The 243,793-nt window shown below is 44.2% G+C and overlaps 1 protein-coding gene and 2 non-coding genes across 4 annotated transcripts; all 3 read left to right on the forward strand.

Moving 5' to 3' along the window:
* Window positions 1–93,464: 93,464 nt before the first annotated feature.
* TRNAP-AGG (transfer RNA proline (anticodon AGG)) lies at window positions 93,465–93,535 on the forward strand. Its single transcript has one exon. It is a non-coding gene; the product is annotated as a tRNA-Pro (tRNA).
* Window positions 93,536–123,113: 29,578 nt separating this feature from the next.
* Window positions 123,114–242,839, forward strand: ADRB2 (adrenoceptor beta 2). 2 transcript variants are annotated; one of them, XM_060240591.1, is made up of 2 exons: window positions 123,114–124,269; window positions 242,549–242,839. In XM_060240591.1, exons 1-2 carry the CDS (start codon window positions 123,120–123,122, stop codon window positions 242,581–242,583), a joined length of 1,185 nt encoding a protein of 394 aa, XP_060096574.1. In that variant the 5' UTR covers window positions 123,114–123,119; the 3' UTR covers window positions 242,584–242,839. The 2 variants fall into 2 exon arrangements, with proteins under 2 accessions (XP_060096574.1, XP_060096575.1); XM_060240592.1 differs by lacking the exon at window positions 242,549–242,839 and adding an exon at window positions 163,666–163,948.
* Window positions 170,019–170,090, forward strand: TRNAP-GGG (transfer RNA proline (anticodon GGG)). Its single transcript has one exon. It is a non-coding gene; the product is annotated as a tRNA-Pro (tRNA).
* Window positions 242,840–243,793: the final 954 nt, after the last annotated feature.

Below are 243,793 nucleotides of genomic sequence, written 5' to 3' on the forward strand. Positions count from 1 at the left end.
TCTGGTGACTTTGGGGGTGGAGCCAGGAGACATTAGGGGTGGAGCCAAGATCAAGGCTGTGACAAGCACAATTGAACTCTAAAGGGAGTTCTGGCCATCACATTTAAAGGGACACCTTTTCAATGCCTTCCTTCCATAGGAAATAATGAAGGATAGGGGCACCTTCTTTTGGGGCTGATAGAATTGGACCCCCTGGTCCAATCGTTTTGAAATTTGATGGATATTTTGGGGAGAGGCACTAGATGCTGTACTGAAAATTTGGTGCCTCTACCTCAAAAAACAGCTTCCCCAGAGCCCCAGATACCCGCAGATCAATTCTCCATGATTTTCTATGGGAATAAATCTCCATAGAGTTCCCAGCAGACATTTCCCTCCCCTCCCCCCGCTTTCTGACGACCCTGAAGCAGGGGGAGGGCCTCCAAACCGGGGGATCCCCTCCCCCCACCTGGGGATTGGCAACCCTACTCTTCAAGCAGGCAATCATTTTAACTAGGGATGTGCATGAAAAAAAAAAAGTTAAAAATCGGTTTTGGGTTGATTAAACAACAACAACAACAAATCGTTATTCCCTTGGAAAGCCCAATCTATCTGAAGAGGGGAGCCAGGGGGCTGGCAAGTGGCTATTCCTCCAAGGGAAGCCAAGGTATTAATCTGCCCCTGTAGTGGGCAAGCACTGGGCAGTAGGAGACCCAAGGGCAAGGCCTCTGGCTTTGGAAGAGAAACTGGGAGTCCTGTCCTTCCCAGTTGGCAATTCCTTGAAAAGGGGCAGGTGGTGTTGGCAGGCTAACCAGAGGGTAAGAGAAAAGCCCCTCTAAGGAGTTGGGACCCCTAGGAGGGCAGGGCAGAAGCAAGGCTTGCAGACTAGTCAGTGCACAGAATATTAAAGATTCCATTAAATGCTGTTGAAGGAAAAAAAGAAGCTGTTGCTGTCAATCATTTTTAATCATAAAGGAAAATCTATTCAAGTATGTTCATGGAAGACCTTTTTAAAAAAACCCACAGTGTCACTTTGATGAGGTATGCTTACCACAGCGCGTGCACACAAAAACAACAAACAGAAGTGGGCAGCAGTAGAATAATAATTTAACGTCTTGCCAAAGCATTTAATATAACTCACTGAGAGTGGATAAAAAGACACCTTGCGGAATGTTTTCTATGAGGAACGATGAGGAATTCAGAAAAAGAGCAAAAGTGTGATTGACAAGCGGGAGGTCCTGAATGAAGGGCAAACAGCTAAGTGGCTTGGTTTGGGAAATCTCATTGTCTCTAACGACAGTGGTAATGGCATGGTATACCAATTACGGTATGTGGGACTAAAGTACACATGAAATTGGATATATAAGGCGATTCACTTTTGCAGCTATAGTGATGTTGTTATTAAATGCCAGTGTGATGTAGTAATTAGAATTAGTTTGTTTTTTGTACTACCCTTTCCAGGGCCAACTTCTCAATTAGGCTCAAGTAGGTTCAGTGCCTAGGTACAGTGCTTAGGGCCCATTATACTTTTAGGGGCCCATAAAAATGTTTTAATTTCTTTTAAAATCAGAAGGAAAAACTGAACCTCTAGGGTCAAAGAATTTTTTTCCCCTCACATCAGAAAAAATTTGAAAAGTTTAGGGCCTATATATATATAAAAACATGTTGACATATTTAAAGATATATTCAAAATAATTTTTGATATTGATATTATTATGGTGGGAGGGGCCCACAAAAGTAATAATGCGGCCCTGACCCTTTCTCTAAAGAACTCAGAGCAGCGCACACTGATCTTCCCTCCTCCATTTATTCTCACAACACCAACTCTGTGAAATAGGTTAGTTTGAAAGAGTGCTCAAGATCCCTCCGTGACCTCTATAGCAGAGTGGAGATTTGAACCTGGGCCTCTCTAGTCCTAGTATGACATGATGCTGTTAGAATTGAAGAAGAAGAAGATATTGGATTTATATCCAGCCCTCCACTCCGAAGAGTCTCAGAGCGGCTCACAATCTCCTTTACCTTCCTCCCCCACACCAGACACCCTGTGAGGGGGGTGGGGCTGAGAGGGCTCTCACAGCAGCTGCCCTTTCAAGGACAACCTCTGCCAGAGCTATGGCTGACCCAAGGCCACGCTAGTAGGTGCAAGTGGAGGAGTGGGGAATCAAACTCGGTTCTCCCAGATAACAGATAAGAGTCCGCACACTTAACCACTACACCAAACTGGCTCTTTTGTGTAGGCTGCACTTGCCTACAGAAAAAAGTCCTGTCTCTTTCATAGTGGCTTAATGTGATGTTATTTGCCAGGTGATGTTATTTGCTTCCACTCTATGAGGAAATTCAACTATTCATTTCCACATATTGAACCTCTGCTAAAGGGGCTGGACATTCGTTTCTAGGCTTGTTGGCAGGGCAGGCCCTAGACAAGGCTAACTTCTGCCCCCCCCCTCTCACATTGATAACCAATTTTTTTTAAAAAAACAGATGAATTGTGGGACAAATGAAAAGCACAAAACTTGAACTTGCTCCCTGGCCTAGATAGCCCAGCTGCAAGCCTGATCTTCTCAGATCCCGGAAGCTGAGCAGGTCCAACTCTGGCAAGTATTTGGATGGGAGACCTCCTTGAAATAACAAAGTTGAGAGGGAAGGCTCTATTCAGCATCTCAGTTGGGCATTTTTCTCTAAGTCTGAGCTGACCATTTGCTTTTGGAGGACAGGAGAATAAGAGAAGGTGTCCAGGTGTTAGCCGAAATGCCCTCCAAACGAGGTTGGGGAATTAGTTAGGTGGGCACCTGGCTCACTAGGAATCTTTTACCAATGTATACAAGAATACACGTCCAGAAAAGTGATGCTTAAATAATGGAACTCTAATTTAGTAAAACCAATTACAATTTCTTGAGAAAAATATAGTCTTCCATACAAGATAACAACACATATACAATCACACATTCACACAGTCCTAGGAAATATAGATAGCTGGATAGGGAAACATATAAGGGTAGACACACAGGGTGATATTACCTTCGTAGTCTTCGAGGAAAGCTCCAATGGCGACATAAGAGGACAGGGGAAATGGACCCAAAACTGTGGCCAGAATTGGGGATGGATCTAGACAGCGGAACTGGGATACTGTTAGATGCACACATGAGTGGAGTTGGGTCAGAGGTTAAATAGGCTCCCTTAGACCCTACAGGGGCTGGGAGGGAGGAGGGAGGAGAAAGGGGAGGCTCTGCGATGACCATGAAGGCTGGACATTAGCAGAGCCAATGGCGAGTTCCTTGGTGACACCTAATTGGGTGTCTGCTTTTGACCAATGAACTTCGCCTTGGTCCTGTGTACCTGGAAATTTCCAGGTTGCAACAGGGCCTGAGGCGGCTCCAACGGTGTAATCTGGGAGAAGAATGGGAATGGCTAGATACTTAAGATTAAATGGGCTTATCTGGGAAGGTGACAATAGGGAATCAAATACTGGCCTAGGTATCACCCGGGTTAGACAAAAGACTTGGTTGAGACAGGAGATGTTCTTCCTCTTCCTTATCTTCTTCCTGGCACCCGTCTTTGTTCTGGGTTTCGTTAGACAAAAGGCTTGAGTGGTCTGGCAGGGTATGCTTGGATAAGCTTGATCGCCTTATGCAAAAGCTGAAGCAGATGCTGGAGATGGAATCAGGAAAGCAAGATGGATTCTGGTGGTGTTAGCCCTTGGTTCATGGAAACAGGCTGGAAACTGTTTGCTTGTACATTTCATGGTGGCATGGCTTCCTTTACTGCAGCGGCCAAGACTGGGCACACAAGGAGCAGAATGCTGCTGCAAAGCTGAGGCTTATAGTATCCACATAAGCCTTAGAAACTGTAAGCAAAGTCCACTTCTTAGAGCAGATGTGCGAGAGTCAAATCTCCAGGCACCCTGGCAACCATACTGGTGATCACGATGTCCATATGTATGAAAAGTAGGGGGCTTTCCTTACACAGGCTTATTCTCCAAGACTGTAGAAATGTTTCTGCCTGCTGCAGAAATGAGCTACTATCAGAAAACAAGTTCTAGGCACTTAAGAGACATCATAAATGGAGCTATTTAGAGCTACTTAGAGGCATAAACACTGTGCCCCAGTCTCTCTCAAACACATCCTATGCTGTGTAAAGAACAACCAGTGCAGGGGCTGAGAAATTTACCCCTTGGGAATTGATCTCTCCAAATTTCCAAAGAGGAACCCTTCCAAAGCCCAGTTTCAAAAAGCCTTTAAGGAAAGAGAAACCCACAGAGACCTCCCTGAAGTATTAATGGGCAGCATCTCTCTTATCTTCCAAAATTTCTTCTTATTGCTAACAAGTAAAATAAATTTTACTTATTGGTAATAGTCCCTTAGAGGAAAAGAGCACGCTTTCTCCATCCTTTGTTAAGATGCAGGGGAACTGATCTCTGCAGTCTGGAGACGAGCTGTAATTCTATGGAATCCCCAGGTTCCACCTGGAGGCTGGCATCCCTACTTCAAATGCAAAAAGAACCAGTGAGCCCAACAACAATAACACCAAACCACAGACTCCATGCTACACCAAATGTATGACGTTGAAAAAACAAAACAAACCCTAAACCCACACCTACAGTTAACTGTTATTAACATATAACAAGAAAACTGTTCTTGATTAGGAAAACTGACCAGTCATATTCATGGGCTTATTGTTATTTGCAAACATGCTATAAAATCCAGAATAGAAAATCTAATAGAAAAATGGCGATTATAATTTCAAGGCTCAATAACAAATGATTTTTTCATGTCCGTGGAACTATATGTGAAGATGAAGTAGCCCAGCTGAACACCATTCTTCCTTGCCCTTTGTCAGTGCTCGGTATTATACCTAGAGAGCCAGTTTGGTATAGTGGTTAAGTGTGTGGACTCTTATCTGGGAGAACCGGGTTAGATTCCCCATCCTCCACTTGCACCTGCTGGAATGGCCTTGGGTCAGCCATAGCTCTGGCAGAGGTTGTCCTTGAAAGGGCAGCTGCTGTGAGAGTCCTCTCAGCCCCACCTACCTCACAGGGTGTCTGTTGTGGGGGAGGAAGATAAAGGAGATTGTGAGCCGCTCTGAGACTCTTCGGAATGGAGGGCAGGATATAATTCCAATATCGTCATCTACCTCACAGGGTGTCTGTTGTGGGGAGGAAGGTAAAGGAGATTGTGAGCCGCTCTGAGACTCTTCGGAGTGGAGGGCGGGATATAAATCCAATATCTTCATCTACCTCACAGGGTGTCTGTTGTGGGGGGTGGGAAGGGAAAGGAGATTGTGAGCCGCTCTGAGACTCTTCGGAATGGAGGGCAGGATATAATTCCAATATCGTCATCTACCTCACAGGGTGTCTGTTGTGGGGAGGAAGGTAAAGGAGATTGTGAGCCGCTCTGAGACTCTTCAGAGTGGAGGGCGGGATATAAATCCAATATCTTCATCTACCTCACAGGGTGTCTGTTGTGGGGGGTGGGAAGGGAAAGGAGATTGTGAGCCGCTCAGAGACTCTTTGGAGTGGAGGGCGGGATATAAATCCAATATCTTCATCTACCTCACAGGGTGTCTGTTGTGGGGGAGGAAGGGAAAGGAGATTGTGAGCCACTCTGAGACTCTTCGGAGTGGAGGGCGGGATATAAATCCAATATCTTCATCTACCTCACAGGGTGTCTGTTGTGGGGGGTGGGAAGGTAAAGGAGATTGTGAGCCGCTCTGAGACTCTTCGGAGGGGAGGGCGGGATATAAATCCAATATCTTCATCTACCTCACAGGGTGTCTGTTGTGGGGGAGGAAGGGAAAGGAGATTGTGAGCCGCTCTGAGACTCTTCGGAGTGGAGGGCGGGATATAAATCCAATATCTTCATCCACCTCACAGGGTGTCTGTTGTGGGGGAGGAAGGTAAAGGAGATTGTGAGCCGCTCTGAGACTCTTCAGAGTGGAGGGCGGGATATAAATCCAATATCTTCATCCACCTCACAGGGTGTCTGTTGTGGGGGAGGAAGGGAAAGGAGACTGTGAGCCGCTCTGAGACTCTTCGGAGTGGAGGGCAGGATATAAATCCAATATCTTCATCCACCTCACAGGGTGTCTGTTGTGGGGGAGGAAGGTAAAGGAGTTTGTGAGCCGCTCTGAGACTCTTGAGTGGAGGGCAGAATATAAATCCAATGTCTTCTTCTTCTTCTTCTATAGTGATAATATACAAATAATAAAATGCAACATTTGCAGTATCCTACCATCCATGTGTAAAAGGCAGAGAGAATTTTCCCATGTTCCCCGGTTTCCTTGGCTGCACCTACTTCCAACCTGGAAACATCACTCCCAGAATGAAAGAATTTTGCACAGGAACAGCTGTGAGAACTGACAAGCTGACGTGAGGAGGAACAAGGGAAACGCCCTGCCCAGGAGAAAGTTGGGTGAGAGACAGAAAGCAAAGAAGGAGAGAAGGAAGAGGGAAGCGGGAGAAGGCGGGAACACCGTGCCCAGGAGAAAGCGCAGGGAGGTGACAGAAAGCAGGAAGGAGAGAAGGAAAGTGGGACAAGGGGAAGTAGGGTTGCCAAGTCCAATTTAAGAAATATCTGGGGACTTTGGGGGTGGAGCCAGGAGTCTTTGGGGGTGGAACCAGGAGACATTGGGGGCGGAGCCGAGAGCAAGGGTGTGACAAGCATAATTGAACTCCAAGGGAGTTCTGGCCATCACATTTAAAAGGACTGCACAAATTTTTAAATGCCTTCCTTCCATAGAAAATAATGAAGGATAGGGGCACCTTCTTTTGGGGCTCATAGAATTGGACCCCCTGGTCCAATCTTTTTGAAACGTTAGCGGTATTTTGGGGAGAGGCACTAGATGCTATACTGAAAATTTGGTGCCTCTATCTAAAAAAACCAGCCCCCCCAGAGCCCCCGATACCCGCGGATCAATTCCCCATCATTCCCTATGGGGATCGTTCATGGAGGTGCATGATCGCTGTGGGGGCGGGGCTTCCCCCGCTGGCCAGCTGGCTGGGGGAGGGGGGAAGCCTGTAAAACCGGGGGATCCCCCTCTGGGACCTGGGGATTGGGAAGCCTAAGGGGAAGGCTGGGAGGGAAACCACGTGGCTGGAAGAAAGTGCAGGGGGGTAGGCCGCAGAAAGCAGGAAGGAGAGATGTAAGAAACAACGTGTCCAGGGGAAAGCAGGGGGGGGGGCGGCAGGAAGGAGAGAAGGAAGAGGCAGGGAAGTGAGAGAGCCCAGGCGAGCAGGAGAAAGGCGGCGGGGAAGAGAGAGAGCCGGGGATGAGCAGGAGAAAGGCAGCAGGGAAGAAAGAGAGAGAGAGAGAGCCAGGGAGAAGCAGGAGAAAGGCGGCGGGGAAGAGAGAGAGAGAGACGGGGTGAGCAGGAGAAAGGTCGTGGCGGGGGAGAGAGAGATTGGGCAATCTGGAGAAAGGCGGCGGGGAAGAGAGAACTGGGGATGAGCAGGAAAAAGGCGGCAGGGAAGAGAGAACTGAAACGAGCAGGAGAAAGGCGGCGGAGAAGCAAGAGAGACGGGCTGATCTGGAGAAAGGCTGTGGGGAAGAGAGAGAGAGGGGGGCGATCTGGAGAAAAGAGGTGGGGAAGACAGTTGTTGGTAACCCATATACTGCACTTGCTGTCTGAGAAGTATAAGAAAAGATGGAATTGACATGCACGAATATCACATCCAATCAGAAAACAGGCGTGATTTGCCTCGGTTTCCTCTCCTATTAGCCTACTACTTACTTTGTACCCATTTCCCTAATCCTGTACCTTTGTTTCCTGGTAGGAAGTCCTGAATGAAGGGTAAACAGCTAAATGGGCTTGGTTTGAGAAATCTCATTGTCTTTAATGACAGTGGTAATGATATGGTATACCAATTATGTGGAACTAAAGTATATGTGAAATTGGATAGATAAGGTGATTCACTTTAGCAACTATAATAATGTTGCTATTAAATGCCAGCATGGTGCAGTAATTAGAATGCCAGTCTAGAATCTGGGAGACTCCATGTTCATGATGTATTTCTCATCCCTTTCACCATATTGTGTTATTTAAAAATGTATATTAAAAACCCAGCTAATTTTTGGAATATATATGTGATGGATAAAATCATTGTGTATTACAATCTGAACTAGGGATGGGCACAAACTAAAAAATGAATCAAGGTTCAACTATGCACTGGGCCAGTGGCCTGTGGCTCATTTCAAACTGGTTTGCTTGGTCGTGTCATTCCCAAACCCAAAAATGAACCACCTTTTTTTTCGGTGGAGAGTTCAGGTGATTTGTTTTTGCAGTTCGTTCTCCAGATAGCCTGGTGTCAATTCAGTCAGTTCCTAGGCAACAGTGGGGGGTGGCCTTGTGGAAAGTCCTAGAAACACCCAAACCAATGGTCTATAGCTTGATTGGGGCATTTTTTAAAACACTGGCTGGGAAGGTGTTCCTTGCTTGTGGTTCCAGGGACTGAACCTGAAGCTAGAACTGAGCTTTTCTTGGGGCACCTGCTTTGGGGGGCCTTACCGTATTTCTCGGTCCATAAGGCGCTCCAGACCATAGGACACACCTTCCTCCTGGGGGGCGATCCACTGCCTCCGCCTCCGATCCCGGCGCTTCTCCCGCGCCTGCCTGCCTGGCTCCAGCTTCTTCCAGCAAGCGCTGGGATCGCTCCACGCTGCTCCCACCGCAAACCCAGTGCTTCGCGAGCGCCGGCTGCGGAGGGGGCAGTGTGCTTCCTCTGTGCCTGCCTGCCTGGCTCCAACTCTGATGCTTACAGCAAGCGCCAGGATCGCTCCCTCCGCCCTCCGATCCTGGCGCTTGCTTTAAGCATCAGAGCTGGAGCCAGGCAGACAGGCACGGAGAAAGCACGCGCCCCCTCCACAGCCGGCGCTCGCGAAGCGCTGGGTCTATGCCAGAAGTGATGCCACACCATTGACATTGTTCCCCACATCTCCATCCCTCCCTCTCCCTTTCCCACTAGTTGCCAGACTATGCCATGGCCTTGAAAAACTGCCTTGTCCCTTTGATAGAGACAATGGGACAGTTTAGAAGTTGATGTTGTTGAGCTCCAAGACATGGAAAACTTTAACTGCCTGTTTCCACACACTGAGCCTGTATTAAAGTGTTGGGACACTTTTCACCCCACCAGTTGGAAACCAGAGTTATAGCAGGAGCCAGGAGACATCCTGTTTTGGTTCTAATAAAGTTTTCAGCCCTTTTTGTTGTGGGTTCTTGTGGAATTATTAGTATGGGCTCTTGATGTCTCATTATTTTCATGAATTTCATTGTGCTATCCCAAATGGTTAATAACAAGCAATGGATAAAGAGGAGATACGACAAACATCTCAACTAGTTCTGTATTTAAGGAGGGACTTGGATGAGGTTAACAACCTCAGTGGGAAGTAGAGGCCACTCTGCTTATTTCTTTGTTTTGGCGACAATGCATTCTTCCTGGCTAGTATTCTGTATCTGGATTTTTTTTTTCTTGATACATTCTAAATCCAGGAAAACACCCATATTTCCCATACTAGAAAAGGAACAAACGGGTCTCCCCGAGGATGCTTTCTGAAATTGTTCATATGTTGTGGGAGAAAGAGGAGGAACATTTTGACAACTTGCTTGGGAAAATGAGGATATGGTCACATGCATCACTGTGGTCCAAATAGTTCTAACAATTGCCAAAATAGTTTTAACAATTGCCATGAAACTAGAGGGGATGGCATTGTAATTTTGCAACAACAAAGATTGTATTTTTGAGAGGAAAATGTAGCTTGCCTTCAACAGATGCGTTACATTGAAGACAGTCATGTAGATCTGCTCAATTGTTTCTTGACCTAAAATAGGCCCCCATCATCAGAAGAAAAAGAACCAAACAAACAATTCTTATTAAGTGGCAATACAGCAAAAACCATTAGTACCTGCAAGTAGTCTCCTCCAAACCATGGGCAGAGGAATGGATGAATTCACAGACTTGCAGTTCGGGCAATACAACAGAATATCCATTAATGCCCATGTCTGAAAAGAAAACAAAATGACATTTTCAGTGGAAGTAGCAAGACCACAGATAGACTCATAGTATCAACATTTGGACCAGTGATCAACTGTCAGTTATTTCTTGTTATTCTAAATCCTGTTCCACAAAGCTGCTTATAGAGTGCTTAGGTTATTGGGGGTGGTAGTTTTCTTAGCAAAACAGGCTGTTGAGATATTTCAGACTCAAGAGGCAGATAAGGAAGCTTGAACATGAACAGTGATATAATTGGCAGCTAAAGAAGGCCAAATTGAAAAGGAAAGTTTGTATTGTTTTTGACTGCCCTCCAAAGTATTGGCTTTGGCTGAATCATAGCGGCTGTTCTAGTTGAGCAAAGAAAACCCTAGAGAGGACAAAGTTCTGGAAGGCTACTAATCCTGTCCTGACTTTACAGATAGAGATTTGTGCTTCTGGTTTTCAATGGATGCTTTGTACGTTGTGTACATGTGAGCAGTGTGTTCCTCCTCCTTCCCTAGTGTTCCTCATTGAGGACTAAGGCAGAGACTTTCTATGAATATGTGACAGATAAGGACTTCTGCAATCTGCTCATTGGATCCAAGTTCCTTTTAGTTTTTTAAAAATCTAGTTACATAGCTGGCTGCGCTAAATGGGCCCTGTTTTGGGGGGAAAAGTGAGCAATAATTGTGTCAAGTATTTTTTTATTTAATTTATATCCTCCCCTCTCCACAAGCAGACTCAGGGCAGGTTCCATAATAACATACTGGAGGGGAGGACAGACATAAATAAATACCTGGCTGAAGAGCTCCATCTTACAGGCACTGTGGAAGTCTAATAGGTCCCACAGGGCCCTGACCTCTAATGAAAGCTCATTCCAACAGGTAGGGGTCAGGACTGAAAAAGCCCTGGCAAGACAGATGTCCCTGGGGCCATTCACCACCAGGAGGTGTTGATTTGTAGATCAAATAGCCCTATGGGGCTCATATGGGGAGAGGCAGTCTCAAAGATATGCTGCCCCCAGCCATATAGGATTTAAAGATAAGCACCAACACCTTGAAATTGATCCAGTATTCAATAGGCAGTCAGTGCAGTTCGTGCAGCACAGGGTGGATACATGCCTGAACAGACGACAAAGTCAACACTTGTGCTGCAGCATTCTGCACTAGCTGCAGTTTCCAGAGCAAAGTCAAGGGCAGTCCCACATAGACAATGTTACAATAATCCAGCCTGGAAGTGACCAATGTATGGGTCATTGTAGCCAGATTGTAGGGGGAAAGATATGGGACCGGCTGCCTAATTTGCCTTAAATGTAAGAAGGCAGACCTGGCAGTGGTAGTGACCTGGGCCTCCACAGCCAGTGAGGCATCCAGGAACATCCCCAGGCTCTCAATGTTGCCACCAATGGAGCTCCATTGAAGGTTGGGAGCCTGATTCCCAATCCTGATCCCCTGCCACCCAGGTGCAGGACCTCTGTCTTCAGTGGATTCAGTTTCGGTCAGCTCTGTTGCAACCATCCAGCCATGGCTTGCAATGCTCTGCCCAGATTTTCTGGGGCAGAGTCCAGGCAGCTGTCCATCAGTTGATAGCACTGGGTGTCATCCGCACATTGGTGACACCTCAACCCCAGATAATCTGGGTGAGGGGGCACATATAGGTGCTAAATAGCATAGAGGTGCGGGCCCTACGGGATCTTAACGAGTTCCATAGGGCCTGCAAAACTGCCCTCTTCCAGCTGGCTTTTTAAGACAGAACTCCTGATAAGATCAGTAACACCGAGCCATCTTATACGCCATTCGATTGTATTTTAATGTCATACGGTTTTATTGGTTTTATTGTTAAATTATTAATTATATTATTTATTGTTTATCTGTATCATGGTTTTACCATGTCTTGTTAGCCGCCCTGAGCCTGCCTAGGCGGGGAGGGTGGGGTATAAATAAAAGATTATTATTATTATTATTATTATAGGGGAGAGAATTGTTGGCACACTACGTCAGCAGCTGCAGCCACGTCAGGGGCCCTACAGCTGCTAATCAATTAAACCTTTATCTGGTTCTGGAGGGTTGCTAAGTTTACCCTTAGGCTAACCCTCAAAAATAGACACAAAATTATACTGAACTGAGTTTTTTTTAGTTTGGTCCTATGGCCAAATTTGGTAGCAAATCTTGCCAGTACTTAAGGACCAGGAATGACTCCAATTAAAAGGTAAAAATAAGGTGTATTTACCAAAAAAGAGAGAGAGAGAAAAGACTAAAAGAACAGGAATCAGATGTACATACAACAAATAACACTCAAAAACAAACCTGACTAGGCTAACACTCTTGGCTCTGTTACTTGCTTGCTCAAGGTTGCTCCAAAAGGGAGTGTACTGTAGATGCACAGTTCTGTAGGAGTGGATGGAAGACTCAAAGGCGACTTACACAAACCTTCAGGCTAAAGAAACTTAACTCAGTGTCCTTCCAGGAGTTGCTCCTGCCAAAGCATCAAATTGGTTGCCAGGCTCCTGGAATACAGAGTCATCTTCAGATATATCTGCATATGTAATCACCTCTGGAGCAGGATCTCCTGCATGCCTTCTGCATATCTTGTGCAAACTCCTAGCTTTCTCTTATCCTTGGCTATCTGTCAACTAATTAACTCAATAGCCAATAAGTAGCCTCTATGCAATTTAGCTCCAGGATCTAGATCATTTTGATCTAGATCATTTTGATTCAGAGCCGTCACTGTGAACGGCTAGATAGTGAGCAGTCAGTGCTGTTTGACAACTCCAGGTGTTATCACTTTCCCAGATGTGGGCCCTTGACCTAGGAGTCCTACTTACACAGGGTGGATACAAACCCAAACAAGACTTATAGACCAGGGTTTGCCAAATCACAAAATGAATTCTGACAAGACTTACGTCTTGAAACCTTAATTTTTGACACTCTGGAAAAACTCTCCCTCAAGTGCCACCCTCTTGGAGAAAGAAGGCCAATCCCCATATCCCCCACATTGGCAAGGTGGTGGTCAACACATTATGGTTGACCATATCAAACGCTGCTGACAGATCTAGAAGTACCAGCAACACTGATCTGCCTCAGTCCAGATGTCTCTGGAGATCATCCAGCAGGGCAACCAACACCATCTTCATCCCATGGGCAGGACAAAAGCTAGACTGGTAGGTGTTGTGTCCTAGGTTCAAATGGAAAACTGTTACTTTTGGCGGGAACTGTTACTTTTGGAGGGAAGCTGAACAAGCCAAGCTTGTACTCCACACCAGGGTTCCAGAGAAGGCCTAAGCGTGCCCAATCAGGGGAAGGATTGAAACATAAGTAGCCAATCAACATCTAGGCTCATACTGTACCCTGATAGGCCCTTAGGGCCCTGTAAATAGCCAATCCATGTACATAGTTAAGGTCCAATCAGAAGGGGGCAAGAATTGTATAAAGGAGCAGGAGGTTTGAATAGAGCTCAGTCTGTGTTGGTGTTCCTGAAGTAAAGCTTGCTGAAATCACTCTCCGACTCTGGTCTCTTACTGCGCCGACCCCAGTACTTTACAGTAGGGATCTGGGATATTAGCATCCTTCAAGAAGACCTGGAGCTGTGTTGCTACCACCCTCTCTACTACCTTACCCAGTAATGGTAAGTTAGACACTGGGCGGTAGTTCTTCTATGATCTCATACTTGGAGAGTTTCTGTAATAATGTGTGTATTTCCAAGACATTATGTTTATTTCTAAGACATTGGTTGTAAATTTCCTTGCTGAGAGTAATTTGCCTTCACACTGTTTTTGATTTAGTAGAATAAAAACTAGATAGAACAGACTGGAAGCAGATAATATATAGAATCCAGAATGGCCAAAGAACAACTGAATCAAGTTTTAAAATCTGAGCCAAACAGGCGAAGCATATGGCCAGGAAGATTTCTGATGAAGCCTTGTAGGCATTGTTTGAACCACAGAGAAGCAGGGAGGATGAGTGTGTTGGCAGTTTGTGCTTTAGAATGGGAATATCCTCTGTGCTGAGAAAGGTGAACAGATAGCATTGTTTTTGGTATCCTGGACTATGTCCTGATGAGATCTGTGAACTCAAAAATGTTGCTACAACAGAAGCAGGGAGAGTAGGATTCAGTCACAGTTCCTTTTTTGTCATTCCACCATCTGAACAAAGTTCAGAATCCACTTGAACTTCTGGTGACATAATCATACGTCTGTGTACAGAAAGAACAGAGCTTAATTCATTTCTTATCACCCTTTAAGTATAGATTTGTTTTGCCTCCACTATGGCTCGATATTCTGATTCCTCTTGGCTGCCATGCTGCATTATCTTTTAATAAGCAGCTATATTCTCTCATGTGAGTGGGTGAGAAAAGCCTGAAGTGAAGTTTGCTGTTCATCTATCTCCACTTTTATGTAGTGCCAATTCTGCAAAGCTGATATGAAACCAGGGCCTTCTGACACCATCTCAAAGCCTTACATGATGATCTCATCTTCTGAGAGTTTCTGTAATAATAAGTGTTTATTTCCAAGACATTATGTGCCCACAGGCACTCCTTGGTTGTAAATTTCTTTGCTGAGAGTAATCTGCCTTCACACTGTTTTTGATTTAGTCATATATTTCAAAAGGAAAAAAAAATGGCATAATAGAATCTCCATCCAATGAGAGACAATATTTTCTTTTCTAACTCAGCCAAAAGGCATGAGATGAAATTGTATATTTGAGCCAATCATATGCTTCAGACTTGAATATTCAAATCTGGGCTGGAAATTAAAAGAATTCTTTTACCTGTTAAAAGGGTTAAGTTGAGGAATAATCTATCTTGAACCCTTATGGGAACAGTCGGGGAAATATCTGACATGCATTTATCTATTTTGAATATTTTTATCCAGTTCTCCCAGTTTAGTCTTGTGATGGTTTACAAAAGAAGCAATGGCAATAAAAGGCAACTGAAAACACTGGTGGGAACAAACACATTTTTAAAATAAAAGCAAGTATATTCTACAGAACTGTGAAATTATAAAAAACAGCAACAACAACCCGGAGACTAAAACCAAAGAGGGAAAACAACTGAAACTATCTACATGTAGGGTTGCCAGCCTCTAGGTGGTAGCTGGAGATTTCCCAGAGTTCCAACTGATTTCCAGGTTACAGAGATCAGTTATTCCGGGGAAAATGGCTGCCTTGGAAGGTGGTGTCTATGGTGTTATACCCCACTGAGGCTCCTCCCTTCCCCAAATCTCATTTTCCCCAGACTTTACCCTGGAAATCTCCAGGTATTTCCCAACCAAGAGTTGGAACCCTACCTGCATATGTATTCTCCAATATGAGAGATTGTGGGGGACAACTTTCTGGGAGTCTGGTAAACTAGGCAAAGGTCTGCTGGTTTGTGGCTATAAATTCAGTGGCCTTTTATTGAGGGGTGAGGAAGGGAGATCTTGGGCCAGTCAGTTCCCCTAGAGAAAACAGTTGCTTTGGAGGGTGTACTTGATTACATTATATTCCACTCCCAGTGTGGATCACAGCCTTGGATAATAACATTGAAGGTGTCCAATTAAAATTCCTACGGAAAATTCTGGGATTCCCAAAGTGTGTACCATATACAGTTTTGTGTTTAGAAACAGGGACGAATCTTGTGGAAACACAAGCATGGCTAATGTCACTTAAATACTGGCTACGGCTACATTTCCACTCTGACTCAGAGAGCCTTTTATATCAACTGCTCTCAGAATCGAATTTGTCAAATTGGCTAGTATTTATTGAGAGGAAAATAAACTCTATGGGCATTGATTTAGATTCACTTCTTATGCTATCCTTAAAAGAAGCTTTTTTGAAACTTAAGCTCAGAATTCTAGATATTGAAATGCAAGTATTATATAGCCTGGCCAACAAGTCTTGCTCCCCGTTGAATTTCGAACTTCCTCTCTCAGTAGGGAAATTAGCATCGTATTTCTCCTCTCTGCAAGCTCCACAGCAACGGTGTGCGTTCTCGCTAATGAGATGTAATGCATTACCATCTGCTATCCTATTTGGTAGATTTAACAGGATTGAGTACTCTAATAGACACTGTCTTTGTAATTCCAAGTGTATTGAAACTATTTCCTGTGTATTACTGAACTGTCCTCTTTATGATGATATTCGTTGTATATATTTGAAAGATATCTTAGCAGATATGTTGGGCTGTGCTGATTCAGGCAAAGTCCACAAACTTTTAAATGACACTTGCACTGAGGTAACTTTAATGGTGGCTAGATTTCTCCAACAGGCCATGGAAATACGACAGAGAATGGTTCTGGAATGACCACATTTTATTTGTTTTAATTATTTAATTTGGCTAAACTCGACTCATATATATATATATTACTTATTTTATGTATTTTAGCTTCCTATGTACTCTATAATCTAGGATTTTATATTATTTATATTGCTATTTTACTGCTAAATCTGTTTTATGCCAATAAAGGCTTGCTATTTGCTGAACCCACTCCCATTTCCAAACCCTGCTTCCCCAGGCTCCACCTCTAAACATTTACGGTATAAATTTTCCAGCTCAGAGATGGCAACCCTAAGCTTCGTCCCATGTGTTGGCTTGCACCAAAAACTCAACAAACATGGCATTGGGGATATAGCTGGTAACAACAGTGAAAGCCCCATCTTCTGTGGATGCACAATTTACCTCAGGCAGTGGGGGACATATTGAAGAAGGTCTCCAAACAAAATTGGTGAGCAGATTCATATGGGACAGATGGCCTTTGAAATACAGACCATTTAAGACAGGGGTGATCTGTCCCTCACAGGGCTTCTATCCAGCCTATAAGAAACTGCCAGTCATCTGCTTCCTTCTCCCTCTCTCTTACTTCCTTCATCACCATTTTTGTTTTTCTCCTGTGTGATTTGAGGGAACTGGACAAAGCAGCTTCTTGCTCATTCCCTCTTCCCCTCCCTTTTCCCCAAGGGAGGAGGAAGGAGAAAAAGACTCAGCCAGTGGAGGAGCTTGGCTCTTTAGCTCTTCTGTGTGACTGAGTGAACCTAGCGCAGTGTGAGCTCTCTCAATCAAAGCTAGGGTTGTGCCAAACTGCTCTTTCAACATTTCCTCATAGGGCTTGGTCTCCAGACCCCTCACCATCTTCATTGCCCTTCTCTGAATATGTTCCAGTTTGTCTATATCCTTCTCAAATTGTAGTGCCCAAAACTGAACACCATACGCTAGGAGATGTCTAACCAACGCAGAGTAAAGCAATACCATCACTTCACTTGATAATTCTGTTGATACAGCAGAGTAAAGCAGTACCATCACTTCACTTGATACTTCTGTTGATACAGCCCAAAATTGCATTTGCCTTTTTAGCTACTGCATCATACTGCTGACTCATGTTGATCTTAGGCCACAATTCCCTTCCCTCATCATATGTTCTATTTTTGCCATGTTGAGCACTGTTTCCCTCATATGAGAAGTTGGAGGGAAAGTAGGAATTGAGCAGTGCTGCCCTTTCTTCATCACCTGTTACAATTTCACTTTCCTGTCCTCACAATGGGCTTATCATGTCCTTGCTCTTTTTCTTACTTTGTACAGAAGAAAAGAACCCTTTTTTGTTTTTAGCATTTCTTGCTAGCTTTAGCTTTCCCAGCTCTTTCTCTACAAGCACTGGTTATTTGTTTATATCCATCCTTGTTTATAAGATCTTCCTTCCATTTCCTAAATGAATCTTTTTGATTTTCCAAGTCTTTAGAGAGCTGTTTATGGAGCCATCTTGGCGTCTTTAAGCTCCTCCCATTTTTCTTTCTCATAGGAATTGTTTGTGATTGTGCTTTCAATATTTCACCTTTAAGAAACTCCCACCCCTCTTGAACTCCCTTCTCCTTAAGTATTTCTGACTATGAGATTTTACCCAGCATCACTTTAAGTTTGTCAAAATTTGCTTTCCTGAAGTCCAACCTATATGTCTGACTACGTACAGCTTTTCCCTTCCCCAAGACTGTAAATTCCAAAATCACATAGTCACCACTACCCAGAGTGCCCACTACTTCCACCTCATAAAACAATTCTTTCCTGTTGTTGAGAATCAAGTCCAAGATAGCAGATCCCCTTATTTCCCTCTCCACTTTCTGGGAAATGTGGTTGTCACCAAAACAAGTCAGGAATTTATTTGACCTTTCATTTTTTAGCAGAACTGGACTTCCAACAGATGTCTTGGTAACTGAAATCTCCCCAGGCTCCATCCCCAAATCTTCAAGGATTTCCTAACCCTGAGTTGGCAACCATACCTGGAGTACAGTTGATACTGAAGAACTGCTCATGAGTAGAGGGTGTAATGGTATACCAGTGGGGTAGGAAGGGGAAAATGTAGGCAGGGGATTGGTGGTCATAGGCCTTGGCTGAGGACTTGGGCCCTAGTGGCTGCCTTACCTCAGGATATACTGATCCCAGCCCTAAGCATCAGTACATGCTGAGTTTTCCTTCTGTCCCTTATTGTTATGCTCCTCTGACCAAAGGTCTTGAAAAAGTCAGTACAGATATGAGATAAAATACATAACAGTAAACATTGAAATACAGCATAGCAAATTAAAACAGAATCCTATGTGAACAAGATCTTGGGGGTATGGGTGGATTGTAAGTTAAATATGAGCAGCCGGTATGACGTAGCGACAAAAAAGGCTAATGTGATATTGGGGTATATCAACAGAGGTGTAGCATTTAAATTGCAAGATGTCATAGTCCTGTTGTACACTGCATTGGTCAGGCTGCACCAGTAGTATTGTATGCAGTTCTGGAGGCCTCACTTCAAAAAGGATATAGAAGGAATGGAGCAGATGCAGAGGAGAGCGACAAGGATGATCAGGGGCCTGGAGACCAAGTTCTATGAGGAAAGGCTGAGGGACTTGGAAATGTTCAGTCTGTAGAAGAGGAGGTTGTGGGGGAACAAAATTGCTCTCTTTCTGTATTTGAAGGGTGGTCGCTTAAAGGAGGGCAGGGAGCTGTTCCTGTTGGCAGCAGAGGATAGGACTCACAATAATGGGTTTTAATTACCGTAAGTGTGGGAAGGTACAGGCTAGATATTAGGAAAAACTTTTTTACAGTAAGAGTTGTTCAACGCTGGAATCAGCTACCTAGGGAGGGGCTGAGCTCCCCCTCTGTAAAGTACTGGGGTCGGCGCAGTAAGAGACAAGAGTCGGAGAGTGATTTCAGCAAGCTTTACTTCAGGAACACACACACAGACTGAGCTCTATTCAAACCTCCCGCTCCTTTTATACAATTCTTGCCCCCTTCTGATTGGACCTTAACTATGTACATGGATTGGCTATTTACAGAGGCCTAAGGGCCTATCAGGGTACAGTATGAGCCTAGATGTTGATTGGCTACTTATGTTTCAATCCTTCCCCTGATTGGGCACGCTTAGGCCTTCTCTGGAACCCTGGTGTGGAGTACAAGCTTGGCTTGTTCAGCTTCCCTCCAAAAGTAACAGTTCCCTCCAAAAGTAACAGTTCTCCATTTGAACCTAGGACACAACACCCTCACTGGCAGTCTTTAAGCAGCAGCTGGACAAACACTTGCTAGGGATACTCTAAGCCAGAAGTGCTGAACTCATTTGTTATAAGGGTCAGATGTGACATAAATGTCACTTTGCTGGGCTGGGCTATGTGTGCCATAAAATGCAACACAAGGCACCATAGATAGAAACTTTATAAAGATTTCAGATGTCGAATGGCAATAGCAAGTGAATGATAATAGCAGGCTTGATTGGATTAGGTGTGATATGCAGAAGGGTAGTAGGCGTGGAGATACCACCGTTGGTAATGAGACAGGAAACCTACATCTCAATTCCCTTCAAGGAGTTCAAGGTGACCTTTCGCAGTTGGGGAGCCTTATAACTTTTGAGGATTTGCAAGCCTTGGGCAAAGCTGTGAAGGAGGTGAATAAGTAAGGGCGTTTTCGCACTGACCTTACTCATCAGCGACGTCCCTCTTCACCGCGCAGCTTCTGCGCGGATTTCGCACACGTTGCTCCGCAGAACCCGGAAGAGCCGCAAAGTCCCGCGGCTTTTGCGTCGCAAATGTAAACTGGCCAAAACCCAGTTTACATTTGCAACGCAAAAGCCGTGGGATTTTGCGGCTCTTCCGGTTCTGCGGAGCAACATGTGCGAAATCCGCGCAGACGCTGCGCGGTGAAGAGGGACGTCGCTGATGAGTAAGGTCAGTGCGAAAACGCTCTAAGTGTTTGAAACTTTGCCATATCAGATTTATTCTCCTGTACATGCTTACCATCCGGGGGATAGTATGTGGGTAAAAAGCTGGAGGGCAAAGATCTTACAGCCTAGGTGGAAGGGCCCATTTACTGTCCTAGGTGGAAGGGCCCATTTACTGTCCTTTTAAGTTCCCCTACAGCCCTCAAGGTACAAGGCGTAGCAGCGTGGATCCATTGGTCACATTTAAAGCGAGCTGCAGATTACTAGAAAGCTCAGCCAGTTCTAGGGAAACCATTAACTTTGAAACTTTATAAAGACACTACTCAGCCTTATGCCACTCAGTAAAGAAGCTGGCTGGTCTACGCACGGCTGAAGCTTGGAGGCAGCAGCCTTGCCCCAGCCACACCCGGAAGCTGGCTGGTCTACGCATGGCTGAAGCTTGAGGAAGTCTTCTGGAGCCATACAGAGTTAGATATTCCTTTGTATTAGTTTGCTGAACTTCTTGAATTGCTTATTTTCTGTATTGAATACATTATTACAATTTGCTGTAGGACTTAAAAAAAATCATGCATGCTTCAAAAGCTCTTATTGCTGTGCTTTCTTGCTATATTTTTGCCAGTGTGCCAATTAGCTGTACTCAGTGAGATGTACTAGATGCTGGGAAGGAAAGTATTCTAAACGTATGTTGCGTGTTCAATCTAGGGGAGTGCATGGAGTCTGCATAAAACCTAACACTCAGATAGTTTGTGTAGAACGTGGAGTGTCTTATTATTAAGCAAAAATAGAATATCCTGGATCAAGCAGGACAATAACTTTTAGAAGAAGTTTCCGCTGCCCAACGTCACAGTGGGTATGCTGGCCAGTTGATTTAAAGTCTAACCAGGTAAAAAGGCCCAACCATAAGCCTAAGCTACTTGTCCAGGAGAATAAGAAAATTTTGTATAAGACTGTGTTTAATGATGCTCAGGATGAGAAATTTGTCATTCCAGAACCTGGGAGTGATCTTTTTATAGCCTTAGCTGAGCAAATAGCCGCCTCCCTAAATATTTCAAACTGTTGGGTGTGCAGAGGTCCACTAATGAGTGAGAGATGGCCTTGGATTGGTACTGAGGTCTTGCCTTCTGACCTAGTCCGATGGAATAAACCTAGATCAGAGTCAAGGCCAGAAGAGAGAAAGATCTGGGAATTGCAGACAGTGGTGAATGGAGAATTATGCATTTCCTGGGCTGTGCTGTGGACAAATGGAAAGCATGTAGGGTACACTTTGTGCCACCAAACTTTGTTAGTTAGCTTCACTAAGGAAAAACAGAAATGGGTAGAGATGAAGGGCACTGTTATAGAGGATTTTCAGCCATGGGAAAATGTTAGCAGTATAAATAAATATTCTAATGCTGCTTCAGATTCCTCTGAGCAATGGATGGCTCCTGATGGGTTATATTGGATCTGTGATAAAAGGGCTTATACACTCCTGCCCAGGAGATGGCATGGGACTTGCATTATTGGAACAATACGTCCCAGCTTCTTTCTTCTGCCATTAAATGTTGGTTCTGCTTTGGGGACCCTAGTGTTTGATGATTATGTTAGATCAAAACGTTCCTTGGACATCGGAGGTACATAGTGGGGAGATGAATGCCCCCCACAGCGGATCATTGAATACTATGGCCCAGCTACTTGGGCACAAGATGGGTCTTGGGGATACAGAACGCCTGTGTATATGCTTAACTGTATTATTAGATTGCAAGCTGTGGTAGAAATCATTACGAATCAAACAGCCATGGGTTTAGAACTATTGGCTAGACAGCAGACCCAGATGTATGCAGCCATACATCGGAACTGTTTGGCTCTGGATTATTTGCTGACTGAAGAAGGTGGTGTCTGTGGGAAGTTTAATCTTTCAAATTGCTGTCTTGATATAGATGGTAATGGAGAGGCTATGCCGAATATAGCATCTGAAATTCGTAAAATTGCTCATGTACCAGTACAAGCATGGAAAAATTTGGATGCATCATGGTTTGGACAAATTATGGGAGATTGGAAGCGTATTTTATTCTTAATTGATATTTCCTTAGGAGGGTTAGGGCTATTGCCATGTTTAATTCCTGATAGGGTACAATATCAATAATGCTATGAAGGCACTTACTCTCTTTGAAAAAAATGTCAGCATCTTGTACATGTCTCCAGAGGAAAGGAAACAATATTTCATTAATTTGTGTAATAATGATCAGACTCTTTCATACTCAAATAAGCTTTCAGAGTTTGAAAGGGGGGAGTGAAGAGGGATCCCTGAATAATTAATGAATACCCCTATAATAATAAATGAAAATATGCTTTTGTCTTCAAAAAGGGTGTCTGATGCAATGTGGTTAGAAGTAGACAGCCTTCAGTGGGTGTGGATTCACAGATGTGTATTGGATAACAAAGAGGTCTCACTGAGAAACTTCTGGCTAAAGCTGATAACGCATAGGGACAAGAGGAATGGAAAAATACTAGAAGGAAAGCAAGGGGGTGGGGGATGTTGAATCAGATAACTTGTAGGACCTGCCTGCTAAGCTTGCTTTGTGCTTAAAAAGACGGTCTGAGAATCGGGGGGAGGGGGGGAGGTTCAGTATTTTTGGAGCCATGATGCTCAACTGGACCCTGCTAATTGTACCAGAAGTAAAATACCTCGTTTCATACCAGTAAGTGTGCGGCTCCGTTATTTTCCTGCTACACCATGATGGAACTCCAAATTTGTTCTCTCTCTCTCTTCCCCTTCCCTCCCCAAAACAGGAGCAGCCGCTCCAAAGAAGGAATCAGAAGCTCTGTCTCTCTCCCCCATCCCAGTCTCTGTCACTCTGTGTGTGGGTTTGTGCATTTGTGTGTGTGTGTGTGTGAGAGAGAGAGGCTTGTTTTTCTGTTTCTCCTGCACAAAGCAGGAAGCACGCATGGAGTGCTCTTATTTATTTATTTGTGGCACTTATATCCCACCCTCCCCAAACGGGCTCAGGGCGGCTAACAGCAGTCCCAATTCGATGACAATTCGTATTATGGCAATAAAACATTAGAATATTAAAACAATTTAAATACCACTCGAAAAATAGCTCAGATGGCTTCTGTTTGAATTAATTTGTCATGATAACTGTGGGGCAAATGATACGCACCCCCATAGTTTTTAAAAAGTACCTCCTTTTAGTTCTTAAAAGCCTGCCTGAACAAATACCTCTCTCACTCTTTGTTTGTGTGCCTGTGTATTTGAGAGAGCAAGAGCGAGGGAGGGAACAGGGTGGGAGACAGGAAGCAGGAAACAAAGAGCCACTGAGGGAGGTGGGAAAAAGAAAGGTACAGTGTGGCTACAGGAGCAGGAGAAGCAGGAGAGGGATGTTGCTTGGGGGGCAGATTTGAGTTCTGTGCAGGCCGGATCCATCCTGTGGGCTACATGTTTGACACCCCTTCTCTAGGCTGATCCTGCTTTGAGCAGGGGATTGAACTAGGTGGCCTCTGCCCCCACCTGGGGATTGGCAACCCTAATTCCCACTGTAAAAGGAGAGCATACGTACCTAGCATGCTAGCCCAGTCAAACTCAATAATCCTTTTTCTAACGAACCGTACAGCTTCAGAACAAATTACTTGCACTAACTACAGCAGAAGAGAAACCAAGCAGAAGAGAAATTCTGATGATCTACACATTCCCACCATTTTCTTAGTGAGGCAGATAGTAATTCCTTGAGATCATTTCAGGTTAGAAAAATTGCATGGTAGAAATGCTTAAGTCCAGGGCCAGCCCCAGGGTGCCCGGTGCCACAGGCAGACTTGCTACCCACCACCCCCTCCATGGCACCGCCCTCCAGGCTGCCTCCTCCCCTCCCCTCTTGCGCTCCAGCCCCTGCTGCCACCCTTGCTGACGCTCAGAGAGCGATACAGAAACTGCACACCAGCCAGAATCCCTCCCAGCCCCTTTCTGATGATTCTGAGAGGAGATACAATGCTTTTCAGCCTTACAACAATAGGACACGTTGGGGAGGGACGGTGGCTCAGTGGTAGAGCATCTGCTTGGGAAGCAGAAGGTCCCAGGTTCAATCCCTGGCATCTCCAAAAAAGGGTCCAGGCAAATAGGTGTGAGAAACCTCAGCTTGAGACCCTGGAGAGCCGCTGCCAGTCTGAGTAGACAATACTGACTTTGATGGACCAAGGGTCTGATTCAGTATAAGGCAGCTTCATATGTTCACAGCTTTTCAGCTAAAAAATAGCTCAAGTGCCTCAATATAGACTCCTCCTGCACATCATGTTTCCTCTCTTAGTGCACTTCTTTGTCCATCACTCCCATACAATCCATGGCCATGTTTTCCATCTCGAAGGAAAGGAGGACTGCGTCAAGACTGACAAAGGGCAGAGGTTTTAATAAATGTCAGAGTGCCGTGCTTACTGGTCCTTGACTTCTTACCCTGCTGCAAAGCTGCAAACTGTCCCATCTTGATAAGTAAACCTCTTCAGAAATCCTCTGATAACTGCAAAGAAAACAAAACAGTAAGTAAATGAAAGAAGGCTATTCAGCTGATTCTTGAACCCTTATTCTTGCCCTCTTAACCAGTTAACTCTCTTGGCAATTGACTCTGGCTCCTAGCAGGAAAATCCACTGCGAAGCAACATGCATGAATAGGTCCATATTCATACTGACCTTGAAAGTCACTCCAAATGCTCACCAAAAACTGTGTATTTACAAATCTCATCTTATTCATTGAAGGCACACAACCTTTTACAAAGAGTGTGGTTACAGACACAATCAAACCACTTACGTTCAAATATTTCCTCCCATCAGACAGCACTGTCTCTTTAGCACGTGCGTAATTATTTTGCTGTATTTCCAAGCTTTTCTCTTCTGCAGTGAACCTCCCTGCTACTGATATTTTTAAAATGAAGAGCGTAACCTATCCATCAGTTTGTGCTCTCATGGTGCATTCCAGAGCACACTTATGCCCCCCTAAGCCTATTGAATTCAACAGCCTTTTAAGGGCGTAACTCTGCTTTAGATTGCACTCTCTGACATTGATTTCAGTGGGAGAGAGTTAAACACATGGTTAACACTATCCAGTTGGTGTGGAGAGCCAGTTGGTGTAGTGGTTAAGTGTGCGGACTCTTATCTGGGAGAACCGGGTTTGATTCCCCACTCCTCCACTTGCACCTGCTAGCATGGCCTTGGGTCAGCCATAGCTCTGGCAGAGGTTGTCCTTGAAAGGGCAGCTGCTGTGAGAGCCCTCTCCAGCCCCACCCATCTCACAGGGTGTCTGTTGTGGGGGAGGAAGGTAAAGGAGATTGTGAGCCACTCTGAGACTCTTCGGAGTGGAGGGCGGGATAGAAATCCAATATCTTCATCTACCTCACAGGGTGTCTGTTGTGGGGGAGGAAGGGAAAGGAGATTGTGAGCCACTCTGAGACTCTTCGGAGTGGAGGGTGGGATATAAATCCAATATCTTCTTCTAAAACCAACAGGAATAGTGTTCTAAATGTTTTTGTGAAGTATACTGACAAATGTCTTTTTATACGCATTTCGTTATTTTATACTGTCCACAGAAATCCATGGCCCCTTTACTTCTTCAAAGCAAACATCCTTCAGATAATACCTTGCTCATCCTCATACTGGTGCTAGAAAGGACTTACTATGGTTAGAAATGGTTAGAAATGGTTGTGGAGGTAGTACAGTTTCCCAGTTGTGCTACCTGCATTATTGTCATCGTTGCATACCTCCACCTTTCTTTGATCACATTAACATCTGATAATATTTTAAAGATAAATGAATTCTTTAAAATCAAATGTGTTGCTTCTTTCGATTAAGATGCTTCCTTAAAAACACGGTTTGTAAAGTCTGAGGGCGCAGTTCACCCACCCAATCAATAGGGCTTCAACTTGCTTAAGCTTTTTTAAGGTAGCATTTCTGTCTTTCTAAATACAAGCAAACATTTTTAGGCATGATCCAGCCTAAAAAGATAAGCACAAGTCTCATCTATTTCTGTGGGAGATCCTCATCCATGTGCTGAGCTCTCCTCTTAAAATCGATGGGACGGAAGTGCTTTGTCAGGTTGTACTCTTTCTCTGTAGTGTTGTTCTCTTTTGTGTTATTTACTCAGGTCTCCATAGATAGTTGTCAGATTCATTCCCTAAATTATTTGATTTGGACTTCTCAAAATACCGGATATGTAGCAGCCAATTCTTGCTCAAGTTTTATGCTTCTGTGGACATTTTACTATGTAAAACCTCATTCCATTGCAAGCATGCTGGGCACCATATAAGGCTAGTTGCTCAGCTCTTCCAGAAAGCTTGCTTGAATGAGCTGCAAAGTCCAACATCAAGACTGCCAGTGTTTTGGTACACTCACCAGGAATTGCTTCAGTTAGGGACAAACGCACATGACATACACGCAGGGCTTTTTATTGTAGAAAAAGCCCAGCAGGAACTCATTTGCATATTATGCCACACCCCCTGATGCCAAGCCAGCCAGAACTCCATTGCTGTGCGTTCCTGCTCAAAAAAAGCCCTGCATACATGATGGATCTATGGTCTGTAAAAAACAAATTGCAAGTGCAGGTATCTTCAGTGCGAGTTGTATCCTGGAAGAAAGGGGAGAAGGGGTTAACCCTTTCATCCGTAAACATGTTCATTCCTGCAGCCCCTTCCAGGCTCCAGATAGATCATTTCTGGAGCTGCAGGACACACTTAGACAAATGGGCCAAGGGCTGGAGTGAGGAAGGACAAGGTAACGAAATCTCTCTTCTCTCTTCCGCAACCTCAGTTCCACCAAAGGGAGGGAGCTTCTACAGCAACCTTGGGGATGATATTTCCAGGGGTTAGAAAGGGCTGTAGAAATGGAGATACGAAGGAAAACTGCTTTTTTGCACAGATGGTTCTATACAAAGTACTGAGTTGGTGGCTGAGATAAGATTTGAACTGGTGACCTTCCAGATCACAAGGCTCATTCTCTTAGCCAATATGGTACGCCACCGTTGTAAGAATCTATGTTCTAGATTGATTCAGTTCATGAATGTACTGGGAGTTAGGCAGCATGTGTTTTTTTTACCAAGTTAGCGGTGCATGTTTGTCATTCAGCAAAACTACATGTTGTTGACTTAGGGGAATGCTGCTCTGCCTTTAAAGTGTGATGTGGGAAGCAGCCCAAGAATCCATAAAGCCTAACATCAAACAAAGTTTAATACGTTCCCTTGGAAGAAGTGCTGAATCCTCCTGCCACATTGTTCCTGTGGTAGCAAAACCTGAGAGATGTGGGCTGAACTAGAACAGTGTGTAATAGGAACAACCGGTTTAGTCTTTAGATAACTCCTTAGCTGCCAAAGCCCTAGAATCTAACTAAACAACACCGAACACTTCAACTATTTCCTCTTTATCATTGATAATGCTGGTCCAATATGTGGTGTTAGTCATCAGTTGTTCACTGACCTGTGAGAGATGGTAGTATAAATACACTCTTTGGTTTTTTGCTTGGTTCATTGCATATGTCACACATAGTTTGATTTTCACTGCATCTCATGACTGGAGGTAGAGGATATTAATTAACAGGAACAGTAGGATAACTCCAAGAACCTGTTGTTAATGATGCATGAGCAAAAGAAATCTAAGTTTCTTTCCACCACATATGATTTCTCTTGTGTTCCTGTAAAATATAACTTAATGCTAACTGTCTCAATGTGATCGCAGTATGGAAGTTATCCAGTGGAGAAATCTCAGTGTGAAATGGCCTGTATATATGTGAAGCCCATGGCAACCAACATGCTTCTTTAATTGGAGCAGAAATTTCCCAATATAGCATGATCACACTTACGGCTAGCATATGGGGATGATCCAGTTTTTGTGCACACTTTTAGACTTCCTTTCCACTGGGCAGTTAGCAATAGATTGAAACATAATTCCATTATAAAACCAACTAGGAATAAGGCCTGTTGTGAGGAAAATGCAACAGGCTCTAGAAAGAGGCTCTGGGCTAGTGCCCTCCCCCTTTATGTCTTCCCACCCACCGAAGACATGATAGTCATTCCCCCCGTGGGAATTTTGTATCTGTTCTGCATGTCTTTTGCAATGAACTAAGTTCCAGTCATTATAGGGTTAAAGATTCTTCCTTGCTTGCTGGAGAGAAAAGCTTTGAGGTGTTTGTATCTGCTCCAAGCTTTCCAGGTCTGAAGGGAGCACAAGCTTTCCAGGTCTGAAGGGAGCACAAGCTTTCCAGGTCTGATGGGAGCACAAGAGGGCAACTATCACACAGAAACATGCAAGATGTTGAGAAGTTGCTAAAAGAATGTGGACTTGATGTTGTACATTGTGACAAATCTAAGGAAAGATGTGAGGTGGGTCTTAGAGCTAAAGGTGTTGCGCCCACCTACAGTGGGAAGTGCAAAGTACATAATGAAATTTTTTTGGAAACAGTGATGTTGTGGGGCCAATGACACCCTCAATTGGCAAAAATAAGCATTTTGTGACTTTTACAGAAACAAAAACAAAATGTAGCACCATCTACATGCTTAAATCAAAGGATGAGACTCTTGATAAATTTAAAGAATATGTTGCCATGGTTAAAAACAGATTTGGACGTGCACCACGGAGCTTACTGACAGATGGTGGTGGGGTGCGGTCACACCTACCATTAAAAGCGGGTGTGTAGCGTTCAAATCTGAACTGCTGAATATTGAATCGATGCAGGGCAGTTCAGACGAACATCCAAGAATGCGATTCATTCTGTTGTGCGCGATCAGACATCCAATACTATCACACTCCTTTCTTGGAGCATGCGTAATCAGATGGTGATTTCTGGGAGGGGAGGGGGTCCATTGAACATGCGCCCAACTGTTTGGAGCTGGGAAATCAAAACTTTCTTCAGAGGCAGCGGGGAAGGGCGAAAGTTTCCAGAATTAACATTGCCGATCCAAACCACAGAACTGCCAGGAATTATTTTCCTAGAAATTGGCAGTGACAATGATATCTTGAAATCCTCCACATAGAAAAAAAAGAATTTTTTCCTGTTCTGAATAGTGGGATAACGTTCCCTCCCCCCTCCGATCCTGTGTTGATTGGAGAAGCAGAAGCGTCACCTCAGATGATCCTGGATGATCTGGCAATGCACATGCCTGCTGGGGCTTTCTTTTAAAAAAAAAGGTGAGAGGCAGTATCGCACGTGAGCTGTCCAAACAACAAAAAGCTGATCTTGTGCCACTGTTTTGAAAAAGGGCCGGACTTTATGTACTGTCAAATTAATGCGCCATTCATGTGTAGCAAGCCTGGATGACCCCGGATGACGCTCAATTGCCAGATGTGGCTGTCTGAACGAACACATTTAATCCGTCAGCCAGACGGAGCTGTGTCGTCACTAATGGTACATGTGACCGCACCCGTGGTGAGTTTTGCAATGCTAATTTAAAAGATTTTCTGAAGGCAGAAAGGATTACGCATAAAGTGACTGTCCCATATATTCCACAGCAGAATGGAAGTTCAGAGAGACTTGACTGTGTGTTGCAGGAAACGACAAGAGCAATGTTGATGCATTCTGGATTACCTAAAAGACTGGGCTGAGGCTGTAAATACAGCAGTATATATTCACAATAGAATACCTTCAAAGGTAACAGGCATCATTCCATTTCAGGAGTTCCACAGGACAAAGCGACTTATACAATAACACAAAAAACTGTGGAAAATAACGAATAAATCATGTAAATTACTACAAAAATATAATTAATTCATTTTTAAACACTACAGCATCACATATTATTGCATATTATCAAGAATTCATGAATACAAGGTATAAAGTGCAAAGAATAGATTTTCAAAAGTGCTTGCAGTTAATCATGTCCACTGCCGACTTAAGACGCTTGAAGACTATTCACCTGACTCCGCAGGACAAATAAAGTGCCAGTGTCAACTGTGTTGCAAATGCAGATAGTTCTTGTTTTTCAGAATTTTTTTTCTTTATTTTACTTTAGACTTTCATCCTTTAAAGAAGTTTGATATATAGTGGATAGTCATCAGCCTCTTACAGTAAAGCCTGTAATACTGTTTCAAATGCCTTCATCTGAGAGATGTATTCCACTTATCTGTAACAACACAATGCATCATTCTAACATGTATTTCAACACTTCATACAATTTATCTGAATCATCCAGGCATCACAACTCACCAGTACCCAGCATACCACATTCCTATGACAGTAGCTCTGGAGAAAACCTCAAAGGATTTTCCCGCACAATCTTACCTTTATCTTTACAAATTGGAAACAGCTTTTTAAAGCGACATTCCAACCTAAGGGCTGGGAACCCGAGACTTATTATTATGTACCACTTACTTTGGTCATTACTGAAAATTAAATAACAAAATAACTTTAAATTATAAGAAGCAAGATAAATCCAGGGCTGAATTTGAACCTATGGGTTCTAACGCATTCGTTTTAAAAATCAGGGCAGCTTCTTCCCTGAGTAATATCCTTTGGATTTCACTTTGAGTTTTGTTAGTCCCTTGATATTTATATAGGACAAAAAACCTCATGTCCTTATCAGTATGGTTCACAGATACATAATGTTCCATGAGAGGGGCCTCCATATTTTTGAGACGTACCTGAGACTGGTGCTCCAGGATCCGGACCCTTATTTGTCTAGTAGTATTGCCTATGTAAATTCTTGGACAGCCACACAGAATCGCATACATCACGTTCCGTGACAAACAAGAACTGACATGTCTCAACTTAATTTTCATTCCACTTGTGGGGTGCACAAACTCTTTAGTCTGTATCGCTAGAGGACAGACTTTGCACCTGCCGCATGGAAAATTTCCAACTGCAGGTTCACTATTGTTTTGATGATTTTTTCTGATGTCTGAGTGCACAATCAAAGTGATGGGTTTGAACTGCCTTTTCTAGATGTAACAGTGTATATGACATTCACAAATCAACTGGCAGTACGACTTTACAAGAAGCCTTCAGACCGGAGTTCTTTTCTCCGCTATTGCTCCTTTCACCCTTTACACTTATGGGGGAGTCTGCCTTATAGTCAGATGTTGAGAATTAAACGTAATTCAACAGAGGCAGGAGATTATAGGAGGGATAGAAGAGACTTAGCCCACGATTTTAAGAAACGGGGTTTTCCAGCCCAAGTGGTAAATGAGGCTTTTAATAAAGCTGACTCCATAGCCAGAACATGTCTCTTTCAGAACCATGAAGATAGGCAGGAAGAACAATTGTCTTGTGCTTTTGACTATACTCCCCTTTCTTCTAAAATTTGATCTATCATAAATAAACATTGGCATCTGTTGAGTGATGTGCCAGGGTGTAGCAATAGACCATACATAGGACTTCAAAAAAACTCAAAGTATAAGAGATTTGATTGTGCACTCAGACATCAGAAAAACTGCAGGTTCACTATTGTTTTGAAGTTTTTTTCTGATGTCAGCTATCCACCTCAGACAATGATTCATAATTATCTTGAATGACTCAATAAAAGGCTAGGGGAAGATCCTAGCAGGTCAGCTCATGATTGCGGCCTGAAGACAGACTGACCCTCGAATCGTTCTTTGCTACAAGAAGCAATAAGAAAACTCCTGTATGTAAGTAAAACTACCAGACCTGACATTACAGCTGCTGTTGGAATACTGAGCAGAAAAGTAAGATCGCCAAATCACCATGATTGGAATGCAGTGAAGAAAATTGCCAGATACTTAAAAGGGACTATGGACTTAAGACTGAGAATTGAACCTTCTGAGAATCCTAGACTAGTTGGATACATGGATGCCAACTATAGAGAACAATCATGCAAGTATAGATCGACCAGTGGATACCTGTTCTTCTATGGAAATAGACTAACAGAATGGACTAGCAGAAAACAGACTATAGTGGCACAATCTACAGCAGAAGTTGAGTGTGTGTCAGCTGCTAGTGCCTGCAGTGAACTTGAATGGATTTTTCATCTGCTGAAATACTTCAAGATAAAAGAACCTGTACCTATTGTTATTTTTGAAGATAATCAAGTGTGTATTGCTATACGTAAAGGGAAGAGCAGAACAGCCAGAAGTAGATCTATTGGTATTAAATGTGAGCTAGTGAAAGATCTATACCAGAAGGGGCTGGTTAAAATAGAATACTGCTGTACTGGTGGCTGATATACTTACCAAGCCATTTCCTTATGCTAGATTTGAACATTTATGTGAAATGTTGAACCTAGTTGATGTAAATGTTACAGTGAATATTGAGTTAGAACTATTGAATGTATAATGACTTGCACGTTAGACATTGAGAAGGGGTGTTGAAATTATGAATCTGTTCTGCATGCCTTTTGCAATGATCTAAGTCAGGGGTGTTGAACTAAGTTGTTATGAGGGTCGGATCAGACATAAATGAGACCTTGTTGGGCTGGATCATGTCGGGTTGGGCTGAGCCATGTTGGGCCGGGCCAGGTGTGTATCTATTTAAGATTAGGTAGCAGAGATATAAATTTTATAAAAAACACAAACACAAATATATATATTTTTAAAAAATAAAACTTGCTTAAAATGTTAACACTCATTGGTTTTAAAGATGCTTTTTTTGTATTTCTCCCATGGGATCCAGGGAACTGGGCAAAGGAAGCTCTGGATCTTTCCTTCCTTACCCAGGGGACTGTGGGGGGGGGGGGAAGCCTTAGTCAATAGAAGGAAGAGAGGGTTGGCTCAGTAGCCCTACTGTGCAATTGAGAGCCTGTCAAAGCAAGCTCTGCCTCCCCCCCCTTCTCCCCAAGGGAGGAGCCTCAGCCAATGGAGAAAACAGATGTTTTGCTCTGTAGCTCCTGTGCAATTGAGCAACCCTTGCAAAGCAAGCTGTTAAGCAGAAGAAAGTAAGATATAGGGAGAAGGAAGCAGATGACAGACAGTTGCTCGGGGGCCTGATTTGGCCCCCAAACTGCATATTTGACACCCCTGATCTAGGTTCCACTCAATATAGGGTTAAATATTCTTCCTTGCTTGCTGGAGAGAAAAGCAACAAGGTGCGTGCGTCTGCTCCAAGCTTTCCAGGTCCGATGTAATCCACATGAAAAAGGTAAAAATTTCAAAAATCTCTGTAGCTCACTCGAGGTGCCTCACTGGACTTCAGTAGCAAAGTTTTCAGATCATAACAGTCTGGATCCTAGGCTCATATAAGGTCAGTGGACTCTCAAGAATGGCAAAAGGTTTCAAGAGGGGGGGGAAAGTGTCACTTTAAAACAAGCTTGACTACTTAGCATTGCAGCTCTGCTCTCTGCTTTGCAAACACACTCTCAAACGATCCAGGGTACTTAAAATAATAATTTAAAAAGCCATTTAAATCGAAACCCAGCAAATCTGCTTACAATTTTGAAACCAAAGACCATCCTCCGCTATCAAATTTGTTAGAGGTTTCTGCTTGAAACACAATTTCTATGTCTCAAACAGTTCCATGGATCGTTGGATCAAAATGAGATTTGAGAGCCACTTAGTACAGAAACAAATTCATAACTTTATTTCTACAAGGGGATGGGGAACTGAGATAGAAAATAAGAAACACTTAGCCACGTGTCTACCATTGTAAGATGTAGTCTTACAATCTGGAGAGCAGTTGTAATTCTGAGTGATTTTCAGCCCTCAACTGGAGATTGACAACACTGGTTCTCCAGGAGGAAATGGTTGGTTTGGAGGGTGGAGTCTATGGCATTGTTCCCGTCTGAGACCACACCACTCCTCAAACCCCACCATCTCCAAGGTCCACCCCTCAAATCTCCAGGAATTTCGTAACCTGGATTTGACAACTGCTAAGTCACACTGGCTGCCAAGGGAGAGGGTGGGGTGGAGCTGCTGAACAGGAATATGCAAAGAGAGAAAATGCAAGCGTAGACCATAAAAAATTTCACAGAATTTCACAAGTTACCAGTAGACCTCAGTCTATTGAAACATAATCAGAGTACATACAGATAACGATATAATTGGTGGTCACAATTCAGAAACAAGTAATAAGAAATAGGTATTACAAATTCAAAACAAATTCTTCAACAGTAATCATAAATCCAACAAGAGAGTCTTCAGTACTCCATATAATAGTGTCCAAAAGACTTCCAAAATTCCAAAGAGAAGGTAGAGGACGTCCTAGAGACATTTCTACAGCTGATCCATCCTGGAGTTGGAAATTCTGTGAAGGGGATGCAAGTCAACAGCAGCCATACATTCTTCACATTTTATTTAGATGTTTCTTAATGCTCAATGCTTATTGTGCTTCAGAGAAAAATGTAAAAAGAAAGCTAAATTTGGTAAAAACAATTCAAGCAAGCTGCCAATGTAAGAGGAGGACAGATGTTCACGGAACAGAAGAGGCATACCAGGCACACTATGTACTTTGTGCAAAGTAGCATTTATTTATTTATTTCTGTTGATTTATACCCTGTGTCATGAGCTGGGGCTAGGTCAGGCGAAGTCCAGGGGCAGTCCAAGGTCTGTAGCTGGGGAGCAAAGAGGGTCCAATACATCAATGCCGAATCACAGTCCAGGTATCGCAGGTCAGAGGTCCAGGAACCATAGTCGGGGGGGGGGGGGGTCCAGAAGTCAAAGCCAACGTCAAGGGGTCCAGAAGCCAAAGTCAGAAGCCAAAGTGGATGCTAGAACATCAGGTAAGTGACAGTTGCTTCCACAAAGCCTTCTCCCAAAGCCCACAGCTATATAGCCCTCTGCTGTCTGTTGCCCATTTGGACTAATTGCTGACTCAGAGGGCGGCCAGGATCCTGCTGAGGCTCAAGCATCCTCACTCCTAGAGGGGCCAGGATCCTTTTAGAACTCAGGGCTCAGGGAGCGTCTTGCTCGTGAGCGTGCCGCTCTCCTCCGATCCCTGAGGTCACGCACACGAGCCACCCGAGAGGGCGAGGCAGGGGGGATTGGATCTTCTCCAGTAGGAGGCAGGGTCACTGGTGCCGGTGGCAGGGGCACAGTTTCTTCTGCAGGCTCAGCTTCTTCTGCAGGGTCCCCAGCACCCATGACACCCTGCCCCTTCCGCGAATGGCTTGGAGCGGCTTCCAACATAATACATTAAGATCATATACAATAAATACAATAAACCACAATTAAAATAATAAAATATACCATAAAACAGGTGTCAAAACTCAACAAGCTACAGGCGGCAGTAGTGGCCATGTGACATATCAACATATGTGGTTCTTACTTACAATAACAATAGCATTAGTATGGAGCTAGATCACTCTTGCCAGTGGCCTTGAGATATTAACCAAAAGCCATCTGGAAAAGCTCAGTTTTATAGGCCCTGTGGAAGTATAGTAAGTCCTTCAGGGTCCTGATCTCCTCCAACAGTTCAGTCCACAGCTCGGGAGCCAGAAAAGGACCTGGTTCTAGTCGAGGCCAGCCTGATATCTTTTGGGCTGGGGACAGACAAGCAATGTTGTGAACTTGATCATAGTGGTTTTTGGGGAACATATGGGGAAAGGCAGTCCCTCAGGTACATTGGCCCCTGGCCATATAGGACCTTGAAGGTAAGAATACCTTGAAGTGAACATGGGGTGCGGTCACATGTACCATTAGTGGCAACACAGCTCTGTCTTGCTGATGGATTAAATATGTTCGTCCAGACATCCACATCTGGCAATTGAGCATCATCCAGGGTCATTCCGACTTGCTGCGGATCAGTGCCGTGTTAATTTGACAGTGCAGAAAGTCCGGCCCTTTTTCAAAAAAGCAGCACAAGATCAGCTTTTTCCTGTTTGGACAGCTCATGCGCGATACTGCCCCTTGGAATGTTTACTGCCCCTCCCACCTTAAAAAAAAAAAAAAGCCCCAGCAGACATGCGCATTGCCAGATCATCCGGGAATCTGAGGTGACGCTTCTGCTTCTCCAATCAACACAGGATCGGAGGGGGGGGGACGTTATCCCACTAGTCAGAACAGGAAAAAAATTCTTTTTTTTCAATGTGGAGGATTTCCAGATATCATTGTCACTGCCAATTTCTAGGAAAGTAATTCCTGGCAGTTCCTTGGTTTGAATCGGCAACGTTAATTCCGGAAACTTTCCCCCTTCCCCTTTGCCTCTGAAGCAACGTTTGATTTCCCAGCTCCAAACAGTTGGGTGCATGTTCAATGGAACCCCCCTCCCAGAAATCACCATCTGATCACGCATGCTCCAAGAAAAGAGTGTGATAGTATTGGATGTCTGATCGTTCAACAACAGAATGAGTCTCATTCTTGGATGCTCATCTGAACAATCCTGCATCGAATCAATATTCAGCGGTTCAAATTTGAGCGCTACACACCCGCTTTTAATGTGACGTGTGACTGCACCCATGGTATGCTATAGGCAGCCAGTGAAGTTGTGTAATGCTGGCCTAATATGCTCCCTCCTAGAAAGCCCAAGGAGGATCCTTGCTGCATTTTGCACTAACTGAAGCTTCCAGAATTAGGTCAAGGGCAGCCTCATGTAGAGAGAATTACAGTAATCCAGTCTAGAGATGACCAAAGTATGGGTCGCTGTAGCCAGGTCACTGCAATTGAGATAGGGAACCAACTGCCTGATCAGCTGCAGATTGTAAAAGACCAATCTGGCAGTAGTCATCACCTGGGTCACCATAGATAAGGAAGTAACCGGAAGCACTCCCAGACTTCTAACCTCCTGCGATGGCACCAAAGGTGCCCCACTGAAGGCCGTGAGAGGAAGTCCCATTTCCGAACCACCACGGCCTTGGTACAGGACTTCCATCTTTGCTGGATTCAATTTCAACAGGCTCTGTCTGAGCCAACCAGCCACCACTTGCAGCACCAGGTCAAAATCTGCTGGCATGTCATTTGGTCTGCCATTCCACATCAGATAGAGTTGGGTGTCATCTGCATACTAATAACACTCAAGCTCATACCTCTGGACAACCTGGGCAAGGGGGCACATATAGATATTAAACAGCGTAGAGGAGAGTACTGCTCCCTGCAGCACCCCGCGTTCTAGTGGGTGTCTCTGGGAGAGCTCCCTTCCCAGTGCCACCCGCTGTCCCTGACCTTGGAGAAAGGAGATCAGCAACTGTAAAGTTGTCCCCATAATTTCCATGTCGGCAAGGTGGTGAATCAGCAGCCGATGAATCAGCAACCCATGTCGGCAAGGTGGTGAATCAGCAGCCAAATCAAATGCAGCTGACAGATCTAATAACAGCAGCAACGCTGAACCACCCTGATCCAGGTGTCGCCAAAGGTTGTTAGTGAGACCAACTATACAGGGGCATTACAATATCAGACATTTTATTCTTAATCCCTTTCCTAATATTTCCTATAATAGAGTGTTATGTCTTGAACATAAGCTGTGTACCGCATGGCGATCGCTACTAAAGGTGACCGGTGGGTCCCTGGATGTGGCTTGCCAGAAGCCCCGCCCATCAAGATCTGTGGTGGGAAGTTTGACCGACCAGGATTGGCCTGGCCAGACAAGGGGGCAGTTCCGGGTAATGTATATCAGCGGGACCCGGCCCGCATGTTCTCTCTCTTGTAATGTGCTACTGAATAAACTATGTTGCCTTCAAACCGTCTCAGTTCTCAGTACATTACATAGAGTTTGTCTTTTTCACTGCTGTGGCACACTGGGTTGACACTTTGATTGAGTTATCCACTATGACCCCAAGATCATTTCCCCTCTCAGTCTCATCAAGTTCAGACCATATTAACTTATACTTGAGGTTGGGATTTTTTGTCCCGATTTGCATCACCTTACACTTACCAGCATTTAACATGATTTGCCACATTGTCACCCACTCATCCAATTTGTGACAGTCCTCTTGGAGTTCCTTAGGACCATCCGTGGCTTTCACCATCCAGAATAATTTTGTATCATCTGCCAACTTGGCCACTACACTGCTCTTATCCATCTTTTGCAGCTCGTTTCAGATTTATTTATTTATTTATATTTATATTGGGATTTATACCCCGCCCTTCGCACCGAAGTGTCTCAGGGCGGCTAGACCTCTTATGGTTCAAATACCAAAAATGGTTTATTTCAGCTCTTTTTTGTATAAATCGCTCAGATGTTTTACTTCACAGGCAGACTGAAAACTGATGTATTTGGGTTCCAGGGGAGAAGGGAGTGATATATTACCCCCTCTACCACAGCAAGAAATAGGGGTTTTTTTTTCTCATGTAGTCTGCAGATGTACAGATGTAACTGAGATACCAGTTTCTAATGTGGTATCAGAATAATCTAGTTTGCCTCTACATGGAAAATTGTTTATATATATATATATATATATATATATATATATATATATATATATATATATATATATATGCTAGATGCAGACTTCCTTATCTTAAAGTTCCTGTGAAGAATCACGCTCTGGTTTATGTCTGCTGCGGTGTGTATCCTACTTATATAAACATACCTTCAAAAGAATAAGAAACGGTGCTTTTGGAATTTAGAAAATGATTTATTTTGACTGTTAATGCATCCTCTCTACATTACTTAACATTTTAATCATGAATTTGTTCATCCCTAGGAATATTTTGAAAAAATATTTGTAATATTCCTAAAAAGCAAGGCATTCACTAATGAAACTTCTGTTTTAAAAGCTCCATTATCTAAATGTCCATCTCAGGGCCAAACCAGATGTTACAACATTCATAGGTTTGACCCATGGATATGAATGGCCATTTTAGAACTGTCTGTGGCCATTTAAAAATGCTGTGAGGACCTCATCCTGACTGGGACCACAGCACAGCAAGACCAGGTGACCTTATTCTCCCCCATGACTTTTCAAGAGCCAGAACAGCTGTAAAATGGCATTTGTGTCTATGGGTCAGACCCATGGATGTTGTAACCTCCAGTGTGACCCTCAGAAACTCTTAATGAAGTAATAATTGTGTTCTTCCGCAGCAGGCTTTATGTCAGTGCTGCCTTTGAGATAATATTCTATATTCAGGGACAAAGTAATTACATCCACTAGCAAATATTATTCAAGAGGAACTTTGCAAGAGGAACCATCCGTGAAATGTGGCAGTCCGCAAATGTAAAATAGAGATACTCATTTGGTCAGTTTCAAGGCTGTCTCTGGACTAAAATATGCATGATGTTGAGGAGCTGTGATTAGGGTCCTCGAAATACGATACAGCTGCAAAATGCAACTACTGTGCTTGTGTGAGTGTGGAGGAGATACACGGTGGTGGTGGGCAGCTATAGGAACAAGAAAGTCAGTAGGGTAGCTATAGCTGCTAGCTGGGAAACATTTTGAGCTGCCTCTGCAGGGAGGTTAACATATCTCTCCAAAGTTGGTAGAAAGTGACTTGCTGGTCTGTTTTAAGCCCTGGGGTGTTTTTTTTTAAGGGGGGGGGGAGGATTGACGTACCAATATTGTACCTCCCCACAACTGGGACTTTAAAGTGGTTATGCTCACACACTTGTGCTCATGTCCTGTTTGCCAGTCATAAGTTATTTAGTTGCCTCAGTTCTTGCGATCACTTTTCAAACGGAGGAAGGACATACACAGAAAGCAGGCAAGTTTAGTCAATGTTGGTCATTTATAGGATGTATTCAACGGTGCAAATGCAGAAAGGGGGCAAAATGCAAGTGAACATATGTTTTCTACAAGATGGTTAAGTTAATAATTTCAATAATCATGACCCCAGGAGATATTGCTTCTTCTCTGGTAATTGAGATGTCTCAGCAAAAGTACCTGTTATGTTTTGGAGGGTTTTGGTGTTTTATGGTTGTGGGGTTTTTTTAAAAGCTGGGTCTGGATTTCCCTTACTCTACTTGATTTCCATGCAGTCACACAGAAGCTTCAGGGAATGTCATTTTAAAGATAAGAGGGAGCCCTTTACAGCTTGGAACTGCAGCGCGGTGGGTCTCCTGCTTCCACCCATCACTGTTTTTAGAAGCTGAAGGCAGGGAGTTATTTACATAACTTTGTAGCAGCACATGTTCAAAATATTCCATGTTCTGCCCTCAGGCCACGATTCCCAGCTGAAAAGGACTCCTAGGCCCACCTTGCCAAAAAACATAATGTGTAGTTTTTCCCTTGGTTCTTGAACCTGACAAAAGCTGCTACATGGCCTGCACCTTATGAAATGGCCTGCCTGAGGAGGTTGGGAAGGCTCTGATGCTTTTGCCATTCCATAAATGATGCAAAATTGAATGATTAAAGAGGGCTTTTCTGCTCAGACTTCACAAAGTTACTTGAATAAATTATTAGGAACTTCAGCCTATATTACTGTGTATAGTTTGTAAGCTGGATTCCATTGTGTAATTTTGCAAGATTTAATGTGTCATATTAACACTTGTGCTTTGCTTCAGTTCCGGGGTTTTTTTAGACTTCTGATTGGTTCTACAACCCAATTCCTATTTCAATGGTTATTGATTGTCCCGTCTTGTTGCCTGCACTGACTCACCCTGTGTAATCTGCCTTGAGTCCTTGTGAGAAAGGTGGACTATAAATGATTTGAGGAAATAAAACAAATAAAATATCTGCCTGTTGCAATATTGTATAGGCTTTAGACAAGATCTGGAAATTTGTGGCTTTTCTGATCTGAAAGCTGGCATTATTACCCAACAGAGCTGCTTTCATAGGGTTTCTTACTTTGAGGGAGAACTATGCAAAGCAATGCAATGGCAACAGAAACAAAGCTCACACTATAACTTATCCCTTGCCGTACTGTCTCTTTACATTCCACCTCTGACCTACACATGAATTAGGCTTGCCAATCCCCAGGTCCCAGCAGGGGTTCTTCTGCTTTCCCAGGCTCCTTCCCGCCCCCAATCAGCTGGCCGGCGGGGGGAAGCTCCGCCCCCAAAGCCACCATGTGACTTTCCACCTCCGGAGGCTTCAGTCTCCATTTGGAAAGGCTTCCTCTTGGAATGGTGTGTCTGTGTTACTTGGAAGAAATTGGCAGCAACTTTTGAGTAGAGATGCCAATCCCTCGCTTCAGAGTCACCAGAAGTGGTGGTGGGGGGGGGGGGGGGGAGAAAATATCTGCTGGACACTTCATTATTCCCTATGTGGAGATGGATTCTCATAGGGTATAATGGGGAATTGATCTGGAGGTGTCGGGGGCTCTGGGGGGGGGGCTGTTTTTTGAGGTAGAGGCACCAAAGTTTTAGTATAGCATCTAGTGCCTCTCCCCAAAATACCTCCCAAGTTTCAAAACGATTGGACCAGGGAGTCCAGTTCTATGAGCCCCAAAAGAAGGTTCCCCTATCCTTTATTATTTCCTATGGAAGGAAGACATTTAAAAAGGTGTGCTGTCCCTTTAAATGTGATGGCCAGAACTCCCTTGGAGTTCAATTATGCTTGTCACACCCTTGTTCCTGGCTCTGCCCCAATGCCTCCTGACTCCACCCCCAAAGTCTCCTGGCTCCACCCCCAAAGTCCCCAGATATTTCTTGAATTGGACTTGGCAACCCTAACATGAATCCAGTTCTTCCATAAAAGGCCCTTCTGGAAAATAATTATAAAAATTGAGGGAGTCTCTTCTGATGTATTTGGTTTTCTTTCCAAATGGATGCATTCCCTCTTAGGCCTGCACCGCCTTGCTAAAGTTCTTGGTAATTAGGTTGAGCAAGCCTTCATCCTATCTCTTACCCTAAGATGTCGTCCAGACCTTCCTTTAGGCTAGAGGTTATATCATAGGGTATTTTAATGTCACAACATAATGAGTTTCATCACTTCTTAGGAATCTTGGATCTTATATTGAAAAATGTTTTTTTTAACATCCCCCCAGCGAAGCATTGCATGCCACTCGGAAGACTTTCCAGCACAGCATTCCCTGGGGCAAAATGACCAGGGTGTGTGTATATCAGTGTATATGTGTGTGTGTGTTGGGGGGAGGTAATTATTGACTCTATATTCATATAACAAAATTTCTTCTGTTTGTACAAATGGATCATTGGATCCAAGCTTGGGTTGCTGTGTCATGTTCTTAGTACTAAGTCTGATTAATATTAAAAGGAAATGGAAAGTGGTAGATTAATTTTCTTAGAGAGCCTCTTTTTTGTATTCTGCTTTGATAATATCCTGTGCTCTCTATTGAGGATTTAATGACATTTAAGATTCTTGAGCCCCACTGACTCTTCGGTTATGATATTTCGATAGCAGATAAGAAATTTATATTATGGTTCACGTGACCACTAGAATTACAAGGAAAATATAAAAACAGAAAATTATATGTTTTGTTCTTGAAATGTCGAGACAGTGTGCGATTGCAATAAAAAAGGCCAACGCCATGCTGGGAATTATTAGGAAGGGAACTGAAAACAAATCAGCCAGTATCACCGCACCTCAAAAAAGATATTATAGCATTGGGAAAAGTGCAGAAAAGGGCAACTAGAATGATAAAAGGGTTGGAACACTTTCTGTATGAAGAAAGGCTAAAACGCTTGGGGCTCTTTAGCTTGGAGAAACGTCGACTGCGGGGTGACATGATAGAGGTTTACATGGGATAGAGAAGGTAGAGAAAGAAGTACTTTTCTCCCTTTCTCACAATTCGAGAACTCGTGGACATTCAATGAAATTGCTGAGCAGTCGGATTAGAACTGATAAAAGGAAACACTTCTTCACCCAAAGGGTGATTAACACATGGAATTCACTGCCACAGGAGGTGGCGGCGGATGCAAGCATAGACAACATCTAGAGAAGAAGAAGAAGATGATATTGGATTTATATCCCACCCTCCACTCCGAAGAGTCTCAGAGCGGCTCACAAGCTCCTTTACCTTCCTCCCCCACAACAGACACCCTGTGAAGTTGGTGGGGCTGGAGAGGGCTCTCACAGCAGCTGCCCTTTTAAGGACGATCTCTGCCAGAGCTATGGCTGACCCAAAGCCATTCCAGCAGGTGCAAGTTGAGGAGTGGGGAATCAAACCCGGTTCTCCCCGATAAGAGTCCACACACCTAACCACTACACCAAACTGGCTCTCCAGAGGGGATGGGATACGCATATGGAGCAGAGGTCCATCAGTGGCTACTAGCCACAGCGTATTGTTGGGACTCTCTGTCTGGAGTAGTGATGCTCTATATTCTTGGTGCTTGGGGGGGAGGCACAGTGGGAGGGCTTCTAGCCCCACTGGTGGACCTCCTGATGGCACTTGGTTTTTTTGGCCACTGTGTGACACAGAGTGTTGAACTGGATGGGCCATTGACCTGATCCAACATGGCTTCTCTTATGTTCTTAACTCGGGTCAGGATGTAATGTTGCAAGTGGTATGTCTATAGCTTTAAGCAAAGGAGCTCTGATTGTGAAGGAGCTCTGAGGCGAAATTAGCACATATCCAGGGATTTCAGCAGAATGAAGAGATGTGGATTTCTCCTTTTTCTAAATATGCTTGAAGCAACCTTGAATTTGGGTGTGGAGTTGGGGAGAAAACTGTGCAGTGGCAGCCAGGAACATATGTTTATTTTTATTTATTTATTTATTCAATTTATATCCCGCCCTCCCCACCGAGGCGGGCTCAGGGCGGCTCACAACATAAAATTCAACAATCAGCTTAAATAGTAAAAGACATTAAATAATTTACAAAAATTAAAACAGTAAAACAGAGAAACAGTCAATCAGTTTGGTGCTATTCTTACAACCTTCCTTCACAGTCTCTAAATCCCAATCAGTTAAATGCCAGCCAGAAGAGGACCGTCTTACAGGCCTTGCGGAACTGCCCTAGGTTCCGCAAGGCCCTCACCTCTTCCGGGAGCTGGTTCCACCATCCAGGGGCTGTAATTGAAAAGGCCCTATCCCTGGTTGACCTCAGGCAGGCCTCCTTCGGCCCGGGGATTGTTAGAAGATTTTGAGAACCAGATCTAAGCACTATCTGGGGAACATATGGGGAGAGATGGTCCCTAAGGTAGGTAGGTCCTAGGCCATATAGGGCTTTAAAGGTAAGAACCAGCACCTTGTACCGAACTCGGTATATTATTGGCAGCCAGTGCAGTCCCTGGAGCCCCGGCTGAATATACTCCCACCTAGAGAGCCCTAACAAGAGCCGGGCAGCGGCATTCTGCACTAGCTGCAACTTCTGGGTTCGGCACAGGGGCAGCCCCATGTAGAGGGCATTACAGTAGTCCAACCTCGAGGTGACGGTTGCATGTAAGTTGCAGTGTATGCATTTATAATATTTTGAAAGCTTCTAATCTAAATTAAATAGTCTGCCAAATGATCTTTGAAGTAGGATACAGAAGCTTCACAAAGAGTATTTGGCACAATTGAGAAATTCAGGAATACAACAAAAAGTAATACATATTGGTGCTTGTTATAATACACATTGGTGCTTCAAGGAGACTGCATATTCTACAGTTTATTCAATTGTTTCAATTTTTAATAAAACCAGTGAAAGTGGTTCTACTCTTAAGCAAGTGCACACATTTAGGGAGAATCCTGATGGACAGTTTGGTGCCTGTGACTCCTACTCAGCAGCAGCAGCAGTAAACTTTTCTTTTACTTCGGATCCAGTACGAACAACGACACTGTATGCTTATCTGCAGAAACATTTGCTGTGGACACGGAGTGGCCCAGAAGCTACTGAAGCAAAGCTCATTTTCTGAAACACTTTGCCTGTTCCTGTAAGAATCACATCCCTTTCTAATAAAATAAAGTTAGCTCTGTCTCTTGTGGATACATACGCAACATATATGCAGATGGGGAAGACTTTTGGAGACAGAGAGATTCCTTCAAAGACTATTTTGCCGGTACTCCCAAGGCATGCCCCCATTTGTAGATTCACCCTTTAAAGCAATCTCAATTAGTTAATAATTTTCCGTTCATCACTAGGTGTCCAAGAAAGCGACTATTTAAAAACAACTCTTGCAGTGTGGTGGCAGAGCACTGGGTGCAGACAGAAGACACTCAGACTGAAATCCTTGCTCAGTTATGAATCGGGATACCTCATCACAAAGAAGTCCGATAGATGAATTTACCATATCCGATGGAAGCGATTAACGGAAATTGATGCCAGGATTAGTTCACTAAACGAAACAAACCGCTCTGTGAAAAATGCTATTACAAAATATAATTCCTACAAGGAAAAGAGTGCATTTCAGCAACCTCATAATTTTGATATGTAGAATTATGAGGCTGCTGAAAAGCACTCGTTTCCTTGTAGGAATTATATTTTGTAATAGCATTTTTCACAGAGCGGTTTGTTTCATTGGGTTGCAACTTCATTCCTCTGTGAAGCCTATTGTGTATTTTCACCTTGTCAGGATTCACTGGCACAACAGACTTACCAAACTACTTACACTGGATGGTGGGTTTCTAATGTTATTTTTTGCGACGAGTCATACTATTGGTTGACTGTTGGGCATAATTCACAGTGCTGGTGAGCCAGGTCATTCCAGATCCAGGAGAGTGTGTGTGTGAAATGCAGACTAGGAGTACAACGGGTGTGCACATTCAGGTCTGTGCTGAGTCAGAAGTGGTGGTGGGGGTAGGGTTGCCAATCCCCAGGTGGGGGCAGGGGATCCCCCAGTTTGGAGGCCCTTCTCCCCGCTTCAGGGTTGTCAGAAAGCGGGGGGAGGGGAGGGAAATGTCTGCTGGGAACTCTATTATTCCCTATGGAGATTTATTCCCATAGAAAATAATGGAGAATTGATCTGCGGGTATCTGGAGCTCTAGGGGGGCTGTTTTTTGAGGCAGAGGTACCAAATTTTTAGTACAGCATCTAGTGCCTCTCCCCAAAATACTCATCAAGTTTCAAAACAATTGGACCAGGGGGCCCAATTCTATGAGCCCCAAAAGAAGGTGCCCCTATCCTTCATTACTTCCTATGGAAGAAAGGCATTTAAAAAGGTGTGTTGGCCTGATCCAACATGGCTTCTCTTATGTTCTTACAAACGTGCCTTTTTATTTTTGCACTGTGCTGTTGCTGCCAAATTGCGACTGTAATTGTTATATACACTAGAACAAATCAGGAATAACCATTAAAAGTCAACGGGATCACAATGATGGCAGAACAACAAGGCTTTGGTTATGTAACAGCCCACCAACTCTTTCAACCGTCAGTGCTGTAAACATATTCAGCATCCCTAAGATCTAAAAATAAGTCCCTGTCGGAATCTAAATAAATGCACCTTGCATTGTATAGTCTGGGAGCAGCAGAGCTCTGGCGATGGCTGAGAGCCAAGAAGAGTCTGAGCCAAGGGTGGAGGCCCCCTGCTGATCCAGCCTCGCTGCCGGGCCTTGAGAGGTCATCCAAGGTAGTACAAGGGCATCTGAAACTCACTCTTCCCACCCATCATCAATGTTTGGAGGAGGAAGTAGCATGACATAGGTATTAAGGATGGCTAAAGACAACACTATTGAGTCTAAAGATCCTTGTTTGCGTTCTGCGTATCAGACTAAGCATGACAACAGCAGACTGATGCCTTTCAAATACAGGACTGCATCAATCAGATATGAAGTGGAGAATGGAGGATTTAAAGCTTAAAGGGGTGAGGAGGAAGAAGGATTTTGAACCCATGGCATTCCTTCTGCAGCCGATATTGGGCTCCAGGTAGGTGAAAAGGCGTCTCTGGGGTCAGACTGTGGAGAGGGGGAGAATCCAATGGACGAGAGACTCTGCTTATGTTTCTATAGTCCTTTATATTGCATTGTACTCCACCCCCATTTTATACATGGACAAGGAAGACTGCCATGTGTGGCTTGACCATCGCTGGGCTTCATTCATTTAATATCAGTGTTATATGGTCAGATAGCAAGACCAAGTCAGTGGTCAGTGCAACCTGGGCACTGGGAATAAGGACAAGTTCAAGGCTTAAGGCCTCCTTTCTTAAGCCCCCCTCCCATCCATTACTTTGCTTAAGCAAAGTAACTATTTATTACGACAGAGTAAATACAGTTTTGTATACAAGGTATGGTACTACTCCCCATCCCCAAACTTCTTTCCCACCCCAAACCAAAGATCCAGTAGTCAGCTCCCCAGAAGTGCTTCGTTCCTGATGAAGCTGGTTCAGCTGCAGTCCCTCAGAAGCAGGCCTCCGGTGGGAAGAGAAATCCTCAGGGCCTCCCTCTTCACCATCCAAGAGAAGAAGTCAGCTCCAGTTCATAGGCAGGTGGTCTGAGGCTAACCTCCTCCAGAAGAAGGAATTTCTAAAAAGAGAAGGCCTGCACCATACAAAAACTTCCTCAGCTGAGGCTTCAGCACTCCAGTCCTTGGAGAGATAAACAACCAGGCTCCTGCTTCATCCCCTACCCAGTTTTCTTTTCTTCCAGTCACTCCTACACACACTTCTCCCAACATACAAACTAAGTAGCTGCATTACTCTCCCCAGCAGTTTATATCCCCAAAAGCTCTATACCAATTGGTACTGATGATGCAAAACCATTCATGGTAGTTGATGAGTTACACCTAGGGTTGCCAACCTCCAGATGGGGCTTGGAGATCTCCCAGAATTATGACTGATCTTCAGACTACAGAGGTCAGTTCCCTTGGAGAAAACAGATGTTTTGGAGGGTGGACTCTAAGGCATTATACTCCACTGAGGTCCCTCCCTTCCCCAAACCCCACACTCCACCTCCAAATCCCCAGAAATTCCCCAACCCAAAGTTTGCAATCCTAGGTCCTTTTAACAGATAGATTTAGAATCTTGTTGTGATGGATGACAGACAGGGAAGGAAGAGATTCTGTGACGGTTATGGCGATGGAAAGGGATGCTAGCATCTGGGTGGATGGGAAGAGAGGAGGAAGGCATTCTTTGCTGGATAGCAAGCACCCTCTTTCAACTGAGAGGGAAACATGTGTTTGATGTGTTAACACCTTTTGGAAGGTCCAGGACTGGCAGGCTTGAAACCTGAGACCTGGCACCCAGATTGGCTGAAGGTCCTGGAGCACATGGGGTCTTTAAAGAGGAGCTGTTCCTTTCTGAAGTTGACCTTTGTTGCTGGGTTTCAGAGTGTGTGAAGAGAGCTGTCTCTTCTGGGTTTTTGCTATAAAGGATGACAGAGAGTAATAATGCTAGAGGACTGCAGCTGTACCAGGGACGGGGATGTCCTGCAATTAACACAGACCAGATATATCATAGATTGTAACTACTTAGTTAGTCACTGCCTGAAATCTGCTTTCTATTGTACCCTGAGTTTGCGCCTTCTAGAAATAAAGTCATTTGATCAGAGAGAGTCTGTACAAGTTCTGCACAGTCAAGTGCCTTGATTCCTTGACATGCTACAGAGATACACCCCTGTGGAGTTGGCCTCAGGCAACCCACAGAGAAAGAGGGGTTGGATTTTACCCCAGGTGGGGGCAGTAACAGTGAAAAGGGGGCAAGGCAGTGACTCGTCTTGCCTCACCGCATGATGGAGACAACAGTTTTACTTTTGCAGCGTACACAGAAACAGACATTTGCACGGATGCACACACACATATGTGATCCTAACCTCAGAACCCCTGTTCTTCAACAGGTTATGCCATTCTTCACTTAGATTAGCTTTATCAATTTTGGCCCATTTTCATGTTTTGAAAGATAATCCATGTAACCATGGTCACTTGGAAAGACTGGAATCAGTTTAGCCATCTATATTGACATCGTAAACATTCTGCTTTTATCAAAGATTTCAGGTTTTCACGGCTGGTAAGAAGAAGAAGAAGAAATTGGATTTATATCCCGCCCTCCACTTCGAAGAGTCTCAGAGCGGCTCACAATCTCCTTTCCCTTCCTCCCCCACAACAGACACCCTGTGAGGTGGGTGGGGCTGGAGAGGGCTCTCACAGCAGTTGCCCTTTCAAGGACAACCTCTGCCAGAGCTATGGCTGACCCAGGGCCATTCCAGCAGGTGCAAGTGGAGGAGTGGGGAATCAAACCCGGTTCTCCCAGATAAGAGTCTGCACACTTAACCACTACACCAAACTGGCTCTCATCATTAGGGTTTGTAGAATCTTTTGGGCTCAAGTGCCATGTTCTACTGGAGAAAGTTTTTCTTCCAGACGTTTCGTTCTCAGCTGCGGAGAACATCCTCAGTGGCGTTGCAGCCGGAGCAGGCGCTCTGACCTTCTTGGCTGCTGTGCATTGAGTGAGGCCAGGGCTGCTGGAGAGCTGCTATTTCTAGGCTGGAGGGGGTGTGGTGAAAGGGCAATAGGTTTGTGGATGTGCCCATTGTTTGGTGGGGCTTCCTGGAAGGGTAGTGATAAGGAAACTGGCTGTTGAATGTGACCATTGTTCTGTGTTAATTGCTGGGAGGGTTGGAAGGGGTGTGAAGATAAGGAAGATGGTTGTTGACTGTGCTAATGGGCACATCCACAAACCTATTGCCCTTTCACCACACCCCCTCCAGCCTAGAAATAGCAGCTCTCCAGCAGCCCTGGCCTCACTCAATGCACAGCAGCCAAGAAGGTCAGAGCGCCTGCTCTGGCTGCAACGCCACTGAGGATGTTCTCCGCAGCTGAGAACGAAATGTCTGGAAGGAAAACTTTCTCCAGTAGAACATGGCACTTGAGCCCGAAAGATTCTACAAACCCTAATTCTGCTTTCCTTTAAAAAGTGCAGATCCATGTTCCATGTCTCTTACACTCTGGGCAAAGAAGGGAGAATAAGAAAAACGGCCCAGCAAAGAGTTGCCCTCTAGCACCACAACAGTACTAGCAACAGAAAGATGTTTGCCCAAAGAAAACTGACAATGAAGAGAATAACTAATCCTCCAGCAAGGTGTAATGAGATATCTACGCACCCAACACATCTCAAGCCATACTGAGATCTTCATAGGACTTGCCCCCCTGCCCTTTCTCTGAAGACCTTGTGTGGTGCTCATAGCACCTCATCTCTTCACAGCTGTGTGAGGCTGGGCAGCTAAGAAATTGTGACCGGCTAATTGGAAGATGATACAACAAGAAATCTCCAAAATTGTGGGTTACTTCAAGAAAACTGCAGAGATTTTTTTTGCTTGGATTGCAATTAGAAAAATTTCCAAAGGAAGACAGGACTTTAACCTGGTATTTGCTCTCAGCTGCTAGGACATTGTATGCGCAGCTTTGGAAACAAAGAATAATACCAGAGAAATGGGATTGGATTGTGAAAGTTTTATCGTGGAGTGAGATGGATAAATTAACTAAAACTTTAAGAGACTATGACTTAGACTTATTCAAAAAGGAGTGGAAGAAATTCAAAGGATATATGGAGAAAGTGGAACGTAAAAAGATATTGGACAATTTTTTAGTATTAATCAAAAGTATTACATTTTGATAGATTAGTGGTACTTTTAGAATTAACTGGAAATTTATAACTTCGGGGAAGTCAATATTGGAGGGGGGGTGAAATATCATATGGTTTAGTATAAGAAAAGTTAATTAAATATTGTAACCATGTGTTATTAATAAATTGTTAAAACACAGAAATTGTGACTGGCTAAAAGTCCCTGTAAACTTTATGGAAACTTCAACCCAGGTCAAACCAGGCTAACGCATCAGCCACTGCTAGCTCTCTAGTTAAATTATTAGCCTCTACTGCTTTCGATAGCATAGATCTTGCACCTAATAACTCATTCACATTCAAGCACGTCCTGAAAATACAGACCGCTCTATTTTTCCCTGCCTCATTCCCTCCTCAAACTTGAATCTGGTGTAATATCAGATTGTTGATGCTTTACTTTGTCCTCTCCTGCCACACCAAGGTCCCCCCCCCCCCTTCATCTGGGAACTCTTGTTTCTTTCTTGGTAGAATCCCATGGGAATATCTGATGAAATTGGTAACACAGGGATGCGGCCCAAATAATATGTGTGTAACAGATCAAAGTGCTGTGGATCCTGATGCAGCATCCAGCTGTGGTGGTTTGTAGCTGATGCCACAGGGCGAGGTGAGCCTTCTCCTCCCAAGTGTCAGGAACACATCTTATGCAATTAAGGGGAACCTCTCTGACAATCAACACAGACGTGCACAGAGCAACTTAATATACATTCAAATGAGCCAGAGGTTGACTTAGCTGAGATACGGAGAACGAGACAGAATGCTTTGGTTTCTAAAACACCTTTGGAAAGAAGAAGAAGAAGACTGCAGATTTATACCCCGCCCTTCTCTCTGAATCAGAGACTCAGAGCGGCTTACAATCTCTTATATCTTCTCCCCCCACAACAGACACCCTGTGAGGTGGGTGGAGCTAAGAGGGCTCTCACAGCAGCTGCCCTTTCAAGGACAACCTCTGCCAGAGCTATGGCTGACTCAAGGCCATTCCAGTAGGTGCAGGTGGAGGAGTGGGGAATCAAACCCGGTTCTCCCAGATAAGAGTCCACGTACGAAGAGTCCACGTAAGAAGAGTCCACGTAAGAAGGCCTCTACATGGGAAAGCAGGGGACAATCTCCATGAGGCCCTTGATTGTTATAGTCTACAATCGAATCCTTCTTGACTTTTAAGTTTGCCATTTGTCACAATGGCTTTTAGACAGAAATCATCCAAGTTCCCAATAGCAAACTCAATCCAGTTTACGGTCATTCCTTGATGAAACCTTTGGTGTGGACACCTGATGAACTCTGATGCATTAGTATCAGATGCATTTTTTTTTTTCATTTTAAGGCTGGACATTGAAATTATGCTAGCATTTTAAGGAAAGATGTGCCTGATCATTTTCAGTCAATATCTGAAATTAAACCTTGCATTTATTTCTGCTCCTCTTATCACTATCACATCCAAGTTCATTTGGGGGACCTTGTCTTCCTGCCTTTAAAGCTTCCAATCTCCCATTAGTCTCACAACACCCAGCCATTTGGCCAAAGCTTGCAAAATTTGTCTTATATCCCCTTCTGTATTAGCAGCCCTGACCTCTTTACCTTACCTTTCCACAAGCTCCTGACTAATTAGTCTGTAGAAAACTTTGGGCTTAACCTTTTGTGTTCACAACTAAAACTTTGTTCCATCGCTTCGGACCAACACAGCTACCTACATGGTCATACTTTGGTCCTGGGAGAAGTTTCTCTGTAATTGCTCCACCTGGAGACTTTGTTGGTCACTTATGTAGTAGAAGAGTCAGAAGGGAAGGGCATAAAATGATGAGAAAGAGTAGCGAATGATGACTCCAGGAGCTGAAGGGTGAGAAGAAGAGTGAAATGGAGAAGTCAGAGGCCTGATCTATGCATGGAGTAGAATGCCAAGGTGGAAGTGGACTACATCACTTCAGAATCCAACTGGGAGAAAAATTATATTCTTGAGCACATCCCTGCAAAGGGAAACCAACGCAGCAAACAGATGGGAAAGAAATTTCCCCCCTGACTGGCTAGTTGTATGTTTGCAAGGCATTTTAAGATAAAGAATTCTATTACCACCTCCATCCTGGCGCAGTAGTCTATTCTCCCACCTAATTTTGCTGCATGTGCAGATCCAGCTATGTTGTACATGCTTTACATAGAAAGTGTGGGGTATAAATATTTAACGTAAGAAATACAGAGAAGGCAGAAGGAATTGGAATATTGCAGCATCAGGATAAAGAAAAAGTGGCCTCACTCATTCTGAGAAACACAACAGAGAGTGACAGCCTTTTACTAAAAGACATTCCAGACCAAAAGATTAAGTTGGCAACAGATGCAATAATGTCTAACTGGGATTAGCTGGTAGCAAATCATTTACTTGCTTATTCATTTAAATATATTAGATTTCACTGTTATTGTATGATACTGAATAAACCAAGTTACCTTCTCAAGATCCAGGCGTGTGTTTGATGTTCTTCTTCTCAATTAACCCTGCATAAAACTATTACAATTCTTTCTGCCAAAGTGGCCACCTACTTTCCTGGAAGCAGCTATACTTTTTTCATTCTTTTATTACTGGTCCATAGGACGTTCGTGAACAGTCTATGACATCACCATTGATATACCAGTAATGACACAGGGGATGAAGCCTTCAGCTATTTTGAGATGGTTTTATGTTCAGTGGATCTGTCTTTTTATGTGTCAGTAAAATCCTGAGGCAGTTGCGTGTGGTATATAACAGAGCAATACTGTTGGGTTCTTTATTATGAGTTTCTAGATGTCTCTTTCATATTTTATTCCGTGTTAGGAGTCCAGATTCCAGATTGACTCATAGTAGGGTTGCCAAGTCCAATTTAAGAAATATGTGGGGACTTTGGGGGTGGAGCCAGGAGACATTAGGGGTGGAGTCAAGATCAAGGCTGTGACAAGCATAATTGAACTCCAAAGGGAGTTCTGGCCATCACATTTAAAGGGACGGCACACCTTTTCAATGCCTTCCTTCCATAGGAAATAATGAAGGATAGGGGCACCTTCTTTCAGGGCTGATAGAATTGGACTCCCTGGTCCAATTGTTTTGAAACTTGGGGATATTTTGGGGAGAGGCACTAGATGCTGTACTGAAAATTTGGTGCCTCTACCTCTAAAAACTGCTTCCCCAGAGCCCCAGATACCCGCAGATCAATTCTCCATTATTTTCTATGGGAATAAATCTCTATAGGGAATAATACGAGTTCCCAGCAGACATTTCCCTCCCCTTCCCCCTCCCCCGCTTTCTGATGACCCTGAAGTGGGGGGAGGGCCTCCAAACCGGGGGATCCCCTGCCCCCACCTGGGGATTGGCAACCCTAACTCATAGTCATTGTGGACTTTGATAAGGAAGCACAAATACTGTTATGAAACAGTAAAAACAGGATTTGAATCAGGATAAGATGACTACTCCGGTGGTATTTCCCCACAATATCCATTCTATTCGAATTTCCCTCAAATAGAAGTTCTTCCAACTTTTCATTTGCAAACAAATGATTAAATTGGTGTTCTAAGGAAACTCAGGACATTCAGGAGACTTCATTCCTGGAAATCAGCTTTGGGAATATAGAAATGTTCCTCATTATGTTGCTGATTACATCCATGACTTTCTATTTCTGCCTTCACTGCTGCACCTGTTGTTGTTTCATTTCCCTGCTTTGGGTGTTAAACCAAGAGGTTGTGTTTACATTGATGTCATCTTTACAGCAGCAAGCGGCTTGGGATAAAACTCTGCATCATAAAAAGGAGAATCAGCGATGCGCTAAAGTGCATGTCACACACACAGCACAATAAACATAATCACAGACTTTGATCAGCGCCGGGGCTGAAATGGCCTCGGACATGATGCTTTCGTGATGTCCCCAAGATGAAAACAATTGTTTTCAATTTCAATTTGTTTTCAAGTTTGTGAAGTCATGCTATTTATGTAGGGCTACATAAGGCTTGCAACAGAACCAATAGTAACTCTATGGAATGCTTTAAGAAGGAGAAAAACAGGGCAGAGGGGAAAGGCTGCAGCATGTGTGTCCCAGTTGTGAGGAGAAAGGATCGCTGGGGCTGATAACAGATGGACATTTAGGGGCAGATGCGAGGTGTTCCAAATCGGGCCAGCTCAAAAAGAACCTTCCTGAACCCTCCACATGATCCCCTGCAAGCCATCCCCAGGGCAACATAGGTGTGATCAGATGGCTGTGCACCATTCCCATTGCTCGGTTTGGGTTTTTTTCCTATACATTTTTAGTGGGTACTCCTTGGGGTGGCTTGACAGTTTCACACCACTAAGGCACCTCACTTGTGAGAATTTTGGGCTGAGGAGGGAGAGAGTTGGCCTCTGCTGAGAAATGCTTTACCTTGCATGACACAAGCAGGGGCTGTGCCTCGGGGATGGAGCCGCGCCATGGGAGGCGGGGGCACTTTCAACAATGCATTGCACAGCCAGGGTACTGTGTGGGCATGGGGAAACACGCAACATCACCAGCCTTTTCACAAAATCCCATTAATACCTCAAATAACCTACATCCAATACAATTCCTGTCTTGCTATAGAGAGAAAATAACTTCACATTCTCTGCAACTGGCATTGGCAGGCTGTTAACAAGTCCAGAGGAATGACAATAGCAGGGGCTGCAGCTCAGTGATACAGAGATCAACCCCTGCCATGTCCTTAAAGAACTCTGGATTAGACACTGAGAGCCTGCTGCCACTCTAAGTGCACAAAATTTACCTGCTACTGACAAGGTGTGGGGGGAGGAGGCCTTTTCAAGGCCTATTTTACTCTTTGAGGCAGAACTCCTTGGGCCCACTCCTGACTACAGCTGCCAGTTCCAGGTTGGTGGGAAATTCCTGGAGGTTTTGTTGTGAAGTCTAAGGAAGCCAGAGTCTGGGGAAAGGAGAAGCCTTGACTGAATATAATGCCATAGAGTCCACCCTCCAAAGCAGTTCTTTTCTCGAGGATGGGGGAAAAGTTCTGTTGTCTGGAGTTCGATTGTGATCCCAGGAGATCTTCAGGCTCCACCTGGAGGTTTGCTACCCTAGCCTTAGCAACACCCTCTGGGTGACTTGATGCCATCTGACTGGTATGACTTAACAAGACTTGACTGCTTGCTCCTGTTTAGCAGCAGCCCCTCCATGACAGCCAATGTGACTTTGCAGTTGCCAACTCCAGGTTGGCACATTCCTGGAGATTTGAGGGGTGGAGCCTGGAGAGGGTGGGTTTGAGGAGGGGTGGGACCTCAGACAGGTATAATGCCATAGGCTCCACCCCAATTCAGCCATTTCCTCCTGGGGAACAGCTGTTACCAATCTCCAGGTGAGGTCTGGCAATCACTCAGAATTACAACTGCTGTCCAGATGGCAGAGATCAGTTCCTCTTGAGGTGGGGGGGGGGGGAGAGTGAATGCCTTCACTTGGGTGGGAAGACAACAAGGGTGGAGGGTCCTGGTCTGTTACCTATGGGCATTCCAATGGGGAAGATAACAGTATGCACCTGTCGCCCATTTCTGGCCTGCCAAGCCAAGCTTCAAGGCTTTATCAGATGCCAACAGTTCTTCAGGGAAGTATGAGACCCACAGACTTCCCCCTTGTGCTAGAGCAGCCATCCTCCCCCAGACCACCCACCATCCCATTCCTGGTGCAGGCAGCACATGGCAGCCAGTGTAGTGTGCGTGTAAGAAAGAGGTGAGGGCCCAGAGCTTTTTTTGTAACAGGAACTCCTTTGCGTATTAGGCCACACCCCCTGATGTAGCCAATCCTCCAAGAGCTTACAGGGCTCTTCTTACAGGGCCTACTGTAAACTCTTGGAAGATTGTGGCCTAATATGCAAAGCAGTTCCTGCTACAAAAAAAAAGCCCTGGGTGAGGCCAATATATGTGGTCAGCCTTCGAAGTTGGGACTCTGCTAGATTTTGCAGCTGAACAAAACAGAAGTCTAGAAAGATAGATTCAAGGTACGTAGATTCAGAAGTCCGGAAAGATTAACACCAGCAATCTCAGCATGGGCATCCATGACTCAGAGCCTCTGTCTCAGATGTGTGAAATGTCAGCCCTAAGGCAAACTGACAGATAGAGAGGGGAGAGGGGGTGTAAGGGATGTGGAGCTAGTCTCATCCGTTCACAGACTAACAGGCAGGGACAGAACTGAAGAACACCACAGACTTTATTGAACAGCAAATCACGATGAGGCCTGATGAGCCCCCTTCTGCTCTCAGGGGCTGTGGGGAGACAAGGTGAGCAGTCCTTAGCACAGCAGTTAAAAAAAAAAATTAACTGCTGCTCAGACCACGGTAAAGATTCACATAATGCAAATAAAGTATATAAAACCCAATGATCAATGTTTATCTCATCTACAGGTTCATATCATGTGGTTTGTGGTCCAAAACCAACATGCAATGTGTAAACATATGCCTAATGCAAAAGCAAAGAATTTACAAATTATATTGTCCGAAGTATAAGTCCCAATATATAACTAGTCCCACTCCTGCTGAAATTATTTCCTCTTCAGTCTGAGAGTATATTCCATAGTTCCTTTAGGAGTGGACTGATGCTCATATGATGAATAGAATTCCAAAAGTCAAAGGATTATGCACAATATTGTGTTTTGAATGGTTCTTTATCCAAACTATATTGGCTTCTAAGTAGGGTTGCCAATCCCCAGGTGGGGGCAGGGGATCCCCCGGTGTGGAGGCCCTCCCCCCACTTCAGGATCATCAGAAAACAGGGGGGGGGATGTCTGCTGGGCACTCCATTATTCCCTGTGGAGACAGATTCCCATAGGGTATAATAGAGAATTGATCTGTGGGTATCTGGGGCTCTGCGGGGGGGGGGGCTGTTTTTTGAAGTAGAGGCACCAAAATACCTTCCAAGTTCCAAGAGGATTAGACCAGGGGGTCCAATTCTATGAGCCCCAAAAGAAGGTACCCCTATCCTTCATTATTTCCAATGGAGGGAAGGCATTTAAAAGGTGTGCAGTCCCTTTAAATGTGATGGCCAGAACTCCCTTGGAGTTCAATGATGCTTGTCACAACCTTGCTCCTGGCTCCGCCCCCAAAGTCCCCAGATATTTCCTGAATTGGAATTGGCAACCCTACTTCTAAGTGGACCAAATGTCAACAACCTTTCAAGCAGACTAACGTTCATAGCATCAACAGGTCCAATCGAAGAGGAAATAATTTCAGCAGGAGACTAGTATACATTGGGATTTAGACTTTGAACACTATAATTTGTAAATTCTTTGCTTTTGCATTAGACATATGTGTGGACTTTGCTCTCCTGCTTTGGTGCTAGTACTAAGTGCTCCCCCGTTGGTGCTAAGTACCCTCTTTGTGCCTTTCCCATCGCAAAAGTGTGTCAGACTCTGTTCATTGAAATCATGCTATCTGCTGTTTACTAACTCCAATGCTTACTAAAATATATGCCTGTACTAACCCAGGTCAACATGTAGCCATAAAGTGGAAGCCTGGAGAAGGCTAGCTTCCCAGGAATATCAAAGAGGTGTATTAATGCTTTGAAGTTCAGAATGCCCAGCAGGGCCCCCCTATCCTTCCTGAATGAGGCGAGGACATCCCCGCAAGGGGAATGTAACCACATACTGTAATAGATAAAGGACCGTGTGAAATGTATCACTTGCAGGGACAGTCTACCCCTTTGTTTTGGGAATTAGTTTAAATGTAAAAGCCTTTGATGTATAATCTTAAATACTAACGTTTTGAACTGACCTCCATCAGTTCCAATGCCTATCTAGTCGAAGTAACTTTGTAGTACTCAATAAATGCAACTTAGTTTCAAAAAAGAACCAGGTCTGATTATTTTGAAGACTTCAGCGAACCTTCCCATTGCAAAAGTGCAACACTGGGCATTCTAAGCGTGCATGGTAGAAACCTCTGAGACAGAGTCCCATGCTGCGTGCCTTACCTACTGAGCTATGGAATGACTTGTCCTGGGGTTATGTAGTGCTGGGGAGTGCTGTGATTGGGCACAGGGGAGAGGGGTTGGCTACTGCTGGGGAGGAGAGTGATTGGTTGCAACTGTAGTCAGCATCTGTTGCTCTGCTGGTGCTTTGGGGTTGGGCTGCACCTGAGGGGTGGCATTTGGCCCTTTCTGTTGCATAGGCACCTATGGCTACACTGTGGTTTGTGGTGGTGTAACTTTCTATCAGTCTGGAGGGACGTTCCTGAGCTGGGGTGGTTAAGGAGCCAACTAACCACTGCCACACACTTGGGGCCATCCCTTTCACTGCCCGCACAGCTGCTTGCTCCATGGTGTTGCCATGCCAACTCCCAGCTAGGGCACAGCCCCATTTGGGTACTCTGCTGGCACATCTTGGATTTACACCAGCATATCTCAGATATGCCAGTGTAGTGTCTAGTTGACTCCCTTGTATGCTTTTGCACCCCTCTCCCCAAATGCACTGTTAATTACCAGGTAAGCTCTTGAATAGAGCCCCGTGGCACAGAGTGGTAAAGCTGCAGTACTGCAGTCCTAAGCTCTGCTCATGACCTGAGTTCAATCCCAGAGGAAGCTGGGTTCAAATAGCCGGCTCCAGGTTGACTTAGCCTTCCATCCTTCCAAGGTCGGTAAAATGAGTACCCAGCTTGCTGGGGTGAAAGTGTAGATGACTGGGGAAGGCAATGGCAAACCACCCCGTAAAAAGTCTGCCATGAAAACGTAGTGAAAGCAGCATCACCCCAGAGTCGGAAACGACTGGTGCTTGCACAGGGGACTACCTTTACCTTTTAAAAAAACTCTTTAATGATTCATCTGAATGTTTCTGAAGAGCTCTAACAATCTCATTTCATAATATGTGAGATATTTGAAAGTAATTAGTATGAATTTAGCACCCACACATTTAAGAAAGTGGCAGACAGATTCACAGGCAGGTAGAAACTGTGCAGTATTGCCTCACATAGCATTTTGTACCTTAGTGCTGACCCATAGTATTCCTTGTTTTTCCAGGTTAGCTCCTTGGCACAGAATGGGCAGCATATTTCATCCTTATAAACAACAAGCTCTGGCATTCCATTCTTAGGGAACCTCAGCTTTTACGCGTGTGTGCAGACACACATATACACAGGACTGTAGCAAACAACTCTATCTATAATTGTCAACATCAGTTTTCTTGCAAGTTACTGTCTCTGTCAAGTTGAGCAGGCCAGGTGTGAGGAAAGTGAAATAGAACCAGAAAATCATGGTAAACTTTGAGATTTAAAAAGAGCTCCCAAATCTTGAAAACTGAAAAGACATTTCCTGTCCATATTTATGCATTTGCGCTGTTTTCTTTGCATTTTTACTCATTCATATCTCCACAATTATATTTGAATCACTAAAATGAAATGACTAATTGCACCTTTCCATCTAGGAGCTCTTTAGCCACCTCTTCTGCAGTTTAATGTAAGATGAATGGCGGCAACTAGCATTAAATTTGCCTTGGAAAAACACCTAAAATACAGAGAAGTAACCAACAATCAACGCATCTGTCAAAGCTTCCTTTAGTTTACATTACCATCATTATTCCATCAGTGTCCGTGGTGCTTTTGAAAGATCTTGTATATAGATTTTTGCATTTTAGAAAGGAAAGTGAAGATTTTTAATAGTGCTACCACATTCGTTAAGTGCTTATTAATTCTTTGTTCAAATGGAATGAATCTTTCATGAAAAATTACATCCCAAAGAAACTGCCTTGTTTGTTTTTGAGTGCTTTGTTTCACTTCAAGAATTCTGTGAGGATTATTTTCTTTTCCATTTGCTTTCAAGATATATTACCTATAGCTGAATTCACAAAAGAGACTTTACAAGAATATACACTTTTGCATGACTCAAGTCTCTGCCGTTCCCTTTACTTCTGCAAATGGGAGGCTTCATCTACTTTATCCTGGGGGAAACACGTATTAGAATTTGGCATACAGAAGAGGTCTTGCTTGTTCCAATCTCCAATGTGCCAAGATGTCTACAGACCTGGCTGGAGGGGAGAACTGCAATTATAATTTAACTGGAATGGATACAAGGTCCCTGGAAACCAGAAGCATCACCTTCACCTATGTTTGCATCAGGGCATCTGTAATGAGACAATAAATCTCATGATGGTCATGCCAGTAGCTACAAAAAAACCAGAGTTATTTATACCTGCAGCATTCTGTCAAATGTTGTCAGTGCAGGGTTGCCAGGTCCTCTATAGCCACCAGCAGGGGATGGGGGGGGGGGTAGGGTTGTCAGATCTAAGTTGAGAAACACCTGGATATTGGAGGATGGAGTCTTGGGAGGACAGAGGCCTCGATGGGGTATGATGCCATAGAGCAGGAGTGCCAAACATACAGCCCGGGGGCCAAATCAGGCCCCCAGAGGGCTCCTATCAGACCCCCAAGCAACTGGCTGTTGTCTGCTTCCTTCTCCCTTTCTCTTGCTTCCTTCTGCATCACAGCTTGCTTTGCCAGGCTTGCTCAATCACACAGGAGCTACAGAGCAAAGCCTCTATTTTCTCCATTGGCTAAGGCTCCTCCCATGGGGAGGAAGAGGGGAAGAATAGCTTGCTTTGCCAGGCTCTCTCGATTGCACAGCAGAGCTACTATGCCAAGCTTCTCTTCCTTCTGTTGGCTGAGGCTCTTCCCCTTCCTGGTCCTCTGGGGAAGGAAGGAAAGAGCCAGAGCTTCCTTTGCCCAGTTCCCTGGATCCCATGGGAGAGATACAAAGAAAGCACCATTAAGACCAACAAGTGCTGATGTCTTAAGCATGTTTTATTTTAAGTTTTCAAAAAATCTTTAATTGTGTTTGTGTCATTAGGGTTTGTAGAATCTTTCGGGATCAAGTGCCGTGTTCTACTGGAGAAAGTTTTCCTTCCAGACGTTTCGTTCTCAGCTGCGGAGAACATCCTCAGTGGCGTTGCAGCCGGAGCAGGCGCTCAGACCTTCTTGGCTGCTGTGCATTGAGATGCTGTGCATTGAGATGTGCATTGAGATGCTGTGCTGTGCATTGAGATGCACAGCAGCCAAGAAGGTCTGAGCGCCTGCTCCGGCTGCAACGCCACTGAGGATGTTCTCCGCAGCTGAGAACGAAACGTCTGGAAGGAAAACTTTCTCCAGTAGAACACGGCACTTGAGCCCGAAAGATTCTACAAACCCTAATGATGTTACCAGCCGTGAAAACCTGAAATCTTTGTGTTTGTGTCCTTTATAAAGTTTACTGTATATATCTGCTACCTGGCATTATATTTCAAGACACGCATGGCCCAGCCCGACAAGGTTTCATTTATATCAGATCTAGCCCTCATGACAAATGAATTTGACACCCCTGCCATAGAGTCTACCTTCCAGAACATTCATTTTCTCCAGGTGAACTGAACTCTGTAGTCTGGAGATGAGCTGTCATTCCAGGGGATCCCCTGGTCCTACCTGGAGGCTGGCAATCCTATTTCAGTAGCAGTTACTATCACCAGCGATCACGGTATCCAATATTTGATTTTATGTATGGAAAAGCACAAGAAAGATAATGTACCGGACGAGCTCGGACTGAATACCACAGAAGCCAAGGTCTGCTAACTTCATAATCAGAATGTCACAAACTCTGCTCAAGCTATTTCTCTTCAGTATTTCATTTCACTTTTTAGTTCCCAGAGGCTCGTTGTCAGTTTTGAAACATGAGACTTCTTGATTCTCGAGTTCACATCGAAGTGTTACCACCTTATAAAAGAATATAGAAACCATTGTAGGAAGTCAGATTGTTTTGACCACTGATGCAGGAAGTTGAGAACTGGAACAGAACTAATTAATTGAACAAGTATTTATGAGTATGTAATGCAGGTTCTGTTTATTTCAGTACCAGACATGGCAGAAAGACTGACATCAGTCTTAAATTGCGATTGAATCTTTACAATGAGAAGCGAATGAAGAAAGCTTGTGCATGAAGTCAGAACCTAAATATGGAGACCAGCTATGGGTAGGATACTAATTAAAGCAGTCCAACAAACCCTATCTTTAAAAAGAGCACCCCACAGTGCAGTCTTAAGCAGAGTTACCCCTTTCCGAGGCCACAGACTTCAACAGACTTAAGAGTAGGGTATAGTTTTGCCTAGGACTGCCCATGTTATAAAGAGCTGTGAGTGGACTGGAGTTAGTATTGGAATTGGATCAGGGCAACAAAGTAGGATCCCAATGAAATAGGAAGACTCTGTAGATAATTAATAGGATGTGAATGATTTTGCACTAGTGGCAAGAGAAGGCCCTGAACTGGATGGTCGAGGCTGGGGGGTAGGGTTATCAGATCTAGGCTGAGAAACATCTGGAGATTGAAGGATGGAGCTTGGGGAGGACAGATCTTCTCAGATCTCAAAAGCTAAGCAGCGTTAGCTCTCGTTAGTACTTGGATGGGAGATCACCAAGGAAATCCAAGGCTGCTACACAGAACCGGGTAATGGCAAACCACCTCTGTCCTTCTCTTGCCTTGAAACCCCTGTGGGGGTCACCATAAGTCAGCTGCAACTTGATTGCACTTTGTGCACACACTCACACACACACACACACGCACCAAGGGAGGCAACGTTTTAGCAAAAGTCAGTCGGAGATAAAATCATCCTATTAGCATACCAGAGCAAATTTAAAAAAACACACAAAACAGCCAGTGATATAATCTCATGTGTGTACAATAATAGCCCAAAACAGAACTTGTGAGATTTCATCATGCTGATGGGTGCCACATTGAACAGGAAGCCTCAAACAAATTAGCATTGTTTTAGGAGTTATACACAACAATTTGTTTTGATGTGCTGCAAGAAACCTAGGTGGATAAGGTTACAGTGTCCAGTGCATGGCGCCTTTCACTTCTGAGCGATCAGGGTTTAGTTGCCTTGGATTGTTAAATGAAAAGGCAATGTGATGAGGTACTTCTTTGGCACTTTGTCCATCAGCCAAACAATGTTCACCATATGTCTTCTAGATATTATTTGAGGTCATACTTGAGTTATGTTGACCAGAGTGCAAGGTTTCTGGTGATCTGAAGATCTGACCTAAGGCGACCGGTACCAGTTACTCCGTTACAATTTTTGTTCAAGCTTTTTTAAGACAAAGGGGGCAAAGAGAGATGGAGGAAGGGGCGAATGGGGGAGACAAATGGTACACAGTAAAAAAAAATGAATCTTCTCTTGCAGGTCAGGATTCAAGATAGTCACAAAATGCTTTCTAGGTCTAAATAATCTTGTATAATTTTGTGGTACAGAACAGCAAGAATGTTGATTGGAATCATGTTTATCTAGTGATAGTGGCACAATCCAGAAGATAAACAACAGGTCAATGCATAGGCTCTAGGCCAGGGGTCCTCAAACTTTTTAAATAGGGGGCCAGTTTACTGTCCCTCAGACTGTTGGAGGGCCGGACTGCCGTTACTGTACAAGGCCGCGGGCCGTCAGTTCTCCGTCTTCTGCATCTCTCTCCCTTCCCCACACCACACACCCCAGCCTGGGAACTCACCTCACTTCGGTATCACCTCACACTCTGTCTCCGCCGCCTCAGCCCAGTGCCGGAAGTGTGTGTTGCTAACGCGTGTTTAGGTCGAACATCACTTCCAGTCTGATTTTGCCATAACCCGGCGAGCCGCATCTGGCCCGCGGGCCATAGTTTGAGGACCCCTGCTCTAGGCAGTATTGTTTCATGTAGCAGTGGTAGCCGCTGTGAAATATGCCTGTGGATTTTGGTATGTTTCATTCTACCCCACTGCATTAGCATGAATATTTAAGCAGGATTGTTGCCTTTTCCCATTCTCCAAGCAATCATGAAAAAGTGGAGATTCCTGCAAAAGTGTGTGTTCAATTTGACTGTTCATAAGAACATAAGAGAAGCCTTGTTGGATCAGGCCAATGGCACAAAGTTCTATCTGTGGAATGCTTGATGCATTTGAAGAGTGTTATCTAAACAAGTTATGTGCCAACAGAAACATCTGTTATGATGTTCTCAGCAGATTAAAAGGCCAAATAACAGTTGCTGTAAGTGAATAAATGGACGAAATCACTAAAAGGTCACAAAATGTCTTCCTGCAAGATGCTTAGTTCTGAAAATATTTATTTATAGTAATTTTTAGCAACATTATGCTAAGATGTTCTTTCTTTAAAGGATGAGACACTTGAGCTGGAGGAATACACCTTAAACTGGAGAAACACTTTTAGCTCAGCAGACTGGTAGGAATTTTGCTGTTGTTGTTTTCTTCCTTCCTTCCTTCCTTCCTTCCTTCCTTCCTTCCTTCCTTCCTTCCTTCCTTCCTTCCTTCCTTCCTTCCTTCCTTCCTTCCTTCCTTCCTTCCTTCCTTCCTTCCTTCCTTCCTTCCTTCCTTCCTTCCTTCCTTCCTTCCTTCCTTCCAGACTGTATGTGCAGGTATATGTTCCATAAGATCAACAAGTTTTCTGCCACATAAAAGAGCTCCCATTTTAAAACAATATCATGATTACAAAATTGACATGTGGGCATACTGCACAGAGTACTGAAATACCAGAAGCAGCTTTCATTGTAAATGGCACAGCAAGTCCAGGTAGAGTTGCCAGCATGAGGCTGGCAACTGGCAGGAAAATAACTGTTTGGAGAATGGGAAAGGTAACAATCCTGCTCAATCTTTGGAGGTGGGGGAGGCTCTAGCTGTAGACTTTTGACTGAATGCTAGAGAGTTGCCATCAGGGTGCTAATGTTACTCCAGAAGCAAAATCAGTGTATTGGGATGCCAGAGATTGTTCCCCATTTCCCTCATTTTTCTCCTACTGCTCAGCTGAGCTACAGGGAGATGTGCTTACTGGGGGTGGGAAATCCTGCAGCCCAAGTGGGAACATGGCAACTGTCACTCACTCCGGACATTTACATATGAACATATGAATTTGCCTTATACTGAATCAGATCTTTGGTCCATCAAAGTCAGTATTGTCTACTCAGACTGGCAGCGGCTCTCCAGGGTCTCAAGCTGAGGTTTTTCACACCTATTTGCCTGGACCCTTTTTTCGAGATGCCGGGGATTGAACCTGGGACCTTCTGCTTCCCAAGCAGATGCTCTACCACTGAGCCACTGTCCCTCCCCAATTTACTATCGTAGCCTTACTCTGAGCGGAAATCATCTCCTATTTTGCATACACTAGTGCCTCCATTTTGTGGGTTTTGCTACTGTGATTTTAATAGCAGTCTCACACATGCAGAAAATGAGCAGGCAAAGTTGTTTTTAGCATAGAAATAAGTGGTTAGAAAAGCTTCAAGTGTGATGTCTAAGGCTGGTTGCAGTAACTGAACCTAAGAGTCTGAGTAGACTTTCAGACTAGAAAATGAGATACATAAAAGTTAAAAGAACAGAAAGTGCAATCCTAAACAGAGTTACGGGGCTTTCTTTCTTTTTTTTTCAAGTTTAATTTTTTTTATTAATTAATAAAAACACAATTCTACAAACATCAACTATAACAATAACAATATCTATAACACAAGCCATCCTGTTTTGTTTATGATACACAGAGTAAATATCTAGTAAAAAGCAAAATCTAAGTATTTATCCGGTAATGCACTTTGGTCAGATTGTACATAGGCAAAAAAATGAAACCATTTCTCTATAAACATATTCTTCTCGCTTCCTTTGTCAAATGCTTCTGAATTTTGTATAGAACCAGCTATTTTATCCATCACTATTAGGTCCCAAATTTTAAGAAACCATTTACGTTTAGAAGGTAGAACTGAAGCTTTCCACTGAGGAGCTTTTAATAATTTCGCTGCTAAAATAATTAACTTCAACAGATTTAGAAGGCTGCCACTCTGTTTAGGATAGCACTATAATTTAACGTCATGATGTGACATAATCCCATGGGTCAGTAACAACTCGGTGCTTGCACAGGAGACTACCTTTACCTTTTTATAATTCACACAACAATGGTTTAAGTAGAAATGTATCCTTTGGTTTGCATGATAGTGATTCCTCTGTAGTAAAATTGCACATTGCTTAATAGTGCTAGAAAAACACTCACTTGTGATTTTAGCAAGTGAAAACGAAGGAAGGTCTCTTTAGAGCAGTGATATTCAGTGGCTTGAGAGTGATATGTGGGTTTTGACATGCCACCTGTGTCTCTTCTGAGCACTTTTCCTCAGTGTAGCACCTGGCCCATGTTCCAGGGAAGGGAACAATGGCAATGGTAGGGATTGAGTAAGTGGCTGTCCAAGAACTTTAGAGAGACTGTTTAGCCTCAAAAATATTTGTGAAAATTGGCTTTGAGTAAGAAACATCAGAACTGTTCTTTATTCTTGGACCCCCATCTGCCCACCTTTCACAACGGGACGATGCAAGGTTGAATGGATTTTTATAGCAAAGTCTGGCCTCAGGAGCAACATTCTGCCGTCATCATATTTCCTTGATGTTTCCCCTCACTCCAGTCTCACACCATTGCAACATTCTCTGGTATAGGGTTGCCAAGTCCAATTCAAGAAATATCTGGGGACTTTGGGGGTGGAGCCAGGAGACATTAGGGGTGGAGCCAAGATCAAGGCTGTGACAAGCATAATTGAACTCCAAAGGGAGTTGTGGCCATCACATTTAAAGGGACAGCACACCTTTTCAATGCCTTCCTTCCATAGGAAATAATGAAGGATGGGGCACCTTCTTTTGGGGCTCATAGATTTGGACTCCCTGGTCCAATCTTTTTGAAACTTGGGGGGTATTTTGGGGAGAGGCACTAGATGCTATACTGAAAATTTGGTGCCTCTACACCAAAAAACAGCCCCCCCCAGAGCCCCAGATACCCGCAGATCAATTCTCCATGATTTTCTATGGGAATAAATCTCCATAGGGAATAACAGAGTTCCCAGCAGACATTTCCCTCCCCTCCCCCCGCTTTCTGATGATCCTGAAGCGGGGGGAGGGTCTCCAAACCGGGGGATCCCCTGCCCCCACCTGGAGATTGGCAACCCTACTCTGGTACCATTTTCCTTTCTTTTAGTCTTTGGAATAACTACACAGAACTAAAAGCATATCTGACCAGTAATAATCACATGATCTATGTTTTCTTTCATATGCACAAGATTAAATAAGGAAGCTTTCAGGAAAGAATGAGTTTCCTCTCAGACTTAAAAAAAACATACAGCATGTAATGTTCCTTTTCTTGTAACTTGATTAAGGCCTTTCTAATATTAGGAAGGGTGCTTTCCCCACAGATGGTCAACATCAATGATTTGAGCTAGGACATTCTCAGGACAAGGCCCAACCATTTGTCACCGTGGGCAAGATAAATTGTCCTGTGGATGCAGAAGGCCAAAACACTAGTCCCAAACAAATCTGGAAATGCCTCCTCTTTAGCAGAATAGAGGCTTCTTCTCTAACTGAATACAGTTCTTCATGACTGCTCTGTAATCACGTAGACATATTCATGAAGACAGCTTCACAGAAAAACTCTTAAGACGTGCCACATAGGGCATTTGTCACTTATGTGTATTGTGCTATATGCATATTGTGCTATATTGACTCTTGTTGTTTGATATATTGTATCCATAAAGGTTTTGTTAAACCTAGAAAATACAAGCAGTAAATGTGCATTATGAAATGTGTTGCTATTTCTAAGCTTCAGACTACATGCGATAATAGCAGACTAATTTGTTTAAGCCCTGAACTCCACCAATAGGCTTCCCAAATCCCCCGCCTGGGCAGGGGACCCCCGATTTGGAGCCTCCTCCCCCCGCTTGGCAAAAATCCAGAAAGCGGGGGAATGGCGGCCCTTCCCACGCAGCCTAGAACCCAGCAGCTTCTCCTCTCCCCTTCCCACCGATCCCTTCCCTTCTCGCCTCTGATCGCAACAGCTTCTCCTTGCCCCTCCCCTTCCCACCCAGCTCCATTGCAGCAGCCGGAGCTTTCCCAGGCTGCTTCCTGCCCCACCCCAAAGGACCATGTGCCTTTGCACCTTGGGAGGTGGTGAAAGGCTTCAGCTTTCTGTGTCTGTGTCTTTGTTACTGTGAAGAAGCTGGCTGGTGAGTAGAGAGCCAATCCCCTACATCAGATTTGCGAGAAGGGGGTGTGTGTGGAGGAGAGGGAAACGTCGTCATTATTCCCTATGTGAAATATTTCTCATAGGGTATAATGGGGAATTGATCTGGAGGTTTCGGGGGCTCTGGGGGAGCTATTTTTTGAGGTAGAGGCACCAAATTTTCAGTATAGTATCTAGTGCCTCTCCCCAAAATACCCTCCAAGTTTCAAAATGATTAGAACAGGGGGTCCAGTTCTATGAGCCCCAAAAGAAGGTGCCCCTATCCCTCATTATTTCCTATGGAAGAAAGACATTTAAAAAGGTGTGCTGTCCCTTTAAATGTGATGACCAGAACTCCCTTGGAGTTCAATTATGCTTGTCACACCCTTGTTCCTGGCTCCGCCCCCAATGCCTCCTGGCTCCACCCCCAAAGTCCCCAGATATTTCTTGAATTGGACTTGGCAACCCTATCCACCAATCACCTATAAAGTAGGGAATTGAGCCAATTTTAATATGAGCAGAAGCATGAGGAGAAGCTGAACCATATATCCTTGAATTTGCCTCACTATAGGACCTCCACAATGCATTTTCCCCTCCTACTGTGCATACTTCCAGTCAAGAAACTTATGTTCACAAGCGGAGGAGAGGGTTTGGCCCACAGACTGCAGAGAGGTAAGCTGAATGGAAAAGTTTACCTGCCTTCACACATGTACCCCTTTGATTTTAAACTGAGTCCTACCATGTGCCACCATGCATGATGGAGCTCTTTGGGGGCAGGGATCCCCCTGACAGCCTGCTCCATGCTGGCTAGTTGGGGGCCCCAAAACCAGGGGAATCCCCATCCCCAGCAGGAGCTTGGGAAGCCTAAAAATTACATAAATACCATGTTCTGTTAGGTTGTGCCCAAAGCAGGTATAGCTAAGATAGTTGTTCCTTTTCATGCTTGGGACCAGAGAGTACTGGGTGGCACAACCAACTGTGTACCAGATAGTACCAGAACTGCAACCTGGTACTAGCCAGTTTGGTGTAGTGGTTAAGTGTGCGGACTCTTATCTGGGAGAACCGGGTTTGATTCCCCACTCCTCCACTTGCAGCTGCTGGCGTGGCCTTGGGTCAGCCATAGTTCTGGCAGAGGTTGTCCTTGAAAGAGCAGCTGCTGTGGGAGCCCTCTCCAGCCCCACCCACCTCACAGGGTGTCTGTTGTGGGGGAGGAAGGTAAAGGAGATTGTGAGCCACTCTGAGACTCTTCGGAGTGGAGGGAGGGATATAAATCCAATATCTTCATCTACCTCACAGGGTGTCTGTTGTGGGGGAGGAAGGTAAAGGAGATTGTGAGCCGCTCTGAGACTCTTGGAATGGAGGGCAGGATATAAATCCAATATCTTCATCTACCTCACAGGGTGTCTGTTGTGGGGGAGGAAGGTAAAGGAGATTGTGAGCCGCTCTGAGACTCTTCAGAGTGGAGGGCGGGATATAAATCCAATATCTTCTTCTTCTTCTTCTAAGTCCATTGAAGTAAGACACTGTTATGTTTGCTATTTACATAATGTTTCAGATGACTACATTACCTTGCTTATTCTTACAGCAGCCCTGTAAGAATATAGACCAGCGTCACCATCTCTAGAGATGGGAAGAGATAAATGCTGAATAGTTTACAGCAAGTTTCCAGGGTAAATCCTAGTGCCTGATAGTTGCACTTGGTGTGATCCTGCCAGATATTTCTTTTCTTGCGTTCTTTATTAATAGTGCTTCTCCAGAACAGTAAGCCTTCCACCTATGGTGAAAAGGTCCTCCTGAGTAAATCCTCTTGCTTTGTAAAACCACTTTCTGAGTTTGTGGGGGCTGAGGGACCTGGATCAGCGATATTCTGGCTCTCAGCTTGCAGAATGAAACTAGAACTTAGCTCCATCACTTGTAATATTTCCCAGACGCTTTCTTTTTAACCAGAAGCAGCTTTGAGAAGGTTGCAAGAACACTTCTCCCTTTCCTCCTGTTTTCCCACTGAAAATCACCTCCTGCGGATGGCAGAGTAGCAGCTGGGGCGTGTGTGTGATTTTGAACAGGAAAGCAGCTGAAAGAAAAAAAGCTTCCACAGAACTCTTCCTCCACCTTGCAAAGATAAAATTGGGATGATTTCTCTCCTGCCAGCCTGTGCTGCTTGGTGGAAGGCAGACTACAGATAAGGCGGATGGTTTGATGCTGATATCACACCATGCCCCAACAACATGCTTACAGCAGTTATCTCTCCCCTGCACTACACGCACCTGACAAGCTACTGAAATGGCACATGCAGCAAAACAAAGTGCAGGAAAGCTGAAATGCTGTTTTATATCAACTACTTGATGTTACCCTTGGATTCAAAATGCTCAAGTGCTTTTAAAAAAACTGCCTTGCTGTTTTTCACACACCTTTGTACCTGCACATCAAGTGGAAGAGTAGCTGAAAAGTCCTTTAACTGGCATGTGTGCATGCATTCTCTGAGTTGTGAATCAGAGAGATCTTGCTTCAAAATCGCACTTATGCCACAAATTCATTAGTTGGCTTCAGGCAAGCCACCACCTCTCAGCCTCAGCTTCCCATCTGTAATACTGGGCCAAGGATTGAAGTTTTCCTGTTGTCAGAATTACTGAGAAAGTATACATGAACACAATCTCTTAGCTACACCAGCAAAGGATTTTAACATTAGAAGATGGAAAGGTTTGGCTTTGTTCCTTTTAGGTTTCTTTTGCCAGGATATAGTAGTGGCAGTTACAGCAGGTGGAGCAGTTTCCAGCATAGAGATAAAGATAAGGGGAAGTCCATACCTGTTGTTCTTCTGCTTGTTGAACATCTGTTAACGGCACACGACCTCACTCTCTGTGTGTGGAAGTCCTGAAACTGATGTGCTCTACTCCCACTCAACTCCTAAGAGGGAACCCAGGAATCCTGGCTTACTCTTCTGCCTGCATTTTTGCAGCCTCAGGAGACTGCAAGATCCCAGCCATGGTCCCACTGCAGCCTACAAGATACCAGTTCTTTCTCCAAGAAAAATCTGGGTTCACTGGAATGGAAGTTGCTTTTCTTTGTGAATACTGCTGAGCACTGCAAAGCTTTTCTAGGAGTGTCTGGCTCTCTGTATTCCTCTCTGAGAAGAAAGAAGCCTTTCTGTTCTTCCCAGGTTGTTGGCAGGGATAACTCCAATCGGGGCTAGCCTATCTTGTACTATACAACCCTAGGTGATTGCTTAGAGCACCAGAACTGGGGTGGGGGGGCACCAAAAGAGTGAAAGGGCCACAGATAGCCCCAGGGGTCTAGGGTACCAGTCAGAGAGGGAGCCAAACCATCATTCAATTTATGCATGTCTATCATGCCTACTCAGAAATGAGTCCTATTAGTTCAATGTGATTTACTCCCATATAAGCATGTTTAGGATTGCAGTCCTTAGAATGAGTCAGTTGATGTTCCATTATGTTTGCGTATATATATTGAATGGAGAGAGCCATCAAAGGTCATCTAAAGTGCCAAGAACCCTTGGATTCACCCTGATATAGTCACAGATTTCCTGTATAATGTGGAGTGCCACCTAGAGAGCAGAACACTGTAGGGTTGCCAAACCCCAGATCGGGTCTGAAGATTTCCTGGAATTACAACTTATCTCCAGGCAACAGAAATCAGTTCTGGAGAAAAGGGCTGCTTTAGATGTGGACTCTACTGGATTATTTCATGCTGAGGTCCCTCCCCCCCCCCCCCCGTAACCCCACCTTTCTCAGGCTCCACCCTGAAATCTCAAGGTATTTCCCTACTTGGAGTTGGCAGCCCCAGCAAGGCCTATGAACTGGCTGCCAGTGAACCCTCTTGGAATGCAAGGTCACTGTCCTTTTCGAGGAAACTGACCTCTAAGGCAGGGGAGTCAATCTGCTTCCATTTGTGCTGTACTTGCACATGAAACAAATACCGTGTATAAAAATGCCATTAGCACTTTCATTTCCAAATAAAACCAAATTCTAAATCATCACTCCTGAAACTTCTCACCATTTAAGGGTGAGAGGAGGATGCAACAATTCAAATAGTCTTGTTAAAATAAAAAAACAACCCAAAAGGAGGGAATGGATTTTATGCATTTCTAACAACCTTACAGGGAAAGATGAGAAGGGAAGGTCTATGGAATATATATTGTTTAGACAATCATAATATTAAAATGTCCTTTACATTTTGTTGCAATTATCTGGGGCTTTTAAAAATCTGTTTCCTTATCAAATATTTGTTAACGTACAGTCATCAAAGGAGTCAGTGCAGAAGTGCAAGAATAAAACACAATGGGCGTTTTCGCACAGGGCTTACCCCTGAGCGACGTCCCTCTTCACCGTGCAGCGTCTGCGCGGATTTCGCACCAACTGCTCCGCAGAACCCAGAAGAGCCGCAAAGTCCCGCGGCTTTTGCGTCGCAAATGTAAATGGCCAAAAACCAGTTTACATTTGCAACGCAAAAGCCGCAGGACTTTGCGCCTCTTCCGAGTTCTGCGGAGCAGTTGGTGCGAAATCTGCGCAGACACTGCGCGGTGAAGAGGGACGTCGCTCCGGGGTAAGCCCTATGCGAAAACGCCCAGTGAAAAAGCAAAATCGATTAATTAACAATTTAATACATTTCTGCAGCATGGCTGGTAATTCTGGTCTTCCCTCATTCCTAGCAATATGTTCATACAATTAGCTGCCAGGGGAGGGGGTGGCTGACTGGTAGGGCAACTGCATTGCATGTAGAAGATTCCAGGCTCAGTTACTGGCATTTTCAGTTAAATGGGTTAAGTAGCAGGCCATCTGAAAGACCTGTGAGACCCGTAAAAATAACTCAGAGTCCAATGACATACAGTATCCTAGATATTATTTCAGTTCACATTAATCTCAGAGCTATGCATCTTGGAATGAAGCAGATTCCGATAATGGGACAATCACTATTTCCTTCAAACAGTTTGCACTGTATACCATATAGACATTTATAGTAATAGCCGGGGCTTTTTTCCTGCCAGAGTCCACAAGAGTGGAGTTTGTTTGTTTGTTTGTTGCCCTCCCCAAACAGGCTCAGGGCGGCTAACAACCGTCACAATTTGATGACAGATTCACATTATAACAATAAAACGTTATTAAAATATTAAAACAGTTTAAATACAGTTCAGATGGCATTGTGTCTGTTTTGAATTAATGTATGATGATATTGTGGGGTAGAAAGTACACACCCCCATAGATGTTAAGAGTACCTCCATTTAGTTATTAAAAGCCTGCCTGAACAGATATGTCTTACAGGCTCTGCGGAATTGTGATAAATCCCACAAGGCCCTAGTCTCCTCAGGAAGGGTATTCCCGAGGGTAGGCGCAGCCACGGAGAAGGCTCTTCCCCTTGTAGTGGTCAGACGGGCGTCCTTTAGCCCGGGGATCTTTAACAGATTTAACGAGCTTGATCGTAGTGCTCTCTGGAGCTTGTGTGGGGAAAGGTGGTCCCGAAGGTAGACAGGTCCCAAGTCATATAGGGCTTTAAAGGTCATAATCAGCACTTTGAACCGGGCTCGGAACACTACAGGCAACCAGTGCAGTGTCTCCAGTGCAGGTTGGATGTGCACCCATAAAGGCAGCTCCAATACCAACCTGGCCGCAGCATTCTGCACCAGTTGCAGCTTCTGGGTCCCAGTCAAGGGCAGCCACATGTAGAGGGCATTACAGTAGTCTGTTCTCGAGGTGACCATTGCATGAATTACTGTAGCCAAGTCGCTGTGTTCCAGGTATGGAGCCAATTGTCTTATCTGCCTAAAATGAAAGAATGCAGATCTGGCAGTGGCTGCCACCTGGGCCTCCATAGTTAATGAAGGCTCCAGGAGAACCCCCAAACTCTTGACCCTCGAAGCTGGCGCTAAAGGTGCCTCATGGAAGGTCGGTAAAGGGATATTTCTTCCCTGGCCACCTTGGCTTAGGTACAGAATCTCCATCTTTGCTGGATTCAATTTCAGTCGACTTTGTCTGAGCCATTTCACCGTGGCTTGTAATGCCCGGTCCAGATTTTTGGGACGCAGTCAGCCTGGCCGCCCATCAGGAGGTAGAGCTGGGTGTCATCTGCATATTGGTGACATCCCAGCCCATAGCTCCGAACAATCTGGGTGAGGGGGCACATGTAGATGTTAAATAGTGTTGGGGAGAGAACCGCCCCCTGAGGCACCCCACGCACTAGTGGGTGTCTCCAAGACAACTTCTCCCCCACTGCCACACTCTGTCCCCAACCTTGGAGAAAAGAGGTAAATGGTTGGAGGGCAGACCCCTGAAGCCCCGTGGCGGCAAGGCGGTGCGACAACAGCTGGTGGTTGACTGTATCAAAGGCAGCCGACAGATCTAATAACAGCAATACTGCCGATCTGCTTTGATCCAGACGTCTTAGGAGATCATCCAAGAGGGTGACCAGTACCGTCTCCATTCCACGTCCCGGGCGAAAGCCGGACTGAAATGGGTCTAATGCAGAAGTGTCATTCAAAAACCCCTGTAGCTGTGCTGCCACTGCCCTCTCAATGACTTTGCCCAAAAAGGGCAAGTTTGACACCGGTTGATAGTTGGCCAATTTGACCGGGTCTAAGGATGGGTTTTTAAGAGTTCCACCTGGGCTGGCCAGGACTCTGGCTGGTCTGATCTGCTCTGTAGCAGCCACATGCTCCCTGACCAGGCAGTGTGACCTAACATGCAAATGAGCTCCTGCTGGTTTTTTTCTGCAAAAAAAAAAAAAAGCACTGGTAACAACAAGTCAACACTGAGGTGCATGGGAACAAGGCTTGGAATAACATTTGTGCTGTTCTGCTCGTCGGGACAGTATATAGCAAGAGCGGCAGTAGGCATAGCACCAAAATGAAAACGAGTGCATGAAAGATGTAGTAAGGCATATTTTAATACCACAAAGCTATCCTTAAGCCAACGATCCATCTGCCCAAATTGCTTAGCTGTGATTAGATCTGGCCTCTGTTTTTTTCTGCTGGCCTCTACTTACTTTGTCATCATAGATTCAGGTGGGTAGCTGTGTTGGTCTGAAACTGCAGAACAAAGTCTGACTCCAGTGGCACCTTTAAAACCAACAAAGCTTTATTCCGGGTGTAAGCTTCATGTGCATGCACGCTTCTTCAGATACCTGAAGATATCTGAAGAAGTGTACATGGGCACAAAAGCTTATGCCCGGAATAAAACGTTGTTGGTCTTAAAGGTGCCACTGGAGTCAAACTTTGTTTGTCGTCATAGTTATAAATTAATGCAGGAAAAAATGGAACATTCTCCTCAGGGATTATATTTAGAAGAAGAAGAAGAAGATATTGGATTTATATCCCGCCCTCCACTCCAAAGAGTCTCAGAGCGGCTCACAATCTCCTTTACCTTCCTCCCCCACAACAGACACCCTGTGAGGTGGGTGGGGCTGGAGAGGGCTCTCACAGCAGCTGCCCTTTCAAGGACAACCTCTGCCAGAGCTATGGCTGACCCAAGGCCATGCTAGCAGGTGCAAGTGGAGGATTGGGGAATCAAACCTGGTTCTCCCAGATAAGAGTCCATGCACTTAACCACTACACAAGACTGGCTCTCAGTAGACAAACATTCTGTGAGGTGGGTGGGGCTAGAGAGGGCTCTCACAGCAGCTGCCCTTTCAAGGACAACCTCTGCCAGAGCTATGGCTGACCCAAGGCCATTCCAGCAGGTGCAAGTGGAGGAGTGGGGAATCAAACCTGGTTCTCCCAGATAAGAGTCCGCACACTTAACCACTACACCAAACTGGCTCTTAGCTGTTTTGTCCAATACTACATTTTAAATCAGAAGAATCAACTCCAGTGGAACAATGTCCCCCACTCCCGCTTTTGCATTTGATTATGTTCTTTCACCAGCCTCCCCTGCTGCTCTGTCAGAGATCACTTAGTCATGAGGGGCAGTTCCACTGAATACCATACTGGGCAGGTATTCAGTAAATAAAGACATTTCTTGTGTTCACAGAGACCGCAATCCCAATGCGGCTTTGCATACCTAGGGGTGAACATGAAGCACACTGTTTTTCTAACTCTCCTATGCTATGATGGGCTTAGACCTGAGGAACTCTTTATAAGACTGCACTGTGTTACTTCACCAACTGCTTTATTACTGTCAAGGGATCCGTATAGTTGTTTCCATTGTAGTATGGACTACAGGGGAAATAACTATTGGGCCATCATGAAGCCATTCCATCTGCCCAAATTTGCTGCACGGTGGTCAGAATATAGAATCCTATTGGTCAATGCACTTCTTTAATGGCCATAGTAGTGGGGTGTTCTTCTGATATGAGCTGCATAGTTCTCTTGTTTCGCTTTGAGATGTTTAAGAGCAAAAATTTAAGAGCAAAAATTGTGCTTAGAAAGGTGTTTACTTGGGACAGAACTATATTTAGATATGCCAGTTCCAATTCCAATAACCTTTAATGTCATGACAATAGTTTACAGAAAGGAATGAGCATACAATTTGCCCACATGTCAAGATAAAACAATATAGATATATCAAATTGTCACACCAATTGATAATTAATAATAATAGGGATTAAAAAGGACAATAATCTTAATCTTGAGTATCACAGACAACAAAAAAGGGAGGAATTTAGATATGCACGAGATGCAACCGCTATATTATTAGGTCACAATTGTGTCTGTTTCCAGTCTGTCTCATTAACTTTAATTATGTATACCTCATCAAGCTACTGTTGCCTTTTTCCACCTGTCCCACAATCATCTTCCCTGGAAGACCAATTTGACCGCTTTTGACTGTAATTTTACTACCACTGAATCAATTACCCTTTTGTTAACAGCTCTCAGATCATTTGCATTTTGTATCTTTCTGTATAGAAGGATTCTATTCCATTAGAAGGCTTCAATCATTTTGTTGTGTATTGTAAGCTTCAAGAGAGCTCCCATTGTTTCAGAGGCTCCTTGCAGCTACTTTCAGATTGGTCGTCCTTGCCGAGCCAGCCAGTCAGGTAACATCAGTTGCGTGACACTCATGCAAATAGGGGTTTGAGTGTCTGTTTTCTATTGGTGGGTTGTATTCTGGATGTTTGCTTTTGGGTTGGGTTTTGTGTATACATTAAGAACATAAGAGAAGCCATGTTGGATCAGGCCAACGGCCCATCAAGTCCAACACTCTGTGTCACACAGTGGCAAAAAATTTTATATACACACATACACTGTGGCTAATAGCCACTGATGGACCTGTGCTCCATATTTTTATCTAAACCCTTCTTGAAGGTGGCTGTATTTGTGGCCGCCACCACCTCCTGTGGCAGTGAATTCCACATGTTAATCACCCTTTGGGTGAAGAAGTACGTACTTCCTTTTATCCGTTTTAACCTGTCTGCTCAGCAATTTCATCGAATGCCCACGAGTTCTTGTATTGTGAGAAAGGGAGAAAAGTACTTCTTTCTCTACTTTCTCCATCCCATGCATTATCTTGTAAACCTCTATCATGTCACCCCGCAGTCGACGTTTCTCCAAGCTAAAGAGTCCCAAGCGTTTCAACCTTTCTTCATAGGGAAAGTGCTCCAGCCCTTTAATCATTCTAGTTGCCCTTCTCTGGACTTTCTCCAATGCTATAATATCCTTTTTGAGGTGCAGCGACCAGAACTGCACACAGTACTCCAAATGAGACCGCACATTTGTGGCTTGCCGCATGTGTTGTAAGCCTGTTCTGAATAAAAAAAGAGCTATGTTGAAATCATGATTGAGTCTTGAACACACTATTTAACATATTTATTAGTTATTTAGATTGATTTTTAAATCACCCTGCTCCATGGAGTAGAACTCAGGGCTGTGTACATCAAAGAAATCTTTACATAATTATTTTTTTAAAAACTTAAAATCATAAAAATGCACAACAATAAATTAACAGTCAGATGGTGACGAAACTGCCAAAATGTATGCCACTGCCTTGCGAGGGGACTGGCAGGAGAAGCAGGAGCTCCGGCCAAATGGAGGATCATCACTGCCCACAGCCAAATGCCTGGTGGAACATCTCTGCCTTATATGCCCTGTGAAACAGCATTAAACTGCACAGAATATGGATGTTGTTCAGCAGAGAGAGTTCCATCAGGCAGGGGCCAGGACCAAAAATGCCCTGATCATGGTTAAGGGCAGCTGGATGTCTCTTAAGCTGGGGATAACCAGCGAGTTCTTACTAGCCAAGCATAATGCCCTTTGCAGGGATGTGCAAAGAGAGGCAGTCCTGAAGATAATTAAACTTAAAAAAAAATTGTACTGGTTTATGATAAAGAGTTTTAAAATTATTGTCAGGCTTAGCCTAACGGCCTGGAAGAATCCCAGTGTTATTTATTTATTATATTTATACTAGCAGTAAAGCCTGTTGTAGGAAGACATACAACGGGCCCTAGAAAAATATTCATAAGAACATAAGAGAAGCCATGTTGGATCAGGCCACTGGCCCATCCAGTCCAACACTCTGTGTCACACATAAGAACATAAGAGAAGCCATGTTGGATCAGGCCACTGGCCCATCCAGTCCAACACTCTGTGTCACACAGTGGCCAAAATTTATATATATATATATACACACACACACTGTGGCAGTGAATTCCACATGTTAATCACCCTTTGGGTGAAGAAGGGTGATTAACATGTGGAATTCACTGCCACAAGAGGTGGTGGTGGCCACAAGCATGGCCACCTTCAAGAGGGGTTTAGATAAAAATATGGAGCGGAGGGAGGGAGTTGATGCACAGTTGGCAACCTAGTACTGGGGAACGTCTGCCTGTGAGCCAAAGTCACTGCAGGATCCGGACTGACAGCCCTGTAGGCTGCACAGCCATTGAGGACTTCCACCTGTCCCTGTATGACTCAGAGGTTGAGGAGTTGCACCTGGCCCTCAATGTGTGTGTCTGTGTGTGTGTATGGGGGGGAGGTTGCCTGTGCCTATTGCTTCTTGTCCTGCATGAACCATATGTAATATGTTCGGTTTTGCTGCAACAATTAATGTGAATATTTTAAAATCTACATTTAGTAAAGATTTTGGTCTCTATGAATTTAGTGTAATTGAATTATTTTTATAGGTAAATATTACTCTGATGTCATTCTGAGAATTTTGGCATTCTGTAAGGCAGGCATTAAACAGACTAAATCGAGGTTGTCGCAATATATTCATCATAAAGGTAAAGGTAATCCCCTGTGCAAGCATGGTAAGGTAAAGGTAATCCCTTGTGCAGTCGTTTCCGACTCTGGAGTGACGTTGCTTTCATGATGTTTTCATGGCAGACTTTTACGGGTAGTTTGCCATTGCCTTCCCCAGTCATTTACAAAGCAAGCTGGGTACTCATTTTACTGACCTCAGAAGGATGGAAGGCTGAGTCAACCATGAGCCGGCTACCTGAACCCAGCTTCCGCCGGGATCGACTCAGGTCGTGAGCAGAGAGCTCTGACTGCAGTACTGCAGCTTACCACTCTGCACCACGGAGGTTTCATCATAGCGTTATAATATTCAGCTGTTAGGCTGAATGGGACAGGTACATTTTTTTTTAAAATCAGTGTATCAATTTCTGGAGTTGAAGAACTGGCATTCAGTCTAAGTATGTATTCATATGTTCATGATCTCTGTTTCATTTTATGAGAAAATTCTCAGTCTTTTCCAGGGTTATCAGATTTATATCATGGATAATTCCGTGAGCAACTCAGATGCCACTGGATTCAAACTTTGTTCATGTGTTTCCTTTCAGTCCATATAACTTCTCAGAATACATTGGAGGAATATATTGATTATCCTGGTTTTGGCCAAATAATACACTAGCACCTTACCTGTCTTATAATTTTTTTTTAAGAAATAGCTTTGTTGAGCAAAACAAATCTGCTAAATACAATTATTCAGTTTTCTGCTTACTATATATATAATATACATAATATATAGCTAATTGTATTATTTGCTCATGCATATAAGGCTTTCTTTGAATCCCAGGTGGTCAGTTGCATAACATCAGAGGTTTCATTTATAAAAAAAGAAGAAACAAGACAATTTCAGATTCCTTAATTTATCCTTGGTCATTTTGTATCTTCATTATCTTTTAAAATATCAATTACTTGATAGTTTAATGCTACACCTAAATATGGCTACACCTCTTTCCCCCCATAATTTCAGATTTTCTAGATAATTAATTTGAAATTGCATTGAAATTGAATACATAGGTATTCTGAAGCATTTTATATATATACAGGCCTCAGATTCAGTGGGAGCTCACAGGAGCACAGCTCCTGAACCTTTCTGAGAGTTCCACCTCCTCCTTCTGAGAGTTCCACCTCCTTGTCCATTGAATAGTAGGTGCAGCTGCATAACAATCCCTTGATGAGCCCCACCACCTATTTTTCTACAAAATGACCCCTATACACACACATACACAAATATATATATACAGAGAGAGAGAGAGAGAGAACTATCTTGCTTTTGATTAGATTGTTCAAGCCATTTACATTTAACAAAATAACTTTGATTTGTTCTGTTATACTCACCAAACTGTTAATACCAATAGAATACAATTGATTAACATCAACATTAAAAACATCCATCCATCATTATGTATACAATAAGGCAGGGGTGTCAAACATGTAGCCCAGGGGCTGAATCAGACCCCAGGAGGGTTCCTATCAGGCCCTCGAGCAATTGGATGTCGTCTGCTTCCTTTTCCCTCTCTCTTGCTTCCTTCTGCATCACAGCTTGCTTTGCAAGGTTTGCTCAATCACACAAGAGTTACAGAGCAAAACCTCTATTTTCTCCATAGGCTTCCATAGGCTTCCTCCCTTGGGGAGGAAGGAGGGAAGGCAGTGCTTGCTTTGCCAGGCTCTCTGAATCACACAGCAGAGCTACTGAGCAAAGTCTCTCTTCCTTCTATTGGCTGAGGCTCCTTCCCCTCAGTCTCCTAAGGAAGGAAGGAAAGTGCCAGAGCTTCTTTTGCCCCATTCCCTGAATCCCATGGGAGAAATACAAAGAAAGTACCTTTAAGACCATCGAGTGCTAACGTTTTAAGCATGTTTTTTTTAAAAAAAAATGTGTTTATGTCCTTTATAAAGTTTATATCTCTGCTATCTAATCTTAATTAGGTATACACATGGCCTGGCCAAAACATGGCCTGGCCCAATCTGACATGACCGGGCCCGACAAGGTCTCATTTATGTCAGATCCGGCTTTCATAACAAATGTGTTTGACACTCCTGCTATAAGGTTAGCCTATATTCAATTGAGACAATTTCCTGAGGGTATTACTCTATTCAGTATGATTAGTAAATAGCCATTACCTATCAAGAGATCTTGGGCAATTCCGGAGAGATTCTTACCAACATGTTCTTTTCGTTCCCTTATCAGACAGTCATCAGCCTCAATTTCCTGCCAGTTCAGTTGCTGAATGTATTCTGCCTCCCTTAAAAAAAAAAAACCTTTCTAATAATATACCACTGGCTGTTCTACTTCACCATTAATGGAATACTTCATCTATAGTATATCTGTTGATCAGTTAATTTACAGGCTAAGAATTTTAGTTCTTTGCTTTTTTGTAACACTGGAAAAGACAAGAGAGGCAGGAACTGAACTACTTTGTTTTCAATTAGTACATGGATTGAACTAGAACAGCTAGGCAGGAAATGAACTTTTTGATTTTCAGTTAGTTCACTAGCTTGATCTCAAATAACTTTCAATAGTTGGTCTTTAAAATATTGATTTTGAATTCCTATTAATGTCTCATTTGTAACCTGGCTGGTTTATAAATCTAAATCTTACTTGCTGAACATGTTCAATAAGTATATTTTCTGTAAAGTCAGAATCCAAAATAGATAAGAAAGTCTCTCCCAAAAAGCGATCAGATCATTCCCCTACATGTCTTCTTTCACCCCTCCTAGTGATTAAAATTATGCCGTCTGCTTCTGCATTCTAATATCTCATATTTATCCTCCGAAGAGTCAAGTGTTTTTTATTTTGTTTGAATTTCTTAAATTAATTATTTAAAGGCCTCTGTATATTTTCCCTTTTAACCCTTTCATCAAGAAAGAAAGAAAGAAAGAAAGAAAGAAAGAAAGAAAGAAAGAAAGAAAGAAAGGTTTTCTGCTGCTCAAGATTCATGAATCAATGAGCTTCTAAGTGTACAAAAGGAATGGAAAGGATGTTACCTGTATGTATATTTTCCACTGCTATTCTTGTATTTTGTCTCATTTACTAAATTGTTATTGCATTAAAATTCGTTCAACATTCTCTAGATACATTAACCATTTTTACAGCTGATATACTTTTCAATCTAGTTCCTTCTTTATGTTATCACAAGTTTAGCTGAAACCTTTTTGTTCAAATACCAAAAAATCTTACTGCAATAATTGTTTACCACTCTCCGGCATTATATTAAGTTCTCCATCTGATTCATTTTTTTAAACATCTATATTTTATTTAGTCACAAAACTGTTACTACACACATTCAGATACTTTGAAAAAAAATATTTTATCAGATTTTATTTTACTGATGATATTTCAGTTGTTGCTTCTAATTATTATACCCCACAGTTTTTTTGCTTAGTACATCTGTTTTATTTCCATCCATACAATAAAACAAATATATGATAAATCAGTAGACAGTTAAGGAAAACCTATTATGTAGAAATGAAGACATTATTGCTTATTACATTGTTTCATTTAAATAAAACTTCAGATGATACTTGATCAGTAATTTGTGTGTCCTCTTCCTTTTGACATGGTGTGAATTGAACAAGTATATAAAAATCTTGAACATTATTTAAGAAAGTGCTTCTTGTTGGTATCTTCTTGAATTCCACACTTTTGCAAAGTCTAGCAGCTGTAACAATATACAAAGACACTACTCTATATTTCTTAGGTATTAAAGTTACATAATTTAATAAAAAAAATAGTTCCAGTGTGATTTCAGTATTATATCTAATTCACTTTGAAAACATGACTGCTACCATTTTCCAGATTTCACTAACCTATTACACTACCACCACATGTATATAAAGTCCATATAAGGTTCATTACAATGCCATCAATGATTACTGAAGTCTGGATTGATTCTTGCAATTCTAGCAGATGGAAGATGCCAGTGGTGTTAACATTTTAATGGCATTTTCCCTTAACCTAGGCTTATAGATAATGAAAGAACCATAGGTATTTTTAAAAAGTCCAGATTCAATTATCAATTTTGTACTGTAGTGGCTGCTATTTCTTCCCCAAGTTCAAATTGTGATCCCCACATAGACATACGTAACACATTAACAAGAATGGTAAAGAGGAACTACAATTAGAGACAGGGTCAGTTTTCTTCACAGTTCTCCCTTGCTAATTCATTGAAAACAGCAAAGCGTGCCAAAAAGAAAAGGTTAAATTTCCAGCATCTCTCTTCCTCAGTCTGGATATATCGTCACTGTTTGCTTAACTACATTAAAATCTCACCCCATAATTAAGCTACCTTCTACCAAAGAAATCAAAGCATTTCCTACTTTTTAAAAGGACATCTGAAGGTTGACATTTGAGGCATATGTGATGGAACCGGCCCGATTCTGCCTTCAGACCCGGTCCCGTCAGCTCCCTATTGAGTCGCCAACTCCTGGAGGGAGCTATTTCTCCTCCTGCCCCTTGGGCTCGCTGCCACCACCTGCTCAGTCTAGGGGTTCAGATTGAGAGGAACAGGACTCCCAATCCCCCTCTCCAGCTGTGAGGCCAGGCCTCAAGGTCCTCTGCCACCCTGCACTTGGGTTTCACAGAGACCTCAGCACTTCTTTGGGGCACCCCTGGAGGATTGGCACCTTATCCAACTGCATGCCTTCCCCCTTGCCCGGGGCCCCCGTTATAAAACAGCGTGGTCTAAGGCGGTTGGAGATCTATGTGGTACAGAGATTGACTGCCAGCATTTAAACAGTAAAAATATATTTATTTAAAAGAGAAAAAGAAAGGGAAAGAAAAACAAAACAAAAACAGTTGCATTTAAAAAGTTAGCACAGCACCCGCACAGCACACAGCATAACAAAGAAAAGTTGATTATAAACACATCCTGCTGGCCCTGATCTAAACATGCCCTGCCCTTTTGGATGACTTACTTTGTCTTACTGCCTGGAGGCCTCATTTTCCTGAGCAGGCCTCCCCCACAGGCAGGAGCCTACAGGCAAGCAACCTCTCTTCCAGAGCGCCAGCTGCAAACTGAAAACTCCTCCTCCTAGCACATGCCAAGAACAAAAGAACTTCCTGCCTCTCTAGGAGACTTTCCCCCTAGTGTTGTTGGTTTGGCTCTGGAAGGGAGGGGGGGAGTGAGGGGAAGGCTAGGCCAAAGCCTGCTTCGCAGTTTCATGTTCCTTCCCAAAGAAGCACCAACATTGACTAAAATGGCGTTTCTCCACAGCATATATACAGTCTCAGTGGTATATATTTCACATAATGTAAGTTTTCAGAAATAAATATCTACCATCTGAATCAATTAAGGTCCCTTGAATCTAAACTGCTGCATATCTAATATAAATCACACCTTTATTCTTTGTACCCATAGAAGTTTATAAAAGATTCTGCATTTTTTTTACCCAATTCATAGAAACATAGAATCATGAGTTGGAAGGGACCTCCAGGGTAATCTACTCAACCTCCTGCACAATGAAGGAAATTCAGAAATACTTCACCCACACACTCACACACACACACAAGGTGATACCTGCAGGATATGGGAAGAATTACAGGCCTGTAAGCTCCATTGGCCTTGCTGCAAACACTTAAGATAAATTGTACTTTAAAAATCTTCTTTAACGGTACAATCATGTGCAGAAGTGCTTGAGTGTAAGCCCATTGAAATCGGCAGGTAGAATGGAGTAACTTTGCACTCTAGTATTAGACTTTCTGATTCAATTAATCTTAAAAAGACCAACAAAATGTAATAAATATAATGTCATAAAATTATTGGTTGATTAAATGAAAATGTGCAGAATCAAATAGAAGCCAGAGAGATAACTGATACATGCATAACCAATAACAAGCTAATACCGAGAGTCATTTTCCCCTGTTCTACTTCAGCCCTTTCTTTCATGAAACTCTATAATTTCAGCTTTGCAGATCTCAAAAAGTAGCTTCAGGATCCAGCAGAAGGAGCCACTGAAGAAGAAACAGCAAGCTGCTGCCAATGCCTAAAATAAATAGTGTATAAAGACAGTTTACAACAGTAGAAGAGTACAAGACACTATTTCTGAAGAGACAGTTCTGTTTTAAACATAATTGCAACTCCTCTCACAGTGTGGTGTGTAATTAATCTTTTAATTGTTCCAGATGAATGCTGAACCCAGCTCTGCTGCTGGATGCTCAAGCTGTGACTGTGTCCAAGAGTACTTTTCCAGTTATTTCTGTCCAATATCTTGTGAAGAATAAGGACCTGGCAATTACACCCTACATCCCTCATTTGGAACGTAGATTGATGCATTCTATGTGGGGCTGACCTTGAAACAAAAACTGCTTGCATCCTATTCAGAAACAATGCATCAGTTGACTGCTGCACAGGGATTCAATTCCAGTTTCTGGTTACAAAGAAGAAGAAGAAGAAGAAGAAGAAGAAGAAGAAGAAGAAGAAGAAGAAGAAGAAGAAGAAGAAGAAGAAGAAGAAGAAGAAGAAGAAGAAGAAGAAGAAGAAGAAGAAGAAGAAGAAGAAGAAGAAGAAGAAGAAGAAGATATTGGATTTATATCCCGCCCTCCACTCCGAAGAGTCTCAGAGCGGCTCACAATCTCCTTTACCTTCCTCCCCCACAACAGACACCCTGTGAGGTAGATGAAGATATTGGATTTATATCCCGCCCTCCACTCCGAAGAGTCTCAGAGCGGCTCACAATCTCCTTTCCCTTTTTCCCCCACAACAGACACCCTGTGAGGTAGATGAAGATATTGGATTTATATCCCGCCCTCCACTCCCAAGAGTCTCTGAGCAGCTCACAATCTCCTTTCCCTTCGTCCCCCACAACAGACACCCTGTGAGGTAGATGAAGATATTGGATTTACATCCCGCCCTCCACTCCGAAGAGTCTCAGAGCGGCTCACAATCTCCTTTCCCTTCCTCCCCCACAACAGACACCCTGTGAGGTGGGTGGGGCTGGAGAGGGCTCTCACAGCAGCTGCCCTTTCAAGGACAACCTCTGCCAGAGCTATGGCTGACCCAAGGCCATGTTAGCAGGTGCAAGTGGAGGAGTGGGGAATCAAACCCGGTTCTCCCAAATAAGAGTCCGCACACTTAATCACTACACCAAACTGGCTCTCCACATACTGTGGGTCTCGTGACTCGTTTGGGTTCTGAGATGAGGGAAAGGAACAGGGTGAGCTGGGATGGGTGGCCCAGTGGCCAGTTTCAGTTTGCCTCTGCATAATGTGCAAAATAACCATGAAATGCTGCCTGTTGCTATATTTATACAGTATATTTACAAAAACTAGCCATATTTATAAGTATATATAACATTCAAAAATATTAATCATGAAAAATAGGGGGGGGGGACCCTTGTTCAGTGTTAAACAGACATAAGATTCCTATATTTTATGTTGGGGGAAGGGGAAAGCAGTGTGAAGTTACTTTGCAAGTGGGTTCCAAGAAGTACAGTAAGTTAAAAGTGAATCTAGTTCAAAGGTTTGAGAACCACTGCTTGAATGGCCCAGGTTCGAAATGCTTCAGAAGTGTCTGCAAGAGCTTCCACCGTAATAAAAAGGTATGACGGGGCTCTTTGGTGTACTTGCCTTGACACACACTGACAGACTAAGGCAGAATTCATCTCCTTATATGAGCTTGTTTGCCACTCAAGATCTGGAGGAGAGAAGTTGCTACAGCCCTGACTTTAGTAAATAAATTACTACTGGCCCTCAGGATGGAGATAAGTGGAGTTGCGTCATGCCACTCCAAACCCTAACTTCCCATAGCACTGACAGATTCTGAAGCATGTTCTCTGTCACTTATAGGAATGGTGAATGTCGGCTACAGAAAGAGATTTTAAGAATTAAGATCCTGAGAAGAAAAACTCATCAGGGCTGTCATTTGGATAGGGATTTAGTGAACAAAGCACCTAGAGACAGACACTGATCTTTGTAATTACCTGGTTCATCGTGCAGATTATGCCACTTCATAATGTTCAACCCATATAAGAACTGAGCACAGTTTCCCCCAATGTTCAGCTCTGGTTTGAAGCCACTGACTTTTTGTCTGCATTTAATTTTGTTCCAGACATGTTTCATTACCTTGATACTAGTCATACCTTTTAAGTTAAATAAATATCTATATTGTCTAACACCAGCGATATAATTAAAGATGTGTATCTGATTATTAGAATTATTAATAAGAAGTGGAGGACTTGCAAGGACTTGAGGAAGACCCTCATTTCCACACACCCCCCATCACCATTTTCCTTCCATGAAGGCCCACATAGCCTCTCCCCTTTCCTGCTTTCTTCTTTCCTTCCCATCCCGCCTATCTTTAAGAGACCACCTATATTCATCTTTCCCTCCTTCCCTCCCTCTGGTAGCCTTTCTGCAGGAAAAGTCTGGTATGGTTACACAGTGCTAGTCACTAGCATTCCCAGACTCTTGCCGGGGGTAGATTTCCCCCCGATTTCAGGGCCTCCAACCCACCGGCACAGGATCGGCTGGCAGGGGGAGCCCTGCCCCTGAAGAAGATATTGGATTTATATCCCACCCTCCACTCCGAAGAGTCTCAGAGCGGCTCACAATCTCCTTTCCCTTCCTCCCCCACAACAGACACCCTGTGAGGTAGATGAAGATATTGGATTTATATCCCGCCCTCCACTCCGAAGAGTCTCAGAGCGGCTCACAATCTCCTTTCCCTTCCTCCCCCACAACAGACACCCTGTGAGGTAGATGAAGATATTGGATTTATATCCTGCCCTCCACTCCGAAGAGTCTCAGAGCGGCTCACAATCTCCTTTACCTTCCTCCCCCACAACAGACACCCTGTGAGGTAGATGAAGATATTGGATTTATATCCCGCCCTCCACTCCGAAGAGTCTCAGAGTGGCTCACAATCTCCTTTACCTTCCTCCCCCACAACAGACACCCTGTGAGGTGGGTGGGGCTGGAGAGGGCTCTCACAGCAGCTGCCCTTTCAAGGACAACTACTGCCAGGGCTATGGTGACCCAAGGCCATGCTAGCAGGTGCAAGTGGAGGAGTGGGGAATCAAACCCGGTTCTCCCAGATAAGAGTCCACACACTTAACCACTACACCAAACTGAAGAGCTCTGTTGGCACGTGATGTGCCCAGCATGATGACATCACCCGGAAGTGATGTAATTGTGCTGGGCATGTCATGTGGGAAAGTGAAAAAAACCTTGCCAGCAGTCAGGTAGGACCTGGCACCCTAGCAGCTACCAGAATAGGCCAAGTGGAGGGCTGCCGGATACCACCTGGAAATATGATTCCCAATTCCCAATTGGGGGCGGGGGTTCCCCTGGCTTGGAGGCTGTTCCCCCACTTCGGGGGGGGGGGGGAGGATGTCTGCTGGGCATTATGGAGACCAATTCCCATAGGGTTCAATGGAGAATTGATCCATGGGTATCTGGGGCTGGGGGAGAGCTGTTTTTTGAGGTAGAGGCACCAAATTCTCTGCATAGCATCCGGTGTCTTTCCTCAAAACACTCCCCAAGTTTCAAAAAGATTGGACCAGTGGGTCCAACACTATGAGCCCCAAATGAAGGTGCCCCTATCCTTCATTATTTCCAAATGGAAGGAAGGCATTTAAAAGGTGTGTGGTCTCTTTAAATGTGATTGCCATAACTCCCTCCAGAGTTCAGTTGTGCTTTTCACGCCCTTGCTCCTGACTCTACTCCCAAAGTCTCCTGGCTCCACCTCCAAAGTCCCAGATATTTCTTGAGTTGGACCTGGCAACCCTACCTGGAAACTGGGGTGGGAAACCTACTGGGAGGTTTCCTCTGTTTCCAGTGACACGTCAGCATCATTTCCAGTATGCACAGGAAATTGTGACATTGTGTCACTAGCAATGTAGTGATACGCTGTTATTTGGGCATAGAGTTTACCATAGAGTTTTTGTCCAAATACCAGTGTCCACAAGTTGCTGGAGACATGAGGATGACACTTCCAGTGTGCACTAGAAGTGATGTTGATGCATTGCCAAAGGCAAAGGCCTAGGCCTCAGTTTGCTGCTGGCTGAATGGTGCCAGGGGAACATATGAACATATGAAGCTGCCTTATACTGAATCAGACCTTTGGTCCATCAAAGTCAGTATTGTCTTCTCAGACTGGCAGCGGCTCTCCAGGGTCTCAAGCTGAGGTTTTTCACACCTATTTGCCTGGACCCTTTTTTGGGGATGCCAGGGATTGAACCTGGGACCTTCTGCTTCCCAAGCAGATGCTCTACCACTGAGCCACTGTCCCTCCCCCTGAGCCACTGTCCCTCCCCCTAAAGGGGAAGGGGCTCCAAAGTAGAGGATTCCTTGGGCCTGGGAACCCTATCACAGTTGTCTAAATTTCAGTTTTTTCTGACAACCTGGGGCTTTTTTCAAGTTTGTAAAAAAATCTGTCTTGTATGTCCATGGCCCTAGCCTCCAGATTTACGTATCCATGGGGCCACACCGGCAATTAGATATATTGATTTAATTTTATTAGAATTAAATGTAATCATTTATTTAATTAATTTATGCTACATGATTTGACCATGACAGAGCTATGTATGACCATGACAGAGCTCATAATATTTTCACATGGGTGACAAAACGTTAACTTCAAATGTATTTTTGAATATTATGGTTTAGACTTGTTCAAATACGTAAATTGCATTTCTGATCAAATGTTTAAGAGTGGGCGCTGCAGTGCTATCATGAAGAGCCATGCTACATCAATGCAGAGCAGCTGCTCTATTGCTTAGATCTGCCAACTTCTCAGTGCTTGGCAAGAGAGGTACAACCATGAAATTCAGGGTAGGCAGTGGCATTGAATGTGGAGTAGGTGTCACCCAGCACGGGAAGAGAAGGAAATGCTCCTGCATTGTCTAGGCAACTATGTGACACTGGGTTCTTCTTTTGCAGGGGAAGGAGTACTCATAGCAGTACACTGGAGTCTCTCAATTTCCTATTTTCCTAGCCACTGGCAAGATAGGAAGTACATTTGCCTAAGCAACCAAGGGGACACTTCCTGTCTATGCTGCAGCTTGTAGCACAGCAAGAATATGAGGTGTATGGCCCAGCTACCTAGATAATTAGGCATCCTTCTATCTCTTCTTCCTAACAGCTGATAGGGGTATATTCTCATGTTGCCTAGTGAACCGGGCAAAATGAACTTTTTGATGGTTTGTGGCACAGCATGGGAGGATAATCGCCTTACGGCCATAGAAGGTATATTTAAGGTATGTTTGGGGAGGGATTCAGGGGGCTTTTCATACCACATATTTCCCCCAATTTGCCCTGAGATATCGGCTTGCTGATACTTCAGCTCAACCCTAGTCAGATCTCAGCTTGCATGTAAAATTGTGTCACAGACTTCTCTGCACCACTCAGTGATCCAGCGTATTACTGGGAGACAAAGTGAAATGAGTAATTTCTCATATGCATTATCAGTGTGTGCCCTCTGGTACTTGCACATCCTGGTATCTCAGTAGATGCAGTCATGCTGACCACATGAACAGATTGGCCTTGCTTCATTCAGGGAAGTAAATTTTCACTTCTGTGTATGTCTCCTGGAATCTCTGCTTTTTGAGACACAGACCACAGTGTATGTGTCTTCTTTCCATGATCTTCTTCACTTGTAAGAGCAACAATAAAACAAAAGAAAGCAATACATTACATGATGAATCATTATCTCAAAGGAAGGAAAACAGGACGAAGATTACGGGCTACTTGCATTCAGATGCAATTGATGACTTACCCCCAGGGGTCGTTTGGTAGAAAAACAGGTGGGGGAGCTCATCCAGGGATTGTTATGCAACTGCAGATACTATTCAATGGACATGGAACTCTCAGAAGGAGGAGGAGGAACTCTCCGAAAGGTTCAGGAGCTGCGGTCCTGGGAGCTCCCACTGAATCTGAGGCCTGCTTACTCCAATAAGCATGGATTTGAGCAATAACCACCCCAGTGATGCTGAAGGACACCAGACATTGATTTTGAAAGTTCATCTTTAGTTAGAATCATAGAATCTAGAATCCAAACAGGAAGAAGTCACCGTTCATTAGCTTTGGCTTCACTTCCCTTGGCTTTCCATTCTACCTTCCATGACATAATTTCATGCACCAAAAGTAAAACTATAAGTCACATTACAAGTTCATCACTATACTAATGCACAAGCACTGGGCACCATCAGTGGGCATGCAATGACATTATGAACCAGGAGAGAACTTGGAAAGAAACCTAAAATGAAGCTTTCACCTAGAACAAATCAATAATGAATTGAGCCAATAACAAAGTAAGCTATACTTGCCAATGCTCAGTAACCTAAACTTTACACAAATCTAGGACCTTTTTTGCATGTTTTACTTACTCTTTGGCAGTCAATCTCCAACCATCAGAATCAGTTTGGGCATGGTTGTTCTGTACATCTGCCCTCCCAATGCATTTTTACAGTTATAGAACCAGTTTCTTTTCTTCCACGTCTGCGAGATGTTGGTGTCATCACATTAATTTCATTTAAAAGGCCCGAAAATATCAATATATTAATGTAGTGTTTAATGATAGTTTTAAGCAGATTCTGAATTCCCAGCTTTCCTTAAAAACGTAAGTCTTTATTCTCTTCACCCACTGAGATATAAGGAAAAATGCATATCTCTACAAGGGAAAAGACTAGAGAACTTTTTTTAACAAATGAAAGCTGGGAATTCAGAGAACCTGCTTCAACTATTATTACAACATACATTGATATACTGATATTTTAGGGCCTTTAAAAATAAAAACTGAAACTGCAGGAGGAGGAGAAGGAGTGGTTTGATGATGATGACAGTCCAATCATTGAAAGGGCTGGAAATGGGTAGGAGAAGAGGCTGGAAGGGCAGAAGAGACTGGAAGTGAGTAGGAGTGGGTAGGACAAAGAAAACCTACAGAAAAAGTACTCATGAGGGAAAAACTGATTCAAAATCGACTTCAAAAAAACCCATTGGGATAGAAGTGGTTTCAAAAGAATCAGAAAAAAGATTGGGAATTACCAAAAGAAGAAGAAGAAGAAGAGAGAGAGACTAAAGAAGCAGAAATGAGTACAGAAATTGTGTGATAAACCAAAGCATTATGGGGCCAGAGCTGATGGGAAAAGACCCTAGTAAGCAGCTGAAAACAAATAAAGTTCATTCTTTAGTGATTCACAGCTTCTGAAAAATTTCAAGTGGCCCCACCCAGCACTGAAGAAAGGGGGGGGGGGATTGTACTAGGTAAGATTGTTATGTTACCACAGCAACCACCCATAAATGATGCGTGACTCTTGCCAACATCTTTGGTTTGAAGGTGAGACAAAGCCACAATCGACTTGACAGCATCAAGCCAAACAACCATTGGGAGGGATCTTTATGTCAGCAGGGCCAATGGATGTCTTCTTTATTATTTTAATCCAGTAGAGTAATTGTGCCCTGTCATTGGGACTCGTGGATTCCATAGCAGCCAGCACATAACAGAAACCTGAGGACATATCAACATTCAAGTGCGCACGAGTCCATTTCAAGTACTAGATAACTAGGAAATGCAGGAAATGTCCCTTCTGGAACAAGACACTCCAGTTCCACTCTTGTTTACTAGGTTGTGACTCAGTCACACAATCTCATATTACTTTATCTGAAGAACTTTTCTTTGTATAGAGTCACAAAACTAGAAAGCCTCAGAACAATCATTCTATTTATGGATGCTGCAAACCTCAGGAGTGCGCAACGTGAAGGTTTGTTGGCATTATTGGGCTTACAAATTGAATGTGTGCAAAAAAGTTCACCAAATACCTCTGTGGTAGACATAGGAGAGGCAGCAGGGGTGGGGCAGTTCTCTCATCCTCTCTAGCTCATTAAGAGTTGCTGACTTGAACCTAAATTTTTTTTCAGCAGCTTCCTAGAGACTAAATCGTGATTAAAATTAAGGGCGGGATCACTTAGCAGAGGTAGAGCATCTGTTTTGCTTGTTCCATGATTCAGCCTCCAACATTTCTAGTTCAAAGTTTCAGGTAGAAGGTTGGGGAGGGACGGTGGCTCAGTGGTAGAGCATCTGCTTGGTAAGCAGAAGGTCCCAGGTTCAATCCCTGGCATCTCCAAAAAAGGGTCCAGGCAAATAGGTGTGAAAAACCTCAGCTTGAGACCCTGGAGAGCAGGGGAGGGACAGTGGCTCAGTGGTAGAGCATCTGCTTAGGAAGCAGAAGGTCCCAGGTTCAATCCCTGGCATCTCCAAAAAAGGGTCCAGGCAAATACCATAGGTGTGAAAAACCTCAGCTTGAGACCCTGGAGAGCCGCTGCCAGTCTGAGAAGACAATACTGACTTTGATGGACCGAGGGTCTGATTCAGTATAAGACAGCTTCATATGTTCATGTTCAAGGTATTGTGAAAAATATCTGGACAGAACCTGGAAATCTCTGAGAAGATTCTCTGTATACTCTGCTTAGCCCTGATTTTCTTGGAAGTTGATCCAAAAGCACTGGAATAGTTTTGGGCATGATTCTTCTGCATGTTTGCCCTCCTTCTGCATTTCCACAGTTGGGGGAGTCAGTTTATTTTCTTCTGCATATGCCTTAAATTAATTGCCCGCTAGAATGTGGCATTTCACAGGGAGCTATTCTCTTGCCAGTGATATTTAACATCTATATGCGCCCCCTTGCCCAGATTGCCAGAGGTTTTGAGCTGGGTTGTCATCAGTATGCAGATGACACCCAGCTCTATCTGTTGATGGACGGCCAGCTGGACTCCGCCCCAATTCATCTAACCAGGGCGCTGGAAGAGGTGGCTGGTTGGTTACAGTTGAGCCGGCTGGAGCTTAATCCAGCAGAGATTGAGGTCCTGTGTCTGAGCTGTGGTGAGTTAAGAACGGGTAACCAACTTCCCACCCTGGATGGTGCATCTCTCGTGCCAGCTCAGAAGGTGAGGAGTTTGGGAGTGATGCTGGATGCCACCCTTTCTATGGAGGCCCAAGTCACAGCAGTTGCACAGTCTGCCTTTTTCCATCTTCGGCAGGTCAAGCAACTAGCACACTATCTGGCTCCCCAGGACCTAGCCACAGTGATCCATGCAACGGTCACTTCCAGGTTGGATTACTGTAACTCGCTCTATGCAGGCCTGCCCTTGGAACTGATCCAGCAACTCCAGTGAGTGCAGAATGCAGCAGCACGATTGCTGACTGAATTGCCTGTACGAGCAGGCAGTCAGCCGTTGCTGCGTAGCCTGCACTGACTACCAATTGAGTACCGGATCCACTTCAAGGTTTTAGTATTAACTTTTAAAGCCTTATCTGGCCTGGGATCCACATACCTACGGGACCGTCTCTCCCCATATGAGCCCCGAAGGCCTCTACGATCGGCCAATCAACATCTTCTGACCATCCCTGGCCCAAAGGACATCCAGCTTGCCTTGACCAGGGCCAGGGCCTTTTCGGCCCTGGCCCCAACCTGGTGGAATCAGCTCCCCAGGAAGATACGGGTTCTTCCGGATTTATTGCTATTCCAGAGGGCCTGTAAAATGGAGCTGTTCCGCCAGGCTTTTGGCTGAGGTGTTTGGGCGTCCTCACACCAGCTAATTGGCCTCCCTGCACTGACTGCACCCTGTGTTCAACCTGTGAAGGATGTACATGTCTGTACACTGACGCTGCCTTATTTTAACTTTTTTTAATGGTCTGTTTAAATGGAATTGTTTTATGATGTGATTTTAATTATTTATTATGTTGTAATCCACCCTGAGCCTGACCTGGGAAAGGGCGGACTAAAAATCAACAATAAATAAATAAATAAAGCATGCCTCAGATTCAGAAGGAGCTCACAGGAATGCACCTCCTGAACATAAGAACATAAGAGAAGCCATGTTGGATCAGGCCAACAGCCCATCCAGTCCAACACTCTGTGTCACACAGTGGCCAATAATTTATACACACACACACACAAACATATATATATATAAACACACACTGTGGCTAATAGCCACTGATAGACCTCTGCTCCATATTTTTATCTAACCCCCTCTTGAACCTGGCTATGCCTGTAGCCGCCACCACCTCCTGTGGCAGTGAATTCCACATGTTAATCACGCTTTGAGTGAAGAAGTACCTCCTTTTATCCATTCTAACCCGACTGCTCAGCAATTTCATTGAATGCCCACGAGTTCTTGTATTGTGAGAAAGGGAGAAAAGTACGTCTTTCTCTACCTTCTCCATTCCATTCATAATCTTGTAAACCTCTATCATGTCACCCCGCAGTCGACGTCTCTCCAAGCTAAAGAGCCCCAAGCGTTTTAACCTTTCTTCATAGGGAAAGTGTTCCAAACCTGTAATCATTCAAGTTGCCCTTTTCTGCACTTTTTCCAATGCTATAATATCCTTTTTGAGGTGCGGTGACCAGAATTGCACACAGTATTCCAAATGAGACCGCACCATTGATTTATACAGGGGCATTATGATACTGGCTGATTTGTTTTCAATTCCCTTCCTAATAATACCCAGCATGGCATTGGCCTTTTTTATTGCAATCGCACACTGTCTTGACATTTTCAGTGAGTTATCTACCATGACCCCAAGATCTCTCTCTTGGTCAGTTTCTGCCAGTTCACACCCCATCAACTTGTATTTGAACCTTTCTGAGGGTTCCACCTTTTCCTCTCCATCTACCTTGTCCATTGAATAGTAGGTGCAACTGCATAACAATCCCTGGATTAGGAGAGCGAGCAGCCTGCAGCCCTCATTAACCCCTGGAGAAGCCTGCACCACCCTTTCTCCACTTCTTACGTGATTTGGGGTGGTGGGTGGCTTGCTGGCCTTTTGACTGTGTGTGTGTGTGGGGGGGGGCAGCCCAGGAGAGTCCCAGGGAAGTGAGGTCTGCTTGGGCTGGCTGGATCTCTAGCCAGCCCAATCATGCCTTATTTGCCTGGGGGTCTCCTTTCTTGCATCAGGTTGCTTTTGGCTTGGAGAGGCAGCATATGCCAATGAGTTATGCTAATGAGTTCTGCCTTCTATTTTTTCTACAAAACAACCCCTGCTTAGAAGTAGCTAGTGGGTGAGGGAATCAGTTTTGGGATAACTGTTTCTCCTGTGCCCTTTCCCCAGTACAAATGAGGAAGGGGGAGGGGAGGGAGGGAGAAGTATTAGGGAAGACAGACAAGTAGAACTCATTTTTAAAATAGTAATTATAAATGAAGGGCCAACTGTATAAGATAGTCAGGTCCCTTTACATTTATGCTGCCACTCACACCTTTGTAAAGATGGGGTGTGTATATTTAAACCCTTTCCTCTTCCACACTTTATCCTGCTCACCTCTGCTGCTTAAAGAACTTTTCTCCCAGCTTGGCTCACTTCCACTGTTCGAAGTAGGCTTGCCAGTCTCCAGGTCCAGGTGGGAGATCCCCCAGTTTTACAGGCTCCTCCCCACCATCAGCCAGCTGGCTGGTGGGTGGGTGGAAGCCCTGCCCCAACAGCCAGGATGTGCCTTTAGATTTCAGGCAGGTTCAGAAGCTTGCAACTGCTTTTGTTTTGGAAGGTGTGTATGTGTGTGCCTTTAAATCTCAGCAAGATTGAAGTGGGGGAGGCAAACAGGGAGAGAGAGAGAGAGAGAGAGAGAGAGAGAGGAAGCCGGAAAGTCCAATCCCTTTGTTCATTTTGCATTCCTTTCCAAAACTCTTTGTATAGCAAAAAGGATAGCATAGAGTTCACTAGAACCTGAGTATGGGATAGAGGAAAACTCTATCCCCTAGACCTCTCTCTCTCTGTAAGTTGGTTGAAACACAGCAGATTGTTATTCAGCAACTCCAGTGAGTAAAGCTATCTATACCATTGCCCCAGGGAGATAAAAAAAAAGTGTAGGCATGCAAACAGTTTATTTTGACTGTTTTGTGAATGTGTGAGTTTGTGTTCACTTTCATTTTAGTGGAAGTGCTGCTGCTGTGGAACCATTGGAATGCAAAAAAGAGGAGGAAATGAAGACTGTATTCAGGGGAACTGCACTGCTGTATTTTTATTTATTTTTAGGAAATGGGGAAATCTCCCAGCTCTTCTCTCAAAGTCCCCAGAAATTTCCTGAGTTGGACCTAGCAACCCTAGTTGGAGGTGCACCAGAAGAAAAATGATTCAGGCCCTGAACTGTATCAGATAAAGCACAGTAGGAGACAGAGTTCAGTTCCCTTCAACTTCCCTTAAAAGGAAGTACTTCTTCACCCAAAGGGTGATTAACATGTGGAATTCACTGCCACAGGAGGTGGTGGCGGCCACAAGTATAGCCACCTTCAAGAAGGGTTTAGATAAAAATATGGAGCACAGGTCCATCAGTGGCTATTAGCCACAGTGTATGTGTGTATATGAAATTTTTTGCCACTGTGTGACACAGAGTGTTGGACTTGATGGGCCATTGGCCTGATCCAACATGGCTTCTCTTATGTTCTTAACTCTGTGCTTTCTTTGTTTACAAACGGAGTCTCTCTTTCACGCCCCACTTTAGATTTGAATGTCTGAACTCATGTTCAAATAAATGAGGACTCCATGATTTAGTATTGGCATATACCTCCTTCCTTGGGTTACCAAAGGCTATGCTGACGGTTTCTAAAACAGGGATGCTTTCTGTTCTCTAATATTTTGCACGAAGGGTTCTTTTGGTAAGGAATACAATCCATGAGAATTTCATCTCACTCGCATGCCAGATAAAGGTACAGCACATGCACAAAAAAATGTTTCCCAGTGAAACCAATGGAAATGTAAACTAAATGAAACAACTTTATTAATGAAGTTAATGAAAGGGAATTGGGGGCTGGGGGCGGGGGAGACGTAATGAAAAACCAAATGTTGTGCAGATTCCAAGTCACCAGCATTATGCCAAGAGCTGGACATTCTGGGTATAGTTTATAACATCTCTAGTCCTATAACAATAAGGTATATGCAAAAGGAATTCTTGAGCAAGCAGAAGCCCCATAAAATTACTGGAAACAATTGTACAACATTAACAAAGAGGAGCTGCAAAGACAGAATGCAGCTACTGTTAAGTCAGATGAAGCCAAAACAAAGGGGAGTCTTGTGACACAAAGACTCACAATGTTTTATTCCAGGATAAGCTTATTGGAACTCAAGCCACTTCTTTACTGGACGGACTCTTTCCACAAAAGCTTGGTTGAGAATAAAACTCTAGTTTTTAAAGTGCCACAAGACCTCTGTAAATTATTACTGTCTCACCAGCCATTCTTCAGCTGACTCTTTTGCAGCATCCTTTTCCTCCGAGCATCACAGACACCATTCTCACTGAGGAGGCAGGAGTGCAGCTTGCTTGGGAAGCTGAATGCACTCAAACATCCTCTCCAGGACATAACTCCAGTAGATCATCTTTGGCCACATCCTACCTGTTAGGGGAGTTCAGCCTCATTCCCAGTAGATCTTAAGAAGCTACACTGCCTTTGAGTTCACCAACCTCCAGATGGTGGTTAGAGGACTTCCTGGGAGTACAACTGATCTCCAGGTGACGGAGATCAGTTCCCCTGGTGAAAAAATGGCTGCTTTGGAGAGTGGACTCTATGGCATTATAACCCATTGAAGTTCCTCCCCTTCCCAAACCCCACCTTTCCCAGACTCCATCCCCCAAATCTCTAGGAATTTCCCATGCAGGAGCTAGCAATCATAATTGCCTCTCTTCCCTGCCTCTTCCTGGTACTACTGCAAAACATTTGCCCCAGCGGGGTGACATGATAGAGGTTTACAAGATAATGCATGGGATGGAGAAAGTAGAGAAAGAAGTACTTTTCTCCCTTTCTTACAATACAAGAACTCGTGAGCATTCGATGAAATTGCTGAGCAGTCGGGTTAAAACGGATAAAAGGAAGTCCTTCTTCACCCAAAGGGTGATTAACATGTGGAATTCACTGCTACAGGAGGTGGTGGCGGCTACAAGCACAGACAGCTTCAAGAGTGGGTTAGATAAAAATATGGAGCAGAGGTCCATCAGTGGCTATTAGCCACAGTGTGTATATATATGTGCGTGTTTGTGTGTGCGTGTATATATATATATATATATACACATATATACATATATATATATATACATACATATATATATATATATACATACATACATATATATATATAAAAATAAATAAATTTGGCCACTGTGTGACACAGAGTGTTGGACTGGATGGGCCATTGGCCTGATCCAACATGGCTTCTCTTATGTGACACAGAGTGTTGGACTGGATGGGCCATTGGCCTAATCCAACATGGCTTCTCTTATGTTCTTATGTGACACAGAGTGTTGGACTGGATGGGCCATTGGCCTGATCAGTTTCAGTTTGCTTTATTACCGTCCATGACCAAATACACAGCACAATGCAGGCCAACAACAACCACATAAAAATTGTAAAAATCAAGATGGACCTAAATAGGTGAAACGTAAGATATTTAAAAAAATAAATGTAAAAATAAAATATAGGACATTAGTATGAATAATGAGATATGACAAATAATACAGTAGTGGTCAAACATCTTCTAGCTTAATAAATATAGTACATATAATAAAAAAATTTAAAAATTATACAGCTCCAGAAAAAAATATTAACTAGAATACACTGGTTAAAATTACAATCTGTTACCTCGACATTAACTTGTAAGAACCATAAAATGCAATTTGATTGCATGGGAACAAAATTTGGCAACTTTATGCTTGGTTTCTGTATTTATATCAGTTTCAGTAGCATTTGTTAATTAAGGAGCCAAGGGATCTATTAATTTATTAATTTTAGCTAAGGAGTTAGTGGGTGTTAGTTGAGGGACTTAAATTTGAATTAATTGGTAGTGGGTATCATTGATAGATCAGAACATAGGAATTAAAAGAAGTCAGAGGTATTGGTACTACCAGCTGTTGAGCTGGTGCGCACCGGGAGCTGATGACTGGCCTGGGGATTCCGGTACTCCTGGGGAGGGGAAGGTATGACGGTGGGAACAGGCAGATTTATAGGCGAAGGGGGCTGAGACATAGTGGTGCTCGGCCACCTTCCAGCCTGTGTCCCATCCCGATGGTGACAGGTAGTGTAGCCAGACGAATGTACTCGCCTCCATCACTGGTGTTATGTAACGCCAGGTCCATCAATAATAAGACCATGATCCTTCGGGATTTCCTGCTGGAGCAGGATGCGGACCTGGCTTGCGTGACCGAGACCTGGGTGCGGGATGGGGAGACTGTGACTCTCTCCCAGATGACCCCCCCCCCCGGGATACTCGGTCTTTCACCAGTCCCAGACTAGCGGGCGGGGGAGAGGAGTGGCATTGTTCATATGAGAGGCTTACTCCTTCAGGGCACTCCCGGCACTGGAGATTCCAGGCGTTGAATGTGCCGGCCTGATGTGGGACGTTGGGGAGGGGTTGGCGATCTGGCTGGTATACCGACCGCCTAACGCACCGGCCAGCGCCTTACCATCCCTGGTGGAGGCGGCGGCAGGCTGGGCGTTGGTGTACCCTAGGTCTTGGGTGACTTCAACGTCCATGCCGACGACGCGGCTTCCAGTCAGGCGTTGGACCTAGTGTCATCCATGGCGACACTGGGACTCTCCCAGGTTGTTACAACGCCCACTCATCAGGCAGGACACATGTTAGACCTGGTCTTTGTGGCGGGAGTTTTAGTGGACGATATTGCTACTATAGCAGTGCCATGGTCAGATCACTATGCCCTTAAGGCTCGTGTGGATGTATCACCCCAACCCTGTTTAGGCGGAGAGCGTATTTTAGCTCACCCACGGAGCCTGATGGACCCGGAACGGTTCCTAATGGCTCTACGGGATGTCTGGCCCACTGGCGACTCCCTGGATGACCTGGTAGAGTCCTGGAATGATGGACTCTTTAGGGCCATTGAGGAGGTCGCACCTAGGCGCCCTCTGCGCCCTCGTTCGAAGCCGTCACCCTGGTTTAACGGGGGCTCAGACGACTAGAGAGACAATGGCGGTGTACTCGAGACGAAGCGACTCGAACATCCTATAGAGAGAGTTTGAAATCCTATGAGATGGCAATCAAAGCCGCAAAGAAAACATACTTTGCGACTAAGATTGCGTCCGCAACTTCACGCCTGGCACAATTGTTTGATATAATTCAGAACCTTACGACACTGCCACGAGGCAGACCAAATTCTATTGAATTGGAGATTGGCTGTGAGGCTTTTGCGAAATTCTTTGCGGACAAGATCGTGTCACTCCACCCCGACCCCCCGGCCATATTTGAGACAGTTAGTGAAACCGAGGCTCCGGGCCTGTCTTCAGATTGTGTTCTGGATGGCTTCGGCCCCCTCAGCCTGGAGGAAGTTGACAGGATTCTCTTATCTGCACACCTAACAACCTGTAATCTGGACCCTTGCCCCTCCTGGCTTATTAAATCTTGCCAGAGGGAGCTTAGATATCCTATACGGGATATCATAAATAGATCCCTGATGGAAGGGCATTTTCCAACGCCGCTCAAAGAGGCAGTGGTCCGCCCCCTCTTAAAAAAACCAACTTTAGACCCGGCCCAATTGGCGCACTATCGGCCGGTCTCAAACTTGCCCTTTTGGGGCAAACTTATCAAGAGGGCAGTGGCGATGCAGTTACAGACTTTCCTGGAGGATGCTTCCGTCCTCAACCCACTCCAGTCCGGCTTTCGCCTGGGTCACGGGACGGAGACGGTGTTGGTCACCCTGGTGGATGACCTCCAACGGCATCTGGATCGGGGTGGCTCGGCGGTGCTGATGTTGTTGGACCTGTTGGCGGCATTCGACATGGTCGACCATCGGTTAGTGACCTGCTGCCTCACCGACGCGGGGATTCAGGGGTTGGCTTTATAGTGGCTTTCCTCTTTCCTCGAAGGTCGGGGACAAAGGGTCGCGATTGGGGGTGAGCTATCCCAGAGGCGAACGCTTGATTGCGGAGTGCCTCAGGGGGCAGTTCTCTCCCCGATGTTATTCAACATCTATATGCGTCCCCTTGCCCAGATTTCTCGAAGGTACGAGCTGGGTTGTCACCAGTATGCTGATGACACCCAGCTCTATCTACTTATGGACGGCCGACCAGTCTCCGCCACAGAAAATCTAGACCGGGCATTACAGGAAGTGGCTGGATGGCTCAAACTGAGTGGGCTGAGGCTAAATCCAGCAAAGACAGAGGTCCTTTGCTTGGGTCGTCGGGGCCCAGGGAGGGAAATCCCCCTACCAGCTTTTGAGGGTGTGCCGCTGATAGCGGCGGACAAGGTCAAAAGCCTGGGGGTACTATTGGAGCCCTCCTTAACGATGGAGGCTCAGATAGCAGCCACTGCCAAGTCCACATTTTTTCACCTTAGGCGGGCAAGGCAGTTGGCCCCCTTCCTGGAACGTGACGATCTAACAACAGTGATCCATGCCACGGTCACCTCGAGGTTGGACTACTGCAATGCTCTCTACATGGGGCTGCCTTTGTGCCGAACTCGAAAGCTGCAGCTAGTGCAGAATGCCGCGGCCCGGCTGTTGTTAGGGCTCCCAAGTGAGTTATTAATTCAATTCAACTCATTAAAGGAAATCTTCTTGGTTGATTGGGTATGCATGATTGGAAGAATGGGGTGACTTGGAATATATGGTTTGAGTAGGAGCTGGAATGGGGAGGCTGGGTGTTGAGTGAGGGAGTGGGAGAGAGGGAGGGAGAGAGAGTGAGTGAGGGGGGGTAGATCAGAGTGAGAAACTTGAATAGTATGATTAGGGTTTTATATCAATATATTTCTTTCTACTATGAGTTAATGAATTGTCAGGACCTTTTCCCTTCCTGTGTGAATTGTTGAATGGAAATGAATCTGTGAGACAGAGGGTGGGTAGGGAATGTATGTGTGTGTCAGTTTGTGCCTTATGCTACTATGAAGGTTTGGAAACTTGTTTCCCTCACCATCATATCTCCCTACATAGGCTTATAAGTGGCTGAAGGATAGTTGGTGGGGAGTGTTTGGGGAGACCAGTATTTAATAGCGTTCATAGTTCTGTTTAAAGTTTCATTGTATTTTTATCATAGTGTCTTAAGTCTTACAATAACTTTGTGATCGAGATCTGATGCTGTTACACATGGTATATTAGTTTGCCTGTAATTATCTTTAATTCACTAACCTGAGTTGGTAAAAGGCACAGGTTTTATTATATGTGGCTTTCTAGGCATTTTAGCCTTGACTCGATCAGCTTTGTTTGGCCTTTCATTATAAACTTTCTATACATTCGGCTCTGTTATTCTGTTTATAAATTTTATTTTTGCTGGGTTGATAGTGTTAAATATAAGCATTTTTGGCAGAGAGGGAGAATGGAGAACTTCAGTTTTTTTTAATTAACTCCATTTGGTAGTTGTTGCTAGTTGTGTGGTGTCTTCAGTAACGAAGACTTCCGCTTCAAATTTATCCTTTTAAGTAAATAGTTGTTGTTTTCCCAAGTTTGGGTTAACAGAGTTGGAGGGTGAGTTAGTGGCTAGTGTCTGTTAATGCTAGACCACTGGTGTTGGTTATGGTTTTTTGTTTGTGTTACGGGCAGCATAACTGTATTGAATTATGGATTTAGTTGGAAGTTTTTTAAAGCCTTTGATCTGAAATCTGTCCTCATACCTTTGAAATTTGATCTACAGGATTCGCCTCTAGCTATCCTGGTGGCACCTGGGTTCAAAGCTATGAATTGCAATAATTTTGATAACCTTGGTTATTTCCTCTTTCAATTATGGCAGAGTGCCACTTGAAATTTCTATCTCTAAACTGTAATGGGCTAAATAATTTAATTAAGAAAAAACGGGTTGCCTCTGCCATCTCTCATCAGAAACCAGATATAGTTTTTTTGCAAGAAACTCACCTTAAGGGTAACCAGCCCAAGGTCTTCCAGTCAAAATTTTTTGCTCATCAATTTCAAGCTTACGGGTCCTCCAAAGCAAGAGGTGTGGCCATCTTAATAGGTAAATCAGTCCAATTCACTTTTGAAAATTCCTCAATTGACCCTAGGGGTCGGTATATTTTTATCAATGGGGTCTTTAATGGTAGCCCTTATACTCTGGCATCGGTGTATGCTCCAAATGATGGACAAATTGCATTTATTAAAGATACGTTGTCACAACTTCAAACTTTTCATAAAGGGCCCATTATTTTGGGAGGAGATCTCAACTATGTTGTCAATCCTTCTTTAGATAGATCTCAAAAAAGCCTGCTACCTCTATCTGCCAATAAATGGTCTCAATCAAAAGATTCGAATGGCCAAAATGATTTAGCTCAAATCTTTCAATCCTATAATCTGTCAGACATTTGGAGAAGCAGGCATCCAAAAGAAAGAGACTATACCTTCTTTTCTTCTCGTCATCAAACTCATTCCAGAATAGATTTTCTTTTAGTTTCGGATTCTATTTCTAACCTTTTTTTTAAAGTAGACATTGGCCCAATGATTTGGTCTGATCATGCATGGTTGGAAGGTTATATGTCAGGAATCACTGAAAGATCTTTTTCTTTTAATTGGAGATTGGATAGTAAACTACTGTCTATGAAATCGGTTACAGATTCCATTGAAAAAGACATTAAAGAATTTTTTCAATTCAATACTGAGTGTGGAGTACCTCAGCATATAGTTTGGGACTCGTTTAAAGCTGTAATTCGTGGCAGATTTTTGGCTATTGCCTCTTCGTATAAAAAAGAAAAAGACAAAATTAGATCAGATTTGGTTGCCAACATTACCAAATTGGAAGAGAAATTTAAAAAATTTGGTAGCAAAAAAACTTATTCAAAACTTCTTATAGAAAGGAAAAAATTAGAATCTTTTGACGTCTCCAAGATTCAAAAACAAATGGCTTATATAAAACAAAAATATTGGTTTCGAACTCCTCAATCCCTTAAACTCCTATCATGGAAGGTTAAAAAGAGAATATCCTCAATGGCTATTTCTTCCATTCGTTCTAAATCCGGTACCTTGAAACATTCCACTAAGGATATTGTAGGAGTTTTTAAAAAATACTATTCATCTCTATATTCCTCCCAGCATCCAGCATCAGACCTTATTTCATCTTTTTTAGACACTCACTCAGTTATTAAGCCTGTTTCTCCTGAGGTTAAATCCCTTTTGGACAAACCTTTTACTGCACTTGAAATACAGGAGACTATCAAGTCTATGAAATCCAATAAATCTCCAGGCCGAGATGGCTTTATACCAGAATTTTATAAATTTTTTAATACTTTGTTGGCTCCCATCTTGGCGGACGCCTGTAATCAGTTTGTACAGTCTGGTTCTTTTCCAGTTACTTGGTCACAGGCAAAAATCATTCTTCTTCCAAAGAAAGACAAAGACTTGCTAGACCCTAGTTCATACAGGCCGATATCGCTCCTTAATTGCGATTACAAGATTTTTACAGCAGCCCTGGTGGCTAGGCTTAATACTTTTATAGGGAACTACATTCATCCTGACCAATCGGGCTTTATCCCACACCGTGAGTTAACGGACAATACTAGAATGGTCCTTGATGTTATTCAATACTGCCGGAAATTTAATATTGAGTCTTCCTTTATCTTGTCTATTGATTTTGAAAAAGCCTTTGATTCCGTTGAAGTTCCTTATCTTACAACCTTACTGCAGAAAATGAATTTTGGCCCGAATTTTCTGAAGATAATCCATTCTTTATATAAGTCGCCTTCTGCTATTCTTTCTATTAATAATTTGGATTCTGAAGAATTTAATCTTTTCAGAGGGACGAGGCAAGGTTGCCCCTTGTCTCCTCTGCTTTTTGCAATCGCAATTGAACCTCTTGCTAATGCTATCCGTAATACCAATATTCTTGCTGGTATCCCTATTAGAAAGAAACAAATTAAGGTGTCTTTGTTTGCAGATGACCTAGTGCTTTTTGTTACAAAACCTAAGACTTCTTTACCAGCTGTCTTTGATTTATTATCTGTATTTTCTTCTATATCGGGTCTTCGAGTAAACCCATCTAAAACCATTCTTTATCCCATCACAATTTCAGATGCTCTCCAAGATTCCATCTACTCAAATTATCACTTCAAAAAAATGGATAGATATTGGACATATTTGGGGATCAATATACCTTTAAAATTGGGAGATATTTTTAAAGTCAATCATCATTTATTGATTAAGGACATTCTTACTATGCAAAAGAATAAAAATTCTTCACTCATTCCCTGGAATGAAAAAATTCAGATTATTAAATCTTTTATTTTTCCCAAATTTCTGTTTTTATTTCGAGCCATTCCTATTCTTATTCCTGAGGACTTATTTGTGGGTTGGCGTCGTTCGTTCTTAAGATACATTTGGAACAAGGGCTTATCTAGAATAGGGTATGCAACTCTTATTCGTTCTAAATCCTCAGGTGGTCTGGCTCTTCCGGATCTGCATAAATTTTATGAAGCTGCCATTTTAGGAGGCCTTGTCAGATACCATGATGCTGATTTAAATTCAGGCTGGAAGGTCCTAGAAGATACCTATCTAAATAACAAATCGTTTCAATCTACATTATGGGAATTTCCAAAGAAGAGACCTCCTAATATCTCCTCCAACCTTTTCCTTAAAGCCATTTTTCAGATTTGGGACAAACGCCGCCTCTTTTTAGCCCCTCCTATGTCTCCACTATCTCATTTTATGGATGTTTCTTGGTTTCAACCGGGGTTTTTTTACAAGTCTTTTCCAATTTGGAAAAAATATAATCTTTATAGGTTTGTAGATATTTTGTCCAATGGAAAAGTGCTCGACAAAAAATCTTTAGAAGAGAAAACTGGTGGGACAAAAATCCCATGGTTTGAATACTTGCAAATTAACAACTTGGTGACATCACTCTCAAAGAAATACAATTTCAATCGACCTCTTACTTTCTTTGAATCCTTGCTACAATCTCCTTTTTTAAAGCGGAAGGGACTGATTTCATTTATCTATAAGGGTTTGCTAGACATTGATGCTGTTGATTTGTTATCCTATCAAGAAATTTGGCAAAGGAATAGTTCAATTAATTTTCAGGAGGATGTTTGGCAACAAATCTGGTCATCTCCTTCGTTTGTTTCAAAATCATTGAATATACAATTACAAACTCAAAAAATTTTGTTCCGGTGGTATTTAACACCTCAGAGATTAAGCCATATGGCGATAAATCAATCCTCCAAATGTTGGAAAAATTGTGGAGAGGTGGGCACATTTATACACTGCTGGTGGTCTTGCCCGAGGGTGCAGTCGTTTTGGGCAGTAATTGTGGCAAAAATCAAGGATATCACGGGCTATAGTTTACCCTTAAGATTGGAACTCATTTTGCTTGACTGTTGGAAAGGTATTTCTATTACTTCTCTCAATAAATCCCTGATATCCCTTTTACTAGCTGCTGCTAAAATGGTGTTAGCCCAATTTTGGAAATCTCCCAATATTCCTCCAGTTAAAGCCTGGTATGCTAAAATCTGGGAGGTCTATGCTATGGACAAGATAGCAGATAGTTTATGCAATATAAATAATTCAGAAGGTAACGATTCTCTGATGTACAAGTGGATTCCATTTCTTAAATTTTCTTTTAGTCCTGTAGATCAGATGCGTACATGTATTCCTGGTAGATATTATGACATTATTAATTTGATGTAATTAACATATGGACAGAGTACTTATTTTTTAATTCAGCTGCCAAGTATGTATGTATGTGTGAATGTATGTATGTGTTGTTTTGTTTGTATTTTGTGTATATATATATATTCTGTTTTCTACTGGTATGCTATGCTTATACACAAAGAATGATTGCAGATACAGTCATTGATTGCTTTATTTGTATGTTTACTAAATTCAATAAAAAAGTTTTTGGACATAAAAAAAAAAAAAAAAAAAGGGCTCCCAAGTAGGGAGCACATCCGGCCGGGGCTCTGGGACCTGCACTGGCTGCCGATAGCTTACCGAGTCCGATACAAGGTGCTGGTTATTACCTTTAAAGCCCTATATGGCCTAGGACCTGCCTACCTGAAGGACCGTCTCTTCCCGCATGTTCCCCAGAGAGTACTGAGATCGGGAACTCAAAATCTCCTAGAGATCCCCGGGCCAAAGGAAGCCAGCTTAAAATCGACAAGGGACCGGGCCTTTTCTATTATGGCCCCCTCCTGGTGGAACCAGCTGCCGGAAGAGGTGAGGGCCCTGCGGGACCTCGCCCAGTTCCGCAGGGCCTGTAAGACAACCCTCTTCCGGCTGGCCTATGACTAGCTGGTACAAGAAACTGAGCGTAGTTATACTGGATGTCTGCTGCCCCCAATGTTTTAAATGTTTTAAATGGTTCAATGTTTTAAATGGTTTAATGTTTAAATTTAATGCTCTATGTTTAACGCCTATTTATGTCAGATTCCTGTGTTGTAAGCCACCCTGAGCCACTTGTTGGGAAGGGCGGGATAGAAGTCATTAAATAAATAAATAAATAAATAAATTTGTGATGGTATACAGAGTACTCAGGCAGTTGGACTGGATGGGCCATTGGCCTGATCCAACATGGCTTCTCTTATGTTCTTATGTTCAGCCCTGGCACTTGAAACTCAGGCACAAAATAAGGGTGATGCAAGTATATAAACTAAGGATCATAGCAGCTGTGTGACACCTGCTTTCCTAATCTTTTTTTCAAAACAGTCTGAAACAGATCTCACAGCTTCCATAAGTAGGGTTGCCAAGTCCAACCCCAGAAATATCTGGGGACTTTGGGGGTGGAGCCAGGAGACACTGGGGTGAAGCTGGGGGAGGGGGGAAGCGGCGCCGGGGAGCGTGGCAAGCCGCCCCGCAGCTGCCGCCTCTTCTCCGCTCGCCGTGGCTGCTCCTCCGAGATGGGCTCAGCCTGAGCCCATCTTGGAGGAGCAGCCACGGTGAGCAGAGAAGAGGTGGCAGCGGCGCAGTGGCCTCGCCCGCTCGGCCTCTGGGGTAGAAGCAGAGGGGGGGTGGAGGCGGGCCGGGGGCGTGGCGAGCTGCAAGTCCGGGTCCTAGAAGGGCCCGGATTCACGGCTCGCCATGTTCCTGGCCTGCCTCACCCTCCCCTGCGCTGCTGCCGCCTCTTGGCTGCTCCTCCGAGATGGGCTCAGCCTGGGCCCATCTCGGAGGAGCAACTGCGGTGGGCGGGGAGGGTGCGGCAGCGGCGCGGTGGCCTCGCCCACTCCAGGATCGAGCGGCTCGCCGTTTCCCCCCTCTCCCCCCGCTTCCATTTTTTTGGGGAGCGGGGGAAAAGGGTGAAAATCTTGGAGTCCCCCGTTAGGGCGGGAGGGTTGGGAAGCCTATCCATAAGCAACTTATTCTACTTTATAAAAAGGAATCCTTTGGCACCTTAAAGGCAATTGAAAACAGTAATAATAGACAGTAGGATCAAAAGCAAATAAAAATTATGAAATATGAGAAGTACAGGCTGTGACAATTCTATGCAAAGCTCAAGCTTATAGCAAAATAAGCACAGTGACCAGTCACAATGGCCATAATAACTGACAATGCAATGTTGCTCGATTCACTAAATAATTTTAAACTCTAATCTGAGCAGAACTCGGAATTGTTGTTGAGTCCTAACTGGATAGGATCAAGCCAGGAAATTCTAATTCAGTAGTTTCATACTGGAATCCCCCTTGAAGTCCTTTACTTGAAGAACGGTGACTTTTTGGACATCAAAAGTAAGTTAGCTCTATTATGTAATGTTTTCTAGAAGGTTTTCCTCCCCCACTAATAAAAATTACCTTTGTAACACTCAATTCCTGCTCAAGTTTATGCAGCTCAGGAAATCAATTGCTTTCTCTTTTTTGGAGACTTTAGAAATGCTTCAGGATTTCTGTGTCATCTTTTAATCTTTTTTTGCTAATCATCTTGCCAAACATCTTGCATTCTAAACCATTAATTGTGCCTCTTTTATCTCCAGTTTGGTGTAGTGGTTAAGTGTGCCGAGAAAATGACTACTTTGGAAGGTGGATTCTTTGGCATTATACCCCACTGAAATTTAGGGTTACCAATCCCCAGGTGGGGGCAGGGGATCCCCCAATTTGGAGGCCACCCCCCTGCTTCAGGGTCATCAGAAAGCATGGGGAGGGGAGGGAAATGTCTGCTGGGAACTCTATTATTCCCTAGGGAGAACAATTCCCATAGGGAATAATGGGAAATTGATCCGCAGGTATTGGGGGCTTTGGGGGGGCTATTTTTTAAGGTAGAGGCATCAAATTTTTAGTATAGCATCTAGTGCCTCTCCCCAAAATACCCCCCAAGTTTCAAAAGGATTGGACCAGGGGGTCCAATTCTATGAGCCCCAAAAGAAGGTGCCCCTATCCTTCATTATTTCCTGTTGAAGGAAGGAATTGAAAAGGTGTGCCGTCCCTTTAAATGTGATGGCCAGAACTTCCTTTGGAATTCAATTATGCTTGTCACAGCCTTGATCTTGGCTCCACCACCAAAGTCTCCTGGCTCCACCCCCAAAGTCCCCAGATATTTCTTGAATTGGACTTGGCAACCCTACTGAAGTTCCTCCCCTCCCCAAACCCTCCTCTCCTCAGGCTCCACCTTTCAAATCTCCAGGTGTTTCCCACCCAGAGCTGGCAAAGCTATCCACTATTTATATTCTGCTCTCTTAATAATAAAAAAAGAATACCTGGGACTATCATGATTTGACATATGAATGCAAAGATAAGGTTACTGTGGTTTAAACAGTGTCAGACAGAATGATACTCACTTTCAATACAGCTTTGAGATCATTTCCCTGTAAATTCATGTTAAAATGGCATTTGTTTATTTTTTCAACGCATGTGACTGATCACTGGTGAATGGAGAGCTGTGGATTGTTAGTTAGTTGCACCCATCCAACTGTGAATCTGGGAATATATAAAAGTAGCTTTTGTTTGCCATTTCAAGCCCCACTTAGTTGCTAGCACAAGAAGCTATAACTTAATAATGGCCCCAAAGCCTTCCTGGTTTTTCCTGATGACTGAATAATGGTAACACACTTTAAAAGAACAATACAATGAACTCCGAGAGATCTGCAGGTGATAGTAAGCTTCCAACTTTCAGTTCCGACGATGTCAGAGCTAGGCCTTTTGCATGAAGAAATCGCAGTAAAACTAGCTTTGACCTGACCATCATCAAAGCAAGACTTCCCTTTGTCCCCCAAATGCCAATCCATAGGACCACACAAAAAAACGAGGCTGCCTGGTCTCAAGATGCACTGCATTAACCACCAAATCACCCTGGCTCCTAATGGGAGCAAAGCTCCCTTTTCAGATGGATGGCTGAGGCAATGAGGCCTAACAAGCTGCTGGCAAGGGACTCAGTGGACCATCTCAGCATGATCTCTGGAAAGCACGAAGTCTGTCCAAGACAAACATTCTCTGTTTAATGGTGTTGACTTTTTCTGACTCTCCCCTGACCAATAGGCATGGTTAGCTTTCTGTGAAGAGGATCCTGGACACTGGCAAAGTAAAATGGCTTTTCTACATTTTATTGTGAGTTTTGATAATGCCTATTAGCAAGAAGAAGCAATTAAACCTAACAGAAGCTTACATCATGCTGCTCCCCTTTGCCCTCCAATACTTCTCCAAATAACAGCAGATTTGAATTCCTGACACCCAGGGCTTTTTGGTAGAAAAAGTCCAGCAGGAACCAATTAGCATATTAGGCTAGACACCCCTAACTCCAAGCCAGCTGGAACTGCGTTCCCGTGCGTTCCTACTCAAAAAAAGCCCTGCTGAAATCCATTTCACAGTTATGGAAGTATTGCCTGGTCTTGCTCATTTCTGTGTGTGTGCTTGTAAGATTAAACAAAGCCATGCCTGAAGCTGTACCTTTGGACTTGTAAAACTTCAGGACATAGTAGTTGTATATACCCTATTTAAATAAAGTTTACATAAATATTATGTTGGCTGATGTAAATAAAATGGTGCAATGCCTTCCGAAGGACAATTTAAAGAAGGGGAGGGTGCCACTAATTACAGTGATCCTGTCTCTAGGAAGGGCAGGGGACTCTGTTGAAAAAGTGTGGCCATGTTTGAATTTCCTGTTTTAGCTGCATCTTATTACTCCATCATCAGATCAGAGCACTTCCTGCCAAGGTACAATGCATGAACCGATATATGTATAACATTCCCACTCATGCTAATTAATAAACTGTGTTGCAGTATTCTGCTGAGAGCCAGGTGTCAGGGTGCTAATGTGGACCACGGCCTACCAACAGCTGTTATCATTTGCAGTGCAGTAAATGCTCCAGGGCTATAGGGTTGCTAACTAGCCTGTGGAAAAATGCCCCATCCCTTGGATAGACATTTAATGTTTATCAGGGAATGTTCTTTACTTTTATATCATGAAAAGCTTCCTCTGCTCATTTTTACATTTTTCTCCAGGTCAGTTAGCAACCCAATTTAACGCCTTTCACATAAACGATTTTTTTTTTTATGGCATGGAATGAACTAGGATTGGATGAAATGTTTTTCCTCTAATCTTCATTAATTCTCTTCCATGAAAACACTCACTGCTGTCACCAAGTGGGAATCTACAAGTTTGGCTCCCTGTACTGATCCCAGTGGAACTGAGTCTGGTGCACACAAACCATGCGGCTTGGCCAGTAGACGTAGCAAAACAAACAGAGCACTGAGTCAAATAAGCAAAACTTGACCTTTGGAAAAACAAGCGTTACACAGGTATCCCTGAATTTTTTTTTTTTTAAATCCAACACAATGGCGCAAGGAGCAGCACATTAATAGTAGAGAAATGCAACCCTGGTCTGCTATGAAGACATCTTGTTCCTAGTAATCAAGACCTCTGCATTCAAGATCTATATTAGAGGCCTGAAGTTAAGTAACTTCTGCAAGGTGTTTCTGGTTTGGGTTGGGACAAGCTTCCCGCTGTACTCCCCATTCAATTTCCATTTCTAAGGCTTAGCTTTACAAGGACTCCTTCAGCCTCCTCCAGGGGTTCCCTTCCTTCTCTGCAGTCTCAATCACTCCTACTGCCTGTTACTCAGCATTTCTCATTTATAAAAGAAGCCTCCTCTAGCTTCTGGAAGATTCCAACCAATCCCAGGTCAAAAAGCCTCTTCTCAGCTACTAGGGTTGCCAAGTCCAATTCAAGAAATATCTGGGGACTTTGGGGGTGGAGCCAGGAGCCAAGATCAAGGCTGTGACAAGCATAATTGAACTCCAAAGGGAGTTCTGCCCATCACATTTAAAGGGATGGCACACCTTTTCAATTTCTTCCTTCCATAGGAAATAATGAAGGATAGGAGCACCTTCTTTTGGGGCTCATAGAATTGGACCACCTGGTCCAAACTTTTTGAAACTTGGGGGGTATTTTGGGGAGAGGCACTAGATGCTATACTGAAAATTTGGTGCCTCTACACCAAAAAACAGCCCCCCCCCACCAGAGCCCCAGATACCCATAGATCAATTCTCCATGATTTTCTATGGGAATAAATCTCCATAGGGAATAACAGAGTTCCCAGCAGACATTTCCCTCCTCTCCCCCCGCTTTCTGACCCTGAAGCGGGGGGAGGGCCTCCAAACTGGGGGATCCCCTGCCCCCACCTGGGGATTGGCAACCCTACCAGCAACAGAACTTTATATACCGTTCTAGGAGAGGGGAAACTGCAACTATGCCTTTTTTCCCCTCCCAGAAGAACTGAACAAATCCACTGATGGTGCAACTTTTATATAGACAGCTATTTTCAGACAAGTCTGCACTTTCATATACATAGTCATTTTAAATCACATCTCATTCAGTTGCTCTACAGAACCCATACTATAGAGTCTTATTATTTATTTACTTCATTTATACTTTGCCTTTCTCCACGATAGAGACCCAAGGCACTTCTCCCCTTCATTTTATTCTCACAACAACCCTGTGATGTAAATTACAGCACTGTTTCCCAGCCTCGGGGTTGGGACCCCAAAGCGGGTTGTGAAACCTCTGAAAGCGGGTTGTGGGCCAGCCCTCCCAAATGGTTACCCCTGTCCTTTCCATTGCTCTCTTTTGTACTTTAGAAACCAAGAGTTTCTAACAGTTATCCTCCATGTCATACTACATATCAGCCCTGGATTAACCATTAAGCAAAAGAAGCACCTGCTTAGAGCATCAAGGGAAGGGGGTAGGGTTGCCAATCCCCAGGTGGGGGGCAGGGGATCCCCGTTTGGAGGCCCTCCCCCCACTTCAGGGTCGTCAGAAAGCGCGGGGAGGGGAGGGAAATGTCTGCTGGGAACTCTATTATTCCCTATGGAGATTTATTCCCATAGAAAATCATGGAGAATTGATCCGTGGGTATCTGGGGCTCTGGGGGCCCCCTGTTTTTTGGGGTAGAGGCACCAAATTTTCAGTATAGCATCTAGTGCCTCTCCCCAAAATACCCCCCTCCCAAGTTTCAAAAAGATAGGACCAGGGGGTCCAATTCTATGAGTGCCAAAAGAAGGTGCCCCTATCCTTCATTATTTCCTATGGAAGGAAGGAATTGAAAAGGTGTGCTGTCCATTTAAATGTGATGGCCAGGACTCCCTTTGGAGTTTAATTATGCTTGTCACAGCCTTGATCTTGGCTCCACCCCCAAAATCCCCAGATATTTCTTGAATTGGACTTGGCAACCCTACCTCCATGTCATACTACATATCAGCCCTGGATTAACCATTAAGCAAAATAATAATCTGCTTAGAGCATCAAGGGAACTGCAGAGGTGTGTGGGTTTGGGTTTCGTTTTGCTTATATTGCTTACTGCTATTTAGTGCTAAATGAATAAAAACATTTAAAATTTTATATTAATATAGTTGTGGGTTCTGGCCTAGAAGAAAACTGAATTTTAATCTTTTATTTCACCTTCAGCACTTCTTGTCTTAATGTCTTGTCACTGCTTGGCTGTGCTTAGTGCATCAGTTCGCGTGCGTATACATGTTGATCAAGTAAAACTTGTCCTGATGGTTACTGGAGTTAACTTCTTATAATCTTAAAAGGGATTAGAGAGAGTAATGGAGATTTAGAGGGTAGTCAAAGGCTGGAATATAACCTCCATAGGCAAAGGCTGTGGATGTTGTTTGGGATTCTTCGTGGGGGCAGCTGCATCCCCTGTGTGATGTTCTTTGGTTTCTCTAATACATCTGGTCAGCCATTGTAGAAAATGGAATGCTGAACTAGATGGATGCCAAGGTCAACGTTTGCCTAGGATGCCATAATTTATTAAAGCCTAGAAGTGGATTGTAAAAACCGTTATAGCACAGTTTCTTTAGTGTCTGTGGTCTTTGCAGACACTGTGGGGAAATGGTTTCTTAAAAGAAGTAAAAGAAAAGGATTTTATCAGACAGCTTGCTGGAAGCCCTATGGAATGGGATGCAATCAACAATCCAAGGGACATGGGACCCTAATTCAGTCATAAAATCTGACCTGATAAGATTTTGTAATTGTCCCTAATATCTATTAGTCACTGTTTTTTTTAATTAAAAGTTTGTTTATAATTTTTCATTTCATGTGATGTTTTTATAAATCTTTCAAGTGCGAGTTATGAAATCAGCCCCAGAACAAAGCTGAACAACAAAACATTTTAGGCATGCTTTGCAATCCAAGGAAGAATCCTCTAGGTCTGTGTTGCTCACCACACCGTGAAATATAGCACCAAGTTAGGATAAGGTCTTTCTGCCACTGTTAATGGGTTTGGAATGAATTGAATTGTCCTCCTAATATAGATAGGTTCTGCGGTACTTTAACACCATAAGGCATCCATTATGGAAAAAAAGCAGATTAAAGTAATGCATCTCAAAATGAGGATATTTCTTCCTTCATGTTCATAATATTGCATTTTACCCTGCATGCTTCTTCTTTAACCAGCAGCAGCAGTAGCAGCATCCACCTTACTTTTTTTCCAGGCCTTGGATTCAGTGGGAGCTCACAGGAGCACAGCTCCTGAACCTTTCTGAGAGTTCCACCTCCTCCCTCTGAGAGTGCCACCTCCTTGTCCATTGAATAGTAGGTGCAGCTGCATAACAATCCCTGGATGAGCTCCACCACCTATTTTTCTACAAAACAACCCCTGTTTTTTTCACAGCTTAATAATAAACAGCAGTGTGGGATGCTCTATTTGCACTAGGTTGTCTACCATATGGAGTTACAACTTTCATGTTTAATTCCTGAATGTAGTATGAATGTTTCCTTATTTTCCTCTTTGATGGCGCCTTATATATGTATACTACAACTATTCTTTTTTTGCTTCCTGTGGTGGTATCAGATGTGTCTGTTTGCCATGGATCATGGGCAACAATCTGCCATATGACCAAATGTTGGGATGACTTCTGACTTCAGAGTGGTGAAGAAACCAGGGATGTATGATCAACCACTGACTTGGCTTGCACTTCAAAGGTAGTGACTGTGGGCGCCAAAGGTTTGTTTGTCTGGGTCAGAACCACTGAAATATGTTCAATTGTGAAACAAAACAAAAAATTCTAGGATTACATACTACTTTACAATAATTTCTTCCTACATTACTGTGTCTGTTATTGTTGTTGCCTTCAGTTGTTAAAAGGAACATGTTTCATAAACATACAAATTTCACATTCTGATGTGAGACTTGCTACTTAAATGTCTTTGGCTTCCTTATGATAATTTGGAGTACATTTACACATACACATTTTTTGCAGCACCTTGTGGAGACTGTAGCTGTCTCCCTACCCACCTCCATGCCCACAAGCTCCCTGTTTCTTACTTATTTATTCTTCACTTTTAAAAGCAGGAAGAAACTTTTCTTTACGCTAATAAAATGATCCAGTCCCAGGGCGAGCATGCTAAGATCAGATATGAATGCATAAAAGAGGGTGTTGCACAATAAATATTGGAATTACTGTCCTGAAATATATTTTGAACTCAAGCCTCACTACAGAAATATTATTAAATAAAAGGTATACCTTTTACCAATTTTCAAGTTAAGCCAAGTAATTTGATCTTGATCCTTAATATACTACAGTGAATTGAGATTTGTAGAAGAAGAAGGATATTGGATTTATATCCCGCCCTCCACTCCGAAGAGTCTCAGAGCGGCTCACAATCTCCTTTCCCTTCCTCCCCCACAACAGACACCCTGTGAGGTAGATGAAGATATTGGATTTATATCCCGCCCTCCAGTCCGAAGAGTCTCAGAGCGGCTCACAATCTCCTTTACCTTCCTCCCCCACAACAGACACCCTGTGAGGTAGAAGAAGATATTGGATTTATATCCCGCCCTCCACTCCGAAGAGTCTCAGAGCGGCTCACAATCTCCTTTCCCTTCCTCCCCCACAACAGACACCCTGTGAGGTGGGTGGGGCTGGAGAGGGCTCTCACAGCAGCTGCCCTTTCGAGGACAACCTCTGCCAGAGCTATGGCTGACCCAAGGCCATTCCAGCAGCTGCAAGTGGAGGAGTGGGGAATCAAACCCGGTTCTCCCAGATAAGAGTCCGCACACTTAACCACTACACCAAACTGGCTCTCCATCCTTGTAACACCTTAAAGGCCAACAAGATTTCCAAGATACGAGTTTGTGAGAGTTGAAGCTCCCTTTGTCCCTATTTGAAGTGGAAACCCTGGGAATCTTCTTGGTCTTTAAGTGGTACTGGGCTCCAAGCTTGCTCTTCTACTGCAGACCAGCACAGCCACCCACCTCAAACTGTAGGGAATTACCAGAGGAATCTCTTTCCCACATTCCATTTTTTCCCTTCTTCTTTGTGAATTGAGAATTTCAGTGAAGTACTCATATATCAGTGACCAGGGCCGGATCTAGGAGGGGGCAGAGGGGGGTGCTTGCCCCAGGCGCCGACAGAAGGGGGGCACCAAATTGGCTATGGAGTCCATTCTATTCTATGGACCCATAAGATAGAATGGGCCCATAAGGGGGCATCGTTTTTCAATTTTGCCCCCCCCCTCCTCAAAAAACATGTAGATCCGGTCTTGTCAGTGACTGGCTGGTAACAAATGGCAGAAAAACATACACAGCATGAAGAGACTGTCCAAAACCAAAAACAAGGGGATGGTACAGAAGTAAACAGTATACTCACAAGTGTGAACTTCTCTCTAAGGGTTGCTCAGCTCCCCTTCCCAGTCTTCCAACAAAATAAGCAATACAGTTTCATCTTTTAACATTTACAGTACCATCCTAAACAGAATTACACCCTTCTAAATCCATTGAAATTAAGGGTTTAGAAGGGTATTACTTTGTTTGGCACTGCAATATTGGAACCATGAATCTCCTATACTGGCATTTATAAAGATATCCTGCTCCTTGTTAATTTCCCATTCTCTAGTGATGAATTATCACCAGATAGAGGTTCAGTTAATTGTCTGGGGCCATGGAAACCGTGCGGTGTACACTACAGGTAAGATGTGTGTTATGATGGAAAAAAGAGTTGGGAAAGAACTGTAATATAAGAACTTTAGGTCAGAGTAAAAACATTGTCATTTGAATCAATTCTGAACTGCCATTTCAATCGACTCCCATTGCAATCTTCCAACTAGCACTACGCTATGCTTGATTAAAAAAATAAGTGCCAAAATTGCTTCTTCATGTGCAATTCTTGTATCTTGGAAGCCATTCTGGTGCTTTCAACACTTTCTGCAAGTGTTGATACAAATCCACTGAAGGCCTCGTTATAATTCCAGAATGTAGAACTCGATCTAAACTATTCTAGAAAATTCTTCACTTAGCAGTAACTGAGCTCTTAAAATTGCAGTGATTCGTGCTAAATTCTTACACATTGACAGAAGACATCAAGACTGAATGCCCAGGAGAGGAGAGGAATCAAGCCCTAAACAGAACTGGGCTGCGGAAATCTGCTCATCACTGCATCTAATTATTGGAGCCTATTGGGTTAAGGGATTAAACCATAATCATGGTGACAGAGAAATGGAGAGAATGAATGGGTGAAATTCAGGGTTGTTTGGAGGTTTTTTTTAAGCTCTGAAATGTTAAATATTGTGATATAATAATAATAATAATAATAATAATAATAATAATAATAATAATAATAATAATAATAATAATAACAATAATAATTTTTTATTTCTATCCCGCCCTCCCCGCCGAGGCAGGCTCAGGGCGGCTCACAACATAAAACACACATTACATCAATTATACTTATAAATAGTTAAAACAATTACAGAATATTAAAATTAACATAACAGTATGGCGTTAAACAGGTTTCAATAAATTTCAGAAGTAAAAACATTTCAGGAATAAAAGCATTTCTAGCAGCATATCTAAATTTGTCACAGTTTTTCGCTAGTTGAAGGCCATCTTGAAAAGGTGGGTCTTACAGGCCCTACGGAATCCCTCTAAACATCGTAGGGCCCTCACCTCCTCAGGGAGTTGGTTCCACAGTAATGGAGCAGTAATAGAGAAGGCCCGGTCCCGGGTGGCTTTCAGTCTGGCCTCCCTTGGCCCAGGGATATTCAACTGGTTTTTCCCAGATGACCTCAGTGCCCTCTGGGGCTCATATGGGAAGAGACGGTCCCTTAGGTAGGTAGGTCCTCGGCCATATAGGGCCATATGCGGCCTACTTCCCTGTTACTTGAGAAGTTTCTTGAGCAGCACTTACCCAGGCTGGTTTTCTTTGGAGGAAAGAGCAGTGGAGACTTATGGTATTTTTTTAGTATATGCTTAATTTAGGCAAGCAGATAATCCAGTCGTGCGGCAGCCAGCAGATTTTCTACCCCACATCAAATCCCCAGAGAAAGAGAGAGATCCTGCCCCTCCATGCACCAGCAATGTCTATCTCTTCTAGAATTTAAGCCATCCATTCTTTCCCCATACGCCCGCACAGGTGGAGCGGGCAAGCAGGAGCTGTTCCCAAGCAGCGTGATGCCACTGGGACAACTAGGACTGGTGGTACCCAGCTTCACCCACCAAGGAGGACCACCGGAACAGCAGGGTCTGGCTTCACTCTGTGCCAGCTTTGGCCTGTTGTGGCCAGCAAGGAGAGTCCAGGACTGGCGGTGCCCAGCCAGCCAGCACTGGCATGATGGTGCAAGGAGACACCCTGCAAGGAGGAGCATAGGCCCAGCAACAGGATTTGGCATTACTCTGCCAGGCTGAGTATTGTATGGCCAGGGAGGAGGCACAGGGCATTGACTTCTTTCTATCCAGCTAGCTCTGCAGTCGTTCATGGGTGCTTGGCTAGCAATAGCGGCATGGCTCTTTTCCAGGGCCGTTTTGGCCTCCCGGACTGCCCTTTCGAAGGCCTGATCCTCCATAACCAGCACCAAGATCGCAAATGCCAGCAGTCTATTCTGGCACCAAGAGGCACTACCTGAGCACGATTTCACTCTCTGGGCAGGAAGGCAGTACTTTATTTATTTTATTTATTTAGAATTTATATCCCGCCCTTCCCACGGGTGGCTCAGGGCGGCTTCCAACAATAGATCCAACATAAAATTAAGCAATACTTAAACATATAAGGGAATAAACATTTAAAACAGATAAAACAGATAAAACCATAAATATTAATAAATATTCGAAATATATATAAAAGAAATCTGGCAAGTTGCATGCTGGGATTACATGCTGGGATTCTAGTACGTGCTGGGATTCTAGCAGTGGAACCGACGGCCAACTCTGTGGGGCTTTCAGACGCGTTGCCAAGGCTGAAGTCCAAAGAAAAAGGAGTTCCACTTCTTCCTCGGGTGCTACATTGAAGCAGTGTTAGGAATTTGGTGGGCAGACCTCCAGGCGGTGAGCCGCAACGAGGCTTCTGCAAGAAGAGGGGGGGGACGGTGGCTCAGTGGTAGAGCATCTGCTTGGGAATCAGAAGGTCCCAGGTTCAGTCCCCGGCATCTCCAACTAAAAGGGTCCAGGCAAACAGGTGTGAAAAACCTCAGCTTGAGACCCTGGAGAGCTGCTGCCAGTCTGAGAAGACAATACTGACTTTGATGGACCAAGGGTCTGATTCCGTATAAGGCAGCTTCATATGTAGGAGGGACGGTGGCTCAGTGGTAGTGCATCTGCTTGGTAAGCAGAAGGTCCCAGGTTCAATCCCCGGCATCTCCAACTAAAAGGGTCCAGGCAAATAGGTGTGAAAAACCTCAGCTTGAGACCCTGGAGAGCCGCTGCCAGTCTGAGTAGACAATACTGACTTTGATGGACCAAGGGTCTGATTCCGTATAAGGCAGCTTCATATGTAGGAGGGACGGTGGCTCAGTGGTAGTGCATCTGCTTGGTAAGCAGAAGGTCCCAGGTTCAATCCCCGGCATCTCCAACTAAAAGGGTCCAGGCAAATAGGTGTGAAAAACCTCAGCTTGAGACCCTGGAGAGCCGCTGCCAGTCTGAGTAGACAATACTGACTTTGATGGACCCAGGGTCTGATTCAGTATAAGGTAGCTTCATATGTAGGAGGGATGGTGGCTCAGTGGTTGAGCATCTGCTTGGGAATCAGAAGGTCCCAGGTTCAATCCCTGGCATCTCCAACTAAAAGGGTCCAGGCAAATAGGTGTGAAAAACCTCAACTGGAGACCCTGGAGAGCCGCTGCTAGTCTGAGTAGACAAGACTGACTTTGATGGATTGAGGGTCTGATTCAGTATAAGGCAGCTTCATATGTAGGAGGGACGGTGGCTCAGTGGTAGAGCATCTGCTTGGGAAGCAGAAGGTCTCAGGTTCAATCCCTGGCATCTCCAACTAAAAAGGGTCCAGGCAAATAGGTGTGAAAAACCTCAGCTGGAGACCCTGGAGAGCCGCTGCCAGTCTAAGTAGACAAGACTGACTTTGATGGATTGAGGGTCTGATTCAGTAGAAGGCAGCTTCATATGTAGGAGGGACGGTGGCTCAGTGGTAGAGCATCTGCTTGGGAAGCAGAAGGTCCCAGGTTCAATCCCCGGCATCTCCAAAAAAGGGTCCAGGCAAAGAGGTGTGAAAAACCTCAGCTTGAGACCCTGGAGAGCCGCTGCCAGCCTGAGTAGGCAATACTGACTTTGATGGACTGCGGGAGTTCTTATTCAGTAGAAGGCAGCTTCCTCTATGTTCATAAGAGGCTTTTGCACAGCGTGGCTCCAGACTCCGCTTCCGTGGGTGGGGCTCTGACACGCCCGCGACCCAGGTTGGCTGGCAGCTCCCGAGGAGGCTTTGCAGCAGCGGTACCGCCTTCCCCGTCTCGCTCTTGTCTGCCTTGCCCGCGAAATGCTTCACTTCCCGGGACGGGGCGCGCCTCTTGCGCCCATTCCTCCGATCAGGCGCGAAGGTGCCGGGCTCGCCGCTTCCAGATGCCGCGCTAGGGGCAGCAAGCCGTCGGGCAGCGGGAGGGACTGACTACCTGCTCCAGCCTGGAATAGCCCAGAGCCTGAGAGTTCGCAAATCTGCAGCGGCGGCCGAAGTGGAAGTTTGGAGCCAGCTGGATGGGGAAGGGAAGCGCCTCGGGACCGCGCTGGGGCAGCGAGCGGCGAGGCGACGGCAGCTGAGCAGCACTCCCCGCGGCGCCAGGCAGCTTCGGCTCGGGTCTCTCGTGTGTGTGTGTCCGTGTCCCCCTCCTGGCCGCCGATTGGCTGCCGGCTGCTTGACGTCACAATTGGGAGTTTCTATACGTCCCCCCTCAACATAACGGGTTCCGGACAAGTTCGCGGGCAGCGCAGCTTTCTCGCCCGGGCAGCGCGCCGCAAGGGCCGGGAGCGGAGCCGAGGGTGGCCCCGGCTGGAGAGTTCCTTCCCCCGGCGGACGGCTGCACGAGGCGCGCCGTCTCGCCGAGCCTGGTTCTTCTCCAGAGCGCCTGCGAAGGTGAAGTGGCCGCGGGGGGGGGTTGGGGAACGTGAGGTCGGGCAGGCTGGCCAGGGGGCTGCGGTGCGGCGGGGGAAGGATCCGTCTCAGGCTTCGGAGCGGCGGCGGAGGGAAGCGGGACTTTTGGCAGCAGCCCGCGGCGCTCGGCTGACTCTCGGGCTCCCCCCGCGATGAGCGAGAACGGCAGCAGCGGCCACGGCGCGGCCAGCCAGCCGGGGGAGAGCTGGGTGGTGGGCATGGGCGTCCTCATGTCGCTGATCGTGCTGGCCATCGTCTTTGGCAACGTGCTGGTGATCACGGCCATCGCCCGCTTCCAGAGGCTGCAGACGGTCACCAACTATTTCATCACCTCCCTGGCTTGTGCCGACCTCCTCATGGGGCTGGCCGTCGTCCCTTTCGGGGCCAGTCACATCATGCTCAACACGTGGAAGTTTGGCAACTTCTGGTGCGAGTTTTGGACCTCCATCGACGTGCTGTGCGTCACGGCCAGCATCGAGACGCTCTGCGTCATCGCCGTGGACAGGTACTTTGCCATCACCTCTCCTTTCAAATACCAAAGCCTCTTGACCAAGAATAAAGCCCGGCTGGTCATCCTGTTAGTCTGGATCGTTTCTATCCTGACATCCTTCTTGCCTATCCAGATGCACTGGTACAGAGCCGGGGACGCCAATGCCCACAAATGCTACGAGGACGCCGCCTGCTGCGACTTCTTCACCAACAAAGAGTATGCCATCGCTTCCTCCATCATCTCCTTCTACATACCGTTGGTGGTCATGATTTTTGTCTACGCCCGGGTTTTCCAGGTGGCTCAGAAGCAGCTAAAGAAGATAGACAAGTGCGAAGGGCGGTTCCATCAGCACAGCAGTGCCCTCCAGGAGCAGAACGGTGGAAGGGCGAGTCACAGGAGAGCCTCCAAGTTCTGCCTGAAGGAACACAAAGCTCTGAAAACGCTGGGCATCATCATGGGCACCTTTACCTTGTGTTGGCTCCCTTTCTTCATCGTCAACATTGTCTTTGTCGTCTACCCGGAAAGCATCCCCAAATTTGTGTACATCTTTTTGAACTGGGTGGGGTACGTCAACTCTGCCTTCAACCCCTTGATCTACTGCCGCAGCCCGGACTTCAGGTATGCTTTCCAGGAGCTTCTCTGCTTCCGGAAGTCTGCTCTGAAAATGTATGTCAATGGATATTCAAACAGCAATGGGAAAACGGACTTCCCTGGGGAACACAATGGCTATCATATGCGAGAAGAGAGGGCTAATGAACTGCTGAATGAAGAAGGAGACTCCCCTACTGGGGAAGACTTTTTGCACTGTAAAGGTACTGTCTTGCATGGTAGCACTGATTTCCCAGGGGACTGAGTGTAGGAGACCTGATTCTTCCTCAGCAGGGCTTTCACGATCCGCGTGTGCCACTTAAACAGGGAAATGAATGTCAAGGCTTTTGCTCAAAACAAAAGTGAGCAAAAGTTCTACCGGTATATGGGAGGTGGCCCGAGCTGATTCATCAGTAGGCTGGGCAAGGTGTTTTCAGGAAAGGTTATTTGGATTTGCCTGTATCCATGTTAGAGTCTTTTCTTCAGCCAAGAGTCAAGACACTGTAGGGGTCAGCCCACAAAGGAGTTTATTATTGTGATAGGATGTTACCGTGCCCATCTACCTCACTGACGATTGACTAATATTGAACTGAGCTGCTATTGTAAACATGAAATCCTTAACTCAAGGAGCAATCGGATGGTACTGAAATGATAACTTTAAGGATTTTATTTAAAGATTGGTTGTATTGGGGTGTTTTTTTTATAGTCAATTGTTTACATTTTTTTTTTTAAAAAATCTTGGTTATAGTGACTGGATTTCTTGAACATGTTCTTCATGGTAGTTGACTATTCCAAGTGCTTTATCTGGAGAAAAGCCCACTCTATAGGAACCAGATAGTCTCCAAAATCCTCACGAATACCAGAGCTTTGTTGATAATAGCACAGTAAGCATAACTTTCAGCTCTTCTGCATATTAAATCTATATTTATTTTCTACCCACACAACTCTGATGTTATCTCATTTTCATTTGCTAGTATTATATGAATCCTAGATGTTTATGTGGTTGTGAAATGGAGACTGTACCTAGCATTGGTTTGTAACCCCCCCTCCTGCTCATTAATTGGATTCCACCCCCCCCACGTTTGTAGTTTGTGGGTGTCCTGCGCTTGGGCTTATGCTTCCACATTTAGAGCCCTGACAGATGGCAAAGTGTGCTTTGAAATGCCAGGGGACTAGTGCGGAATACGTCTCCTTATTGTAAAATTGTTAAGAAGAACTTTTAGCTGCAGCTGACCTCTGCCAGAGGTTGATAGCATGAGAGGAAGGGTGCAACGTTTAGCTTTATCTGTGCTACAATAAAATAACATGTTTTCAAGTGCAAAGGTGACTATAGCCCCTATTCCTCAAATGGGTTCATTTTCCCCTTTCTGACATCTTGTCCAGTGGTGACAGGAAAGTAAAGGGACTTAGTGCTTATAGCAAGTCTCTTCTCATTTTGGATCAACAAGTAGCCAGCCAAGCAATTCCCATTTAAGGTCCCCTTGCTAACAACTTAGGTTTATGGAGTGTTTTTACAGGCGTTAAGCTATTTAAACTATCATCAACACGGTAAACATTGCCCCTCCCCAAAGGGCTCTTTCCTTTTATTTATTTATTTTTTGTTGCTAACCCATTATTATCTTTCGGCAATGAATTCTGCAATAAAAATGGGATTGATCGGTTTCATTACACAATTTTTGATTGCAGAATTCACTTCCAGATGCTGCCCTTGTCGTTCCCTGCAGGTGGGCAGACTAAACTAAGGGTTTGTGAGGCTATCGGTATTTGATTCACCAAGTGGTATACACATTTCCTATTCCTCCTTTCCCCCAATCCTACCAGACAGCCATTGTTTCCTGTTTATGTTTGGGAAGGGTGCTATATGCATACCTCATTCTGTGATGCTGTGAAAAAACAATCAGGGTCAGTGCCTTTGGACACATTTTCCCTAAATGGCTGGTGATGATAAACTTGTGGCTAATTTCTGTTCATACTAGGACCCACAAGGGATATACAAATTGGCTGCTTTGTATTTTTTTTTTAAAAAAACCCATCACGAGTCCCACAGAAACCAAATAATCATTGAAACATTATTTTCATTTCCAGCTTTGGAGAGAAAGCTTTACTATGGGGCTTGAGCAATTTCTGCAGATACACCTTTCAGTTCAGTTTTGTGGGTGTGGGCATGATGCATGGTGTCTACATACACTTTGATTAGGCCAGCAAACCAAAAGCCAGTCTGCCATGTGACTGCGTGCCCACTTCCTGTTGCAGTTTATGGGGTGGCTGCATGTCACGTACAACCCAATACTTGTAATGGATATTTTTGTTTGCAATACCACCCCCCACCCCAACATGCAGCGTGAGACTCTCCCATCTGGCAAAGATCTTTTAAAAATTAAAATTACATCTGGAAGAAGACAAGGCAGGTTAGAGGGAGATGTGTTTTCCTGAATAATTAGGAAGGCAGGTTGCAACAAAGGTAGAGATTATTATTTTTTTAATTTTGTATTTAAAAAAGCATCAAAAGCCCTTGTAAGCAAGCTCTAGCAAATCTCTAGAAGGCATTGAGCTCTTTACTAAATGCTGAAGCTTGGTTTGGAAAAACCTCAGTGTCATATTTTGGGGTTGCTGACAACAGAACAGGACTGCGATAGAAAATGACTGAATTTTGCAAAAAGTGTAACAGGAAATGCCTCTATCTGGGTGCTAGGGGTCACCTCGCCTGTTCAAACACTATTTGTTTATTGCTGATTGGTCTCCTGGAGAGGACGATTGCATGATACTTTTGACAGTGCTGCAAAACAAATGCTGAGTTGGCCCCTGTTTCCCCGTCTTGTTTCCTATTTGCCTGTAGTTTGGTGTGATTTTGCTTGATAGAACGCCAAGCATTGTCTTGTTTCATTTCTCTCTTGCGTTCTGTGTCTGTTTGCTGCTAGTCCTGCAGGCTTGTCAAATAGAGAGCTGATATTCAGATGTGAGTCAACAGGTGCATGACAGAGGAGGGTAAGAGGTGTGAAGTGGGTGGAAGGCAAGCACAGTCTTCCCCACCACCAGCTGGGCAGCAAAGGGAAACGCTAAACTAAAATCTTAGGGTCTTCGGTTCAATAACGACCCAGGAACAGTTTTGCAGATGACACAGCGTACTCATTGACAATTTGTGTGTTGCTTCTTCTTGAACATCTTTATGGGTTTGCAAAGCACAATTGAGAAGGGGATGTGAAAGTGCCCAACGGAAGCAGATTAGAGGAAATAATGAAATCAGCATCCCATGCAAGGATTGGCACACATGTTTACCTCATATGCTGGTGTCCCGGATCATCTAAAAGGTGAAGATGCAGATTTGCTTGTTACTTCTCCACTTGTTAAAAGACTGCAGGACAGAAAGCTTTCCTGACCTTTCTGGACTAGAACTATTTTAAGCTTCTCACAGCAGAGATTCCCCACCCCCCCACCCTTGCTTCCATACACACACTACTGTGACCATTAGAAAATTTTAAAATGTAGAAGAAGATAAGGTAAAGGAGATTGTGAGCCGCTCTGAGACTCTTCGGAGTGGAGGGCGGGATATAAATCCAATATCTTCATCTACCTCACAGGGTGTCTGTTGTGGGGGAGGAAGGTAAAGGAGATTGTGAGCCGTTCTGAGACTCTTTGGAGTGGAGGGCGGGATATAAATCCAATATCTTCATCTACCTCACAGGGTGTCTGTTGTGGGGGAGGAAGGTAAAGGAGATTGTGAGCCGCTCTGAGACTCTTCTGAGTGGAGGACGGTATATAAATCCAATATCTTCATCTACCTCACAGGGTGTCTGTTGTGGGGGAGGAAGGTAAAGGAGATTGTGAGCCGCTCTGAGACTCTTCTGAGTGGAGGGCGGGATATAAATCCAATATCTTCATCTACCTCACAGGGTGTCTGTTGTGGGGGAGGAAGGGAAAGGAGATTGTGAGCCGCTCTGAGACTCTTCTGAGTGGAGGGCGGGATATAAATCCAATATCTTCATCTACCTCACAGGGTGTCTGTTGTGGGGGAGGAAGGTAAAGGAGATTGGGAGCCGCTCTGAGACTCTTCGGAGTGGAGGGCGGGATATAAATCCAATATCTTCTAAAATGTAATAATCAAAATGCGTACTTTTAAAAATTTGTGCATAAAGGCTTCACTTCCATTACCTGGTAACATTAGTTTGTTACGTATAACAAAGATTAGTAATAGGAACTAAAAGGGAAAGAGGAGCAGAATAAGAATGTGAAATGAAGACATGTCCAGAAAATACAGGAGGAGGAAATGGAGAGAACAAAGAAGCAATCCTTTAGAAGTAAACTCAGGCATTAGAGGATGGCTTCATGATGTTGACTTCTTATGACTGTAGTGATAGCTTCGCTTAATGTTAGGGCTTTACCCTGCTCTTAGGTTTGCCCCCTCATCTTTACTATTACAAATGACTGCAGAATCTAGTTAGATGGGATTTTGCAATCAAATCACTCCCCTTCCTGATTGCTGGTTGGGTTGAATCCATGGGATTTTTGATTTAATTAAGTTCAATTTCTACCCATTTAGCCACTTTTGAAGCCAAGAACTGTACCTCAAAAAGATATTCTGGGGCTTAGAGAAAGTGTTCTGTTATAATAACTTCTGCAGAGTTTCAAGAAAGCCATTGGAGAAAAATTGCCATAATAATGAAATTCTGGGGTCACGCAAATGCATTTCTAGAAAATGTTCTTTCTCTGGGTGTCCATGGTCTTTACAGACACTGGGAGAAAATATGCAATAAAAAGTGGGCTGGGAGAGAAGAGTCTTCTGTCTCTGGTGATGGGGCTCTGCTTCACAGAAGTTCATAAGCTCTGACAGATCTTTAATCCAATCTCAAAAAGTTGGAGAATCATTGAGCCCTAAAAGGAACAAAGCTGCAGGAATCTGCTCATCTCCAATGAAAATCTAAGGGAGATTGGTGTTCTGAGTTATGTCATGTGATTTTGGGTAGGAAAACTCTTTTCTCTACTTGAAATTATTATTTGAACAGTGCTGTTCTGTTCCAACTAAGTAGCTTTGCTTAGTTCTATTATTGTCAGACACCTCCCACTGACACAAAATGCTCACTTTAGCAACAGTTGAGGTTTGGAAGCACTAATGTCCAGATATTTTTTGCATGAAATACTTAGTAACCAATAATGGACACATGCTGATTTAGAACATTTTGATCAGATCTTTATAAGAACTTTCCTGGAATAGTACCTAGAAGGGGGGAAAAACATTGGAGGAAAAAAATAACGTTCCTTTCTTTGTTTCTTTAAAAAAAACAGTTATTAAGAAACTCAAATTTTCTTCAGGTCTACGCATCCTTGCCTCAGTAGAGGGGGACAAAGCACTGTTATTTCGAGCCAGGGCTGCTAAAGCATTTTAAAAGAGGTTGTAAAATAAAGTAACTGGGCATTGACTATTTTTCAGTTTGGTTTATATGGAAGATAAACATCTTAATTGAAAAAAAAGACATTAGTCTAGCACCAGTTCTTAAAGCAAGCACTACGGATGACCATTGGAGGAATAGCAAGTGTGTGAACTGCATGGTGACTGTGGAAACATATCCCTCAGTTTGGTGAGAGCCAGTTTGGTGTAGTGGTTAAGTGTGCGGACTCTTATCTGGTAGAACCGGGTTTGATTCCCCACTCCTCCACTTGCACCTGCTGGAATGGCCTTGGGTCAGCCAGAACTCTGGCAGAGGTTGTCCTTGAAAATGCAGCTGCTGTGAGAGCCCTCTCCAGCCCCACCCACGTTACAGGGTGTCTGTTGTGGGGGAGGAAGGTAAAGGAGATTGTGAGCCGCTCTGAGACTCTTCGGAGTGGAGGGCGGGATATAAATCCAATATCTTCTTCTTATTCTTATTCTTCTTGGAAGAGCTATTCAGGTTCACAGTGCATATGTTCCTCTGTTTTGTACATATTAAAGCACCAATTTATTTTCTGTGGTTTACTGATGGAACTTTTGCATGGGTCAGCGCTCATCCATTCATGGTGTCCCTTGACTGGTACATCTTCATTGTACAGATACTTAATTGGTAGGCCTGCTGGCTCTGGGCTGGAAAATACTTGGAGATGTGGGGGATGGAGGTGGGGGAGCTCAGCAGGATATAATTCCACAGACCTCACTTTCCAAAGCTGTCATTTTCTCCAGGGGAACTGATCTCTGTAATCTGGAGATCAGTAGTAATACTGGGAAATCTCCAGGCCTCAACTGGATGCTGACAACCCTGTCGGTGGCAATGTGCAGCTCTTTGAAAATCGAAGAGATATTCTTGCTGCCTGCTTGTCTCCCTTGACTGAAAGAGTGCCAGATTTGCTGAGTCTATGGAAGATGCTATTTTGCAAAACAGGCAGAATTTAGTTCTTTCCCAGAGCTGGGCCACTTACTCTTTGAAGTTATCATGTCGTTTCCCACACCGCAATGCACCTCCATAACCCCTTCAACTTGTGCCCTGTCACACTTTTTTCTTTCCCCTGCTCAGGCCAAATTGTTATGGCAATGAAAAGCCCTGCGCTTCCTGAAGTCAGATGCAAGAGGAAGGACATGTTGCTACAAGCTTTGGAGGGGAAACTGCCTGACAAATCTCCTTTCTGTTTGGAAACAGCTGTCTAGTACAGGGGTGGCCAACGGTAACTCTCCAGATGTTTTTTGCCTACAACTCCCATCAGCCCCAGCCAGCATGGCCAATGGCTGGGGCTGATGGGAGTTGTAGGCAAAAAACATCTGGAGAGCTACCGTTGGCCACCCCTGGTCTTGTACATTTCAAAGGAATAGTTTCGGAGTGTTATTATCTTACTCTAACGGGCAGACAAGCATGTCAAAGACTAATAATGAAATGACATATGAACATATGAAGCTGCTTTATATGGAATCAGACCCTCGGTCCATCAAAGTCAGTATTGTCTACTCAGACTGGCAGCGGCTCTCCAGGGTCTCAAGCTGAGGTTTTCCACACCTATTTGCCTAGACCCTTTTTAGTTGGAGATGCTGGGGATTGAACCTGGGACCTTCTGCTTCCCAAGCAGATGCTCTACCACTGAGCCACCGTCCCTCCCCTAATGGCTGAGAGAGCTCTGACAGAAACTGCTCTTGAGAGAACAGCTCTGACAGAGTTATGACTGACCCAAGGTCACTCCAGCAGTTGCATATGGAGAAGTGGGGAATCAAACACAGTTTGACCTGTAAAGCTGCTAGTCTGTTCAGTGTAAAATAGGTGACATGTAGTCCAGTCCTCAAGTAAGTTCTACAGAATTCAGTCAAGTAAGTGCACATAATACTATGACCTTGGAAGACAGACAAGCAATAAGTAAGGCATGGCAAGACAAATCCATATTTTGATTTAGCAATGCGCCTTATTTAATATTGAAGGCCACCTGGAAGGAGAAGCATGTGTCATGAATGAGGAACAGCATGGGGAATGCTGGCAATCTAATTGCATAAAATGGGTCAATGAAAAAATGTCCAGTTGGCAGAGGAACTGAGGAAGGAGGAACTGAGGAAGAGGAGGAGATTAGATTTATACCCCACCTTTCACTTGGAGTCTGACTGGCTTACAATATTCTTTCTGTTCTCTTCCCCACAACAGGCACCCTGTGAGGCAGGTGTGGCTGAGAGAGCTCTGACAGAAACTGCTCTTGAGAGAACAGCTCTGACAGAGTTATGACTGACCCAAGGTCACTCCAGCAGTTGCATGTGGAGAAGTGGGGAATCAAACACAGTTCTTCCAGATAAAAGTCTGCGCACTTAACCATTACACCGTACCGGAAACCACTTCAGGTTTTTCTCTTAGAAACCAGTTCACCTAATACCATTTTTTAGAAGCAACCAAATGGCACATAACATTGTGTGAGCTTTCAAGTTAACTCTTCCTTAGGCTGGATGTTATATACTATATACTAAAAACCTGTATGCCATATTTTACAGTAGAAAGGGAAATTCTTCAGGAAAAGATATCAGGTCCTGGCCAAGCCTGCAAAGTAGCAGATGAACCTTGTTATGTGACTTTGGGTCAGTCATAAAGTAAAGCAGGGGTGGCCAATGGTAGCTATCTAAATAGGGTTGCCAAGTCCAATTCAAGAAATATCTGGGGACTTTGGGGGTGGAGCCAGGAGACTTTGGGGGTGGAGCCAGGAGACATTGGGGGGCGGAGCCAGGAGCAAGGGTGTGACAAGCATAATTGAACTCCAAGGGAGTTCTGGCCATCACATTTAAAGGGACAGCACACCTTTTTAGATGCCTTCCTTCCATAGGAAATAATGGATAGGGGCACCTTCTTTGGGGGCTCATAGAATTGGACCCCCTGGTCCAATTGTTTTGAAACTTGGGGGATATTTTGAGAAGAGGCACTAGATGCTATACTGAAAATTTGGTGCCTCTACCTCAAAACACAGCCCCGCCAGAGCCCTTGATATCCGCGGATCAATTCCCCATCATTCCCTAAAACTGCTGGAGCTGTGGGGGGTGGGGCTTACCCCGCCGGCTAGCTGGCTGGGGGGCGGGGGGAAACTTGTAAAACCAGGAGATCCCCTGCTGGGACCTGGGGATTGGGAAGCCTATATCTAAATGTTTTTTGCCTACAACTCCCATCAGCCCCAGCCATTGACCATGCTGGCTGGGGCTGATAGGAGTTGTAGGCAAAAAACATCTGGAGAGCTACCACTGGCCACCTCTGAAGTAAGGCATTACATCTGGGTTAGAATAATAGAATCATAGAGTTGGAAGGGACCTCCAGGGTCATCTCCAACCCCCTGCGCAATGCAGGAAACGCACAAATATCTCCCCCTAAATTCACAGGGTCTTCATTGCTGTCAGATGGCCATCTAGCCTCTGTTTAAAAACCTCCAAGGAAGCCTCTGTTTAAAAACCTCCACCACCTCCTGAGGAAGCCTGTTCCACTGTTCCACTGATGAACCACTCTAATGGTCAGGAAGTTCTTCCTAATGTTGAGATGGAAACTTTTTTGATTTAATTTCAACCCATTAGTTCTGGTCCTACCTTCTGGGGCCACAGGAAACAATTCCACACCCTCCTCCATATGACAGCCCTTCAAGTACTTGAAGATGGTGATCATATCACCTCTCAGCCACCTCCTCTCCGGGCTAAACATGTCCAGCTCCTTCAACCTTTCTTCATAGGACTTGGTCTCCAGACCCCTCACCATCTTTGTCGCCTTCCTCTGGACCCGTTCCAGCTTCTCTAAACTCTTCTTAAAATGTGGTGCCCAAAACTGAATACAATACTCCAGGTGAGGTCTTACCAGAGCAGGGTTGTTTTGGATTTTTATTTTTGGACCAGCATGGCTGCTGACAGCTTTTCTCTTACAGCTGTCTTGCAGTGAAGTTAGTTTGGGTCCAAGGCTCCGTTTTAGATGGGACTAAAAATCCGTAGATGTTTCCACACTTGGATGAGTGAGCAGCCTTTCCGCATTAGCATTCTGTGGGCTATGTTTCAGAATCCCTTCTTGTTGTTTTCATTTCAATTCTCATGCTCCGACAGAAGGGAGAGCCCTCTTTGTAAGCATATTGATGGGTGCTTCTTGTCCATAAGCAGCTGTAGTTTACAGTTTCATATAAGCATGAAGCTTGGCTCCATCTAAGGGGAGTACATGGAATAATGACACCAGAAGGTTACACAGTTGGCGGGGGAGTCACTAGGTCTACAAAAACATTTTCTTTTCTGATAAACATTAACGGGTTGTCCTAACAATGAAACCAGACACAGGGTAAGAGCTGGGGACTTTGGAAAATCAGGTGCTGTTTGTTAACGAAGCTGTTTTACGGAGCACAAGGATTTAGATACAGGACACCGGTGTCAAGTATAGCCCATACGCTGAAATGGAAACTTAGTCCCTCTGTGCTGGAAGACTAATAATTCAATCCTATGCAGAGTTAGTCCAGTTTAAGGCCATAGATTCCAGTTGGTTTGGATCAGTGTAATTGCATAGGATTGCATTGTAATTCTCATTTGGAATGACAAATGTGCCAGTCTTTATTGATTTCAGCGCAATTGCAATTTGTGACTTGGATTATGCTAGTATATCTGTCATCTAGAATTAGCATATAAAGTTTCACATTGGGCTATGTTGTTGGGGTTTCTTCTCGTTGTTAAACAATTTTATTGATAACATATGGTAACAATATCTATTTATATCACCCCTATCCCTAACCCATACGATATTTTCTATACCCCCCTCCCTCCATTACTAGACTCCCGCCGAAGCTATATACTTAAAGTTAACTTACAAAGGTACCCTTAACTATCAAAATCTAAATTCATATTCTAACTTTTCCTAATACTTATTATTAAAAAATTGTCCAATGTCTTTTTACATTCCATTCTTTCTCTACATAACTTCTAAATTTCTTCCACACATTTTTAAACACTTCCATATCATAGTCTCTTAGTGTCCTTGTTAATTTATCCATCTCACTCCACGATAAAACTTTCAAAATCTGGTCCCATTTCTCTGGTATTATTTCTTGCTTCCACAACTGCACATACAATGTAGGTCTTCTCTTCCTCCCCTCTTTTTCTTTGTAATTCAGTCTTTCCCAGCTTCCAATGTTATTTAGATTAGCTTTAAAAAGTCTGAGAGATTGTAATCAAGTACCTCTTAATAGCTATGCAAATCGAACTTCGGTCTCTCCGTCTTCAGATGATTATCAGTTCCAAAAGAGAATGAGGTCCCGACAGGCTTATGCCAATTAAATGGCTCTGTAATACTTTGTAGATGCTGGAAACGCCACTTCTCTTAGGCGGTCCTCAAAGCTTCAAAAATATCTCCGAGAACCTTCATCAGCTGAGGTTAACCGCCTCAAAGTTGTCCTGCGTATCCTGGACAAATCTCTATCTGAGAATTGTAGGCAGAAAGCCCAAAAGAAAGGCTTTTTACTACCCTGAACAAAGTATTAAGTTTTTCCCTTATCCAGGGAACGTCAGCCCGGCTGGACTCTCACACCGGAAGCCTCGTTGTTGGGGTTTCTTCTCAATGGAATCTTATGGGGCTATTAGCAAGGGTGGCCTGTTGGGTGGAAGGATACATCGCGCAAATTATAGTCTAAATTATAGTCTAAGTCTGTTTAAGATTAAGCATCACATGCCAGCTTCCACACAGGCTGTACCACAACTCCTTGGAAATAAGTCCGATTGGATAAAGTGGGACACTTCAGAGGAGACTCGCATAGGAGCAAAGCGCCATAAAATTAAAATGCGGACAGTATCCTCCTAAACCTGAAACCCGCCTTGGAGGAAAGGAAGCCGTGTGGATGTGCTCAACATGCCAGGCAGGCTATTGATGTATTAATTTCCTTGTGGCTGGGAACATGATCATCTATCCTTTTGTCATGTGATAAATCAACAGTCACGATCATCTGAGCTACAGGAAATTTGGAAGGAGTACAGTACAGGAGACAGTTTCGGCAATGCTGAGCGCTGCAATTGATGTATTGTTGTTGAGGCCAAACTTTGTCCGGTGAATCCTATGTGCTAGCACATGCTCATGGTGAATGCAGCCTGAGCTGGTATTTGAAAAAGCAAATGAACATACACCGTTAGCTTGTGAGAGGCACCTTGAGGGTCATCCATACTGCAATGTGCCACCAGGAACTCTACATATAGGAGAATTAATTTTTTTTCAGTCTTTCAGAAGTCCGTGAGTTTGCAACAGGTGGAGGTGAGAAATACTGTAGCCTTGTTCCCAGTGTGTGAGTGCCAAGGATGTATAGCCCTGATTTATAATCTGCAAAAGTAAAGTACCTATCCTGTTTATACAGTGTAAAATTGATTTTGGAGTCAATCAATAAATTTACGTACAGCTAGTAATTTAAAATGTGTGCAAAAGGAGCTATGTCCATGGCTAGGGATAAGAAGCATTAACAACAACAGATATAGTAATTTAACAGTAGTTGGCCACAGAAAAAACACACCTCTGCTGAAGTGCACCATGCTCTGAGATTCTATTTTTTGAGATTCCTCTTCTGTGCCTCCACTAATCACAGTGGCCAGGAAAGTGCTATTGAGTTACATGAGCCTTTTGTCATGTGGTTAGTTAAACTGGGTAGAAACAGACACATGAAGGGTTGGGAGATGGGATCATGTCTGCTGGCCCCCCTCCAGTCTCCAGGTGTCCATTGTAACCTCTGTATAGAGGCCTACAAGGATATACCCCCATGTGCATATGGTAGGGTTGCCAGATCCAGTTAGGGAAATACCTGAAGACTTTGAGGGGAGTAGAACCTGAGGAAGTAGGGGGTTAGGGAGGGGAGGGACTTCAGTGGGGTATAATGCCAGAAAGTCTACCTTCTAAAGCAGCCATTTTCTCCCAGTGAACTGATCTCTGTTGCCTGGAGATCAGTTGTAATTCTAGGAGATATCCAGCCGCCGCATGGAGATTGGCAACCTTCTGACCTCAAAACATGCCATTTGTACCTTGTTTAAAAAGGTATAGCTTGTGCATTCAGAACCTACACACATCAGGCAGAAGGTGTGATCAGTGTATGAATATTGGGGAATGGTTTGGCATATGCAGACCTGTTTGCACTCTCCATGTATATATTTCTTTCCAGTCTGACCATCAGCATGCGGCCTTTTGGATGGGAGCTGTACATAGTGTATCCTTGACTGTTTAGCTGTTGATCTGCGATTGTCGACTGTGTTGTTTGTGCCTATAACTATGTGAGGAGATTTCACATGAAGTAAGACTCTTTTTTTACAGCCAATAAACCAAGTTTCACAATGTTGTGTGCAGTTAAAAGCTTCCTGAGTCATGTTTTATTGAAGTTCAGGAGCAGCCTGTACTCCTCTGTTTCATTCAATGCTGACATAGGATACTGAGCAGTGGTGCTGTGATTCTGTGCCCTCATAAGAGTCTCTGGAAGCATTCCAGGAACAATGGGGAAGATTAGGAATCTATCAGCTGACACAGCAGCAAGTTGGTACTGTCAGCATATTAGACAGATCAACTTACAGGTGGAGTCTTCTTTATGCAAGAAACCAAGTAAGGGTCTCCAACTGCCCTAATGTCACCAAGCTGATATTTGGTCCGTGACTTCTGCTTCTTGCATTCCCAATGAACTTTGTGTAATCCGATTGATTTTTTTGTTATTGTTAGACATACAGAACCTCTCTACCAACTCCATGAATCTTGATGCAGGCATGCAATCAGCTTTACAAATTATAAATCACACTCACTGAAATCTGCAAGCAACTGAGCGCTCTAGGAAGTTGCTGGCCAGTAGTAAGTGTGCAACAGTGTAGGCTATGGACCACATGAGCACTAAAGGGGTGCTTCTGATTGTTCTGTGGCTTCAGGATCCCATGCTGCAAGATAAGCCTTATAGGAATGTTGATGGAGTAGATTAAAGAACTGCTGAAAACAGGAACAGTGAAAACCTGAGGTACATCCCCTTCTATGCACTGAAGGGTGATTTTAGGAATCACACATTTGAGGCTGCTCCAAAAGACAAGTTTGATCAAGGAAGTCAGAGAGAGAAAAGAACTAAAAAGCCATTTTAATGTAATATATTATTCCAATGCAAAACTAAGTTTTTAGGTTTTAAACAATTTATTGATAACATATGGTTACAGTATCTAATTATATCCTTGCTATCTCTAACCCATATGTTATTTTCAACCCCAGCTCCCTCCATAACTAGACTCCCGCCGAGGTTATATACTTAAGTTCAATTATAAAGGTACCCTTAACCAATCAAAATTCAATGGCTTTCTTTTCTCACATTCATTTTAAAAAATTGTCCAATGTCTTTTTACATTCCACTCTTGCTCTATATATCCTCTAAATTTCTTCCACTCTTTTTAAAAAATGTCCAAATCATAGTCTCTTAAAGTTCTTGTTAGTTTGTCCATCTCACTCCACGATAAAACTTTCACAATCCAGTCCCATTTCTCTGGTATTTTTTCTTGTTTCCACAGCTGTGCATACAATGTCCTAGCAGCTGCAAAACTAAGTTTTTAAAAGGTCTCCTATAAAAAAAAAAGAGTGAGGGTCCATCTTACAGTCACAGACACGTTGCCGTTATGTCCCGGAAAAAAAAAATGTCTTTATGAATAACTTTTTAAACGAGGGGGGAGGGGTCCTTTTTACATTCATGGTCGTCTTCCTGTCAAGTAAACAGGTATCTCCAATGGTAGTGCATGAAAAAAATTCCATTTCATGTCACATATTCTATAAATTATAATTCAAATGCTCCGTCTCAGTGAAATGAAATGTCCAGAAATCTGATTACAAAGACTTGAATAGAATCAATGAGCGCTCAGAGTACATGGAGAGCGGCAGAGATGAAATCGGTAAAATGGTCAGCTGAATGCTTGATAAATGCTTGATGGCACTTGCTAAACGTGATGCTTGCTTGCTTGTTTGTTTAAAAATCCTGCTGTTGTTAAATGCTTTGCATAGGTATTTATTTATTTGGGTTTTCTAAAGGACATGATCTTGCTATTGCATGAAAAAACATGTCGCTTTCCTAGAATCTGGGCATGGGTTGATATAGTAGCTTCAAGTTGAAACAACTGACTGTCAAGAAAGCTCTTTCTTCATTATTCTACTCCTTCCTTCCCCATTATTCTACTCCTTCCTTCCCCCTTCTTCCCTTTCAGGTCTTCCATCTCACATTCCAGTCATATTTTGTTCATTATCTTTTGTGTTATCTCTCTTTATTTGTGTGATTTATCCATTTCTTGTGAGATCACATCATAAGACAGCCTGCTCATTTCCTCATATTGGACTCACCCCATTTCCCCCCTCAAATACATACTGTACCTTTGCTAGGTTGCCAAGCTGCCATTTGTGATCGTTGAACATCAGTTATGCAGACTTCAAACATATGGACAAAGTGTTCTAAAGAAAATGCCATGTGCCAATCCATCTTCCATGCAAAGCTTACTGAATGAATGAAAAATATACTACAATTCCTGGGCTGTTGTCATAATGAGTACTCAGCACTGGAAATTCCTTGGAGCTGTCTCAGCCAAAGAAGAGAACTTTGGAAATTCTTGGGTCATGTTTTGATTGAATCTGGTTTAAATGGTTCATCTCTGATTACATTTCTAACCATATGTTTGCATTTATTATAGAATCTTTTGATGATCTATCAAACCAGAAAGAGGAGGACATTTCCTTTGCCTGAACCTAATAATTTTTCAAAGAAAACCTCATCAGAATTCCCTTTTCTAACATTAAAGTCATCTACCCAAAGAAACTCAGCCTTCCATCCTTCCAGGGTTGGTAAAATGAGTACCCAGCTTGCTGGGGGGAAGTGTAAATGACTGGGAAAGGCAATGGCAAACCACCCTGTAAAAAGTCTGCTATGAAAGCAATGTCACCCCATAGCCAGAAATGTCTGGTGCTTGCACAGAGGATTACCTTTACCTTTTTACCCAAAGGAAAAAGGAGCTAGGAAAATGACCCTTAATATCATAAAAAAAAAAAACCTGGTCCAATACTGACTAGTTTTGACCTGATTAAGAACAGGAAAGGAAGGTAGCTATATAGAGAATAACACTATAGCATATAAACCAAGAAATATCTTAACTACAAGCACCTACTAATGAGTAACAAGAATGTCAAGAACCTGTGATACCAGGGCTAGTGGTATTAAACAAGCCAGGCCCCTTTGAGACATCTCACAGGTCCTTTCGGAGTTGTTGTTGTTTTTTTGAGAAAAAGCCAAAAATCCAGGAAAGTGAATTGCATTAATGTCTCCTGGATAAAAATAATATCAAAAGCCAACAGAAGGAACTGAGTTTCTTCCCATGAGGACCTAGAGAACCAGCCTGCCACACTCCAGCATTATAGCTATATAGATGATAATTAAGGTTGCCAGGTCCGACTCAGGAAATATCTGGAGACTTTGGGGGCAGAGCCAGGAGGCTTTGGGGAGTGGAGCCAGGAACAAGGGTGTGACAAGAACAATTGAACTCCAAGGGGAGTTCTGCCCATCACATGTAAAGGCACTGCATTCCTTTTAAATGCCTTTCCTCTTTTGGAAATAATGGAGGATGGGGGTGCCTTCTTTTGGGACTCATAGAATTGGACCCCCTGGTCCAATCTTTTTGAAACCTTGGGGGAGGGGGGGAGGAAAGGCACCAGATGCTCTGCTGAAAATTTGGAACCTCTACCTCAAAAAACAGCCCCCCACCCACCCAAGCTCCAGATACCGATGGATTGATTCTCCATCATACCTTATGGGAACCAGTCTCCATAGGGTATAATGGAGTGCCCAAAGGACATTTCCTTCCCCCTGCCCTGCTTTCTGATAGCCCTGAAGTGGGAAGAGGACCTCCAAACCAAGGGATCCTTTGCCCCCAACTGGGGATTGGTAAATACAGAGGATACCTGGTAAATATTTGGCAAAAAATTACAATGTATTTTACAATTACAATGTATTGCACCACATATCACTGCACATTTCTCCTCCAATTTCATAGACGTTCATTCGCTAGTGGGGACCCGCAACCGGCAGCATAGCTTCAATGTGAGGCGTTGCCCATAGAATGAGTAGGACCGGGTCCCCAGTAGTGAATGAACGTCTATGAAATTGGAGGAGAAATGAGCAGTGATGTGCGGTGCGACTCGTAACTGAGGAAGGCGTGGCCGAAACCGGTCTCCTATTATTCCTTCTCCGAGGATTTATTTCCATGAAAAACAGTATTCTAAGTACTGGAGTCTGGACTGTATCAGAGAATTTTGTACACTGGGACTTTTTGCATTCTTTATGTAATTTTGTTGCATTGTGTCTTTAAATAATATTTCTTTAGGAATCTTGTATGTGCTACTCGGATACGCAATTTTTTTTCCCAACTGGGGATTGACAACTCTAAGATAATAGTTGGGCCTTGGATTGGCTAGCTGAGATAATGCTACAAGTAGATGAGTAAACTATTACAGTGGGTTCAAGGGGGACAGGAGAAGGCTTCTTCAACACATTAAAGGGAGATGACTTTCAGGAAGGCTTCTTTACCAGAAAGGGAAAAAGTCCTGTGGACTTAGTAGAGGATTGAATTTTCAATTTAGGCGGAGAAAATGGCTGAGCGGCTTGGTATGCCTTGATTTCTAATGTACCGTTATTGTGATCTGTGTTTGGCACTCAACTGATTAAGGTGCCAGTATTAAAAATGGAAACAGCATTTACAGGGTCTGAATTATAGAGATCTATCAGTATCCCAAGTTCTAGACCTGAAATCTGGTTTGTATAACATTGGTTTCTTTACTGACTTTTTTTCTTTCTATAGTCACTGACATTCCAATCCATTTATTATCCAAAATGGGAAATATTCTTAAAAATTCCAGAAAACCCAAAGATGACATCCATCCTCTGTAGGAATAATCAGAAACTCAAGATTATAGCGGCCCCGTGGCGCAGAGTGGTAAAGCAGCAGCACTGCAGTACTGTGATCTGAACTCTCTGCTCACGACCTGAGTTCGATTCCAGCAGAAGCTGGATTCAGGTAACCAGCCCAAGGTTGACTCAGCCTTCCATCCTTCCGAGGTCGGTCAAATAAGTCCCCAGCTTGATGGGGGGAAAGTGTAAAAGACCGGGGAAGACAATGGCAAACCACCCAGTAAAAAGTCTGCCGTGAAAACGTTGTGAAAGCAACGTCACCCCAGAGTCGGAAACGACTGGTGCTTGCACAGGGGACCTTTCCTTTCCAAGATTACCTTAGAGATTATGGAGATTCCTGGGGAAAACTGATATCACTTCTGAGTTTTCCCTGGAAGTGATGTCATTCTGTTGCCAATGGTGTCCTTCATGTTCCAACCTCCCCTGGACCTACTCTCATGTGATAACATGAATTCCTGTTTATGTTTTTAAGAGAGATGTTGCTATCAATGGAGCAAGCTACATGCCATTCATTTTCCCTAGCTATTCTGGCTATAAGGATACATTGCTTAAAAGCAATGGCTGTTTGGAGATGTACAGAGAAATTTATTCCCGTTCTTTTCAATGCAGTATTGTTCATTCGTCTCCTTTGTTCTAGTTAGAACATTTCTTAGAACTCCTCTCTTCCCACTGTTTTATTTCCATTAGTTTGAGAAATATATTTCCACCTGCAACTTGCTTTTCCTCAGACAGGATGAAATTTCCTGTTTGCATTACCATGTCCTTGAAGATGTCGCATGTATAGGATGACTATGCACAGAAATGCTGAACTGGTGCTCCTGTTGCATGGTAACCAGACTTTTCTGGTTGGATGATACCTAGAGCTCCATCCCATTTGCAGTTCATTCCCTTCAGTTGAACAGAGCTTCAAGATCACAGAGTTTCCTGTTCACCCATTACCCCCCCTCCCCATTTACCTCCTCCACCACTTTGTAGAATTGTGTTGCTATAGCATTTAAAGAAGGTTCTGTGAGTGTCACAATTGCTAGTCAGTGCCCATAAACTGTTCTCTAACAGGCAATTCTAGCACTTACAGAAGGCTCTTTCAGTGTAAAAACCACTTGTCAGAGATGTCAGGTGATTCCGGCAATAAGAAACCCTTCTGTAAGAGCCGGAAACACCCGTTAGAGCCCAATTCTGAATTGTGAAACTACAAATTCAAATTTGGTTGGGCTGCTCACTTGAAGACTGATGGAATAGGAGGTGGGCCCAAACTTATCTCTGAAATCCACTGTAATTGGATTTTCCACTCGCTTCTAGCACATACTTGCCAAGTCACTATCTTCTCTTGCCCTCCTAATGGCTGAAAACATGACAGTGAAGGTCGGCAGGGAGATTTCCAATCACTCCCAAATATCAGGGATTATTGAAGCTGTATTATTCACATTAATTGTATTAAAGAATGAGTGTGCTTGGGTTGGATCTTCATTTGTTATTGCACCCCTATGGAACAGAAGAGCCCCGTGGCGCAGAGTGTTAAAGCTGCAGTACTGCAGTCCTAAGCTCTACTCACGACCTGAGTTCGATCCCCGGCGGTAGCTGGGTTTTCAGGTAGCCAGCTTGAGGTTGACTCAGCCTTCCATCCTTCCGAGGTCGGTAAAATGAGTCCCCAGCTTGCTGGGGGGAAAGTGTAGATGACTGGGGAAGGCAATGGCAAACCACCCTGTATAAAGTCTGCCGTGAAAACGTTGTGAAAGCAACGTCACCCCAGAGTCGGAAACGACTGGTGCTTGCACAGAGGACCTTTCCTTTCCTTCCCTATTGAACAAGAGTCAACCAAGTTATAGTGTTCTACTGGGGACTTCTCTTTCCTGGTGAGCAAGAAACTTCACTCAAGAAACTTCAGACTTTTCAGAATATCAGTTTATAGTGCTGCACAGCAATGGGTACTTGTTTATGTGGTGTATAGGATCAAGATAGCTCCTCTTGTGGTAGCAAAGAAAAACTGGGTAGTCTTTGAAAGCTCCAATAGTCATGCCAATGCATAAATTACTGAGATGGGCATGTTCAAGCATCTGTTTGCTCTATTAATCACTCACCAGAAACCCAGCCCTGGATATCACAAAGGGAGCCATTTCATATTATTTTTGCCGCTTGAAAGTAGTTACAGAGCTGCACTAGTGAAAGGCATGTTCATGTATAGAGATTCCTTGTGTATGTGTCTGTCTATATATCTCTATCTTTCTATCTATCTTAACTGCCCCTCTTTTTTATATAAAAAGGGATTTTAATTAGGTGGTATGAAACCCACAATGCCATCAACATTCTAATTATATCTTCTTTCTGACTGCTGGTTTTCAACAGAATGCTGTAGGACGCCAGCTGTGTCTGGGAAAGAGAGTACTTAGCAACTCCCAAGATCATCCCATAAACACAAATCCAGCCTTCATTGTTAAACATGGATCCTGAAAGTCAGGCTAGTCTGAATGGCAGAGATTAGAATTGGATATGGGCGATCACAGGTCACTTCTTTTCTCAGTCATAGATTCTCTGACAAATTTGACTTATTTTCAATCTCAAACATTTCACAGGGCTGATGTAAGGATTAAATGACATTAATAGAGTGCAAAATGTTTTGCATACTGGAATCCTGATCTTTTACTTCGTGGTAAATCCCACTTTGTTCAATAATGCAGCACAGAACCCTGGCCTGGATAGCCCAGGCAAGCTCAGTTTCATCAGATCTTGGAAGCAAAGCAGGTTTGACTTTGGCAAGTAATTTGATGGGAAACCTCCTTGAAAAACCAGAGGTGAAAGGCAGGGGCAGTCCGAATATTCTCCAGGCCCCTAGTGGGGGTGAGTCACCAGAGGTCACCTTGGCTTCCAGGTGCACACACACACTCTCTCACACACACACATAAAATACAAAAAATTTACACACACACAAAATGTAACACAGCATAGGATTACAACTCAAAAGTCCTATAGGAGTAATGCCATAGCTGACCTGTATAGCTGAGTGAGACACATAGCAATGCAGTTTGATTATATTATTTCTTTAGAATTTTTAGTAACAAAGCCTTTTAAAAGCCAGAGTTTTCCCACTCTTCCTATGTATTCTCTTTTTTGACTACTGTTCTCCTTTTCTAACTGGCATTCATTCCAGGACTCTATGATTATTGGACATGGCCATCTGGGTAAGGATGACATCACAAGGGGTATATAGAAATCTAGATTCTCAAAAGCTGTGGTTTCAAGTGTGAGGATATGCTGGGCTAAGAAGTAGGGCCAGACTTTGCCATCTGGAAATATGCTCTGCCACTGAACCACTGCTCCACACTGAAAATTACAGAACAGTTCATGTTACAAAACTGAATTATGGATGTGAAAATGAAATTGCCATCCAATAACAAGAAGTCTTCCGTCCTAGTAGAGGGATGCCAGCCTCTGGGTGGAGCCTGAGAATCTCCTGGAATTACAGTTTATCTCCAGACTACAGAAATCAGTTACCTTAGAAAAAAATAATGTTTTGGAGGATTGACTATGACTTTGTACCCCACTGAGGTCCCTGCCTTCCCCAGCCTCCACCCCCACATCTTCAGGAACTTCCCAAAAAGGAACAGAAAGCTCTATCCCCCCATTCCCTGCCAGTGGCCAGAGGGGACCTAGCAACACTTTCCCACTGTCGTAATCCTTAATTCATGTAAAATTCCTTACTGTATGTGGGGAAAGATATGCTCCATTCTGCCTTGGGTGTGAAGTGCAGGTGGAACCTTGCATACCGCAGAGGTTAATCCTGTTGCCAGCCATGACCTGTCAGTTAATTTACAGATGATCATGAAACAAGTATGGCTCATTTCATCTAAATCTTATGAGTACTGAAGCCGTGTCTCTGTTTTTATGATACATTTGTGATGATAAACCAGGCATATTACCAAATTTTCTTGCCCGGTATCTGCGTGATTGTAATTTATTAAGAAGAAGAAGAAGAAGATATTGGATTTATATCCCGCCCTCCACTCCGAAGAGTCTCAGAGCGGCTCACAATCTCCTTTACCTTCCTCCCCCACAACAGACACCCTGTGAGGTAGATGAAGATATTGGATTTATATCCCGCCCTCCACTCCGAAGAGTCTCAGAGCGGCTCACAATCTCCTTTCCCTTCCTCCCCCACAACAGACACCCTGTGAGGTAGATGAAGATATTGGATTTATATCCCGCCCTCCACTCCGAAGAGTCTCAGAGCGGCTCACAATCTCCTTTACCTTCCCCCTCCCCCACAACAGACACCCTGTGAGGTGGGTGGGGCTGGAGAGGGCTCTCACAGCAGCTGCCCTTTCAAGGACAACCTCTGCCAGAGCTATGGCTGACCCAAGGCCATGCTAGCAGGTGCAAGTGGAGGAGTGGGGAATCAAACCCGGTTCTCCCAGATAAGAGTCCGCACACTTAACCACTACACCAAACTGGCTCTCCAGTTTGGTGTAGACTGCATGGAAATACTAAGCAGACTGGAATAAGCAAGCATTAGCTAACCGCTTAGACATCTAGGGCATACATTTTGAAACGAAGGTAAATAATACTGATATGTTGAACCACATCTTCAGTTGGAAAATGGAGAAGAGGATCCCATTATCTGAACTCACACACACACACACAAACCATCTGTGGCTATAGGCAATTGTTTTCAAACTGTGGGTTGTTGGTTAGTCCTGATTATTGTCACACACTAGCCCAGGGGTGGCCAAACTTGCTTAATGTAACAGCCACATAGAATAAATGTCAAATGTTCGAGAGCTGCAAGACATGAATGTCAGATGTTTGAGGGAGGTAGAAAGAAAGCAACTTTAATTTTAAATGCATTCTCCAAGCCTCTGGCTGGCTTGGCTTGGAGAAAAGATTTAATGAGACAAGTGCCTTCTCCAAGGCAGCTGATGGGGTGGTGGCAGACCCGGCACGAGGGGTGCCTGTGCGCCTAGGCTGAACCCCACTCCTTACCTCCCATTGATATATTCGAACGCACTCTGCATGCTTGCCCCCATTACATCATGATGATGTCACTGCCACACACCCCCGACTTTGCCGAGGCCTTCCGAGCCTCAGGAGTCCTTGGCAAAGTCAGGACAGCAGCAGGCGTGTGGCATGGGGAGAGGGGTCACCTGGTGGCACCTAGGCAGCCGCCTACTTGACCTTCTCCCACGCGCCGGCCCTGGGTGGTGGGGCCACCCCTGTGTTAGTGGAAATATATATATTGCCTATTCATCTGAGACTGGCTGCCATTTTGTTTTCAAATTCTATCAGGGTTGCCAAGTCCAATTGAAGAAATATCTGGGGACTTTGGGGGTGGAGCCAGGAGACTTTGGGGGTGGAGCCAGGAACAAGGGTGTGACAAGCATCATTGAACTCCAAAGGGAGTTCTGGCCATCACATTTAAAGGGACTGCACACCTTTTTAAATGCCTTCCTTCCATAGGAAATAATGAAGGCTAGGGGCACCTTCTTTTGGGGCTCATAGAATTGGACCCCCTGGTCCAATCTTTTTGAAACTTGGAGGGCATTTTGCGGAGAGGCACTAGATGCTATACTGAAAATGTGGTGCCTCTATCTCAAAAGACAGGCCCCTCCAGAGCCCCCGATACCCGCGGATCAATTCCCCATCATTCCCTGTGGGAATCGTTCCTGGAGGTGCATGATAGCTGTGGGGGCGGGGCTTCCCCCGCCGGCCAGCTGGCTGGGGGAGGGGGGAAGCCTGTAAAACCGGGGGATCCCCCTCTAGGACCTGGGGATTGGGAAGCCTAAATTCTATCCAAAGTGCTGTTTATGGCCCTTAAAGCCCTTCATGGCCTAGGACCTGCATATCTAAAAGGACTTCTCCTTTCATATATCCCCATGGGCCATCTACGGTCCTTAGGCTGCCACCTACTCGGTGCTACTTCACTTAAGGCAGCTGACCAGGCATTAGCCAGAGCCCAGCCTTTTCTCCATTGCACTCCCACTTTGTGGGACAGCCTCCCGGAGGAGGTGGAGGCACCATCTTTACAAGGTGTTAGGAGGTAGTACAAGGTCATTTATTTACCAATGCTTTTAATGAGGTATAAACTGCAGGTATATCTTTCTGGGATGGAGTTATTGGGGGGGGGGTTGTGTTTAAATTGTCATATTTTAACTATGATTAAAGGAAAGGCCACATATATAAATATTTTACGTAAATAAAATAATGAATGAATAAAACTCTCAGATAGGTCATAAGCCTCATACTCTTGCCCACTGGCCCCTCTCCTCTCATAAATAAGAAAAAGAAAAGGCATCAGAACTGCATCATGCCCTTCCCATCTCCTTCTTTGTCCTCTGGCACCATTCATTCCTAGGGACAGGCTCACTCCCAGTCATTACTGATACCGAAGATGAGGGAAATAATCAAGACTGCCAAAATTTGCTGCGAGTAGGGGATCCCCCCCCCTAGCCCCTGCCCCCCCCCCCCCCCCGCTGATCAGCTGGCCAGAGATGGGGACTTACAAGTTGCAAGGGAAGGCCTAGCCCAGCTTGGCAGTACACCAGAAGGTATTGTGCCACTGGCAGTGCAGGATGCTGTGGTATTGGGGCAAAAGCCGTATGGTACAAATGGCTTCCACCATGGAATTATTGCCCAATTACCAGAGCATTCCACATTGCTGGTGATGCAGTGATAGACTTCCCAGTCCCCAGGTCCCAGTGGGGGATCCCCCGGTTTTACAGGCTTCCCCCTGTCTACAGCCAGCTGGCCGGCGGGGGGAAGCTTCGCCTGCACAGTCACCATGTACCTCTAGAGCTCCGGCAGGTTTAGAAACCTGTGAACAGGTCCGTTTTTAAAATGTGTGCCTTTAAAGTTGAGCAGGAAGCAGGAAACAGGAAGCACTTCATGGGGAAGGGTCAGCAGCAGTTTCGTCAGAGCACAGACCCTCTGTTTTGCTTTCATTTTCAGAGCAAGTAAAGTTGTGGAGGAACCAAACCCAGGAAGTGTGTGTGTGTGAGCGAGGGAGGGGGCAGGGGATTCCCCGGTTTTGAAGCCCTCCCCCTGCTTTAGAAAGTGGGGGGGGGAGGGAAATGTCTACTGGGCACTCTATTATTCCCTATGGAGAATGATTCCCATTGGGAATAATGGGGAACTGATCTGCGGGTATCTGAGGCTCTGGGGGTGACGTTTGCAGCATAGCATCTGACGCCTCTCCTCAAGACACCCTCCAAGTTTCAAAATGATTGGACCGGGGGGGGGCAATTCTATGAGCCCCCAAAGAAGGTGCCCATATCCATTATTTCTAATGGAGGGAAGGCGTCAGATGGACCCTGGGTGAGCTAGAGGCAAAATGGACCCTGGGTGAGCTAGAGGCATCCACCTTACAGAGAGCCTCCTGGGGATGTCCCTCCATATGTCCAACAAATTATGTGCAAGTTGGATTTGGGAGATCTGTGCAGTCTCTTTCAATGTGATGGCCAGAACTCCCTTTGGAGTTCAATCGTACTTGTTCCAACCTTGCTCATGACTCTACCCTCAAGGTCTCCTGTCCCCTCCCCAAAAGTCTCCCGGCTCCACCCCCGAAGTCCCCAGATATTTCTTGAATTGGACTTGGCAACCCTATGCAGTGACATCACTTCCAGCGCACAGCAGACAGGATGTTGCTTCATCACCGGTAATGCTGTGATGCTAGAACATTTCTGGTGATGCAATGATAGCATTTCTGGTTGCACCAGCAGTGATATCAGCACAGTGGGATGCTGCTGGTGACCCCCCTCCCATTTCTCCTCAATTTTTTTTCCTCCACCCAGCTCAGTCATGATGAGAAGGGTATACTGAGGAGAGATCTCCTGGCCCCAACAGGAATTTGGTAACCCTATGGCAGGACCTCAGCTTGCTCCTAGCGAGCAGTAGTGCAGGAAGCAATGGATGTTGTCTACCCATATTACTGCCCATACCTGCACCTTGGACAGCTGGGTCTGAGTCAAGCTCTGGATTTCAGCAGTGGATTCCAAAAGGTATGAAGTTTCGATGGTTCCATGTTAAAAATTTTGAGAACCCTTGGACTTAGGATATAATAATAGGAATAATAATAATAGTAATAGTAATAATAGGAATTAGGGATGGGCACAGACCAGGAAATCATGATTCAGTTTGTGAACCAAACTGTCTAGATTCCCAAACCAGTTCACAAACTGAACCCAAATTTGAGAATCACAAACTGAGAGCCAGTTTGGTGTAGTGGTTAAGTGTGCGGACTCTTATCTGGGAGAACCGGGTTTGATTCCCCACTCCTCCACTTGCACCTGCTGGAATGGCCTTGGGTCAGCCATAGCTCTGGCAGAGGTTGTCCTTGAAAGGGCAGCTGCTGTTAGAACCCTCTCAGCCCCACCCACCTCACAGGGTGTCTGTTGTGGGGGGAGAAGATATAGGCGATTGTAAGCCGCTCTGAGTCTCTGATTCAGAGAGAAGGGCGGGGTATAAATCTGCAATTCTACCTTCTTCTTCTTCAAATTGGTCTGCGAACTGGTTCAAATGAAAAATAGCCCCCAGGGACCTAGAGGCTCCAAAATTGCAAGGGATCTCCAGCTGACTCTCCTCTATGTGAGCACCAAATTTTGTGAAGATGGACTTTGAGGGTCTGAATTACAGACACCCCCCCCCAAACAGGGTGCCCCTGGACAGTGCTTTTAAATGAGAGGTCATGTGCCAGTTCTGGAGTGTACAAAATGGACCCTGGGTGAGCTAGAGGCATCCACCTTACAGAGAGCCTCCTGGGGATGTCCCTCCATATGTCCAACAAATTATGTGCAAGTTGGATTTGGGAGATCTGAGTTATGGATCCCCAAGCAAGGAGCCCCCAGGAAGATGCTTTTTGAAGGGATATTGAACATGGGTTCAAATGTGCATAGACCAGATAGGGTTGCCAAGTCCAATTCAAGAAATATCTGGGGACTTTGGGGGTGGAGCCAGGAGACTTTGGGGCTGGAGCCAGGAGACATTAGGGGTGGAGTCAAGTTCAAGGCTGTGACAAGCATCATTGAACTCCAAAGGGAGTTCTGGCCATCACATTTCAAGGGACGGCACACCTTTTCAATTCCTTCCTTCCATAGGAAATAATGAAGGATAGGGGCACCTTCTTTTGGGGCTCATAGAATTGGACCCCCTGGTCCAATCTTTTTGAAACTTGGGGGGTATTTTGGGGAGAGGCACTAGATGCTATACTGAAAATTTGGTGCCTCTACCCCAAAAGCCAGCCTCCCCAGAGCCCCAGATACCCGCGGATGTATTCTTCATGATTTTCTATGTGAATAAATCTCCCTAGGGAATAATAGAGTTCCCAGCAGACATTTCCCTCCCCTCCCCCCACTTTCTGACGACCCTGAAACGGGGGGGGAGGGCCTCCAAACCGGGGGATCCCCTGCCCCCACCTGGGGATTGGCAACACCTAAAACAACCCAAGGAGAAGTGGGGGAGGGAATGAAAAGCACTCACACTTTTTGCAGCAGAGAAACAAATGGGGAGGGGGGATTGCAGCCCAGAAACTCAGGGGAGGCAATTCCCCGAGGCCTTGATGGACTAATGTTTATGAGAAATCTCATGTGGGGTGTGTATTGTAGTAGCCGGGTGATCCAGCAATTCTCCCTCCCCCACCGGCCCATCAGAAATACTCCTTCACAAGGGCAAGGACACCCAGAACTCCAAAAGACCCAACACAAACAAAGGCAACATGCACAACTCCATCACTTATATACACCTCCCTGCCCATTGTGAAGAGTGGAGATGGACTTATCTAATTAGCAAGCAGCACTGTCTGTCAAACTTGGAAAGGTCCATATTGGTGTTCCTAGGGCTGCAGAAGACCAGTCCCGCCAGCAATCCCATTTCTGAGTAGGTTTTCTTCTCTGAGTGCTTCTGAGCCTCAGCAAAAATCTCAGATAGGTCCATGCTGAGCATGTAATTTCCCAATCCATGGCTTGCAAACTTCAAACCAGGCACAGTTCAGCCCGGACTTTCGAGACTTAACTGATTTGTGCCCATCTCTAATAGGAATACTTCTTTAGTTAAAATGTTAAATTTTAAGTAGACTGCCTCCATTGGCGGCGAGTGCCATGTTTTAGACAGATTATAGTCAGATTGAAAATAAGAAGAATACACATGATAGAAATGTAGAAATAAGAAACATGATAATCTCATTTAACCATTGCATTTTAACTTGGTTGCTCAATCTTTATGGTCAAATTAATTGCGTTTTTATTTGAATATTTATTTGTATTTTGTAATATAGCGCTATTATATATTACAGTGGCCTGTGATTATATGCAATATACCTGGATTTGTTTTTAAAATAAAAAAAAGTTTGAACTTGCAAAAAAATATGTACAACCCAGAAAAAAAAAATTAGCCAGTGATGAGGTACGTTTATAAACAATTAAAAGGTGACTATGAAAAGGACAATTGCATGGTCAAAAAGGACAGGACAAGAAAACATGGATCTAATATGCAATGCTGGCTGCTTCTAGAGAGGGGAATGAAAATGTCCTTTCAAGGGCAGCAGCAAGGAATGGGTGCAAATGGTGTCCCCTCATACCCATCCTGAAGCTGCTCATGTAATCTGCTGCCCTTCCCCATGTTTTAGAACTCCCCTTTCCCCTCTCTTTGAACATATGAACATATGAAGCTGCCTTATACTGAATCAGACCCTCGGTCCATCAAAGTCAGTATTGTCTTCTCAAACTGGCAGCGGCTCTCCGGGGTCTCAAGCTGAGGTTTTTCACGCCTACTTGCCTGGACCCTTTTTGGAGATGCCAGGGATTGAACCTGGGACCTTCTGCTTACCAAGCAGATGCTCTTACCACGGAGCCACCGTCCCTCCCCCCAAATTGCTCTCTTTCTCTTTCCTTACTGAGGCACCCTGTAATTCTACAGCATGGCTCAGCAGGGAAATGGAAAAGATGGTGGCACACAGCAGCAGAACTTTGTGCTACATGAACTTCTCAACAGTGAAATATGTAGGAAAGGGATATTGTGAAACCCTTCTTCACTACCACTAAGGTACATCCCATTGAGTTTTAGGACTGATTGACCCTGTATGGTTAGAGTAACTTGATTATTGGGATCCCAGTCTCCACATGACGCCTGGGGATCCCCTGGAATTACAGCTCTTCTCTATGCTACAGAGATCAGTTACCCTGGAGAAAATGGATGTTTTGGAGGGTGGACTCTATGGCATTGCACCCCACTAAGGTTGTATTCTCAAATCTCCAGGAATTTCCCAACTCAGAGCTGCCAACCCTACACCACCATCCCCCTCCACTGGCCAGGGGGACCTGGCAACCTTCCTGATTGCCATTTGCAGATTCACTTTGCCTCTTTAAAACCAGCCATTAATGGACCGACAGTAGGGTTGCCAAATCCAATTCAAGAAATATCTGGGGACTTTGGGGGTGGAGCCAGGAGACATTGGGGTGGAGCCAAGATCAAGGCTGTGACAAGCATGACTGAACTCCAAAGGGAGTTCTGGCCATCACATTTCAAGGGACGGCACACCTTTTCAATGCCTTCCTTCCATAGGAAATAATGAAGGATAGGGGCACCTTCTTTTGGGGCTCATAGAATTGGACCCCCTGGTCCAATCTTTTTGAAACTTGGGGGGGGGGTATTTTGGGAAGAGGCACTAGATGCTATACTGAAAATCTGGTGCCTCTACCTAAAAAAATAGCCCCCCCAGAGCCCCAGATACTTGCAGATCAATTCTTCATGATTTTCTATGGGGATATTTATTTATTATTTATTATTTATTTATTACTTTATATTTATATCCCGCCCTCTCCGCAAGCGGACTCAGGGCGGCTTACAATATCATAAAAACAATCAATTCCATAAAAACATATAAAACCATAATACATTTATAGGTTAAAAACTATTACGCTATCTCAGTCTAGTCTGGCGGTATTAGGTTCTATGACCACCAGCTTCTGTAGGATGTCCGGTGGCAGCCCATTTTCAGTCAACCAGAAAAGCCTGCCTAAACAGTTCGGTCTTACAGGCCCTATTATCCATAGGGGATAATAGAGTTTCCAGCAGACATTTCCCTCCCCTCCCCCCGCTTTCTGACGACCCTAAAGCAGGCGGAGGGTCTCCAAACCAGGGGATCCCCTGCCCCCACCTGGGGATTGGCAACCCTAACCAACAGTATATGATGTTGGAGTTCTCTGATGGCTGGAAGGCCTCACAAGCATTGCAAGCTCTAGGTTCGGAAACTCCTGGAGATTTTGGGGGTGGATCCTGGGGAGAGTGGGGGTAGGGAATGGGAGAGACCTCAGAGGGGTATAACGCCACATATACAACTTTCCAAGGAAGCCCTTTCTTTTTTAAAAAAATAAATTTTATTTTAAACATTTTAAGGGAATACAGAATAAAGAAGAGGTGCAGAGAAAAAGAAATGAAAGGTAAAATTGCCAAAACACAATACAGAGAGCAATTTTTGTGAATATAAAGAACAATCCTTGATTAAAATATATGTATTTATAGGGGAAATATATAACATGGTAGTTTAAAAAACCACTAAAACAACCTACTCAACTTATTCTATCATTTTCTCATAATATATTGTCATTTTTATCCCATCTTATCAATCTTACTGATATGATAAAACATGCAAAATTAAATTTATATTAAAATTTGTCTATAATTTTAATATAAGTTTGTTGTGACAAAAGTCATATAAGAGATAAGATTTTCATATTGAAACGGTCATATAATATAAACCATTCAACTGCATGATTATAAAGACTGGTTATAGTAATCATAGAAAACGCGCCAGTTATTTTCAAATTTATCTTTCCGTTTCTGATTAATGTAGTTTGTCAGTTTTGCATTTTGTCAGCATATTCTTGCATTTTGTCTATCCAATTCTCAAGAGTTGGACAGTCCTCGATTTTCCGCTTTGGTACAACTACTACTCTTGCTGCAGTAGCCATACTAATAAGCAGTTCATATATATTGTTCTATCTGCATTCACTGGTAGAATTCCTAGTAACATTGTCTCTGGTAACATAGCAAATTTTATACTTAAAAAAAAGGTCAGTATATATTTCTATCAAATATTTACTAGTTTGGAGTTTTTTGCAAGACCACCACATATGTTAAAAGGTACCATCTAACTTTTTAAGGAAGTCCCTTTCTCAGGGCAACCTATTTCTGTCATCTGGAGACCAGTTGTAACTCCGGAGAATTCCAGTTACCACTTGGAGATTGGCGGCCCCAGGCCCGGGCATATATTCTGACCTTTAAAATCAGCTACAGGGAGAGGGGCATCTAGGGTCTCAGCGCTTGGGGGGGGGGGCGTGTTACCTGCTGCTTCAATCCTCCACTAGGGGGAAGAGACAGGTGTTATATTGTGCCTTTTGTTTCCCTGTTACTGGTGTTTAAAACACTTGGGGCAATTTCAATCAGGAAAATGGTGCAAGGAGGAAAAATTACACTCTGCGCTCAGGGAACAGAATGATGAGCCCAGTTGAGATTGGTGGAGCCCCAAGGCAGCTTTTTTGAACCAAAATTAAATGTCTGGAATTTCAGTCACAGAACTCCAGTCAGGCACCTGGTTTGGGCCATATTAAAAGAAACTGAACTGAGGTAGACAAAAAGTCTGAGGAAAGGAAGAATGAGAGAAGGTACCACTTTTATCTCTCCTTCTTCAGATATTTTTATAGCTGCTATATGAACAGCCTGGTTGCAACCTAACAACTGTATAGTACAACTCTTGAATCAGGAATTCTTAATGTTCTGTTTTTTTTTTTAAACCAATACATAATATCTATTAACTGAAATAACATTCATTAAAAATAAATCATATCTAAGTACAAAAGGATTTTTCGGAATATTATCACATTGTGCTAAATATTCCAGTACTGGATACCATACTGCCACAACTTTTGCTTCATAAATTTTTGAAGATAAACTGGAGCATGAGTAAGCCATTTTGGAAAGGATAAAGTAATCCCATTAATAAGTTCTGTTGATGAGTTTAAATAGACTGTGATCTATGCCCACTAAGTCATAAATATTGGGGGGGGGGGGAGGTTTGAGTTTCCTCAGAAACTGTTAGCAGGTGGAATTCTTTCCCCATTTTTTTTCCCTTTGGAAAATGGTCTGAGGATTGGCAAAAACTCTCTATTCCAAAAAATCAATTTCAGTGTAATGCACTCTCATAGTACCAGATCTGCCTCACTGATATTGAAATATGTCTTCATAATACAGCTTCAGGTTCATAGATTTTGATATGATTCTTCCTTTATGTGATAGAGTTTTCATTCCCAGAGCCAGCTTTAGTACCCCACTGTGGTAAATTCAGAATTAGTTATGAGAAAGCAATGCAACAAATACGGCTTGTTTGATTGTACACCTCAGAAAGCCCAGGCTACATTGCGCAATTGACAGCAAGATCAATAGGTTTCTATGGCCATTTATTTAAGGGATCAGAAGGGTTTTATAAAACTGGGCTGAAAGTGCAAACAATGTTCTTCAGTCATTTTTTTCCCCAAGTGCTTATCAGGGGTGTTCACTTGGCATATACTGAGTCAAATAGATACCCCAAAAATATCTTATTGGTATTTTTTAGGTATTCATTCAGCTGAATCGGATTACAGAATCCAATTTTGTTACTGAAATAGCTGTGCCCAAATAAAAGCCTATATTATTTGGGTGCAGCTAGAAGGCATTTAATGAGACTGTGATCTCTTTAACTGCCTTCTGAACTCACAGAGCTGTGCCTCCATGGTGGCATGACTAGGCAAGTCCTCATAAGGTATAATGGAAATGAATAAATTTGGGTTTCCCAAATATTCACCTAAATACTAATACAATACAGATATCCGGATTCAGGAATATTCAAGAATACTGATATTTTGGGGGTCCAGTACACCCAAACTGGAAAAACTGATTTATTTATTTATTGCCTATTCTGGAGTAACTCTGCATAGGATTGCCCTCTAATAGAACAGTGCTAAGCATGGCTATTTGGAAGTACATTCCATTTTGTTCATTGGGGTTTACTAACAGAAATCAATATTGCAATCCATAGCACTTTAAGACTGCAGTCAAAAAGAATTTCGAGCTGAAATCTTCAAAACATTTTTCTGGAGCAATCTCACAATAAAGTACTTTTATGAAATGGGCTAAATGGCTGAGGGTGTGTGTCTGCAGAAATCTCTCCTCCCAGTATTGCTACTGTCAGACCCCCTGGCAGCTGGGACACAATGCCTATATCTCCTTTTCATTCCAGGTTTTCCTTGCTGCTGACATTTGGTAGGTTAAACACAACAGGAGGAGGCTTTGGCCTTCACGCTCTGATTATAGGTCTTCTGGAGGCATCTGGATGTTCATTGTGTGAAACAGGATGTTGGACTAGATGTTCTGATCCAGCAGAGTTGATTGTACATTCACAGAGTTGGTTGGAGTTCACTGCTATTCTGGTATGGAAAAAAGGGAACTGAAGTACGTTATAGTTTCGTTACAACTGTCCAGAATAGTGCAACATTTTGATTTTATTATTTAGTTTTGGCAGTGACAGGATTATTTCTGTATTCTTAACAATGCAATTCACTGATTCAGAAATGGTTATTGACATGTGTCCGCAATGGATGTAAAAACTGGCCAACTAAGCCTACATGAAAATGTCTGGAGAAAAATGAGAGCAGAGTCACTTGATAAAGGAGTTATGTTGACAAATACCATTTGTACTGAACTCATTGAACATATGAACATATGAAGCTGCCTTATACTGAATCAGACCCTGGGTCCATCAAAGTCAGTATTGTCTTCTCAGACTGGCAGCGGCTCTCCAGGGTCTCAAGCTGAGGTTTTTCACACCTATTTGCCTGGACCCTTTTTTGGAGATGCCAGGGATTGAACCTGGGACCTTCTGCTTCCCAAGCAGATGCTCTACCACTGAGCCACCGTCCCTCCCCATTGTATGTGCATGGTGCATTGTATGCTCACTGTGTTTCACAGAATGTGCACTGTGTTTCACTGTTCATCTATCTACCTGCCAGGAAGTTGATAAGTACATAAGAAAAGCCCTGCTGGATCATACCAGAGGTCCATCTAGTCCAGCAACCTGACTCAAGCGTCACACAGTAGCCAGCCATATCCTCTGGAGGTACAAACAGGAACAAAAAGCCATGAATATATTATATAAGTAACTAATACACTATAATATAATCTTCAGAACTGGAATATATACCCCTATTTACAATAAAGGCAATGTGAATAAAATGCAATATATATGTCCTTCCACATTTTTTCCGAACAGTTTTTCCGTTATGATCCGATTTTCAACCTCTTCAAATCAGTAGGTGCAAAAGTGCTTGCGCTGATCTTAAAAGTTCCAGTAAAGTTCTTGAAATTATAGAGTCCTTATCACTTTATTCTTGTGGATTTTCAAAAAGATATTTCCAGATGGAATGGACAGATTCAAGCCATTCTGTGGCATTTTCTTGAAGGAACAGACTTAACTGAAAATGTAGACCCACGTGAGAAGAAAAACTTCCACATTTCAAAATTATTCTCATGCTCTAGATCGTTCCACATCTCTTAATCGATTTGCTTTCTAGAGGCACAATCCTATGTGGAGTTACTCCAGTCAAAGCTCACTGGTTTCAATGCACTTAGATTGGAGTAACTCTGCACAGGATTGCACTTTAGATTTATTAACATATAGTAGATGGCAGAAATAAATTTACTGCCTCCTAGCATCAGGTCCTCAAGGAAAGGAAAGGTCCCCTGTGCAAGCACCAGTCGTTTCCGACTCTGGGGTGACGTTGCTTTCACAACGTTTTCGCGGCAGACTTTTTACAGGGTGGTTTGCCATTGCCTTCCCCAGTCATCTACGCTTTACCCCCACCAAGCTGGGTACTCATTTTACCGACCTCGGAAGGGTGGAAGGCTGAGTCAACCTCGAGCTGGCTACCTGAAAACCCAGCTTCCACCGGGATCAAACTCAGGTTGTGAGCAGAGTTTAGGACAGGTTTTCAAAGGCTGACACAAATTTCAAAATTTCTATATTTCTTTTAAATATTGAAAAAAAATAGTATTGCATAATCATAGAATCATAGAGTAGGAAGGGATCTCCAGGGTGATCTAGTGCAACACCCTGCAGAATGCAGGAAATTCACAATTACCTCCCCTACCTCCAGTGACTCCTTCTCTATGTGCAGAAGATGGCAAACCCCCCCCCCCTTGAATTCAATTGGAGTTAATTTATAGGAAATAACAATGTTGACATGAAAGTTATCATAATACCCTAACTTCAGCTATTCCCAAACCGCTAAATTTCCTGTTTCAAAAAACAATCTAAGATCAGGTTATCTAATCAAGGAAATGACAGGGGAAATAGGCGTTGACAATTTACTGTTATAATTAGGGCATATTCTAGCCATGATGTTAATGATAAAGTTTTCTCTAGGATAACACTTTTTCCTTTCCCATTTCTTCATCCAAAGCCAAGCAGCCAGAGTTGAGATTATAAAAATGTGTTTTTTTTTATAAACTCATCTCCAAAAAAGGCATCTCCAAAAAAGGGTCCAGGCAAATAGGTGTGAAAAACCTCAGCTTGAGACCCTGGAGAGCCGCTGCCAGTCTGAGAAGACAATACTGACTTTGATGGACCCAGGGTCTGATTCAGTATAAGGCAGCTTCATATGTTCATATGTGTTCCACCATCCTAGGATTGCCAGATCCTCCCACTGTGGCAGGGGAAAAAAAGAAGTGACATCATGTAGCTCTAATAACTGCTGGAAATTCTATGCCTTTATCATAGAGCTGCTGCCAGAGATAAGTGACATCACTTACATTTTTTCCTAGAAGTGCCATCACACCAAATGCAATGCCAGAACACCCCATGCCCCTGCCCCCCAAGTTCTTTGTTGTTGCCTGGAAACCCTGTATCATCCTCCTGCTTTATATCCATTTAACAACCCATACGCAGCATAATAATAAAGCTTAGAATTTGCCTAGCCTGCCGTTTGACCATTACCATGCACCACAATTCATCATTCCTAATATTTTTTCCTAATAAAATGTAATCACTGGGGGTGTGATCTGAAGCACTGTAGGAGAGAGGCATCCTTACTATTTCTCCACAAGACTGTTTGTGAAGCAAATAAATAAATTTCCCTACTGAAAGTTGCTCCCGACCAAGTTGACTTTATCCTCGCTGAGTAAAATTTATTTGTAAGTTTTTGCTTGTGGGGTAAAAACAGTTTTGGAAGGGGAAATTTGCAGTAGGGAAATGACTTAAGACGAAAGGGTTAGGCAAGCTTCCCCTTGATGCGTCCACCTTTATATATGTAGCAGTGCTCTTTGTGCATTTTCAAAAGGGCCGCACATTTCCATCAAGGAAACTCTTCTCTAAAGGTGCTTCTGCAGCGCCTAGAACTATGAATTGCTTTCAGCTGCCGCAAACAGAATAACATACAGCCTGTTCTTTCTGTTCCCCCTCCTAGCTAGTCAGCTGCGGTGAGCTCTCACTCGCAACAGGCAGGGTGATGACAAACTGTACAAAACCATGCCGAGGTGGCGGGGGAGGGGAGAGAGAGGCCCGACTGTTCTACTTAATAGCAAACAACACGCTGCATTATCAAGGTCAGGAACTCGGTTTACAAGTTGACGTTCAGCGGCTTCAGGTTTGAGAGCAGCTGCGGGTATGGAGGAAAGTGAAACTAATTCTTAGCCCATCACAGCTCGCTTACTTTGGCTTGGAAAGGCAAAAAAGGGGGATGAAAGAGCAACGCCAATGAAAAGTAGGGTTGCCAAGTCCAATTCAAGAAATATCTGGGGACTTTGGGGGTGGAGCTAGGAGACTTTGGGGGCAGAGCCAGGAGACATTAGGGGTGGAGCCAAGATCAAGGCTGTGACAAGCATCATTGAACTCCAAAGGGAGTTCTGGCCATCACATTTAAAGGGACGGCACACCTTTTCAATGCCTTCCTTCCATAGGAAATAATGAAGGATAGGAGCACCTTCTTTTGGGGCTCATAGAATTAGACCCCCTGGTCCAATCTTTTTGAAACTTGGGAGGTATTTTGGGGAGAGGCACTAGATGCTATACTGAAAATTTGGTGCTTCTACCCCAAAAAACAGCCGCCCCAGAGCCCCAGATACCCACGGATCAATTCTCCCTGATTTTCTATGGGAATAAATCTCCACAGGGAATAACAGAGTTCCCAGCAGACATTTCCCTCCCCTCCCCCCACTTTCTGACGACCCTGAAGCGGGGGGAGGGCCTCCAAACCGGGAGATCCCCTGCCCCCACCTGGGGATTGGCAACCCTAATGAAGAGAAAGCTTGGGCTTTTCATAAATGTCAGCGCCGTAAATATTCAGTCTTGTTAAAGTCTCAGTGACTTCTAGCACAGGCCTCTTTGGGATTTGTGGGGAAACTTCCCATATCCAGCGAGTGAATGTGTTAAAAAACAGGTTTCTGACTGTGGATGACCCGGTGTGAGTAAGAAGCTGCAGCAAAGTGCTAAAGTTCTTTCACCTGCAGTCGCAGAAGTACTGTTAGGGACGGCAGCCTCCAGGTAGGACCTGGGGATCCTCCAGAATTATAGCTCATCTCCAGATTGCAGAGATCAGCTTCCCTGGAGAAAATGGCTGCTTTGGAGGGTAGACTCTGTGGCATTGTACTCCACTGAGGTCCCTGTCCTCCTCAGGCTCTATCTCCAGATCTCCAGGAGTTTCTCAACCTGAATCTGACCACCCTATGAACCTTCTCCCACTGGTGTCTAGGGAAGACCTGGCAACATATATGAACATATGAACATACATATGAAGCTGCCTTCTACTGAATCAGACCCTCGGTCCATCAAAGTCAGTATTGTCTTCTCAGACTGGCAGCGGCTCTCCGGGGTCTCAAGCTGAGGCTTTTTCACACCTATTTGCCTGGACCCTTTTAGTTGGAGATGCCGGGGATTGAACCTGGGACCTTCTGCTTCCCAAGCAGATGCTCTACCACTGAGCCACCGTCCCTCCCCTGCTCTCCAGGGTCTCAAGCTGAGGTTTCTCACACCTGTTTGCCTGGACCCTTTTTTGGAGATGCCGGGGATTGAACCTGGGACCTTCTGCTTCCCAAGCAGATGCTCTACCACTGAGCCACCATCCCTCCTACATATGAAGCTGCCTTCTACTGAATCAGACCCTCGGTCCATCAAAGTCAGTATTGTCTACTCAGACTGGCAGTGGCTCTCCAGGGTCTCAAGCTGAGGTTTTTCACACCTATTTGCCTGGACCCTTTTAGTTGGAGATGCCGGGGATTGAACCTGGGACCTTCTGCTTCCCAAGCAGATGCTCTACCACTGAGCCACCGCCTCTCCCCCACCGTAGGGTCTGAACAGATAAGCAGCATGCTGCTGCCCTCATGAAGCCTCCAATACCACGTTATTTCCTGTTGAGGAATGATAGTTAGGGACCAGTCATTTGTTTGGTATGTGTGTATGATGTTTATGAGTCAAGATGATGATATCATGTCCAAATATTTCTACATTCCAGGCTCCTTATCAAAACCAAGCGCCCATAAAATTCTTTCAGTACTGTAGCAATTTAATGCATTCTGCAAGATTGTCCCAATGATACAAAAGGTTTGGGCCATTCCTAGAGCCTGTGGTAAGGCAGGATGCAGAAATGTATACTTACCATTTATTGGAAATTGTGGGTTTATGATCCGTGTGTAGCAGGGCTGGATTAACAATCAGGCCAAGTAGGCATTGGCCTATGGGCCCCCTCACCTTTAGGGGCCCCAGGCTAGCTCCCCTCCCCCAGTTTTCCCGCTGCTCGCAGCCCTTGGAGCCTGCATGCACAGACAGCAATGGAGCTGCTCTTTGCTCAACTTGCCTGGTGCGGCTGCTGCTGGCGTTGTCGCCAAGTTTGCCTCTCTCTGTCTCTCCCCCACAGCTGTGTCAAAGGGGCTTTGGAGAAGGGGCCTGCAGGCTACAGCGGGGACCATGGGTGGCAGGGCGGGTGCTCTGACTCTGAGATAATTTGCAAGGGAGCCCCCAGATTTTGACTGCCTAAACTGCCTGTTCTTACATGGTAAAACCAGTCGCAAAACATATTATTTAGTATTGTGTGGATGCACCCAGAGAGTGAATAGCTCAAGGGCAGGCAGCAAGTTCCCATTGCAGAATGAGCCTTCAGACCTGAGTTTCCCAGATACTAGTCCAGCGCTCTAACAGGAGTGTCAAACTAGTGGCTCGAGGGCCAAATCAGGCCCCTAGAGGGCTTCTATTAGGCCCCTGAGCAATTGGCTGTCATCTGCTTTCTTCTCCCTCTCTCTTGCGTCCTTCTGCATCACAGCTTGCTTTGCAAAGTTTGCTCAATCGCACAGGAGCTACAGAGCAAAACCTCTATTTTCTCCTTTGGCTGAGGCTCCTCCCTTGGGGAGGAAGAGGGGAAGGCAGAGCTTGTTTTTCCAGGCATTCTCAATCGCACAGCAGAGCTACTGAGCCAAGTCTCTCTTCCTTCTATTGGCTGATACTCCTCCGCCATCAATCCCCCGGGGAAGAAAGGAAAGACCCAGAGCTTCCTTTGCCCAGTTCCCTGGATCCCATGGGAAAAATACAAAGAAAGCACCTTTAAGACCAATGAGTGCTAACATTTTAACCATGTTTTAAGGTGTTTTTTTTTTTTTAAATTGTGTTTGCAACCTTTATAAAGTTTATATCTCTGTTACCTAATCTTAAATAGGTATACACATGGCCTGACCCGACCCGGCCTGGCCCAACCTGACATGGCCCAGCCCAACAAGGTCTCATTTATGTCAGATCCAGCCCTGATGAGTTCAGCACCCCTGCACTACACCACTCTGGCTTTATGGAATGAACCTTAAGCTAGTGGTTTTGTTGTGCCTCTTCTGCTAGTGGCCAATAGCAGATACTTAAGGAGAAAGCGCAAGAGAAGGTTCTGCGACTTTTGGACTGCTCATTCCATATTCAGCGTTCAGTTCTGCGAGAGAGTTTGGGAGAGTAAATAGGAAGTTCATTCTTTGGCTATCATTGATAGGTCTCTCCTTCAGGAAAGTGTCTGCCTTGTTTGTTTTAATGCTCTGCCTTCGTTTAGACGCTATTTTCATACACACACACTTGAAAACTTATCAGCATTCTCCATAATTATTTTCATTTGGCCACTCCACTCTCCTGTGAATCTTTTCAGCTCTCACTGTTCAGAAGATACTAGACTCCTTCTTTTTAGCGATTTGTATCACAGACATCTTTTCCCAGCCTTCTTTCCTTGCAACCTAAGGCTGTAACATGCCTCAGTAATAAGTTAATCCTCCAAGAGCCACCGGTGGCTGGGATCAGAGTCAAGCTGGACCTTTTCTTGACTTCTTCTGGGAACATTAACAAACAGCAACCTTGTTCATAATTGACTCTCCTCCAGGTAGACTTTTTTTTTTTGGCAAGTGTTTCAGCCTCATCCTTCATTTCACACTCCATGTAATAAACACTGAAGTTTTCGTTTTTCCTGGAGAATCACACTAAAAGTCTTTGCCTGGCAGTGGTTGATCAAAACAGTGATCTCACAGAGGTAACACCTGACAACAGTGGGCTTTATTTTGCCAGTAAGTTGTGTGTTTGGGCACCTTCATGCCTGAGCTATAAGCGAGCACTGTCCTTAAACATTCTCAGGGCTTTTTTTGAGCAGGGTTGCACAGGAACACAGTTCCGGCTGGCTTGGCATCAGGGGTGTGGCCTAATATGCAAATGAGTTCCTGCTGGGCCTTTTCTACAAAAAAAAGCCCTGCACATTATCGGTATGACCCAGTTTGCTCTGAGAATGTTTCCTATATCCAAGAGTGAAAGGGACTCCAGGCCATTATTAATTAATTTGAGGTCTCTTAGGCCGTTTTCCCACTGAGCTTACCTCGGAGCGACGTCCCTCTTCACCACGCAGCGTCTGCATGGATTTCCCACCAACTGCTCTGAGGCTGCTCCGAGGAACCAGGAAGTTCCCGACCTTTTGCGTCGCGCAAATGGAAACCGCTAAAAACCAGTTTACGTTAACGACGCAAAAGCCGCGACTCTACTTGGTTCCTCGGAGTCGGAGCAGCCTCGGAGCAGTTGGTGGGAAATCCGCGCAGACGCTGCGCGGTGAAGAGGGACGTCGCTCCGAGGTAAGCTCAGTGGGAAAATGGCCTGAGTCATTTTTTTCCTAGTCCTTTACTGCTTGTCTGGGGATCTTTCCACACTGTTTTTAATCATGGCAAACCGTGAACATAAAGATCTTTCTTTGCACATATCCCCCAGCTTGGCTTTATGGAGCCTCAAAGATGGAAGCATAGTATGGCAATGCAGTTCCTGCGATGAAGAAAGGCAGCTTTTGAAAGAGGCAAGGGGAAATAGGTACATTGTGAGTTGGGAAAGCAAAAGGGTTTTGTTGGTTGCCACTTTATCAGAAATCAGCTTAGTAATCTAGGCTCAAGCAAAGGAGATAGGAGAACTGTGTAAGGTTGCTTTCCTTCCAACTAATTCTTTCTTTATCTCAATCTTAATGCCAACCAATATGCAAGTTGATAGTTGCAGTGATTTTGTTTGTTATCATTTACCTTGCCTTTTCTGCCTGAAATTGTTTCCTAAAGGATTTAACACTACTTAAAATAGCATTGGAAAAAGTGCCGAAAAGGGCAACTAGAATGATTAAAGGGTTGGAACACTTTCCCTATGAAGAAAGGTTAAAACGTTTGGGGCTCTTTAGCATGGAGAAACGACGGCTGCGGGGTGACATGATAGAGGTTTACAAGATAATGCATGGGATGGAGAAAGTAGAGAAAGAAGTCCTTTTCTCCCTTTCTCACAATACAAGAACTCATGGGCATTCGATGAAATTGCTGAGCAGTCAGGTTAAAATGGATAAAAGGAAGTACTTCTTCACCCAAAGGGTGATTAACATGTGGAATTCACTGCCACAGGAGGTGGTGGCGGCTACAAGCATAGCCAGCTTCAAGAGGGGGTTAGATAAAAATATGGAGCAGAGGTCCATCAGTGGCTATTAGCCACAGTGTGTGTGTGTGCGTACATACATATAATTTTTTTTTTTGGCCACTGTGTGACACAGAGTGTTGGACTGGATGGGCCATTGGCCTGATGCAACATGGCTTCTCTTATGTTCTTATGTGACACAGAGTGTTGGACTGGATGGGGCATTGGCCTGATCCAACATGGCTTCTCTTATGTGACACAGAGTGTTGGACTGGATGGGGCATTGGCCTGATCCAACATGGCTTCTCTTATGGGACACAGAATGTTGGACTGGATGGGCCATTGGCCTGATCTAACATGGCTTCTCTTATGTTCTTATGTGACACAGAGCGTTGGACTGGATGGGCCATTGGCCTGATCCAACATGGCTTCTCTTATGTTCTTATGTGACACAGAGCGTTGGACTGGATGGGCCATTGGCCTGATCCAACATGGCTTCTCTTATGTTCTTATGTGACACAGAGCGTTGGACTGGATGGGCCATTGGCCTGATCCAACATGGCTTCTCTTATGTTCTTATGTGACACAGAGTGTTGGACTGGATGGGGCATTGGCCTGACCCAACATGGCTTCTCTTATGTTCTTATGTGACACAGAGCGTTGGACTGGATGGGCCACTGGCCTGATTCAACATGGCTTCTCTTATGTTCTTATGTGACACAGAGTGTTGGACTGGATGGGCCATTGGCCTGATCCAACATGGCTTCTCTTATGTTCTTATGTGACACAGAGTGTTGGACTGGATGGGCCATTGGCCTGATCCAACATGGCTTCTCTTATGTTCTTAAAAGTGTCCAAATGCCATTTACAAAAAGTGGCTTGGAAAAGGGGGTTGCCACAGTCTCTGAGTCCAGGCAGCCTGGATCCTATGCATTGCGGAAAAACTGAAATTGGCACTATGACACCATGGCACTATTTCTACCATTAGGGGATATTCTTGGTTCCATGGCATAATGCCACTAATTGGCTCAAACTGGGGGGGGGAGAATTCTAAAAAGCAATACAGAGTAGTGGTTTTTCCCGGAATTGGTAACAACTCTGGATTAAGTGTCTAATGCTGGAAGAATGGAGGGAAAGTCGTGTTGGTTGCTTTCCAGACATTTGTCTGCAGAAACTCATTTACATATTAGGCCACACTCCCTGGCATTACCATTGTTTCACACAGGGCTTTTTAATAGAAAAAGCCCAGCAGGAACTTATTTGCATATTAGGCCACACCCCCTGATGCCAAGGCAGCCGGAACTCTGCTCCTGTGCATTCCTGCTAACAAAAAAAAAGCCCTGTTTGTCTGGGTTCATTTGCTATTGTGTGTTTCTATTTATACAAATTCCTACTTCATGTTCTCCTCTCTCTTCACTTCCACTGCCTTGCTAGGCTGCAGGCTGGGGTTGTTGCTGCTGCCTCTGATACTGGCCAGGCAAGTGAATGCCAGCCAGCCAACCAACAGGAATGGAGGGGAGAGATCACAATGTCAGGCAGATACCCAGAGGACTACATCCCCCAAAGTCCCCAAACTGTTACCATGCCCATATTGCAAACAGTATTGGAGATGCTGGGGGAGGCAGGGAGAAAAATGATTATTCCACTCTCACATTGGCTGCCTGTAGGGTTGCCAAGTCCAATTTAAGAAATGTCTGGGGACTTTGGGGGTGGAGCCAGGAGACGTTGGGGGTGGAGCCAGGAGACGTTAGGGATGGAGCCAGGAGACGTTGGGATGGAGCCAGGAGACGTTAGGGGTGGAGCCAAGATCAAGGCTGTGACAAGCATAATTGAACTCCAAAGGGAGTTCTGGCCATCGCATTTAAAGGGACGGCACACCTTTTCAATGCCTTCCTTCCGCAGGAAATAATGAAGGATAGGGGCACCTTCTTTGGGGGCTCATAGAATTGGACCCCCTGGTCCAATCGTTTTGAAACTTGGGGGATATTTTGGGGAGAGGGACTAGATGCTGTACTGAAAATGTGGTGCCTCTACCTCAAAAACAGCCCCCCCCCAGAGCCCCAGATACCCGCAGATCAATTCTCCATGATTTTCTATGGGAATAAATCTCCCTAGGGAATAAAAGAGTTCCTAGCAGACATTTCCCTCCCCTCCCCCCGCTTTCTGACGACCCTGAAGCGGGGGTAGGGCCTCCAAACCGGGGGATCCCCTGCCCCCACCTGGGGATTGGCAACCCTAGCTGGTTGGATGGATATCTGGCTTGACCCTCCTGTATGCTTGGGCTGCAGATGCCGCAAGCAGCAGACAGGGAAGGAGGAAGACTGCAGGCAAGGCCACAAAGGAAAGAATGAATGGCAGTCATTAACATGTTGCTTTGCTCATTCCACTGGCCACATGAATGGAGCCAATGGACCTTTTTCCGGTTCATTTTAGTTGTTTTAACTAAATGGATATTTCACTCTGATGCTTGGCAGTCGTAGCCATGACCTTAATTCAGTCTGATAAACAGGCATTTGTTTTCTGTCATAAGTAAGAGTCACCTTCAGGCATCTAGGCATGGAATTGGTCCAGTTGGTTCCTTCATGCTGTAAATGACTAAAACAGGCATGTGAAGTGGCAGGCTTATGTGCAAATATCTTCTGTGGACATCTGCAAGGTTGTCTTAATTTATGAGCAATGCATGGTGGGGAGTTCAAACTACCAGTAGGATTCCATCTGTGTCTGTTTCTTAACCTGAGCAAAAATATTAGCCCCTTGTCTCCCAAATATGAAGTACAAGAATCTCATGTCAGCTAACAATTGCAGCAGTTTATATTTTATTTAAGAGCCCCATAGTGCAGAGTGGTAAAGCTGCAGTATTGCAGACCTAAGCTCTGCTCATGACCTGAGTTCGATCCCGGCAGAAGCCGGGTTTTCAGGTAGCCAGCTTGAGGTCGACTCAGCCTTCCATCCTTCTGAGGTCGGTAAAACAAGTCCCCAGCTTGCTGGGGGGAAAGTGTAGATGACTGGGGAAGGCAATGGCAAACCACCCCGTAAAATGTCTGCCGTGAAAACATTGTGAAAGCAACATCACCCCAGAGTCAGAAATGACTGGTGCTTGCACAGGGGACTATCTTTATCTTTTTATATTTTATTTCTCATGGTTAGCATTTCGTTTATAAATATATTTACTGGGCAACTGGCTGTCTTTCATAGCCATTTCACACACTACAGAGAGGAAAACCCAAAGTTGACACCAAGCCATTCAGAGATCATTCTGTTCCTCCTTATTTATTTATTTATTTATTTATTTATTTATTTATTCATTCATTCATTCATTCATTCATTCATTCAATCATTCATTCATTCATTCATTCGATTTATATCCTGCCCTCCCCACCGAGGCGGGCTCAGGGCGGCTTACAACATAAAATCTAAACAATAAGATTAATAAATATTAAAATACATATACGATAATTTACAATTGTTCTTGTTTTACTGTTTTAACTAACAGTCTGACAGTTCGGTGCTATTCTCAAAGGCTTCCTTTGCAGTTTTTGTATACCAGTTAGTTATATGCCAACTGGAAGAGGACCGTCTTAAAGGCCTTGCGGAACTGCCCAAGGTTTCTCAAGGCCCTCACCTTCTCCGGTAGCTGGTTCCACCAGCAGGGGGCTGTGATTGAAAAGGCCCTATCCCTGGTTGACTTCAGATGGGCCTCCTTCGACCTGGGGATTACTAGCAGATTTTGGGAACCAGATCTGAGTACTCTCTGGGGAACATGTGGGGAGAGACGGTCCCTAAGGTAGGTAGGTCCTAGGCCATATAGGGCTTTAAAAGTAATAACCAGCACTTTGTAATGAACCCGGTATATTATTGGCAGCCAGTGCAGTCCCCGGAGCCCCGGCTGAATGTGCTCCCACCTAGGAAGCCCTAATAACAGTCCGGTACATTCTTGTCCTTCCTTCTGGCCTTCAGGTGCCAGGCTTTTTGGTGCCTTAGGTGAGGCTACCTGCTTGTGCCTCCCTCACCACAACCAATCTTTAAAAAAACAGAAGAAATGCAGGAGAAATTAAAAACACAAAACTTGAAACTTTTTACATTTTAAATGTTTTTAATTTTTAATTTAATTTTTTTTTAAAAAAATGAGCCTGTTCCTATGAAGAAGTTCTTTTAGCATTACACTATAAGTTCAAGTAATTTAAAGAAATTTAAGAAGCAGCCTGCGCTTCCCTGTACTGTCAAAAGAACCAACCTACCAGACTTCTCAAAAAGAACGCACAGAGACTCCCTCCCTCGCAGAAGGTGTTCTCAGTCTTTTAATTTAATATCTAGATATGTTGATAGTCCAGCCTCCTATGATTCTGCAAGAGAGTTTCTGTCCAAATAGAACACTCTTTTGTTTACTACCAAATTTGTACATGTCTACCTTCAGCGTTTATTTTTCCCTGCCTCTCAGATGGCAAAACTTGAAGGTTTGTGTGTGGGGGTAACACAGGAGGCAGCAGCTCGTTCCCAAAGATGAGCGGGGGGGGGGGGGCGGAGGCTGGCTGTTTGTCGTACAGAAAAATGAAAGACATTTTTACTTTTCAGTTCCAGGAATATACCAGCACAGCCTATGCTAACGAAGTTATAAATGATGGGTTTTATGTTGTTAGATCAGTAAAAGAACATCAGGCACAAGAAGTGCAAGGGGGAGGGATGGTGGCTCAGTGGTAGAGCATCTGCTTGGGAAGCAGAAGGTCCCAGGTTCAATCCCTGGCCTCTCCAAAAAAGGGTCCAGGCAAATAGGTGTGAAAAACCTCAGCTTGAGACCCTGGAGAGCCGCTGCCAGTCTGAGTAGACAATACTGACTTGGATGGACCGAGGGGGGTCTGATTCAGTAGAAGGCAGCGACTGTGCGACTGAACAACAACAAATGATAAGTTATGGGACCAGTTTGTAATGGGTAAGATAACCCTTTCTTTGAAAATGATACAGATTTGGCTATCGATTATGATTTGGGTCCTGGTTTTGGAATTCTTTGGGAATGTTTCCTTTTTGTCTAAAAGAATGAATTGTAGGCTATTTCTTAATTCTTAGCATATTATGTATTGGTTTTGTTAATTTTTTTGTTATATGCATCCAATGATCTAAATTGGATTCTTGTATGTTAAATTTATATATTTTTTATTATTTATTTTCCCTACGCTCCCTTTGTATTGGATTAGAGTCAATAAAATAAAATATATATTTTTTAAAAAAAAGGGACTGAAAGGGTGAAAGCCAGTCCAACAAACAGGGAGAGAAAACCAATGGGCCTGGAGAACGCTCTTGTCCACTCTTGACTCCGAGAAGTGATTCCCTTTCTGTCCCAGCTGCGGCTCCCCCCTGGAGGCACCTCTTCTCGGGAACTCAGCAATGCTCTGGGCACCACATGACAGAAACCTGCCCCGAGGCAAGCGGATGAGGAGGTGGTGCTCCTGGTTGGCAGCTACTGCCAGGCAGCCCCAGATGGCATGCCGCTTGGCCCAGGCCAAGGCTCGTGCCCACACCATCTCGCTGCCGCTGTTCTTCTGCCTGAAGCTGCAGCAGTGGCACAGTGGAGGCAGCTGCTGGCCAGGATGGAGCGCTGCCTTGCCATATAGGCTTCCCAACCCTCCCGCTCTGGCGGGAGTCCCCTGGGTTTGCAGCCTCATCTCCCGGTCTTCAAGAAGTGGGAAGCGGGGGGGTGGGGGGTGGAGGGGGGGGGGAGAACATACCTGTAGGCTTCATTATAGAGCTCCTGAGCCGTTTGTAAAATGTCTGCCGCTTTAAGGCTGGGCAGGGAGCAGGAAGGGCTTGAGAGAACAGCCCCGCCCTTTCTTTTGCTTTCACTTTCACAGCAAGAGTTCTCCGGAAGAAGATCTGGTAAGTGTGTGTGTGTGTGTGTGTGTGAGGGAGGGGGCAGGGGATTCCCTGGTTTGGAGGCCCTCCCCCCTTTTAGAAAGCGTGGGGGGGGAGGGAAATGTCTACTGGGCATTCTATTATTCCCTATGGAGAACGATTCCCATAGGGAATAATAGGGAATTCATCCGTTGGTATTGGGGGCTCTGGGGGGGCTATTTTTTGAGGTAGAGGCACCAAATTTTTAGTGTAACATCTAGTTCCTCTCCCCAAAATACCCCCCAAGTTTCAAAATGATTGGACCAGAGGGTCCAATTCTATGAGCCCCAAAAGATGGTGCCCCTATACTTCATTATTTCCTATGGAAGAAAGGAATTTTAAAAGGTGTGCTGTCCCTTTAAATGTGATGGCCAGAACTCCCTTGGAGTTCAATTATGCTTGTCACATCCTTGTTCTTGGCTCCACCCCCAATGTCTCCTGGCTCCACCCCCAAAGTCTCCTGGCTCCACCCCCAAAGTCCCCAGATTTTTCTTTAATTGGACTTGGCAACCCTATTGCCATATCATCCTCCTGCTGCTGCTGCTGATTTTGCTACCACTACCAGCCCCCAGCAGCCCAGCATGTCATCTCATGCCTTCAGGTGACCCAGCTCCAGATGCCCAGCACCGAGGGCTCACCCACACACCTCTTCCCGCTCCATGTGCTTCCTTCTTCCTGCTGGGCTAGGTGCCCCTGTGGCTGGATGCCACCCCAGATGGCCAGCTACCTGGCCTACTCCAGCTCTGGCCCTGCTGGCCTTACAACCCATGTCTGAGAAAGTTGCATCCCACTTTGGGGTCCCAGCTCACAGTTTAAGCACTACAGGCCTATATCCGCCTGGTTATAATGTTTTACAATGGGAGTATGGGCAGGAAGAAGTCCCAAACATCAACTTTTCTTGCATGTAAAGAGCAATTTACCTGCAGTCTTAGGTAGTTTTAGTCAGAATCCTCCTCAAGTTTATTTAACTTGTCCTACGCCCAGGAATGTGTTCTTCTGATGGCACTGTTCTATCCGTGCAATCCTAAGCAGTTCTAAGCTTCTAAACTAATGTAAATATTTGCTGTAGACTTTGATTCCAAATTCTGATCTTGGAGCATAATAAACTCGATTTGACTTGACTAAACCCGCAGACTCAGAAGGGTGCAGCTGTTAGGATTGCACTGTAAGTCAATCTGGATAGCTCAAAATCAGAGTATATTATTTCTGGAAAGTCAATGTTCAGAACTCATGGTTTAATTGTATCAAACATTATCTTTACTGAACAAACTGAATGGTCATCTATGAACATATGAACATATGAAGCTGCCTTATACTGAATCAGACCTTTGGTCCATCAAAGTCAGTATTGTCTTCTCAGACTGGCAGCGGCTCTCCAGGGTCTCAAGCTGAGGTTTTTCACACCTATTTGCCTGGACCCTTTTTTTGGAGATGCCGGGGATTGAACCTGGGACCTTCTGCTTCCCAAGCAGATGCTCTGCCACTGAGCCACCGTCCCTCCCTCCAAAAATATTTTCTGCTTGTTTGAATGTGTGAATTGAAAAGGCAGATGTGCAGTTAGCAATGAATTTTACACAACTGCGCAGGGGAAACCATCCTTTATGTTCTTAGGAAACAAAAAGTGTTATCAGGGGTAGCAAATTTTTCTTATCTTTAAACGGCAGTTTAAAATCTTCTTAATCTGAAAAGCACAGCTGATCTATCCTCACTTGCCATTCCCTGTTTGTATTTCTTTTAGTCCTATGAATTTCATTTCGTTAAGAAGACAGGAACACTCATATATCTCTCTATAAATAACAGGACGCTATAACCCTGCATACCTAATAAATTCTTCTTCTCCCGGAACGTACACTCAACAGCTAGGTTGATGTGCTATTTTGCAGAAACTCCTCTTAGGGCAATCTCACAAGCAGGAGTGACCCCAGACATTCTGCAGCAAAATTTCAACCATCGTAGGGGCTCAGAAGTCTCCCAAACAAGCCTTCAAAGCTTACCCTTTGTCATTTGTTTTTGGACCTGCTTTCATAACAGGGTATCTGCTATTGCTTCAGCCTAATTTTTTCCCCTGAATTACTTCCCCCCCCCCCCCGCTCCCTAGTAACAGTGATGTAACAGGAACAATCAGGTCAGGATATGTGCTGATGTGACTGTGGGTGGTTTAGAGCAGAGGTCCCCAACCCCTGGGCCACAGACCGGTGCTGGGTTGCCGGGTTGCCGTTAGCAACTGGGCCGTGAGTTGTAGAATTATTTCATTATATATTCCAATGTAATAATAGAAATAAAATGCAAAATGGTATCATCCTGAAACCATTCCCTTCCCCCTGGTCTGTGGAAGAATCGTCTTCCACGAAACCAGTCCCTGGCGCCAAAAAGGTTGGGGACCGCTGGTTTAGAGGGAAAGTAAGCCCTATTCAGAATGCATTGTTCTCACTGTGAGTCAGCTTCATTTGCTCACAGTGACATCATCAAATGGGATGGGCTGTGAGATGATGTCACTGTCGCCAAGGTCAGCACTGGTTTGACCTCAGAAATGGTGATGCAGCCGTAGCCAGTCTGACCTGCAAAAAGGCACACAGCGGAGCTGCCACCTGCACACCATGTCATATAATGGTGTTTGGTGGCAGAGCCAGTTTGGTGTAGTGGTTAAGTGTGCGGACTCTTATCTGGGAGAACTGGGTTTGATTCCCCACTCCTCCACTTGCACCTGCTGGCATGGCCTTGGGTCAGCCATAGCCCTGGCAGAGGTTGTCCTTGAAAGGGCAGCTGCTAGAAGAGCTCTCTCCAGCCCCACCCACCTCACAGGGTGTCTGTTGTGGGGGAGGAAGGTAAAGGAGATTGTGAGCCGCTCTGAGACTCTTCGGAGTGGAGGGTGGGATATAAATCCAATATCTTCTTCTTCTTCTAATTTAAATGATCTTCATATGTGTGTGATGCATTTTCTCTACAGTACACTCTGTTTTGGCACAGTCTTACTTTCATACTCTTTGTGGATGCCTTATACTTCCAGGATATCAGTGTTTGATGCTGGGACTACGTCATTGTTCTCCATCAACTGATAATTTAGATTATAGTATATCTTTATATACCCTGTCCTTGTAATGTTTCTTTGATTACCTTCTAATAAGCTGAATTTCTAGTGACCTCATAATTTGTTCTGTGTGCTGTGATCATTGTTCCTTTAGCTTCTGTTGCTTTCATTAGATTTGCATCGAAGGGAGTAGGCAATGTGCCTTCCTGCTTTTGCTTTTACCTCACTGAGAGTTTGAGACCTAGTTTCCTTATCATAGACTCCTTGCCATCATGTGTGTGTTTTGGTTTTTTTTTTGTCTGCACAGTGTCCTTTTTAACCATCTTGTCAATGTTTGGTCAAGATCATCTAATGCTGGGAATGTGAAAGCCAAAATGCCCTCAAAAGAGGTTGGGGAATTGACAGGTGGGCACCTTTGGCTTAAAAAGGCTCTAGAATCTATGTATACAGGATTCCACTTCCAGAAATTATTGCTAAATTTACCAAGGACACTAATTAAGCAAAACAATTAAAAATTTATTACAGAAAAATATAGAACACACATACAAGGTAATGGATACATACAACACACATACAGTCCTAATAAAAATAGAGAGAAATGCATAGAGGTAACATAAGGATGGACAAACAGGGTGATAATCACCGATTGTAGTCTTCAAGGAAGGCTCCAATGGCGACAAACGAGGATTAGGGGGAAGGGGACCCTCAACTGCCCAAGAATCGGGGAAGTATCTAAGGAATGGGGTACTGCTAGATGCACACCTGTGGGGAGTTGGGACTGTGGTTATAAGGACTACCTTGAGCCCTTAGGAGATGGGAGGGACAGGGGCGGATGACAGGTGGTCAGCTGGTACATGACCTCAGAAAAAGGGGAGGCTCCGCAATGACCATAAGGGCTGGACTTATGCAGTAGCCAATAGCCAATTTATTGGGGGCACCTGATTGGATGCCCATACCTGGCCAATGTGCAGACCTGGCTCTGGTTACCTGGTTGGACTTCCAGGTAACAATGGGCCAAAGGGGGAGGCTCCAGGATAACCATTAAGGGAAAGAATGGGTGAAATTGTTGGGGTGGAGGTGATTAAAGGCTATCAAAACTTATCTAAAAGGTGACACAATAGATGGCCAAATTGCTACCTAAGGTAACACCCGATCTATACAAAGAAACTTGGCTCTGGGTGAAGATGTTCTTCCTCTTCTTCATTCCTCTACTGGCACCATCCTTTGTCTTGGGTTCCAATGGACAAAGGCTTAGGTAGTTTGACAGGATCCACGCCTAAGATAAGCTTGATTGCCTTATGCATAGGTGACACCTGTTGAGTACGTGAGCCTCCCGCTTTGCTGTCATGGAGTCTGGCACTGCAGGAAGATAGTTGCTGGTGATGTTCGCCTTCCCATATGGATTCTATGGTCAAGGCTGAAATCCGCTTGCCCGGACAGTTCCTGGCAGCGCAACTTCTTCCGCTGCAGCGGCCGAGATGCTGATCACACGGAGCGACTGGAAACCCATCTGTTCTCCTGGTTAACACTCTTCCAGAGACACGGAGTGTTGCTGCAACGTTGTGGCTGTTAGTACTCACACAAGTCCCTACATTCTGATAGACAAAACCCACATTCTCCTGGCAGATGTGTGTGAGTTGAGTCTCCAGGCACCCTGGCAACCAAACAGGTGACTATGATGTTTTGAAATTAGGGGTCTTTTTCTCACAAATGGTGCTCTGGTAACCAAATGTGCATGTTTCTGTTCAAAATTACAGCTGCTAGAGCACCAGTTATGCAGTTCTTTACACTGAAATCTTATGCATTTACTTGGGTCTGCAAAATATTGCACTGTTACTTGCACAGAAACATAAATATTTCTTGTTTCCATGTTTTGCTTCAACTGGTGACATCTGTTTTACCCAAGGATCTCATGACTATTTCTGCACCTTTTGCTAGGGGCTATAAAAGTGTTAGTTTCCTGTGAGAAAAACCATGCATACATTCTTCCCTTTGATGAGATGAAACATTCATTAATTTTGAGCATGTTTGGGTACCCAATGTTGAATCCAATGTGGAGATGGCTGGTTAGCAGGTGCGGATTTCACTGTTTCCACTTCAGCGTATTGGGAATACTCAAACTGCAACAAACAGGTGTCCTCCTGATGCAAAAGAACCACAAAATCTGCACAAATTACTTCTGCTCATGGATTTTGGGATAAATGAGCCATTTGGAACTCCAAAAGAACTATGGGACTTGCTTTCTGCCATATCATGGATGTGTTCCCCCCTTCTGGCATCAGCTCACAATGTTTTGTATTCTGCAAGGCCTATTTTATTTAATTTTTTGCTGATACTTTACAGTGCCACCATTTTTTAAAAACTAGTTAGTGATGTGCATATAACTGCACCTCCACACCTGCACTGTAAAGCTAAGGAGAGGTACTGATATTTCTCTGATATTTTTACAGTGCCATCCTAAGCACAGTTACTTTCTGGACCTCTCATCTGCTCCCCACTGCAGCACAGGCCTCGGAGCGTTGCTTGAGAGGAGTGATGGGGGACTGATTGGTGAAGCCAGAAATGGCCGATAGCTGGTAAATTGGGGGGTCAGGACCCCAGGGACCCCGCCACAGCTATGGATCCGTTCATACATCATAACTAAATCTGACTGTGATTAGCAAACTTTATAACCCTGGTTTCAGATCCTCGCTCGATGTACCCAAAGCGTTTTCCCACAAAGCTTACCTCGGAGTGACGTCCCTCTTCACCACGCAGTGTCTGCTCGGATTTCCCACCATCTGCTCCGCAGAAGCAGGAAGTGTCGGGGCTTCTGCGTTGCAAATGTAAATCGCTAAAACCCAGTTTACGTTAGCGACGCAAAAGCCGTGGCTCTTCCTGCTTCTGCGGAGCAGATGGTGGGAAATCCGAGCAGACGCTGCGCGGTGAAGAGGGACGTCACTCCGAGGTAAGCTGTGTGGGAAAATGGTTACTGTAATTAGTGCAGTGCCCTGTGTTGGAAAACCACATTAACCGTCATTAGTTTAATTAACAAATCATGTCCATTTTTGCTCTGTTGTTTGCAGGCACTTAAAATTGTGGAGACATTGGCAGACGTGGGAGCAGCTATTTTAAAACTAACCTGTAGAGTCTTGAGAAGCCAGCCCCTAAGTCTGTATTTTTGCACTGGTTGTTTCACAAAGCAGTTTTCCCCTAATCTTGTTTGTTTGGTTTTCTTGCCTGTTAACTATGCTTCTGCTTTACCACATTGCTGGATATATGGTTCATGAGTAATTGCTTAGACACCTCTAGCTGTTGCAGACAATGTGCACAGACAGCATTGCTAAGACACATCTCTGTCTATGGCATTGTAAATTTGGGTGGATACTTTCCCACATAATCTGCTGGAATGAATGGTCTTTTGACTCACAGTATAGGAATACATCAGCCCTCTGTATCCATTCAAGTATGGTACAAATGACGGCATAGAGGGGAAGTAGGGTTGCCAGGTCTGACTCAATAAATATCTGGGGACTTTGGGGGTGGAGCCAGGAGCAAGGGTGTGACAAGCACGATTGAACTGCAAAGGGAGTTCTGGCCATCACATCTAAAAGAACCGCACACCTTTTAAATGCCTTCCCTCCATTTGGAAGCACTGAAGGATATGGGCTTCTTCATTTGGAACTCATAGAATTGAACGCCCTGGTCCAATTTTTTTTGAAACTTGGGGGGTGTTTTGAGGAGAGGCAGCAGATGCTATGCTGCAAATCTGGTACCTCTACCTCAAAAAACAGCCTCCCCCAGAGCACCTGATACCTACAGATCAATTTTCCATTACACCCTATTGGTATCCATAGGGTATAATGCAGTGCCCAGCAGACATTCCCCTCCCCACTTTATGATGACCTTGAAGTGGGGGCGAGGGATCCCCTGCCCCCTCCTGGGGATTGGCAACCCTAACTGGGAGGGGAGGAGTAATCTGCTGATTATTCTGCCTCCAAACATCACACGTTCCAGTGAACTTCTGCATGCATACATACAGCTTAACATGAGTGGCTGTGAATTGACAGTTTCCCCTTATGCAAGCAATGAAGGTAAAGATTTTGGTCGTTTTCGCACTGACCTTATTCCGGAGCGACGTCCCTCTTCACAACTGGTTTTTGGCGGTTTACATTTGCGAAGCAGAAGCCGCGGCTCTTCCGGGTTCTGCGGAGCAATTAGTGCGAAATCCGCACAGACGCTGCACGGTGAAGAGGGACGTCGCTCCGGAATAAGGTCAGTGCGAAAACGACCTATATGTTTTGAGCATCCATGTAAAGATTATATGTTTTGAGCATCCATGTGTTAGGCTATCTGCACACAGGTGTCTCCCCACATGTCCCTGTGAACTTTTGGAAGTCAAGAAGGAACCAGGCGATGAAATCCCTTCTCCCTTCCTCCCATGCGTTTACTCATACTCTGATTTTCTGCACAGGATTGAAGAAGTAGCTTTCTGGTAGACCGAGTTCTACTTCCTCCTCATACAGCTGTGCCAACAAGCCCGGCGGGGGAAAAAATTGTCCTTTCACTATAACAGAGGGACGTTATTTACTAGGTTACTGTTATTTACCCCCATGCTATAAAAAGCAACACATTAAGTTGGTTAGCAACCATATCTTCATGGATTTTTGCCACTTTAAGTTACAAAGCAGGTATTTTGGTAAAGCATTGTTTCCTCTTCCTCTTTTTTGGGGGAGAGTCTAATAAAAACAGGCTTGTTAATTACATTTCTAAGGCTGGCCCCTATTGCAGGGCTTGTTATCCGTGGAACAATACAGTTGGTCCATTGTTTCCCTCAGTTCTCAAGCCTTGCCCACTGTTTGTTTTAGTTTTACCTGGTGTGTCTCATTACGATTAAGAGCAATCAGCCTTCTTCTCCTAAGCTGCTGCCTAAATGTGTGCAGATTCATTCTTGCAATGGGCGTAGAGCAGACATGTTTCTGTCTGTTACCATTACAAGTCACTGTTCTGTGGTGGAAAGAAAATAACTTTCATCCCTTTATACCTGTCAGGCATTCTTCTGACTCTCATAATGGCTGTGCCATTGACAGATAGCAACATGCCTCACTTGATTCTGAGGCAACCAACCTGTTGATAGTGATTATGAATGACATTATTGAGGGAGCAGGGAGATCCAGCAATAATGTTATTTACTTTTCCCTTGGGGGGGAGATTCCAAAATATGCTGACTTACAATCTACAACAACTTTCTTTTGCATATCACTCGCTGCATTTGTAATCTGGTCTCCTTGTTATTCCAAATGGTGATAGTAATAGCAGGTTCCAACTGTCTTATTGTGGTGGTTATTTGGAATGGATGATGCATTCTGTATAGATGGAAATAATAATAATAATGATGATGATGATGATGATGATGATGATGATGATGATGATGATGATGAAACATTGCCGTGAATAGCTAATATTGCTTTAACCAGACTGACTTTACTTTCTCATGTAATGAATGAGTTGAGAAACATCTTCCAAGAACTATGTTTAAAACCTCTCTGGCTAGAGTACTGCTTTAGGAACAATTACAGGCCAAAGGAAAAGCCCCTTTCAGGAAGAAAAAATTGCACTGATCCCTAGAAATGTTAAAAAAAATATATGCATATTTGAAAGCGCAGCTTCTTTCTCACATCTAGCCACTTCCCCTGTATGGGTGCGGTCACATGTACCATTAGTGGCGACACAGCTCAATCTCGCTGACAGATTAAATATGTTCGTCCACACATCCACATCTGGCAATCGAGCGTCATCCAGGGTCATTCCGACTTGCTGCGGATCAGTGCCACATTAATTTGACAGCACAGAAAGTCCGGCCCTTTTTCAAAAAAGCGGCACAAGATCGGCTTTTTCCTGTTTGGACAGCTCACGCATGATACTGCCCCTTGGAATGTTTACCGCCCCTCCCACCTTTAAAAAAAAAAAGCCTCAGCAGACATGCACATTGCCAGATCATCCGGGAATCTGAGGTGACGCTTCTGCTTCTCCAATCAACATAGGATCGGAGGGGGGGGGGGGACGTTATCCCACTATTCAGAATAGGGAAAAAAAATTTTTTTTTCAATGTGGAGGATTTCCAGATATCATTGTCACTGCCAATTTCTAGGAAAGTAATTCCTGGCAGTTCCTTGGTTTGAATCGGCAACATTAATTCCGGAAACTTTCCCCCTTCCCCCCTGCCTCTGAAGCAACGTTTGATTTCCCAACTCCAAACAGTTGGGCACATGTTCAATGGACCCCCCCCCCTCCCAGAAATCACCATCTGATCATGCATGCTCCAAGAAAAGAGCGTGATAGTATTGGATGTCTGAACGCTCAACAACAGAATGAGTAGCATTCTTGGATGCTCGTCTGAACAACCCTGTATCGAATCAATATTGAGCGGTTCAAATTTGAGCGCTACACACCCTCTTTTAATATGACGTGTGACCGCACCCTATATGTCCCTTGATTCCTTAATGCCTCCTGCTAACCAACTCTCATCCTAGGTGGATATTGATGTCTTCCTGTAACCCCACCACCACCACCAGACACCTGTTTTCACTGAAAGATGAAGTTATTCTGCATAAACCTGTTAATACAAGTGTTTTGTTTTGCAACCCAGAGTCATGTGAGACTTCTTTAAAAAAAATACCCCAGGGACTTTAACTTAGCATTACCTTTAAGGGAAGGAAGATGTTCTTTCAGAGGATAAGACTTCTAGATGAATTCCCATGCTCCATCATTGTTAAAGCTGACTCATGAGAGGTTTGTTACCTCCCAGCCTAAATGTTAGGTAACTAACTGCCTGAGGTCAGAGGTGTTCATATGGGAACAACTGATTGTGTGATTAAAATAGATTGACACATGGAATAGCAGCACTTATCATGTAGCAAGTAATTCTCTTTTCTAAATCACTTGAGTGGAGTTCATTTCTTTATCAAAGGTGATTGTTTTGGTGAAATATTCATTAGTCATTTTTCTGTTGTCTTACATTAATTGCAAAGAGGTTTCTGTTTATGCATAACTTTCTTCCTCCACACCCATCTTTCTGATGGTTTTCCAGTTGAGCAACGGTGTAATTTTTGTCTAAAAGCCCAGCCCCAAGGAAAGGATTGTCACATAAGCAGCAGGGGAAAACTAAAAAACTCATTCAATTGATCAGACTGGGGAAGTACAGCATACACTCTTCCAAAAGCAGAATGACCCTGTCTGGGCCCAGTGAGTGGTTTCCAGGCAGGAAATGTACATGAAAAAGCTGAGCAGCAAAAATGGAAGAGACAAATTGTGATGTCTTAGTCACTTCCTCAAAGCCTACCATTTGTTTGACTGTGGACCATGGTATACTCGAATGCCACCCCCACCCCCCACCTAACGATGGTTGATCAGGAGTCTTCTTCCACTTCAGGTAACGTATAGTTCCATAATTCACAAGAGAATGCATTTCCAGTTTTAAATATTGCTACACCCCAGGTGGGGGCAGGGGATCCCCTGGTTTGGAGGCCCTCCTCTACTTCAGGGTAATCAGAAACAAGGGGAGGGGGAGAAATATCTGCTGGGCACTCCATTATTCTCTATGGAGACTGATTCCCATAAGGTATAATGGAGAATTGATCAGCAGGTATCAGGAGCTCAGGGTGGCTGTTTTTTGAGGTAGAGACACCATATTTGCAGCATAGCATCCAATGCCTTTCCTCAAAGCACCCTCCATGTTTCAAAAAGATTAGACCAGGGGGTCCAATTTTATGAGCCCCCAAATGAAGGTGCCCCTATCCTTCATTATTTCCAGTGGAGGGAAGGCATTTAAAAGGTGTGCGGTCCCTTTAAATGTGATGGCCAGAACTTCCTTTGGAGTTCAATTATGCTTGTTCAATGATGCCTTGCTTCTGGTTCTACCCCCAATGTCTCCTGGCTCCACCCCCAAAGTCCCCAGATATTTCTTGAAATGGACTTGGCAACCCTCCTACACCCATACCCTCCAGCTAGTGCAGGGGAAGATGCTCTGCATGTTTAGGAGCAGTTCAAATGTTGGAAAGCTTTTCCCAAATATATTCCATTCTATGGAAACAAAAAATATTCAGTTGCGATCCTCTTGCGTGCATCCCCCTCATCGTGAGTACAATTTGTTTTATAATTCCTCATTAAATAAAGTGATGTAATTTACTGACATTATTTCCTCATCGCATTAAGTACATGCTAAAGATGCTAGATCCAATCAATGGATTTGAAGCAAGGGAGTGATAGAAGAAGGCCTGCTTTTCTTCTTGGTTCTTCTTGAAGTACACATTTATCCCTTTTGCTCGTCCTTACTGAAAGTGCTTCTTCAGAAAGAAGGGTTTAGTTTTTTAAAAGACAAGACCTGGTGAAATGGCAGGAGTTTCTCACCGTCTTGTCAGCTTGAACACACGAACAAACACAAATCAAATCATGGGGATTAAGCTTCAGACATGAAGCTGCCTTATGCTGAATGAAACCATCGGTCCATCAAAGTGAGTACGTCTACTCAGATGGCAGAGGCTCTCCAGGGTCTCAGTCAGTGTTTCCTCTAAGCTGAGTCAGTGTGAGCTCACAGTTTTTTAGACTCCAACTCACACATTTTTGTCTTAGCTCAGGAAGGATGGCCCCAGAGCAAAGTGATTTATGCAGTAGCTCACAACTTCAATGTCAGTAGCTCATGAAGTAGAATTTTTACACACACGACTCCACAGCTTGGAGCAGGAGTGTCAAACGTGTGGCCTGAGAGCCAAATCAGGCCCTCGGAGAGCTCCTATCAGGCCCTGAGCAACTGGCTGTTATCTACTTCCTTCTCCCTCTCTCTTGCTTCCTTTCTATATCACAGCTTGCTTTGCCAGGCTTGCTCAATTGCACAGGAGCGATAGAACAAAGCCTCTATTTTCTCCACTGACTGAGGTCCCTCCCTTGGGGAGGGAGAGCTTGCTTTGACAGGCTCTCTCAATCTCACAGCAGGGCTACTGAGCCAAGCCTCTCTTCCTTCTATTGGCTGAGACTCCTCCCCCTCCTGGAACCCTGGGGAAGGTCTCCTTTGCCCAGTTCCCTGGATCCCATGGAAGAAATACAAAGAAAGCACTTTCAAGACCAACAAGTGCTAATGTTTTAAGCATTAAGTTGGAGGGTTTTTTTAATTAATTGTGTTGGTGTCCTTTATAAAGTTTATATCTCTGCTACCTAATCTTAAATAGGTACATGCATGACCCAGGCCAACATGGCCTGGCCTGACAAGGTCTCATTTATGTCAGATTCGGCCCTCATAACAAATGAGTTTGACACCCCTGGCTTAGAGGGAGCATTTCTGACTATGTACAGCTTTCCTCTTCCCCAAGGCTATAAATTCCAAAATTACATGTCACTACTACCCAGGGTGACCACTGCTTTCACCTCATCCACCGTTCTTCCCTGTTGGTGAGAATCAAGGTCAAGATAGCAGATCCCCTTGAAGTTGTCAGCAGGACAAGTCAGGAATTTATTTGACCTTTCATTTCTTGAAGAGTTGGACTTCCAACCGATATCTGGGTAACTGAAATCTCCCATGATCACCATGTCCTGTTTCTCTGAGAACTTTGTAATCTGTTCTAGAAATGTTTAATTCAAGTCCTCTGTCTGGCTTGGTGGCCTGTAGCAGATCCCCACCATAATATCACTATTATCTCCTTTCAGTTTAACCCAGAGACTCTCACCTGAACTTCCATGCTCAGATTCATGAATTTCCTTACTAGTATATACTGCCTTTACATATAATGCAACCCCTTCATCCTCCCTCATTTGTCTGTCACTTTTAAATAAGTTGTATCCTGCAATCCTAGTATTCCAATTGTGAGCGTCATCCCACCAAGTTTCAGTAATGCCTATTAGGTCATAGTCACCTTCCTGTATTAGGACTCCAGTTCCTCCTGCTTGTTTCCCATACTATGCACATTAGTGTAGAGACATTGGAATCCATGTTTCATTCTCCCTGAGATTTCCATTTCTGTACTCACCTGTGAGTTAATGTTACCTAGCATACGTGCCGCTCCCCACAAAGCAGTCATATCTCCAGTTGTTGGCTTTGAATTTTTGTTTCACTCCCCCATATGATTTATTTTAGAGCTCTCCTTATTAAGTTTGCAAAGACATGTTTTTCTTACCAAACACATTTTTTCCTACCCTTGTGAGGTACAAACCATCTCCTGATAGAAGAGCTTCATCTTAAAAGCTTAATCTATGGTCCAAAAATCCAAACCTTTCTTGATGATACCGTCTACGTAGCCAGTCATTTATTTGCAGTATTCTTCTTTCCCTTCCTAAGCCATGGCCTTCGACAGGAAGAACTGACAAAAACACCACCTGCACTCCCAGGTCCTTCACCTACTTACCATCTTCTTAGGGTTGTCAACTCTAGCTTTGGAAATAACTGGAGATTTCAGGCTGGAACATGGGAGAATGGTGTTTAAGGAGTGGAGGAACCTTGATAAGGAGTATAATGCCATGTAGTCCACCTTCCAAAGCAGCCATTTTCTCCAGGAGAATGTTTTAAATAAATCAGTAATAAATAATTTAATGATATATATCGTCTAGAGATCAGTTGTAATTCCAGGAGATATCCAGACCCCACCGGGAGATTCGCAACCCTACTTCTATTATAAACATAATTGCCAATATAACATACACTTAACACTGCCTCTTTAAATATTTCACAAGAACTGCAAGTTGCAACAATGAAGAAGATGCCATCTGGTTGCTGGTGCCTTCCTGGGCATGCCAAATGGCTGCATGCTTCCTATTTGTATTTTCATATTTTAAACATTTGTACAGTTCAGTTTATTTTGATGCATGATCAGCTTGCAAAGTATTACTAAAAACAATTTTGAAAACTACCATGTACAATAACTAGAATTAAACTTGTGTAATTCTATTGTTCTGGCGAGATCTGAATAATGCTGATTCACTGTCATGCTAAACTCTTTGAGATAAGCTGTGTGTTCAGTCAGAAAACCTAGTCTGTTTTGATCTCTGATCACAACAGGAATGCTTCTGAGATGTGGCCATGTGCCCAAGGGAGTTGGGGGCACTATATAATATTGATAGAAGACTTTCAGTGTGAGTTCCCTCTTATCAAATCCTCTAACTTCTTGCTAATGCTTTAGTTGAAATCTCAACTCTTGGAGGTTTAGGATAATATTACATCTGCAGTGTTAAGGATTCCAAGTTTTTCCTTTTGCTCATGTTGCAATCTTTTTTGTGGCAAAGGCAGCCCTCTGCTGCAAAATGCATCCCTCCATCACGAGGAAGAAGATGAAGAAGATAGAAGATATTGGATTTATATCCCGCCCTCCACTCCAAAGAGTCTCAGAGCGGCTCACAATCTCCTTTCCCTTCCTCCCCCACAACAGACACCCTGTGAGGTAGGTGGGGCTGGAGAGGGCTCTCACAGCAGCTGTCCTTTCAAGGACAACCTCTGCCAGAGCTATGGCTGACCCAAGGCCAATCCAGCAGGTGCAAGTGGAGGAGTGGGGAATCAAACCTGGTTCTCCCAGATAAGAGTCCGCACACTTAACCACTACACCAAACTTCTGGAGCAAAATGCACCGATCTTCAGAGGAAAGTGATGCACAGCAGAAACTCCCTCTGCCATGGGTAAAGAGGGACGCAAACAGAGGCAAGACTTAGGATCCAGGCCAGTCTCCACAGAAGATCTACTGGAGAACAGTAGGTCGTTGTTTTCTTGGTTCGTAAATATTGAAGGGAATACTCCTAGGACGGGAGTTTTTAAAAAGATGTTGGATTGCCACCATAGCGACTGAAACTATGATACCATCAATAAGCATGGTAAATGGCAACCCAGATTAAATTGGTGATAATTAATACCAAAGGTTTGCCTGAACCAAGGTAGTGGGATGGGTGGGTTGAAATATTTCCTGATATTTTTTAAACGAATATTCATATTTATCTTTTTATGACCCTGTCATTGCCATTTGTTTTCTTTGTCTTCTTGCTATGGATTACATCCCCCACCCCCGCCCCCAGGGTTGGACTGCTTTCTCCTTCTTGAAGTGATGCAAGCAGCTAGGAGTCATAAGGGAATGCGATGACATCACTGATGGAAGGCAAAACCTATTGTACCATGTCTTTAAAACAGATGAACCCTGACCCCATTGGTGGCAACAACATTTTTGTATGCTGACAAAAATGTTTGTGAAAATAGCTTGCCTCTTTGGCTCAGCTCTATTAGGAAAGGTTTTGTTGTTTTTTTTTGCCAAAAAGAGCCTGAAGGATGAGGTGGTGCAATCGCAGCCAAAAAAAGAAGCCTAAAACTGGGTGTTACTCCTGCCCCACCCATGAGATCCAGGTCATTACTTGTCTTGCATTTATATTTCAAAACTCATAGTTTCTCCTACGCTGTTTTTCTCTTTGCTATATAGCAAGTGATGTCAAGTGTTTTTGAATCAGCTCAGTAGCTTGACTTGCTATAGTGGCACAATAATGGATAAAGTTTGGCATATTTTAACCAAGCACCTTAGGGGTATGATGGAAACTGCTCATTTCAACATCTTTCAGTCTGTTGATGATGACAAGTATTGGAGAGCTGTAACAGAAGTTTCCAGATTGGGATTTTTTAGGATTCATGTTCAAAGCAATATATAATATACCCGAACAGTATCTATATGTGAGTTTGGCTGCAATTAATCATGCCAGACTATATAGCATCCAGCTGCTGCAAACACCAACCTCTTTGTAATAAAGTGAGCTTAACTAAAAGAAAAGTATCTTTAACTTTATTATTAGGGTTTGTAGAATCTTTCGGGCTCAAGTGCCGTGTTCTACTGGAGAAAGTTTTCCTTCCAGATGTTTTGTTCTCAGCTGCGGAGAACATCCTCAGTGGCGTTGCAGCCGGAGCAGGCGCTCTGACCTTCTTGGCTGCTGTGCATTGAGTGGGGCCAGGGCTGCTGGAGAGCTGCTATTTCTAGGCTGGAGGGGGTGTGATGAAAGGGCAATTGGCAAGAAGGTCAGAGCGCCTGCTCCGGCTGCAACGCCACTGAGGATGTTCTCCGCAGCTGAGAACTAAACGTCTGGAAGGAAAACTTTCTCCAGTAGAACACGGCACTTGAGCCCAAAAGATTCTACAAACCCTAATGATGTTACCAGCCGTGAAAACCTGAAATCTTTGATATCTTTAGCTTTGTCAATTCACCCTTGGGATGTAGGGCAGATCTTTGATTTTCAATCTGTCGTGAAAATTAACTTGGCTGTGGTAATCGTATCCAAGAGGAGTACTTGCAGTTTACATGGAAATGGTTAAACATAGTTTTAAAATCTTAATTAAAAATTCATCCTGAGGAGGGCTTTTTAAAAACCTCTAATATCAAGGCAGTAATGCAACCATCAAGCAGGGTTGTGGGGAGTATGGGACAGCAAATGCAAACACAGAGCCCAGACAAGCATCATAAGCATTTTTGGTCATTCCCTTTTTTTTTTACTCTTCATAATAACTCTCTCGGCTTGGCTTCGCGAACGAAGATTTAAGAAGGGTGCAATAGTCCACGTCTGCTGCAGGCTCGCTGGTGGCTGACAAGACCAATGCGGGACAGGCAGGTCCGGCCACAGTGGCTGCAGGGAAAAGTCTGATCTAGGGTTGGTGCTGTAGCAGTGCGATTCTTCCTCAATCTCCTTTTGTCCTCAAGACCAGCTATGCGTGCGTTCTCAAAAGAAGAGACAGCCTGGTGGATGGTGTGCCTCCATGCTTTGCGATCTGAGGCTAGGTCAGGCCACTGGTGATGGTTGATGCGACAGGTGCCAAGGGATTTCTTCAAGGAGTCCTTGTACCTCTTCTTTGGTGCCCCTCTATTTCGATGGCCGGTGGAGAGTTCGCCATACAGGGCAATCTTGGGAAGGCGGTGGTTTTCCATCCTAGAAATATGCCCTGCCCAGCGCAGCTGCGTCTTCAACAGCAGAGCCTCGATGCTGGTAACCTCCGCCCGCTTGAGAACTTCAGTGTTGGTCACAAAGTCACTCCAGTGGATGTTGAGGATGGTGCGAAGGCAGCGCTGATGAAAGCGCTCAAGGAGTCGCAGGTGATGGTGGTATAAAACCCACGATTCGGAGCCGTAGATGAGGGTTGTCATCACAACCGCTTTGTAAACATTGATCTTTGTGCCTTTTTTCAGATGCTTGTTGCTCCACACTCTTTTGTGCAGTCGGCCAAAGGCACGGTTTGCCTTTGCCAGCCTGTTGTCAATCTCCTTGTCGATCTTAGCATCTGAGGAGATGATCATAATAACTGAGGAGATGATCATAATAACTACAACAATGTTATCAACACAGGCCAAACACTCACCTTATTTTTTTAGAGTAATGGAAGCTGTGTTTCATGGGGTTATGAAATACATTCACACACACTCATCAGTTCAGTTTGAGTCAGGGTGTTTCAAAAGAGTCCCACAGGACAGGGCACCCATCAAAGTGAAAACATATTTCTGTAATTGGTATTCCGCTTTTTGGTTGTCTTATTTTCCCCACACATGGTTTCACCATATCGGTTTGTTTATGACCTGAAATGTTATACTGGGTATATCTTTACAGCAGCTCATGCTATCTATTTTAAAAGTTTTATTGATTTCAAGGAATTAAGGGTAGGGAATGGGAAAAGATAGGGAATAAGAGTACCTATTTTATCATAGCCAGCTTCAAGAGGTGGTTAGATAAAAATATGGAGCAGAGGTCCATCAGTGGCTATTAGTCACAGAGTGTGTGTGTGTGTGTGTGTGTGTGTGTATATATTGACCACTGTGTGACACAGAGTGTTGGACTGGATAGGCCATTGGCCTGATCCAACATGGCTTCTCTTATGTTCTTATATTAATCTTATTCTGCATAAAAAAAACTTTCAAAGAATATAAGTCTACATCTGCGATACTTTTTTAAATTACTGTACATAAATTGTCACATGTTATTGTCGCTAAACTAATCATCAGCAAACTTTTGATATTTTATGTTATAAATCTTTTTGTTAAAGTATCTATTAAATTTGACAATTCCAATAAAGGCAATCTTGTGATACAGAGTACAGGAAAAAAGGAGATATAAGTTCACACCAGAGAATCTTAAGAGTCTTGAGTGTCTAGCAAGGCATAAAATTTCATCCAATATTTTCTTGCTTCTTCCTTAGATTTCCCAGCCAACAGCTGGGATAAAATGTCCAGCTCTGCTGTTTCCAAAATTTTTCTCACCAAGTCCATTCTCGTAGGAATTTTCTGAGATTTCCATCTCTGCGCCAAGAGAATCCTGGCTGCTGTATTGAAATGTGCCAACAAATGTCTCATTTCTTTGGAATATTCCTCAGGAAAAATATTCAATAAAAACAATTCTGGTTTGAATTGAATCTGTGTCTTCATAATCTTCTGTAATAGTTCATGAACCATTTTCCAGTAGTCCTTCACCATCTCACATGTCCACCACATATGATAAAAGGAACCAACCTGTTTAGTACATTTCCAACATTTGTTAGACATATTAGTATAGATCTTACACAATTTCTGTGGAGTCAAGTACCATCTATAAAACATCTTGTACAAGTTTTCTTTAAAAGTTACTGACCTAGTTAATTTAACATTGAACTTCCACAATCTCTCCCATTCTTCTAATGTAATGTTGTGACCAAAATTTTTCACCCATTGAACCATGCAATCTTTTCCAACTTAGCCTTGCGTCTTCGTCTGTAGTAGATATGCATATAGTTTAGAGATTAGCTTTTCTTGAGGGCCTAGAAATATTTTGTCAAATGGATATTGTTCTGTGTTGAAGCCTGTCATCTTGTCTTTGGCATACCTAGATTCAGCTTGCACGCTCAACCACCAGTTCATTTTAATGTCCATATTTTCCAACTCCTCTTTAGTTTTCAGCTGATTATCTTTTCACAACAAGTCATCATATCTATAACTCTGATTTGGTTTTAAAAGATTTGGAAGAGTAAATGCTTCCACTGGAGAGACTCATCTTGGAATTTTTTGATAAATTCTCATTTTTAACCATGACCATGTATGATACAAAGATTTTTGAAACCAATGGTTCTTAAAATAGGAATGTCCTTCAAGTCTTTGATACCATAGATACGCATGCCACCCCATAGTGAGATCATGACCCTCTAACAACAGTTGTCTTTTGTCATTCAACAATATCCAGTCTCTTACCCACAAAAGCACAGAAGCTTTATAATACAATTGCCAGTCTGGGAGGCCCATACCTGCTCTTAATTTGGAGTCTTACAATGTCTTTAGTTTGATTCTAGGTTTTTTGCCTTGCCAAACATATTTGGAGACCATCTTGTTCAATTCTTGAAAAACCCACTATTTAGAAATACCGGAATAGTTTGGTACAAAAATAATAACCTTGGTAGGATATTTATCTTTATTGAGGCTATTTCCATTAAGGATAAGTTCAAATCATGTCATTTTTCCAAATCTTTTTTAATTTCTTTAAGTAGTTTATTGTAATTGTCTATTTTTAAATTGCTGCACTTATTTGAGATAAGTACACCTAGATATTTGATTTTTTTTCTCATACAAACCCCCTCATTTTTGCTGAAAAGATTGGATTTGATCCATTGTCATATTCTTTGTCAAAAATTTTGTTTTATGGTAATTAATCTTCAGTCCTGCCCAGTGACCAAATTGCATGATCTTGTTTATAAGACAGTCTATTGAATCTATTGGTTGTTCTAATACAAAAACTAGGTCATCTGCAAAAGCTCTCAATTTATATTGTTCACCTTTTATCACTGCTCCCTTGATACTTGTGTCTTCTCTTATCTGGTTGTTCAGTATCTCTAAAGATAAAATAAAAAGTAGTGGCGACAGTGGACAGCCTTGTCTTGTACCTTTTTGAATATTAATTGCATCTGTGAATTCACCGTTCACTGTCACCTTTCCTCTTTGAAAAGAGTATATTGCTTCTACTGCTCAAAAAATTTTCACCATATTCCATACCTTTCAGTTGTTGTAACATAAATTGCCAATGAACATTATCGAAGGCCTTCTCAACATCCAAGCAAATTAAAGCCAGTTGTTTCTCTGGATGAGTTTCATAATATTCCAAAGTATTACAGACTGTTCTAACATTGTCTTTTAAGTATTTTCTAGGAAGGAACCCAGCCTGGTCTTTATGTATAGTAGACTGTAGAACTTTCTTTAAACGTTGTGCCAATATTGCAGCAAAGGTTTTATAATCCACATTTAAAAGGGAAATTGGACGATAATTTTTAATATCTTTCAAATCCGCATCTTCTTTTGGAATTAAGGATATTGTCGCTTCTTGCCATGAAGCTGGTATTTGGCCTTCTTGAATCTTTTCAATAAGATGCTTAAATGGTAACAATAAAGTCTACTCATAAGCTTTGCAGAATTCCACAGGTAGTCTATCTGGACCCAGGGCTTTGCCATTCTTTTGAGATACCATTACGTCTCTAAGTTCTCTTATTGTTATTGATTCATTTAATTTTTTTTGCTGTTCATCTGTAAATTTGTTAAGATTATTAAATCTGTTTTGTGAACTTGCTTATCTTCATATAATTTTTTATAGAACTGTTCCACCATTTGACATATCTCTTGTTTTTGAACTTTCTCTTTATTATTCTCATCTTTCAGGACCTATATTATTCTTTTGGCCTTTTCTTTTCTCATCCTACAGGCCAACCACCATCCAGGCTTGTTGGCTTGCTCAAAATTTTTTTGTCTGGCATACCTCAATTTTATCTCTGTCTCCTCCATAAGTAACAAGTTCAATTGGTGTTGTATTTCTTTCACCTTATTTTGGAATTCATGTCTTGTCGGTTGTTTTTTTAAATTCTTTTCAGCTTCTCTAGCTTGTGACATTAATTTTTGAAAATTTTCAGTTCTTTCTTTCTTTTTCTTGACACTATATCTAATTGCAAGACCCCTAAAGTAAGCTTTAGCAGTATCCCAACCAAACTACTTGCATCTTTACATCTTGCATTATGTTCTGCTTGAAAAAGGATTCCATTTCAACCTTAGATTCTTTAATAAAGTCTTTATCCTTCAGAACTGAGATATTTAACCTCCATGATCTTCTCATTCGTGTGCCTTTGAATTTTATCATTACAGGACTATGGTCTGAGATAACTCTTGTTTGAATTTCTGTCTCAACTAAATCTTTGACCAGATTTGAAGAAAGCCAGCACATGTCAATTCTTGACCACGTTTGGTGGCTAGGGGAATAGTAGGTAAAGTCTTTAGAATTTGGATATCTTGTTCTCCATACATCAAGCAAATCCAATTTTTCTGCTAGTTTCCAGAAACTTATTGGCAATTGAAGACTTTTGCTTTTAGTCTGTTTATGCATTTTTTATCCATTTGTCTATCAGAAGCTGCATTAAAATCTCCTATTAAACAATATTCTACATATTCCAACAGTGATAATTTAAGACGTAAGTCTTGAAAGAATTTCTCTTATTGATCATTTGGGGCATTAATATTTGCCAGTAAAAAATTTTTATTGTCCACTGTAATTTCCACTAATAGAATTCTTCCATCTTCAGAGGCATACTGCAGTTGTGGGTTGAATTTATCATTAATATATATTGCCACACCATTTTTCTTTTTATTCATATCTGTTGCTGTAAATAAGCTACCAAGTTTTTTATTTTTCAGAAGATGTTGGTTTTTTGTTAAAATATGGGTTTCTTGCAAACATATTATGTCCATTTCCATTTTTATCAAATATCTGAAAGTCTTCCTCCTTTTGGCAGGAGAGTTAAGTCCATTCACATTAATAGAAACTATTGAGGCCATAATGGATTTTGCTTATCACTATCTTTTTTATTTTTTTTGGTCTGCTGTCTTGTTGGATATCTCCGTGGTTCATTTGGATTCTCTTCACCAGAGCTTTCTTCCTCCTCTTCATCATCCTTTTCCTTGCCTTCTTTTCCCTTCACTCTATCCAGAAAATTCTGAGCTTTGAAGATGAAGTTTATTCTGTAACTATTCTCCTGGTAAGTAAAAAGAAGGCCTTCTGGCATTAACCATGTATAGGGTATTTCTCTTTCTCTCAGGAAATCTGTTAACGCTTGGTATTCTCTCCTCTTTTGTCTCACTGGCTAAGGTACCTCTCTTAGAATTTTCACCATGTTTCCGGCTATCATAATAGGTTTATCTCTTGCTTGCTTCAAAATATCATATCTGGTCCTTTTTCTTGTAAGCTTTAAGTGGACTTTGCTGGGTAGTTTGTTCCATCTTGTATAACTTGATGACACTCGTCTAACTTGATCAAACTCTTCTTCCATCCTTTGAGGAGTCACCTGTAGAATTTCAGCCAAGGGTTCACTTAATATTTTCTGCAAATCTTCAGCTTTCTCTTCTGGTGTGTTTTGAAACCTCAACATATAAGCAGCTCTATCTACTTCCAGCTGCAGGAGTTTTGATTCATGTATGTTCTGTTCTTTTCCCAGTTGTTCCACCTTTTGTGTATTATCTGTCACCTGGGCATCTAATACTTTTAGGGCTTTATTGGTCTCTGATGTCTGTTTGCTGTTCTCCAAAAGCTCTTGTTTAATCTCTGCCATCTGTTCACTAATATTATCTACTTTATTAGTCAGCTGTGCTGTGGCAGTCAGTAAGGTATTTTGCATCTCTTTCACGTCTCCTTGCATGGTCGTAAATTTCCCTGGCTCAGATGGAGCGCTGGTGAAGATATTGGTGGTTTTCCTTCTCAATTTTTTTTAAAACTGTTTCTTTAAAACCAATCACAGCTTTATTTTCCATCCTTATTAGAATAAATACACTCACAGCTAACAGGTCTGTATGATGCCTCTTTAGAATTTGTTTTGGAACTCTGTATTCCTGTTTATAACAGATAAACTAATCTCCACCAAGCAATGCTGTTATTATGGAATGGTTTATAGCAAGTCCTCTGCCAGTAACAGTTCAATAGAAATCCAAGTCACTACAGGATCTTCCAACTTCTTCAAGGTATAAATTTGTAATCCAGGGCTGAATGCCCTATTTATAATACAAAAATGAGATCAAAAGTTAAAAATTAAACAAATAATCCAAGAGAAAAATGAAACCAGGCACTCTCAAAGAGAAAAGAAAAAAATAATAAAAATAAGGAAGACTCCAAATTTGATAAGCGGAGAGGAAGAGTGAAAAAATAAATCCAAAGCCAAAAATATTCAAACCATATCAAAAATATTCAAACCATAAGTAGAAGGGGGGGAAAGGTAAAAGCAAAATTAAAGGGTTATATCCATAACATCCAACATCAAGGAATTATAATCCACTTTAGAAATTGGCACAAATATTCTTCTTTAAACCAAGAATCCTGTTATGTTTTATAGGTCAATATACAATGCCCACTAGAATTTAAAAGTCAAATTGGAGTTCATATACATTCATTCAGAGCACTTCAATTTAAGCTTCAAATTGCTTCTTAAGCCAGCTATCCTTCACATCCGTATATGCTTACAAACAACTTTCCCAAAGTCAAAACTTTTTCCCCAGAAGGGAGTTTAAAGCAAATCAATTAAATTCAGCCATCAAGTCTCTTCTATGTTTACAGATTGGTGTGGTTCTCCTCATGCAGGTATTATAGGTATCCAAAATAGGCAGAAACTTTTAGAGGCTTGAAGGAGAAGGAGAGAGAGTTCCCCCCACTTCTCAATCTTTTGCCTCCACTTGAATTCCGCTTCAGCCCCAGTTCTCCATTTCCCTGCTTGTAAAGATCAGAAAAAGGGAAGGGAAAAGCCGGCAGTCGACCCTCAAGCCATTTAAAAATGGCTATCGGAACAGTGAGGCTTGAAGCAAGCGGGATCGGGTGGCAACCACCTCAGCTGTCACCCCCGTTCAACCGCTCGAGCTCCCTGCCTTCTAGGACCCTTTCTGGGTCCCAGAGTTGAGTCACCCATCATGAGGGACCCCTCAAACAGTCCAATTTAGAAGCGGCTCTGGACGCGTCGATCTGAGCCGCTCCTAAAGACACGTCGCCGAAACCGGAAGTCCCACCATAGCAGCTCATGCTTGTAGTGATCTGCCATAGTATTACTGTGACTGTTGGCTGACCATGACTTTGTTAGGTTAATGGCTCAGCAGATAACACAGGGCAGTATCCAATATTCAAAGTCGTTGCCAGGCCAAGGTCATACACAGTAATCAGTACACACTTCAGTAGATAACAGTATACACCAGTAAGTATACACAGCACGATCCAAGCATAGTAGCAACACCAGCAATGTTCGCTGCCACCCGGATGGTGAGTCTCACAGTACCCACAATCCTTACAGGCAGGAAGAGCAAGCTCACTGAGCTTCCCTAAATATACACACCAATCATGCAATCTCACCAGAGGTTGCATCAGCTCTGTGAGTCAGCACAAAGCCTAATTACAGGTGAGGTTATTCCACCTTACCTCAGTAACAAGAAACAGCTGGGCCATGATGCAGCATGACTCAGCATGACATTGCAGAAACAACATTACTATTACTAAGATGGAGTCAGACAGCCATTTTAGGACTGATTTCCAACATATTTTCTCAGAGGGTGCTAATTGTTCACAGATAGTCCTCTGATGGCACTGAAGTCTCCATAGGAACTTGAAGAAGCTGACCTCTCCCAGGTCAAGGGGGAAGATGAATATCTGGATATGTGTGCACACAGCAAAATCTCTAATGACAGATTCAGACAAGGCTCATCAATTTAAATATTGTTCAATTAAAAATCTTTAGTAACTTCAGAGGGAAAAAGTTGGCTTATAAAAAAATGGGGGGGAAAGAATAATTGCATGCAAGTATTAATTCTTTGTGGGCAGGGGAGACTCACTTTGAAATACTATCTGCTGGGGAGCAGAGGGAAAGAAGAATCCTTTTCACTGATTTCTAGAGAAAGAATGGAGTCCTGTGGCACCTTTAAGACCAACACTGGACTCTAGTTTTGTTCTGTTGCTTCAAACCAACATGGCTACCCACCTGGATCTGTCTTCCAGACAGGCCCAGCTCACACACTAGGCAAACTAGGTGGTTGCCTAGGGCGCGGGAGGAGGGGCTGACGAATTGGACTCTCCCCTCCCAGACAACTGCCTAGTTTGCCTGCCTCCCTCCCTCTTGCCACTGCCTGTCCCCTCCCCTCCCTTGTGATTTCCCCCCCCTGCCCCCCTGGTGTGATCAGAGGAGCACGCCGAGGGTGGGCCCTACCAGCTTCGATGCGGCTGGTGTGGCATCTAATCCTTTGAAGTGCACACAGGTGAAGCCTTCGCTCCCCCTCACTTCTGGTTTCAGGAAGGAGGGAGGGAAGAAGCCTTCTCCTGTGCATGCTTCAAAGGTTTAGATAGTGTGCTGCCTGTATCAAAACTGGTAGGGCCCAGCCGCGGCGCACTCTGATGGGAGGGCAATGGAGCATGGCGCTGCATTGCAGTGCTGTGGAGGGTGGGAGGGAGGGAGGGTGGGGAGGTTGGGCGAGAGGCAGCTGTGGCCAGGGAGGCTGCCTGGGGCACCATGTGCTCTAGAGTAGGGATGTGCAAAAAAAAAAAAAAATCGGAAATACATGGTTTCGGAAGTATACGGGGAAAAAAAATTCGGATTCCCCGTATACTACTGAATACCGTATTCGGAATAGCCGCATATACGGTAATGCGCGGCTATTTCCGAATATACGGCCCTATTATACCCTATGGGCCATTGAAATCAATGGCAAATAGGGTATATTTGAAGCCGCCTGGAGGGGGGGGGGTTTGAGGGAGAGCCCCCAAATTTGCAGGGGACCTGCAGGGGACTCTCCCCTCCAACCCCCCCATGTCCCAAAAAGATTGGGCCAGGGGATCCCATTCCAGGGGCACCCAAAGAGGGTGCCCCTATTCCATCATTATACCCTATGGGCCATTGAAATCAATGGCAAATAGGGTATATTTGAAGCCGCCTGGAGGGGAGGGGGTTTGAGGGAGAGCCCCCAAATTTGCCGGGGACCTGCAGGGGACTCCCCAGCATGCAACCCCCCTGGCCCCAAAAGACGGCACCCATCTGTGGGCACCCCAAAAGGAACACTGCTCCCAATGGTGAGAAAAAACCAATTAGAGCCACTTCCTCACTGCAATTGTCGTGGGAAAAGTGGCTTTGGGGAGCAGGAGGTTTTGAGGAGAGCCCCCCAAACTGCTGTGCAGCTTCAGGGCACTGTCCCACACAAAACCCACAAGGCCAAAAAAAAATTGGACCAGGGGGTCCAATTCCTGGGGCACCCAAAGCCAAACCTAACTTCACACCAGAGAATCTCTATAGGACCCAAATGCACTACATCCCTCTATCTACTCTATGAACCCCGCAGGCCTGGAACCAATGTAAACCCAGTTGCCAACGTCATTGCCACACAAAACACAATCTGCTCAAGGTCTGCTCTGCAGACCTGGCTGCAGCAAACCCAGATGCCAGCTCTCCAGCCCTGCCCCAAACAGCACGGGGAGAGCTGGCCAACCACAAAAAGCCTGCTGTTTCCGGGTCTCTCACCCAGGTGCCAGCTTCCCTGCCACAGAACACACAATCTACAGATGCCAGCTCTCCAGCCCTGCCCCAAACAACACGGGGAGAGCTGGCCAACAACAAAAAGCCTGCTGTTTCTGGGTCTCTCACCCAGGTGCCAGCTTCCCTGCCACAGAACACACAATCTACAGATGCCAGCTCTCCAGCCCTGCCCCAAACAACACGGGGAGAGCTGGCCAACCACAACAAGCATGCTGCCTCTGGGTCTCTCACCCAGGTGCCAGCTTCCCTGCCCCAAACAACACAACTCTAGTCTCAAACAAGAGAAGTGGTGGATCACCGCACCTAGCTCTACATCATTCTGTAACACAAAGCAAGAAGCATTTTGACTTACCTTGAGTGATGGATGGTTGACTGGTCCCGGCTCTTTCGCGTTACCCAGGGTGCACCATGAGGAGGCGAGCCAGAATTGCACCCCAAATGAGGAAGATCACTGGGAGGGCCTCAGATTATGTGAGAGGAAGGCAACCATTTTTTCTCTCAGCTCAGCAGTAACACACCAGCATCACTGTCCCATTAGAGGGACCTCAGCATTGGTATGGCTGCTGGCTGCCTGTCATCATCACTGGCACCTCCCTCTTTCTTCCTCCTGCCCCTGAAAAAAAACTGGGTGGGTTATCCTGGCTGGGCCTGTGTGTGCTGTTGGTTACAGCTGGGGGCTGCAATTGCCCTTTCAGTATTATTAGGCATGTGTGGATGGAGGACTGGAGAAATTTGGATCGCTTTGCAGTTTTTAAACCAGCATTCACTTTTGGTTTGGGGAGGGATGAGGGGGGTGGGGGATGCACTGCCAATCAATTTGTGAGTGAGTTTTTGGGCTGTCTTTGGACTCTAGTCAGTTTTTATTGGAGGAGCGTTTTACAACCATCTTCCAAGCGCGGGCCAAGAGAGGATGCAGGCACAAGTAGGTGCTCACTTCATTCAATCTCAAAGTCCATGCTCGGGGAGCCGAACATTGGCAAGTTGACCTTCAGGAAGATCAACTGCTGAACTGTCCAGGGTTGCAGGCGATTGCAATGTGGGCAGACAATGTCGCCCATATGTGAAAAGACGCGCTTGCTCTGCACGCTCGTCGGTGGGCAGGAGAGGAACGCCTTGGCCACGGAGGAGAGGGCCGGCCAGACCCCCTCCTTCGTGACCCAGTAGTCCAAAGGAGACGCTTCCTGTGGCTCAAGGGGCTCAAAAAGATAGTCCCTCACCATCGCAGCACCCGTCTCTGCTCTCGGTGCCCTACCGCCCGATGAATGTCACCTCAGCACTCCCCGTGGCGTGAGTCTGCTGGGAAACACTGCCTAGCTGGGGAGGCTGGGGATGAACAACAGCAGCGGAAGTCGCAGATGAGCTGCTTCCACCCCCCTCCTCCTCAACTATCGGCACTGGGCCCCCCCTGACTCTGGAACGCTCGACCTTCTGGGAGAGCTCGTCTCGCCAGCGATCGAGCTTGTTGGCCCGCTCGGCGACTGTGCCCTTAAGGCGCGGGTCTAACCTGGTTGCCATCATGTAGACCTTATCCTGGGTGAAAGTCTGAAAGCGGGCCTCTAGCCCAACCTGCAGCCTAACAACCAGGGCGCGCACCACTGGAAGAACATCTGCATGGCCTTGAGCTGGCACTAGAAACGAGGCCAGGTCCTCACAGGCCATCTGGACCATGGGGACGACCAGTGCGATGCTCGCCGTGTCAGACGAGAGCATTTATGTGTAGGTCTTGAAGGGCCCAAGAACCTCCACAGTCTGAGAAATGACCACCCAATCCTCTTGGGTGAGACGGTTCTCATCCCGAAAGACCCTCGTCTCAGAGACGAAGGCATCCAGGGCTGCTCTCTGCTCCACCATGCGCTCCAGGATGGCGCAGGTGGATTTCCAGCGTGTGCTGATGTCACCGAGCAGGCGGTGCCATGGCACGCCTGTCAGTGTCTGTTTCTCATGCAGCCGATACGAGTCCGTATTGCTGCGTGAGAAGTGACCCGTGATGTACTGACATTTCTGGAGCAGAAGTCGGTACTCATGGGTTGCGGCTTGATACAGACGATCCTGGTTTTTCGTCTGTCCCAACGCGTCCTTGACCACGAGGTGGAGAAGGTGGGCCACGCAAGGAAGGCGTTTTAGGCCCTCACGCTGGACAGCTGCCTTGATGTTTGAGCCACCATCAGTCACCACGAAGCCCTTGGCGACGTCCCCGCTGCCTACCCAGCCCTCTAACTGCTGTGAGAGGATGGCTCTGAGAGTGTCCGCTGTGTGCGGCGCGTCGACTGCTTCGGCGTGCAGCAAGGCACAGCGATAGCCGGCCCGGCGGCCCTGACCCTGCCTGTCACTACTGCCACCCCCACCCCGCACCTCACTGGGTTGCCACCAATGCGCAGTCAGGGAGAGATACCCCTCGAACGCATGTTTGGAGGTCCAGATATCTGAGGTGAAATGAACAGTCCCCCCCGGCAGCACGGGACAAATGCTCCTTCACCACATATCTGGTCGCCCTGAAAAGAGCTGGCACAATGGTCCTGCTAAGGGTGGTTCTAGCAGGAATTTTGTACCAGGGCGCCAGGTACTCCAGCAACCCCCGCACCCCAGGGTTCTCGACAACTGAAAACGGAAACCCTCCTACCGTGCCTGATTCCCCCTCTTGGCACAGAGGTGCCCCTACCAAACATCTCAGGCAGAGATGCCTGGCGTCCCTGTTCTCCCACGAAACGCTCCTGGAGAGCGGGGGTAGTCGCGATGGGACGGACCCCCTGGCTGGGTGGTGTTGTTGTCCGCTTGGACAACACAGCACCAGCCTGCTTCTTCCCCTTAAGAAGCACCCCCGGGTGGTGCTTCCGCAGGTGATTCCGCATCCCCCCCCCGGAGTCAGGTGGGCAGGGTCCCGCCCACGACTGATCCGGGCCCTGCACAGCTTGCATTGCGCATAACGTGGATCCTCCATAAGTTGGAAATGCTTCCATACTTCAGAGGTGAACGGATGCCCAAACTGATTGGCAGGTTGGGTGTCCGGAGCCACCTCCTTTGAGGTGCTCGGGGGAGACACATCGTGCCTCGGGGTGGCAGGAGGGGCTGGCCGCCGGGGGGAAGTGGGCGGAGATGGAGGCACCTTGTGTGTCTCCATCTCTTCCCCCTCCACCCCATGCAGCCTCCCCTCCTGGCCAGCACTCCGACCTTCATCACACTCCGGCCAGAGGTCGGAGTGCTGGAAAGCGGCTGTGGAGTGGCCCCACGCACAGGTGGGGGGGAGACCTGGGTCCTCCCCCTCCCCTCCACCCCTCTAGTCTTCTCCTTGGCCTTGCCCCCAGGGCCCCTCTTCTGCTGCCTGTCACTCATGTCACCCTTGGCCAGTCTCACAGAACCTGAACTGAGAGTGGGGTTTTTTACAAACCTAACTCACTGCACTGTACCCTGAACCAACAGGTGCCCTGACTTCTTTTTAAAAAACCCTCCCACCAAAGCTTGTTTATTTGTTTTTTTTTGGTCCCTAACCTGTCCTTCTTTGGGTTGGGGTAGTAGTACTCTGGTAAAGTTTAGGAGACTAGGTGATCCTGCCTCTACCTGGCTGCAGTTTTTAAAAGGCTACCTTGAGATGAAGGCAATCCTTGTTATATCCTCCTAGTTAAACTTCTCCTAACTAGATCCTGGGACAAACCTGATTTCCTTGCAAACTAGAAATCAGGTGTCCCCTATAACTAGAGAGAAGCTGTGGTTTACCCTATGGAAATCTAAGGATGCACCGGCTTTCAGTGGCTGAAAGCAAGATGCACTGCAACCCTAGTCTCTTTAAAAGGGAGCCTGATGTGGCCTATTAGTCACGCTGCCTTTTATGAGAAACCTAAAGACTTTTTAAAGCACCCCTATCTGGCCTACTTGAATTGTGAAAGGAGATAAAGCCCTAAACTGGATTAATTTTGTTTTAAATTTCAAAAAAACACGATCCCTAAAAACACCCCTATTAGTGGGGCAGCCTATTTAGTGGCCCTAGCCAAACCGAGAGCACACTCAGATTACAAAAATCACTCTATAACAACAAGAAAGTGACCCAGCCCACACACACCCTCGCCAACCCACACACCAACCAGAGGTAATTTTAAAAAACCAAAACAAAACCAGCAGAATCACAAAAGGCCAAGCAAACCAACTCAAGTGTTTAAAAAGTGGCCTTTCACCAATAAGAAAAATTAAGCCAAATCAGTCAACAACACCCCCCCCACCCCCAAACCAAGAAAAGTGACAACAGGAAAAAAAGGCCAAGCAAAGCAACTCAAGTTTTTAAAAAGTGGCCTTTCACCAATAAGAAAAATTAAGCCAAATCAGTCAACAACACCCCCCACCCCCAAACCAAGAAAAGTGACAACAGGAAAAAAAGGCCAAGCAAAGCAACTCAAGATTTTAAAAAGTGGCCTTTCAACAATAAGAAAAATTAAGCCAAATCAGTCAACAACACCCCCCCACCCCCAAACCAAGAAAAGTGACAACAGGAAAAAAAGGCCAAGCAAAGCAACTCAAGTTTTTAAAAAGTGGCCTTTCACCAATAAGAAAACTCAGGCCAAATCAGTCAACAACAACACCCCCACCCCTAAAACCAGAACCAGGAAAAGGGGGACAAAAGTGGCCTTTTAAACAATGAAAATTAGGCCAAACAGCACCCCCCCAATAACCTGAAGATAAAAGTAACACAGCAGCAACACAACACAGCAGCAACAAATCAAACAATGAAACAGTAAAAAACTCAACTTTTAATAATACAGGAACTCCCCCCCCCCAAAAAAAAACCCCTTCACCCTAACCCCAAGAAATCCAAGCCACCCAAATCAGGAGAAGTAAAAGGACACTGCACTTTAAAAAGTCCTCTCACTAAATTAAGATATGGGCAAATTAGCAAAACCCCCCCCACCCCAGGCCCCCACCCCCCGCAGAACCTAACCCCAACCCCAAATAGGCTACCCTACCCACCCAGTACTCACCCACCCAAATCCGGACAAGTAAAGGGACTCTAGTCCTTTTACCAACAAAAACTAAAACAAGAACCCCCAAACTGTCTTACCTTGTCTTCTCTGAGTCCAGGGAAGTAAGACTGAGTGAGAGAGCAGCAGGCAGCAGCAGCTGAAGCCAAGGGCCAGCCACCAGCAGCAGCACAATCTCTCTCACACACACCAAGCCACACACCAACACAGCAATGGAGGAGTCCAGCAGGAAGACTCCTTAAAAAGGTTCTCTGGCCCTACAGAGAGCAATTTCAAAAAATAGCATTGCTCTCTGATTGGCCAGACAACAGTGTTTACTTGGATACCCAAGTAAGCAAAAGATCAAAAATATCAACAATGTAGCTGATGGCTGAGCCATCAGCTACACAACAGCCCTGCAAAGCATGCATTTGCAATGCATTTTGCAAATGCATGCTTTGGATTGGCTGCTGGGGCTCCTCTTCCCCCTCCCCCCCTCCCTGATCCCAGGGAGGCTATTGGAGAGGCGGGAAGAGGCCACTAAAGGTGGGAAAGCAGCTCCTTTGAGGCTGCAGAAGCCATTCCCGCCTTTTGCTTTGACACAGCTTTGACAGCCGTATACTTCCGAATAGCTATTTGGAAGCATACGGCGAGCCGTATTCGGCTGCCGCATAATAGGCGGCAATGGGAATCGGCTACAGCCGATTCCGAATACAGCCGAATCAGTGTTGATTCGGCTGTATATTCGGTTCGGCCGAACCGAATGCACATCCCTACTCTAGAGCCGGTGCTGCTTCCAGAGAAAGAATAAGCTGCACTAAGCCTGGAGAGACCCTGGAGAGCCGCTGCCAGTCTGAGAAGACAATACTGACTTTGATGGACCGAGGGTCTGATTCAGTATAAGGCACCTTCATATGCTTCATATGCTTGAACTGCAGCATGGAAGAGGATCCTGAACTGCAAGCAATACACATTTGGAAACTGACAACCTCTTCTGCTGCAAAATGTGGATGCATGTTTGTATCAAAGCAAAAATTTACTCCACCAAACTGGACTTTGACCTCATTGGCCCTATCCAATACATCCCAAATGAAATAGCACACAAAACAGTATAAAAAGACACGCAAAATAAAATCCTTAGCAGATGATTTTGCTCCCATGTCAGGGGAAAAAAACATGTTCAAAAGGAAGAGATTTGCAATCATGGTAGAAAGTTGGCTACAATCAAGCAAGTTTTAGCTCCGTTGTATTTTGTGCGGGTGGGTGTGGATGGATGGGTGGGTGCTTGTTTGTGTAGAAGTGGCTTTCCTCTAGCATGTGGAAAAAGCAAAGTAAATTAATGCAGAAAGTCAAAGGGCAGCTACTCCAGCTTAGTCACACATCAGCCGTTGCCATGCTGAAGTCTGATAAGAAGAACATTTTTAGAAGTAGGCCATAGGTTGACAGAATTCACATTTTGGATTTGTTACTGTATTAGTCTGTATTGTATTGTATACAGTCTGAGGAAGAAGAAGGTAAATATAGTAATAAAAGGAAGATAAAGTTACCATATTCTGAAAAACAAAAAAGAGGGCATATTTCTTGACTGATTGCTTCAAACAAGCAATCACTATAACAAATCTCATTTTAAATATTCCAACTATTTAAGCTGTGATAATAGCTGCTAACTAGGAATATTCCTAACCTTCCAACTCTAAAAGAGGACATTTTCATCAGTTTTTTTTAAGAGCCCAAAAGAGGATGAACACACAAAAAAGAGGACATGTCCTCTAAAAAGAGGACATCTGGTAATCCTGCCTAAGACAGCAGCTGAATGGCATTACAGCTCCCTTTCAGAAAAACAACAACATCCAATAGTCAAGTAGGAGCCTGAAGCACCATGAAACTGTGCAATCCCAAACTGTCACGACTAAGTCAACTGAAATCAATGGGTTTGTAGAATCTTTCGGGCTCAAGTGCCATGTTCTACTGGAGAAAGTTTTTCTTCCAGACGTTTCGTTTTTGGCTGTGGAGAACATCCTCAGTGGCGTTGCAGCCAGAGCAGGCGCTCTGACCTTCTTGGCTGCTGTGCATTGAGTGAGGCCAGGGCTGCTGGAGAGCTGCTATTTCTAGGCTGGAGGGGGTGTGGTGAAAGGGTTTGTGGATGTGCCCATTGTTTGGTGGGGCTTCCTGGAAGGGTAGTGATAAGGAAACTGGCTGTTGAATGTGACCATTGTTCTGTGTTAATTGCTGGGAGGGTTGGAAGGGGTGTGAAGAAACGCAGCTGAGAACGAAACGTCTGGAAGAAAAACTTTCTCCAGTAGAACACGGCACTTGAGCTCGAAAGATTCTACAAACCCTAATGATGTTACCAGCCGTGAAAACCTGAAATCTTTGAAATCAATGGGTTTAGGAGTAACTGTGCTTAGGAGGGCACTGGAAGATTCAAATTCAGCAGTGGAAATAACAAGGAGATTTGTGACTAATGAAGTAATTTTATTTATTATTTCAATTTCTACACCACCGCTCCCCACAAAATGGGACACAGAACAGTTCACAACAGTATAAAGCAGACATAATAAATATAGTTAAAATAGTATAAAAAACAAACAACTCACAACTGATAATGGTGGATCCAGCATTAAACCCCCTAATACATTCAATGGGGAAAGGCCTGTCAGAAAAGCTTGGCCTTACAGGCCCCACAGAACCTAGGGAGGTCCCACAGAGCCCAGGTCTCATCTGAGGGCATTCCACCAGGACAGGGCTATGATTGAAAAAACCCTTACCCTGTTGGATGACAAACATGCAACCCATTGTCCGACACCACCAGTAGGTCACCAGATGACAATGACAGCTGTTGTGGGGGGCTGTAAGGGGGAATTATGAAAAAATGCCTTTCCTGCTAGAGCAGTGTTTCCCATTTACAGGGTTGCAACCCGGCACCGGACCACAGAAGCCTCAATACCAGGTCACAAGAAAAGCCAAAGCTCTGCTCTGCTTCCTTCCTTCTCCCGTCTCTGTGTTGTGCAGAGACAAGCTAGCCTTGAAGACTGACACAGGCTGCAAAGCCTGAGCTCCAATTGGCTTCCTTCTTCCCCCCATCTCTGTGTTGTGCAGAGAGGAGCTGGGCTGCCTCTCCCTCCTTCTCCTCCCCTCCCAGTGTTTGAGAGAAAAGCTGGCGTCCACTGGCACTTTAGACCCATGAAGTGTTCTTCAAGGTATGAGCGTTCGTGTGCCTTGCAGTATGTTCTTTTGGAGATATATCCCTGGGAGGCCTGGGTGGCAAAAAAGGGGTGGATGTTTTTTTCAGGCAGGAGGGGCGGGGAGTGGGCATTCCAGTAGCTAATTTTTTTTTTTTTTTTTTACCAAATGACCCCTGGGCAGAATTGTTGCTGGCTGGGGTCATCTGGTAGTGAGTAAGGCTTTTTTTTTTCTTTGCCCCCCCCCCCCTTCTTTCTTTCCCTGCAATTTCTGTATTCTTGGTGCTGTGGGGAAGGAAGGGAAGCAACAGTGGGAGGACTTCTAGTACCCTGGCACCACTCGTGGACATTCGGGTGCTTTTTGGGCACTCTGTGAGAGAATTTTGGACTGGATGGTCCACTGGCCATGGCTTCTCTTATGTTCTTTCTTTCCATGTCTTTTCTTTCCATGTCTTTTCTTTCTATGTCTTTCCTTTCCTTTCCTTTCCTTTCCTTTCCTTTCCTTTCCTTTCCTTTCCTTTCCTTTCCTTTCCTTTCCTTTCCTTTCCTTTCCTTTCCTTTCCTTTCCTTTCCTTTCCTTTCCTTTCCTTTCCTTTCCTTTCCTTTCATTTCATTTCATTCTTTCCCTCTTTTTTTTCTTTCCTTTCATTTTTACTGGGTGAAACTTTTCTGTTCATCATAGTGTTGTTGCAAACAAAGGAGCTTTGCCAATAAAAAGTTGGCACCTCCAGTTGTAGCCAGCTGGCCTTTCTATGAAATTTCTGTGTGGGTGAGTGAGAGGTGTGGGGCAGAAAGAGATTATTGGAGATTACTACTGTATAGCTCAACAGCACTGGAAGTGATGATACTATGAGTTGGCACCATTCTGCTGGTTCTGCTTTTAACAGCTCTGACACCAAAATTAAACTCCTCCAGTAGATATTTAAAAGGATGAAAGAAGTTCACTGGCTAAATATCTGCACAACAGGTTGCTTTTAAAGGCATGAGAAACACAGCCAGTAAAAAGCTGCAAGCCCCTCATAAATATCCTTTTTGGGATAACTGCACACAGCAATGCAGTCCCCTTGAATACAGTAAAAAGCTGCAAGCCCCTCATAAATATCCTTTTTTGGGATAACTGCAGAAAAGCTTGTATGAACTTTATATAACTTGAAATGAATTCATTAATTGCAGTACAATTCTCTGCTAACTTTTACAGCAATTTCCCAGTGTTTTAGCCAAGGAAAAGTATGAAAAATAGCTGTCAAAAGATTTCTTGAAACCAAGCAAGCTTGGTTGTAGCTTGAGGAAGGGTTCCAGTAGTAGCAACTGAAGGAAGGGCCTACTAAATCTGTCAGCATATTTTGAGTTAGAGCAGCTGCCAGGCCCCAGTGTGGGTGGTACACAGTGCTGGCATTCCTGATGGCAATGGAAACAGCATTCCCAACTGCATACACTGGCCAGTGCTGTTGAGGAAGGATGGGTAGGTGGTGCAGGCAATTGATCATGGGCATTAGGAGTGCTTGGAAGCTGTAGAAGAACATACAAACATATAGGTGCATGCAAATGTGGGGGTGGAAGAGAGGACCCTGAGAATGTATGAAAAAGTTGCAGACCACCCACTTTCCATCCGCATTTTGAAAATGAATTTACTTCTGAAGAAGAGGCAGGTTTGGGGGAGTGCTCTGGAAGTGACATCACAGTAAAAGGTGGAGTTTTGGTTCAGTGTGCCTTGGAGGTGACATCACTTGGCCCTTGACCTGGAAGTGACACCACAGGAAATGACATAATTCCTGTCTGCTGGCTCCACCCCCAAAGTCTCCTGGCTCCACCCCTGAATTTTAGTGGGCCATGAAGGAGAAGTGTAAAAAAACACCAGGCTACGGGGGGGAAAGGTTGGGAAACCCTGTGCATACTTCACCGGAGCTTTGCATTCTACTTCCTCCCCCCCATTGGCCAATACATGGGAGAGGGAGAGTCACAGGAGAGGACTGACAAATGGGAACCTTAGGGTTGCCAAGTCTAACTCAGATAATAACTGGGGACTTTAGAGGTGGGGCTGGGAGACTTTGGGGGTGGAGCCAGGAGACTTTCCCTAAAATAAATAAATAAAAACACAGCAATGCAGTCCCTTTGAATACAGTCTTCATTTCCTCACCCAAGCAGCTTCAAATTATCTCTCTCTCTCTCTGTGTGTCTCTCTCTCTCACTCACACACACACACACACACACAGAGAAGCAAAAATAAAACAGTTTGCAATCCCACACTTGTGTGGTCTCACTGGGGCAATTTACTCATGAGTTGCTGAACTTCCAATAACAGGGAAACCAAAGGCTCAAGTTTACCCTTTACTATGCAAATGATCTCTGAAAAACTTGTACAACAAACAGAGGGTCTGGGCTGCTTTCACAATTACTGGGAGCAGCCACGTTGTTCTGCCTGCTCACCCCGCCCCCATTCAGCCTTAAAGACACAGACACACCATCCAAAAAGGAAGCCTTTGCAAGCTTTCTCTTAGAAGAAGATATTGGATTTATATTCTGCCCTACACTCTGAATCTCAGAGTCTTAGAGTGGTCCCTTACCTCCCCCCCCCCACACACACACAACAGGCACCATGTGAGGTAGGTGGGGGTGGGAGAGCTTTTACAGCAGCTGCCCTTTCGAGGACAACTTCTGTGAAAGCTGTGGCTGACCCAAGGTCATTCCAACAGGTGAAAGTGGAGGACTGTGGAATCAAACTCGTTCTCCCAGATAAGTGTATGTGCACTTAAGCACTACACCAAACTGGAAAGGCGCATGGTGGCTGTGGGGGAGGGGGTTCCCCGGCCGGCCAGTTGACCGGGGGCAGGAAGGAGCCTGGGAAAGTGGGAGAACCCCCGCTGGGACTTGGGGATTGGCAAGCCTAAGGAACCTACAGTGCCCTCTTGCAGCCAAATGATCACCACTTGATGTTTTATTCCAATCAGCAGCTCTTGTGGTGGTGGGGGGGGGTTGGGGGGACATAGATTACAACTAGGGGAGGAAGGCATTTGTAGGGAAGAACCAGCTAAAAGGGGAAGGGATCACCCCCCCCCCCCCCTTGTTTGCTTGCCAATGGGGATATGCAACAACAAAAAAAGTAAAATTCAGATTCAGGGTATTCAGGGGCAAAAATATTCAGGGGGCAAATATCCCTGAATATCAGATTCAATGGCTGAATCTGATTTGGGAAATATTCGGTTATTCCTGATCATATGGCTCCATTATGCCCTATGGGCCATTGAAGTCAATGGCAAAACATAGGGTATAATGTATGGGGGTTAAGGGATGGAGGTTTGATCAAGAGGCACCAAATTTGCAGGGCAGCTGCAGGAGCCACTCCCCCACAGACCCCCCCAAGTTCCAAAAAGATTGGACTATGGGGTTCAATTCTAGGAGCATCCAAAGAGGGTGCCGCATCCCACCATTTCTCCCTATGGGCCATTGAAGTCAATGGCAAAACATATAGGATATAATGTATGGGGGCTGGAAGGAAGCGGGTTTGAGGGAGAAGCACCACATTTGCAAGGCATCTGCAGGTGCCTGTCCCCACCAGAACCCCCCATGTTTTTTAATTAAAATTTTATTACTGAACCCTCATGTTACAAAAAAATTGGACCAGGTGGTTCAATCCTAGGGGCACTCAAAGAGGGTCATTGTTCCCTATGATGGGGGAAAAAGCAGTTTTCCCACTGTAATCACTGTGGAAACTTGACTTGGGGGGAGGGGGTTTGAGGGAGAGGCACCAAATTTGCAGTGCAGCTTCAGGCACCTCTCCTCCACAGAACCCCCGAATTCCAAAAAGACTGGACCAGGGAATCCAGTTCTAGGAGCAGCCAAAGAGGGTCATTGTTCCCTATGATGGGGGCAGGGAGAAGCAATCTGTCAGTTTTCCCACTTGTAATCACTGTGGGAAAAGTGACTCTGGGGTGGAGGAGCTTCGAGGGAGAAGCACCAAATTTGCAGGACAGCTTCAGGAGCCTCTCCACCACAGAACCCCCAGCTTCCAAAAAGACTGGACCAATGGTCCAGTTCAATGGGCACCCAAAGAAGGTGCCCCATCTATGTTGGGTAAAACTAACCCAGGCAGCAGTCAGAATCTCCGAGAGGATCTTTGCAGTCAAACCCCAATCCTCCCCACCAGCCACCAAACCAAAAGGACTTCAAGGAAAGACTACACAACACAACAAAACAACACCCCAGCAGCAAGACCCCCCCCCCCAGCAAAAAGCACAGAAATACAACTGTTTGCAACAAAACACAACACAAAAACACAACAAACACCCACGCCCACCACCAATCCCCTAGCAATCGGAAGGAATAAAACAGTAGAACTTTAAAAAACCGAACCTGCACAAATCACAACACTGCAAATCGAAAATCAGCAGAGCACTGGCCACTAGCCAGGTCAACAAACCCGCAATACACTACCAGCTTCAGCAACATAGCTGTTCTTATCTTCAGAGTCTTATATCCCATTACACCGCACAGAATATCCAATAATTAAATCATCTCCTTTAACAATCAGATATAGCGCCATACAAACCCACTTCACAGTGCTGGATCTTAAGATATTAAAATAGGTATAAAATACACAGCAGCATTTCAGAATGCCAGTCATAATTTGGCTGGTGGCCTGGCACATCAATCCATGCAGTTAAAGGCACTTCATTCCATAAAAGTTAAGGTGCCAACGTGCATGTAGCTGGCTGCAGAACTGTAGTTTTTGACTTTGTGTGTGGCTCTTTCATACTTGGGACTTCCTGTAGTTCCAGCTCCTCGGTTTGCACTCGTTCGAAGTAGGAAACAAGATGGAATCTCCTTATATTTTTGTCAGAGATTCAGAGCCTTTTGAGATTCTATTTCCAGCACATTTATAGGAAACTGCTTTTTCAAAATCCATTGTGGGAATATAAGGTTTTGATTAATTAGCGTTTGCCGTTTCCTTTTCTGGACTTGTTAAATAATCTTTATCATAGTGGTTGACCTGAGGATCGATGATAATAAGCACCAAGTGCTTTACAAAATGGATTTTACATTGTGTATAATACGGACAAATCTTGTTGCACAACAGTGAATACAGTGTTGGTCTCTATTCAGGGGTGGCCAACGGTCGCTCTCCAGATGGTTTTTTTTTGCCTACAACTCCCATCAGCCCCAGCCAGCATGGCCAATGTCACATTTGTTAAAGGTTATTGCAGGGCTTTTTTTTTTTGTAGAAGCAGCCCAGCAGGAACTCATTCACATATTAGGCCACACCCCCTGACACCAAGCCAGCTGGAACTGTGTTCCTGCTCAAAAAAAAAAAAAGCCCTGGCTATTCATAGCATTTGCAGGCACAGTGATAGAGCAGTAAGCGTGCACTAATGTGAAAGAACTCACATAACTCTGGACTTTAGGGTTGCCAATCCCCAGGTGGGGGCAGGGGATCCCCCGGTTTGGAGGCCCTCCCCCGCTTCAGGGTCGTCAGAAAGCGGGGGGAGGGGAGTGAAATGTCTGCTGGGAACTCTGTTATTCCCTATGGAGATTTATTCCCATAGAAAATCATGGAGAATTGATCCGCGGGTATTTGGGGCTCGGGGGGGGCTGTTTTTTGGGGTAGAGGCACCAAATTTTCAGTATAGCATCTAGTGCCTTTCCCCAAAATACCCCCCAAGATTCAAAAAGATTGGACCAGGGGATCCAATTCTATGAGCCCCAAAAGAAGGTGTCCTATCCTTCATTATTTCCTATGGAAGGAAGGAATTGAAAAGGTGTGTTGTCCCTTTAAATGTGGTGGCCAGAACTCCCTTTGGAGTTCAATTATGCTTGTCACAGCCTTGATCTTGGCTCCACCCCCAAAGTCTCCTGGCTCCACCCCCAAAGCCCCCAGATATTTCTTGAATTGGACTTGGCAACCCTACTGGACTTATAAGTCAAATGCCCTAGGTACCTAGTATGGTGGTCATATAAAAGAACAGGGGAGATGAGAAAGATTCTTGAGTCTGACCTCTGCTGGGACCTGTTTGTGTCTCTGGGGGCTGCCACTAAAGATATGAACCACTGGAAGCTAGCATGGAGAGAGAGAAGTTTGAGTTACAAAGATTCATCGAGGCTGGGGGTTTAATATAAGTTAGGGGTCAGGAATTGAACAGAGGTAAGGCACTCCATGAGTGTTGCCTGGTGCCACTGAAAGGATACTGAACTTAATTATTTATTACCTTGTATCCTACTTCTTTTCTGAACAGTTCAGGGCAGTATACATTGGTCTCTCCTGCTCCATTTTACCAGCACAGCCATTTAAGGTAAGTTAAACTGAGAGTGTGTAACTGACCCAAAGTCATCCAGCAAGCTTCCCTGGCAGAGTGGGGATTTGGAACTGACTCTCTTAGGATAAAAGGAAGTCCTTCTTCACCCAAAGGGTGATTAACATGTGGAATTCACTGCCACAGGAGGTGGTGGCAGCCACAAGTATAGCCATCTTCAAGAAGGGTTTAGATAAAAATATGGAGCACAGGTCCATCAGTGGCTATTAGCCACAGTGTATGTGTGCATATAAAAATTTTTGCCACTGTGTGACACAGAGTGTTGGACTGGATGGGCCGTTGGCCTGATCCAACATGGCTTCTCTTATGTTCTTATGTTCTTAGATCCTAGTCTGAAACTCTGGCTGCTACACCAAGCTGAAAAGCTGGCGCTTTCGTGACAAAAGTTTTGATCTTGCCAAAGTGGTTTTAATATGAGGAAGTGTGTGTGTGGGGGGGGGGGGGGGAAGCAGAGCACATGCACTGCAAATTAGGACAAGACCAAGGGACGAGGAGTGCTAACAGTCTCCTCTGTAACTACATTGCTTTTCAGCTGAGCAGTGTTTAGCGTAATTGTCCTCTTTTATCAGCAACAAAAGATGATTTGTGAGCTATAGATTCAAACTGTATGAAATCGCCAGCTGAGTCTCCATCTTATTAGATGAAGAGAGGATGAAAGTTTTTGGATCCAGTTCTTTCACAGTCCTCCATTTCTCTAGAGTTTGCATGTGTACATTTGCACATACAGTTAAAAAGACTGCTTGGATCAAAGAACTTGGATATTGAGAAGCGCACCATACTGCTGCCTTTCCCATGTTTAACTCAAGATTTCCCATGTTTTTCCATGCATTTCCCATGTATAACTATGTCTCAGTGTTGCCATGCATTGAACTGACAACTGGAGATGCAGTCATAAGGCAAGAGATGCAGAGCAGGGTGTCTGTATATGCCCACAAAAAATGTTCTGAGAAATATGGCTCAATGGTAGACCATCTGCTTTGAATGCCGAAGGTACCAGGTTCAGTTCCTGACATCTCCAGATAAAGAATCTTGGGGAGCATCTCCCGAGAAAGGCCTTTTTGCCCAAGAATTTGGAGACCCAGCTGTGATTAAACTATGCTCGTGGGGCCAGCGGACTGTGAGAGTACAAGGCTGCTTTATGTATTTGTTAAACCCCCTGTGGAGAAACTCCGAGGAGGGCAGGGTAGAATAGGGTCTGCAGGCTAGAGGACGCACGTTCCACCACACCTCCACCTGTCAGGATTTTAAGTGACATCAAATTCAAGCTGACTGTGGTAAGAAGCAAGATTTGGCTACGACTGAAAAGTTTGTCCTCAGTGGAGCAACAGGGTATGAATCTTTTAAATAAAGCGATAAATAAGTCAGAAAAGTGTAGCAATCCCATTTGGAAATGAAGGATTGTTCATTTTTAAAAACGCAGAGAAGAAGCTTTGCTAGCGAAGTGCTTTTGTTCCAGAGCATCCCCCTATGCATGTGCAGGTCACTGCGATCCTATGAAAGTCTCTTTTATCCAAATATCTAGTCCATTAACTTCACACAGATTTTGAAAGTGCTTTAAATATCCGGTTTTAAGCTAAAACACTTTCCCGACAGGAGTCTGCCCTCCCCACGCAGTTGCCATTGCGAAGAGCAAACATACCCAGCAGGCAGATCCTTCCAGATAGCAATTTAAGTTCTCAAAAAGTCCAGCTAGACCCATTCCAGAGGTAGTTTTGAGTAAGGCTCTTCCAATAGTGACAGAGTTCTTTTAAGAATAGTCAATGTGAAAGTGCTTGATTCCCTGGGTATACTGCATGTTTCTGGTTATTTGGTTGTTATGGATGCTCTATAGGGTTTCTTAATAAATGAGTTATTTACATCTGAGATGGGCAAAAAGGCAAATTGACTAAAGACAAATGGTTTAAAAGGGCACATTATGTGAAAGTCAGATTTATACGGTTTCGGTGGCTTTAGGTTTTTTGAGAATCACATTGGATTCTGCAACATTTTAGGAAGGTTCTGTAAGGGGGTGGTGGTGTTATACTGACATATTAATTATAGTTAGATGGGGCTGTTCAGTTTCCAGGCAGGGCTTTGATAAAATCAATGAAAAACAAGACCTCATTCCTCTTAAACTAACAGAAATGTTCATAATTCTGCCTCCAGTTCCACATGCATTTCAGTATTTGTAAATGCTTAATGTCAGACGTATAAGCTGAATAAGAGCCATTTTTTTTAGTCCAGTGTTTACTGCCTTAGATTTAGCACCTCCCTTAAAGAAAGTTGTGTGGAAAAATAGTCAAGTCAAGTCAGCCTTTATTGGCATAAAAATAACGGCACACATTAATATAGTATAAAACAATAACCATGGGGAAAGGAAGCAACAACAGGGAGAGGCTGCGGCCCTCATGCTGTGTCTATAGCTCTTCTGTGGGCATCTGGTTGGCAGCTGTGGGAAACAGAACACTGCACCCACCGTGCAATCTTGTGTAGAGTATAGGGTTGCCAAGTCCAATTCAAGAAATATCTGGGGACTTTGGGGGTGGAGCCAGGAGACTTTGGGGGTGGAGACAGGAGACATCAGGGGTGGAGCCAAGATCAAGGCTGTGACAAGCATAATTGAACTCCAAAGGGAGTTCTGGCCATTACATTTAAAGGGATGGCACACCTTTTCAATTCCTTCCTTCCATAGGAAATCATGAAGGATAGGGGTACCTTCTTTTGAGGCTCATAGAATTGGACTCCCTGGTCCAATCTTTTTGAAACATGCGGGGTATTTTGGGGAGAGGCACTAGATGCTATACTGAAAATTTGGTGCCTCTACCCCAAAAAACAGCCCCTCCAGAGCCCCAGATACCCGCAGATCAATTCTCCATTATTTTCTATGGGAATAAATCTCCATAGGGAATAATAGAGTTCCCAGCAGACATTTCCCTCCCCTCCCCCCGCTTTCTGACGACCCTGAAGCGGGGGAGGGTCTCCAAACCGGGGGATCTCTTGCCCCCACCTGGGGATTGGCAACCCTAGTAGAGTAACTGCATAGGATTGCACTGTAAATGGACCATTGGCCTGATCCAGCATGACTGCTGTTACGTTCTCGTGTAAGGATATATTTATGGATGAGTTTAAGAAGACTCTATGAAAGGAAAGTGCAACAAAGGATTAATTATAAATGACCTTAAGTAAGTGTGATTCTTTTTTGGCTGTTGTTTGTTATATAAGGGCTAAGAATGTTAATAGCCCTTATATTAAACACAATGTATTAAAGACATATAATTAAATAAAATATAATAGTTCCTATATTAAAAGTAATATGTCTACCCACTGAGTAGTTGGATAGTGTTAGATCTGAATGGTTGCCAGGTGGGCCACCCATGGAAGATGGGGGGAGGGGAGTATGGTTGCCAGATCCAGGACAGGAGACTCCTGAAGATTTGGGGATGGAGCCTGGGGAGGACAGGAATCTCAACGGGATACAATGCCATCGTCTCCACCCTCCAAATCATCCATCATCTTCAGGGGCACTTATCTCTGTAGTCTGGAAATGAACTATAATTCTAGGAGATCTTCAGGCCCCACATGGAGGCTGCCATCCCTAAATCTGTCCCCTAGGGTAAAGAATTTGGTTATTTCTGCTTTAGGGTTGCCAATCCCCAGGTGGGGGCAGGGGATCCCCCAGTTTGAAGGCCCTTCCCCCGCTTCAGGGTCGTCAGAAAGCGGGGGGAGGGGAGGGAAATGTCTGCTGGGAACTCTATTATTCCCTATGGAGATTTATTCCCATAGAAAATCATGGAGAATTGATCCACGGGTATCTGGGGCTCTGGGGGGGGGCTGTTTTTTGGAGTAGAGGCACCAAATTTTCAGTATAGCATCTAGTGCCTCTCCCCAAAATACCCCCCATGTTTCAAAAAGATTGGACCAGGGAGTCCAATTCTATGAGCCTCAAAACAAGGTACCCCTATCCTTCATGATTTCCTATGGAAGGAAGGAATTGAAAAGTTGTGCCGTCCCTTTAAATGTGATGGCCAGAACTCCCTTTGGAGGTCAATGATGCTTGTCACAGCCTTGATCTTGGCTCCACCCCCAAAGTCTCCTGGCTCCACCCCCAAAGTCCCCAGATATTTCTTGAATTGGACTTGGCAACCCTATTCTGCTTTCAGTTACTTTACTGCCTTCATATGTCAGACCAGGCTTTAGGTCTAGAATTAACCCCGAGTCATGGAGGCTTTCTTTGGCAGAGACAGGCACACTAGATGCATGGAATTCAGAGTGGTATCAATTTAGGGAGCATTATTTGCTCTGGATTTGTTTTTAAAGCCAGAAGCATCTTTATTCTATGAACGAGCTCTCATTCTTTCAGCAAAAGCTTTTCCTCAGATGCGGAACTTTTTTTTCTGGAAAAAGAGGTGCCAGGACTATCAAGAGGGAAGTGAAGGAGAAGCACACAGGTGCCCCTCGTGACCTTTTAAAACATTTTTTGATAATTTTGTTTCTACAAAGAGGTTCCAGAACTCTGTTCCTCCACGTTCCCCCAGGGAAAAAAAAGCCCTGCTCAGATGTTAGAAACTTGTGGGTTTAAAAAAAACCCAAAACTTTAAGAGGGGGCAAATTAGTGCTGTGAACGAGGCAATACGTCTACTACCACATCCTGTAAAGCTCAGGAGGAATGTATACCTTTATCATTTGAGAGGGTGGGTTTCCTACCACATGTGTGCCTACCTACTATTTATTGTGAAAGAGGTTATAAGAGTCTGATGTCAGTTCACAGTTGTCTTGTTATAGTATTGAGCACTTGGATTGCTGTTTTCATAGCCATCAACTTTTCACATGATCTGCTACTAATGTTCATGCAAAGAAGAAGAAGATATTGGATTTATATCCCGCCCTCCACTCCGAAGAGTCTCAGAGGGGCTCACAATCTCCTTTACCTTCCTCCCCCACAACAGACACCCTGTGAGGTGGGTGGGGCTGGAGAGGGCTCTCACAGCAGCTGCCCTTTCAAGGACAACATCTGCCAGAGCTATGGCTGACCCAAGGCCATGCTAGCAGGTGCAAGTGGAGGAGTGGGGAATCAAACCAGGTTCTCCCAGATAAGAGGCCAAGAAGGGGCACATGCCACACAGCATCCCAGGCTCCTCATCTGTTTTTGTTCTACTTCCTCTTTTTTGCATGCAGAATTTGCTTCCTCGTTAAAGAGTGAGAAGCTTTTGTGCAACTGTTTCAGACAAGCTGGCCCATGTTTTGCCTTCCCCCTCCTGGTCAGTTTATTCAGTGTCATTTGCATAGTTTGTCAATTACATCTGTTGTTTAGGAGCTGAAGCTTGCTGTTGCAGGATCCCAAGGTCTTTACAAGCTCATCTTCTGGTTTTATTTTAATTTATCAAGGGACATATGGGTTCAATTGTGCAAATCCTTTGTTTAATTTTCTTAATGACAACATTGGAACTGCAGTGCTGAGAGGAAGAACTTTAGATATGAATGCCTTTTATCCAAAAAGTGAATTCAGAGATCTAAGAATTATCTTCATTGCTGGTTTCAACTCTTAGACAAGAAGCCTGGAAGTCAATGTATATATGTATGTATATATATTGTGCTTGCAATAGAAACCTAGGTCTAAATCCCCTGGGGATGCAAGTGCTCCTTGATGACCTTGGCCCTCCACTGTTAGGGTGAATTCCAAGATGAAAGCATTGCTTCTAGCAAGTTGTAGCTGGGCTGGCATATATGGTAAGGGCTGGTTCAAACTCTTTTATCACCCCAAGGCACACCTGTTGTCTCCTCTAACATTGTCCATCACCTCTTGCACCATCTATGGCCAGGAAAAAATTGATCCCTTGCAATACCTCCTGGATATGCCACACCAATCAGTCACTTGGGTGCCTGGGCTGAAGAAGAAGATATTGGATTTATATCCCACCCACCACTCCGAAGAGTCTCAGAACAGCTCACAATCTCCTTTACCTCCCCCCCCCCCACAGCAGACACCCTGTGAGGTAGATGAAGATATTGGATTTATATCCCGCCCTCCACTCCGAAGAGTCTCAGAGCAGCTCACAATCTCCTTTACCTTCCTCCCCCACAACAGACACCCTGGGAGGTGGGTGGGGCTGGAGAGGGCTCTCACAGCAGCTGCCCTTTCAAGGACAACCTCTGCCAGAGCTATGGCTGACCCAAGGCCATGCTAGCAGGTGCAAGTGGAGGAGTGGGGAATCAAACCTGGTTCTCCCAGATAAGAGTCCGTGCACTTAACCACTACACCAAACTGGCTCTCTGGAGAACTGGACCTGAATGTCTGGTGTTCAGCAATGATCGGATGTCTGGATGCTGAGAAAGAAGAGTTATTCCCAAAGTGGCAATTTCAGCTCAGAACTGAAATCCTGTTCAAGCAGTGGTGCAGCATGGAGTCAGTGGCGGTAATTCTTTCATTCATCAAATTCAACATAACTCAGGCAAAGATATCAGCAGCAGTTTCCTCATCGTGCCAGCACTCAGCCTTTCAACAACGCTCTTGTTCAAAGTCCTCGCAGCAAAGGAGTAATTGGATTTAGACCTGTGAATGTGAGTGCGAAGAGCGGAAAGCATTATGGGAACATGCAAAGACTTATTCAAGGTCAGGAATGAATGATAATTGAAACGAAGCTCAATATGGCAAGAGTATTAGTGTGAACACACTTTCAGATTGGGTTATGTGTGTTTTTCTGAGTGCTTTGGTAATGGGTGATGTTCATCATGGAACACTTGTAAATTTCTAGATATGATCTGTTCACAAGATGACAAAGCCGAATGATTGCCCAATTAACGCTGTAAGCCAAAATGCCCTCAAAAGAGGTTGGGGAATTAACAGGTGGGCAACTATGGCTGAAAAGGATCTAGAATCTATATATACATGATTCGACTTCCAGAAATTCTTACTAAATTTAAGGAGGACACTCACTAAGTAAAACAATTATGCTTTTATTACAGAAAACTATAGAACACACATACAAGGTAATGGATACATGTAACACACATACAGACCTAATAAAATAGAGAGAGAGATACAGAGGTAACAAGAATGGATGAACAGAGTGATAATTACTGATCGTAGTCTTCGAGGAAGGCTCCAATGGCGATGAAGGAGGGAGATGGGGGAAGGGACCGTCAATTGATCAGATATCGGGGGTGTATGTAAACAGCAGGATTGGGGTACTGTAAGATGTACACCTATGGGAATTTGGGTCAGAGGTTATAAGGACTACCTTGAGCCCTTAGGGGGTAGGAGGTGCAGGGGCAGATGACAGGTGGTCAGCTGGTACATGACCTCAGGAAAAAGGGAGGTTACGCAATGATCATAAGGGCCAGTTTATTCGGGGTACCTGATTGGATGCCCATATCTGGCCAATGAGCTGACCTGGCCCCGGTTACCTGATTGGGTTTCCAGGTAACAATGGGCAAGGGGGAGGCTCCAGTATGACAGTTAGGGCAAGGCATGGGTGGAGGTATTGGGTGGAGGTGATTAGACAAGCTATCCAAACATACCTATAAGTGACAATAGAGAGTCAAATTGATACCTAAAATGACACCCAATTTATACAAAGAACTCTGGCTCTGAGTTTAGCTGTTCTTCCTCTTCTTTACTCCTCTACTGGCACCATCTTTTGTCTTGGGTTCTGCTGGACAAAGGCTTAGGCAGTTTGGCAGGATCCACGCCTAAGATAAGCTTGATTGCCTTATGCAGAAGTGACAGCTGTTGGATACGTGAGCCTCTCGCTTCGCTGTCATGGAGTCTGGCACTGCAGGAAGATGGTCGCTGATGATATTAGCCTACCAATTGATGATGTTAGCCTACCATTGATGATGTTAGCCTGGCTTTCGTGGTCAAGGCTGGAAACCGCTTGTCCGGACAGTTCCTGGCGGCGCAATTTCTTCCACTGCAATGGCCGAGATGGTACATGCACGGAGCGGCCGGAAACCCATCTGTACTTCTGGCTAGCACTCTTCCAGAAATATAGAGTGCCGTTGTAATGCTGAGGCTGTTAGTACTCACATAAGTCTCTTGTACTCTGGTAGATAAAACCCACATTTCTCGGCAGATGTGTGTGAGTTGAATCTCCAGGTACCCTGGCAACCAAACGGGTGATTGCGACGTCCGTATATTACTGAAATTAGGGGTCTTTTGCTCACAAAACAAATGCCTTCCAATCAAAATAATCCAATCTGTTTTAATCATATATTTGCTAGGACAAGTGTTGACTTCATTTTTAGATGATAGGTTCTGCATTTTCCTGAAAAAGCGGCAGTGAAAAATGTACCTTGCAGTAAATTTTGTTCGCTGAAATACCCATGAGAGAATTTTGAAAATACATTAATGCATAAAGAGGGGAGTGTCATGACACCTCTACAGAAGTTTGGTGTCCAGTGGCTTAGACCATATTGTCTCTCTTGCTCAGTTTTAGTTCTTTGCTGTTGCGGAGTAACAATCTCCCAAATGGTAGAAGCAAAGTTAGCTTCATTTAGGAGATTGTACAGATGTGCACAGAGGCAGGGTCCAGACCGGCAGCTTTAGGTGCACGGGAGGCATCTCAAATTGGGCTGGCTCAAAATGACTGAATCCCGATCAGGCGCTCTCATGCGAGTCACTGCACGGGAGGCACTTTGGTGCAGTCAGACAGTTGTCGTGCACCACCCCCTTGGTGCAGTTTGGTTTTCTTTTCTCCATATATTTTTAGTGGTCATGTGCATATGCGCTCATGCACTCTGGGCAGTTTTTAAAGGAAAGAATACCGGCGAGCACCTAAAGTGGATTGGCAGGTTCACACCCCCAATCTGCCTCACTTGTGTGTTCCCGCGTTCATACTCCAGAAAGGCAGGTGGCATGCGGTGCTAAGATTTGCTAACAACTTTGAAAGTGGTAGCTTTTTGAGTCGTAGCTGAGATGCCTAAGGATGAGGTGAATATGGGAGCAGGATGGGAGGCAGATGTGTGTGTTTGGATTTGATTTTTTGATCCATCTACAATCCATCCCTGTGTTGGCTTAAAGTGCTGGTCTGGACCCAGCCAGGGTGTCTTTGTCTATCATTTTTTTATTCGTTGGAAGCCCACAGATAAGAGACTAATTTTCATAAAATAAGTTTCACAATTTTCATCTTACCTTCTGAACATTGAATGCTGTATGTCCCTATCCTCTCTAGTGAAATATACCCACAAAGGCCTGAAACGCACTATCTGAAGGCCTGAAACACACTGCCCAAGATGAAAAGTTTCAGCAATATGCTAGATCTTGTCATTCTGATTCTGAGGTCTCCAAGGATTTCAAAGCACTTAGTTACGGAGTCCAAGGCACATTAATCCTATTGTTATATCAGTTTAGCTAGGTCAATGGCTATCATGGGTTCTATTAGTTTCAGTACTGGATCATTGTGTCATCAGAGCAGGTCAGGCAACAACATCAACAAGATGGGGCAACCTGAGACACAGGACAAGAAGGCAAAAGTGAAGAGGGTGAAGAGAATCTCAAGACTGCCAGGAGAGAGGTTTAGTGGCCTTGATGGCTTTTGAGAATGCTGAGCCTTTTTCAGAATGCAACACAGTTTATAGAATATCAAAAACTTCCAACAAGATTACAGCAGATCAGTGGTCAATCACCTTGTGATAGTCCTCTAATGCTTTTATTTGCCGTAGTTGTTAAATATCCTTTCATCATGCTTATGGTGGGTTATACCATGAAGACCATGTAGAGTGAACTCTTCATTCTCCAGGAGAGAAATTGATAAAATGGCTACGTATCTTGACAGGCCTACAAATGTCTCTAGAGTATCCCGGAGAATTGGAAAGAAAAAATATACAAGCCCATACATGTGTTGATCGCTATCATGACCCTAGGATACATGCCATTGAACAAATGATGTCAGAGTTGTTTTAGGTTGTAAAAACTGTACATGTATCTCCTGGCGGTTGTCAGTGCCTCATAAACATGTCATCTGAAAGAAACCCAGGAGTATGATCATAAGGAAGCAATATTTCCCAGAAATAGTTCCAACAGTTAAACTTGCTGGTGGGAATTGTAGCTCTTTTAAATTCCACAAACAATTGCCTTACATCTGGAGAAATATTTCCATCACATGGAGCCAAGTGTCCACAGAGGTTTCCTCATTAAGAGTCAGGATCCATTTTCATCTGAAAGATTTGAAAATAATTTACTGCAACTATTAAAATGTTCACATGCCAATAAGGAAGACCCCCCGTAACCTTGTCTTGCAAATAGTGACCTCTCACATAATCTCCCTGAATTATCCTTACTCTTTGCGTCATGTCCCAAATTGACATAAGCCTTTGACTTGTTCTTATATACACCCCTCCACCCAAGTATTGATTTTAGTAGTGTTGGATGTCTTGTTCTTAAATAACAAGTCTAGGTAGATAGGTAAATAGGTAGGTAGGTAGGTAGGTAGGTAGAACTGTTTTGTAGCAGGAACTCCTTTGCATATTAGGCCACACCCTTCTGATATAGCCAATCCTCCTGGAGCTTACAGTAGGCCCTGTACTTAAAATGCTTTTTCAGTGTTTTCTCCTATAAAGAGCTAGCCTGCTTTAAATGCTGTGTGTTTCCCTTTGTTTTCCCTCTGTGAAATATCCCAGGGTTGGAATTGCTGGTGAAGTTTGCAATATGATGCATCCCAGGTAGAATCCATGATTAATTTTGCACTCAGAGAAAAAAATTTAGTTGGATGGATTAATGTATAAGACCTCTATGATATCTTTCGCATAGGTTTATCTGCTATTGGGAAGCTATTTTTGCCTGCTTCTCCCACAGAATCATTGTACTTTTGTGCCTAGCTTTTCGCTAATCTTTCTCAAACCTGCTTTGCTCCAAAATTTTGGGAAAGATCACAATAAAGCCAGGATGGCTGCTGTGTGTGCATGGGGGCGGGGGGAGGGATTTGGATTTTCCAGCTCATGAGGCTAGGGTTGGGGGGGCACCTGTCTTTGTGGAAACTTAAGTGTGTTATGTACAGTATACACCACAGGCACTTGCTGCATTGTTGGTAATAATGAAGCAATCCCATGAACTTGTTAATGTGCTCTCAGTTAAACATTCAGTGAGCCTCTTCAAGTTGTCTTCTTGCTTAGTTTCTGTTAACTCTTTTCTAGGACCAGCACGTTGCTTGCTCAGCTCTATAGTTTATTAGAGACAGAGATATGCTTTTAAAGATATATATTCGTGACAGGGAGTCTAACCAGTCTCCATCACTTAGTGTATGTACATTACATACTTCATTCTTTGGAAGCATGCGTTTGTCTCCTTCAGATGCTACATATGTAATGGGTAAGGGAGAGAAAGATCAGTATACATTGATGTAACAGACATGTACACATGGTTAGGGTCCCTTGTTGTATCCTTTAAAATGTATGAAAATAGGCATAGTATATACAAGATGTCTAGGGGGAACTGTTTTCCACCTATCATTGTCTAGGGGGCAATGTTTTCTACCTATCTTTGCCAGTCCAGTAAGTTTATACTGTAGGGACTAAAGGGCATCTGTAAGCAGAAATAAATGCCCATAATAACAGAACAAAAAGGTCCAGACAGTAAAAACCAAGTGTTAATCGTCATTTAATTTAATAAGATTTCAGGATTAATTGCAAAGACCATTAACTAGGTAATGTTGCATATATGATTCCGCTGTAGTCTGAGTGACACTCATTGAAGGTTTAAGCTGCTAGTGTTTAATAGCAGGAGTCCCTGACCAAGACGGGAGGGACGGTGGCTCAGTGGTAGAGCATCTGCTTGGGAAGCAGAAGGTCCCAGGTTCAATCCCCGGCATCTCCAAAAAGGGGTCCAGGCAAATAGGTGTGAAAAACCTCAGCTTGAGACCCCGGAGAGCCGCTGCCAGTCTGAGAAGACAATACTGACTTTGATGGACCAAAGGTCTGATTCAGTATAAGGCAGCTTCATATGTTCAAGACTGCAATGCAAAGAGGCTTCTCTGGGTTCTGCTTTGCAAAGATTGTTCCCAGCCAGCTTCAAGAGCACTATGATATTCTATTCATATGGATGGAGCTGGGAGTAGGATGAGTGCCTGGATGGGGCTGAAATGGCAGAGGGTTGCTAATGGCAGTCGAAGGGGGTAGGCATTTTGCAAGAAAATTAAATGTGGCAATTGACACTTAATGACTGGCTGTGTAACCATGGCAGGAGGGGATGGAGGCAATTAGCCTTCTGCATACGAGCCACAGCGATGGAGCACAGTAGTCAGAGCAAAGCACTCATCAACCATTGAAAGTACTGTATTTAACTATTTTAATCCCCCTGACATTACTGATTTAATCAGTTACTCTGCATTCTCTTCTCCGTCTCAGTTTGAGAAATTTATGCATTGTAGATAATAGGAATACAGGAAGTATTTTATTTTGGTAGGAGTCTGTATCAGACCTTTTCCACTTACATCCCCACCCCGCTGATGCTTCTTTTCATCAAAAAAGCCCAGCAGAAACTCATTTACATATTAGACCATATCCCTAACATCGTTGCTTCAAGCCTGGTGGAACATCTCTGCCTTACAGGCCCTGTGGAAATATGGCAAATCCCACAAGGCCCCGGGTGGAATTTGACAGAGAATTCCAGTAGGTTGGGGCTGTTCCACCTGATTGAGAACAACTGGGTATCTATCACTAGCAGATGTTGACCACCAGAGTGCAAGGTTCTGCTGGGGTATACCAGGAGAGGTGGCACCAAAGATACACAGGTCTCTGGCTATTAAGGACCTTAAAGGTTAACGCCAACACCTTGAACCTGATCCGGCATTCCACTGGAAACCAATGCAGCTCTTGCAGCACCAAAGAGATGTGGGTCATTTGCAGCGTCCCTGTATGCAGGGCCAGCTTGCCCACTAGGCAAACTAGGCGGTTGCCTAGGGCACCGGAAGGGTGGGGTCACCGAATTGGGGCTCCCCCCTCCCGGTGCCCCGGGCAAGTGCCTAGTTTGCCTGCCTCCTTCACCCGCCTCCCACGGCCAATGCCACTGCCTGCCCATCCTTTTCCTTCCCTTTTCCTCCCCTGCCCCCCATCGCGTGCCACACCTGGGCCGTACTGGTCGTGACGTGGCATGCTTCTTATCTTTCGGAGAATGCGTTCCCCAAAAGATAAGATGCACACTGCATCGCAGCTGGTACAGCCCTGGCGCAGCGTGCTATGATCACACGGGGGGGGGGGAGGAACAGGAAGGGAAGGGAAGGGAAAGGAAAGGAGGGGCAGGCAGTGGTGCACTATGATTGTGCGGGGGGAGGTGACGGGAAGGAAAGGGGAGGGGTGGGCGCCACAATGTGCTCAGGGGTATGTGACGGAGCATGGTGCTGCATTGTAGCATGGCGGGGGGGGGGGGCTGCCTGGGGTCAGTGCTGCCTGCATGGACCTGAGCCACTGCATTCTGAGCCAGCTGGAGTTTCCGGGTCAGTCACAAGGGAAGGCCCATGTAGAGTGAGTTACAGTAATCCAGTCTGGAAGTGACTGCTGCATCAATTACAGTGGCTAGTTTGGGCAAGACAGGTGGGGGCCAGTTGCCTGGCTTGGCACAGTTGGTAAAATGCCAGCCGGCAATATTGGTGACCTGGGCCTTTGTTGTCAATGAGGCATCCATGATCTCCCCCAAGCTCTGAACAGTAGGTGCTGGTTTTAATGGCACACTGTCAAGAGTTGGGAGCTGGCACCCCACACCAGCATCTCTCTGACTGAGCCACAGAGCCTCCATCTTTGAAGGATTCAGTCTTAACCAGCTCTGCTTCAGCCATCCCACCACAGCCTCCAGATCCTCAAACAGATTAACTGGGATGGCATCCAGCTGGCCACCCATCAACAGATAAAGCTGGGTGTCATCAGCATATTGACAACTCAGCCTGAACCTCCACACCAGCTGAGCAAGGGGGCACATCCAGATGTTAAACAAATTGGAGAGAGGTTAGCCCCCTGAGGCACTCCGCACATCAAGGGGTGCCTGGAGGATATCCTCTTCCCCAGCGCCACCCTCTGTTTCCAGTCCCAGAGAAACAAGGAGAGCCACTTCAGGACAATCCCGTGAACTCCTGCATTGGCACGATAGCGGGCCACAAGATCATGGTCAACCATGTCCAACACTGCTGCAAGGGCAAGTAACATCAGCTCTGACCTGCCTCCATCCAGCTGTCTGTGAAGGGTGGCAAGCAACACAGCTCTCTCATCATTCTATTCCTATGCCAATTTGTATTAAGATGTTCACCTGGTACAATATTATTTATTTATTATGCTATTATTTGGCTTTCTATCCCTCCCTCCCTGCAAGGGGGCTCGGGGGGGGGGGTGTCACAAATAATCAGAAACAATTAAAAACCAATAGTTAAACAATGCAAAACAGTTAAACAATTAAAAGATGGCAAAATGTAATAGAATTATAGAATCATAGAGTTGGAAGGGACCTCCAGGGTCATCTAGTCCAACCCCCTGCACAATGCAGGAAACCCACAAATACCTCCCCCCAAATTCACAGGATCGTCATCGCTGTCAGATGGCCATCTAGCCTCTGTTTAAAAACCTCCAAGGAAGGAGAGCCCACCACCTCCCAAGGAAGCCTGTTCCACTGAGGATTCGCTCTAACGGTCAGGAAGTTCTTCCTAATGGTTGAGCTGGAAACTCTTTTGATTTAATTTCAACCCACTGGTTCTGGTCCTACCTTCCGGGGCCACAGAAAACAATTCCACATCATCCTCTACATGACAGCCCTTCAAGTACTTGAAGATGGTGATCCTATCATATCATAATTTCATAATCATATCAAAATGTCGTAAACATGAGCTCGTAAGCTGAGCAAATAATGTGGAGAGATCAGTGCTCCAAATGGGCAACATTGAACATATGAAGCTGCCTTATACTGAATCAGACCCTGGATCCATCAAAGTCAGTATTGTCTTCTCAGACTGACAGCGGCTCTCAAGCTGAGGTTTTTCACACCTATTTGCCTGGACCCTTTTTTGGAGATGCCAGGGATTGAACCTGGGACCTTCTGCTTCCCAAGCAGATGCTCTACCACTGAGCCACCATCCCTCCTACATATGAAGCTGCCTTATACTGAATCAGACCCTTGGTCCATCAAAGTCAGTATTGTCTACTAAGACTGGCAGTGGCTCTCCAGGTTCTTGAGCTGAGGTTTTTCACACCTATTTGCCTGGACCCTTTTTTGGAGATGCCGAGGATCGAACCAGGGACCTTCTGCTTCCCAAGCAGATGCTCTACCACTGAGCCACCGTCCCTCCCCAACATTAGATGGGGCAGCACTGGATGAGCAACATTGGCAGGGTGGCCAGATATTTGGACGGGCATCACCTCAACTGCAGACCTGCTGGGACAGCTCCGTTTTATAGACCCGAGGAAACCTCCAGTAAAAGAGATCACCAGTCTTTTCCTTTTAAAAGACGGTCAAAGCTGGAAAGGCTAACCTTGTCGATAATTCCTTGCTCTTTTTTTAAAAAAAAATTGATTCATATGTAACACACCCCGACTCCTTATTCTCAGTTGGTGAAGTGACTGTAAATAAATAAGAACTTAACTGTAAGGCAAAGTCTTTCATCTAGCTCTGCATCACAGCGCTGGTATCCCCATTCAAGTACTTGCCAGGGTCAGCCCTGCTAAGCTTCCAAGATCTCACCAGATCAGAGGGTTGTCAGGTCCAACTCAAGAAATATCTGGGGACTTTGGGGGTGGAGCCAGGAGCAAGAGTGTGACAAGCACAATTGAACTCCAAAGGGAGTTCTGGCCATCACATTTAAAGGGACCCGTAACTCCTTTTAAATGCCTTCCCTCCGTTTGGAAATAATGAAGGATAGAGCCACATTCTTTTGGGGCTCATAGAATTGGACCCCCTTGGTCCAATCCTTTTTGAAACTTGGGAGGTGTTTTGAGGAGGGACACTGGATGCTGTGCTGAAAATTTGGTGCATCTACCTCAAAAAAACAGACCCCCTCAGAGCCCCAGATACACAAAGATCAGTTCTCCATTACACCCTATGGGAATCAGTCTCCATAGGGTATAATGGAGTGCCCAGCAGACATTTTCCTCCCCCACCCCACTTTCTGATAACCCTGAAGTGGGGGGAGGGCCTCCAAACCAGGGGATCCCCTGCCCCCACCTGGGGATTGGCCACCCTATCAGATCGGGCTTTCCTGGGATATCCAGGTCAGAGCCCCAGTGCCTTGTCTTCAGGGGTGGGCCGATGGTGACTGAAGGGAATCTGGCCCATTGGTCCCCCTGGCTGATCCTTTCTTTCTTCTGTCCCACCCTCCCCATAGGTTTCAAGATGCTACTCTGCAGGGCTTTTTTTGAGCAGGAACGCAGCTCCAGCTGGCTTGGCATCAGGGGGTGTGGCCTAAGATGCAAATGAGTTCCTGCTGGGCTTTTCCTACAAAAGAAAGCCCTGCTACTCTGCATGCCTTCACAGGCCCCAGTTGCTGCTGGCCTCTCCCTCTGGCCTGTTACCTGATACAGCCTGCTGCCTGAGCCTCACCCCTCACCTGAGGCCTGCAGTGGACTTGTTAGGCTCTGAGGCTTCTGCAGGTATATTTTCAGGCTTGGCCTTGCCTTTTCTCCTCCCCCCACAGCTTCTTGTTGGCCTTGCCTGCTTCAGTGATACCCAGGCAAAGCTGTCCCTTGCTAGAGTCCCCTCTGGAAGTGAATGCAGCGGTGGGGCTGCCTCCCCTGGACACTCATTCTAGCGTGATTTTTTTTTAATTAAAAAAAAGGGGAAATGACAGTTCCGGGAGCAGCCTTGTCCTGAATCATACAAAGTAGTCATTTCAATGAATAAACTGCTATTCTCCAGTTTTTAATCTCCTTCCATGTCGTTAAATGGTAGGGTTGCCAGCCTCCAGGTGAAGCTTGGAGATCTCCCGCTTTTATAACTGATCTCCAGCTGCCAGAGATCAGTTTCCCTGGAGAAAAGGGCAGCTTTCACGGGTGGACTCTGTGGCTCCCAAAATTCTACCCTCTCCTGGATCCACCCCCCCAAATCTCCAGGTATTTTCTAACCCAGACCTGGCAACCCTATTAAAAGGATAAGCTGCATTTCATCAGGGGAGACTTTAAACGTTTTGCTTCCAGCATGAATCAGTAAGCTCTCACCCCAGACCAAAGTTGTACTTCCCATTTTTTTGCATGAGAAACCGATAAGCTTTGAAGAAGACTTGCAGGCAGGCTTATCACATAAAGGCTAATAAATGTTCACTGACTGCATGGATAATTACTAAAATTCCACACTTGTAGAGAGTGTTTACAGACCTTCCCAGTCACTACACTTGCTTTGGTTAAGGGGAAAGTAAGCAAAGAGGACAAATACATAACTTTACTTTTTGTTTCCTGTTGACTCACAGCTGTTCCTCATTTGCGATAAGCTCCAGAGTTACCCATTGCTGAGACCCCTACTGCCAAACATTAAAGTACATTTCCCCCCCTCTGATACAGTACAGAAGCAATCTTTTATCCCCAATTAAGCTAGAAACAATTTTGTTCCTTGGCATGTGGGCACCACCAAGTGGTGATGTTCTAATTTGTTTACATGGTCATGGTGAGTATGTAGTTCAAGATAAGAAAGGTCTTCCTAATGTTCACGACTCTCAAAATATGAGGAAAACTTTACAAAGTTGAGGGCACACATGATCTACCGTTCTCACCTTCAAAACTATTGAAATTTGTCTAAATACGTAAGAACTTTTTGGCAAGACATCACCAACCTTGCCAGGATTTACAGTACAATCCAGAGCGGACCTAAATTCCTTTCTAAATTCCTGTAAAAGTCAGTGGTCTTAGAGCTGTCATTCATATACTGTAAGGGTCACACCATCTATATATTACATTACCAATGATTCCCTAGATACTCTGGGTCTGTTTGTTGCTGAGGACAAGCCATGCTACCTTTCATGTAGGGGAAATTAAATATGAATGGAACCCTCAGTTATTATTGGGTGGAAGTGTGAACCTTTTCCTCCTACTTTAGAGATCTTAATTGATTTGAAAACCACTTGAGCAAAATTCTAAAATGCTGGTCGCAGCTCTTGTTCGTGTAACTCTTGTGCCTTCATTAAGGCATTATCAGTTTCCAACAGAAGACAAGAGATGAAGTTCCATGTGTCTGAGTCTCTTTAAAGCTGATGGATCTGTGGCCCTGTCTACACACATTGCCATGTGAACTAGCCATTCTCCTAGGCTAATAAAATATTAGAGAACATTCAGCACTGCAATTGACTCTAGTATTGTCTGAGACATTAAGGCAAGTTTGGAGGGAAGGAGGCATTAGAGAACATTCAGCACATTAAGGCAAGTTTGGAGGGAAGGAGGCATTAGAGAACATTCCGCACTGCAATTGACTCTAGTATCGTCTGAGACATTAAGGCAAGTTTGGAGGGAAGGAGGCATTGTATAGCCTTATCAGATCTTGGAAGCCAAGCAGGGTCAGTACTTAGATAAAAGACCACCCTGGAAGAATCTGCAGAGGAAGGCAATGAGTAATCACCTCTACTTCCCATTTGCCTTGAAAAAAGCCTCTTGCTGGGGTCACCGTTAGTCAATTGTGACTTGACAGCACTTACATTCATATGTACAAAGGCAAACTGATTCACCTCAATGTTGAATTATGAGAAACTTCAAAAAATAGCCAATGTGTCAGTATGTGTGGGATGGAAAGCAACACCTTCTGCCTGCATCTTGAAATGGAACTGTGGAGTAGAGACTTCCTAGTACCCAGTGTTTCCTTGCCAAAGACATGTCCAGAGTTTCTTTTATACAGACATGAGGGAGATGCGGCATTTAGAATTGGCATCCCTCTTATATGTGCTTGCCTTATTCACCCATGCCCCAAGCAGCATGGATTTGTGCCATCGTCACGCTGCATCACAGCTGGATGTGCATTTGATGGACACCTCAAGAAAACCCCTTTTGCACGGCAGCCACAGGGAGTGCAAGTACTAAGACCTTCTTCTCACAATGTTTCATGTCATCATTGCTTCCACTCATACCACACCCTACCAATAATAATCTTAACATTTTATGAGGAACCACTAGTGTATTATTTCTTTCAAGTATACATCATTATGTGTGTGCTTTTATGGTGAAGGACAGAGGCTATTTAGGCAGTGTTTGAGAGGCAGAGTAATCCAGGGCATGAATGGCAGGTGATGGTTCACTGGTGCATAAAATGAATATAAAGTTCATGGTGTAGAATGGCCCCCTGGGGGCTACAAACATCAAACTCACAGTGAGTCTACAGCTGACTCTCCTACCAAAGGTGATCTCTCCCCCTTTTTCCTCTTCCAATCCTGCAGTCTTTGACTTCCAAGCCTCCTGGGATCTCTCATTTTGGCCTGGCCTCATCTGCTGGCCTCCTTCTGGCTGGTTTTCCAGGACTCCACCCCACTTCTATCAAAAGGAGATTGCCCCCCTTTTTCCTTCCAATCTGGTGATCCTGGACCTCCTGGAGTCCCCCTTTTTGACCCAGCCTCATCTACCAGCTTCCGTCTGACTGCCACATGTGTTGGGTTTCCAAGGTCCCTGCCCTTCCCCCTTTCTCCCCCAAGACTCAGATCTCTGCTTCCTTACTCTGCTGTGCCTTCACCAGCACACAGATAAACTTGTGTGGTGTATGAAGTTATAAGATAATGAGTTAGACAAGAACGTGCGCTCTTATGAAGTTGGACACTTAGCCATCCTCCACCTCTCCCTCATCTCCTTCCACCAACCAACCCAGGCTCTTTCATTCTTTCCTTTGTGCATCAGGTCCCATAATGACCACTTTTGTTTAGTGTTTGGAGGGCCGCTATTGGTATTTCCAAGGCTGCAGAGTCCACCCCCTGTTGCTTTTAATTGATCAGTGCCAGAAAGTTTGCAACATGAACCACATGAATCTCATCCATTAAAAACCATGGAGGTTCATGGAAAGTTCATCGCTGGCATGATCACATGACTCTCAGACCATGAACCACAAACTGGGCTATTTTCATGGTGATTTTAGGTTAATGACAAAATTCATGCCCATCCCTTCAATTTACCCAAAAATATAACACTTCAGTTTCAATTGGAGTGCTTTGAGAGCTTAATCCTTCTTTGAGAGTAACCCCCCTTTTCCCATGTAGATTAAATGGAATATGTTATAAGCAAGGCATTAAGCAGAGCATCAGTGTCAGATATTCCATTTTAATCTGTATGGGAAAAGAGTCTTAATATTCCTTATCAGGGCTTTTTTCCTAGAAAAAGCCCAGCAGGAATTTTGTTTCTCAGGATAATGAAGTAAACGGAACAGTTTTTCCAATAAAGCATCTTTATTTGCATTTCTTAGAATTTCCAATAATTTTATCACAAGAATAATTTTATCACAAGCCTTTCCTCACAAAACAGGAGCACACCCACCCTCCAGTGATCCTTGGAATTTAGGAAAACATATTAATTGACAATTGTTTCTACTCAGTCAATGCTGACAAGTATTAACTGAGCAGTGATACATATCTTGATCAGCCGAAGGGAGAGGTATTTGTCCTAAAGGATGTTCTGGATGACTCAGGTTAGGTCTGACTCAGATAAGAATGCATTTTAGAAGCCCTGGGCTTTCATATGTCACACCATTTAACTCCTAGTCAGAAGTACACCTCAATAACACTTTAGGTCTGTTATGGATACAGTACAAAAGCAGTACTGTTAGAGAATCTCTGCTTCCATGTTAGACCTTTATTAAAACGTAACTATTGCAGTTTTAACATTGGCTAAATCAACAGAATTTTATACCATCCATCATTGTTACATGAATAATTAAAGGAGAGTTATTACATGCATCCATAAAAAGTATCTTGCCTCAAAGATAACGGGGTCACAAGCAAGAATCCCCTTTTGAGAAACTTTCACTCAATTCAACTTCCCATATTAATAGGATTTTACAATCATCTTCGAATAATAGCTAAGTGTCCCACTTCATAAGAGCACACATTCTTGGCTAACTAATTATCTTATAACTTCATACACCACACAAGGTTATCTATACTTGAAATATCTTCTTAAAATATTTAAAAATTGTTAGTTCATTCTTGCTACTTTTTAACTTAATAAAGTCTATATAAAGTCAAGTCAAGCAGTAATTGCAAGTTTCTCATACATATTAATACCTTTTCTTTGGTGTAGTGGTGAAGTGTGCGGACTCTTATCTGGGAGAACCGGGATTTGATTCCCCACTCCTCCATTTGCAGCTGCTGGAATGACCTTGGGTCAGCCATAGCTCTGGCAGAAGTTGTCCTTGAAAGGGCAGCTGCTGTGAGAGCCCTCTCCAGCCCCACCCACCTCACAGGGTGTCTGTTGTGGGGGAGGAAGGTGAAGGAGATTGTGAGCCGCTCTGAGACTGTTTGGAGTGGAGGGCGGGATATAAATCCAATATCTTCATCTTCTTCTTCACACACACATCACATCTTTGAACCACAGCTTTATTTCTGTGAAGCTGGACATTCTTGTCAATGTCAGATGCTTCTGCACCTGGACGTCAACAAATAGTATATGTTGATATGAGTTAGAAAGCTTCTAGCCTACACAAAGTCATGATTGAGTTACTACTTTGTTTCTTGCCCCTTCTCCAAAGCTATTGTATTCCGGGTTTCTAAGTCCAGTAAATGTCTCCCTATATTTATGGGTGTATCTATGACACTGTGCAATTTAGCTCACAGATGAAGCAGCAAAAGCCATCTAGCTTGGAATCCAAAGCACACCAGTCCTCAGAATGCAGACATTACTGTGCAGTCCAAATCCAGAACATAAAGCCATGTTTTGCTGGGAAGTCAGGCTAGCCCTTTTTTTGTGTACAATAACATCTTCTAATTTTTTTGGCGAAGTCCACCAATTCTTCCTTTATATTCCTGGTTATAATTGTGACAAAATTCTCATAGCACATGTATACTTGGAGCTGCAAAATTGCTTTCTCATGAATTCTACTAAGTTATAGATACAAAGGACTAATTCACACAGCTGATAATATAGATAAATCAAACGATCAACCGATCACTTTATAGAACAGGCTCTATTGACTACTGTGATCACAGAATAAGAAAGATATGTCTATGGCTATTCAGTAAATTTCTTGTATATGTAATGAATGAAATCTATCTCTTCCTTGCCTATCTACATTCTCCAAATCTTGCTCCATGGGTTGTGTTGCTGTGATGTCATGTACCATTTATAAATTTTCTACTACACAGAACAAAGGTGTAAGCAATGGAATGTTTACAAGGGATGGAAGGGACTGAAGACATATTTTGCAGAACCTAGGGACCAGAAAGGCAGTGCATAGTTGACGAGACGGGTGGCATGAGAAATGTGTTGGAAAAGCAAGAAGACTCAAGGCTTGGAAACTGAGTATAAAGCGAACACTGAAAGCTTTGCTAAATACATAAATTTGCTAAATAAATCAATACAAATAAAATGTATAAGCAATGAGACCATGGGTTAGGAGAAGCAAATAGGTAGTGAATGGTATTTGGTGTTTCAGGTGATCATACAGGGATTTATTCAGCCCCTGTCAAGGCAATTCATTTTGTAAGAAATACCCTTTGCCCTCCAGAATGAGGGCAGTTCATTTGACCTTGGAACAAAGTCAGACTTTCATCAGGGGTAAGCAGTGATGAGTGGCATGAGCCAGGCATCGAGAGGGTTTTATTCAGGTGACTTTTGTTTTGAAGTGTCTGAGTCAAGTCAACTTGGCCAGACTTGATTCATGGGTCAGAGGGATGGCCGTGAGAGGTCATAAAAGCTGAATCTCCCACCGGGTTACCCAAAAAGCAGCAGATAGCTGGAATTCCAGCACGACATCTGATTTTTGACTTCACAAGACAGATGTTTAGGAAAAATAAATCTCCTGTTCTTTTTTTAAAGAAACGTATCTCTCTTCATCTCATTCCTCTTTTGTGTTTAGCAACAAATAATTTGTTGATGCTGTAAAACTATAGCCCTAATTTCCATCAGAGTGTGGACACCAAGGGGCATCATGAATGAGCTTTTAAAAATCCTTTATTTGGTAAAGTAAAGGTGTAAATGAGAGAGAGAGAGAGAGAGAGAGACTTGCCCTTTTAAAGTCAAATGAATGCATGTTGTGGTGGGAAGAACATATTCATGCCATCAGCCCTACCTCTGATTACTGCATGCAAACTGGAATATATTACAGAGCCTACACTCATTCAAGTGTACTCTGTACTTATGATCAAGAACCCTAAATGCTTGTAAGGCTAAGTGAGGAGTTTATCACCACAGCCAGTTTGGTGTAGTGGTTAAGTGTGTGGACTCTTATCTGGGAGAACCGGGTTTGATTCCCCACTCCTCCACTTGCACCTGCTGGCATGGCCTTGGGTCAGCCATAGCTCTGGCAGAGGTTGTCCTTGAAAGGGCAGCTGCTGTGAGAGCCCTCTCCAGCCCCACCCACCTCACAGGGTGTCTGTTGTGGGGGAGGAAGGTGAAGGAGATTGTGAGCCGCTCTGAGACTCTTTAGAGTGGAGGGCGGGATATAAATCCAATATCTTCTTCCCTCCAATATACATTCATTCTGCCCAGTTAGAATGTCTGGAAAAGACCAGTGGCCCACCCCATAGTTATAAAATAGCACAGATGAATATTTCCATCGCAGAGAGAACTACACTGCCTGAAAGGGCGCATCTACACTGTATTGTACACTGTATTGATTACATTGGTTATATACCAGTTTAAATGTCAGTGGCTTGACTCCATGAAGGATTTGTGTGAGCAAAAGGGAAGGGTGGTTTCTCCTGATTCTGCACTCATACTGCAGATCTCTAACTTCTCCCTCATGTTATTCCTGGGGGTCCCCTGTATCCCAGAAGCAGAATTTGGGGGAGCATTGTGTACTGCTATGAGAGGGAGGGAAAGCCATGCTTCGTAGACAGAAAATCCTTCTGTCTGTGGAGCTTTCCAGTGGATCAAAGCCAGCATTTCCCCAGAGATTTGGGAATTTTATCTAAATATATGAACACGTCTTGTACAAACTCACAACCTTGTCCTATCAATGTCAGGGTTGTTCTCGCTGACTTCCAGTGGTTCTCCAGGGTCTCAGGCAGAGGAAGTGCTTTTCCAGCACCTGCTAATTGAGATCCTTTTAACTGGCAATGCTAGGGGTGGACCTTGGGGCCCTCTGCATGCAAAAGAAGGTGCCCTACCTGTTTGATGGAGATACTGAAACATCCTTGCTAGAGATCCCTAGGCTATTCCCTAGCTAACAACACACTCACAGATTCTAAGATTCATTAAGGAGAGAGAATGAGTATTAAACCAGTTTATCTGGGTGTAGATATGCTTTTAAATATGTGGGTTGCCAGCTGTTCTGTGCTTGGGCCTTTTCACAGCTCTTCATGAAGCATCAGGGGCTCATCACTATCATTAAGAGGTGATGGCAAATGGAAGATGATCCATGCATCTTCCTGCAAAGTCACTTTGGGGTCAGCCAAATAAGCATAAATGGATATGTGGTGTGGTAGTGTTAAAAAATTAAATACAAATGAACACAAATTAAACACAGACAGCCTTTTTTTTCAGTAATCTAGGTGTATATAAACCCTTTAGCTCCAGCAGTCCTACAAAAACAAACCATTTCTGAGCTGGAAAAGATGAAAGCAAGTGCTAGATGTTGAGCATTTTAAAAAAGAGAGATGATCAGAGCTGGAAAACGTTCCAAGTTATCCTGACCTCAGTTTTATCTAACTTGTCCTCACTCTGCGAATGCTCTGACAAGAATTTGCTGGAGAAGAAGAGCATGCTGAGAGCAACTGCTGAAAAAAAAACTCTACTTAAAGGGATGGCAAAAAAAAATTATTAGAGCAGGAAATCCTCAACCTTAATATCACTTTACAGAAACAATTGAACAAAGCAGGAGTCAAGTATAACCTTTAAGACCAATCAAGTTTTATTCAGAACCTATTCAGAATATAGTGTACCTGATCCAGTGAGAGCCAGTTTGGTGTAGTGGTTAAGTGCACGGACTCTTATCTGGGAGAACCAGGTTTGATTCCCCACTCCTCCACTTGCACCTGCTGGAATGGCCTTGGGTCAGCCATAGCTCTGGCAGAGGTTGTCCTTGAAAGGGCAGCTGCTGTGAGAGCCCTCTCCAGCCCCACCCACCTCACAGGGTGTCTGTTGTGGGGGAAGAAGGTAAAGGAGATTGTGAGCCGCTCTGAGACTCTTCGGAGTGGAGGGCGGGATATAAATCCAATATCTTTATCTACCTCACAGGGTGTCTGTTGTGGGGGAGGAAGGGAAAGGAGATTGTGAGCCGCTCTGAGACTCTTTGGAGTGGAGGGCGGGATATAAATCCAATATCTTCATCTACCTCACAGGGTGTCTGTTGTGGGGGAGGAAGGTGAAGGAGATTGTGAGCCGCTCTGAGACTCTTCGGAGTGGAGGGCGGGATATAAATCCAATATCTTCATCTACCTCACAGAGTGACTGTTGTGGGGGAGGAAGGGAAAGGAGATTGTGAGCCGCTCTGAGACTCTTCGGAGTGGAGGGCGGGATATAAATCCAATATCTTCATCTACCTCACAGGGTGTCTGTTGTGGGGGAGGAAGGTAAAGGAGATTGTGAGCCGCTCTGACTCTTCGGAGTGGAGGGCGGGATATATATCCAATATCTTCTTCATCTTCTTCGTCCCCTCATCTGATGAAGTGTGCTTAGAGAGCACACGAAAGCTTACGTGCTGAATAAAACTTGGTTGGTCTTAAAGGTGGGACTTGACTCCTGCTTTGTTCAACTGCTTTAGACCAACACGGCTGCCCACTTGGATCTGTTTACAGAAACAAGTAAAGTTGGTTTGGGTTTTAGCTGAAATGTTAGCTTTGAGCATTGTTTCACAAGTGGTGCTAGGCCTTATGTCAGTATATGATCTGAGTAATGTTTGGTTTACACAGAAGTTATGTTGTCTCCTTGCCTAGAAACAGCTTCAGCAACAACAAGCAGCCCAATTTGGAGAATATAGGCGGCTGCATTTTTAGCACAGTAACGTAATATCAACAGTTTCCATTCACTGGAGAGATTATCGTCATCACTAGATGACTGCAAAAATTTAGAATACCAAACACTCAGCGTTAAGAAACAGTAATGATGATAGTTTATGAATTATCAAGTATCTGAAATGTTTTGAAAGATTTAAGGAACTGAGTTTATCTAAATGGAAGAAGAATCGAAGTGCTATGTTATTCTGAGAACTGAAGGCATGTAACTAGGTATGTATGAAGTAATGTATTTCCCATTCAGAAATAATTCTGACATATTGGATTTTTTTGGAGGGGATGTCATCTGGACATCAGGTTTCTAGACTATCAGGCCCAGTTCTATAACAAGGTCCATAGGTAAGGTTGCCAATCCCCAGGTGGAATCAAAAAACAAAGGGAAAAGCACAGAGAAGGAAGGACTAAGAGGAAACCGTGCTTGTGTCATTCAAAATGCACCAGTCTAAATGCAATACTTCATACAATATACATGCAATACCAATGAGCTGCTTAATACTTCTTTATGAACATACATAAGCATAACAAAATATTCAATACATATATTTACTTGTGACCCAGTAAGTCCACAACACATTCACATAAGCTACGAAGTCTACAATGTTTACACAAGTAAGTATTAGGCAAGATAGCAAAATAGGATGCTCCAGAAAGAAAACAAGTTGAAGTTGGACACACTTCTGGTAATAGGTATGTTTCGATGGCGTATCTTTGTCCACAACACAATTCTTCTGGAACCACAGAAAGGTTATTCTATAAGTATGTGCATGTCAATTTCCAAGGCAATCACTTTCTAACGCGGCCATGCGCCACAGTCTAGAATTTTTTTGTCTGGAACCAATCAGGACAATTCTGCTCTGTGGGATCTCTTTCAGTTAGGCAGTGTCTCTGTTGCATGAATTACAGCTGGTGCTGAGTCACTCTCTCCCATTGCTGTCCTGGCCCTATTCCTGCTCTTGAAAATGAAACTGGAGAACAAGGTGCCACAATAAGTCAGCTCTGAAGGCTTCTGCCTGCTGCCCTATGTCAGAAATTATTTTGCTCAAAGCAGCAGCCTTCCCAATGTTCAGATCTTCATTAATAAATTCCCAGCAATATCCCACACTTCTTTCCTAACATCCAGGTCAAATATTCCTCAGGTGCTTGGCTGACGGCTTGCATTCTGTCTGAGAGGACATGGCCAAGTGGCCTTCAGAGTGCTCTTGCAGGCGCAAACTGATTCATTCCGCCTTTGCCAACATCCCTAAAGAGTGTTGAGCTGCAATATCATGAATTGCAATTTTTGTGTCCATAACTAAGTGCTCCTGGATAGCAGGCAGAAAATAAATGAGGCTTGGAAGTAGGTGGTTGCATATGATTTTCCTGTAAAACCTCTCAATAAGAGGCAGGTTTTAGAGACTTTGTGGCAGTCCACATCGTTAATACCTGAAGATTAGATGATGACAAGATATTTCCAATAAATATGAACCATCTACAGGACTTGGACTGCTCATTACAGTTATAACGGCCAAAAAGAAGTTGTGACGGAATCAAAGGGTTAATGGAGAAGCTGAGGACTCAGAGAGCCCTGAGTCATGTGACCCTAAGGTGGGGGCCAGGGGTGCTCAGAACTCTCAAGTCCTGAGTGACAGCTAACGGCTCAGAGGTTAACTGTCAGGTCAGAAAAAAACGGTCAGAAAGAGAGAGTTGGGCTCAGAGTGTGAGGAGAGAGGCTTGGTGTGAAGTGAAGCTCTATCTACACTCTGTGAAATCAGCCAGGTGGCTGAGCGTGAGGCATATCTCTAGGTCACGAGTGCCCTCTAAGGAAGAGGAAAGTGACAGAGAGTGTCTAAGTGGAAGACCTTAGCGGTCACAGACATATGATACACTGCTCCTAAGAGTTTATAAGGTGGCTGAGGGAGAGCCGTGGGTCTGAGGGAGTCAGGAGAGCTGAGGCTCGTCAAACCAGACAACTTGAGGGACCAGGCACTCAAAGCCCAAGAGGCCAGTCTGATTAAAGTTTAGGAGAGTGGATTAAAAGAAGTACTGTGTACCCTGAAATACATCAGAGCATTGCTGGAGGGTCTAGCCGACATACTGTATAGACAATGTTATTCCTACAAGATACAAACTAGACTCTGTATATACATCCCATCCCCCAGTTAAAGCCTATTTTGTAAATAAAGAACTATAGTTTGCTGTTACGTTCTCTGGTGCATGTGTGATCGGGAAAGACTTCAAATCTGCAGTGGTCCCCTGCTCATCTACCGTATCAGACCCCCGAAGAGACTAACGTATATTTAGCTGCCCTCGCTGAGGCTGGAGGCGATAGGCTGGCGTCGCCATAGCAGAGGGTGTGATAGAAGTATACGGAGATGCTGATAAAGGAAGGCAGTATGTTGAGATGAGGATTTATTAGTCTGAATATGAGAACAGAGTCCATTACGAAAAAGCAAAAAAAGAAAGTAATAAAATGAAAAGTTATAGATAGGAATTGTATTACGTTCCTGGAGACTGTATCATGCTTATTGCTTGGGTGGATTAAAATAGAGAAGTGTTTGATTAAGCCACACAAAAATAAAGATAGGAAGACAATGCACAGCTGCATGGGAATTCAAACAGGTTGCCTGAATTATCGCAGCAAATTTGACCATTAGGGGTCCTAAACTGCAAAGATCTTGTAGCAAACTTAGCAAAGCATCAGCATGGTTTTGTCCTCCTGTTGTCCCCCAAATGAAAGAAGGATGTTGCCTTTGGAACTCTCAGCTCAGGTCAGCATAATCTCAGCCAATCAGATGACTTGGCTTTTCCAGTCCAAGTAACGTGCCATTCAGTAAAATTTTCAGATCCTCAGAAACAGGAAAAACAAACCTAAATATCAGCTCCAAAATAGCTTTCTTGTGTCGAGCATTTGATGACAATATATCTAAACTGGTAACCAGGGTGGAGCCAGGGAGAACACTGGCCCACTGGCTCATGCAAGTTAAGACAATTTTTAGATTTTTTTTTTTAAATTAAAAACATCTAAATTAAATTTTAAATTTAAAACATTTAAAGTTGTGATATGATAAATTTCTAAGTTAAAATCTGGGTGTATGTTTGTTTTTCATGCAAGAAAAAGTCTTGGTGAGTCAAGGGGGTCTTTTTCTTCTTTTAAAAATTAATTACAGCTACTCTCTCTTCCCCACCCCCAGGGACTGAGGTCAAACTCCTCCCCCCCCCCAACACGTGTGCTTCTTCAGGTTTGGCTTTTCTATTACTTTTCTTCTCCCCCCAAACAAACAAACAAACAACACCCCTCCCCCCCAAACCCCCCCCCCCCAACTGCCTCTAGCTAGGGCTAGAGATTAGGATGTTGTAAATCGGCATAGGGTTTTGTTTTGCATAAATTCTGCCTTCAGCCTTCTTCCCCCTCTCCTGACCCTACCAAGAGTCTGCCCAAGCCATTTTTTCAAAATGAGGTCAGACCATGCCATTCTGTAGAACAGTGGCTATCTACAACCAGGAAACCAAAGCAGATCAGCATACACCTTCCTAAACTTTTCTAGCACTTTCAAAGTCGGAACGCCCAGTTCAGTTTTGGACCTATCTGGAATTCACTAAACGATACCCATATATGGAACATTCTGAATCTTTTTGAATCAAAATGTTATAATTCTGGATAGTCGGAATCCTCTAGAAAGTAAGACGGGCTGCATGGGGAATGAAACTGAAACAAATTTCCCCGACAGAGAGGCAACAAGGGCACTGGGTGCAGGGAGCTGAGTGTCCCTTGACTGATGTTGCCATGGTTTTACCAAGGGAAGGTGGACTGGGCTGAGTGAAGCCTGTGATTAATGTCTTTCTGCACTAATGGAATCTTGAAGTTGGCACAGACAACTGAAATCACTTTCACATTGGTGCTGGTTCCGGAAAACAATATATCTCCTTCACTGATCTGTTTTACAAATGCAGCTATGCACACTCAATGAGCTGAGGTTATGTGTTAAAATTTGACTAGCTAAACGGTTCTTGTTTGTGAGGTTCTGCTAGTATTGCATTTAGTTTCTCCTTAAGAGCGGCACGTACTGGGCTGAAGCATTCATGCCCTGATTGTGGTCTTTCTGGAGGCATCTGATGGACAAGTGCAAGGAGCAGGATGTTGGATTAGAAAGATTTCTGCTCTAACCCACCATGACAACAATCATAGTCTTCTGTTCTTTTCTTCTCCCCCATGCTCACCTGCTTCAGAGATAATTACTTAATTTGTAATAGGTTCTGCCAAAATCAGGGTTGTTGTAACCATGGATGAGTGACATAAGACTGTGCCACTTCACTTTGAGGGGTCTTTCATATGCATACCTGACCAACTGTGTTTCTCTCTACTCCACAGAGATTCCTGGGTGTCCTGGAATGGTTGAAAGTTGACTTGGCAAAGCATGTCTCCTCACCAGCTGCAACTCAAAGAAGTCTGTGAAGAGTCAAGCCCAAATTCAGCCCAGTTTCCCCAATTTGGGGAACTACTGCTCTTTCTCCAATACATTCCTTTATGGAGAAGAAAAGGAAAGAGCAGCTAGAAGCTGAGAAGACGGACTGAGAAATGTGGGGAAAGTGCAGTGAATGAACTGTTTTGAGGACCCAACTGGAGAAACAGAATTAGTTCTGCGAAACTATAGTATTTGAGATAGGACAGAACTGGTGAAGACTATATACATGGTGCAATGATGAAAGGCTTTTTCCAAGCTATGGGTCCCAGTGGCAGTGTAATAGTTAACACATTTCTCACCCACTCTGTCTCTACAGCAAATACCCTCGAGGGATTAAAAAAAAAAATCAAGAACACACTTTTTTTCATTACTCATTTGTGGAAGGGACACCAAATGACTGCCTTCCCGGTGGATCCAGCAGAGCGCTGACATTGTGATGTGATCTGTAGCCACCCCAAACAATTCAAATACGAGAAGAACCTTGGAAAGAATAAACAGAGAAGCACCATCACAACTCAGTTAGTTAACATTGTGCTTTCTGAGTTAGCTTCTGTTGCTGAAAGCTTTTTACTGATTCTTTTTTTCCCTTAAGCCAACGTCCCAAAGGTCATGTGATGCCACACAGCTGGAGGCAAATTATCATTCTCGTAGAATTTCAGAAATTTTGCTCACTGTATGACACATCTCTTAATGATATGTTTTCCATGCAGTCTAAGAAAGAACCGGATCTGAAAATCTCAAAATTGTATGGCAGCTGCAGTGATTTTTTTTTTCAACCTTCAGATGCTCATTGTTTTACATTTTTGGAAGCTAGTTTTTCATACATGAGCCCAAGATGATCACAGAATGAGCAAATCCTTCTTCTGAAATTTTGAGGAGAACTTACGTCAGTTACTCACCCCCATCTGGGTGCTGCTGCCAGATCGTACCCTGTGTTAGAGCAGCTGCAAAAAGGCAGCTGGACCATTCCAAACCCCTGGAGGAAATGGAAAGAAATTCTATGGAGTGTCTGAAAGAGACAGATGGATGTTGGAGAGGGAGGATTCTGCAAGGAGGAGAAAATGGGAGTAGGTGATAGAGGGTGGCTTCAGGAGAGAGAATCTTCATGGCTGTGGTTTGATACCTCTCCCTCTCTCCCTCCGCATTACGAA

Source organism: Heteronotia binoei, chromosome 5 (genome assembly GCF_032191835.1).
Source record: "Heteronotia binoei isolate CCM8104 ecotype False Entrance Well chromosome 5, APGP_CSIRO_Hbin_v1, whole genome shotgun sequence".
Taxonomy (NCBI): domain Eukaryota; kingdom Metazoa; phylum Chordata; class Lepidosauria; order Squamata; family Gekkonidae; genus Heteronotia; species Heteronotia binoei.

Bases quoted from the DNA above. Each gene is read 5' to 3' on its own strand.
- ADRB2 (XM_060240591.1), top strand. From the start codon at position 123,120: ATGAGCGAGAACGGCAGCAGCGGCCACGGCGCGGCCAGCCAGCCGGGG. The intron at 124,270-242,548 runs GTACTGTCTTGC...TCTACTCCACAG, and splicing joins AGACTTTTTGCACTGTAAAG to AGATTCCTGGGTGTCCTGGA.